General features: G+C 36.3%; 3 protein-coding genes and 1 long non-coding RNA gene across 9 annotated transcripts; 2 read left to right on the plus strand and 2 right to left on the minus strand.

Moving 5' to 3' along the window:
• The first annotated feature begins 231 nt into the window (after window positions 1-231).
• On the plus strand, window positions 232-15,156 carry LOC127862226 (high affinity copper uptake protein 1-like). 3 transcript variants are annotated; one of them, XM_052401258.1, is made up of 5 exons: window positions 232-2,379; window positions 9,384-9,604; window positions 11,268-11,343; window positions 12,142-12,247; window positions 12,933-15,156. In XM_052401258.1, the coding sequence occupies exons 2-5, from the start codon at window positions 9,425-9,427 to the stop codon at window positions 13,288-13,290; spliced, it is 720 nt and encodes a 239-aa protein (XP_052257218.1). In that variant the 5' UTR covers window positions 232-2,379; window positions 9,384-9,424; the 3' UTR covers window positions 13,291-15,156. The 3 variants fall into 3 exon arrangements, with proteins under 3 accessions (XP_052257218.1, XP_052257219.1, XP_052257217.1); XM_052401259.1 differs by lacking the exon at window positions 232-2,379 and adding an exon at window positions 5,795-6,003; XM_052401257.1 differs by lacking the exon at window positions 232-2,379 and adding an exon at window positions 5,797-6,185.
• Window positions 15,157-15,279: 123 nt separating this feature from the next.
• Window positions 15,280-111,644, minus strand: LOC127862220 (HEAT repeat-containing protein 1-like). 2 transcript variants are annotated; one of them, XM_052401244.1, is made up of 43 exons: window positions 111,565-111,644; window positions 110,901-111,052; window positions 109,947-110,163; window positions 107,954-108,200; window positions 105,068-105,322; window positions 104,440-104,531; window positions 103,325-103,585; window positions 95,746-95,853; window positions 94,277-94,496; window positions 93,455-93,547; window positions 92,914-92,999; window positions 92,130-92,320; window positions 84,637-84,755; window positions 83,342-83,506; window positions 82,216-82,375; window positions 80,916-81,067; window positions 77,324-77,510; window positions 75,348-75,529; window positions 74,510-74,719; window positions 73,137-73,364; window positions 69,053-69,181; window positions 68,391-68,485; window positions 67,297-67,446; window positions 66,727-66,836; window positions 65,797-65,918; window positions 59,058-59,186; window positions 51,810-52,055; window positions 51,257-51,374; window positions 47,321-47,490; window positions 42,489-42,656; window positions 40,817-40,957; window positions 40,080-40,247; window positions 38,605-38,783; window positions 37,647-37,746; window positions 35,524-35,603; window positions 34,435-34,519; window positions 32,812-32,946; window positions 31,427-31,602; window positions 29,254-29,351; window positions 28,606-28,763; window positions 19,890-20,048; window positions 17,011-17,119; window positions 15,280-15,482 (listed from the first exon to the last, which is right to left on the minus strand). In XM_052401244.1, the coding sequence occupies exons 1-43, from the start codon at window positions 111,627-111,629 to the stop codon at window positions 15,394-15,396; spliced, it is 6,504 nt and encodes a 2,167-aa protein (XP_052257204.1). In that variant the 5' UTR covers window positions 111,630-111,644; the 3' UTR covers window positions 15,280-15,393. The 2 variants fall into 2 exon arrangements, with proteins under 2 accessions (XP_052257204.1, XP_052257206.1); XM_052401246.1 differs by lacking the exon at window positions 111,565-111,644 and adding an exon at window positions 111,316-111,403.
• Window positions 38,790-40,004, minus strand: LOC127862228 (uncharacterized). 2 transcript variants are annotated; one of them, XR_008040508.1, is made up of 3 exons: window positions 39,957-40,004; window positions 39,711-39,792; window positions 38,790-39,464 (listed from the first exon to the last, which is right to left on the minus strand). It is a non-coding gene; the product is annotated as an uncharacterized LOC127862228 (long non-coding RNA). The 2 variants fall into 2 exon arrangements; XR_008040507.1 differs by lacking the exon at window positions 39,957-40,004 and adding an exon at window positions 39,834-39,881.
• LOC127862222 (histone H2A deubiquitinase MYSM1-like) lies at window positions 111,572-153,785 on the plus strand. Of its 2 annotated transcripts, XM_052401251.1 has the most exons (15): window positions 111,572-111,638; window positions 120,715-120,879; window positions 123,867-124,194; window positions 126,872-126,970; window positions 127,508-128,363; window positions 131,123-131,309; window positions 134,104-134,234; window positions 137,364-137,455; window positions 137,927-137,995; window positions 138,695-138,811; window positions 140,075-140,261; window positions 140,710-140,837; window positions 143,920-144,052; window positions 152,048-152,214; window positions 153,303-153,785. In XM_052401251.1, the coding sequence occupies exons 1-15, from the start codon at window positions 111,586-111,588 to the stop codon at window positions 153,600-153,602; spliced, it is 3,012 nt and encodes a 1,003-aa protein (XP_052257211.1). In that variant the 5' UTR covers window positions 111,572-111,585; the 3' UTR covers window positions 153,603-153,785. The 2 variants fall into 2 exon arrangements, 1 of the variants encoding a protein (XP_052257211.1); XR_008040503.1 differs by lacking the exons at window positions 152,048-152,214; window positions 153,303-153,785 and adding an exon at window positions 143,510-143,602 and having other exon boundaries at window positions 143,920-144,056.
• The last annotated feature ends 134,573 nt before the right edge of the window (window positions 153,786-288,358 follow it).

Below are 288,358 nucleotides of genomic sequence, written 5' to 3' on the forward strand. Positions count from 1 at the left end.
ATGTCAATGCCAAATAATTCGCGAGATAGCCCGGTACTTAAGTTGAAATTCACAACGAAACGTTTAATGGAAATTAAATGTTCTCAATGTTAAATGTTCCGCTACGAAATTTTTATTTACAAATAAATACACCCACGCCAATTTATTTTCGCGCGCATTTTATCTGGACAAAGAAATTCATTTATTTAATGTAGAATTTGTAACCTCAAATAGCTGTACACGAAGCATGCAAACCGTGTCAGGTGATTTACGCATGTTGCAATACAACGGTCCTGATTGGGAGCTTATTTCATCATATCTTTAAATAGAACAATATGCCGAAATTCATTTGACACTTTCGAAATTTTCAAACGTTTGTGTTTATGACTCTTATCGTCTATATTACCCACCCATAATTTGGTTTTAAAAATATAAATCGGGGCATATATGGGATTATCGATTAACAGTCGCTCCTTTAATCCAATCATTAATTGACAATGCAAACTAATTAGCAGGTGTTAACCGCGTTCACACCGTTGTAATTAATATTCATTTTCGGTTTCGTTACAGTTTTGAAGAAACCGCTATTGCTTTGATTTCTTTAATGTTCGGGCTATAACTCATTGTCGCAGTTAAAACAAAGAATTCCAAATTGCGAACCGACGTTGCGTCATGTGCGCAAACTATCCTGCCGGCTTTCATTATATTATTAGCAGACGACAAATGGTGATTCTGATTGGATGCTTAAAATACACTGTTACTGTTTACAATCGACAAAAGGCCTATCGTAAGTGATCGGTGGCTGATTAGATAATTGATTGCACTTTGTTATCGGATTATACGCAATACACAGTGTACAAACACATGGTCAGCGTGTTTTTTTTACGTATGTCTGTCAATAAATCGGGCTACCGCTCTTATAGATTTATAGTAGCCCGGCGGGCGTGAGCTGGAAAATTTCAGTAGCCCGATGAAAAATTTCGGTAGCCCCCGGGCTCCGGGCAATGGATTTGTCGGACACTGACGTATGTTCATGATTAATGTCAAAGTGGTAACCACGTATGTACATGATTAATTTCAAAGTGATAACCGCGTATGCACACGATTAATGTCAAAGTTGTTACCACGTCTATACTACTTTTATGTCAAAGTGATAACCACGTATGTACAAGATTAATGTCAAAGTGATATCCACGTATGTTCATGATTAATGTCAAAGTGGTAACCACGTATGTACAAGATTTATATCAAAGTGATAACCACGAATGTACAAGATTAATGTTAAAGTAGAAACCACGTATATACTACATTTATGTCAAAGTGATAGCCACGTATGGACAAGATTAATGTCAAATTGATAACCGCGTATATTCACGTTTAATGTCAAAGTGATAACTACGTATGTACTACATTAATATCAAAGTGATTTTCCTTGATGAAACACGTACTTAACGTCAGTTCGATCAAGAATATTAATGTCAACGTCATCCGCCTGGAGGAACATCTGTAATGCCAAACAGATATATTCCTGGTGTGCAGCATAAATGTCAAAGTGATCTCACCTGAATTATGAAATAATTGTCAAAGTGACAGACTAATATGCAACATGAATGTCAAAGTGAAGTTCCGCGATATGCACCATACATGTAAACGTGATGTCATAAGATGTATTTGGAACTGATGTTATGTGATCTCCACGGATATGGATTTAAACTGTCAAACGGACTAAGCTGATTAACATAAATATTGTTAATGTGACCTTCCTTAATATGCAACATTGATTTCAATGTGTTTTCCTCTTGAAAAGAACCACTATAATCAACTGAGCCTGGTTATATATAATTTAATTGTGTAATTGCTCTATGAAAGCTTTGTGATTTGTTTGTAAATGCTTGTTCTGTCAATGTGCTTTATTGCAAATTAACCATCGCGTCCTATTAAAAGAGAAGAAACAATGAACAGGCTATTCCAAGGGAATTAACCGTGGATAAATTGCTGAAACGCTGTAAACAGTTGTCGATCTTTGTAACTATTACATTCAGGGGAGGTAACCGTGTCTAAAACTTTTGGAAAACAAGGTGACAATCGCAATGGAAAAGAAAATCGATATGTACAGTACTTAAATAAAGCAAACAGGCTCTTTTGTAAATGTAGTTATCCATAGCAGGTATTAGTGGCCTTAATCAAAGCTAGAGTTGTTTGATGTGAATTTTAATGAATGGTGTATTGTTGAAGATTTATATGTTTTGGACGTGCTTTGCTCTTTAGAAGTTAAGTGTTTAGATCTATAACGTTATACGTGAGCGCTATTTGTGCATACAAGTTTTCTGTGAAGAACTTAGAAGGAAACGCACGATAGTTCAAGACAGAGACTATTTAGGAACCCGGAGAAACAGCTAGGTAGGTGATTCCTAATTTCAATTATATTAAAGTAAAACGGAGATGAGATAGATTAAGAACATATGGTGTATGTCTAGGTTCAATTTATTATAACTTGTGTTTGTTTTTAACAAAACTCAATAGACAGGGAAAACATATACATGTACATTTATATAACATGCAGAACTCGTTGCTTATTTCGATTCACTTAACCTTTTGTACAGGTTTAAATCATACGTTTAGAAGTTATGTTAATAAGGCATCAAGTACTGATGCATTGCCAGTTTTCAAACGAGCTTTCATTCTTTATGGTGTCGATATTCAAGAACTCGAATGTTAAGATTCACGTGTGTTGTTAATACCACAGGTGGTTAGCGTGTGGCTATGATATTAATTAGTGAAAACATCATTTTGAATGATAAATAATCATATTATAACGAAAAATTAACTTTTCTGAAAAAAAATATTTCACTATCAAATATATATATAACAAGGTATGCAACTCAAAATCACCCCATAACGGGGTTCATCGCTTTGAACAGCCATATCTTCATCAATTGTGCAGCGATTTTCACGATCTCGGTCTTATTCAACGCAGAAATGAATTTCCTTTCTGGAAATGTATATGTCTTGCAATATTTTTACAAATGCTGGGTCAACTTTTAAGAAATAACACGATACACAACACGCATGACCCAGTTGACAGTGATCATGTATTCTTTATGAATGAAATCTCCAGTTGTAAAGACACACCTCCGCATTGGACCAATGAAATCACTCGTATGTTTAAAATGTCAGTTAGTTGAAATGTATGTAAACAAAGGTTTCAAACGGCGCTGGACAGTTAGTCTTGATGCAGAATGTAACGACAAGAACGGTAATAATGTTTTTTCATACGTTTTATTGAATTATGGTATCGAACTACATGAACTTTGTAGGGAAGTTGCCCTTTACTCCGTGAAGATTTCAGTCTTAAAGACAGCATGATCATTGTCAACCACAGGTGGTTAGCGTGTGGCTATGATATTAATTAGTGAAAACATCATTTTGAATGATAAATAATCATATTATAACGAAAAATTAACTTTTCTGAAAAAAAATATTTCACTATCAAATATATATATAACAAGGTATGCAACTCAAAATCACCCCATAACGGGGTTCATCGCTTTGAACAGCCATATCTTCATCAATTGTGCAGCGATTTTCACGATCTCGGTCTTATTCAACGCAGAAATGAATTTCCTTTCTGGAAATGTATATGTCTTGCAATATTTTTACAAATGCTGGGTCAACTTTTAAGAAATAACACGATACACAACACGCATGACCCAGTTGACAGTGATCATGTATTCTTTATGAATGAAATCTCCAGTTGTAAAGACACACCTCCGCATTGGACCAATGAAATCACTCGTATGTTTAAAATGTCAGTTAGTTGAAATGTATGTAAACAAAGGTTTCAAACGGCGCTGGACAGTTAGTCTTGATGCAGAATGTAACGACAAGAACGGTAATAATGTTTTTTCATACGTTTTATTGAATTATGGTATCGAACTACATGAACTTTGTAGGGAAGTTGCCCTTTACTCCGTGAAGATTTCAGTCTTAAAGACAGCATGATCACTGTCAACTGGGTCATGCGTGTTGTGTATCGTGTTATTTCTTAAAAGTTGACCCAGCATTTGTAAAAATATTGCAAGACATATACATTTCCAGAAAGGAAATTCATTTCTGCGCTGAATAAGACCGAGATCGTGAAAATCGCTGCACAATTGATGAAGATATGGCTGCTCAAAGCGATGCACCCCGTTATGGGGTGATTTTGAGTTGCATACCTTGTTATATATATATTTGATAGTGAAATATTTTTTTTCAGAAAAGTTAATTTTTCGTTATAATATGATTATTTATCATTCAAAATGATGTTTTCACTAATTAATATCATAGCCACACGCTAACCACCTGTGCTGTCAACTGGGTCATGCGTGTTGTGTATCGTGTTATTTCTTAAAAGTTGACCCAGCATTTGTAAAAATATTGCAAGACATATACATTTCCAGAAAGGAAATTCATTTCTGCGCTGAATAAGACCGAGATCGTGAAAATCGCTGCACAATTGATGAAGATATGGCTGCTCAAAGCGATGCACCCCGTTATGGGGTGATTTTGAGTTGCATACCTTGTTATATATATATTTGATAGTGAAATATTTTTTTTCAGAAAAGTTAATTTTTCGTTATAATATGATTATTTATCATTCAAAATGATGTTTTCACTAATTAATATCATAGCCACACGCTAACCACCTGTGGTTAATACTGAGATTATATCTACGCGCGGATCATAACACGTGCCAAGAACAAGGAATTTCGACATCGGAATGTGGCGAATAATTATCACGTGTAATCACGAACTGCTGAATAAATCGATGTTGTTGTCAAAACTTGGAGACAATTATTCTGTCGTCTGCTAAATGCATAAATCTCGATCGATTTACTGCGAACGAAAATCTGTATTGGATTAGATCTATAAACAATGAGCAGGATTAGAAGTTCAAGAAATTATTTCTGTAGTTGTTAAGCTGTTCGTAGTAAATGAACATTCTTCTACAAATCCTCGCCTAATTCTTCAAATTCGTGAATTATCATCATGTCACAGATGTGAAGAATGACATTGTCAGCTATTTAACAGTTACCGGTATACAACGTACTTGTAAATACCATTTGAAACAGGTGTTTTGTTTCTGTTTAGCCCGTCAATTTAATCGAATGTAATATCCCACTGGATGCTTTATTTTTTTAATTTAATCTAGTTGATTCGTAGCCAGGTGTTATTTGAGTTTCGAGTAATTTGGTCCATAAGGACCATACACACCATTGTATAAAGTAATTAATTGTGTACGTAATTTCATAACGAATGAAAATTATGCAGTCAGGACAGCTCAAACGGCTACGTCATGTTGGCGACATTTTAGGGATAAAACGTCCTTAAAACAACACTTCACAACCTTATAAATATAACAAAATGTGCCTTGCAACTGACCATATTTATTACTCGATTTTCGATGTAACTTGCGGATGGACATCAAGATTTATTTTCTAAGTGAAAGATAACAACGTTATTGGCGCGTTTGCAGAGAATGTATAGCATTGTTTGCTAAACTTTAACAATGCTAACGTTTTTTTTTCTCAGAGTAATCACATTCATTTTACTTAAGTGCATGTGTAAAATTTGAGAACAAATTAATGTTGAATATGGCATATGTACATTTAAAGTAGTTTGCATAAGTGCAAGCTATTCGATTATTGTAAACACTGTACCGTATTATCTCTACTCATCGTTGAATAAAACAACACTTCCTTGCTCCAGGCTAGTGTATGAGTCTGTCATTTTCTAGGTCTAAGCGTTTGCATACAGTGTAGATACCGTCATTATAAATAGCGCCTGTAACCACTCTGCGTTAATGAATTATGTGAAATTCTTATTCAAATAAATACAACTGTCAGTTGTCTTCACTGATTTGTGCACAAGGCAATTTAGAACGTTAGATAAGACTTCTAGACAAGTTAATGTCTGTGTTGGCTCAGATCTCCGATAGGTACTAGATAAGAGTACAACTTAAAGATTTCCGGATGTGGTTTTGTAAGGCAATGCATTTTCATGATGTTTATTTGGATTTAACTAGCCGTTTGTTTACTTATTCGCCCAGTGTGTAATTCAAACGTGGCCGTTGCCGTTTCTGAATTCAAAAGTGCTCTTTGTGGTGGATAATTATTAATTACTAGTGTATCTAGTGTGATTACATACTTGTAACATCTATTGCGGTAAGCTACAGAGGATATTTATTTTTTTAGTGTAAGATTGTAACCCTTGTATGAGTGGTCAGATAAAACATTATCACGAGTGTAGGATCGTAAGGAGAATCCTTGGTTTGCTTTTAACCACTAAAGGGACTAGGTCACAGTTTGGCAAATTTACAATTTTCAGAAAAATGTAACAGATTAAATGTATGCATGACATTGAAACAAGCGAAATGCCTTCCCATACTAAGCAAAACACTAAACGTATCGGGTCGTTTATCATAAATATCGGAAAAAAAACAAAGCGTTTGCAACATTTTTTATCGATTATTGTGAAAATACGTGTATTACAAGTATGCTTTTAAATACCTTGTTTTAACTACGTCCGGTTTTGCAATACTAGTGCGGAAGTATTTTTGTTATAAAGGTGCCGGGTTCGATTCACGGTAAAGGCAAACTTGTTTTTCAAGTTGAAAAATAGTTTTCTTCAGTCGAAAAACTTTTTTTTACCATTAATTATACATGTAAGTCATATTTATAATTTGAAATTACGATATCTCTGCTTAAGCTTGCGATGAAACGGTTTTACTCACTATCACTCACTAACCCAATTGTCGCCGTAGGCTTTGGCGTAATGATTTATTTAAGGTAAACATGCAACATGTTCATATCACTGTTTTTCTGCAGGTAATCAAGCAAAACTTAAGACATGTACTTGGGGTCATTGTGCGAGGTCACTGACAAAGTACCATAAATATGACCCTTAATTTAGCTGAATTATGTCTCCTTTACGACCTTGCAATTAGCAGAATTATGCTTCTGGTAAACGTTTGCGTGCGGCTACTCCATATCTCTATATCTACTAGTTCTACTGATACTGAATACTTTACATTTTGTTCTCGGTCTTAATGAACATTTACCGACCAAGATATTCGTCTAGCCCCCATCTGTTTGCAATACATGTATGATCTAATGTATTATAATAGTTAAGGTTTGGCTACAACAAACAGAGGCCAATTAAAGGTTTCTTTAAAATCATGCAGTATTCTCCTAAATCACAACTTACGCCAGCCTCTTTATTTCCCAAATTCAGGGTGCAGGATCAACGGGGTTCAAAGGGTTTACTCACAGGCTGGACAGAATGTAAACACACCGTTAAGAACTTATTTTTTACAAATATCTCAAGTTATTGAAATTCATTTGCAAACATCTTTAGCGCACACATGACAGTTTTTCTTGCACTTTGTACCGATATCGTAAGATTTTTGAAAAAAAACAACAACCACAGAACACGTCTGAAATCGGTACCAAAGTTTCACGTTGCGTGCAGCATTACCATGTTAAAGATTGCGTTACACATCATATTTTTGGCAAATAACACATGCTTATTAAATAAAGTATTTTTTTTACATATTTGCATTGCAATACACAGCACAAAAACTGTCTCTTATGCACTAGTTGAAATTCTTAAGAAAAAAAATGTTTAAAAATGTTATTCGAAGAAAAGCACCACATACCGGTGTGTTTACGTCAATTAACGTTCAATTGTGAACCCCAGACAGTCACGTGATCCTGCAGCCTGAATTAGCTATTAAAGCGATGGTTGTTCTTAAAATCTAAAGGGTAGGATCTCTTTCCTTTGTAAATCAAAGCGCTGAAGGCACTGAAGTTGTTCGCTGTTGTCGTCCTTGATTAGTTTGTGCGCATTGCACAGGCTAATCAGTGTGCACAGGCTAATCTTATTTGATATGCATTAAACACCATTTTCCCTGAAAGCAGCCAATATGTACAGATTTCAATGATAAACACAAGACTGGCCAATGTCGTCTTACATGCTGGTAAATACACTCACCGAGTAGTAGAGCAGACGCTCATAATATAAGCATTCGTCGTCTGCAGTGCAGACAGGCAGCGGTAATCTTTCCTAGCATAGTGAGTTACGGTTCTTAGCGTAGCTAAGGCTTCTAAGCACATTTTGATTTGCAAAACATGGTCTAGGTCTGTAAATTAAGTCGGCAGCTAACGCGACCAACTAAAAAGCCCTGCATGTGTTAACATGTAGATATATACAGTTCGCGTTCAGTAACTTCAGTAAGGAGGAAAACAGTTTGCAGAGATTGTCTGTGTAGGTAGGTTACATGCTAATGTAGCCTTTGATTGTATGTGCGACCACTGGGTTAAAGGTCACTGTTACTTTAAATATAAAAGAATTTCCACGCAATAACTTAAGTTTGGATGGAGGTGTTTTCAGTTGTTTTGTGTTATTTTGTGTATAGGTAGCTTACATGCATACCTAGGTTGGGATTTCATATAGAGCCAGTTTGGTAATGGTCAACATGCTTCAAATAGACAAATGATTTCAAGACTTTAGTCTTGACGAAGCTAGTGTCCTGTTTTTGACTGTTTTGGTAGCTAAAATGCAGATCTTGCATGTAGAGCTTATTTTATCACCTAAATTAATCTGTAAAAATTTGAAAAATTAATTCCTTGGCGAGGTCAAATTTCTTGTTTAAATTGATAAAAGTTCATCTTTTAGTTGATATACACTACTTACTATAGACATTTAATTTCAAATACGCCTTTATGGATATTGCATTATATGACCCGCATAAAACGTAAATTATCAATGCGGACGATAAGTCGAGCACGCTGTCTTGAAACAGCTCTTGTTGACCCTGGTTGTATTTGCGAAGTTTTAGGTCCTTCCGCGCCGATGTCTTGTCCCCTCACAACTACTTCATGAATTTGCTAAACTAACCTACGTTGGGACGAATTTTAACTTACATTATATGTAGTCTTTTGCTGAAGCATTGTGGAGGAAGTCGGAGTACAGCTAGGCAACCACTCCTATGTATCCGATCTTCTGGCGTAGTGACCATCAACCACACTCACATGCGCCGGAAGTGAATCGAACCCGGGTTGCCGATGTGATAAACGCGGGAATGAACCGCTGCGTTAAAGAGACAGCTTTAATTTAGTTTTCTTAAATGTTTGGATTAATATTTTTTTCTTTTCAAACGACAGCAACCGTGAATATGTTTTTTTTGGCCTAGTCGATTTTAATTCTTGAGGTTAAGTTTTATACTTAATAGTTCGAGTCCAGTTCTGCTATGTTGACCTGTAACACCACACAATCGCACATTTGAATTTACGCTTCACTTGCCATACTACAGTTGACGTGTTGTTTGTTGTTTTACAATTAACGTTTTGTATGAATTTCAGTAACCTGCTAGCTTGCTCGATTGACTTTTGGCGACCAGACTATGTCGACCTCGACTCCAATGACGCATAACCATGGGCACCATGATAACCATGACAACCACATGGATCACAGTAACCATGACAACCACGACATGCATAGCAACCACCCGGAGTACAACGTGATTGACGAACACGGAGTAAGCGAACACGGATCGATTCACGACCACGGAGCACACGATGGGGTAAGATTTACTCATCGCATCGGTTACAACACGTTTTGTAACAACTATTTCCGACCGTCGCATTAAGAAGGAATAAAGAAAGACCGTTGTGATTAATTTGAAACTAATTCATTATGCTCCATCGATTGGGAGGCATAATGTTTGATCCGAAATATTGTGTTTTGAACTATTTTTTATCTGCGTGGATCTCGTCCAACTTTTCACAGCTCAATGGCCGTAATGTGTAATTGTAGATGATGGTTTACAAAGTAATTTCAGCTTAGGCGAGTTTTTCCACTATGGAACATATAGATACTGTCTACACTTGGACATTTTTCTAACACTTTTCAAACTTGAATAACTCATAACTAAGATATTGATTTAAAATTGCACATGTGATCATATGACTTTATTTGTGCAATATAACGCTAAAATCATTCATTCGTGTCAATCGGGCACTTTTGCACATGTGGTAGGCGTGGTTTCATCTTTTTGCCCGTAAAAATGGTGAAACGCGATATGATTATAATTTTATTTCAATGTCTTTATAAGGTTGGTTGATACACCAGGAAAACATAAAAATAATGTAAAAAATAATAATGTCTCGTATAAAATTTCAGGAGCGCAACAGCGCAATCGGTATGTTGCAGGTTACCTTCCCAACTTGCTGAAGCCTCCGATCGTCACGGATGAATTATTTTATCGTTTGCTTACACAAACTAGTCAAATTATCACATGTACAATTTTAAATCGAAATATGTCCTCATAACTAAGATATTTAAGTTTGAAAAAATGCTGCGTTCGAAAAGTCACCAGGTGTAGTACAACGCTGTATAGTTCCAATTTAATTTCAATTTCATCATGGGTTTTTACACCAGGAAAACATAACATTATATAGAAAATCAATATGGCTCGCATGCATATTCAGGAGCGCAATTTTGCAAGCCGGTCGGTAAAATAATGCGTTTTACTGTTCACATTATTATTTTACGATATACGATTTTGAGAATTTTACTTTTTCGTGTTTTTTTAAATTTCTTATGTTTTTTATTTTAATGTTGAGCAATTTCAATTAAATTTATATGAAGTATTAGATATGTATTGAATAAGTCTGAGTAAAAATTTCAATTAAATCCGCTCTAAAATAAGGGTGCTCTATTGATTTGAATACGTGTTGCGTTAGAAAAGTCTCCAAGTGCATGTGATCGTTAAGAAAAGATTTGTTGGCTGCGACCATATTTGGCTGAATAATAGCTCTTAGTTATTTGTCCCCTGTAGATTTGTCGGTGCCCAAAGATTCTTCGTTTTGGTTATCAGTGTATGTGCACATATCTGGTTATGATTATAATAATAGCACTATTCGACAAAACTGCCATAAGAAACAAATAGAGTAAAACCAATCCTTTAAAATCATACAGCTAGTGTTGTTATAGTTTGCAATAAAAAAAATTGACCGTTTAATTGAAATTATAGAATGGAAGTTAAAGGCATAATATAAATACAGTGTTAAAATGCACCTGGACTGAAGGGATAGTTTTGATGTTAATTTTGAAGGAACGGATAGTTCTTTCATTGAGGCTAAACTCACCCGCCCCGACTAATTGTGCCCCCAACCACTTCCAGGACTCGCACGTCTAGACCCGGGCCTTTTAGTGTTCATCATATTTTCATTTGTTATTTTCAGCATCACATGACATTCTTCAACATCGAAAAGGTCGCCACGATGTTATTTCAACACTGGCAGCTTAACTCCCCGAGAAGTGAGTTACCACTTTGAATGTACATGTACACATATATACGGTATACATAATTCTATGTTACAACGGCATTTCTAAATGTTACAATATGAATAATTTAAATCATAAGTTCTCGCAGTTTATATATTCGTTCGACAAGTTTCTGACTTGTGTTTAGAAATGTTTATACTGCTTTGAATACTAATATTGTATTGTACGTAGCAGATAATTTACATTTTTGTATACGCAGTGTTGTTAAAGGGGCCGTCCAACAGATATCACGTTTTGGTAAATTGACAAAATTAAAAAAAGTTGTTTCAGATTCGCAAATTTTCGTTTTAGTTATGATATTTTTGAGGAAATAGTAATACTGACCATTTACCATGCTCTTAAATATATACATGTATACTGAAAATATGAACTTTTTTTTCAAGTAATGTAATATACAAGTCGTGATATTTTAATCAATATAAACTAATAATTGTAAAAAAACACACGGTATTTTAGAACTTTTCTTTTTTCGTCATTCGTGGTTGACGGTACCTTTAATAGGTTAGGCTTCCATCTCAAACCAGTTAAGTTAAGATACAGGTCACCGTTTCTTTAAATTGAAAAACTTTTTCGGTTCAATATATTGATTTTTGACACTGGTATGGTTTCGAAATTTTGCATGTCGGTAGCTTACATGCATTCCTAGCTTTGGATTGAATTTGAGACCAGTTGGATCTGGTATTTAATATGAAAAGATTGTTTTCGCTCATCGTTTAACCATATTTATATGGCTGCATCCTCATTTTGGTAATAATCATGTTACCTTTGCAGACATATTTCTTGCCTGCCTTTGCACCCTCGTATTGGCAATTGGGTACACCGGCATCAAATGGCTCCGCCAGTATTTACATGTGCACTGGCATCACAAGGGTAAATTGTAAGTACCGCTAGACATTTATTTTTATTTTATTCACATCTTCTTATATCTCATCAAAAGGGCCTCTTCAAAAGGCTTATCTCTGTTTATCAGTATCCATACTGTTCTAATTTCAATGGAATATCCCTTTTATGGAGACCCTACTACATCGATCGTCATATTTCCGAGTGAAAAGCGCCCCTTATACTTATTTCGGCACATCGTTCTCTGTAAAGTTGTCGCAATAATTCTACAGGCATGTCAGTGTATAGCGGCTACACTATTTCTAAAGCCAATATTAATTGTGGCATATACCTGTAGCCGGTGAGTTCAAATACGTATACAGAAATATACCCGTATAGCCGCGCAAAAAGTTATATACCCTATATCCCTCTATAGCTGTCTAAATGATTATACGGCACATCCATGCATAGCTGTCCAAATACGTATACATGCATATCCATGCATACATGTCAAAATATTATACACGCATATCCATGCAGAGCTTTCCAAATAAGTATACATGCATATTCCAATATAGCTGTCCAATAATTTTAAAGACATATTTATGTGTAGCTGTCCAAATGCATGCAGAGCACGATGATCTCTTAGTTTGGCAGTGGCCAAACTTATACAACTAATTTCATGTACGACTCATCACTTAATAACCAGTGTCATTCTAAATAATATCCGAATTTTGTTACAGGCATTCGATTCGCAGCAAGGAACATTTCCTACAGACCATTCTCTACGTCACCGAGTTTATTGTAAGCTATGTCCTCATGCTGACTGTGATGACATACAACGTATGGATATTTATAGTAACAATCTTAGGGATTACCCTTGGCTATTTTGTGCTCGCTTGGCACAAAGAGTTCTTTCCAACGTCATCCGGGTCCTGCGCAGAGAAATGCCGGGAGAGCGCGGTGAAGAGCTTAAAATATGAGCGGAATCCCTCCTCCCAAGAGTTAATGCCCTTGGAAGGAGGTTGCATCCCAGGGAACGAAACCGGTGCGTGTCGGGGTTGCAGCATTGAAGACTACGATAAGAATGACGTCCAATGAGATTGATGCATAGCGGTGGAAGTGTTGGTGTTATATATACACATCTCGACCTGTGCGCTAAGAAAAACTCTTAAAAAACTTGAATGGGTTGTGTTTATTTCAAACTTGCAGTAAAAAACTATAACCTAATTTTGAAAAACGAGTTGCTCCTAAGATTTTGCAATAGTGCTTTGATTAGTTGTTTGCTTACGAAATAAAATCTAGTTTCCAGAAAATGTCTCCGTAGCGAGAAATCATAACGATTCACCTAACAAAGTAGAACTGTTTACTCAATTGCCGGATATTTCAGTTCTCCATCTACATTTATTCACAAATTTACATAATATGTAAATCATATGTTTCATGCGTAGCTACGCCTTATGCTGCTTGGGTTTGGAATAACAACTCGTGTTTTTTCCTCATTATTCATGTTTAAACCCTTAATCCTACAAAATGGATATATAAAGTGCCTCTATAAATGGCGATTTTTCATGATTAAGTTGTATGTACTACTTCGCTGTGGTAGCTCATTGGATTTGAAGACCGAAATTGGGTTAACACCAAGGTGTGGTACTACAATTCCTTCTGTTAATACAATAGCGAACAACGGATTGTTCAATTGGGTTTACACCAAAGTGCGGTACTACAATTCCTTCTGTTAATACAATAGCGAACAACGGATTATCAATTGGGTTTACACCACAGTGCGGTACTACAATTCCTTCTGTTAATTCAATAGCGAACAACGGATTGTTCAATTGGGTTCACACCAAAGTGCGGTACTACAATTCCTTCTGTTAATACAATAGCGAACAACGGATTGTTCAATTGGGTTTACACCAAAGTGCGGTACTACAATTCCTTCTGTTAATACAATAGCGAACAACGGATTGTTCAATTGGGTTTACACCAAAGTGCGGTACTACAATTCCTTCTGTTAATACAATAGCGAACAACGGATTGTTCAATCAGCTACAGTTTATTCGCTGGATAACTGGTGTTGGTGGGTTCAAGAAATACCGTTGTTCAATGTATGGTGGTAGTGGCTTATACCAAGGCCGAAATGAACTATCGTCATGTAACTGTACATAAACGTCATGGATTGTATCAATTTATTTGGGATTTCACAAGGGCTTGTGAAGTTAAAGTCAAATTCACCGTTACTAAATACAGACCAAGATTCCTGTCGGCTACACCTGAAGTCATCATGAAAGTAATGTTATTTTAAAACATGACAAAGTGACCTTGACATTTGTTTGCAAAACGTTCTCAAACGGTACACACGTGAGTCTGTTATTTAAATGCTGGTCGATTTAGTAAGTTACAGTCTGCAAAGCTTTATCACTCTATTTGAGCAGGTGAACATTTGTGGCTAGAGACGGTCAACTTGCCAAATGAATTGAGTTCCTTTCCATACCAGCTGCACCATAACCACATTTTATGTTGACCTCTGTGTGTGACCTTGACCTTTGAGCTAAGAACTTGGGTCTTGCGCATGACACATCGTCTATTCACGATATTGCTGGATGAAGAATGATGTTGCAGTGTGGGTGACCTACATGACATACAACTTGACTAGCTTTGCAGAATGACCTTGACCTTTGATATAAAGACGTGGATCGTTCACTTGGAATGCTGTCTCCACTTGGTGAACTTTAACAACTAGTTATTGTAAAATTGCATGATGAATTATCATGTTGAGGTGATATGCAAACCGAATCCTACCCAAAATTTCACCTTAACGGCTTAAGGTGTGACCAAGACCTTTCAGTCAGGGACAAACGCCTTCCAAGCTCTTCATGGTGTATATTTGTGGTATAATAAGTTTTGAAAGTAATGTTTGATATTCATTTTGTTTATTTCTTAAAATAAAATGCTGCTGAATTAGTTTGCTGTTTAAGTGTTTCAAAACTGATTTTAGATCACGCATGTAAGAATTTTGCTGGGTAGAACATTTACTAAATACTGAAATATTTAGTTTTTAAGTTAATATAAAACAAAACACATTAGAACCAGATTGCCACTTTTTATTTCACCAACTGTAAGACGTTATAATATCCATTGCTGAGCAAAGACTTAAGTCTTTAAATTTTCCCCACACAAAACCTCTAAAAATTCTTGGATCTAAAAATACTTCTGGAGGGGTTCCCCAAGGGTTTTCTCCATGTCTCTTATCACTTCATGGCATTTCTTTTCTACTTCTTCACTTTCATCTGAAACAGAAAACATCTCAGATTTTACAATTGTTAAAAGATTACCGGTAACGTTATTATCATATCTATTGTCTTTGTCTATTTAAATACCGATATATGATTATTTTCAAACAGCATTTTGCAACATCATTCTATAGTTATCAGCATATTGCAACAACATTCTATAGTTATCAGCATTTTGCAACAACATTCTGTAGTTATCAGCATTTTTGCAACAACATTCTATAGATATTAAAATAACCCTGAAAGAACAGTAACAGTAAACAGAACTTTCATGGTTAAACCTGGTGCTAAGACCTGGTGATTAAATGCTTGTAGCAATCGGCCTTTGGTTATTCATTGTTTCTTCAAACTCATTTATTAAAGCTCCATTAAATTTTAAGCCTTTAGCCAACCCATGTGAAAGACAAAAAAATCCTACAGGACATAAGGTTCGGTAACTTTTGAAATTTACGGGACCTTAGTAGATTTTACAAGACCTCGTTCTTCTTTTACGCAAACCAGAGAAAAAACCTTTTAATCAGTTTAAAATGCAGTTAACAATTCTTTTACCATCTTTAAAATACAGAAAAATGATAACTAAATTAAGATGTGTTGTTTTACAGTATGTGGTTAAACTTTCAATTCAAAGTGAAGAAAAGCTTCATAATTTCTTTTTAAATAAGCATTTTAAACAGCAAAATTCAACCCTACATTACTCAGTGAAACTTTACAGCTGCTTAAAATGCTTGCTTTTGCATCATATGTTGACAGGGTCAAAGAAAAAGGGATGTTTGTATCCTTCACCGCTTTCATTTTACAATCATAACAAGGATTGAAACCAGTAAACTTTATTTCCTCCAATGAAAAACTGCTGTGTTTTGCTTATGTTGTGTAGCTCAATATAAGATTTTGACTGGTGCTGAAAATAGCACTTAAGAGTTTGTTATGTCATCAGCACAGATAGCAACTTTGCCCGACTTGTTAACAATGAACCGTTCTAATTAATTGTAAAAATATCTATCCAAGTAAAATAAACCTTTACCAGTCAATATGTGTAATTGATTCAAAGTTAAGTTTTCATTTTATATAAAAAAAAGTTTTACTCTTTTTTTTTGTCGGACACGAGGACAGCCAGTTTCTAAACTGATACCAGACTTCAGGAAATTTTATCAGATATGTCCAAGGTTGGACAGGTCTTTGGATAAGCTCTTACAACACTCTGATTGTGGAGATTGAACCAGGAACATCTTGATAGCTAGGAAGGAAAAATATCCGAAGAAATGAGCTTTCCTCTATGAAGTTTTTTTTATGCATGTGTGCAAAGTATCTTTCAAGATTAGCCTGTCAATGCACAGGCTAATCAGGGAAACACTTTCTGCCTTAATTGGACTTTTGGTAGTAAGAGACTTTCTTTAAATGAAAGAAAAATAAAACAGCAGAAAATGTGGTTCCTGACTAGCTTGTGTGGACATCACAGGCTAATCTGGGAAACACTTAACGCGCATGCATTAAACCCCATTTTCACAGAGCTACAGTTTTCTCTAACCTTCCATAAGCTCTGCCAGGAAGGGGACTGTATCTGGTAGCAATGGCATGTAGTCCTCCCCCAGCTTCCTGTGCAGCTCATCCAGCGTGAGTAGAGCAGCCAGCTTCACCTGGGACAACAACCATTCACATAAGTATAGCTTTGTAACAAACATGACTGGGGCCTTGGGTTGGGGGACTGGAGAACAACCATTCACATCAGTATAGCTTTGTAACAAACATGACTGGGGCCTTGGGTTGGGGGACTGGAGAACAACCATTCACATTTAGTACAGCTTTGTAACAAACAGGACTGGAGCCTTGGGTCGGGAGACTGGGGAAAAAACAACCATTCACATAAGTAGAGCTTTGTAACAAACAGGACTTGGGCCTTGGGTTGGGGGACAGGAGAACAACCATTCACATAAGTAGAGCTTTGTAACAAACAGGACTGGAGCCTTGGGTCGGGAGACTGGGGAGAACAACCATTCACATAAGTAGAGCTTTGTAACAAACAGGAGTTGGGCCTTGGGTTGGGGAACTGGAGAACAACCATTCACATTAGCAGAGCTTTGTAACAAACACGACTGGGGCCTTGGGTTGGGGGGACTGGAGAACAACCATTCACATAAGTAGAGCTTTGTAACAAACAGGAGTTGGGCCTTGGGGTGGGGGACTGGAGAACAACCATTCACATTAGTAGAGCTTTGTAACAAACAGGAGTTGGGCCTTGGGTTGGGGAACTGGAGAACAACCATTCACATAAGTAGACCTTTGTAACAAACACGACTGGGGCCTTAGGTCGGGAGACTGGGGAGAACAACCATTCACATAAGTAGAGCTTTGTAACAAACAGGAGTTGGGCCTTGGGGTGGGGGACTGGAGAACAACCATTCACATTAGTAGAGCTTTGTAACAAACACGACTGGGGCCTTGGGTTGGGGGGACTGGAGAACAACCATTCACATAAGTAGAGCATTGTAACAAACACGACTGGGGCCTTGGGTTGGGGGACTGGAGAACAACCATTCACATAAGTAGAGCTTTGTAACAAACACGACTGGGGCCTTGGGTTGGGGGACTGGAGAACAACCATTCACATAAGTAGAGCTTTGTAACAAACACGACTGGGGCCTTGGGTTGGGGGACTGGAGAACAACCATTCACATAAGTAGAGCTTTGTAACAAACAGGAGTTGGGCCTTGGGTTGGGGGACTGGAGAACAACCATTCAGATTAGTACAGCTTTGTAACAAACACGACTGGGGCCTTGGGTTGGGGGGACTGGAGAACAACCATTCACATTTAGTACAGCTTTGTAACAAACATGACTGCAGCCTTGGGTTTGGGGGACAACCATTCACATAAGTAGAGCTTTGTAACATACACGACTGCAGCCTTGGGTTGGGGGACTGGAGAACAACCATTCACATAAGTAGAGCTTTGTAACAAACAGGAGTTGGGCCTTGGGTTGGGGGACTGGAGAACAACCATTCAGATTAGTACAGCTTTGTAACAAACACGACTGGGGCCTTGGGTTGGGGGGACTGGAGAACAACCATTCACATTTAGTACAGCTTTGTAACAAACATGACTGCAGCCTTGGGTTTGGGGGACAACCATTCACATAAGTAGAGCTTTGTAACATACACGACTGCAGCCTTGGGTTGGGAGACTGGGCCTTAATGCATCTCTATAAAGGGTCATCACAGATTAGCCTGTAAAGTCCACACCGGCTAATCAGTGAGGACACTTTCCTCTTAAACCTTTTCATTTAAAAGAGACTTCCTTTAACCAAAAATTGACATTGAAGCACAATGTCCCTAAGCAGCAGCTCAAGTGGACTGGGCAGGTTACACTCGGATGACACTTTAAGCACGTGCATTTAGCCCAGTTTTGCCAGACAAGGCACACTTATACTCCTACATTTCTTTGCCAGCTATCTGGGACATCATTTAGTCTTAAAATAGGTGGAAGAGTTTGTTACGTATGAGGGGAAGTTTAGTTTATTGTTACTAAAGCTTCAAATATAAGCAAATATAGAGGTCGCCGTGGTGTAATGGGTATGGTGTCCGCCTAGCGACCGGGATACCACGGGTTCAATCCCCATCGTGGGAGCGTTCTTTAGATTTTCCCCAAAGACACCAAGTACTGGTTCTAGGCCCAGGAAACGGACTCCAGAGCTTTTATATAAGCCTAAGGCTTCCGATGCAATCGAGCTAAAATAAATAGGTTTAAACTAAATATTAGCTGGGTGTTAAATATTATGGTGAAAACAACAGGGTTATTTACCGACCTCCCTAATCTTCATATAACCCTTAAGTTTTATTTTAGAAGTCGCAAAACAAAAAAATGAGTCGACACAGTACAAAAAGACTTTTCTTAGCATACACAGTTGTGGTAATATTCAAGAAAAACATTTCAACCAAAGGCAATAACCCCATTTTCACAGGAGATATATTTCAGATTCCTTTTTAACAAACACAGATTGAATGAAGCATCTTAAGGACAGATAGGGGATCTAAGTGAGACTTGTAAGACTCTTGTAAGACACACTTTATGGTTAGAGTCCATGATACAATTTACATTTTTTTCCAGACAAAGTGTTGATAGCAACCACATATTTGTAAAGACTTTGTAATGTTAACCCTTTACTTATCAGATATTTATTTTGACATTTTTGTAGTCCAATAGAAAATCAACTTAAATTTAAGACCTTTCATGATAGATTAATTTCAAACCTTAATATACGTATGAGTAAAATAACGGCATAAAACCTGTTCTGGTGTTTAACTGCTTGCATATAGCCATTTTTAATTTGCCTCTGAGTGGGAAACGTTTAAGTAAGATCTCCAATAATCTTGACAGCTCTGAAAGCCCACTAAATGTGACATGAGTTTACCTGTGGGTCCTGGGCTCGGGTCTTCAGACAGACCTGGTAGTTGAGGGACTGCCACAGGGAGTCATCCTGCGCAGCTGTGCACAGCTGTACCAGGCAGGGCACCACATGGTCCTTGGTACGAGACCTGTAGGCTTCCTCACCACCAGACATGTTCTCCAGCTGAAGTTGTATTAAATTGCGTTCTGGGAAAATTGGACTTAATGCATGCATGCAGTGTCGTCACAGATTAGCCTGTGCAGTCCCCACAGGCTTATTAGGAAAGACACTTTCTGTCATAACTGGATTTTTGTCAAAAAGAATATTCCTTTAAATAAAAAGTATAAAAGCGGAAAGTGTTGTCCCTGATTAGCCAGTGCAGACTGCACAGGCTAATCTGGGCCGACACTTTATGCACATGCATTAAACCCTGTTATGTCAGAGTGAGGCTCAAATTTAAAGGCTATACAGACACAGAAAAAGAAACACAGTGATTTTGTTCCAAGAAAGGGCATAACTCAAACACAAAAAGTTTAATTTAGTTAAAAGAGTTTAAGAAGAACTAGAGCTTTGTCACAGAAATGACATATACCCCCACATGCCGCATTGACACATAATATTTTGCATGTCGTCTTCACAAAAAACAGCGGACCCATGCTCAATTTTTAAAACGCACTAAGTGACCCCTTGACGTAGTTTTTGACCCAGAAAGGCCCATGTTCTAACTTGGCCTTAAGATAATCTCCATAAACTTCTTACCAAGTTTGGTGAAGATCGGATGTAAACTACTTGAATTAGAGAGCGGACACCATGCTGAATGTTAAAAAACGCACTAAGTGACCCCGTGACCTAGTTTTAGGCCCAGAATGGCCCATGTTCAAACTTGTCCTAGAGATCATTTAGATAAAACTTGTGACCAAGTTTGGTGAGGATTGGATGAAAACTACTTGAATTAGAGAGCAGACAACATGGTGAGGTTTAAAACGCACTAAGATACCCCGTGACCTAGTTTTTGACCTGGCATGAACCATATTGAAACTTGACCTAGACATCATCTCGATACAACTTCTGACCAAGTTTGGATGAAAACTACTTGAATTAGAGAGCGGACAACATTGTGATGTTTAAAACGCACTAAGTGACCCCGTGACCTTGTTTTTGACCCGACATGACCCATATTCAAACTTGCCCTAGACATTATCAAGATACAACTTCTGACCAATTTTGGTGAAGATTGGCTAAAAACTACTTGAATTAGAGAGCGGACAACATGGTGAGGTTTAAAACATACTACGTGACCCAGTGACCTAGTTTTTGACTCAGCATGGCCCATGTTCGAACTTGACCTACACATCATCTAGTTACAACTTCTGACCAAGTGTGGTGAAGATCGGATTTAAACTACTTGAAATAACGAGCCGACATCATGCTCAATGTGTAAACCGTACTAAGTGACCCTGTAACCTAGTTTTTGATCTGGCATGGCCCATGTTCGAACTTGGCCTTCAGATCATCTAGATAAAACTTCTGACCAAGTTTGGTGAAGATCGGATGAAAAATACTTGAATAAGAGAGAGGACACCATGCTGAATGTTAAAAAACGCATCTAGTTACAACTTCTGACCAAGTGTGGTGAAGATCGGATTTAAACTACTTGAAATAACGAGCCGACATCATGCTCAATGTGTAAACCGTACTAAGTGACCCTGTAACCTAGTTTTTGATCTGGCATGGCCCTTGTTCGAACTTGGCCTTGAGATCATGTAGATACAACTTCTGACCAAGTTTGGTGAAGATCGGATTAAAACTACTTGAATTAGAGAGCGGACACTTAATACGGACCAACCGACAGACAAGTTCACTCCTATATACCCCCCTAAACTTCGTTTGTGGGGGTTTAATGAAAAATATTCATGAAACAATTATTCCAGTGCATTAATTGAGTTACATGAATTTTCAAATGACCAGCATTCAAGCACAGAAATTTTCAATACACAATTTCATAACTGTAAGCAATGTCTGCTTAAGATTTCTTAAAACAATTTTTTATAGTAAAATTCATTTTAATTAGTAATTATTTACCTGCTATCTAACTGCTACTTACTCCGAAGGATTGTAATTTTTCCGGAAACTTTCTGTCCGAATCCCACACACTTTTCATAAACCTGTCAGGTCAGGTCAGAACGGTCACATAGTGCCGAGTAACCAAAACGGGATATTCTCAGAAACCATCACTCTTATTCCAATAAACAATATGAAAATATTATACGAAGAGCGGGGTGGGAGGTGGGACTTACCGATAGCAGGTAAGTAATTACTAATTAAAATGAATTTTACTATAAAAATTTGTTTAAATAGCTTAATTATGTTACCTGCTATCTAATTGCTGACTTTGCAGCTGCGGTGGGAAGGTTCGTGAAAATCTCCCCATCACAGCGGAACCCATATCTCGGGTTCTCAGCTAATTTTCGTTATTACGGTATTAACTTTATTCACGGATAAGCGTAATATACCTATGCCGTAGAAGATACTACCGTTTGTGCAACCACAAGGGGGCCCAACAGATACAAGTTGTCCTGTTGGCACTCCAGAGAACGAAGATAAAAAGATGAAAAGGTGGTCTGATTCTTCCAGAAAGCAGCTTGAAGCACGTCAGAGAGTGGGGTATGATTAATATACGCCCACGAAGCCGACATTGCTCGTAATTCATGCGGTCTAATCTTAAAAAGGGATGAATCCCTTGATGAAAGAGAAGAGTAAGCCCTTTTTATAGTCGAGGCTACCCAAATAGAAATAGAAGCCGCAGACACATGGCCCCCCCCCCCCCCTCTTAAGGGAATGAAGAGTCTCTTGCGAGAACCTCGAATAGACTTAACTCTACTAAGATAGAACTTCAAAGACCTGACAGGGCAGAGGAGTCTATCTTCATCTTCATTTCCACAAGTTCTAGAAAGACTTGGGACCTTGAAGGGTTTAGAAGCCATTGAGGGGAGTTGATTTTTAGCAAGGAATCCTGGCTGACACAAAAAAGTGACAGAGCCATCGGAGGAATCAAAACGAAGATGGCTTTCTTCGATAGAAAGAGCATGAATTTCACTTCTACGTTTGGATGAAGCCATGGTAAGAAGGAAAACGGTCTTCCAGATTAGGAACTGTAAAGAAGCCTGATTAAGGGGTTCATAGGGAGCTTTAATAAGCGATCCAAGAACACAAGCCAAATCCCATTTGGGGGTAAGAGAACGAGACACAGGACGTTTAAGTTCCATGGCTCGGATCAGTTCCGAAATGGCTGGTTCAGCACAGACTTGTGATGACTTACGAAAAGCCAAGGTATGCAAAAGCACAGATCTGTATCCTTTGATGGAGCTAAGAGAAAATTTCTTATCATCAAAGAGATAGATTAGAAAATCCGCTATGCGTCTAGCAGAGGGATTGAGGGGATCAATTTTCCATCCAACACACCAATTAGAGATGAGTTTCCAGCGAGCATCATTGACTGCTCTGGTGGACTTTCTCCTTGCAGAGGCAACGAGCGTTGAAGCCCTGACAGAAAAGCGTTTCTTCTGCAGGGATTGCCTGAAAACGGCCAGACGTGTAAGTGGAACATGTATGGATCCACGTGAAGTCTGCCTCTCTGAGATAGGACATCTGACCTGTGCGGGAGTTCCCTGGGAAATTCGCACAGGAGACCGAGAAGGTCGTTGAACCAGGATCTCCTGGGCCACCAAGGGGCTATCAGGAGGATCCGGCAAGAGCACACACTGATTTTCCTTAAGATTTGTGGAATTAGAATTGGTGGGGGATAAGCGTAAGCGTCCAGTTGATCCCAATAAAAAAAAGCGCGTCTACCGCCCATGCTGCTGGTTTGTACACTGGACTCGCATACAGAGGAAGTCTGTGGTTGTCTCTGGTTGCAAACAGGTCGACCAGTGGATAACCGAATGTGAGGAAAATCTGGTTGGCCACTTCCTGATGAAGTGTCCACTCCGATGGAAGTAACTATTGTTTGCGAGACAAACCGTCCGCCAGGGCGTTGAGACGACCTGGTATGTGTTTGGACAAGAGAGAGACGTTGAGGCTCTTGCAAAGAACAAGTAAGTTCCTTGTTTCCAGATACAGGGAGTGAGAGTGTGTACCTCCCTGTTTCTGGATGTAAGCCACGACTGATGTGTTGTCTGTTGATACCATCACACAGGAGTCCCGAAGATGTGATTGGAATTGAGAAACAGCTAGAAAGACTGCTCGCATTTCGAGATTGTTTATGTGCAGGTGAGACTCCTGAGGAGACCACAATCCTGATAATGTCAGGCTGCGGGGTTCCAGGTGAGCGCCCCAACCTTCCATGCTCGCATCCGTTATGAGATGTAAAGAAGGTTGCGGGGGAAGAAGCGGTACTCCTGCCAACAGGGTCTCCTCGTCTAGCCACCATTGAAGGTGGGGGACTAAGGACGGAAGGATGGGAATCTGTGTTAGAAGATTGTCTGGAGACCATTTCCATGGAGCTGAGAGATAGTGCTGAAGAGGACGTAGGAAGAGACGTCCCAACTGCACGAAGTCTGCTACAGAGCTCAGGATACCGTTGAGTGAGAGGAAATCTTGAGCTGTGTTATGAGATTGGGACAGCACCCATCTGACCTTCAAAAGAAGGTCTGATACACGTAGGGGTGAGACCCTGACCTGATTGATGTGGGTCAGAAAATTCATTCCCACGAATATGAAATCCTGAGAGGGAATGAGGTCTGACTTGGCTGCATTGAGGAGTCCTAAAGAAAGGAGCTCCTTCCAAGAGAACTCTAGGTGTAGCAGAAGCAGTCGACGATCGAGCTGGTGTAAGAGCCAATCGTCGAAATACTGAAGCAGTTGAACCCCGTGTAATCGGAGGTGTGCGCCCACTGCGGCCATGAGTTTGGTGAAAACTCGTGGAGCTGTGGCCAATCCAAAGGGCATCGCCCGAAACTGGTAGACCTGGCCTTGAAAGGAGAAGCACAGGTACTTCCGGTAGTTGGGATGGATAGGAACATGGAAGAATGCATCTTCCAGGTCCAAGGAAACCCCCCAGTGCATGGGTTTGATGGAGCGCCGAATGAAGGCAGGAGTCTCCATCTTGAAAGTAGGTTTGACTAGAAACGTGTTGAACACTTTTAAGTCTATGACTGGTCTCCAGGAGCCGCTTTTCTTTTGAACAAGGAAAAGGCAACTGTAAAATCCTGGAGAACAAGGGTCGTGAACCCTTTCTACCGCCTGTTTTTCCAGGAGTCAGAGAATGGAGTTTGGAAGTTGTGGATGCGGAGATACCAGATCTATTGGGACGCGAGAGAGTGGGGGCCTTTTTTTGAATTGAAAAGTGAGGCCTTGTGTGACAAGGGAATGAACCCACATGTCCGAAGTTATTTGGAGCCATCGATTTGCGAAGTGCATAAGTCTGGCCCCGACTGGTACCTCCGGCATCGGAGGTTGTGGCCATAGAAAGGGGTATGACCTAGGGCTGACCTTTTGGAGGTCCACCCTTGCCGGAAGAAGGATTAAATGACTTCTTGTCCGCATTGGGTTTGCCCTTACTCCAATTTTGGTTTACAGACGGCTTCCGATAGGAAGATGTTCTGTTCTGAAAAGGAGGCCTATTTGTGGGCTGACGTGGAACAGACGGACGCTTAGTAGGGAAACTGTCCCTTTTAGCGTTCTTGGCCGGTGGGGCTCCTGGGGGCTTAGAAGCAGGGCGCTTAAAAACCACAGGGCGCTGGCCAGAGTTGCTCCTAGCTAAGGAGGCATGTATCTGATCTTCACGATCAGCAGTAAGTGCTGACTGTATCCTCCCTCCGAAAAGAGAATCTGCTGTTAGTGGAGCAGTTCGAAGGGAGTTAACGCCTGTTTCCAAAAGGAAATTATTGGGCAAGGAAGAGAGGATGAGGTCTCTCCGAAGCCTTAACATCTCAGACATAGACGACGCAGCATTGTGTGATAAACACTGCGTAGTATGTGAAAGGTGTATCAACAAGGCACGGAGCTCCTCTGGGATTGAATCAGATAGCTCCCAAACCAAGTCTAAGGCTGTGGCTGCCATGAGATCTAGCTGGTTAGCCAGACCTATGGAACGGCGTTCTCTCAGCTCCCAATTTTCCAACAGGGAAAGAGGGACTGCTGTATGGGTAGATGATGAAGGCATTGTAAGGGATAGCTTACTTATGTCAGCATCAGGAACCGGAAGTTTGGAAAGATCCAAACCGGTAGAAGGGTCGGGTACCGGGGCCTTATAACTTTTACCGCCGTCCATCTGTTTAGGCTCCATCAGCTCTTTAGGGGCTTTCCATGGAGATGGCGAAGGTTTATTGGCTGGCTCAAGTGACTGGAATACAGCCATTGTGGAAGAGCCAATATGAAGGCGGAGATCCACTCGAGAAGTCGCCTTACTTATCTTGCCGGGCTCCCATCTGCAGGCTACCTGTTCTGTTACGGTAACAGCAGATCCTGTAAGAGACAAGGAAGGGCGGGGGCAGAAGTCCTCATCTACGGTATTGAACATTAGTTCGTAAACCTGATTGATGGAGGCCAAATAATAAAGTTCGGCCTCATTAGACTCCGAACCCTCCTCAATCGAACCGTCTGGATTGATTGAAACCGGTGGATACAGAAGTAGGAATACTAGATTCATCCGCTTCTATCATGAGAGGATCGTTTTCCGGCACCATCAAAGATATAGCTGGTGAGTTAGGTCTATCAGAGATCAAGTCAGCAGACTCACTTTGAATACCAGCGGTCGCTGGTAAAGGATCAGTCGGAAATGGGACAAAGATTCCCGGCGACTGTTGGATCCACAAAGTATTGGGATTTGATGGTGTAGCGGCAGCACGGGGTATACTTCTATGCAATGTGGAAGAGACCCGTGGGGCTGAAAACGCAGCCGAAGTGGTTAGGTTAACCCCTGTACCTAAAGCCTGATATGTATGCGAACTAGTGTTTGAATACAAATTATGCTCAGTGGTTGTAGGAACGGCTGAAGTGTGTGTTGAGGCCAAAATAGAGGCCGACACACGTGGAAGGGTGTCAATAGATTCCTCAGAGAAGGATAGCCTAGGGGACCGAGAGGTCCGGGAGCGTCTAATAGAGGAAGATCTATGTCCCTTATCCCTGCGATGCCGAGACACTGTTCGGCGGCGCTGGGAATGATGTTTCCTGATCGAACGTCTCCCAGAGCGCTGGCGTGATCGCTCTTTACGAGGCAATCTACGCCGAGAAACACTCGTTGAGCGTGAACGACGTCCACTCCGATAATGATGAGGGCTAGTTGAAGTAGACGATGAGTCATACGACGACAAGCCCTAGGTTGAGGAGTAGCCGGAAACATCAGACACTATGCGTTTATGTCTGTGACTCACAGTAGAAACGCGACTGCGTCTACATTTGTGGAGTAATGACAAGGTAGTGTCAACATCTGCGGTGACCGGAACGGTCTGTGGCACAAACCTGGACCCGGTGACCGGATCGGTCATAACATGACCGGTGCCGATCATAACATGACCGGTGACCGGACCTGTCAATGACCGGACCTGTCAATGACCGGACCGGTCATAGCATGACCGGTGACCGGACCGGTCAATGACCGGTTGACAGGTGACCGGACCGGTCATAATATGACCGGTGACGACACCGGTCATAGCATGACCAGTGACTGGACCGGTCAATGTTGATCGATGACCGGTGAAGTCTCCGGACCGGTCAAATGGTCGTTCCCGATGAACGGACCAGGCAAATTTTGTCCGGTGTCGTCACCGAGCAAGGACCGATGCATGACATCTCCTGATGGCATGTGGTCGTGGTCGTGTGGGGAAAAGTCACGGCTAACCGAACTTTCCCTACTTTGACCTGATCCACGCATGTTGCGTCTCCGGCTCTTGAAAGGTCTACGCTGGCCCAGGTATCTATAGACCAATTCTCACAGAAAGGGCAGCAGTTGTCCTGGTTGCATCCGGCACACGAAAGGCAGCTATCAGGGTTGTCCCATGCTGCTCTTATGTGGCCACACGAACCACGTGTTTGAGGCATATTTTGCCTTAAACAAACAAACAAAATCACAAAACAATACAGAAATAATCGAATATATATACAGAGAATATTTTAACACAATTCAAAACTTCTCTAGTTCTGTAAAACAGAAGAATCCAGCGAAACAGAGCAACAATTAAGTAAACAACAAAAATGTTGGCCTTGTATAACGCTATCCGGAATAAGAGTGATGGTTTCTGGGTAATATCCCGTTTTGGTTACACGGCACTATGTGACCGTTCTGACCCGACGGGTTTATGAAAAGTGTGTGGGATTCGGACAGAAAGTTTCCGGATAAATTACGATCCTTCGGAGTAAGTAGCAATTAGATAGCAGGTAACGTAATTAAGCTATTAAAACACTTAACCATCTATAAACAGAAAACAAGAAATGTGTTTGTCAGAAACACTATGCCCCCTTCTTTGCTGCTTTGACTTTTTTTTTTTGACCTTGAAGGATGACCTAGACCTTCCAGCACTCAAAATGTGCAGCTCCATGAGATACACATGAATGCCAAATATGAAGTTGCTATCTTCAATTTTGCAAAAGTTATGGCAAATGTTAAAGTTTGACCAAACAGACCAACGTACAGACCAACAGACAGGGCAAAAACAATATGTCCACCACTACATTGTATAGTGGTGGGGGACATAAAAAGTTTGGAGAAGATCTCCAAATATGTACAAAACAGGAAATGTACCTGATCGACAAGTGGCTGCATGAGAAGGTCAAAGCGCTCCCTGGTGACAAAACCCTGAGTGTCGTACAGGCAGCACTTGGTGACCGTGCCAAGTACATACTGCAGCAGCAGACACGACTTACGACGCTTTGCCTTGTCTGATGGGAAGAACTTCTTGCCTAAAATCACAGGTAACGATTATGTAATTAGAGAATTTAACAAACAACTTTTACCTCTATTTACTTATTCCATATTGGATACACATAACAGTATGATAGTTTCATCCTCTTAGTCTTGAAACATACATACTAATTGGCAAGAGCAGTCTGAGAACACCAAGAAAAGAGAGAAACCAGCTTTGATATTGATTCACATAATTTTCCAATGGCGTTCTTTATTTTAAATTAAAGTTATAAGTTTACAATCAATAAAATATGTTCATAATTAATGAAGTGTTTGTTTACAGACATTTTCAACTAGGTACTTTTTAATAAATATGCGCTTTTTTGACACTAAGACGCAAAACTGGAAAACACTTCTAGTTTAAAACATAAGTCATTATTTTAAATAGTGTCTCATAATTATTAGCTCTGATGTCTGTTGGTTTTATGTGTAAGATTAAGAATACTTTTAATCTTAATAATATCTCTGTGCAAGTATTGTTCTAACCCGTCTTTATGGAGTTATTCTCATCGAGTATTTTTGCAGCATGGTCTACGACGTGTCCGGCAAACAGCGTGAACAGGCTACGCAGCTTCTCTGACAGTCTGCAACATGTAATTAAAACTAGCTCTGGGAAAAACCCATGCAAATGCATAATGCATGTGCGGAAAGTGTTGTGTCAGATAAGCTTGTGCAGTGAGCACAAGATAATTAGGGACAACACCTACAGCATAAAAAGGATATTTGAAATTTACTGTCAATTTCCGCCTACAGATATCAGTTTGAGATTCAGGCTAAGCTTTTCAGGGCCAGTAAATATAATATTTCAGGCTCATGTGCATGAATCAGGGTTACATTATGTTACCAATTGTGGTTTAGTTTGCAGCAACTTAAGCAGTTTCCGATGTTTAGAAAACAACCTGTTTGTGAGACAATAAAACACGAGGACCCTCTCCCGGCCTACCTGTCTGTGAGACGATAGAACACAAGGACCCTCTCCCGGCCTACCTGTCTGTGAGATGATAGAACACAAGGACCCTCTCCCGGCCTACCTGTCAGTGAGACAATAGAACACAAGTACCCTCTCCCGGCCTACCTGTCTGTGAGACAATAGAACACGAGGACCCTCTCCCGGCCTACCTGTCTGTGAGATGATAGAACACAAGGACCCTCTCCCGGCCTACCTGTCTGTGAGACAATAGAACACAAGTACCCTCTCCCGGCCTACCTGTCTGTGAGACGATAGAACACAAGGACCCTCTCCCGGCCTACCTGTCTGTGAGACAATAGAACACAAGTACCCTCTCCCGGCCTACCTGTCTGTGAGACAATGGAACACGAGGACCCTCTCCCGGCCTACCTGTCTGTGAGACGATAGAACACAAGGACCCTCTCCCGGCCTACCTGTCTGTGAGACAATAGAACACAAGGACCCTCTACCGGCCTACCTGTCTGTGAGACGATAGAACACAAGGACCCTCTCCTGGCCTACCTGTCTGTGAGACAATAGAACACAAGGACCCTCTCCTGGCCTACCTGTCTGTGAGACAATAGAACACAAGGACACTCTCCCGGCCTACCTGTCTGTGAGACGATAGAACACAAGGACCCTCTCCTGGCCTACCTGTCTGTGAGACGATAGGACACAAGGACCCTCTCCCGGCCTACCTGTCTGTGAGACGATAGAACACAAGGACACTCTCCCAGCCTACCTGTCTGTAAGACGATAGAACACAAGGACACTCTCCCGGCCTACCTGTCTGTGAGACAATAGAACACAAGGACACTCTCCCGGCCTACCTGTCTGTGAGACGATAGAACACAAGGACCCTCTCCCAGCCTACCTGTCTGTGAGACGATAGAACACGAGGACCCTCTCCTGGCCTACCTGTCTGTGAGACGACAGAACATAAGGACACTCTCCTGGCCTACCTGTCTGTGAGACGATAGAACACAAGGACCCTCTCCCAGCCTACCTGTCTGTGAGACGATAGAACACAAGGACACTCTCCTGGCCTACCTGTCTGTGAGACGATAGAACACAAGGACCCTCTCCTGGCCTACCTGTCTGTGAGATGATAGAACACGAGGACCCTCTCCCGGCCTACCTGTCTGTGAGTCGATAGAACACAAGGACCCTCTCCTGGCCTACCTTTCTGTGAGACGATAGAACACAAGGACCCTCTCCCGGCCTACCTGTCTGTGAGAGGATAGAACACAAGGACCCTCTCCCGGCCTACATGTCTGTGAGAGGATAGAACACAAGGACCCTCTCCCGGCCTACCTGTCTGTGAGTCGATAGAACACAAGGACCCTCTCCCGGCCTACCTGTCTGTGAGTCGATAGAACACAAGGACCCTCTCCCCGCCTACCTGTCTGTGAGACGATAGAACACAAGAACCCTCTCCCAGCCTACCTGTCTGTGAGACGATAGAACACAAGGACAGTCTCCCAGCCTACCTGTCTGTGAGTCGATAGAACACAAGGACCCTCTCCTGGCCTACCTGTCTGTGAGAGGATAGAACACAAGGACCCTCTCCTGGCCTACCTGTCTGTGAGACAATAGAACACAAGGACCCTCTCCTAGCCTACCTGTCTGTGAGACGATCGAACACAAGGACCCTCTCCCGGCCTACCTGTCTGTGAGACCATAGAACACAAGGACACTCTCCCGGCCTACCTGTCTGTGAGACGATAGAACACGAGGACCCTCTCCCGGCAGTCATCGATGGTTGTTGCCCAGTCAAACACCTTGAAGAGGAAAGGCTTGAACGTGGCCTCTGATAGCTTGAGCACCATGGCAATGATGGTATCCATGGTAACCCCTTCTAGCTCCAGCACCTTTTTATTCGAGAGCTTCAATAGGAAAAACAAAAAACATTTCAAGATACCCAATAGATATTAGCCATATATCCTCTCTCATAATGCATGTGCATAAAAAGTCTTTCCAGATTAGACTGTGTAGTCCACACAGGCTAATTTGGGTGGACTCTTTCCACTTTTATGGTATTTTTCATTAAAAGGACGTCTTTTCTTAGTAAAAATCCTGTTAAGGGAGAAAGTTTCATCCCTGATTAGCCTGTGCAGACTGCACAGGCTAATCTGGGAAGACACTTTACGCACATGAAGTAAACGTTTTATCACAGAATGCAGCTTAAAGATGTTTTCAAGCTTTCATGGGCTATTATAGGTTATCAGGCACAATATTTGTATTAGCTATTCCTCTAGCATATTTATCTTAACTTGAGTAAATTCAATTGTTATTTCTACTCAGTTTTAAATTAAAAAACATCACTTATGCTAAATTTTTCTTTAAATGTCCTGTCAAAGACTTAAGACAGGAACGTTCTTTGATCATGAGATTTGTTCTTTCAGCTTACCTTAGGCAATCAGAGAAAATTAGTGTCTGACAAATTCTATTGGTTGCACAGCATCAGTTAATGTTTGGATGTATGCCATACTATTAATGACCATCTATGAATTCATCATGTTTATTGAAAAAAAAAGATTCAACAAACAATTTGACCACAATATGTAATATATTATAGAATCAAACATAAGACACAAAAATAAGCGAAACATATGTGTCTTGTTCTGAGAAAACTGGGCTTAATTTATGTGCGTAAAGTGGCGTCCCAGATTAGCCTGTGCAGTCCACACAGGCTAATCAGGGACGACACTTTCCGCTTTAATGGTATTTTTAGTATCAAGTAAGTCCCTCCTTAGCGAAAATCAAGTAGAGGCGGAAAGTGTCGTCCCTGATTAGCCTGTGCGGACTGCACAGGCTAATCTGGGACGACACTATACGCACATGAATTAAGCCCAGTTTTCTCAGAACAAGACAAATATAATTTACAAATATGAAGTGAATGTGGTCATAAGTGCATGACTAGCACATCAAATAGAATTACAGATAATTTGTGTACATTTCTGCTGAAAATGCAGCATTTTACAAAAATCAGTGGACATTTTATTCTTGTATTCCATCCACCTATCAAATCGCATGTCGGCCCAACAACTATAGGTGTTTCATTTAAAACAAAAAAGGATGCCTAACAAACCAACCTCTGGGAAGTCAGTTCTGATGTCGAGGCAGCGCAGGAAGAAAGTCTGCAGTGATGTCATGTGGCTGGCTAGGTCCTCCCTCGTGATGTGTGAGATGTGGTCCCCAAACAGGGACATCAGTGACACCACACCCATCTGTCAGTGGAGACAAAATACAAATAAGCCTTGCTCTGAGAAAACCCTGGCCAAATGCAACTTACAATATATGACATTGTGTTGTTTGTCAGTGTCACAACTCATATTATACTATATACGGCATAAAGTATGAATGTTTAGACTAATTTCATTGACTAAAATAAATGAATGAAAGTCGTGGATCTGATCGACAGAACAGCCAACAGTTATTTTATTGGCGTAACTTCACATAAAATAGTACACAAGAAAAATAATATACATTGTATAAATCTTTAGTAAAAATCGTGTTAGAATCGAAATAATTCATGAGCTTAATCGTTTGTTGTTGAATAACCCACGACCGGAAGTTTAGATATGTGGTTTCAAATCACTCGTGCTTCACACTTGTAATTGACAAAGATAAAACAAGATTTGTTTGTGAAACCCTTTATGACGTTTGACCTTGTAGGATGACCTTGACCTTGACCCTTCACCACTCAAAATGTGCAGCTCCTTGAGATACACACGCATTTCAAATATAAAATTGCTAGCTTCAATATTGCAGAAGTGACATTACATGCGCAATTTTGACCCATATATTTGACCTTGAAGGATGACCTTGACCTTTCACCACTCAAAATGTGCAGCTCCATGAGATACACATGCATGCAAAATATCAAGTTGCTATCTTCAATATTGCAAAAGTATTCATAAAATAAGCAATTTGGGCCACATATATTTGACCTCTGACCTTGAAGGATGACCTTGACCTTTCACCACTCAAAATGTGCAGCTCCATGAGATACACATGCATGCCAAATATAAAGTTGCTATCTTCAACATTGCAAAAGTATTCATAAAATAAGCGATTTGGACCACATATATTTGACCTCTGACCTTGAAGGATGACCTTGACCTTTCACCACTCACAATGTGCAGCTCCATGAGATACACATGCATGCCAAATATCAAGTTGCTATCTTCAATATTGCAAAAGTATTCATAAAATGAGCGATTTTGGCCACATATATTTGACCTCTGACCTTGAAGGATGACCTTGACCTTTCACCACTCAAAATGTGCAGCTTCATGAGATACACATGCATGCCAAATATGAAGTTGCTATCTTCAATATAGCAAAAGTTATTGCAAAATGTTAAAGTTGGCGCAAACCAACCAACCAACAGACCAACAGACCAACAGACAGGGCAATACAATATGTCCCTCACTACTATAGTGGGGGACAAAAAAAGTCAGATAAAACAACACATGAAATAGCAAATGATAAAACCAATTGAGAAAACACGTATGTTCCGTTTTAAACATGCTTAAGGGAATTCAACTTGTACATTTATTATACCACCTTCATGAATGGATCAATGGTATATATTTTAACGTAATTTTTCATGATTTCGGATATAAATTTTGGGACACTTTCCCCCCATTTAAATCCAGACCGATTGATGTTGAGGGAAAATATGATCCCTGATTGTAAGAATATTGTGTTACCTTGCTAGTATTAACCAGGCTTGAGTAGCATTCTGTAACCACGGGTAACAGCACTCTGGTGGGAAGACTGGTAGACAAGGTTGCCCTGGTTACCAAAAAAACACATAAAATATAAGTCTTGTTACTCATAAACCGGAATACATTATTCTTAATATTATAAAAAGCAGAGAAGTAAAGGGCCTCAACTCTCATGAGTACATGTATATAACATTAATAAATAACTGAGGTATCGGTTCAACTGTAGAAATAAGAAATTCCGTTAAAACTACAGCTTGCCAATGTAATTATCAATATCTAACTGATGCCAAATGTCGTAAAATGCATCAAGTTGCTATATTCATGTCACAGAAAAAGGAAACAGGTGGATAACCTTTGCCATTTTTTTGCACAGGATAATACAACTTGCACATGCACAATTGTTATCATAAGAAACCATCCATGTTATTTTGGAATATATTACATTGGCAATTTGTGTCAACCGACATTTGTTGCAGGGTTAACGTTTGCGTCTGTAAACTGACAGACATGTGGGCAGATAACCAGACATTCATGGGGACTCCAGTGTTTTCACATTGTTTGTACTTCAAAGCAGATGATAATAACGTTTTTGTTATCCACAGATATCAACATGTCTTGAAAAACTAGGCTAAATGCATGTGTGTATTGTGTCGTCCTAGATTAGACTCTGCAGTCTACACAGGCTAATGCATGTGTGTATAGTGTCGTCCTAGATTAGACTCTGCAGTCTACACAGGCTAAATGCATGTGTGTATAGTGTCGTCCTAGACTAGACTCTGCAGTCTACACAGGCTAAATGCATGTGTGTATAGTGTCGTCCTAGATTAGACTCTGCAGTCTACACAGGCTAATCAGAGACAACACTTTCCGTCTTATGGTATTTCTCGTTTAAAGGAAAGCTTGTCTTCGCAAAAATCAAGTTTAGGCCCAAAGTGTCGTTCCTGCTTTGCCTGTGCAGACTGCACAAGCTTATTTTGGATTACAATTTATGGACACGCATTTTGCCCAGTTTTCCTTGAATGAGGCACAATTCATGCAATGTCACCCATGTGAAGACGTGCTCTGTGTTACCGGATGGTTTTGAGCCTCTGCTGTACTGCAGGCTTCTGCAGGATGTCAAACTTGTCTGCCTTGCTGGACAAGATGCACACCTGAAATATGGCAGTGAATATTCACATAGCAACAGTTGTCAAAGGTGAACATTCTGACGACAACGTTGCAGTGTTTTGAAATTTAATGACATTTTCTCCTGAAATTAGGCTGAAGACACATTTAAAAGGATTTATCACAGATTTGGCATGTATTGAAGTTTCTCATTAAATGCTTTTATTTATATTGATGCATGTAAACATTGGATCTTTAAAAGATACAGTAAAAAAAAACAAGAATAAAATTAAGGAAAGAACAAGATGTGTTTGAGAAACACAATGTGCCCCTATATGATGTTTGACCTTGTAGGATGACCTTGACCTTGACCTTTCACCACTCAAAATGTGCAGCTCCATGAGATACACAAGCATGCCAAATATCAAGTTGCTATCTTCAATATTGCAAAAGTATTCATAAAATAAGCGATTTGGGCCACATTTAGGTGACCTCTGACCTTGAAGGATGACCTTGACCTTGACCTTTCACCACTCAAAATGTGCAGCTCCACGAGATACACATGCATGCCAAATATCAAGTTGCTATCTTCAACATTGCAAAAGTATTCATAAAATAAGCGATTTGGGCCACATATATTTGACCTCTGACCTTGAAGGATGACCTTGACCTTTCACCACTCAAAATGTGCAGCTCCATGAGATACACATGCATGCCAAATATCAAGTTGCTATCTTCAATATTGCAAAAGTATTCATAAAATAAGCGATTTGGGCCACATGTATTTGACCTCTGACCTTGAAGGATGACCTTGACCTTTCACCACTCAAAATGTGCAGCTCCATGAGATACACATGCATGCCAAATATCAAGTTGCTATCTTCAATATTGCAAAAGTATTCATAAAATGAGCGATTTTGGCCACCTATATTTGACCTCTGACCTTGAAGGATGACCTTGACCTTTCACCACTGAAAATGTGCAGCTTCATGAGATACACATGCATGCCAAATATGAAGTTGCTATCTTCAATATAGCAAAAGTTATTGCAAAATGTTTAAGTTGGCGCAAACAGACAGACAGACCAACCAACCAACCAACAGACAGGGCAAAAACAATATGTCCCCCACTACTGTAGTGAGGAACATAAAAAACGTTACCTTCATTTGGCCTTAACCACTGACCCCTGGAGTAAAAGTCTAACTCTTAGACCACTCGGCCATCCGTGCTCATACACTGAGTGATGTATTTAATACATTATATAAGCAATCCTTGTAATGTCACAAAAATAATGCAGTCAGGACAGGATTTTAACTCACAAATTCCAGATTGACAGGTCTGTTTATACCAACTAAGCTTGCCAGCATGAAACAAGAGATGTGTTTGTCAGAAACACAATGCCCCCTAATGCGCCGCTTTGATTTTTTTTTTTACCTTTGACCTTGAAGAATGACCTTGACCTTTCACCACTCAAAATGTGCAGCTCCTTGAGATACAAAGTCATGCCAAATATCAAGTTGCTACGTTCAATATTGCAAAAGTTATGACGAAGGTTAAAGTTTTGGTTAAAGTTTTGGACACACACACGGGCACATACAATGACAGACAGGCCAAAAACAATATACCCCCCGATCTTTCGATCCAGGGGCATAAAAAGTAATAGCAGACTGCATAGGCTAATGTCGGACGACACTTTATGCACATGCATGAAACCCCCTTTTCAAAGACGCGGCCCAGATGAATTACAAGTTCAATGCCTAATAAGTTCCACTTCACGTGGGGAATAAATTGTGTATAGTTCTGAGAAAACTGGGCATAATGCATGTGCGTTAAGTGTTGTCCCAGATTAGCCTGTGCAGTCGGCACAGGCTAATCAGGGACAACACTTTCCGCTTTAATAGTATTTTTTGTTTAAAGGAAGTCCCTTTTTACAAAAAATTTAGTTTAAACGGAAAGTGTCGACCCTGATTAGCCTGTGCGGACTGCACAGGCTAATCTGGGACAACACTTTACGCACATGCATTAAGCCTAGTTTTCTCAGAACAAGACACAATTGATTCCAGTTACATAGATCAATGTGACTGACTTACGCTGCACAGGATATCCTTGAGGTAGGGACTGAGGAAGTGGGCCAGGTTCTCAACCACCTTGTTCACCGTGGTTACCACACTCATCACGTACAGCTCATTCCTGCAGTACCAGTATCACATGTGAGTCGGTTGTAATTACAAAATATTATCAGCAAAAATACCAACTAGAGTTGTGGCAACAACAATACCAACTAGAGTTGTGGCAACAACAATACAAACTAGAGTTGTGGCAACAACAATACCAACTAGAGTTGTGGCAAATACCTTACCAAGCTACATGTAATAATAAGTATTAAGTTTTGACAATAATACATTGGAAAGAGGTGTGTTGCCAGTTTGACCCCAGAAATATTATTAAAACAATTTTTTGAGGGAAAAAATACTATGCTACAAAGAATACAACACATTTGAATGCACTCTTTTAAGAGATGCATATCTTTCCAAATGAAGTCTATTTTAACAATAACAATGTTTAAGAAAGTCTTATTTGTAATGCTCCATTAGTATGAAAAAAATTGCAAAAGTATAACTTCACATCCTAAAGAGCAATCAATTATATTTTCTAAAGTTGTACTTGAACGGTGTATATGACTAACAGGACAGATGGATGGATGGACAGACGGACAGACATCCCTGGGAATTTCCTTACCCCCCCCCCTCCCACCATCACTACAATACATATTAGCTTATATTAGCTTAATTTCTAAAATCAAAATTCACCTAAATGACAAGCATTAATGACATTTACTTACTTTTAGGGTATAATGCAAAGCAATAATACTCCTTTAAAAAGTTACTCATAACATCTTAAATCTTTCAAACACTGTTCATTCAATGCACACTAACATGGTCTACAGAAGGACCTTGATGTCGGCCACACAAGACTTGCTGCCATTAACACTTACTGCAGAAGGACCTTGATGTCGGCCACACAAGACTTACTGCCATTAACACTTACTGCAGTAGGACCTTGGTGTCGGCCATGCTGGCCAGGATGGCAGGCATGAAGGTGGGCAGGAGCTGTATCACATGCACCTTGAGGGTCTGACAGAGCTCTGCCACACACAGTAATGCGCAGGCCGCAACCTGCTGACCGGAGGTCTCATGCTTGAACACCGCGACCGACGTCTTCAGTACCTTTCATGGGACAGGGATGATAGTTTAATTACACTTTAACACTCAAATATGCAATATGACCAATTTCTAGCCCCTTGGAAAATCAAATTGAATAAGGCCTTTCTAACTAGGTTCAAGTTTTACAGGCTTCATTTCCCAGAGTTAGACACTGATGAATAGAAAACAGAATAAAACCACAACAGACTGCATGCTACTCACAGGCTGTTCTGGTTTCATGCTGGTTGCATATGGCCATTTTCACTTTTCTTCTGAGGGGGAAAGGGTTAAGGACAAGACTATTTCTTTTCACTCTACACAAGTGCCTATTGGTTGCTTGGTGCTGGGCAGGCTATTTGAACAACTCTTAAACAAAAATTGGGTCACAGTCAAAATGAGACTAATACAGCTTTTTCGAATTCTTAGTTATTCAAGACAGATCAGGCAAAATCATCGACTGTCCATTTTGTAACAGAGAAGGAATGGACGAAATTCACCATAAAATTCATTACAGCTAAGCTGCATTTGAAAATTGACAGGCTAAGCAGGGACTGCACTTTCGGCTTTAAAGGATTTTTGTGTTTAAAGGAAGTCTCTTCTAGCCCAAAATGCAGTTTAGGTGGAAAGTGCTGTCCCTGGGACACTTGACACACATGCTTTCAGCCCAGTTTTCAAAGATGGCCGCTCCTATCAGGCTATGTGTACCTCCAAGAAGGGCTGCTTGTACTGCAAGCCTATATGTGTACCTCCAAAAAGGGCTGCTTGTACTGCAAGCCTATATGTGTACCTCCAGGAAGGGCTGCTTGTACTGCAAGCCTATATGTGTACCTCCAGGAAGGGCTGCTTGTACTGCAAGCCTATATGTGTACCCCCAGGAAGGGCTGCTTGTACTGCAAGCCTATATGTGTACCTCCAGGAAGGGCTGCTTGTACTGCAAGCCTATATGTGTACCTCCAGGAAGGGCTGCTTGTACTGCAAGCCTATATGTGTACCTCCAGGAAGGGCTGCTTGTACTGCAAGCCTATATGTGTACCTCCAAAAAGGGCTGCTTGTACTGCAAGCCTATATGTGTACCTCCAGGAAGGGCTGCTTGTACTGCAAGCCTATATGTGTACCTCCAGGAAGGGCTGCTTGTACTGCAAGCCTATATGTGTACCCCCAGGAAGGGCTGCTTGTACTGCAAGCCTATATGTGTACCTCCAGGAAGGGCTGCTTGTACTGCAAGCCTATATGTGTACCTCCAGGAAGGGCTGCTTGTACTGCAAGCCTATATGTGTACCTCCAGAAAGGGCTGCTTGTACTGCAAGCCTTTATGTGTACCTCCAGGAAGGGCTGCTTGTACTGCAAGCCTATATTCCTGCAGAGCAGTTTCAGGGATATGAAGGCCGTCTGACAGTTCAGGGAGCTCTCCTCTGTGATGTCCCTATCCAGGGCCAGCGTCACCACCAGACCTCTCAGTAAGTCCACAAACCTCAGCAGTCCTTCCACCTAAATGTGTACATTTTTATACAAGTTTTCATACTAAAAAAACAAAATTCGAACATGCAATTATATTTTGATCATTCCTCTGTTGCTTAACAAATTATACTTTTTTTATTTTAAAATTGATAACTTATAACTCGTTATTATCAAAATGCTATTATAACTTATTCGATTGACACAATTCAACTTTGTTTAATTCCGTGAGGTTCAAATATCAGGGATGTCTAGAAAATCTTTTAAAGCAATGCAACAGTTTCTGATCTACAAAATCATGTGTTACATCAACTGCTTTGTGTGGGCATAGAACTCATGGTAAGCAAGAATAATAATTAACATCTTTATGTATGAGTGTTATAGAATTTGAAATGGTCAGCACAAATAAACAGCCAAACAATCCATTCTGATCAGATTTGTGAACAACAACTGTAATATTACTAAAGTTTCTTCCCTGGTTGGATACCCATCTTATTCTAGAGTCTGTAGTTCAGAAGGTCCATGGCCTTGCACTGGGTTGTGGGCAGATCAGATCACAGCAGTCTACCAATCAAAACACACTTTTTAAGCACACTAATTACCTCCCCTGGTTGGAAACTCTTCTGATGTTGGAGTTTGCTATTCAGAAGATCCATAGCTTTACGTTGGATTGTGGGAAGGTCATGTGACAGCAGTCCACCAATCACATCCAAGAACATGGCTTCCGGCAGCAAGGACACCAACTGGGATGTGGAGAGAAAGGAAATATGAGTTACATTGCAAGAAACTAACAATTAGATGGTGTTTTTATTTTCCTGAAAGACAAATAAGTCATTTTTGGCTAAGCAAGTGTCATAATTCTGCTGATGTCGAATAAAATCATGTTCACATGATGATTTACATGTTTGTAAGTTTAATCTCCCTAGCAACCATACTTTCAAAGTGTATGCATGAAACTAATTTAAAATTGACATTTCTTTACAAAAAGGTCTAAAATTTCACTTATGTAAGAAAATGCCTCTACTAACAAATACCCAGGTGATCAATTTCAAATCCAATCCTTTTCATGCCAGAAACAACAAGAAACCGTCGAGAGACGGGTGATGCTCCCCAAAGTTTTTTTTTGTCACAATATTGCACTATATATTCAGATAAAAGGAAATGTCTTGAGAGGCATAACTTTGGACAAAATAATACAATGGACGGTTTAGCAACTTAAAAATTTCAAAGGGCCATAACTCTCTAAATAAATCATCTTACCAGAACCCACAAATAACATGCGCATCTCCTCAAGGTAGTTAAGCTTCCCATAAAGCTTCATTGAATTCCAGTCAGTAGTTGGGGAGAAAAAGCCCAGACAAGAATTGCACTGTATGTACAGTTAATAGAAAAATTCAAAGGGCCATAACTCTGTGAAAAATCATCCGACCAGAACCAGCTGACAATATGCACATCTCCTTTTGGTAGTGAAGCTTCCCATAAAGTTTCATTGAATTCTGGCCATTAATTGCGGAGAAATAGCCCGGACAAGAATTGCACTATATGTACAGTTAATGGAAAATTTCAAAGGGCCATAACTCTGTGAAAATTCATCCGACCAGAACCGGCTGATAATATGCACATGTCCTCTTGGTAGTGAAGCTTCCCATAAAGTTTCATTGCATTCTGGTCATTAATTGCATAGAAATAGCCCGGACAAGAATTGCACTATATGTACAGTTAATGGAAAATTTCAAAGGGCCATAACTCTGTAAAAAATCATCCGACCAGAACCCGCTAATAACATGCACATCTCCTCTTGGTAGTGACGCTTCCCATAAAGTTTCATTGAATTCCGGTCATTAGTTAATGAGAAATAGCCCGGACAAAAATTGTGCATGGACGGACAGACAGACACACACACACACGCACGGACAAACGAAGCGGCGACTATATGCTCCCTCCAAAATATTTTTTTAAAATTAATTTTGTAAAAAAAAATTCCCTCTTGTCACACAAGTTATCAATACAACACAAAATCCAACAGATAAAGGAAACAGAGATTTGTGGACAGACAAGAGCTAATCCACATACACTTCCCTTTTATATGGTGCCATAAAAAGCTGAGCTATGTAAATATTTATATAAAATTAAAACTCTTTGGGTAAATTGTAAATTTAAATAAAATATTAAAATTTATACTTTAACTACATGGACTTTGCTTATAATGATCTGTATGACAAATGTATTACTATTGTGAATGTTGAAAACCTTCTAATCAAAACACAACCCCACCTTGTCAAGCATATCATGGCATTTATTCTGCAGTGCCTTCCAGAATTTGGCAGTTGGTTTCATGCTGAACTTGTTGGCTAGTCTCGTGAAGTGCGACACAAACTTAAGTGTCATCTCCAGAAGTTTCTGGAAAACTGGGAGAAGTTCTGCATTCTCGCACCCGGAGACCTGACAAACAAAATTTGTGTTGGGGCACGTCAAATTAAGTGTCAAATTCATTAAGTGTCACATTCACTCAAGAACGAATCTTTCAGTTTGCAAATATCTGTGCATGGACAATGTAAGCTTCAATCATTCAAAATGACTAGACTGAAAAAACAGGAATTTCCATTCTTCACCTACATTTACATATCTCCCTTGAAGGTGATTAGGGAATTATTTTTCATATCAATACATCACAAGGTTCATTAATTGATCTAGTGCTGTTTAAGTGCACTGATTCAAAACATGAAGAAAGAGGCAAATAAAGCAAACTAAAAAGGCCAAAGGCCCTAAGGTGCTCACCAGAGTCCCAAGGAACTGAAATGTTCTTAGCAGGCTGTTTTCACAAAATAATTTTGAAGGAGACTGCCATCTCACTTTTTTTTTCTATGCCCAATTTAGGGCCAAAATTTTTGCCCCATTCCTAGCCCAAAAGGTATATTACATTTGTCCCCTTTAATTTCCAAAAAAGTGCATTCTAATATAAGTTTTATTTTGAAAAAAAAACAAACAAACTCGCACACAAAATAAGTAAGTTACTGGTGAAGTGCCTAAATCCTACACATATGAAAAGATGTATATGATAGTTTCAACCGTTTTCTCAACAAGTGAAAAACGCTGCAATATTTGTGCACAAACCACAATCATTTTTTAACTCAGCCTATATATCATAACATCACATTTTTAATGTTCTGTGCCACATGACAAAACCCATCTACATAGCAGCCATGTTATTAAATTGACAGGAACCAAATTACACTTAAGACTAACAAGAGCACCACATAACGTGTGCCACGCTCGGCTGCGAAAGCTTGTCAGAATTTTTTTTTTTTAGAGGTCACAGTGACCTTGACCTTAGTTTAAACCTATTTATTTTAGCTCGATTGCATCGAAAGCCTAGGGCTTATAATAAACGCTCTCGAGTCCGTTTCCTGGGCCTAGAACCAGTACTTGGTGTCTTTGGGGGAGATCTAAAGAACGCTCCCACGGTGGGGATCGAACCCGTGACCTCCCGGTCGCTAGGCGGACACCATATCCATTACACCACGGCGACCTTGACCTTTGACCTAGTGACCCAACAAAAGATGTGTTTGTCAGAAACACAATGCCCCCTACTGCGCCGCATTGAAATAAAATTTATATTTATCATTTGGCAGGTATAGAAATCATCTCCCTTTAAAGGTTATTACTTCCCTTGAATTTTGTCCAATCCAACCAGGGGGGGGGGGGTGGTGGGGGTGGTCTCACAGTCAATTATGACCATGTCAGACATCACTGACAACCAAGGCCTGTGGTTTAAAAGAGATCATAACCAGAGTTTTTTTTCTTTTTCATAAAATTCATAACCAGAGTTGATCATGTATCTATGGACATAAGTCCACAGGTATGTACTGAACATCAAAGAAATTATAATTATATCATTTAAAAAAAAACTTTGAAAAATCAATCATTTGGGTTATAAATATTCAAAATAATAAATCTGTACAGTAACTGTGAAAAGAACTTCAATTCTTGGTAAGGAAATATATAATATGAGATCTATAATTATATAAATTACTTCCCTTGAAAATAATTGTCTGTAACAAATCTCTATTTTAGTAGCAAATAATTAACAAGAGCACCGCCTTGCGGGTGCAGACCGCTCATCTATTTTCTTTTTAAAGGTGAAGGGACTCTCATTTTCAATCACAAAGGAGGGAGGAGTGGAGTGAAGAGGGGTGTATAGTGTGGGGATGTGGACATTTATTACATTATCTTCCAAAAAAGCGAAAAAAAAAAAAAAAAAAAAAAAAAATCGGGGGGGGGGGGGGGTGGGGGGGTATAGTGTGAGGGTGTGGTGATAATTTGTGAGATGATCTTAAAAAAAAAAAAAAAAAAAAAAAAAAAAAAAAATCAAAAAAAAAATTTGGGGGGGGGGTGGGGGGGGTGGGGGTGGGGGTATAGTGTGAGGGTGTGGTGGTCATTTGTGAGATGATCTTATAAAAAAAAAAAAAAAAAAAAAAAAATTAGGGGGGGGGGGGGGAGGGGGGGGAGGGGGGGGAGGGCACGGGGGATGGTTTGGGTGAAGTCTATTGTGGTATGTCAGGTAAGAGTAGTTTCATCAAAGTATCAATCAAATCTAATCATAAATAAAGAAGTTATGGCAATTTTAGCAAAATTTAATAATTTGACCTTGAGAGTCAAGGTCATTCAAAGGTCAAAGTAAAATTCAAGTTGCCAGGTACAGTAACCTCATGATAGCATGTAAGTATTTGAAGTTTGAAAGCAATAGCCTTGATACTTCGAGTGGATCGAAACACAAAATTTAACCATATATTAAAAGTTACTAAGTCAAAAAAGGGCCATAATTCCGTAACAATGACAACCAGAGTTATGCAACTTGTCCTTTTACTGTACCCTTATGATAGTTTGTGAGTGTTCCAAGTATGAAAGCAATATCTATGATACTTTAGGGGTAAAGTGACCAAAACATAAATCTTAACCAAATTTTCAATTTTCTAAGTATAAAGGGCCCATAATTCCGTCCAAATGCCAGTCAGAGTTACATAACTTTGCCTGCACCGTCCCCTTATGATAGTTCATAAATCTTGCAAGTATGAAAGCAATAGCTTTGATACTGTAGGAATAAAGTGGACCTAAACACAAAACTTAATCAAATTTTCAATTTTCTAAGTATAAAAAGGGCACATAATTCTGTCAAAATGCCAGTCAGAGTTACATTACTTTGCCTGCACAGTCCCCTTATGATAGTTAGTAAGTGTTGCAAGTATGAAAGCAATAGCTTTGATGCTTAAGGAATAAAATGGACCTAAACACAAAACTTAACCAAAATTGTCAATTTTCTAAGTATAAAAAGGGCACATAATTCTGTCAAAATGCATGCCAGAGTTATCTAACTTTGCCTGCCCAGTCCCCTCATGATAGTAAGTAAGTGTACCAAGTTTGAATGCAATAGCATTGATACTTACTGAGAAAAGTGGAACTAAACGCAAAACTTAACCAAAATTTGCAATTTTTTAAGTACAAAAAGGGCACATAATTCTGTCAAAATGCACGCCAGAGTTATCTAACTTTGCCTGCCTAGTCCCCTCATGATAGTAAGTAAGTGTACCAAGTTTGAATGCAATAGCATTGATACTTTCTGAGAAAAGTGGACCTAAACGCAAAACTTAACCGGACGCCGACGCCAACGCCAACGCCAACGCCAACGCCAACGCCAACGCCGACGCCAAGGTGATGACAATAGCTCATAATTTTTTTTCAAAAAATAGATGAGCTAAAAACCACTATACTGTGACTGTAGATTCACCACTCAAAATGTGCAGCTCCATGAGATACACATGCATGCCAAATATATAAAGTTGCTATGTTCAATATTGAATAATTTTCTCCCTTTTTAAAGCTTATTACTTCCCTTAAATCTGTATTTTTTACCATAGACCGTAACCTTGACCTTTTACCACAATGTGTTTGTCCGAAACACAATGCCGCCTACTGCGCCGCTTTTATTTATTTAAAAAAAATATATACGTGGGCAGGTCAGATAACTATGCCCATTTAAAGCTTATTACTTCCCTTGACTTTGTTTTTTCGACCCTAGACCTTGAAGGATGATGTTCACCTTGAAATTGTACCACTCAAAATGTGCAGCTTCATGAGATACACATGAATGCCAAATATCAAGGTGCTATCTTCAATATTTAAAAAGTTATGGCCAATGTTAAGGTTTTAGCATGACGCCTATGTCGGACGGCGGACGACGAGCTGGCTATGACAATAGCTCGGGTTTTCTCCGAAAACAGCCTCGCTAAAAATCAAGTTTGACTATGTTTCATGAAAATAAGGCAATATGTGTCCCCTTAAAGAGTGTTCACAAGCTTTTTTATATTTGACCTTGTGACCTATTTTTTTTGACCTCACAATACCCAGTTTAAATTGTTGGTCAAATGATAATTGTAGAATAAAGGTGTTCTTTAGAGTACTCACAAGCTGTTTCTATCTTACTACTTCATTCACCAAGTTCAATGAAGATTGAACAATAAATGAAGAATCAAGTGTATTCACTGGCTTTTTTTTATTTTGACCTAATGACCTACTTTTTGACCCAACCTTACTCATTTTTCTTACTTAGTTCAAATGTGATCCATTTAAAAAAAAAAATCTTTTTATTTCAGAAACCATAAAACTGGAATTGTTTTTCCTTAATTTGGCAGTAATATATACTATTGAGCTCGAGAATGGGCTTGCATTTGACCAAACATACACTGCATAGCAACCTAGTTTTTAATCCCATTTGACCAAGTTTTGCAATCAGCCTAGATATCATTTCAAGAAATTATCTGATCAAGTTGCATGACGATTGGGTAAACATGTCGTCTTTATTGAGTTCACAAGCTTAATCTTCAATTTGACTTAGTTTTTGAATCCACAGGACACAATTCAAACACAGCCGAGATATCATTGGGACCTAGTTTCATGATGATTGGACAATAATTGCAGCCTCTAGTGTGTTCACAAAGAAAATGGTTGATGACGAGAGCTGATCATGAGCATATGCACATTTTTCTCAGGTGAACCAACAATAAGAATACAGGTGATTACAGGTCATTATAAATGAAAATAATTAGTACCTGGGCTATGAAATCTGTGTTTGTGTACAAGTTCACAACCAAGTTCACAGCAGCGAACTTAAAGTGGCGCAGCTGTTTGCCACTATGTGCGTCCACGCTGAATATGGCCACATCCTCTTTGTGAAGCTTTCCGAAGGATTCAGGGTTCTTTTTAGCGAGTTGAACTGCATCTATGGATATTGCACAAATATAATGTCAGATTTGTAGTAACACATATCACATACCAAAACAACATTTTTTTTAATGTAAAATACCACTGTATCTTTCATGGTGATATATAAACAAACAAGAGCACCGCCTTGCGGGTGCAGACCGCTCATCTATTTTCTTTTTATAGGTGAAGGGACTCTCATTTTCAATCACAAAGGAGGGAGGGGTGGAGTGAAGAGGGGTGCATTGTGTGGGGGTGTGGACATTTATTACATTATCTTCCAAAAATGCCAAAAAAAGGGGAAACAAAATCGGGAAGGGGGGGTGGGGGGTCGGGGGGTATGGATTCTTGGGTGCGATGGTTGGACGGTATTTCAAACATAAAATAATAAAAATAAATATTTGTGTTTTTTAACCGTTTAAAAAAAACTTGGGGGGGGGGTGAGGTGGGGGGGGGGGAGTATAGTGTGAGGGTGTGGTGGTTATTTGTGAGATGATCTTAAAAAAAAAAAAAAAAAAAAAAGAAGAAAAAAATTTGGGGGGGGGGGGATTCGGGTGGGGGGTTGGGGGGTTGGGGGGGATTCTTGGGTGCGATGGTTGGACGGTATTTCAAACATAAAATAAGCAAAATAAATAGTTTTCTTTTTTAACCGTTTAAAAAAAATTGGGGAGGGGGTGGGGTGGGGGGGGGTATAGTGTGAGGGTGTGGTGGTTGCGAGATAATATATAAAAAAAAAAAAAAAAAAAAAAATAGGGGGGGGGGGGATTCGGGGGGGGGGGGGGGAAGTGGGGGGGGGGGCACGGGCGATGGTTTGGGTGGAGTTTATTGTGGTATGTCAGGTAAGAGTTGTTTTGTCAAAGTATCAATCAAATCTAATCATAAATAAAGAAGTTATGGCAATTTTAGCAAAATTTAATAATTTGACCTTGAGAGTCAAGGTCATTCAAAGGTCAAGGTAAAATTCAACTTGCCAGGTACAGTAACCTCATGATAGCATGAAAGTATTTGAAGTTTGAAAGCAATAGCCTTGATACTTTAGAAGTAAAGTGGATCGAAACACAAAATTTAACCATTTATTCAAAGTTACTAAGTCAAAAAAGGGCCATAATTCCGTAAAAATGACATCCAGAGTTATGCAACTTGTCCCTTTACTGTACCCTTATGATAGTTTGCAAGTGTTCCAAGTATGAAAGCAATATCTATGATACTTTAGGGGTAAAGTGCACCAAAACACAAAACTTAACCAAACTTTCAATTTTCTAAGTATAAAGGGCCCATAATTCCGTCCAAATGCCAGTCAGAGTTACATAACTTTGCCTGCACAGTCCCCTTACGATAGTTAATAAGTGTTGCAAGTATGAAAGCAATAGCTTTGATACTGTAGGAATAAAGTGGACCTAAACACAAAACATAACCAAATTTTCAATTTTCTAAGTATAAAAAGGGCACATAATTCTGTCAAAATGCCAGTCAGAGTTACATTACTTTGCCTGCACAGTCCCCTTATGATAGTTAGTAAGTGTTGCAAGTATGAAAGCAATAGCTTTGATACTTAAGGAATAAAATGGACCTAAACACAAAACTTAACCAAAATTTTCATTTTCTAAGTATAAAAAGGGCACATAATTCTGTCAAAATGTACGCCAGAGTTATCTAACTTTGCCTGCCCAGTCCCCTCATGATAGTAAGTAAGTGTACCAAGTTTGAATGCAATAGCATTGATACTTTCTGAAAAAAGTGGACCTAAACGCAAAACTTAACCAAACTTTTCAATTTTCTAAGTATAAAAAGGGCACATAATTCAGTCAAAATGCACGCCAGAGTTATCTAACTTTGCCTGCCCAGTCCCCTCATGATAGTAAGTAAGTGTACCAAGTTTGAATGCAATAGCATTGATACTTTCTGAGAAAAGTGGACCTAAACGTAAAACTTAACCGGACGCCGACGCCGACGCAGACGCCGACGCCAAGGTGATGACAATAGCTCATAATTTTTTTTCAAAAAATAGATGAGCTAAAAATAACTAGAGCTTTGTCACAGACGTGACGAATACCCCCACATGCCGCATTGACACATAATATTTTGCATGTCATCTTTACAAAAAACAGCGGACACCATGCTCAATTTTTAAAACGCACGAAGTGACCCCTTGACCTAGTTTTTGACCCAGAAAGGCCCATGTTCTAACTTGGCCTTAAGATCATCTCTAGAAAACTTCTGACCAAGTTTGGTGAAGATCGGATGTAAACTACTTGAATAAGAGAGCATACACCATGCTGAATGTTAAAAAACGCACTAAGTGACCCCATGACCTAGTTTAAGGCCCGGAATGGCCCATGTTTAAACTTGTCCTAGAGTTCATTTAGATAAAACTTGTGACCAAGTTTGGTGAGGATTGGATGAAAACTACTTGAATTAGAGAGCGGACAACATGGTGAGGTTTAAAACGCACTAAGATACCCTGCGACCTAGTTTTTGACCCAGCATGACCCATATTCAAACTTGACCTAAACATCATCTAGATACAACTTCTGACCAAGTTTGGTGAAGATTGGATGAAAAGTACTTGAATTAGAGAGCGGACAACATTGTGATGTTTAAAACGCACTAAGTGACCCGTGACCTTGTTTTTGACCCGGCATGACCCATATTCGAACTTGCCCTAGACATTTTCAAGATACAACTTCTGACCAATTTTGGTGAAGATTGGATAAAAACTTTTTGAATTAGAGAGCGGACAACATGGTAAGGTTTAAAACACACTAAGTGACCCCGTGACCTAGTTTTTGACCCGGCATGGCCCATGTTCGAACTTGACCTACACATCATTTAGTTACAACTTCTGACCAAGTGTGGCGAAGATCGGATTTAAACTACTTGAAATAGAGAGCGGACACCATGCTCAATGTGTTAAATGTACTAAGTGACCCCGTGACCTAGTTTTTGATCTGGCATGGCCCATGTTCGAACTTGGCCTTCAGATCATCTAGATAAAACTTCTGACCAAATTTGGTGAAGATCGGGTGAAAACTACTTGAATAAGAGAGAGGACACCATGCTGAATGTTAAAAAACGCACTAAGTGACCCCATGACCTAGTTTTTGACCCGGCAAGGCCCATGTTCGAACTTGGCCTTACGATCATCTAGATACAACTGCTGACCAAGTTTGGTGAAGATCGGATGAAAACTACTTGAATTAGAGAGAGCGGACAACATGCTGAATGTTACCCCGTGACCTAGTATTTGACCCGGCAAGGCCCATGTTCAAACTTGGCCTAGACATCATGTAGATTCAACTTTTGACCAAGTTTGGTGAAGATCGGATGAAAACTACTTGAATTAGAGAGCGGACACTTAATACCGACCGACAGACAGACTGACCGACAGACAAGTTCATTTACATATACCCCCCTAAACTTCGTTTGTGGGGGTATAATGATCTAATTTTCACAACCTTTTACCAAGTGACAAGCTCAACAAGTCATTAACATTATCTTGCAAAGATGGCTTTATTTTTAGTTGTTCAATGGACAAGTGATACAAATTATTATATAATCAGTCAATCTAAGAAGTACAACATTGCACCTATTTGCACCTAATACCATAGAACAGTAAGTATAATCACAGATGGGTCATTGTGGACAGTACAGGCTGATCCAGAATGATACTAATCACACATGCTGTATGCTACTTTTTCGCAGGGCATGCCTAATTAAATGTTAATGTTGTGAAAATTAGATCATTATACCCCCATACTGAAGCTGTACTATTATTTCACTCTTACCATCTTCCTTGTCATCTGGAAGCTTGAGTACATAATCAAGAATCTCACAAGAGGACGACAACTTCACTTCCATATTGAAATCCGCGCAGAGCAGAAGACAGAATTCTGTGTCGCCGGACTGGAAAATGCAGTGAAAGAAACTTAAAGAGGAGAAAAAAGAAAATGCACAATTTATGGATAATGTATTGATTTAATATTAATGTCCCATCATGAACCAACAATGTCTCCTCTAAAAAGCAGGTATGTTTCTACTAGGTGCAAGAGCAATCTTTTAAATATCAAATTTTCCAAGAAGACCCTAAAAGCCTGTGCATACAGCCTGGTTTTAACACTTCAAGGACATGCTTAACCCTTTCCCACTCAAAAATAAAAATAGCTACATGCAACCGGCATAAAACCAGGTTTTATGCTGTTTGCTGCTCATCAGTATCTAAGGGTTGGAAATGAAGCCTTTAAAACTTGAATCTATTAAGAAAGGTCTTTAATTGACTTTGATTTCTACACAAACGCTTCAAAAATTCCTATTTGAGGGCTCAATATGTTTGAACTGCACCTCTTGACTGGTGTCCAGTTCAGACTTGAGGTTGCCGCTGGTTACGACCAGTTTCATCATCAGCAGCAGCAGACGCCACAGGTAGCGCCGCTCCCCGATCACAGCGACCAGCTTGTTGAACAGCAGGTGGCGCCGGTGCTCCGGAATGTACGGGTACGAGTCCACAAACACCTGTATCACCATGGTGATAATATCGTCAAGGTCATTGGTGATGCCCTTTGGAACACGCTTCCGCTGCTCACAGGCCTTGAAATAGGAGACAAAAAGCAAGCAATGCCTTTTAACAGATATTATAAGTTACACTGTTAGTAACTGATGGTGTATGGGATATACACCCTCAGTAATGTCATACCATACTCGAGCTTTTACACTGTTAGTAACTGATGGCGTATGGGATATACACCCTCAGTAATTTCATACCATACAAGAGCGAAGCTCGAGTATGGTATGATATTACTGAGGGTGTATATCCCATACACCATCAGTTACTAACAGTGTAACGATTATATCTCACCCACTATCTTTTAAAGATATTTAATATATAATATTTACGAGATAATATAAGCATATAACGAGAATATGGTTAATATAGAATGGATGTAAATAGATAATGAGATTAAGATCAGATGAATATAATATAAATTAGTACTATAAGATTACATATAATCTATAATATAAGTATACTTGATTTACTTAGGCTAATTATTATAATATAATATAATATATCACTATACTATATTAATATATAATAATATAATATATATATTTATATTATATATTATATATAGTAAATAGTATACCATTATATAGAATATATTATCTGTTAATAACAATTAACTTATCTAGCGTTTAATCTAACAGGACGCCATTTTTTACGTTGATAGTAAGTATGGAAATTACTCGGGGTGTATGGGAAATTACTCGAGGTGTATGGGACATACACTATGGGCACGCTGACCCGCTCTAAGCCAACTGGATTAAGGTCTCATTTTTGTAGGAGGTGAGATCTTAACATAGGCATATAAGTAAAAATAATGTTTTAGATACTGGGGCTGACTTTATCAAAGTAATACATACGCACAACAGCGTTTATCTTCATCCAATAGGGAAAAGTTCTGTAACCATGTCAATGGGGAAAAATTAGCACACAAAAATGATATAAGGAAAATTTGCCTAATCAAATCTTCAGATTGAGATTTATGGGTCGTTTTAATTTTTTGTTATTTAATAACACAAACCTATCTAAATATTCTTTTACACGTGTTTTTACTGAAATGTTTAGGTACATTGTACAGTGCTATTACTTGCTTACTTTCAGAAAATAAGCATTTGGAAGGACTTTGAATAATCTTTCCTTTTTTAAAGAGTTTTTCTGAAGGCAATTGGAATTTTGTTATTTTCCCTCAATTTAGAAAGTTCCTTTAACAATTCTTAAACAAGTAAAAAAATCAATGGAACGTTATATTCAGTGCATGTTCATAGATAATTCTTAATAAAGACTCATAAGATACCACTTTAAGTTGCAACTGCAAATTCACTTCAAAACAAACAATTTAATTACATCAAAATCAAGAAACCATCAAAACGATGCAGATATGTTATTGAACTTAATTTGGGATTATTATACAGTGGTTGCACATAAATATTTGAAAAGAATAATAATGAACAATAGATAAACTAACTACTAAACACAGTCATCTTCATTCTCTTTGTAAAAACTTCCATCCACATTTCTCAAAACATCTGAGCCTTTCTTTGGGAAAACGATGTTTAATGCATTAAGAGTCATCTGTGATTAGCCTGTGCAGTCCAAACAAACGATGTTTAATGCATGTGCGTTAAGAGTCATCTGTGATTAGCCTGTGCAGTCCAAACAAACGATGTTTAATGCGTGTGCGTTAAGAGTCATCTGTGATTAACCTGTGCAGTCCAAACAAACGATGTTTAATGCGTGTGCGTTAAGAGTCATCTGTGATTAACCTGTGCAGTCCAAACAAACGATGTTTAATGCATGTGCATTAAGAGTCATCTGTGATTAGCCTGTGCAGTCCTAACAAACTAGTGAGGAACAACACTTTCCACAGAAACTGGATTTTCATGGAGAAGAGTCTTCCTTTAAACAAACAAGAGGGCCATGATGGCCGTGTATGGCTCCGCTGTTTTTTTATGCGAAAAAAACATGCAATGCGCATGGTTTGAAATGTACTCAAGCATGTGACTTTCTCTTTCTATCCCTCGTCCCACTGGGCGCTTAAAAATGGAAGGGTGAGCATTTTTATATAAGGAAAAAGTTACTACCGTGTTAACTAAACAGACTAAAAAGCCCGGGAATTGTTGCACAGGTCCTTTGCTTATAACGTAGGTACATTTATCTCTCCAAAAGATATTGTCGTTCTTTCTATTTCACATATTTTTAGATGCTGAAGATCAAATCTATGCATTTGATTTGAAACAGATTCACAAGACCCATATGAATCAAAATGCCTTAAAGGCCTTATAAAGGTGACAATCCGTAATTATTTACCCATTTTTAAATATTTTTTTCATATTTTATTTATAAAGGTTATCAAAAAACATTATATATATGCTATTGGACATTACCATAAAAAATGAGCTATACAACTTGTTTTGAGCTCAAAATACAGTTTTCTCCAAGTCAATCGTGTTAACAAACAATCAGTTTATTTACATCGCTGTTTACTTGGGAAAGTGAAAGTGACATAGGTAACCAAAAATATATCGTTGATTTTCAACGTTTTCCGGTATCACTCACAAAGTAGGTCTCTTCTAAATTGTTAAAAGTGATCTAATAAGTTACTTTCTGCTGGTAAAAAGTTGTTTAAAATAGAATTAAAATTGAATTCTCTTTAGGCTATTCTTAGCATACGTCACCGCTTTGAGGCTACACATCACGTTAGTTGCAAAGTTGTAAACATTTCTTCCAATTATGAAACTGGTATATCTTCCATAATTCTTGACAACGTTGCACCTAAGCTGTGTTATTAGCATTTATGCAAGAGTAACTAAAATCCGGTAAAAATTAGACCATTTTATATGCATTATAATTGGATTTGTCACCTTTATAGGGCCCTTTACCCTTTACCAAACGACACATTTTGGACTTGCCTAATTTGTAAGAGGTTGCAGACGACAATTAAATTGTAATGGAATCTGATGGAAATGATCAGGTAGGGTAGAAATAATTGTGATAAAAGGAGAATTTGCTCATCTTGAGCAATTTCTCCTTTTATCACAATTATTTATAAAGTCGTCAGCTACAAACATGTAAAATCCTGTTAGTGTTTGGCAAAGGGTTAATAATCTCTGGTTCCTTCTTAAGAGCCTTTCACACATTTATAACAAATACAATAGTAGCATCTTTCTTTGTAAAGCATCATCTCAAAATATAACAAGGGCTGTTTGTAAAACATGCATGCCCCTTAATGGGCTGTTAGTTGTAGTGGCAGCCATTGTGTGAATACGTTATTTGGCACTGTGACCTTGACCTTTGACCTAGTGACCTAAAAATCAATAGGGGTCATCTGCGAGTCATGATCAATGTACCTATGAAGTTTCATGATCCTAGGCTTATTAGCTTTCTTGAGTTATCATCCGGAAACCATTTTACTGTGTAAAGTCACCGTGACCTTGACCTTTGACCTAGTGACCTGAACGTCATTAGGGGTCATCTGCGAGTCATGATCAATGTACCTATTAAGTTTCATGATCCTAGGCGTAAGCCTTCTTGAGTTATCATCCGGAAACCATTTTTCTAAGTTGAGTCACCGTGACCTTGACCTTTGACCTAGTGACCTGCAAATCAATAGGGGTCATCTGCAAGTCATGATCAATGTACCTATGAAGTTTCATGATCCTAGGCATAAGCGTTCTTGAGTTATCATCCAGAAACCATTTTACTATTTCGGGTCACCGTGACCTTGACCTTTGACCTAGTGACCTAAAAATCAATAGCGGTCATCTGCGAGTCATGATCAATGTACCTATGAAGTTTCATGATCCTAGGCATAAGCGTTCTCGAGTTATCATCCACAAACCATTTTACTATTTCGGGTCACCGTGACCTTGACCTTTGACCTAGTGACCTGAAAATCAATAGGGGTCATCTGCGAGTCATGATCAATGTACCTATGAAGTTTCATGACCCTAGGCATAAGCGTTCTTGAGTTATCATCCAGAAACCATTTTACTATTTCGGGTCACCGTGACCTTGACCTTTGACCTAGTGACCTAAAAATCAATAGCAGACATCTGCGAGTCATGATAAATGTACCTATGAAGTTTCATGATCCTAGGCATAAGCGTTCTTGAGTTATCATCCAGAAACCATTTTACTATTTCGGGTCACCGTGACCTTGACCTTTGACCTAGTGACCTGAAAATCAATAGCGGGTCATCTGCGAGTCATGAAAAAATTTGGTAGAGGACTATTAGATATCACTACATATCAAATTTAGTAGCCCTAGGCTCTATAATTATGAACAAGAAGATTTTTAAAGTTTGCACAAAATAGGCCTAATTTAAGCATATGTTCATTTTTGTGACCCCCGGGGCAAGGTCAAATTTGTTCCCAGGGGCATAATTTGAACAAACTAAGTAGAGACCTATTAGATGTCACTACATACCGAATTTGGTAAAAATAGGCCCAATAGTTATGGACAAGAAGATTTTTAAAGTTTGCACAAAATGGGCCCAATATAAGCATATGTTCAATTTTGTGACCCCTGGGGAACAGTCAAATTTGATCCCAGGGGCTAAATTTGAACAAACTTGGTAGAGGACTATTAGATGTCATTACATACCAAATTTGGTAGCCCTATGCCATACGGTTATGGACAAGAAGATTTTTAAAGTTTGCACAAAACAGGCCTTATATAAGCAAATTTTCAATTTTTTGACCCCCCGGGGCAGGGTCAAATTTGACCCCAGGGTCATAATTTGAAGAAACTTGGTCGAGGACTATAAGATGTCACTACATACTAAATTTGGTAGCCCTAGGCCCAATGGTTATGGACAAGAAGATTTTTAAAGTTTGCACAAAATAGGCCTTATATAAGCAAATTTGCAATTTTTTGACCCCCAGGGCAGGGTCAAATTTGACCCCAGGGGCATAATTTGAAGAAACTTGGTAGAGGACTATAAAATGTCACTACATACCAAATTAGGGAGCCATAGGCCCTATGGTTATGGACGTGTAGATTTCTAAAGTTTTCACAAAATAGGTGTTATATAAGAAAATTTGCAATTTTTTGACCCCCCGGGGCAGGGTCAAATTTGACCCCAGGGGCATAATTTGAAGAAACTTGGTAGAGGACTATAAGATGTCACTACATAGCAAATTTGGTAGCCCTAGGCCCAATGGTTATGGACAAGAAGATTTTTAAAGTTTTCACAAAATAGGCCTTATATAAGCAAATTTTCAATTTTTTGACCCCCGGGGCAGGGTCAAATTTGAAGAAACTTGGTAGAGAACTATAAGATGTCACTACATACCAAATTTGGTAGCCCTAGGCCCAATGGTTATGGGTGAGAAGATTTTTAAAGTTTTCACAAAAAAGGCCTTATATAAGCAAATTTTCAATTTTTGACCCCCCGGGGCAGGGTCACATTTGACCCCAGGATCATAATTTGAACAAATTTGGAAGAGGTTCACCCCAGGAACATTCCTGAGAAATTTCATCAGAATTGGACCAGTAGTTTAGAAGAAGATGTTTAAAGAAAAAGTTAACGCCTGACCGACACAGGACCATGACATAAGCCCTGCTGGCCTCTGGCCAGTGGAGCTAAAAATACCATATAAGTGGAAATTGTTGTCCCTGGTTAGCCTGTATGAACTGTACAACACTGGTGCTAGGCCCAGGAAACGGGCTCGAGAGCGTTTCAATAAGCCTGAGGCTTTAAATGCAATCAAGCTAAAACAAGAGATTGCCAACCTATATTGTCCCCTACCGGTGAAACTCCACAATTGTCAGTTTTTTTCCCCAATATATTTGTTGCCATAGCAACAAGAATTCTTGACGCAGAGGTTTTTTTTAGAAAAAGGGGAAGACACTGGACGCTGGGTAAAAGGGGAAAATCGAGCGCGAAAGAGACATATTTGGGGAAAAAAATAAAAACTGTTCATTTCAATGTCTATAACTCACCTACAGACTTCAGGTTTTTTTTTTAGAAAAAGAGGCATGTCTCTGACCTTTTTGTTCTTAAACACATGAACAAGTATGATATTAAAGTCAAAGTCCTAAATAAAGTTGCAGGGGTAGCTCTAATAATGGGAAATGTTTTCAACTGGGGCCGGGGAACAATGTCAATATTGTGATTTCAATTTCATGATGAATGGGTTAACGATCTAGATCTGCTACAGTATTGGAAGGGAAAGGTGGGGCAGCTGCCGATTGTCTACTTTCACTTTCACAATAATCCGACAGTATTAATCGATGTTGATTACATGTACCTCTGAATCCTGCTGGGTTTCAACAGTTTTTGATGATTCATTCTTAAAAAATGCGTCAACACAATTGATATTTTCCGAGTCCGAACGTTTTATTTTGTTTGGGTATGAACGCCAATTGTGAGACTTTTTTCAGTTTTAACGTTTATATCTTGGCTTTCACATAACTCGGATGAAAATTCGACTGGTTTCTGGTAATTAATTGACGAAACACCCTTCTCGCGCAAGACCGGAGTCCAGTAAAATAGTCACATGATTAATACGATTAGTTGCCCGGTTTCCATGACGTAATTTAAGAGCTATATATAGAATCACTGGGATTCCCAGATTTGAGTGTTCGTCGGGAGAGAGAGAGAGAGCGAGATCGTTGTACATCGTACAAATTGGATAAGTGTCCACTTCCCAAAAGAAAAAAACACATTTCTTTGAGGGTAAAATATTATATTTTGGTGAAAAATTATATTTTTGGAGGGGAAATGGTTTTTTTAGGGGAAAAATTCTGGTAGGGGAAGACGCCGAATATTGGCGTCACTTTCTTAGTAAAAAAAAACCCTGTGACGTAGGAACAAAATGAAATGACTTGCATAATCTCCATATTGTCATATATCCATGTTTCAAGTTTCATGAAAAAATATGAAGAACTTTAAAAGTTATTGCAGGATCCAGAAAAGTGTGACAGACTGACAGACTCACGGACATACAGAGCGCAAACCATAAGTCCCCTCCAGTTTTACCAGTAGGGGACAATAAATAGGTTTAAACTTAAAACTAGTGGTACTTACAGTGATAAGGGCAGGTATGACGGTCTCCAGGATCTTGCCGATGATCAGGAAGCTGTATGCGTCGTCCTGGCGCATGATGTTGGCCCCCATGAACGTGAACACAGACATCATGTTGTGTAGTAGGTGCTCCTATAAGTAAACATGACTCAGGATAACTTGTACAGCTTAAACAATCAAGTCTTGATGGCATATATTCTGATACTTGCACGGCTTTTCATAGCCATTTACAGATTTAGGTTCATACCCGATGAATTATGGTACACATTTAGGCAATAGACATATTGCTTCATATGGCAAATTTAATACTAATACATACATGTAGGACAAATGATAATAGCGTTGTCATAGAAACTTAATGATTATGTTGAAACGGTTATAAGGATCATTTTAGTCTCTTACTGGGTATATTTTAGTAACTTAATTGGTATACACATTAAAGGCACTTACTGGGTTGATATTGCTTTTACTTTCTGGGTCAATATTTTTTCCACTTAATCGTTCAATATTGTTGCCATATACTGGGTAAATTTTAGCTGTTGCAGTCAGCAGTATGAGGGCATGGTGGTGGGTCTAGGGGTTGTCTCATACTTACCGGGTATATTTTAGCTGCTGCAGTGAGCAGTATGAGGGCATGGTGGTGGGTCTGGAGGTTGTCTCATACTTACTGGGTATATAAAGCTGCTGCAGTGAGCAAAATGAGGGCATGGTGGTGGGTCTAGAGGTTGTCTCATACTTACTGGGTATATTTTAGCTGCTGCAGTGAGCAGTATGAGGGCATGGTGGTGGGTCTGGGGGTTGTCTCATACTTACTGGGTTTATTTTAGCTGCTGCAGTGAGCAGTATGAGGGCATGGTGATGGGTCTGGGGGTTGTCTCATACTTACCGGGTATATTTTAGCTGCTGCAGTGAGCAGTATGAGGGCATGGTGGTTGGTCTGGGGGTTGTCTAACACTTACTGGGTATATTTTAGCTGCTGCAGTGAGCAGTATAAGGGCATGGTGATGGGTCTGGAGGTTGTCTCATACTTACTGGGTATATTTTAGCTGCTGCAGTGAGCAGTATGAGGGCGTGTTGGTGGGTCTGGGGGTTGTCTCATACTTACTGGGTATATTTTAGCTGCTGCAGTGAGCAGTAGGAGGGCATGGTGGTGGGTCTGAGGGTTGTCTCATACTTACTGGGTATATTAAGCTTCTGCAGTGAGCAGCATGAGGGCATGGTGGTGGGTCTGGGGGTTGTCTCATACTTACTGGGTATATTTAAGCTGCAGCAGTGAGCAGTATGAGGGCATGGTGGTGGGTCTGGGGGTTGTCTCATACTTACTGGGTATATTAAGCTGCTGCAGTGAGCAATATGAGGGCATGGTGGTGGGTCTGGGGGTTGTCTCATACTTACTGGGTATATTAAGCTGCTGCAGCGAGCAGTATGAGGGCATGGTGGTGGGTCTGGGGGTTGTCTCATACTTACTGGGTATATTAAGCTGCTGCAGTGAGCAGCATGAGGGCATGGTGGTGGGTTTGGGGGTTGTCTCATACTTACTGGGTATATTTTAGCTGCTGCAGTGAGCAGTATGAGGGCATGGTGGTGGGTCTGGGGGTTGTCTCATACTTACTGGGTATATTAAGCTGCTGCAGTGAGCAGCATGAGCAGCATGAGGGCATGGTGGTGGGTCTGGGGGTTGTCTCATACTTACTGGGTATATTTTAGCTGCTGCAGTGAGCAGTATGAGGGCATGGTGGTGGGTCTTGGGGTTGTCTCATACTTACTGGGTATATTTTAGCTTCTGCAATGAGCAGTATAAGGGCATGGTGGTGGGTCTGGAAATTGTCTCATACTTACTAGGTATATTTTAGCTGCAGCAGTGAGCAGTATGAGAGCGTGGTGGTGGGTCTGGGGGTTGTCTTATACTTTCCGGGTATATTGTAGCGGCTGCAGTGAGCAGTATGAGGGCATGGTGGTGGGTCTGGGGGTTGTCTCATACTTACTGGGTATATCTTAGCTGCTGCAGTGAGCAGTATGAGGGCATGGTGGTGGGTCTGGGCGTGTCTCATATGTACTGGGTATATTTTAGCTGCTGCAGTGAGCAGTATATAAAGAGGGCATGGTGGTGGGTCTGGGGGTTGTCTCATACTTACTGGGTATATTTTAGCTGCAGCAGTGAGCAGTATGAGGGCGTGGTGGTGGGTCTGGGGGTTGTCTCATACTTACTGGGTTTATTTTAGCTGCTGCAGTGAGCAGTATGAGGGCGTGGTGGTGGGTCTTGGGGTTGCCTCATACTTACTGGGTATATTTTAGCTGCTGCAGTGAGCAGTATGAGGGCATGGTGGTGGGTCTGGGGGTTGTCTCATACTTACTGGGTATATTTTAGCTGCTGCAGTGAGCAGTATGAGGGCATGGTGGTGGGTCTGGGGGTTGTCTCATACTTACTGGGTATATTAAGCTGCTGCAGTGAGCAGCATGAGGGCATGGTGGTGGGTCTGGGGGTTGTCTCATACTTACTGGGTATATTTTAGCTGCAGCAGTGAGCAGTATGAGGGCATGGTGGTGGGTCTGGGGGTTGTCTCATACTTACTGGGTATATTAAGCTGCTGCAGTGAGCAGTATGAGGGCATGGTGGTGGGTCTGGGGGTTGTCTCATACTTACTGGGTATATTAAGCTGCTGCAGCGAGCAGTATGAGGGCATGGTGGTGGGTATGGGGGTTGTCTCATACTTACTGGGTATATTAAGCTGCTGCAGTGAGCAGCATGAGGGCATGGTGGTGGGTTTGGGGGTTGTCTCATACTTACTGGGTATATTTTAGCTGCTGCAGTGAGCAGTATGAGGGCATGGTGGTGGGTCTGGGGGTTGTCTCATACTTACTACTGGGTATATTAAGCTGCTGCAGTGAGCAGCATGAGCAGCATGAGGGCATGGTGGTGGGTCTGGGGGTTGTCTCATACTTACTGGGTATATTTTAGCTGCTGCAGTGAGCAGTATGAGGGCATGGTGGTGGGTCTTGGGGTTGTCTCATACTTACTGGGTATATTTTAGCTTCTGCAATGAGCAGTATAAGGGCATGGTGGTGGGTCTGGAAATTGTCTCATACTTACTAGGTATATTTTAGCTGCAGCAGTGAGCAGTATGAGAGCGTGGTGGTGGGTCTGGGGGTTGTCTTATACTTTCCGGGTATATTGTAGCGGCTGCAGTGAGCAGTATGAGGGCATGGTGGTGGGTCTGGGGGTTGTCTCATACTTACTGGGTATATTTTAGCTGTTGCAGTGAGCAGTAAGAGGGCATGGTGGTGGGTCTGGGGGTTGTCTCATACTTACTGGGTATATTTTAGCTGCAGCAGTGAGCAGTATGAGAGCGTGGTGGTGGGTCTGGGGGTTGTCTTATACTTTCCGGGTATATTAAGCTGCTGCAGTGAGCAGTATGAGGGCATGGTAGTGGGTCTAGGGGTTGTCTCATACTTACTGGGTTTATTTTAGCTGCTGCAGTGAGCAGTATGAGGGCGTGGTGGTGGGTCTGGGGGTTGTCTCATACTTACTGGGTTTATTTTAGCGGCTGCAGTGAGCAGTATGAGGGCGTGGTGGTGGGTCTGGGGGTTGTCTCATACTTACTGGGTATATTTTAGCTGCTGCAGTGAGCAGTATGAGGGCATGGTGGTGGGTCTGGGGGTTGTCTCATACTTACCGGGTATATTTTAGCGGCTGCAGTGAGCAGTATGAGGGCATGGTGGTGGGTCTGAGGGTTGTCTCATACTTGAGTATATTTTAGCTGCTGAAGTGAGTAGTATGAGAGCATGGTGGTGGGTCTGGAGGTTGTCTCATACTTATCGAGTATATTTTAGCGGCTGAAGTGAGTAGTATGAGAGCATGGTGGTGGGTCTGGGGGTTGTCTCATACTTACCGGGTATATTTTAGCTGCTGCAGTGAGCAGTATGAGGGCATGGTGGTGGGTCTGGGGGTTGTCTCATACTTACTTGGTATATTAAGCTGCTGCAGTGAGCAGCATGACGGCATGGTGGTGGGTCTGGGGGTTGTCTCACACTTACTGGGTATATTTAAGCTGCTGCAGTGAGAAGTATGAGGGCATGGTGGTGGGTCTGGGGGTTGTCTCATACTTACTGGGTATATTTAAGCTGCTGCAGTGAGCAGCATGACGGCATGGTGGTGGGTCTGGGGGTTGTCTCACACTAACTGGGTATATTTTAGCTGCTGCAGTGAGCAGTATGAGGGCATGGTGGTGGGTCTGGGGTTGTCTCATACTTACTGGGTATATTTTAGCTGAAGCAGTGAGCAGTATGAGGGCATGGTGGTGGGTCTGGGAGTTGTCTCATACTTACTGGGTATATTTTAGCGGCTGCAGTGAGCAGTATGAGGGCATGGTGGTGGGTCTGGGGTATGTCTCACACTTACTGGGTATATTTTAGCTGCTGCAGTGAGCAGTATGAGGGCATGTTGGTGGGTCTGGAGGTTGTCTCATACTTACCGGGTATATTAAGCTGCTGCAGTGAGCAGTATGAGGGCATGATGGTGGATCTGGGGGTTGTCCCATACTTACTGGAAAATTCTTGGAAAATTTGATATTTAAAAGATTGCTCTTGCACCTAGTAGAAACATACCTGCTTTTTAGAGGAGACATAACTGGTTCATGATGGGACATTAATATTAAATCAATACATTATCCATAAATTGTGTATTTTCTTTTTTCTCCTCTTTAAGTTTCTTTCACTGCATTTTCCAGTCCGACGACACAGAATTCTGTCTTCTGCTCTGCGCGGGTTTCAATGTGGAAGTGAAGTTGTCATCTGCTTGTGAGATTCTTGATTAGGTACTCAAGCTTCCAGATGACAAAGAAGATGGTAAGAGTGAAATAATAGTACAGCTTCAGTATGGTAATTAACATTTAATTAGGCATGCCCTGCGAAAAAGTAGCGTACAGCATGTGTGATTTGTATCATTCTGGATCAGCCTGTACTGTCCACAATGACCCATCTATGATGATACTTACTGTTCTATGGTATTAGGTGCAAATAGGTGCAATGTTGTACTTCTTAGATTGACTGATTATATAATAATTTGTATCACTTGTCCATTGAACAACTAAAAATACAGCCATCTTTGCAAGATAATGTTAATGACTTGTTGAGCTTATTCAAGTAGTTTTCATCCGATCTTCACCAAACTTGGTCAGAAGTTTTATCTAGATGATCTGAAGGCCAAGTTCGAACATGGGCCATGCCAGATCAAAAACTAGGTCACAGGGTCACTAAGTACGTTTAACACATTCAGCATGGTGTCCGCTCTCTATTTCAAGTAGTTTAAATCCGATCTTCACCACACTTGGTCAGAAGTTGTAACTAAATGATGTGTAGGTCAAGTTCGAACATGGGCCATGCCGGGTCAAAAACTAGGTCACGGGGTCACTTAGTGTGTTTTAAACCTCACCATGTTGTTCGCTCTCTAATTCAAGTAGTTTTTATTCAATCTTCACCAAAATTGGTCAGAAGTTGTATCTTGAAAACGTCTAGGGCAAGTTTGAATATGGGTCATGCCGTGTCAAAAACAAGGTCACGGGGTCACTGAGTGCGTTTTAAACATCACAATGTTGTCCGCTCTCTAATTCAAGTAGTTTTCATCCAATCTTCACCAAACTGGTCAGAAGTTGTATCTAGATGATGTCTAGGTCAAGTTTGAATATGGGTCATGCCGGGTCAAAAACTAGGTCACGGGGTATCTTAGTGCGTTTTAAACCTCACCATGTTGTCCGCTCTCTAATTCAAGTAGTTTTCATCCAATCCTCAACAAACTTGGTCACAAGTTTTATCTAAATGATCTCTAGGACAAGTGTGAACATGGGCAATTCCGGGCCTAAAACTAGGTCACGGGGTCACTTAGTGCGTTTTTTAACATTCAGCATGGTGTCCGCTCTCTTATTCAAGTAGTTTACATCCGATCTTCACCAAACTTGGTCAGAAGTTTTCTGGAGATGATCTTTAGGCCAAGTTAGTGGGGGTTGTCTCATACTTACTGAATATATTTTAGCTGCTGCAGTGAGCAGTATGAGGGCATGGTGGTGGGTCTGGGGGTTGTCTCATACTTACTGGGTATATTTTAACTGCTGCAGTGAGCAGTATGAGGGCGTGTTGGTGGGTCTGGGGGTTATCTCATACTTACCGGGTATATTTAAGCGGCTGCAGTGAGTAGTATGAGGGCATGTGGTGGGTCTGGGAGTTGTCTCATACTTACTGGGTATATTTTAGCTGCTGCAGTGAGCAGTATGAGAGCATGGTGGTGGGTCTGGGGGTTGTCTCATACTTACTGGGTATATTTTAGCTGCTGCAGTGAGCAGTATGAGGGCATGGTGGTGGGTCTGGGGGTTGTCTCATACTTACTAGGTATATTTTAACTGCTGCAGTGAGCAGTATGAGGGCATGGTGGTGGGTCTGGGGGTTATCTCATACTTACCGGGTATATTTTAGCGGCTGCAGTGAGTAGTATGAGGGCATGGTGGTGGGTCTGGGAGTTGTCTCATACTTACTGGGTATATTTTAGCGGCTGCAGTGAGTAGTATGAGGGCATGGTGGTGGGTCTGGGGGTTGTCTAATACTTACTGGGTATATTTTAGCTGCTGCAGTGAGCAGTATGAGGGCATGGTGGTGGGTCTGGGGGTTGTCTCATACTTACAGGGTATATTTTAGCTGCTGCAGTGAGCAGTATGAGAGCATGGTGGTGGGTCTGGGGGTGTCTCATACTTACTGGGTATATTTTAGCTGCTGCAGTGAGCAGTATGAAAGCATGGTGGTGGGTCTGGGGGTTGTCTGAGGAGCGGATACAGCTCACTATCACATCCATGTTGAACTGCTGCTCTGGGACTACCTCTGCACGAAATACATAAACAAAATAGGTATAAAATGCAATTCAGCACTTACTATTTAATTTTCTTATGTGCAATATTTTATGTTAAAGGATATACATACTTATATTCAACATTTATATAGTTTTTATTGTACAAACTTGTGTTGTGTTTTTCTGTTTTATTTTGCTATTGTTCAATACTTGAACTATAACACAATTATAAGATTATATGAATGTATGTTGATTTTACTACAAGTTTAATTATTATATTTATGTACGCATCAAAAAACCTATATGAAATACTTTGTTTTTATTATAAAATTCATAATACTTTGTATGAATGTACACACTATTCTACGTATGTATGTATGTATGTAATATTATATGGAATGAATAAAATTCTGCACACAAAAAAAAAAATAAAAAAAATATAAACAATAAACAAAATGGGTAGCTTCTTGCAGCACAATTATATATTATACAATATATTCAGTTGAATACTCAGGAACAATAAAAAAGATGTACTTTGTTGAATATTGCACTATAAACAACATTTGTATCATGTATATTCAGATACTTAAAACAAGAAACAATGTGTATTACTTCAATCTTTTTTCATATTTTTTGTTTGTATCGTTTAAGTAATTCTTCTATTTCTTACTTTAATTCTTTAATACAATTTATCTTGATTGTGTTATACTTGAAAAACTCTATAGGTATTTCTGCAAAACAATCTTTTTTTGTTTTAACAAAATTTGTATCTACTGTAATATATTTTACTTAATATAAACTTCACCCTCTTAGCTTGTATTTACAGCAGTATGAACCAACCTGTGTCTTCAGCACCACTCTTGTCCATGCGACCACACACGTTGTACAACAGCATCAGAATCAGCTGCTTCAGGTACTCCGCAGAACTGTGGTTGTCAGATTCTAGTATGCTGTAAATAGAAATCATGGTCATCACAGCATGGCAATTAAGAATGCCATGGAACAAAAATGTGTCTGTCAATGTTAATTTTTAAGTAAAAAGATACATTATGAAGGCTTAATAAACAGCAGCATTAACAATTACATGCAGAGCAAGTAACTATTTTTTTATCCAACATGCATGACTCACCAAGCAGGACAAAGACTGACCACAAAAGCTTTACTTGATTATTTTGTGCCAATGTTAGCTGACAAGCCAATATAAATCATTCATCTTATCTTTTTACTCATCTGCTTACTTGAAATCTTAATCAAATCCTACTGGAAGTTATTTTATACTCTAACCTAACTTGAGAAAAAGGAAAGTTACTAACAATACCTTGACATGCTTTGGGTGGGAATGGTGCCAAATTGTACCCCAAAATATGATGAAGATTTGCACCAAAACAGGCCTCTTTAGACGAAAATTACCTGGCCATGATCTGGAAGCATGTAGGGACCAGCACTGTGACGTTGAGGATCTTCTTCTTGGTGTGCACCGCCTCCAACACAACTGTGAGACGCTGCCAGTCCCGGGAGTCAAACTCTGTCATGCCAACCAGATCTGCAGGCGGGTCTGGCCTAGCAGTGGATAGACAATAAAGTCAAACTCTGTCACGCCAACCAGATCTGCAGGCAGGTCTGGGCTAGCAGTTGGGAGACAATAAAGTCAAACTCTGTCATGCCAACCAGATCTGCAGGCGGGTCAAGTCTAGCAGTGGGGTGACAATAAAAAAGGGCTACTTTAGATTTAGTTTTAACCTATTTTATTTAGCTTGATTGCATAGAAAGCCTAAGGCTAATTTGAAATGCTCTCGAGTCCATTTTCTTGGACTAGAACCAGTACTTGGTGTCTATGGGGGAAATCTAAAGAACGCTCCCCAAAAAGGGATCAAACCTGTACCATAGCAAACACAATCTTTGTCTGAATAACAGAAATAAAGTGCATATTCCCCACGTTGCTCTCAACATTCATACCAAGTATAATCAACCTGGCTTGCTTTTTTATTTTGTGTAGGATCAAGATTTTAGTTTTCAATTATTGCCATAAACATAGCAACCACTATTTGAGGTTTCTAAATAAAAATATGAAACGACATGCATAGAGTCATCGGATCACATGCCAAGTTTCATAAACCTTACGTAAGTACTTTTTGATTTATGGAAAGATCCAGATTTGGACGAACACACAGACAAAGCTGAACCTATAGTCCCCATTGCAATCTTACTGAAGTTAATGAAAACGTATACCATTCCAGAAATTTGGACTTTGTACTTTAACTAGCATTCTAAGTACAGTTTATGAAAAACATTCCAGCAATTTGGTAATTGCAGTTCAACCACACCTTCATTGAAAGATAAAAACACTGAAGCAATATAACATTAAGTCAAATAAACAATGCAAAAGCTAATGTAGATATTTCTCAAAAGATATAATTTAAAATGTAATCACCTATCATTTAATAATTTAATATCGAAGACTCAATAATTTAAATGTCAAAAATCGCTTCACATGGCAAGCATACTTTCGTTGGCGTTTGGCTTCTCTGACGGTCCTGGCTGTTGATAGCTTCAAAGTCTTCCGCATCTCAAGTTCAACATGCTTACCATCCAAGAAGAGCTGAAACAAAAATCAAAGATGATTTAATGTAATTGAAAAGAGTGAGCAAGAAGTTTATAATAAATTAGATCAATAATGTGCTTATTAACAAATGTTAACCAACTGTAGAGGAATTTACCTGGTGACCTAGTTTTTTTTTACTCCACATCACTTTGATTCAAACATGGCATACTGTTACATAATGTCAAGATAGACATTCTAGCAATGCTTCATCAAGATCAAGTCATAAATGTGGAGTCTATATTCAAACATTGCTGAAAACTTTGGAAAAGATTTTGATGATCAAAAAGGTAATGTTTTTTGTTTATCATAGGGGAACCATATTTTGCTTCTCACAGGGGAACCACATTCTGCTTCTCAGAGGGGAACCAATTTTGCTTCTCAGAGCGAACCCTATATGCTTCTCATAGGGGAAACATATTCTGCTTCTCAGAGGGGAACCAATTTTGCTTCTCAGAGTGAACCCCTTTATGCTTCTCATAGGGGAACCATATTTTGCTTCTCATAGGGGAACCATACTTTTCCAAAAGTATGGGAACCATATTTTGTTTCAACACTATGACCTACATGCTTAAGCACACGTCGTAACTGTGAGGTGACCTCAATATGGGTGGAGTCTACAGAGACGTCAAACAGCATGCACAGCAGTTGCTGCTTCACAGGGTCTGACAGCCCCTTGTACAGATCCCTAGTCACCTGTAATAGAGCACATCCAACATGACAGACCCTTGTACAGATCCCTAGTCACCTGTAACAGAGCACATCCAACATGACAGACCCTTGTACAGATCCCTAGTCACCTGTAACAGAGCACATCAAACATGACAGACCCTTGTACAGATCCCTAGTCACCTATAACAGAGCACATCAAACATGACAGACCCTTGTACAGATCCCTAGTCACCTATAACAGAGCACATCAAACATGACAGCCCCTTGTACAGATCCCTAGTCACCTGTAACAGAGCACATCATACATGACAGACCCTTGTACAGATCCCTAGTCACCTGTAACAGAGCACATCAAACATGACAGACCCTTGTACAGATCCCTAGTCACCTGTAACAGAGCACATCAAACATGACAGACCCTTGTACAGATCCCTAGTCACCTGTAACAGAGCACATCAAACATGACAGACCCTTGTACAGATCCCTAGTCACCTGTAACAGAGCAAATCAAACATGACAGACCCTTGTACAGATCCCTAGTCACCTGTAACAGAGCACATCAAACATGACAGACCCTTGTACAGATCCCTAGTCACCTGTAACAGAGCACATCAAACATGACAGACCCTTGTACAGATCCTTAGTCACCTGTAACAGAGCACATCAAACATGACAGACCCTTGTACAGATCCCTAGTAACCTGTAACAGAACACATCAAACATGACAGACCCTTGTACAGATCCCTAGTCACCTGTAACAGAGCACATCAAACATGACAGACCCTTGTACAGATCCCTAGTCACCTGTAACAGAACACATCAAACATTACAGACCCTTGTACAGATCCCTAGTCACCTGTAATAGAGCACATCAACATGACAGCTCCTTGTACAGATCTCTAGTCACCTGTAACAGAGCACATCAAACATGACAGACCCTTGTACAGATCCCTAGTCACCTGTAACAGAGCACATCAAACATGACAGACCCTTGTACAGATCTCTAGTCACCTGTAATAGAGCACATCAACATGACAGCTCCTTGTACAGATCTCTAGTCACCTGTAACAGAGCACATCAAACATGACAGACCCTTGTACAGATCCCTAGTCACCTGTAACAGAGCACATCAAACATGACAGACCCTTGTACAGATCCCTAGTCACCTGTAACAGAGCAAATCAAACATGACAGACCCTTGTACAGATCCCTAGTCACCTGTAACAGAGCACATCAAACATGACAGCTCCTTGTACAGATCTCTAGTCACCTGTAACAGAGCACATCAACATGACAGCTCCTTGTACAGATCTCTAGTCACCTGTAACAGAGCACATCAACATGACAGCTCCTTGTACAGATCCCTAGTCACCTGTAACAGAGCACATCAAGCATGACAGCTCCTTGTACAGATCTCTAGTCACCTGTAACGGAGCACATCAACATGACAGCTCCTTGTACAGATCCCTAGTCACCTGTAACAGAGCACATCAAGCATGACAGACCCTTGTACAGATCCCTAGTCACCTGTAACAGAGCACATCAACATGACAGCCCCTTGTACAGATCCCTAGTCACCTGTAACAGAGCACATCAACATGACAGCTCCTTGTACAGATGCCTAGTCACCTGTAACAGAGCACATCAAGCATGACAGACCATTGTACAGATCCCTAGTCACCTGTAACAGAGCACATCAACATGACAGACCCTTGTACAGATCCCTAGTCACCTGTAACAGAGCACATCATACATGACAGCCCCTTGTACAGATCCCTAGTCACCTGTAACAGAGCACATCAAACATGACAGACCCTTGTACAGATCCCTAGTCACCTGTAATAGAGCACATCAACATGACAGCTCCTTGTACAGATCCCTAGTCACCTGTAATAGAGCACATCAAACATGACAGCCCCTTGTACAGATCCCTAGTCACCTGTAATAGAGCACATCAACATGACAGCCCCTTGTACAGATACCTAGTCACCTGTAACAGAGCACATCAAACATGACAGCCCCTTGTACAGATCCCTAGTCACCTGTAATAGAGCACATCAAACATGACAGCCCCTTGTACAGATCCCTAGTCACCTGTAATAGAGCACATCAACATGACAGCCCCTTGTACAGATCCCAAGTCACCTGTAACAGAGCACATCAAACATGACAGCCCCTTGTACAGATCCCTAGTCACCTGTAATAGAGCACATCAAACATGACAGCCCCTTGTACAGATCCCTAGTCACCTGTAATAGAGCACATCAACATGACAGCCCCTTGTACAGATCCCTAGTCACCTGTAATAGAGCACATCAAACATGACAGCCCCTTGTACAGATCCCTAGTCACCTGTAATAGAGCACATCAACATGACAGCCCCTTGTACAGATCCCTAGTCACCTGTAACAGAGCACATCAAACATGACAGCCCCTTGTACAGATCCCTAGTCACCTGTAATAGAGCACATCATACATGACAGACCCTTGTACAGATCCCTAGTCACCTGTAATAGAGCACATCAACATGACAGCCCCTTGTACAGATCCCTAGTCACCTGTAACAGAGCACATCAAACATGACAGACCCTTGTACAGATCCCTAGTCACCTGTAACAGAGCACATCAAACATGACAGACCCTTGTACAGATCCCTAGTCGCCTGTAACAGAGCACATCAAACATGACAGACCCTTGTACAGATCTCTAGTCACCTGTAACAGAGCACATCAAACATGACAGACCCTTGTACAGATCTCTAGTCACCTGTAACAGAGCACATCAAACATGACAGCTCCTTGTACAGATCCCTAGTCACCTGTAATAGAGCACATCAACATGACAGCCCCTTGTACAGATCCCTAGTCACCTGTAACAGAGCACATCAAACATGACAGCTCCTTGTACAGATCCCTAGTCACCTGTAAAAGAGCACATCAAACATGACAGACCCTTGTACAGATCTCTAGTCACCTGTAATAGAGCACATCAAACATGACAGACCCTTGTACAGATCCCTAGTCACCTGTAACAGAGCACATCAAACATGACAGCTCCTTGTACAGATCCCTAGTCACCTGTAACAGAGCACATTATACAAGCATACTCACAATAACTTAAATATGTCACTAGATACACATTAAATACCCCTGAATGTTGCATATCCTAACATGTTATAGGATGTTATAGAACGTCTACGTTGAAAAAGGGGCATGACCTTTGTGAAGGTTGTATATTGTTAAGTGTAAGAGAAGGTTTACAGAAATGTTTGTGTCTGCTGTCATACATAAGGGCCACATACATCCACTTTACTTTATATGACCGGTGTGTGTTTGTGTGTGTGTAGAGGTGGCATTTGAAATGTGGAATAATACATTTACTGAATTTTCTGAATAAGAAATACACAGGAATCATTTTTCTATGTGCCAGTCCACCAATTTAAATATCCTTGAATTTTTATTTATATCATTAAGCATCTTTCTCATTCTTTTTTCAGGTCATATATGGTTAACATCTCTCAGAAAAATCATGCAACCTCTCCCTAATATCTATTTAACCCCTAGTTTTATTGAATGCACTGCTACAACATTTTATCGCAAAAATGCCAACAATAATATACCAGTGTGGAGAGTATAGGACCCTATCCTAAAAAGGTGACACCTAAACATTGCCACAATTGCGCCTAACAGACCCAACCCACTTTGTCAATGGCATGGTAGCTTTACCCACAGCCAGGTTGAAGGTAAAGGGCATAACTCAGAAATAGGTGAATCACTGTGCATAAATGTTTTGTTTGCACATCTACACTTACATATTTGGGGTTTCAATTCAATTTCTTGAGAAATGTGGAAGAACCGTTAGTTACCTTCACAAACTATTGCGGAAAAAGTCTGATCAAGTGACAAATCAACCAAAAGAGTGACTTTCATACAGAGGTATAAAATATCAGCAGAGGTATGAAAACCAGCGCCCTGCATACCTGTCCAATGGCTGCCAGCTGAATGGCTGCAGATGTGTCCGTGTCAACACCTGGCCTTTGCAAGGCCTGCAGGAAGAGTCTGAGTGCGTCCGTGCTCACATCGAGGCACCCTGCGCTCTGAGGCTCAAACCTGCCAATCAGGAACTTGAGACACAGGGTCTCTGTGGCAGTGACATGATCACGGCTGAGTAGCCGGTCCATGAGCGGCAGTAGGCTGAGGAGGAGGTCCTAAAAGTGGCAAAGAGTAAAGACTATGAGCCTTGCACTGGGAAAACGGGGCTTAATGCATGTGAACAGTCATCACAGATTAGCCTGTGCAGTCCACACGGCTTATCAGGGATGACAGTTTCCACTTCAATGGAATTAATAGCTGCATGATAGACATAACTAGAACTAGAATGTGTCATAATAGCCAAGACTACCACGGTGCAAAATGTCTTATATAATTAAGCAAATGCAATCCAAAATAATATTATGTGTGTGTGACATTAATTTGTGGTTGATTTCAAGGGTAGACCAATCCACGAATTCAGTGCTTATATTGGAAAGAAATAAAAACATTGTGTTTTCATGGCTCCCAAATCTTATTGAGTAAAAACATTTCAGATGATGCATTCAAAATCAGAAATTCACTCATTTGCGAAAAAACCCAAAATTGTATGCTGACAAATGTGATGATTTTACAGTATGTAGACAGATGTTAAAAGAAAACAAGAGCAACGCATAACAGGTGCCACGCTCAGCTGCAAAAGCTTGTTAGATTTTTTTTTTTTTAAGAGGTCACAGTTAAGTTGTAGGTGGAAGCATCAAGGTGCATGCACATATGAAGTTTCAAAGTTGTAGGTGGAAGCACTGTGATGTTAGAGGCAAAGTTAAAGTTTTATATTAGAGGTCACAGTGACCTTGACCTTTGACCTAGTGACCCAAAAATGGGTGTGGCGTGTAGAAGTCATCAAGGTGCATGTACATAAGAAGTTTCAAAGTTGTAGGTGGAAGCACTATGATGTTAGAGGCGAAGTTAAAGTTTTATATTAGAGGTCACAATGACCTTGACCTTTGACCTAGTGACCCAAAAATGGGTGTGGCGTGTATAACTCATCAAGGTGCATGTATATATGAAGTTTCAAAGTTGTAGGTGGAAGCACTTTAATTTTAGAGCCAATGTAAAGGTTTTAGTACGACGCCCGGATGGCGGAGACGCTATGACAATACCTCGGGTTTTCTCCGAAAACAGCCGAGCTTAAAAATTGTGAAGGGTGCATACTTTTTTTATTTTAACTCATGGAGGCGGGTATAAGGAAAAGAGGAAGTAACATCACATTCACACACAACTTACAGGTTTGCATACATCTTTATATCAATCTCTGCAATACCTGATTGTTCAACCTGGAGAACACTTCCAGAGCTTTACACTGCAAGTAGGCTGGAGTGGTCTCCCTTGTGATAAGCACCAGGATGTCACTCAGGGCGCGAGCATTTTCCGTACTCTCTGATCCATGGTCTCCGACAGTGGATTCCCGCTTTTTCTTTCTGGACTTGGATGGGGAGGCCTGCTGTGCTTTATTGAAGACAGAATACACAACCTGTGGAATAGAAAAAGAAACAGCTTTTAAGGTATTTTTAAACAAAAACTATAATCATCTCAACAATTTTATTGAAATGACCAAAAATATATGAAAGTTAAAATATTAAGTCCAACTTCCTCCTGTGATAATATTTTTGTCATTAACCAGTGGTAAAATGTTCAATATAAAATAACACGTAATTGTTTAATAGGTGCTTGATGTTTGCAACATATGAGAATAAATCGAGATAACCATATTCAGTCATTTAAAACAAGAGATGTGTTTGTCAGAAACACAATGCCCCCTTTTGCGCTGCTTTGAAGCCATACATTTGACCTTGAAGGATGACCTTGACCTTTCACCACTCAAAATGTGCAGCTCCATGAGATACACATGCATGCAAAATATCAAGTTACTAACTTCAATATTGCAAAAGTTATGACCAAGGTTAAAGTTTAGTGACAGACACACAGACAGACAGGCCAAAAACAATATACACCCGATCTTTATTCCGGGGGCAAAATAAAAAGTACAAATACTGAAATCAATATTTAGTTTGACATATCCTATGTTACGTTCAGAATAACAAATGTCAGAATGAGTGAACAACTACTCAGCTTAAATTAACTACTACAGGAGAGCCCACCTGTTGAACGTATTCCTTATCAGCCAAGATTTCGCCCTGGCAATCGATAACTTTTGCAAGTAGTGGCATGAACACTGAGTCCATTCCTTGGGCTTGATCAAACAAAGTCTTGACAATCAATACTCCTTCCTTTCTTATGGCTGCATGAGGGCTGGTCAAAACAATCAGCAAATCAAGAATGACTGAAAAAATAAAAAGCTCTCACTTAGTTGTACATTAAAACTTGTAACTCAACAAATCCCAACTGTTTATGGTATGCCCTTGTGTCACAAGAATGTTTGCATTTGTTTGAATGGCAACATATATCCCCATTTTTATTTGTACCTAATGTAAATTAGTAGAAAACCCCACCTTCATTGAGTTTGGGACAACAATTATTTCCAATTCATTTACTGTGGGCAACTGTTAATGAAATTCATACCAAATTAATAAATTGCTATGCTAAAGTGAAAACTACAAATTTCCTAAAAATTACCTTTGACCTTAAATTGTGACCGTATCCTTGGTGCATATAATTGTCTTCAAAATCATTTTACAATGATATGCAATTATTATTTTAATATACAAGATATGCATATCAAGAATGTGTTTGAATATATGATACAAGATAAGGATTGATGCAAAGCATCAAAGGGCGCTGGGAATTTCAGTGTAAAAGGCACTCAATCAAGTTACATGGACCAATTTTTTTTCTACTGTAAATATTAATATATTAGCCGATTATTTTAATCAAAATAGAAAAAGATACTGGTATAACCATGATCTATGATTTTGTGTTATAACCCCCAAATAACCATTATCTATGATGTTGTGTTATAACCCCCTAATAACCATTATCTATGATTTTGTGTTGTAACCCCAAATATTTCATAGTTCATTTTATTTACATTGGTTTCCTTTTTTTTACTGGCATCCGTGTGCAGTTTTCATAAATGGAACAGAACTGTGTAGGTTTTAAAAAATCTGCTTCATCTTGTAAGCTTAATTTCATATTTTTCTCAACTTCAAGGGGAGATGATCCTGAACTTATTCTTATGTTGCTCATTTACGATAGGGGTTGAGTACTCATTGATATGAAAACACTGTAAAAGTTTTAATGTGTTTACGCACCCCCCCCACCCTCTCACACATATATTTCATGGGCATAATATAAACAAAAAATGGTCACAATAAAACAGCACATTTATTTAAACTAAAATGTCTACATCAAAACAAAAAGTTAACATAGAACACAAATAAAATAATTTGATTCTACTGGAGCTCGAACCTTGGGCCTCTCACATGTGAAGCGATAGTGTAACCACTACACTACGGAACCGCTTGAAAAATCACCTTCTAACTAAGATATTAATAAGTAACTGTAGTGTAACGGTTATCAATAAAGCAATAAACCGTGTAATCGCTGTCGTCTTGTAAAATTGAAGAAAATAAGCGTTAACCAAAACTCTAACAGCAAAAGTCTGCACTATTGTTAGAACAACAACAAAATATATTTTGATTATGTTTTGTTTTTATACAAAACCAGAAAGTTTCAACGGTTCGCGTATTTGCCCAGTCCCTGTGATCTTTTATTATTGCCCAGTCCCTGTTATCAGTTATTAATTAAAAGAATTAGCTTTGCATTATTGGCTATAAATGTTGTAGTAAATGTAATAGGCACAAGTGCAGTACTTATTTACACTAATTTACACAAAAAATCACCACTATGCAAGATATTTTGACAACAAAAATATATACATTGATCCGTAAAATAACTTCTCCTCCCATAAGCGAAAAAAAAACCGTATTACATACTAGTCGCCGCACTTCAGTGCGACGCCAATAAATACCAGTTTAGGAACCGAATGGCCTCTTCTCTACAAAAACACATAACCAAGAGTGTGCAGATTTAATTGAGAATACTGATTTTTTATCCATGTAAATAGTAAAAAACACTTTAGTCTTTATTGTCAATATTATGCTAACAAAATACACACCTTGTGGTGACTGGCAGAGAACCTTGATTTTAGACTTGTACGTTCCCTGAACAATTGCCTGCCCTAGGTGCAGTGACCTTGCTTGTATGGTCAAGGTCAAACCAAGGTCACTGGCAAGGTCGTTAGCATGCTGAGTCCACAATAGGCCAAGGAATCGGAACTTGTGTGTTACATCAGCAAAACATTTCTGAAATCAAATTAATAAAGCATTAAAACATGTACATCAAATGAAGCAACATAATTATTTTGAAACACTAATGCAATTATCTGTGGATAAATTTATTAATTCTAAGTATATTACATAAATTCAGCATATATAAATGTATGTCAAACAAGAGATGTGTTCGTCAGAAACACAAATGCCCCCTATTGCGCCGCTTGAAATTTATTTTATTTGACCTTTGACCTTGAAGGATGACCTTGACCTTGAACTTCCACCACTCAAAATGTGCAGCTTCATGAGAACGCCGCTTTGCATTAATTTTTTTGACCTTTGACCTTGAAGGATGACCTTGACCTTGAACTTCCACCACTAAAAATGTGCAGCTTCATGATAACGACGCTTTGAAATTGTTTTATTTTTATTTTTGACCTTTGACCTTGAAGGATGACCTTGACCTTGAAGGATGACCTTGACCTTGAACTTCCACCACTAAAAATGTGCAGCTTCATGAGAACGCTGCTTTGAATTTTTTTCTTTTTTTTATCTTTGACCTTGAAGGATGACCTTGACCTTGAACTTCCACCACTCAAAATGTGCAGCTTCATGAGATACACATGCATCCCAAATATCAATTTGCTATCTTTAATATTAAACAAGAGATGTGTTTGTCAGAAACACAATGCCCCCTATTGCGCCACTTTGATTTATTTTTTTTACCTTTGACCTTGAAGGATGACCTTGACCTTGAACTTTCACCACTCAAAATGTGCAGCTTCATAAGAATGCCGCTTTGATTATTATTTTTTGACCTTTGACCTTAAAGGATGACCTAAACCTTGAAGGATGACCTTGACCTTGAACTTCCACCACTCAAAATGTGCAGCTTCATGATAACGCCGCTTTGAAATTTATTATTATTTTTTTTACCTTTGACCTTGAAGGATGACATTGACCTTGAAAGATGACCTTGACCTTCCACCACTCATAATGTGCAGCTTCATGCGAACGCCGCTTTGAAATTTAATTTTTTTTTTTTACCTTGAAGGATGACCTTGACCTTAAACTTCCACCACTCAAAATGTGCAGATTCATGAGAACGCCGCTTTGAAAAATGTATTATTATATTATTTTTCTTACTTTTGACCTCGAAGGATGACCTTGACCTTGAACTTCCACCACTCAAAATGTGCAGCTTCATAAGATACACATGCATGCCAAATATCATGTTGCTATCTTCAATATTGAAAAAGTTATGGCCAATGTTAAAGTTTTCAGACGGACAGACGCCATATATTTGACATTTGACCTTGAAGGATGACCTTGACCTTCACCTTTCAACATTCAAAATGTTCAGCTCCATGAGATACACATGCATGCCAAATATCAAGTTGCTATCTTAAATAGTGAAAAAGTTATGGCCAATGTTAACGTTTTTTTCGGACGGACGGACAGACTGACATACACACATACTGACTGACCGACACTTCAACTGCTATATGCCACCCTACCGGGGGCATAAAAAGTTATGGCCTATGTAAAAGTTTTAGGACGGACAGACACCATTTTTTGACATTTGACCTTGAAGGATGACCTTGACCTTCACCCTTCACCACTCAAAATGTTCAGCTCCATGAGATACACACGCATGCCAAATATCAGTGGGTTTTTTCACAAATAGGGGAATGGTGGCGGGGCCCGTCCAAAGGGGAAAAACACGTCGTTTTTTAGGAAAAGGGGAAAATTAAAAATTCACTCTTTTATATTTTCTGAAATTTATTATATGAATACACATGTCTGTATGAATGTAATATTCACAGCTGAATTTCTCTGTCCTTTTTCTAAAATATATATACCAATGATTTTTTCAACATTAGTTTCAGACAGTTAAGCCTTCATGCATAGTCTCAGTTTTCCTAGCCATTTTGAGTCTAATTGGGACTTTCTAATCGATAAAATGGCAAATGTTAGCATTTTTTTATCAATAAAATGGACCAAATTAAAATGTTTTTATCATCAAATATTGACACAATATATATATATAGATACATCAGGCCTTTTCCTGGCCATTTTGGGAAAAGCATGAAACTCGTATGATAAGTACACTGATTTGGGATAGTGAAAAAGTTTTGGCCAATGCTTAAGTTTTTTTCTGACCGACGGACAGACTGACATACACACATACTGACATACTGACTGACGGACAGTTCAACTGCTATATGCCACCCTACCGGGGGCATAAAAATATATTTGAAGAAAACACATGAATGCAACAGTATTTATTCAATGTTTTTTAAGCCCAAGTCATTCAAATATGCACACTTATATTTAATCTACTAATACATGTTCTTCATATAAAACTATTAAACTTCGAAATTCTGAAAATCTTAACAAGACAGTCCAAGAGACAGCCATATTTTTTCACCTTGAAGCGGTAACCATGATGTACAGCTGGTGTGACTGCCTATGATTTCTGCACATTGTCCCAATGAAATTTAATATTAAAGCCGAGTCTAATGTAAATACTACAATTGGTATAACATATAGAAGCTAATAGAGGAATGGAAAATAGAGGCTAAAAGTTGAGACCTTGAAGCATTACCTTGACCTTAAGCAGGTGTAACCAACTGCCTCTAAATGACCTAAACATTAATCCAAGTTTCATGTCAATCCTTCAACGAATGTAGGAGATATGGAGCAGGCACGAATATGGAGGTTCAAACCTTTCACTTTGAAGTACGACCTTGGCCTTGATTGGCATGACTGACTCTTGCCTTCTGCACATTGTGAAAATGACCAAATAAATGATAGCAAATATTGTGACTGAATCCTGACTATTCAAATCGTCTTAACGATCTTAACATTGTAGCAGTTTCATGAAATTCTTCAAAGAGTATAAGAGATATGAAGCAAGCATTTGGAGGACACAAAAATAGATGCTAAAACCTTTGATGTTTAATCCTTCAATGGGAATATAATTTGCAGACTCTACATGAAAATAGAGACTAAAACTTGTGTCCTTCAAAGATAACATTGACCTTGAGCAGTCATGACTGATTCATACCTTCTTCATATCATTTCCATTACCTAAACATTCTAGCCAAGTTTAAAGAAATCTTTCAAAGGTTATAGGACACATGGAGTGGACTCAAAATTTGACGCTCAAACCTACGACCTTCGAAGCTGACCTTGAGCTGGTTTGACTGGATCCTGCCTTCTGCACATCCTCTCAATGACCTCAACATTTGAGGCAAGGTCCATGAAAATCTGTCAAATGGTACAGGCGACATGGAGCGCACACAAGAATATTACGGAAAGACTGAGTGACAGACAGACGAAGGACATTCCTATAATTACTCTATCGCTTTACTTGTATGGCTTTACTTTTCAAGCTTTTTCAAGCAACTATATTACTGTAGAGAGAATACAAACCTCATTCAATGTGTGAATCTGGAATCGATAGATGTTTGAGTATCTGTGCTTTGTGGCTGTCTTCTCAAGAATAAGGGCAAACAGTCGAACACACAGTTGCAGAAACACAGTAGTTGCCTTTGAGACTGGGTTAATCTGCCAACTAGCATTCTCTAAAAATTATATTGTAATTAGGTAAGTTTTTAAGGAAAAAGATTTAATAAAGTAAAACACATCAAGTTCACCATCCATCCATAAAGTTAATTCATATAAGCCTTTGTTACAGTTTAACATTGATTAAATAAAGAAATCACTAGGAAGAGCACCATCCATCCATTAGGTTAAACTATATCAGCCTTTGTTTTAGTTTAACAATAGAGAGATGTGACTTCATGAGTCTAATGAACACCATCATTTTGGACTGGACACATAATATTTTGGCAGACACACACGCATAAAGACAAAGGCATTGAGATGACACTTATTTTTCTGAACCCATTAGCAGGTGCAATTTTTTTAATACTAAAATTGTTAAACCAAAAAACGCCAACCTAAATTAAAGCTACACCAATTATTCAAGTTTTGACATGGCGACCTAGTTTTTCACACCACTTGACCTTGATTGACAAATGGTCTAGCTATTTTCAGGATTAATATTCTTACCATGTTTTATCAACCCTTAGTCTTAAGTGTGGCATCTAGAGTGTTAATATGTTTTTTTAAAGATTGTTCCATCCATCCCTTAGCCCTAAATGTGGCATCTAGAGTATTACTATGGGCTTTTAAAGATTTGACCTATTGACCTGATTTTGGACCCGCATGACTCAGATCGAAACTTTGCCTAGATATTTAATATTGAGTTAAACATTCTGACCATCTTTTATCACTCATAAATATGGCCTCCAGAGCAATATTAAGGTTTTTCTAAGTCTTGACCTTTGGACCTAGTTTCTGGTCTCTAGACCCAGATTTGAACTCATCCAAGATAGTGTCAAGATAAACATCGTTACCAAATTGCATAAAGATTTATTATAAATGTGGCCAATAGGATGGTTATAATAATATTCCATTATTTGACTTGGTGATTTAATTCTGGGATGCATGTAACCAAAATTCGTACTCAAGATATATATAGACAAGATACACAACACCTCACACCTGACACAAGACTGACCACATGCTCATATGAGCTAAAGGATGCAAACAAGAAAATAATAAAACCTAAACAATCCTAAAGCAAAAAAGAACATTTTGACTGGAACAAATGTCCTTTTAAATAATTGCTGAGGACATTTCCTCTAAATGACAACTGCTAACATACCACTTGTAAGTTCCTCTGGGACACGCACAACATCCACGACACCTTGTAGAGCCTTCATGCCAAAATCCTGCGGAATCCCGTCTGCCAATGAAGTGACTTTCGCAACTTGTGCCCAGTCACCTTCCAATACTGAGAACTGATCCTTTGCCTTGCGGAATTGCTGAATAATAACGTCACAAATACATAACTTGATGCAATGTTTGATTGTGAAATAAAGAACAAACAAGCAAATTTGTTGAATTGATATCCCCCGCCAATATGCTTCTGGACACAAAAGTGTTATATTTGACACAAAAAAGCATTTTTTCAAGATACAAAGGGCCATAACTCTTTCTTAACAGACGGTGTACAATGCCATTTGGCGTGCATCATCCTCTTATCCATATATATACTCATACCAAGTTTCAATGAAATCTGCCAAAGCACTTCCAAGATATGGCTCTGGACAAAAAAAAGCATTTTTTCAAGATACAAACGGCCATAACTCCGTTACTAACAGACGGTGTACAATGCCATTTGGCATGCATCATCCTCTTATCCATACATATACTCATACCAAGTTTCAATGAAATCCGCCAAAGCACTTCCAAGATATGGCTCCGGACACAAAAGTGCCGGCCAGCCGGACGGGTGGAAAGATGGACGGACAATGCCAAAACAATATCCCTCTGCCTATGGGGGGGATAATAAACCCCTCACTGTGCTGGGTACTATTTGTTAAATGTGACATTAAATGAATACTCAGTAACAGGAAAATAACATTTAACATAGTTATACCATGACACAAGGCTCCTATCATTTTACATAAATAATCATACTTAAATTTTATTAGTAAAGCAATTTCACGCTAGCTAGACAAACAAACACAATTTTAGCGCAATACCTACATCCAACCTACATTGAGCGCAAACAGTTTTAAAATGACCTTGGCCGTGATCCTACTTTCCCCAAATGCCATCTCAAGATACCTGGACATGAAAGCTGCCAACATTCACATAAACTGACAACTGGTTTGTTTCTCACACTTCACCCTTTTTAGCACCACCCTTTACTTTTTTTTAGCCTAAATGTTTCCCTACTAGCTATAGAAACAACAGCTATACTCTCAAGACTGATTCCACTTTACCTCATTCTTGTGTAGTCTGTCAATAAGTTGCGTCTGTAAATAACAGATGTCCAATCTTAACTTTTGGTCAGTTGTCATGGTTACTAGCTCGTTGAGTATGAGCATCAGCAGACACGCCAGTCGATTATCTTTCGTCTCTATGGCTGTATCGGCCCATTGATTCAACTGTATATATTTAAATAAATACAGAAATAAATATAATTTAAAGAAATAAATACTATAAATACTACTTTTACTACAAAAGTTATAACACAATCTCCCCCCACCCCCCCCCCCAAAAAAAAAACAACAACAACAACACAAAAACAACACAACATCGATTGTTTGCGAGACTATAGCCAGCAATTATAACTAGTATTTGAATATAAAAATCTTAAGTTTTTAATTAAAATAATTTTATGTTATATGATTTTAATGAATTGTTTTAAAATGTTAACAATAAATTTGCTGAATAAATCCAATAGCAATTTGCTATTTGTCATGCCCTTTAACGGAAAAAATGTCAAACCAAACATAAATAAGGAATTATATTCAACAAAAGTTAAAAAGTACATAAGAATACTATAAATTATATTATATGAAAACCATAGTTTTGTCACACACAAGAGAAATACCCTACACAGCTTTGCCAGCTATGTTCAAGGGCAATAACCTCAGGAATGTGTGGACAAAGGGGAAGAGAAATAATTCTTCCTTATTTACACTTCATCGTGATTACAAATTCGAAGTTAACATTAAATAGCTTGAGAAACATGGAAGTAGGTTGCTCCACAATCTTATCGATTTATGCGGGCTGACTGACTTATCGGTTGAGCGCTTGATCAACAACTGACCGACAGAGTGACTCCAACTGCCAATCTTCATTTGTGGCCGTAGCTGTATTAACATTATGCAGAAACAAACTTGTATTAACAGACCATATAAAAATCAATGTGTGTTTTATCCAGTCTCTTTAAACATTCTTAACAACAACTGAGTGTTAACCCATTTATGCCTAGCATCTAGAAAAAAGGCCTTGGTAAACAGTGTAGACCCAGTTGAGACGCCGCATGATGCAGCATCTCATCAGGGTCTGCGCTGTTTGCTTAAAGGAATTTCTGTAAGAAATATTATAAATAAAAAAATAAATATACTAGACATCCCTTATTTTCGAAATAAATTGATCCAATTTAGAAGGATGGGAGAATCCACTAGGCATAAATGGGTTAAACTATTGTAGCTACCTAAATCTTTCTACATCAGATACCCTAGTTTAACGTCTTCCCCTATTTAAACTTTGTGAAGCCTTATCTCACCATTGAAAGCGCTCCTGTCTCCATCTGCTTTAACAGGCCTGCCGCCAAGCACTGGCTGACTAGCAGGTTGACTGCACTGAAATTGGCCCCGGAAATCTTCTTTGATTTCAGGGCCCACTCTGAAGACCAAGATATCATTATTTTAGTATATATGAATTTCGAATAACACAAAACAAAGTTATAGTTATTTTTTTTTCCTTTCCGTAGCAAGCTATAAATAGAGCTTTGTCACAGATGTGACCAATACCCCCACATGCCGCATTGACACAGAATATTTTGCATGTTGTCTACGCAAAAAAACACCAGACACCATGCTCAATGTTTAAAACGCACTAAGTGACTCTGTGACCTAGTTTTTGACCCGGCATGACCCATATTCGAACTTGACCTAGACATCATCTAGATACAACATCTGACCAAGTTTGGTGAAGATCGGATGAAAACAACTTGAATTAGAGAGCGGACACCATGCTGAATGTGTAAAACGTACTTTGTGACCCAGTGACCTAGTGGTTGATCTGGCATGGCCCATGTTCGAACTCGGCCTTAAGATCATCTAGATAAAACTTCTGACCAAGTTTGGTGAAGATCGGATGAAAACTACTTGAATAAGAGAGCTGACACCAGGCTGAATGTTAAACAAGAGGTCCTAGTTCGCTCACCTGAGAGGAGTTGGTTCATTCAATCTTTACCAAACGTCAAACTTGACCTAGATATTGTCCAGACAAACATCCTGGTCAAGTTTCATCATTATTGAACCAAAACTCTGGCACAGGGAGTGTTTTTGTTTTTGTAAGATTTGACCTGTTGACCTATATTTTGAGTTGACCCCCCCTTACCAAACATCAAACTTTGCTTACAAAAATAAATATTATGACCAAGATTCATAAAACCTGAAACAAAATTGTGACCTCTAGAGTGTTTACAAGGATTTTGTATAATATAATGAAATTTTGGACAATCTAAGGGCAATAATTATGGCATTAAGTATGTGATTTTGCTCATTATCAAACTTGACTGAGATCTTTCAGCAACTTTGATAAAGAATGCTTGAGAAATGTGAATGCTAGAGTGTTTACAAACCAAATGTGGACGGGCGGACGGCAGACAAAGACCAATCCTTAAACCTCACCTGAGCGATCAGGTGAGCTAAAAAGTGTGTTTCACCGATCTGAGCCATTTTCCAACTTGTCACAGAAATCAACAAATGACAAAATTGTCACAAAACCAGGTTTTCAGTTGAAAAGTCTGATAAAGGGAGACAATTCAAAGTGTGTATTGTTAACCCCCTTGTGTAAAATTGACCTTGATTTCAATTAGAAAACAAGGGCTGTTTGTTAAACATGCATGCCCACAATATGGGCTGTCAGTTATAGTGGAATCCATTGTGTGAATACGTTTTTTGTCACTGTGACCTTGACCTTTGACCTAGTGACCTGAAAATCAACAGGGGTCATTTGCCAGTCATGATCAATGTACCTATGAAGTTTCATGATCCTAGGCCTAATTATTCTTAAGTTATCCGGAAACCATTTTACTGTCACTGTGACCTTGACCTTTGACCTAGTGACCTGAAAATTTATACGGGTGATATGCCAGTCAAGATCAATGTACCTATGAAGTTTCATGATCCTAGGTTTAAGCATTCTTGAGTTATCATCTGGAAACCATTTTACTGTTTGGAGTCACTGTGACCTTGACCTTTGACCTAATGACCTGAAAATCAATAGGGATCATCTGCCAGTCATGATCAAAGTTCCTATGAAGTTTCATTATCCTAGACGAAGGCATTCTTGAGTTATCATCCGGAAACCATTTTACTGTTTCGAGTCACTGTGACCTTAACCTTTGACCTAGTGACCTGAAAATCAATAGGGGTCATCTGCCAGTCATGATCAATGTTCCTATGAAGTTTCATGATCCTAGGTTTAAGCATTTTTGAGTTATCATCCGGAAACCATTTTACTGTTTCGAGTCACTGCGACCTTGACCTTTGACCTAGTGACCTGAAAATCAATAGGGGTCACCTGCCAGTCATGATCAATGTACCTATGAAGTTTCATGATCCTAGGCGTAAGCATTCTTGAGTTATCATCCGGAAACCATTTTACTATTCCAAGTCACTGTGACCTTGACCTTTGACCTAGTGACCTGAAAATCAATAGGGGTCATCTGCCAGTCATGATCAATTTACCTATGAAGTTTCATGATCCTAGGCCTAAGCGTTCGTGAGTTATCATCCGGAAACCATTTTACTATTTTAAGTCACTGTGACCTTGACCTTTCACCTAGTGACCTGAAAATCAATAGGGGCCATCTGCCAGTCATGATCAATGTACCTATTTAGTTTCATGATCCTAGGCCACAGCATTCTTGAGATAGATGGACCGACCGACATGTGCAAAACAATATACCCCCTCTTCTTCCAAGGGGGGCATAAAAAAAGTCTGATAAAGAGAGACAACTCAAAATCAAAATGTGCATTGTTACTGATTGTTCATAGTTACATGGTTGTTTCAAAATCAATATATTTTTAGTTGTGGCAACCTTGACCTTGGAGATATTGATGTAATTCTTTTGTGCGACACACCGTCCAATAATGGTGAACAAATTTGCCAAATGATTTTAAAATGTCACAATGAATGACATAGTAATGGCCCAGACAAGCTCATTTATGGCCATTTTTGACCTTAAAACTCAAATTGTGACCTTGACCTTGGAGATATTGACGTATTTCTTTCGTGCGACACACCGTCTAATGATGGTGAACAAATCTGCCAAATGATTTTTAAATCTGACAATGAACGACAGAGTTATGGCCCGGACAATCTTGTTCAGCCCGCCCGCCAGCTGCCCGCCGACATTCGCCAATCTAATAACCAGTTTTTTTCTTCGAAAAACCTGGTTAATAAAACCAATGTATTGACTAAGTTTCACGATGATTAGGCAAATAATGTGACTTTTATAGTGTTCGATCACAAGGTTTCTCTCTAGTCACATAAGGAAAACTGCCCCACCCCCCTGGCAGCCATGTTTTTTGACCGATCGGGACCATTTGCGAACACATCTGAGATATATATATAACCAATCTTTTCACCAAATTTCATGATGATCAGGCAAAAAATGTGACTTCTAGAGTGTTCACAAGCTTTTTTTACTATGTATAAATATAAGAAAACTCCCCCCCCCCCCCGGCAGCCATGTTATTCAACTGACCGGAACCATTTTCGAACTCAACTCTCATATCAAAGAAACAAATGTTCTGACCAAATTTCATGAAAATTGGGCAAAAAATGTGACTTCTAGAGTGTTCACATGTTTTCACTATACATGTATACATATAGAGAAAAATGCCCCGTCCACTGGCGGCCATGTTTTTTCACCGATCAGGATCATTTTCGAACTCGTCCAAGATATCAATAAAACCAATGTTTTGACAAACTTTCATGATGATTGGGCATAAATTGTGACTTCTAGAGTGTTTACAAGGTTTCTCTATAGCTAAATAAGGAAAACTGCCCCACCCACTGGCGGCCATGTTTTTCAATGAACCGGAACCACTTTTGAACTCAACCAACATATCATTTAGACAAACATTTTGACAAAGTTACATGAAGATTGGACATGAAATGTGACTTCTACAGTGTTTACAAGATTTTTCTTTTTTTTGACCTAGTGACCTAGTTTTTGACCCGGCATGACCCAGTTTCGAACTCGACCGAGAAATTATTGGGACAAAGCTTCTCACCAAGTTTCATGAAGATCGGAAAAGAAATGTGCCCTCTAGAAAATACACTGTATTATTATGAAAACATTAATAGTCAAAGGGGAGTAACTACTGTAAACTTAAATGCAATATTTATAAGAGTTGTCTCGCATGTTACATGACCTTAATTCATGATTGTTTACAAGCCTTTTTACTATATAAATATAAGGAAAAATGCCCGTCCCCTTGGCAACCATGTTTTTCAACGGACCTGAACCATTTTGGAACTCAACTCTCATATCAAGGAAACAAATGTTCTGACCAAATTTCATGAAAATTGGGCCAAAAATGTGACTTCTAGAGTGTTGACATGTTTTCACTATATACATATAGAGAAAAATGCCCCACCCACTGGCGGCCATGTTTTTTCACCGATCTGGACCGTTTTCAAACTCGTCCGAGAAATCAATAAAACCAATGCTTTGACCAACTTTCATGATGACTAGGCAAAAATTGTGACTTCTCAAGTGTTAACAAGGTTTCTCTATAGCCAAATAAGGAAAACTGCCCTGCCCACTGGCGGCCATGTTTTTCAATGAACCGGAACCACTTTTAAACTCAACCAACATATCATTTAGACAAACATTTTGACAAAGTTACATGAAGATTGGACATGAAATGTGACTTCTACAGTGTTTACAAGATTTTTCTTTTTTTTGACCTAGTGACCTAGTTTTTGACCCGGCATGACCCAGTTTCAAACTCGACTGAGATATCATTGGGACAAAGCTTCTGACCAAGTTTCATGAAGATCGGAAAAGAAATGTGCCCTCTAGAAAATACACTGTATTATTATGAAAACATTAAGAGTCAAAGGGGAGTAACTACTGTAAACTTAAATGCAATATTTATAAGAGTTGTCTCGCATGTTACATGACCTTAATTCATGATTGTTTACAAGCCTTTTTACTATATAAATATAAGGAAAAATGCCCGTCCCCCTGGCAACCATGTTTTTCAATGAACCGGAACCATTTTCGAACTCAACTCTCATATCAAGGAAACAAATGTTTTGACCAAATTTCATGAAAATTGGGCCAAAAATGTGACTTCTAGAGTGTTGACATGTTTTCACTATATACATATAGAGAAAAATGCCCCACCCACTGGCGGCCATGTTTGTTCACCGATCTGGACCGTTTTCGAACTAGTCCGAGAAATCAATAAAACCAATGTTTTGACCAACTTTCATGATGATTAGGTAAAAATTGTGACTTCTAGAGTGTTTACAAGGTTTCTCTATAGCTAAATAAGGAAAACTGCCCTGCCCACTGGCGGCCATGTTTTTCAACGGACTGGAACCACTTTTGAACTCAACCAACATATCATTAAGACAAACATTTTGACAAAATTACATGAAGATTGGGCATGAAATGTGACTTCTACAGTGTTTACAAGTTTTTTCTTTTTTTTGACCTATTGACTAGTTTTTGACCTGGCACGACCCAGTTTCGAACTCGACCGAGATTTCATTGGGACGAAGCTTCTGACCAAATTTCATGAAGATCTGAAATAAATGTGGCCTCTAGAGTGTTTACGAACAAATGTGGACAGACGGACGGACGGATGGACAGAAGACGGACAAAGACCGGTCATAAAAGCTCACCTGAGCAATCAGGTGAGCTAAAAACGCACTAAGTGACCCTGTGACCTAGTTCTTGACCTGGCATGACCCATATTTGAACTTGACCTAGACATCATCTAGATACAACATCTGACCAAGTTTGGTGAAGATCAGATGAAAACAAGCAAATCCATTGAACTGATATCCCCCGCCAATATGCTTCTGGACACAAAAGTGTTATATTTGACACAAAAAAAGCATTTTTTTAAGATACAAAGGGCCACATGTCCGTTATTAGCAGATGGTGTACAATGCCATTTGGCGTGCATCATCCTCTTACCCATATATATACTCATACCAAGTTTCAATGAAATCCGCAAAAGCACTTCCAAGATATGACTCCGGACACAAAAGTGCCAGACGGACGGAAGGACGGACAACACCAAAACAATATCCCTCCGCCTATGGTGGGGGATAACAACTTGAATTAGAGAGCGGACACTTAATACTGACCGACAAGCTCACTCATATATACCCCCCTAAACTTCGTTTGTGGGGGTATAACAAACAACTAGAAATACGGAGTAGGTTAAGTGATTAAACTTTTTATAAACTTAAGATCAAAATTTTAGTTGGAGAAATTGAGCTGAAACATCAAAGAATACAGAAAAGTTATAAATCAGGAATGATTACCCCAAATGGCCTTCCTAATTTTAAGTAACAGACAGTCAACCCAAAATTATTATTAGCAATAGTGAGCATTTCCGCAACATTAATCGCAATATTATCCAAATCTGCAAAGTTATGCAATATCCAATCTGCACAGTTATGCAAATCCGCAAAGTTCCGCAATGTAAAGCAATTCCGCGATATGCAAATCCGAAAAGTGACTTACTATCCAGATAAAAGCCAAATATGAGCTGGGAGTTACCAATATATCTGAGCAAAACCCATCTCAACAACAAAACCCCCCACAATATTTACTCTTTTTTTTGCATTTGTTTTGCATTTGTTGTGTTTCAAGTAATTTTTTAAACATATCTGAAATGAACAAAAGAGTGCCGTCGTCAAAAAGATTTTACCATAAATTATATATTTTTTTGCATAAGATTAGACAGTCTCAAAGTATTCATTTCCTATCTTTTACCTATAAGATGTTATTATATGAAAAATATGAAAATACAAATACCGGTAACTTAATAAAAACAACAACAAAAAAGTCCATAAATCAAACAAAGTTTGCTTTCACAACTTCCATTGACCAAAAGCCCACACTAACAGCTTTTGCAAACATATCATTTAAGGCATTAGTAATTCAGATACCCAAAATAGATTCAGATTTCAACTGCATAACATTGCAAAGTTGCATTAATCCCATTTGTACCAACCACAGACACTGTGCCCCAACTGCACATGTCTGTATGTTTCACAAAAGACAAAATGACATAGAGCCATAGTTCAGTTAGAACTAGTCGCAGGCAAATTTCTTTTCTACACGATCATTTTCACATTACGGTCATTTAATTGTGAGACTTTGAGCAAGATCAAAACAGCAGATAAAGAAGAGTTGAAAACACAAAATTGTGGGACTATTAATGCTTATGTGGGAAAACAAATTAACATAATTCAGCCCAAACTTGTTGCAGATAAAACTCCTGTGTTTACCATCATCTACACATTGAGGGTAATCAGTTGTGAAATTTTGAGCAAGGTTCAACAGTTACTTAAAGAGGAATTGAAAACACAAAATTTTGGGACTATTTATTCTTAAAAGGAAAAACAGACAAAGGGCTGTAATTCTGCTAAAACTGGTTGCAGCCATGGTTCTTTTCTTGTGATCAACTACACATTTAGGAAATTCAAAAGTGAAATTTGAGAAAGATCCTCTCAGTAGTTCAAACGAAGTCGAAAACACATTTTTTTTACTTAACAATACTAAAATGGAGAAACAAAAAAAGGGCCATTATCCTGCAAAAATTTCTTTTTTAGTGATCTCTGCACCTTCAAGTCATTCACATGTGAAATTGACCCAGTAGTTGAATAGGAGCTTTGGTGCATAATTGCTGACGTACAGAAGTACATATGGACAAGTGCAATTCCTAATGGCTACCTTTTGATGGGAATACAAAAACTGTCATATTCAATCATAATTATAATTCTCACCTTTACCAAAGTCCTTCAGCACTGGACTGTTTGTGACCAATGGCGACGTCATCACTGTCTGTATGACCTCCAAGGAGATGCCAGTCTTTTCACATATAAACATGCAGGGGAGGCAACCAGCAAAGATTTCAAGGTCAATATCACCATGATAGTGACTCAGCAATCTGATTGCTTGTTTGGCACACACCTCCCTACCAGAGAAATCAGATTGTTAAGTCGGATCATTCCTGTAATTGCATTAACCCTTTACCACATAGATACATATTTTGACTTGTTTGTAGTCCCATAGAATATTAAATTAAATTAAAGACCTTTTTTACTAAATTCAAGTTTTAAAGGCATCATTTATAACCCTTAGATACTGATGAGCAGCAAACAGAATAAAACCTGAACAGACTGTGAGTGACTCGCTGGCTGTTCTGGTTTTATGCTGTTTGCAAATAGCCATTTTCATTTTGCTTCTGAGAGGGAAAGCGTTAAGTACTCCATTCAGAATACAATCAACTCAATACATGAATGCAAGTTTTGGAGAAAGAAACTACTAAATTTGGTCAACAGACTTCCTTAACCGCAGCCATGGAAATTCAAAACTTGTCGTTATGGAAGTTCTACTATATGATGTATAAGCCCAGTTTATGTGGGAAAAAACTCAGTCCACCCATAAATCATAAGCAGATTGCAAATAAGATAATGGTAAATATTTACCTGCTAGTCTATCTTTAGTAAAGTAAAACAATAATTAAATATTATTACAGCTAAGCAAGGTTTATTTCACTACACTCACCATTTTTTGGTTACAACTCCTTTCATGACAATGCTCTGAAGCAGACCCAGGGTTGTCTTCCCATCAATGATTATCTCCCATAGCTCCTGTACCAAAAATTATTCGATGTGACATCTGAATTTATGACACTAAGAATGTATTCAGATTTTTTAACGAATTTTAAAGAGAGACCAAAACGTAGTCTGACACTATATTATTTGCTGTTATTTTATAATAACAGTTTTAAGAGTCCCATAATATTTTGATATTTTAGGAAGCTTTATGCATCATAAAAAGTGTAGTTAACCATCATATTTAACATGTATTCTGTTCCTTTAAAAAAAATTGCCACCAGTGGGCAAAGCAATTTTTCCTTGTACTAACTTGAAAGTCAAATTCAAATTGAAGCTGAAAAATTATATAATTATTTTATACATTAAAATTGTTTTCACTTTAAACCACTTGTCTTCAGGTAATTTTCACATTTATCAATGCACTCAGTCTAGCATTCCTTGAACTCTGCCGCTACCAACAGAGTCAGGTACAAAGTTGTGAGTTTCACCTGTCCCACTGCCAGCACCGCAGACACCACCTCCGGATCCTCATCTCCCAGTCTCAGCAGCAGGCAATCCTTCAGGAAACCCACGTCATCCAACTGAAAGTAAGGCTTCAAGCTTGATTTGTATGTTTATGACAGATGAAAGCCACAGTCCAGGAAAACAGATTAAAACAAGAGCTGTGTTTGTCAGAAACACAATGCCCCATATTGCACCGCTTTGAAATACAATTTCAATATATCATTTGGCAGGTTTACAAATTATCTCCCTTTTAAAGCTTATTACTTCCCTTGGATTGTATGTGTTTACTTTTGACCTTGAAGGATGACCTTGACCTTTCACCACTCACAATGTGCAGCTTCATGAGATACACATGCATGCCAAATATCAAGTTGCTATTTTCAATTTAAAAAACGTTATGACCAAAGTTTAACGTAGGTTAAAGTTTTGGTTAAAATTTTGGGACACACACAATGAATGAATGAATGACAGACTGACAGACAGACAGGCCAAAAACAATATACCCCCGATCTTTTGATCCGGGGGCATAAAAACACACTGTTTTTTTCTTGTTTTTTTCTAAGTGCTCTTTTTTTCTAAGTGTTCCGATGAAAAAAATTACTGCAGTTTCAGTCCATACTGAAAGGTAACTTTAAGGCTTATGTTTGATTCTGATCTTCTCAATCTCTCAAGATTTTTTTTTTGACTAAGTAGGGGTTCTTCCTAGGGAACTTACTCAAGTGTGTCTACAGAAGACTAAAGATTTAAGACACCATCGCACACAGACAAATTGGCATCAACTACACACACAATATCACCCACTATACCTCTGCCCTGCTTGCTATCAAAGTGGTTACGGCCTTCTCCCTCACAGAGGCAAGTCGGTGGTTGAGAGACAACACGAGGCTCGTCTCGGAGTCTGTCACCAGCTGGTGGGGCACAGAGAGCACGTACAGGTTCAGGAACTCCTGGACCAGTTCCCGGTCATGCTGCGTCTCCGACTCAGAAAGTCGCCGCGACACAGCCCGGTCAACCGCAGCGGAATGCCTGTGTTTGGAATAGGAATAGGTTTGGAATTTCTTTTCAGTGTTAAATGCGAGACCCCTAACTGTGAACAACATATCAATTGTCTTTGACGATAGAAAAAGGTAGTGTATTAACACCCGCGCAAACTGCCAGAAAAAATAAATAGACACTACCCCTCTCCTGATACCCTCCAGCATGCCAATAATAATTTTGTTAATAATAATGATTGCAGCTGTTATGCAAACAATGACACAAAAGTTGTCTACACTGAACCAAAAATATGACTGCACATATACCTTGTTTTAAGTTTCATTGCATTAAAAAAAAATAATTCAATATTCAAATGAAATATGAATTTTGGATTCGAATATTTGGACTATTTTCCAAAATCCGTTCCCATTCCTTAAAACAAACTCAAGAAACCTATTATAGTTTATTGGAAAAAATTGCAACTTTTTGGGAAAATTTTGGTGAGCTTTTTGGGCAAAAATGTTACTGTTTGCCATTGGGAAACAGCCTGTAAGAGGCTGTAATTTTAGGTAAAAACAAGCAAATTCGTTGAATTGATATCCCACGCCAACATGCTTCTGGACACAAAAGTGTTATATTTGACACTCAAAAAAGCATTTTTTCAAGATACAAAGGGCCGTAACTCCGTTATTAACAGATGGTGTACAATGCCATTTGGCGTGCATCATCCTCTTATCCATATATATACTCATACCAAGTTTCAATGAAATCCGCCAAAGCACTTTGAAGATATGGCTCCAGACACAAAAGTGCCGGACTGACGGACGGAAAGACGGACGGATGGACGGACAATGCCAAAACAATATCCCTCCGCCTATGGCGGGGGATAATAATCACTGGACCCTTAACATAAGTGTTAGGTTATAATTAAATACTTGTAGTAGAAAGATTGATATGGAGATGTTGCACATTTACATTAACCAAAAACATACAAAAAGGGGGCATTATTCTGCTTAATTGCAGGTAAGAGTTTTGGGACTTGATCAGTGACCTCACACAATAACTCCAAACACATGTGTGAGTTTTCAATTGAATACATGCAATAGAAACATGGAATATTATGCAGACACCAAAGCCAACATTTGGGTGAGTAGTGTACCCAGTAGCTTTGACAATTCAGAGAGAAATTAAGCCAAAATGAAGGAAGGTGAGTACATCAATGTTCACTTGTAGTGTTACAGCCAGGTGAACCCCCACCCCCATCAAAGGTGTAATACAAATACTAAAGAATGCTACATACTTTCCTTCTAGCTGTCGGACAATGCCTTGCAGGCTGTCTTTGATCCTGTCATCAACGTCCTCCTCCAGATACTTGTTGCCATGATGAATATACACCGATAGGAACCGACTGTAAATATATACGGAGAGGAACTGACTGCATATATATACAGAGAGGAACTGACTGCAAATATGCACAGAGAGGAACTGACTGCAACTATACATGAAGAGGAAATGACTGACAATATACACAAAGAGAGACTGCAAATATCAACAGAAAGAAAATGACTGCAAATATACACAGAGAGTGACTGCAAATATACACAGAGAGGATCTGACAGCAAATAAACACAGAGAGAAACTGACTGCAAATATGGACAGAGAGGAACTGACTGCAAATATACACAGAGAGTAACTGAATGCAAATATACACCGAGAGAATCTGACAGCAAATATACACAGAGAGGATCTGACAGCAAATATACACAAAGAGGAACTGACTGCAAATATACACAGAGAGAAACTGACTGCAAATATACACAGAGAGGATCTGACAGCAAATATACACAGAGAGCAACTGACTGCAAATATACACATAGAGTAACTGACTGCAAATATACACAGTGAGTAACTGACTGCAAATATACCCAGAGAGGAACTGACTGCAAATATACACAGAGAGCAACTGACTGCAAATATACACAGAGAGCAACTGACTGCAAATATACACAGAGAGGAACTGACTGCAAATATACACAGAGAGGCATTGACTGCAAATATACACAGAGAGGATCTGACTGCAAATATACACAGAGAGGAACTGTCTGCAAATATACACAGAGAGGAACTGACTGCAAATATACACAGAGAGGCATTGACTGCAAATATACACAGAGAGTGACTGCAAATATACACAGAGAGGATCTGACAGCAAATAAACACAGAGAGAAACTGACTGCAAATATGGACAGAGAGGAACTGACTGCAAATATACACAGAGAGTAACTGAATGCAAATATACACCGAGAGAATCTGACAGCAAATATACACAGAGAGGATCTGACAGCAAATATACACAAAGAGGAACTGACTGCAAATATACACAGAGAGAAACTGACTGCAAATATACACAGAGAGGATCTGACAGCAAATATACACAGAGAGCAACTGACTGCAAATATACACATAGAGTAACTGACTGCAAATATACACAGTGAGTAACTGACTGCAAATATACCCAGAGAGGAACTGACTGCAAATATACACAGAGAGCAACTGACTGCAAATATACACAGAGAGCAACTGACTGCAAATATACACAGAGAGGAACTGACTGCAAATATACACAGAGAGGATCTGACTGCAAATATACACAGAGAGGATCTGACTGCAAATATACACAGAGAGGAACTGTCTGCAAATATACACAGAGAGGAACTGACTGCAAATATACACAGAGAGGAAATGACTGCAAATATAGACAGAGAAGAACTGACAGCAAATATACACAGAGAGGAACTGTCAGCAAATATACACAGAGGAACTGTCTGCAAATATACACAGAGAGGAACTGACTGCAAATATACACAGAGAGGAAATGACTGCAAATATACACAGAGAGGAACTGACTGCAACTATACATGAAGAGGAAATGACTGCCAATATACACAGAGAGAGACTGCAAATATCAACAGAAAGAAAATGACTGCAAATATACACAGAGAGTGACTGCAAATATACACAGAGAGGATCTGACAGCAAATAAACACAGAGAGAAACTGACTGCAAATATGGACAGAGAGGAACTGACTGCAAATACACACAGAGAGTAACTGAATGCAAATATACACCGAGAGAATCTGACAGCAAATATACACAGAGAGGATCTGACAGCAAATATACACAAAGAGGAACTGACTGCAAATATACACAGAGAGAAACTGACTGCAAATATACACAGAGAGGATCTGACAGCAAATATACACAGAGAGCAACTGACTGCAAATATACACATAGAGTAACTGACTGCAAATATACACAGAGAGTAACTGACTGCAAATATACCCAGAGAGGAACTGACTGCAAATATACACAGAGAGCAACTGACTGCAAATATACACAGAGAGCAACTGACTGCAAATATACACAGAGAGGAACTGACTGCAAATATACACAGAGAGGCATTGACTGCAAATATACACAGAGAGGATCTGACTGCAAATATACACAGAGAGGAACTGACTGCAAATATACACAGAGAGGATCTGACTGCAAATATACACAGAGAGGATCTGACTGTTAATATAGACAGAGAGGAACTGACTGCAAATATACACAGAGAGGATCTGACTGCAAATATACACAGAGAGGAACTGACTGCAAATATACACAGAGAGGATCTGACTGCAAAAATACACAGAGAGGAACTGACTGCAAATATACACAGAGAGGAACTGACTGCAAATATACACAGAGAGGATCTGACTGTTAATATAGACAGAGAGGAACTGACAGCAAATATACACAGAGAGGAACTGACAGCAAATATACACAGAGGAACTGTCTGCAAATATACACAGAGAGGAACTGACTGCAAATATACACAGAGAGGAAATGACTGCAAATATACACTGAGAGGAACTGACTGCAAATATACACAGAGTGGAACTGACTGTAAATATACACAGAGAGGAACTGACAGCAAATATACACAGAGTGGAACTGACTGCAAATATACACAGAGAGGATCTGACTGCAAATATACACAGAGTGGAACTGACTGTAAATATACACAGAGAGGAACTGACAGCAAATATACACAGAGAGGAACTGACTGCAAATATACACAAAGAGGAACTGACTGCAAATATACACAGAGTGGAACTGACAGCAAATATACACAGAGAGGAACTGACAGCAAATATACACAGAGAGGAACTGACAGCAAATATACACAGAGAGGAACTTACAGCAAATATACACAGAGAGGATCTGACTGCAAATATACACAGAGTGGAACTGACTGTAAATATACACAGAGAGGAACTGACAGCAAATATACACAGAGAGGAACTGACTGCAAATATACACAGAGAGGAACTGACTGCAAATATACACAGAGTGGAACTGACAGCAAATATACACAGAGAGGAACTGACAGCAAATATACACAGATAGGAAATGACTGCAAATATATACAGAGAGGAACTGACTGCAAACTCAACAGTGGACATATTCTACTTGTTGCCATGACATATATATACCAACAGGTTTTTTTGTCTTCCCTTACCAGAATTATTTCCCCTAAAAATACAATTTCCCCTCCAAGAATATCATTTTTCACCAAAACATATCTTTTTTTAGTATTTATTTAAGCTTTAAATAGAATATTGTTAATTTTGATTGCTTAATTATCCATCGTAATACTAGCTGATTTGCGGTGTTCGCGGAGCGTCTACGGAGTTGGATTAGAATGTCCAGTGTGCAGTTCCTGTTAATTTTTGCAAAGTCATGCAGAACATTTCGCACTTTATCGCTGTAAATGTATATACTCGATTGTACTTCCTTGCTGTATTATATATTATGCTCTCCATGAATGGAGGAAAATAAAAGTCTATCTATCTATCTCTTTGTTTCAATGAAATTGTTTCAATGAACTTGTACGCAATTTGAACAATAAACGAAAACCGGTCTGCACCAGAACATGAGCCATCGCTTGACCTTACTGTAATTGAAGCGCACGTGGTAGCTGGCCAATCAACATTGAGTTCGCTCACACAGAGTCTAATATTGGGTCATTCATGCGCAGACACTGTTTACATGGAATACACAGTTTATATTGTCGTCTGCCAACAATATAGCGGCCGATGGCAATCGTCGATTTTAAAGATAAACAAATGAAAAAGAAGCGTAACAATAAATAAATAATTTCTAAGCTGATCATTTATACACCTTTCTACCGACTATAGATCTGAATTAAAGGATGATAATTAAATAATTAGTTCTATGTCGATGATGTAACACGTAACACCTTTTTCAGTTTCTGCCGATTATCGTTTGAAATTAAAAGGTGATAATTAAGTTGTTTTTTACCCACAAACTATGCTATTGTAAAGCAATATGTCAATAAAATTGTATATTAATTACGTATTTGCTAGGTAACTGGTTTTCATTGTCTGCAGTCAAATGATATGCACATTTTATTTCATTTGCAAAACGCACACAATTTTTTGTACGGTCGTTTTCGGATACATTATTTTTCGTCGATTATAATTTATTTTTGAAGTTCTTTATAGAACAAATAGAATGACGAATACACATGCGGTGATACGGACGATGTGGTTTATAATATTTCGAATTGTATTCACTTGAAATTTCGATTGGAAATACTATTTAAAAAAAACAATTAATAAGGGCTCTGGGTGAGGTGGGGGGCTTTGCCCTATATTTCTTATGGGTTCCTACGGCTGCTATTCCAAGACCCCCGGCCTAATTTTCAGGATTTAAAATTTGGGACAATCGGCACCACTGTTAAATGAACATGTATAAAAATAACTTATGTTTGCACTTTGACAAGTACCATAATCATTATTTCTATATTGAAAACTGTATGTTGTATTATGATATGTGATATGCCCTTGTTGTCATTAAAAGAAAAATAAACCAGTTGATAGTATACATGTATATATAATATAGACATTGATTAAAACTGTTTTTATTTTTTCCCCAAATATGTCTCTTTCGCACTCTATTTTCCCCTTTTACCAAGCGTCCAGCATCTTTCCCTTTTTCTAAAAAAAACCCTGCAATGGAACTGACAACAGTGGACGAAATCTACTTGTTACCATGATGAATATAGAGGAACTGACTGCAAATACAACTAGAGCTTTGTCACAGACGTGACGAATACCTCCACATGCCGCATTGACACAGAATATTTTGCATGTTGTCTTCACAAAAAAACAGAGCACACCATGCTCAATGTTTAAAACGCACTAAGTGACCCCGTGACCTGGGTTTTGAACCTGCATGGCCCATGTACGAACTTGACCTACACATCATCTAGATACAACTTCTGACCAAGTGTGATGAAGATCGGATGAAAACTACTTGAATTAGAGAGCGACAGACAAACCGACCGACCGACCAACCGACAGACAAACAAGCTCACTCATATATACCGCCCTAAACTTCGTTTAGTGGGGGTATAACAAAGAACACTTTTTTTGCTGCCATGATGAATATATACCTTGAAGAAGTCTCTTGAAATGCAACAGAGGACACATTGTGTACATACCAGGACATAATGACCTTTTAAATATACTGCAAAGTATTTGGGTACTGTGATGATCTATTTAGCAATGTGGTTCCAACATCAAATGTAATCACAATTTTTACTTTCAGATTGAAGAATAACAACACAAGCGTACACGTCCACCAACAATTGTGATGCATTATGGGACTAAGCGTACAGTAAAATTGTGACATCAAGGTCTGTGTACACAATAACAGAGGAAAGAGGTATTATTTTCTACCTGTTTCATGACGTACATATACAGAGATACAGAGTGGAACTGATTGTTTATACAAGAATAGGCACATTGCAGAATTTCATTTTAAATAAAAAAATTCATACATGTCATACATTTTTTAAACATTAATTAAAAACATTTTTGGTCAATGAATACAACTTCTAAATCAGCAGCAACTTTTACATTAAAGTTGCACAAATCTCCTTTTGCATGATCTCTGAGCTGTGCAAATGTTTGCGTGCGAAACTTTCCATACATTCTCAATATTTTCTAATTACTTGCAGTGCCTTCCCGAAGAATTTTTTCAGGCGCCCCGGGTGTGGGATAGGGAGGGGTGTCCCCTCCCGACGTTGATCAAAAAAAAATTTAACATGTCAATTCACGTTCTATGGTGCGTTATAACTCAAAGAAAAACAGCGTCAAAAGACGTCATTTGGTGCGCTATGCCTCTTCAAAAAAATCCCCCAGTCATTTAAAAATATATATTTTTTATATTGTTTAATTGTTTTAAAACTTTTCCGCACAGATAGTAAAATCCCGACTCGAACGATTCCCCAATACATCCGTTTCAACCCGACTCTATTACTGTATACTTACTATTTTTCAAGTGTCTATTTATTACCCGATAATCCCGTTTATTCCGTTTTTATCAATCTCTTTCTGGTAAATATTTACGATAAAAGCTTTCAGTTATTTCTTTAACAAAAACCTTGCCATTTTTTAAGTGACTATTTATAGATTTGATGAAATATTGCCTCTGAATATGCGTCAATCCCCTGACCTGTTGTGTGCTTGTTAAAACGCTAAATACACGCCATTTGTATGCAATAGACGCGACGTTGTACATGCTGCCTAATTTTCGCGCTCTTTTTGATTGAGAAAAAGATTCGACACAAAATAAATTTGCACTGCTAATTTGAAGCAAAAATATTTAACGTTGCGGTTACATTTACATTCGGAAGTGTGTTTCGGATTAAAAACGCGTTACCATCGACTTACGGGAATGGGTTTCGGATTACAAACTTAATTATTCCCATTTGAGATTTCAACAAATATTAACCGTTGCGTTATAAATTCAACGATCATTTGTTTAAACACTTTACGAGTCGAATAAATGTTTTGACGGAATTATGCATGAAATTCACGTTGTCCACGAGGAACACGGCCGGTTGCCATCATCAGTCTTTTAACTATCGATAATCGGACGAAACATTTACAAGTGTGCGTAATTAATTCAACGAAAATTTGTAAAAGCGCATTACGTGTCGAATAAATGTCAGAAAAACGAGGTTAATCAGTTCTTTAAATGGACATGTTGAAATATACATGTATTGGAATTAAATAAATTGTTATCACATAATTGTAACCGGGAGTCATTTGCACAACTTACTCGCTATAATAATTAATTGTTTACCACTTGCAAATAATTTCTCGTATTAATTATGAGTCATAGGTAACACTTGTTTACAGTAAAAAGGTGTGATGATGATTTTAATGTTCTGTACTGTACTAATTACCGGTTTATATTACTCAAATGGTACAACTCCTTACTAATCAAGCTGCGATAAACTCTTACTTCATGCCCGACGTCAATCAAAAATAATGGTCGATAGTTAACCCCGCCCTCATAAGCATTCGCGTAACCGATTGGACGATGAACTTCACAGTTTGACGACTGGAAAGTTACCAGATACATCCTTGTCAGCATTTATATGACCGTGTAATGTGGCTAGAATAATCGATACGCGCGTCATGCTATTCTCTTATCAGTGGATTATCCATTACCCCATGTGGTGTTTATGGCGATTACTTGTGAAAGTAGGTACAAAGTGCTCTTTTAAAACAGTGACTATTGATACACTGATAGGGAAACCTTGATTTTTTTGGACAATCTCCACTTTCTTTTACTGAAGAATACACTGATCGGAAAATTTCAAGCGCCCCGGGGACTCTGATTTCGAAATTCAAGCGCCCCGGCAAGGGGCGCTTAAATGGCCTGGGGAAGACCCTGTACTTGGTAATCTCTTACACCTTCTTAATAGCTGAAAACACACAGAGCTAACCACTTACTATGCTGCTTCTTCAGCTATGTTATCAGGAAGCTTGACAGTCGACAAGAGCCTGTGCAACATGGGCATATGGTCATGCAAGCCTCCTGTGGACTCTGATTGGCTGCTCTCGCCACTGGTTGCTATGCCGACCGCGTGTTTGAAGGCGGCAGGAATGAGACGGTCCAGCAGACGGGAGAGGAAGTCGTTTGCGTCGATCTGGGCATACAGCTGGCTGATTGCATCGATCACTCCAAAGTGCTTGCACAGGCACTTGAAAGACCTGTGAACAAGATAGCACCAAACACAGATTTTAAGAGAGCATGCATTTTTTATACATTTGTTTGCTCAATGTGTCAAACAAACACTGAAAATTAAAGCATGATATTATTCTGCATCAAATAAAAAGTGTCTATTTACATAGTGCTTTCACAAGTTAATGTCATTTACTTGAAATTTAATACAGCTGAATCTAGAGCTTACTTTCCTAATAATGAATTAGACAAGAGATGTGTTTGTCTGAAACACAATGCCCCCTTCTTCGCGCTTTGAAGCCATATATTTGACCTTGAAGGATGACCTTGACCTTTCACCACCCAAAATGTGCAGCTCTATGAGATACACATGCATACCAAATATCAAGTTGCTGTCTTCAATATTGCAAAAGTTATGACCAATGTTAATGTTTTCGGATGGAGGACGGACGGACAGTTCAAAAACTTTATGCCACCCTTCAGGGGCATAAAAATGACCATAATTTTCAAGAAAGGAAATGATCTGTTCCAAGCTGCTTTTGGGATTCTTCTGACAACATTTTTTAACTCGGTCAAAACAACACAAGAACAAATAATCTGAGCATACTTCACGATTATTGTGCAAAAAATTGACTTTTAGATTATTCACCAAACATTTATTTCATTGCATCTAGTGACCAAATATTTGACCACACAGACAATTTCAAAATCAACTGATATATTATTAAGACAAATGTTCCTTACCAAGTTCAATATGCAAAAAATATGTGGCCCTTAAGAGTGTTCAAACGGTAATTGCTGATAACAAAAAAAAGGTGATCCCATAAAACATGACAGCCAGAGTCCAAGAATCATTATTTAAGAGCACTGAAACTTCTCCTACTTTTTGGTGATGTTCACAGAGGACATGTCCTGGGTCTGGAACATCAACATCAGACAGGCAACAGCTTCTGTGAGCAGGTCAGGCACAATATTCTGTAAACAGAAGAAGTACAAACAATAATAGCAAACGGTCATGCTAAAAAATTTAAATAAAAAATGAAGTTTTAATTGATTCCCGTAAATATCCTCATTATTTTTGGTCTGTTATTAAAAGAAATAGGTTTACAGCAACAACAAATGCATATATCAATCCCAATGAGTGGATTAGACACTTTCAGTCCTTGCTATTTAAGGAATCAGAATTTTGATGTACATTCAAATGCAAATTTTATCCACCAATGACGACCATGACCATTATATATTAAATTTGCACATAACTGACAATCAAATAATAAAAAGTATCACCCCGCTAAAGCGCAGACAATCTCAAGGTAAAGACGGGATTCAGCGGAATTCTACATAGATACTAAACACGTTATTACCCCTATTACAAATGTACTTTATTTCAAGAACATATGGCTCATCAATGTTTAGTTGTTGTGAGCTAACGCTTCAAATGTAACTTAAATTTGTCATAAGATCTTTGATAAAGCTTGGCCCCTCACGGAAATCTCAACACTTCTACTAACCTTAGCAATAACCTGCTGCAGAGTTTTCAGCAGGGATGACTTCAATTTGGCCTTGAACAGTAGCTGAGCCAGAATCATGTACGACGCGGCCTTGAACTCTTGTATACGAGACTGCATGCCCCGACTCAGGTGTGGTACCAGCATGGCCAGTAGCACCTCAGTGACAGCCCCTGATTCCAGGACCCCTATCACGGTGGTGGTGTAGAACGAGAACAGAACTCGGCACTTGGGGACCTGGTCCAACTCTGATAATACCTGGGAATGAACGGTAGGGTTTCAGAAATTACATTTGGTGTACTATGAATAAGTTAGGAGAAAGTAAAAAGATTAAAATATAGTTTTCATTTTGACATTTATATTGTCGATCGCTTAAGGTGAATGTTTGCAATCATTAAGTTTTGCTTCATAATATTAAAGTTTTTACACAAACAAAATAATTTATGCTTTTTGAAAAATACTCACATATCATTTAACAAGACAATTGCCAAGCAATATATGCCCCCTACCTGCTCCACCATTTTCAGAAATTCCAACATTGTCAGAATATTTTTTATTCTTTATTTGTTGCCGTAGCAACCAGAATTTTTAACATAGGAACAAAATGAAATGACGTGCATAATGTCCATATTGCCATCTATCCATATTTCAAGTTTCATGAAAAAATATAAAGAAATTTTAAAGTTATCGCAGGATCCAGAAAAGATACGGAAGTCATTACATACCAAATTTGGTAGCCCTATGCCATATGGTTATGAACAAGTTTGCACAAAATAGGCCTTATATAAGCAAATTTTCGATTTTTTGATCCCCAAGGGCAGGGTCAAATTTGACCCCAGGGGCATAATTTGAACAAACTTGGTAGAGGACTTTAAGATGTCACTACATAGCAAATTTGGTAGCCCTAAGCCCAATGGTTATGGACAAGAAGATTTTTAAAGTTTGTGCAAAATAGGCCTTATATAAGCAAATTCTCAATTTTTTACCCCCCCAGGGCAGGGTCAAATTTGACCCCATGGACATAATTTGAACAAACTTGGTAGAGGACTATAAGATGTCACTACATACTAAATTTGGTAGCCCTACGCCCAATGGTTATGGACAAGAAGATTTTTTAAGTTTGCACAAAATAGGCCTTATAAAAGCAAATTTTCATTTTTTTGACCCCCGGGGCAGGGTCAAATTTAACCGCAGGGGCATAATTTGTACAAACTTGGTAGAGGACTATAAGATGTCACTACATAGCAAATTTGGTAGCCCTAGGCCCAATGGCTACGGACAAGAAGATTTTTAAAGATTGCACAAATTAGGCCTTATCTAAGCCTATATTATATTTTTTTACCCCCGGGGCAGGGTCAAATTTGACCCCAGGGGAATAATTTGAACAAACTTGGTAGAGGACTATAAGATGTCACTACATACTAAATTTAGGCCCAATGGTTATGGACAAGAAGATTTATAAAGTTTGCACAAAGTAGGCCTTATATAAGCAAATTTTAAATTTTTTGATCCCCCGGGGCAGGGTCAAATTTGACCCCAGGGGCATAATTTGAACAAATTTGAAAGAGGTTCATCACATTAACATTCCTCAGAAATTTCTTCAGAATTGGACTAGTAGTTTAGGAGAAGAAGATATTTAAAGAAAAAGTTAACGCACGGACACACTGACGCAAACACGACGGATACAGAACCATGACATAAGCACCACTGGCCTTTGGCCAGTGGAGCTAAAACTACCATTTTCAGCAGTATTTCTAGTCTATTTGTTGGCATAGCAAACCAGAATTCTTGACGTAGGAACAAAATGAAATGACGTGCATAATGTCCATATTGCCATCTGTCCATGTTTCAAGTTGCATGAAAAAATATGAAAAACTTTTAAAGTTATCGCAGGATCCAGAAAAAAACACCATTTGCAGCAGTATTTCTAGTCTATTTGTTGGCATAGTAACCAGAATTTTTGACGCAGGAACAAAATGAAACGACATGCATAATGTCCATATTGCCATCTGTCCATGTTTCAAGTTGCATGAAAAAAAATGAAGAACTTTGTAAGTTATCACAGGATCCAGAAAACGCCATTTTCAGCAGTATTTCTAGTCTATTTGTTGCCAAAGCAACCATAATTCTTGACGTAGGAACAAAATAAAATGACGTGCATAATGTCCATATTGCCATCTATCCATATTTAAATTTTCATTAAAAAATATTAAGAACTTTTAAAGTTATCACAGGATCCAGAAAAAAACACCATTTTCAGCAGTATTTCTAGTCTATTTGTTGGCATAGCAACCAGAATTTTTGACGTATGAACAAAATGAAATGACGTCATAATGTCCATATTGCCATCTATCCATGTTTCAAGTTTATGCAAAATATTAAGAACTTTTAAAGTTATCACAGGATCCAGAAAAAAACACCATTTTCAGCAGTATTTCTAGTCTATTTGTTGGCATAGCAACCAGAATTTTTGACGTATGAACAAAATGAAATGACGTCATAATGTCCATATTGCCATCTATCCATGTTTCAAGTTTCATGAAAAAATACTAAGAACTTTTAAAGTTATCACAGGATCCAAAAAAAACACACCATTTTCAGCAGTATTTCTAGTGTATTTGTTACCATAGCTACCAGAATTTTTGACGTAGGAACAAAATGAAATGACGTGCATAATGTCCATATTGCCATCTATCCATATTTCAAGTTTCATGAAAAAATGTTGAGAACTTTTAAAGTAATCGCAGGATCCAGAAAAGTGTGACGGACGGAGACAAAACCATAAGTCCTCTCCGGTGAAACCGGTAGGGGACTAATTATATATATTTTGACAAAGCCCAGCTACAAATATTGACACAAACACAAATATGACATCACTATGAATGATACCTTGACATATCTCGGCACAGCATCACAGACAAAGGACAGGAAGGCAGAGTCAGTGCGGCAATGGTTCACGAGGGTCTTCCGTGTTAAGTGCACGCCAGATTTCTGCAGTGGCTCAAGCCAGTCCCATTTTGATGCAATTTTCGAATCAAACTTGATAAGTTGCAGCACTCGAACAAATATCTTACTCTCGTGGTAGGGTAAAAAGCAAATGAGAAGATCATCTGTGTTGTAAAAATGGATGTGGAACCTGGGATAATAAGACAAGCGATGTATGAAGCATGTATGAAGCAGTGACATAGTTACATCTGATAAATCTCAGATTAATTTGGAATATTTTTATAATGACTACCCAAAAACAGAATCCTTCAATTTTTATCTTTCATAAATATGTTCAATACTGCCTATCAAATGCGGCAATAGTAAAGTTGGTACAGTGGAAATTAAACATATAATAAACAGTTGCAAACAAAATCATAGATTTACTAAAGCAGATGCCCACTAGCTTGTGACAAGTTAAAATCAAGAAGGCAGTTGACTTATGTAAAGTAGGTTGCCAGTCAGGTAAGTCAATTGTGGCATAAGTTTAACCATTATATCCAGGGTTCCCGCTGTCGATCGCCATTGGCGCCAAAGGTGACAAAATAAATATTCTGGCGACTAATTTTTGCAAATGGTGATTTTTAAAAATGCGTATTTTATCTGCTTAATATTTCCTTCAAATAACATAAGACGCTCTGTTTACCAGCCGCTTTACGGCAGTCGTTATGCAATCGATTTCCGTGATGTAAGCGACACTGCTGAAATCAATGGAGCATGCAACTGTCGCAAAGTGGCATGCAATGGTGATATTTGCGATTATCTGGGGTGTTGTCACAAGTTATCTTAATTGGTTGGCAGTTTTATTGCTTCATAGATAAGGCAACATTGAAATATACCAACTTTGCGCTTCAATGTGAAGTGTTTGGCAGAGTGTTCGCAGCCGATTCAAGACCGTTACGTTGACAACCATGACACTCAAAAAGGTAAGTATGGATTGTTTTTGGAAAAATCGGTGTTATTATAGAAAATAATTAAACATTTTACATGTTTTGGTTCTATTTAAAAGTGACATGATATTTCTCTTGTCAAAATGGCAAGTTCAGAGAGTATAACGACTTTTAAAAAGTGAACATAAGATTCTAATAATGTTGAGACTCATTCAACAATGAAAACGGTCCCCCGCTTACATTCACCAGCTAACAAACAAAAACCAAACAAAGACAGTTGTTAATAAGAATTTCCTTTCCTTCAATATGATTTCCAAAACACAATCTATGCTGTGTGAACTCTTTATATCAATGCATTCACTTCCAGATGTACTGTTAAAAAAGATGAACATAGTAAAGCACATGAAAATCAATTTGACATTTGATATACACAAATGCATATTTTATTAGACTGTTGTGCTATGGGCTCTATGTAGTAGGTCATATGCTAGCATACATTAATATTATTTATATACTGCACATTAATTGATTATTATTAGTATTATATTAATATTATTTCCCTTTTTGTATTTGCAGATTACCAGAAAGCTGCTGAAGCACCCAAACTGTGGCAACATATTCAGGCTGCTAAGAAGGTGTCAATCAACAAGACTTACAACTGATTGAATGTGCCTTTATTTAATGAACACTGTTAAATGTGATGTTATTATTAATCATACTGTTATTAAACCAATTCATTTAACATACTGTAAAATGCTCAGTTTTTGTTTGTATTATAATAATATGATCTTCATTGCCCAAATGTACGTAGCCCCAGTGTGGCGACAACTTTTTTAATTTGGCGAAAGTCAGTGGCAACCACTTTTTAAAGCCCAGAGGGAACCCTGATATCTTTCTTTGCAGTTTTGAGTTATAATCTCCTTTGGGTAAATAGCAAAAGAGAAAATTAAAATCATCAACATTTCAGTGATGTCATTTATCTAAATAAACCAACCAGCAAAAGTTACCTGTGAATAAGCCATTCAAGTGCTTTATGTGCCGGCTTCAGCAAACAGAATGGAGACACTTTGATCAGAAAACGCTGAATTGCCAGGTCCAATTTCTCATTCACCTCTTTTGTCTTTACAGAACGTTCAAACGTGATGGACGAATCTCCATATAAACTTGTCTCAAACTCAGCAAAAGATGCATCTATTGTTTCTAATTCTTCTAAACCATTTAAACCTGGAAAGATGGTGAATACAAATTGTAGCAATTGTATATTATTTTTGATTTGGAAAGAATATCATAAGAAATCTTAATGTGTTCTTGTTCCATTTTAAGTTTAGACAGTGTATACAAACTTTGGGGATTATTGTAGATTAATTGGGTAAAAAACATTGTTTTTAGACTTGGGCATGTGTCAGATACTGTGACCCATATGTATTTATTTCATAAAGGGACATTTTTACTGTGCATGTGTTTTATGTAACACTTTTTTTTTCAAAATGTTGGCTCATATACTCAACTGTGTACCAGGTGTAAAATGAAAATTAAACTGCATACCACCAATGATTCATTAGATGCAAATGCAATTTGTCTAACTTTTATAACAAATATACCCTTGTCTATCATAACATGTATTTTAAAATAACTGTCAAAACAAATATCACACACAATGTTACTGAATTCTGTGTCCCCAATAATGACAATGTCCATTAAATTTTGTTCAGGCACATGGCACAGACCAAAATTTTGAAAATGGGTTCTATTTTTTTTTTTAATTAAAGGTGACCTACATCAATTTCTACATTTCTCCAAAGCTAAAACAAGCACACAAAGAAAGTTGTTACAAATGTAGGTATCGTAATGAATTGAAAAAACAGGGCATCCTTTTTTGAATTCAGACACATGGGTACCCTTGATTTAGAAATTTAGATGCAGGGTTGAACAGTTTTAATGTGTGCAGTTTCTCCTGTTACCTAGTGCATGGAAGGTCTCTCTGTCAATAGAAGCTGCTTCCTTAGGGTCAAATAACAGCGAGGCTTTCTTCTTATCTTCCCCAAGGATTGTCTGGGTATGAGGAACTGCAAGCCTTTGCAGCTGTTTAGCTAGCGAGGTCATTTTGAGTGATCTGAAAATATGCAATGACAGTTAGATGTGCATGCATAATTTACCTATTGAAATAAAAATTAAGAAATATTTTAAATTGAGGTAAATACCATATAAGTAACTTCAAATGCCCAGAAAACAAAGATCATCCGAAATAAATATCCGGGTCAGAGCACAGTTTTGGTATAAGATATTTTTATAATTAAACGAATGACTTTCAGAAATGACACAAAATCTTAGACAATACTGGGTTTGGTATCTTTATTTTAAGGATCTTTTTGATACCTGATATTAGTTATTTGCGCAAAATGACAGTTGAAATGAAATATAGCAAATTCATTGACATGAGCACATGTGTTTTGTAAACAAAGTATCAAACAGCGCGCATTTACGGAATTTAATTTACGCGTATTTCATGTGTAATTCAACAATACATGAATAGAAATATTTTAAGGTAAAATAATAAATACATGTTTGTAATTATAAATTGTACGGATTAATTATTTTGAGATTAAAATATTATTCGAAACGTACGCGCACATCTGCGATACCAAGATGGCTGACGAAGGAGAAGTTGATGTTCTTGGAGATTTTGACATGAAAATAGAGTATATTTAACATTTTTTAAGACTTAAATGAAACTTTTTTTCACATTTGTTGTTGGAAATGCACCTGTGTCGTGCATTGGCATTGCAAGATTCCGCAACCTTTAAAGGGGCCTTTTCACAGATTTTGGCATTTTTTAAACTTATTCATTAAATGCTTTATATTGATAAATGTAAACATTGGATCATAAAAGCTCCAGTAAAAAATCAAGAAAAAAATTGAAAAAAGGAAAAGAACAATGCCTGGAGCAGGTTTCGAACCAGTGACCCCTGGAGTCCTGCCAGAGTCCTGAAGTAAAAACGCTTTAGCCTACTGAGGGTGTCCAGTCATTACACCCCCTGGACGTTACACCCCTGGTCATTACACCCTCTAAGCCTGGACATTACACCCACCAAGATATTGATTAGATTAGAAATATGTAATCAACTTATGAACCACTAATTGGATTTGTCATGTAAGATGACACTGATGAGATTAATGGTTGCTCAAATTATTTAATTGAGCAGCCATCATTTAAAACATTAATTTTTATTTCACCAGAATGACTGTAACAATATGCATCTAAATAATAAATACTTTTTTTCAAGAATATACAGACAGAAAAAACTTGAAGAAATAAAAATAAAGATAAATAAAATAAATATTTAGAATAAACAAAACACAATCTTAATTCATATACATTTATTTTTATTTCACCATAATGTAATAATATGCATCTAAATCATAAATAATACAGACAGAAAAAACTTTGAAAACAAAATAAAATAATGATAAATACAATAATTATTTAGAATAAACAAAACACAATCTTAAATTTATACATTTCTTTTTATTTCACCAAAATGTAATAATATGCATCAAAATCATTAATACTTTTTTTCAGGAATATACAGACAGAAATAACTTTGAAAATAAAATACAAATTATGATTGATTAAAAAAAAGTAAACTAATATTGCCAAGAAATCCCATCTCACTTTGAACAGTATATACACGTCCTGCTAGTGAGTTTTCACAATTCTAGACAATTTCTATACTTTATATTCAGCCGCACGTACAACCTACTCACTAATCTCAAGAGTCCCGATGTACTGAGCTCTTTGGCCTCATACTTACTCCAGGCATCAAAAATCTTCCGGTCACATTCCTTATACTGGTTTCTTTGCCGTCTGACAACACCATTATCAACCAGCTGGTCAATGTCCAACTCAGCCTCCAGTGCTTGTTTTCTGAGTGCAGGTACAAGTTTGTAGAATGTCAGTAATCTACCACCAGAAACGCCATTCAAACATGTGTGAAATCCTTCCACATCGTTGTTGGTTCTGACGTGTAACCCGTATATACACCAACTCTGTATTAGGAAGGTCAAAGACTGAATCCAGGTTGAGTCAATGTAATTGACAAGTTTCCTCAGAGGTTCTGTGTTGGCACGCTGCGCGAGGTTCCTGAACAGAGGTTCGATCTGACTAGACGGCACAAATGGAAGCACAAGTAACTTGCGGACATAATCCCGCAGGTCCTTGCGCTCCATATATTGGATACTGCATACTGTTATATCAGGGTTGGCATATTGACCGGTTAAATACAAAGTAATTAAGTACTGGTCATTACTGAGTATTACTCATCAATACTGGTCGTTTGAAAATTATAGCATTTTAACATCACAAAAGAAGATTTTAATTAAATACGATATTAAATCAATCATTATTCTGTAATTGATACGTTTTTTTTAAAGTAATTTATTGTAAAAAAAATCTATAAAAGCTATAAGAAATAATTCTTTATTATTTATGGAAACGGCCTCAAATACATAAGGACTAAGGCAATATCCTTATCTCAATGTATCACATCTGTTACTTAAGTTTTATGACTATTGTAGTAACAATAGTATTTCACTTATCTATTGATATATCTATTTGATTAGCAGTGCATAAAATGCATGCAGTGTTATGTCTCTGATATTGACAATGAAGCAAATCTGCCCTTAGGCTATTTCATATCACTCAAACAAAAGGAGGTAACTTGCTATTAATTTAAAGCAAGTATTAATAAAGTAAAAATATCCTATATCTGTTGGTTTCAGTGAGTTTGTTAGATATTGAAATAGAAGTAACATATAGGAGGTTTTGGGGATTCCGATAATGACGTCACGTTTGCGCATGCTCAAATTTTGGCCGTCAAAACTGCGGCCTTTCTGCTATTGTTTGCATTGATGAAGCGCATCGTGATAAGGTTACAAACATATTCGCGACCCTTTTGATGAACAAAAAATACTCAGAAATTGAAATTCTTTCAGATTAAATTGAATCCAATGAACGAACACAAATAAGGACGAAACAAACAACAAATTGATTGAATTTATGTAATCAACATATAGAAACTGATTTGAACCTATTTGTCTGTAAAAACTTACCTTGTTACAGATTAACTAAATCCTCTTGATAAATGTTAATGTTTTTAATTTAATTGTTCACACCAATTTTGACACTCTTTGTTTCAGCATTTTAACCCAGTGTTTAATTGCACCTTTCTTTATCACAGACCAATTATCTCGATATGATCGGATACTGTCCAGACTATTACTAAGAAAACAGTGTGTCATAAACCCAGGGACCTATACTTGTATGACTCTGTATCGGGTCTCTGCATAAACCACATGTGTCTGGTCATTAAACACAATTTATGATACCTCCATGTCATCTCTCGACATATTAAGTCAAAAAACAGTTGCTTTGCTATTTGAACATATTTAAAAATAGACATTTGTCCGAAATGGATTAACAGCTAGGAACTATTAAGTATATATATATAAGCCAGTTTAAACATAATAATAAAGTGTTTAATAACTATACATTTAAAATATTGTACACATTAACTGCTACACAATTAACGTATTTAACGGATACCTGCACATGTAAATTCTACTATAATGTGTTAAGATCGTGCGTTACTGCAGTGTTCGAAACATCATCATGAAAACAAGCAATCGCGTTTGGTCATTATAGGGATATAAAATACTTGCGTTAAATAAATTAAATGCGTAGATTAATGGTATCATAAAATGCTAGATTTGTATTGCTCATTATCACTACAGACGAGTTTTCAATATACGTGTACATGTAAAGACAGTTTAATTTGCAAAATATGCAGGTGTTTTTTCAATTTGAATGCTTAAATTTATTAATATTTTCATTCAATGTTCACGAAACGAAAATTCATTCAATGTAAAAGAAAATTAAAACTACATTTCAAGATTGAAATGTAGTGAGCTATTTTAGGGCTCTGTTTTATAACTGATTCAATGCACCCCTTACACTAATTTTCAATCCCGGATGAAAAATAACACTATCGCATCCACACCACTTATAATAATATTCAAATAATTATATGTTTTATTATTTTTGAAATATCATTAATTAAATTCTTATTTTAAAAAAGAATACGGGTATTTATAGTTTTGTTTTGTGAAATTGTAAGTATTAAGTCTTCCGACGACCTTTACTCTGATACAATGTAATTGGCCGCGATCAAGAAGTTGACGGCCAATCTATTTTTAGTAACGGAAAACCCCTCTTGTGACGTCACACAAAAACCTCCTATTGTCACTGTATGATATATGAAATTTTACTGCAGACTTCAAAGTTCATTAATAACAATATCATTAAACTTTAAAGTCAGAATTGATAATGAGGGATCATTGAAGAAATACTTTTTTATATTGAAACACAATTAACAGGAATCTGTCACTTACTGTAGCAATCAAAGCATGTTTTCACAGTTTATGGGAGGGCCCTAATAAGCTTAAACCAAGTTGGTGTTTCAATCACAAAGACACATGTCACACCTTTAACAAGCTGATAATCCTTTTGATTGATTAATTAAAAAACAATTCAAATTCTTTAAGATGTTTGTTTTACCTAAGATTAGGCAATTAAAGTGAGTTTCTGGACCTTCTTTATTTCGAATTATAATGATCCAAGTTTCTATGATTATATATTTATGAGATATGAAATAATACTGAATCCAAATACAGAGATATACTAGTCTAATGGAAACAACATATGATATTAGCACTAGGGGGCAAATGTGCACTTCTTAAATAAGAACTGGGGGGCAAATATCCAGATGCAAAATAAGCACTGGGGGGCTTATATCCTACCTGTCATTTCTACTGGGGGGCAATTGTCCAAATGTTCATTTTTTCATAGGGGGGGGGGGGGGGTTTGTCCTGGGGGGCTTATGTCCTACAATCGTTTTAAATTATCAGTTACAAGACCATTTGATAACAACGGAAAATGCCCTAAGGTCCAAAATCGCATGATGTCATGGAGCTCAAATTATATAGATCTACAATGTTTATAATAGGAAGAAGAAAATGACTTACCGGTATCACCACATCTAATATGCTGCCATAATCCACAATTATCACATGAAACAGCAAAATCAGAACTATTAACACGCTTTTTTTTACAATTTGAATCAATACACCAAAATATTTGTTTTGGGGGCATTTTGACAGAGTAACAATGTATACCTATAGTATGATATTCTCTAAAATTGTTCTGGTATATATGGGGACAGTGAGTAAAAACAATTTGCATTTGTCTTATTAACTTTGTTACCTTTGATGTTTTGATATTCTTTTGCCACGACATAAAGATGCAATATTCTTTAAAACTCATAAAATCAAACAACAACATCTTCAAATGAATTTTTATAATAATGGTGTGAACAAACTCCTTTAATTTTAGGTGTTATTATTACACTTTGATGATTAACAAATTATTTGAAAAGATCAAAGAACAATGTTTTTCACACCAAAAAATTGTTATTTCCTAATTAACACTGCACATCAATAAGACAGACAAACAAACAATAAAAAACACTTGGACAGACCCCCATTGGACACAAATTAAAGCAGAAACATTATTAATCAAGTGAAGTGTGCCCCATGGTAGGTGTGATCACACCTTAGTAACCTAATCAATTATGTTTACACCTTGGTGGGTGTAATGTCCAGGCTTAGAGGGTGTAATGACTAGGGGTGTAACGTCCAGGGGGTGTAACGACTGGAAATCCTACTGAGCTATTCCGCCAAGTACACATTCATGACGTATTTTATACCTTATATAAGCAATCTTCGTAGTTTCACAAAATTTAACGACAAAAACAGAACTCTCCAAATTATTCAATCGTTTCGCGTTGCACCGCTTTATAATTTTTAGGTTTTAAAATCGTCAAAAGATGCATATAATGGCTATATTAGAGCATGGATAATGTACAGTATTACTGTTTCCTCACAAATATCATAACTAAAATGAAAACTTACGAATCTGTTACAACTTTTTTCAATTTTGTCAATTTACCAAAGCGTGAAAAGATCCCTTTAATGAAATTTTTCACATCTTGTGAAGACTCTTTCTTTTTTTCGTTAAAATTTCATTTCACCAAATAAACAAAAAATAAATACAAATATTAAATTATTATGATATACACCCTAGATTTTCCCACTCTTGAAACATGCAGAACAAAATTTTGTCTAATTTATATGTTATATAAAATAATCCACCACATAGTTGCCATCACTCCTCCAGATAATCTCCTTGTTCCGGTCGACCGCCGACCCAGACTCAGCAGCAACCATTGGTTTAGACACATACAAACTTCAAAAGACTCTTATACATTCTCATTCTACCCAAGATCAGTAATTCAATGGAATTCATTACCTCCATATACTTAACAGTAGAATTTTTGAGAACCCTTATGCTATATGCTTGTTGAGTCGGGGGTAATTTTCATAAAGTTGTTACAACTTACATCACAAATATCTTATAAGTATAAGACTATGAATCATTATAAACATAATAAGTCACATTTTGTCTTTATATATTTGTTGTTTTTTTCTAAATGTTAATCATCTGTAATAATAATAAATAATCGATTGTGTTGATGGTGTCAAACTGCCATCTTAAAAATAGATTTTTTCTTGGTTTGATCACTAATTTCTTAGGCAATTTTTACAACATAGACAACAATGAATGGACATCAGTGAAAATTAAGCCTTAAACAGGGCTTGACACTAACTTTGTTTACCTACTGACCCAAAGGACCACCAGCTTTCAGAAATTACTGGTCCTCCAAGATTTCAAGTGGTCTGACAATTTCTATGTTATTTTACCTAAATTTGAACTTAAATTTCAAACTATCCACAATGTATTGTGCATTTATAAAAAGAAAACTATACTATCTACTAAACTATCTCTTATCCTTTTAATGTTTTCGATGTACTTCAAGCTTCTCTTCATTAGTTTTAGGTTTTAAAGCGGAGGTTCAACCACTCCCTGAATGAAATTCTACATCGTGAAAACTTGTAATCTTGAAAATACGCACGTTTACTCTCCGACAATATCAAAACATTATTCTGCACCCTCCAGTGTAAATTCGCACAGTAAACAAAGTATATTCTGATGGTACTAAGATCGATAACATGCTGATTATTGCTGCTTTTTCAAAATAATAAATACCATTTTTTCATTTCTCAATCTGAACGCTTGCAATTTTATGTTCATTTGTGTATCGATCACGGCAAAGTCTGGAAACATTTGCAGGAGACATTTGAGGAATGCAAATTGATTTCTTGATCCGACAACAGGTTTTTGTCATCCGGATATCTAGAAAAATTTGAATTTCCAATATGTTACTATTATCACGGTCTCGAGTCGGCCCATAAACTAATAATAAAATTGTCGGTTTATTATGAACATATAGAGTTGTTTTTTTTATGAAAACAGCTGTCCACCAGTATTTCACAATAAGCTGGCCAGGATTTTTAACTGGTCTGACGGATCAACCAAATTTCTAGTTTCACTGGTCCTCCCTATTTTTTACTGACCCCGGGTCAACAGACCACCGTTAGTGTCAAGCCCTGTTAAAAAGACAGGCATACAAGTTGAGAATTTGTCCAATATTTCTTCCAATAACCCTATGCAGATGGTGTAGTCAGGCTTATAAACTGTATATGGAGTCACTGTTATTAGAACAGCAGGACTGGTATTGGCCTGGAGTGGCAAATCAGATAAGAAGTCTATTAAGGAAAGGGCCAAGCCACACCACATGCTTTCCTTCTATATATGTAGTAACATTCATGTTCCAGGGCCAAAAAACCTTTCTTTGAAGAAGCCGAATATCATCCGCTTCCCCAACCGAAGTAACCACTTTTTCCCCCTAATTTGACATAAAACCCAGAGCCATAAAAAGTCTCCTGGGGGGTTGGGGGGGGGGATATTTGTATTGGTTTAATATGCCTTTCGTTACATCCAGTATTATTCACCTAGACGGGTATGTGATTTATCGGGTAAGTTTATTCCTTTTAGTGCGTTTACGGCGTCTATTTTCACGTTTTGCGATCTAAAAAAATTGTACACAATCAGGGCTCGAATTTAACTTTTTCTTCTACTTGCAAAACATTGCGAGCAGCTTTAATACCAACTCGCAAAATCAAAAACATTCTCGCAAATTTTGCTGGAACGATTTAATTTCTGTTGTTTTTTTTCTAACTCAACGGTTAACTTTGCTTTATCTTTCGTGTTGTTATTTCAGTATGCGGGCAAAAAGAAACTAGTTATTTTTCGCTTCGACGCCATGCCTGTTCAAGTTCAATGAACACGTGTAAATTAGTAGACTGTTTCACGTTCTTTGTACCAATACCATCCACGTATCTGTACCATAAGTATAAAAGTCTACATACAAGGTGCGCGCTTCTTCATACGGGTATTCGGACGTTCTATAAATTGACCTACCGTTTTGGGTTCACGACGTCGAGCGCATTTAGCAATATTACTCATCGTTTTTTCACTATTTATTTACTTGCCTAAAAATACTAGTGGCTTAAAACTTAACTCGCAATCTGTATTTTGCAACTCGCATTTTGCAAGTGTGCGAGTGTTAATTTCGAGCCCTGCACAAAAAAGTGCTTTTCAAAGGCCACTTAATGCATTTGACTGTGTATAGAACCCCAAAAATAATTTGCCCCCCCCCCCCAAAGCAGATTACCAATTTGCACTGAAAGGCGAAAGACTCAACCTTTTATCTAGACATAATACAGTCAGGGGGTTTTATCTGAATTTGGGGAAAGGTCCTAGCCTTTTTTGAGGGGAAAAAAATGACACGAAATGCCGGATTTTTGGGGAAAAATCATGCGAAACGCCAGATTTTGGGGAAAATAAGGAAAGTTTTAAATAATCAATTTAACATATTTTACTGTTTTTAAAACAAATTCAAGGCAACAGCAGATAATTTAATTATGCAAAATGTTCTATTTTCTAAAGAAATCCGAGGGGAAGGGCCGTTTTTCGGCGGGTCACAAAGAAGGAAAAAAAAACCTGCACAACTTTAATTTATAATGTATTAAGTGGTTAAAACTGGGCATAACATAGGGTTCACTGCATCATTTATCAAGCCATTTTCAAATAAATTGCAATATAATAATCCACACATGGATACCTTTTCCCTAAAGACCTCTAAAAATCTTTCATACAAACCTGACTGAAACAATCTGAGCACACTTTTCTTACAGATTGACCAAATGTCTGACAATTCAAATATATATTTGGATATGTGTACCTGGTAATGGACTTAAATCCACAGATGCTGGTACATTAACTTGGTTTGGCTCTGTTATCTACATTTATGTGAGCTAGGGACCTGCTGGTTGTTACCCACAAACCTCCACAAACACTACACTTCAGATCTGCAAATTCACATGGGGTCCAATTTTAGGCTTAACTGTCTTGTACCTCAAACACCAAAGGGGCTTCTTTTGCCAGTGTTTTGGTTGTTAACTTTGGACGTCTGACATCTTCTGAAATTTCTCAGAGTTATTCAAGTCAATCTTGGAGAACAAATGCTGGCTTTGATTGGTTCAAACATACTATCAATGAAACAGTTGCTTAATTCTCTAACATTTGGTTTTACAGTGTTTTGAATTGCAAACAGATGCATCCCTAAAAAAATTAAACCTTAAAACAGTGTTTCTTAATATCTTAAATAACATGCACATGTATGTTTATATCCGCTTCAGAGTCAGTGATGGAATATATGATGTCAATGAGCTTCCATCTCAAAGTGCCAACTTGTTGCCAGAGTTCACAGACCATCCCTGGATTCTTGACCAAAGCTGGGCCATGGATAGCTCCATGGACGAGAAGTCGAAGGCCACAATAGAGAAAATGCTTCTAGAGGAACAGTATCCTTTTTTTCCGATATCAAAGAATTCAAGAATTATAACTCTTTATATTTTTTAAAACTGCATTGGGAATGGGTCCAAATGAAATTAGTAAATTTGCATAGTGAAAATTTGATATTGGGAAAATATTTGACAGGAAATTTCATTAAGAGGTAACTAAAGTATTATAATGATCAACTTTGGTATTTTAGTTTTTGGAATAGTTTTACATGTAATTCCCTTGTTTACTTCTACAGTGTATTTTGGAAGTTGTCATTGCTGATAAAGGAGTTTGAAAGCATACATGTAATTTAATTCGATCTCAACAAAAAGGTGTGCAAATGCCATATCAAAACATCCGTAATAATAATGTTTTTTTCATACTCATTATTATAAAATACATATAAAAAACAGTCTGTGATACCTTCACCCATTATTGTCGCATAGATTTATCTGAACGAAAATTGTAATGATGGAAAGGATAATTTTGATAACTTTTTTAGCTCACCTGAGCACAACATGCTCATGGTGAGCTTTTGTGATCGTCCGTTGTGCATCGTCAACATTTGCCTTGTTAACTCTCTAGAGGCCACATTTATTGTCCAATCTTAATGAAATTTGGTCAGAAATTTGGTTTCAATGATATCTTGGATGAGATTGAAAATGGTTAGGTTTGCTTGAAAAACATGGCTGCTAAGGGGCGGGGCATTTTTCCTTATATGGCTATATATGGCTATAGTAAAATCTTGTTAACACTCTAGAGCCACATTTATTGTCTGATCTTCATATAACTTGGTCAGAAGATTCATCCCAATAATATCTTGGACGAGTTCATAATGATGTCGTTTGGTTGAAAAACATGGCCGCGAGGCGGCGGGCCATTTTTCCTTATATGACTTTAGTAAAACCTAAGTTCACTCTAGAGGCTACATTTATTTTCCGATCTTCATGAAACTTGCTCAGAAGATTTGTCCCACTGATATCTTGAATGAGTTCAAAAATGGTAACCTTTGCTTGAAAAACATGGCTGCCAAGGGATGGGGCATTTTTCCTTATATGGCTATATATGGCTATAGTAATATCTTTTTAACACTCTAGAGGCCACATTTATTGTCCAATCTTCATGAAACTTGGTCAGAAGATTCATCCCAATAATATCTTGGACGCATTCGAAAATGATGCCGGTTGGTTGAAAAACATGGCCGCCAGGGGGTGGGGCATTTTTCCTTATATGGATATAGTAAAACCTTGTTAACACTCTAGAGGCCACATTTATTGTTCAATCTTGATGAAATATGGTCATAAGATTTGTCTTAATGATATCTTGGATGAGTTCGAAAATGGTTACGTTTGCTTGAAAAAAATGGCTTCCAAAGGGCGGGACTTTTTCCTTATATGGCTATAGTAAAATCTTGTTAACACTCTAGAGGCCACATTTACTGTCCGATCTTTATGAAACTTGGTCAGAAGATTCATCCCGATAATATCTCGGTTGGTTGAAAAACATGGCTGCCAGAGGGCGGGGCATTTTTCCTTATATGGCTAGAGTAAAACCTTGTTAACACTCTAGAGGCCACATTTATTTTCCGATCTTCGTGAAACTAGGAAGGAAGATTGGTCCCAATAATATCTTGTTATCTCAGGTGAGCGACTTTGGGCCTTTCAGGCCCTCTTGTTTTACTTTCCTGCTGGGATTAATGATAATTGGTCTTATTATGGAAAAGCAGTTTCCACATAATAAATATTTGTTTATGGTAGCAGAACTGAGGAGGAAACTAATTACAGTCAATCTTGTGCTTGCGACCACTTGAATTAAGCGACTTTTGTCTTATGCGACCACTTTAAATCCCGCCCGAGCATTTTTACTATATTTTCATATTGTATTAAGCGACTTTTGTCTTACGCGACCAGCGACAGCTGATTTTAGTGTATTTTTATGTCCAAGTCTTGAATTAAGCAACCACTTTGAGATAAACGTGGTAAATCTTTTGACCGTTCACGGACAAATCAGTGCGAATTGCTTATCTAAGCCGATAAGATTAACGATTACACCTTTGTTTTGATTTCACACCAGCTATATTCCTTTGTCTCGATGACCAGTTCTGACTGGTGTTAATGCTGACTGCGTATCAATTTTTGGTGTTGAATAATACAGCGAGGTATTGCCAACAGTCTATGGGTTAAAGAGTTTACTATCTGGGACATTAAGTGACACATTTGATCGCCGATTTCATTGCAGAAACAATGCGCTGATGCGACAAACATTTTCACAGCATTCTCGAGATGTGTAAAAAATAAACTATTAATCTGTAACATGTGTCGAAATCCGTTCATTTAAAAATTGTAATTGCTATTTTGCTAATTAGTTTGTGTAAGCAAGTTTTCCAATCAAGCCTGTTTATTTAGTTTTCAATCGACGTGTTTTATTTATTTAGCTAATCATCTCAAGAACGCTGTGAAAATGTTTGTCGCGTCGGCACATTTTTTCTGCAATAAAATCGGCGATCAAATATATACCATAATCAAGTCCGATTTCCATAAGCTTACATGCAGAAATTAAAATGTCCAAATGGAAAGTGTTAACGTTAAATGAGAAAATTTACATTGTATTTAGAATTAAATTCTAAATACATTCAATTAGTGAAAACAAATAAAACTAATTTTAAGTAAAATATTGTTTTATTAATTTTATATATATTTAGATTCATTTGATTACAAGAGCTGAAATCAATTTGTCAAAAAGAGATAATCCTACATCTGGGTTTAAAATCAAAGGTCTGCGTTCATCCCAAATGGCCTTTTTTTATTTAAAGACCATTTTATTAAGCGACCACTTTTGGTTACTCCCTTTATTGGTCTCTAAATACAAGATTGACTGTAGTTAATTTTAAATGGAAATTATACCTTTCTCTGCATGTCCAGCTTCAAGTACTATACATTTCAATTTTAATAAAAATAATTTAAAAACAACAACAACAAAAGCTGTTTTGCTTAATCCATGATTCAAGATATTACATCAATGGAAAAGTTCCCAGACGCAAGATGTCCACTGTTACCAAGAAGCAAAGTATTGCAACCAGACCTCAAGACACACCAGCACCAAGTGAAGTTGAAGAATCAAGCAGCAACCCTGTACACAAACTCAAAAGCCAGACAGTTTCTCTTAAAGAACATTCTGGCTCTGGCACAGGAAATGACCTTGACCAAGTCGGCGACAGATCGAGCATTATTCCAAGAAAACGAGCCAATAAAGGGTTTCACGATTGGAAGAAAATTCTGTGTCGATCACTCACCCCATGGACAGAGGAGGAAAAGAAACAATTTCATCAAGGACTGGTCAGTAAATGGGTATTACTGTTATTGCTTCGAGAAAATCTAGGATAAAAATGGATATAGTAAATGCTTATTGAATGGGTCATTTACCCTTATTTTTATGCCCCCTTTTGAAGAAAAGGGGGTATATAGTTTTTGCACTGTCTGTTTGTCAGTCTGTCAGTCTGTCACACTTTTCGTGTCCGCTCTCTAATTCAAATAGTTTTCATCCGATCTTTACCAAACTTGGTCAGAATTTGTATCTAGACAATATCTAGGTCAAGTTCGAATATGGGTCATGCCGGGTCAAAAACTAGGTCACGGGGTCACTTAGTGCATTTCAAGGATTTAGCATGGTGTCCGCTCTCTAATTGAAGTAGTTTTCATCTGATCTTTACCAAACTTGGTCAGAAGTTGTATAAAGACAATATCTAGGTCAAGTTCGAATATGGGTCATGCCGGGTCAAAAACTAGGTCACGAGTCACTTAGTGCATTTCAAGGATTAAGCATGGTGTCCGCTCCGTAGTTTTTGTGGCTATCTGATTTATTTTCATATTCTAAGACATTTTTATGCCCCTAAAGGAGGGGCATATAGTGATCGGACTGTCCGTCCGTCTGTCCGTCACACTTTGCGTTTAGATTTCGAAAAATGCTCATAACTTCTATGTCGCTTCAGATAGCAATTTCATATTTGGCATGCATGTGTATATGGACAAGACCTTTCCACACGCACACAAATTTTGACCCTGTGACCTTGACCTTGAACTTAGGGTCCGCGTTTAGGTTTCGAAATCTGCGTTTAGGTTTCGAAAAAAGCTCATAACTTCTACCAAGCGTTTATAGGGGGCATAAGTCATCCTATGGTGACAGCTCTTGTTGTCACTATGTTCTCCCTTTTAATGGTGGAAAAGTACTGTTTTTATTTATTTTTTACCTCCGCAAATCAAGTTTGTTTGGGTGTGTAATGAAGTCACTCTCTTGCTTTGTTTGTTGATGGGTATGTCAGTCCACATATATGCTTTATGCTTGTGGAAAGAATTGCCTCTCAGCAATTGAATGAAAAGTTAAAATCACTGTGAAGTGTTTGTACAGTAGTATCCTTTAAACTTTAGCAAACAGATAATAACTTGTTTGAGTTTGTTTTCTGTGGAAATGTACTGTTTTTTATTCAGGAACAACATTGTCCATAGTATCAAAACATTTTTACGTATTTTTATGATTGATAATTATCAAGCACTTATATGATGTTTCTATTGATAATTGTATGTTATCAACAAAAATTCTCTGCAATGAATTTCACTTGTACCTATATAGCTAATAAAAACTGAGGGTTTTGATTTTGTCTTTAGAAGATAATTTAACTTGCTTTGCTATAGAATGTGGTTATCAAATTTTAAATATTACTTATTTAATTGCTGAAATTAAATTATATATATCAATTTGTCAAGTACTCTAAAAATCCTTGGTATATGACCTTGAATTAGCAATTAAAGTAATCAATGCAAAGTAATACTTGCATCATTTGTCTTATTATCATTTAAGACTGATAAAAGAAATACCACTTCAAAGGAGTATGTTTGCCAAAATTAAATATTATTAGTTTTAAAACTTCCAATTGTTGTTTTACATCGCAAGCCTTCATATCTTCTTTAATTTGATTCTCAAATTTTTCAGATTGTAAAATTTTCCAGGATCTTTGTTGATTGGTTGTGTCTATAGTCCACAATTAATTTTTTTTCTGAACTTATGTTTGACATGCAATAAACAAGTCACCTAAGGTTAAGAGGGGTATAATGATGCTTGACATGACCACATTTCTATCTTAAGTATGAGCGTTATCCATAAAAGATTATATTCCAGTTATATGATGAGTTTTGATGAGATGTTTTATGCATGTTTTTATACTGAAAAAATTGAGTATGTGCAATTTGTACAGTTTAAACAGGATTGTGTTTAGAAGTTTGAACTGTATATACATTTATATCCCCCAATTCTGCAACAAATAGCAATTATTATTCAGTTTGTGCACATTTTGACACAAATAATAATAAAGAGACCATACCCTGTATATTAACATATAAACCAGCAGATCATGAGATACGTGTACAGATAAACCATTTCATATATTCTCATCATCATCATAATAATGGATTTCATATACAATGTATAAGATTTATATTACATGTATAACTCCTTAATTAAATTAAAGAACTGTCTTACGTTTGATAAATGGAAAACACATAAATTTGCTCAAGTGGGAAATTACAAAAACAGATTGTGCTCAGGCTTATGGGGGACAACACTTTCTGCTTTTATGGAATTTTTTCTGTTAAAGAAAGTCTCTTCCAAACCAAAATCCACCTTAGGCAGAAAGTGATGTCCCAGATGAGCCTGTGTGGACTGCTTAACCCTTTCAGTGCTGGAACCGAATTTTGAAGGTCTTTGTAAACAGTTTGGATCAAGATGAGACGCCACAGAACGTGGTGTCTCATCAGGATCCAAACTGTTTGCTATTCTCATAGTATTCTTTGACAAAAAAATCTAACAAAATGCTTATTTTAGAAATTCAGCAAACAACATTTTAGCAGACGACAAATTTCCCAGCATGCAAAGGGTTAAGCTAATCTGGGACGACGCTTTGCTCATATGCCTAAGCCCAATTTGCCAAGAACAAGACTCTTTAATGTCTGATTTTTGTAGATGATGTATGGAAAGAAATGGGTGCAGATAGCCAAGCTGCTGCCTGGAAAGACCATCCGACAAGTCAAGAACTATGGTCATCAAGTGTTTAAAATAGAGGTACGTGCATAATGGAATTCAGCGCTTTTTCCCCATCTTTGGGAATCGTTTTTGTCCCCCTTAATTTGTTTAAAAACGAGTTGTGAAATTCTAAAATTGTAAAAAATGAGTTGCAAACCTTTCAGTATTTTGAAACATTAAGTTTCCAACTTTTAAAAATGGTGAAAATTTGAGGGGCAAACTTCTCAAAATTGTAAAATTTTAATCACAAATTTCTTAAAATTGTGAAAACAGCCATTCTATAAGAAGGAAAACAAATCCCTGCAGCCATGGCTGTTCACAAAACAAATGCTTTGCAGTGCATTGTTTAAATTATGACCAGTTTTAGCAGAGTTAAGGCCACTTTTTAATATATATTTTCTCTATAAATTATTTGTTTTCCATATTTTTAGAATTTCTTTCCAATAAAGAAAATCTTTAATTTAATTGTCGAAGAAATAGTAACATAGTTCAATCATTTACATAGATCTTCCTTATAATCCTTTTGTTAAGTTACAAAATCTACTAATTCATTCTTTGCGCATGCCTCAATTTCAGAATAAAGAAGAAGCCATAGCGCATGGTCTTGTAAGACCCAATAAATCTTCAGTCGAATATGCTCAGAAAGCCCTCTCCAAAGCACTGAGCAAAGTTTCAACGGCTAGGCCAACTGTCCGTGTTCGTGAACCAAAGAAGAAGCCCTTTCTACCTCCGTGCAAATTTAATAAAAATAACCCAGTAAGAAGTCGTAAAATATGGCTTAAACCTAAGTCTGTTATTAATAAAAATGTCTTATTTAATGCGAATCAAAAAGGCAAAGATGGAGATTTTGAAACAGCCATCAAGACTGAAGCAACTTTGGAAGTAAAAGCAGGAGGCAATGGAGAATCTGTAGGTTTTGACAGCACAATAGTCACTGTAGAGAAAGACTCTGATGAAGACATTGAAGTGGATATAGAGGATGATGATGGCAATGATAAAGTCAACCCATTGCTTGAAGGCAGAGCAGTTTCTCCAAATTCTGTGTATGAACGATTACTGAATGAGGCAAAGCTTGAACAAAATGTTCAGGAAAAAATTGTAAGGAAAGGTGTTCAAGGTAGATCATACAAAGTGAAATACAAGGGTTATGAATTGATGTCAGACAGTTATTCAGATTCAAGGCCTTCTGGAGGTTGTGCTAGTGGCATAGTAGTAAAGAATGAAACTATTGGGGTTGATGCGAACACACAAAGTAGGGATACTGCAAGCATGGGGAAGCAGTTGGACAATGCTCAAGATGGCATTAAAAAGGAGATTTCATCTCCTGAAGTAACTGTGAAGTGTGAGCCAGATTTGCCTGATGGCACTTACAAAGTGGCCAGTAAACAGGATGAAGCAGAAAGCATGCAGAAGGATATTCCCCGAGTAATTGGTGAGTTAATATTAACAAATTGTTTTTTCAGTTGCAGCTGTCTAAAAGATGTTTTCTCAATCTTTTTGTTATTTAAATGTTTTTTTCTTTTTCTTCAAAATCACACTGTAGTTTGTCCTAACACTATAATTTCATTGTATGAAGATACTGTGAAATTGAAGGAATAATAACTTCATTTCTTAAACCTATTGTTTATAGGTTTTTAATTTTCAGCAAACTTAGTAATCCTTATACATATATGACAAGGTCATACATTCAGATGATAGATTTTCAAGTTCTATTTGTACTTTGACTTGATTAAAAAATAACAGCCTCAGTATAGTTTCCAGATTCTAGATTATTTACCCAAAGGAATGAATTAACGGCAGGCAGGACAATATACAAACAGTCATAATCTTTAAGGCAGTTACAAGTTGTTACCACCATTACAGTTGTAAATACATGTAGTTTCAGTCACATCTATTTTTAGCTGTAGTGCATACATGTTCTCTTGACCCAAACTATAACAGCATACATGTACATGTACAAAATTTAATGTCAGTTGTCAATCTGTGTTTATGTATGTAGAAATTTTTCCAACAAAGTATATTGTAATTCAACACTTTTCAACATACAACTTTCACACTTACAATGTACATGAATTGTTCCGTGTAATATAAAGTTGTTCATTGTGTATTATCCTGCATTAAAAATTGCTAAATGTATGCCCCATTTTTATGTCAGGGTTTTAATAACATGATTTGAGTATTACAACTTGCTACAACTTGAACAAAATCAGAAAAAATGTGTGAAGGCCAATACATTTTACTGGAATACTGGCCAACTTGACTGGTGAAAATTCTGTTGTGCACCTGCTAGGATTTCAAAAGGGCAGGGGGATGGCTACTTTGTCAAAATGGCACTTTCAACGCCCAGTATTTTGTCAAAAGGGCACTTTCGAGCGCGCAGTCATGTCTGGAAATGCTCCCTATTGCATATTAATTTTCATGTTATTTATAATTGTTAGAATATATATTATTTTCATTATTATTAAACCATGCAAATACGGTGTCTACATTGAGGAAAAAATAGCTTACAATGGAATCAGAGATTTATTAATTATAATGTGTCTAAAAAAATAAACAAATAAATAAAAGGGCAGGGCGTGGCCGCCTTCCATTAAAGCCTAGCAGGAGCACTGATTCTGGTAAAGTATCTTATTTTTATTTTACTAATACTAGCCAGTTAAATAAAGTCTGGACCCGTAATTTCTGATTACCAGACTTTGTGGCCAGCAATATATTCGTTATTTAAATTGAGACTGATTCAACAATTTGGCGTCAGGGGTTTAAGGTAGCGCACACCTAATGGGCATATATCCAAATATAATTTAATTAATTATTTTCCTAATCAGCATCATTTCAATAAACTACATGCAAATTTGTAGGTAAGCTTTCCATGCTTTTAAAAAAAATATACCGATTTTTTCAAAACCACCCTCACGCTCGGCTTTTGTCCAGTTTATTTTCACCCCTGGGGTATATAAAAGTTCCATAATTCATTCAAATTTCCAAATATGGGCATGTAGTTGGTTTGTACAGATGCAGTTAAGGTGTTTAAAATTTAAACAATATAAAATAAGTATTCTTTTACAGACATTTATTTTTTACAAATTCTATGGAATAGCGCCATGAAATGTTAGTGATTTCAGCCAAGTAAAAATTGGGTCGGTTAAAAACAAAGTGTCATAAAATTCAAAATAGTATAATTTAAGTTATATTTTAAACTTTTTTTTTCATAGAAACACTATATACAGCAAAAATACCAAGAAATAGACAGACTTACCGTTTACTTTTTGAAATAAAAATAAAAATGCAACGTGCATCATTCATATTTTCAGCAGTAAATTACCCAATTTAGCCATAACGTTGTTTTAATTTTAAAAATTGAAGGATGTGCATACAATTTTCAACATATTTAACAATAAACATAGCTTATATGCTATATTTAATCAAATTACGTTAGAAAAGAAATAAAACTCTTCGTAAAAAGTATGCGATGTCGGCAGGATTCGAACCTGCGCGGGAAGATCCCAAAAGATTTATAGTCCATCACCTTAACCACTCGGCCACTACAACTTCACATCAGTGCAACCTTAAATTAGATATGCATAAGTGAACAGGAAAAACGGCTCGTCAATCTTTGAAGAAATCGCGAAATCGTTTTTTTCAGATGATAATTGGATCAAAGTCAATATTTATAGTGAAAATAATGTATTCTAAATGAATTAGGTAAACACATATCAAAATTACAAGTTTGAAAAAAATAAAATGCATCTCTCGGAAATAACCGATCATTGAAGATCGGCAATGATCGTAAAATAAATCGCGGGAAATCATTAGAGGTGCGCTACCTAAAAGCACTATTGTGCAAACCTCTAGTTTTGTATATATTTTCAAGCAGATCTGTCCATATTGTGGTTCAATTCTCTCCCTTACAAAGTAACCAGTTGATAATTCAATGTACACATTAACAATAAAAGAAGTGATTAAATCAGGCTGTAAAAAAAGTTCCACGGATTTGGTTTTGCAAAAAAAATCCTTTAAGCATTGAAAAATGTGTAAACTTCTCTTTTTTTTTCGTTTCATGGCTTGCTGAATGTTTACCATAGAATCTTATAATCATAAGTTTGTTCTTTTTTGTCCTCATACAGTAGCTGGTGATAATCAGCTTTTTGAAATTGGGATTTTCTTGTATTATATTGCATGTGTTATCACCAGCAAACGTGGTGATCACAGTGTCAGATGAGGTCGTACATTTCCCGGTCCCAACTGAGGAGCTGGTAATGGCGCCTGATGACCAGGTGTCTGACAGAGAGCGTGAAGTTCTCAAGGAGTTCTTTGAGTACCGCGGACTGAGAACACCGGAGAGATATCTCAGGATCCGTAACTACATCCTCGAGGCATGGTACGGCTAATGTATTGGACGTACTTGTAGCTGAAAGTTGTTATAACACTGCATAGAAATTTCAAAAAAATTGTCTAAGGACTATATTGGAGTCAGTTTTTTTAGATTGGTTTGTTAGTTTGTTGGTTGGTTTGTTTGCATAAAATTTAGTATGTTTGTGGAGCGAACTTTTTCTCAAGCAGTTGAATGGAAACTTAAATTATGTCATCACCACGAAAACAAGATGTGTTAGGCATCCCTAGTGATTCACACATTTTCAAGTTTTTTATTTTTGCTTTTGGGAAGTCTGAATCAAGTGTAATACATTTATGAAGTGAACTTACTCTTCAAGTTAGTAATTAAAAGGAAACTTCAAATTATTATCTCATCACCATGACGTGTAGATGGAAAAGACACTTTATCATTCCCAGTTATCTCAACATTCCTGAGTTGTCTGCCCTTTAACATAGCTGACAAAATTATTTTCCTTTGACATGATTGTAATTAAGATCTAGTCTAGTCCCTGGCAATATCTTTCAAATTCCCTCTTCATTTTATGTTCAACAGAACTCTGATTGCTTACCATGTCTAAAACTTGAATTTTTATCTGCATATCTTCAGGTTTTGGAAGTTTTGCTCATAATTTGAAGTATTGACAGATCATTATATATCCCATGACAAAAGTCCTAGGCATATAAGAAGAGAACTTTGAAATAAGTTTAAGTTCAATTTTTTTAAAAGGTTTTTTCTAGTAGGTGTATATTTGCCAAAATAACAATCAGTGAAAGAGGTATATTCATGTTTTCATGCTCTAGGGAACTTCTATGAAAACAATTTTGAACTTTTGAACTTTCATGACTACAAATTTGGAAATTTGAACCTCCATAACTACAATTGTGTGAGTTCTTAAATTTCCAAGGCTGTAATGTTGGTTTCCTGAGACAAAATTTTGGAGTGAACCTCAGGCTATGCAAGACCTGGCATAGGCTTCTATTATTACATTATTGCTAGAAAATGTCATACCTAGTGAAAGGCAGTGCCTTCCCCAGGAATTTGTTCAGGCGCCCCGGGGGTGGGTTCGGGAGGGGTGTCCCCTCCTGACGTTGATTTTTTTTTAATTTAACGTGTCAATTCACGTTCTGTGGTGCGTTATAACTCAAAGAAAAACAGCGTCAAAAGACGTCATTTGGTGCGCTTTGACTCTTCAAAAAAATCCCCCAGTCATTTTTAAATATATTTTTTTATATTGTTTAATTGTTTTAAAACTTTTCCGCACAGATAGTTAAATCCCGACTCGAACGATTCCCCAATACATCCGTTTCAACCCGACTCTATTACTGTATACTTACTATTTTTCAAGTTTCTATTTATTACCCGATAATCCCGTTTATTCCGTTTTTTTCAATCTCTTTCTGGTAAATATTTACGATAAAAGCTTTCAGTTATTTCTTTAACACAAACCTTGCCATTTTTTCAGTGACTATTTATAGATTTGATGAAATATTGCCTCTGAATATGCGTGTTGTGTGCTTGTTAAACGCTCAATACACGCCATTTGTATGCAATAGACGCGACGTTGTACATGCTGCATAATTTTCGCGCTCTTTTTAATTGAGAAAAAGATTCGACACAAAATAAATTTGCACTGCTAATTTGAAGCAAAAATATTTAACGTTGCGGTAACATTTACATTCGGAAGTGTGTTTCGGATTAAAAACGCGTTAACATCGACTTACGGTAATGGGTTTCGGATTACAAATTAAATTATTCCCATTTGAGATTTCAACAAATATTAACCGTTGCGTTATAAATTCAACGATAATTTGTTTACACACTTTTACAAGTCGAATAAATGTTTTGACGGAATTATGCATGAAATTCACGTCCACGAGGATCACGGCCGGTTGCCATCATTAGTCTTCTAACTATCGATTATCGGACGAAACATTTACAAGTGTACGTAATTAATTCAACGAAAATTTGTTAAAGCTCATTACGTGTCGAATAAATGTCAGAAAAACAAGGTGAATCAGTTCTATAAATGGACATGTTGAAATATACATGTACTGGAATTAAATAAATTGTTATCACATAATTGTAACCGCTATATAATTAATTGTTTACTACTTGCAATTAATGTCTCGTATTAATTATGAGTCATAGGTAACACTTGTTTACAGTAAAAAGGTGTGATGATGATGCCCGAAACCGTCGTTAATGTTCTGTACTGTACTAATTACCGGTTTTATATTACTCAAATGGTACAACTGCTTGCTAATCAAGCTGCGATAAACTCTTACTTCATTCCCGACGTCAATCAAAAATAATGGTCGATAGTTAACCCCGCCCTCATAAGCATTCGCGTAACCGATTGGACGATGAACTTCACAGTTTGACGACTGGAAAGTTAACAGATACATCCTTGTCAGCATTTAGATGACTGTGTAATGTGGCTAGAATAATCGATACGCGCGTCATGCTATTCTCTTATCAGTGGATTATCCATTACCCCATGTGGTGTTTATGGCGATAACTTGTGAAAGTAGGTACCGAGTGCTATTTTTAAACAGGGAATATTGATACACTGATAGGGAAACCTTGATTTTTTTGGACAATCTCCACTTTCTTTTACTGAAGAATACACTGATCGGAAAATTTCAAGCGCCCCGGGGACTATGATTTCGAAATTCAAGCGCCCCAGCAAGGGGCGCTTAAATGGCCTGGGGAAGACCCTGAAAGGGTAATCGTATATTGTTTGATGCACAACAACAAATCTACATATACATGTATCTAGTTATCAACAATGGTTGTATAGGAAGAAGTGCAAGCCGTCCTACCTGTTCAAGACTTCAGTGAGATCAGGACTCAAGAAGTGTGGTGACGTGAATTCTATTGGGCGAGTGCATGCCTACCTAGAAGCCATCGGGGCCATCAACTTTGGCTGCAGTAGGTTACCATTTCCAAAACACCCAAGGCTAAGATACATACGAGGCATTTTGTGGTAAAACTGGGCTTTATGTATGTGCGTAAAGTGATGTCTCAGATTAACCTGTGCAATCCACCCAGGCTTATCAGGGACAACACTTTCTGCCTAAACTGGCTTTCTGCTAAAAAGAGACTTTCTGTAAAGAAAAATACCATGTAATCGGAAAGTCCCGTCCCATATAAGCCTTTGCAAACTACACAAGTTTATCTGGAAAGACACTTCACACATATGCATTAAGTCCTGTTTCCCCACGGTAAGGCTCGTATGCTTAACTTACTAGCTTTTTCCATTGAGATCGATGTCAGTGGTACTGGATGAGTCCCAAATATAGCAGGAAATTACATGCCAGGAAGATATGACATACTATTTCTTAAGAAGTATTCCAGCTAGGCCTCAATTGAAGGGCGCTCTGCCCTTTCGAAATGCGGTCTGCCTTGCCCTTCCTAAGCCCCCCCCCCCCTTCTTCCCCACTAAAAAAGAAACAATTTTTATTCTTTTTTACATATGATTATTAATTAATCCCTTATTAATTTAATTTAATTCATTCCTCATTGAAGACACTTTAATGGTTTAATAATAATGAGAATAATATATTCTAACAATTATTAGAAAATGTCCTTTTGACAAAATACTGCGCGTCGAAAGTGCCCTTTTGACAAAAAAAGTCCTCCCTACCCTTTTCAAATCCTAGCTGGAGCAGTGTTAAGATCTTTTTTCCTACATAGGACTAAATCATTTAGTTACAAGAAATACATGTACATGTATTTCCATTTATGTATTTGTTTGCTGTACATCTGCAATTTCAAAGTATCTTGCCATTTCATTTCTTCAGTTTGGGTCATTCATTTTCATTCTGCTCCAAAAATGTTTTTGGACAATAGGGTAACTCCCCCTTGAGTCGGACGGGTTAGCGGTATAAGTTTATAATACAAAGCTTTGTGATCAAAGCCGGGACTCAGCTTAAGCAGGCTTTTAACTACAATATCATGGGAGTCTATTTTACAAATAATTATTTGATTCCCAGCTTATTTTCATTGAAAAATAGTTGAATAACAATACCCACTGACTTTGCCCATGAGTCGGACACATTCGCTCTTAACACGGACACAGATTTGTATTAAGAATTTATTTGGTTATCCTTTTCCTATAATTATTAAAATGTAAATTGCACAATAACAGTCCTGTATTGATCTTTTAAGTGTACTCTTTTGTCAACATGTTGACGAAAATGAGTTGTTAAAAGAGGAAAATTGACATGGTCACTTGTAGTGTCTATCCGACCTTTACAACAACGGAACCATTTGTAGCACTGGGGGTAACAAAGAAAAGTACAGAAATACAAAGATAAAACATTATGCGATCCTTGTTGTTTGTGAGCTATTGGATTCTTTATAGATTGAGTCATGTTAATTATACCCCCACAAATGAAATTTAGGGGGGTATATAGGAGTGAACTTGTCTGTCGGTTGGTCGGTCGGTCGGTCTGTCTATCAGTCCGTATTAAGTGTCAGCTCTCTAATTCAAGTAGTTTTCATCCGATCTTCACAAAACTTGGTCAGAAGTTGTATCTACATGATGTCTAGGCCAAGTTTGAACATGGGCCTTGCCGGGTCAAAAACTAGGTCTGGGGGTCACTTAGTGCGTTTTAAACATTTAGCATGTTTTCCGCTCTCTAGTTCAAGTAGTTTTCATCCGATCTTCACCAAACTTTGTCAGAAGTTGTATCTACATGATGTCTAGGCCAAATTCGAACATGGGCCTTGCCGGGTCAAAAACTAGGTCACGGGGTCACTTAGTGCGTTTTAAACATTCAGCATGTTTGCCGCTCTCTAATTCAAGTAGTTTTCATCCGATCTTCACCAAACTTGGTCAGAAGTTGTATCTACGTGATGTCTAGGCCAAGTTCGAACATGGGCCTTGCCGGGTCAAAAACTAGGTCACAGGGTCACTTAGTGCATTTTAAACATTCAGCATGTGGTCCGCTCTCTAATTCAAGTAGTTTTCATCTGATCTTCACCAAACTTGGTCAGAAGTTGGATCTTGATGATCTTAAAGCCAAGTTTGAACATGGGCCTTGCCGGGTCAAAAACTAGGTCACGGGGTCACTTAGTGCGTTTTTAACATTCAGCATGGTGTCCGCTCTATAATTCAAGTAGTTTACATCCGATCTTCACCAAACTTGGTCAGAAGTTTTATGGAGATGATCTCAAGGCCAAGTTAGAACATGGGCCTTTCTGGGTCAAAAACTAGGTCAAGGGGTCACTTAGTGCGTTTTAAAAATTGAGCATAGTGTCCGCTGTTTTTTGTGAAGACAACATGCAAAATATTATGTGTCAATGCGGCATGTGTGGGTATTTGTCACGTCTGTGACAAAGCTCTAGTTTGAATGAATTTGTTGTAAATTGTCATCCGTATGCCTCTGCCAGTACATAAACGCATGTTCGCCATAAGGGCGAATTGCGTTCGCCTCAAGGGCTAATTGAGTTGTTATTCATTTTTTACTATAAAACCTATACAACTGAGCAATAGGTCAATATTAGAACAACTGAAAATTACCTTTCATTTTTATAGAATAAGGTTATGTTTTCAATATAAAGTCATTTGTGAATGATGTGAAGCATAACGTACCAAAATGCCGATGGTACATGTATAAAGATAATCGATAATTGAAAATTCTGAATTTTCTGTCACCAGAAGTTATTAATACTGTAACAAATACAAATTCATCATGAGATAATATTTGATAACATTTTATTTCGAAATTTTATTTATTTTGAGTATGAAGGGTAAAGTATTCGTTATAACGTCACAAATCATGCTAAACAAAACTGATCTTTGAACATTACATAGATAAAAATGTCCGACTTAAGGGCGAGGTTGACTCAAGGGCAAGTTACCCTAGTCCTATAAAAAAATTAATAGACCCAATGTTTGTTGTATAGTATGTAAAACAAATATCATAATTTCTAATATATTTACACTTCAAGACAGTTATATTTTAGGAACAATTCAAAGAAGTGATTTTTTATGTCCTAAATATGAGGCCAGATTTCAAGAAATAAGTTATTTCATTTTGTCATATATTTCAGGCCAGGTTGCCTACAAGAATCCACGGCCTGCACTCTGGTTGACAGCTGGTGATTATGGCTCTAAAGTCTGCATAGAAAAGCGAGAATCCATGGTATGTATAGTTTACTGTAAAAGGTCAATATTAGAACAATCGAGTGTTCTGTTCTCCTTCCGCTCTTGTTTATCTTTTGTGATGCAGGAAAATCATTTGGACATTTGCCCCAAATGTGTCCAAAATCAATAATGGAAAAGCTATTTTACCAAATGTATTATAGAATGAATGTACAGAATAGTAACACAAGTATCCCCATGACAATCAGAAGGTACAATCCCTCTCCAGAGCATTCTCAATATCTGCTTAAAATAAAGAACACCAAGTTCTTGTTTGGCCAAGTAATAATCTCAAAGGCATCTCAATACAATCATGCTCAAATAAATAGGTTTAAACGTTGAACATTGTTACTTGCAGTACAATAGCACTTTTTGTCCAAAGGATTTTAACGAAGGAAACTTTTGTTTAAACACATACCACATAATTTTTTAAGGGTAATGAACCAATTTTTAATTTACTTCACTATTTCAGCGTCCTAAGAAAAGAAAAGCGTTATCACCACTTGGTGCCTGGCATGCAGTTATGGAAAAGACTATTGAAGTAAGAATTGGCCTTACAGGGGTCGAGGAAATACATAATGTGTTTACTTTTTCATAAACAAGTTTTTTACAAAATTTTCCTTTTCTTCAAACAAGCATCATATGTAGAAAAAAATGAATCAATGCCTACTGAATTGTATAAAATAATACATGCTTTCATTAAATAATAATCAAATGATTGTTAAAATGTTAAATAATATATCATTATATTGTTCTGGAATTAAAACATTTACATTATTTTAAAACTCTGTACATGGGCAATTTAATATTACATGTATATAGGTCCTCCAACTATGAAACTAGCCACGTTTGATAAGTCTGGCATAGCAGTTCCCCACTTCTTACTTTCACATTTAACAGACATATATTTACATGCTATTCGATAAAAGTCTGTTGTTTGTTGTAATCAACTTGTAATATTAAGTGATAAAATACTGATCACGCTTGTAGTGGTCTGGTTTTCAGTCTTTAGAATTATGACGTTAGTATTAAAAGGGTTTGTGGACATAGCGATTTTTTTGTTAGCTGAATGTTCAGTCTTACATATTTCTGGTTCCCAATGTATTTTTATATTTGTTTTTGCGTATGTTTATATTATAAGTTTAAATTTATATGGTACTTGCTTGCTTCAACTTAACAAGTTATCTAAGAGCAGAAACCCCAGATGTACTTAAACAATAATACTTATATCATTATTCAGCACACTGAGGGTAAGAAAAGTAATGAGAATGGAGCAACAAAGTGTGTCAGTGTGAAGAGACGGGTGTACGATCCATTCAAGCTGATACCTTGCCTGCCATTCACTGAAGAGAGACCTGTAAGGGATTTATGTGTTGTTGTTTTTATGTCCCCCACCAACTATAGTGGGGACATATTGTTTTTGCCCTGTCTGTTGGTTGGTTGGTTTGTGTGTTTGTTTGCTCCAACTTTAACATTTGCCTTAACTTTTGCAATATTGAAGATACAACTTCATATTTGACATGCATGATTGTGTATCTCATGGAGCTGCACATTTTGAGTGGTGAAAAGTCAAGGTCAAGGTCATTCTTCAAGGTCAAATATCAAATATATGGGTAAAAATTGCTAATTTAATGTACACTTTTGCAATATTGAAGATAGCAACTTGATATTTAACATGCATGTTTATCTCATGGAGCTGCACATTTTGAGTTGTGAAAGGTCAAGGTCATCCTTCAAGGTCAAAGGTCAAATTTATGGGGACATAATGTTTCACAAACACATTGCTTGTTTTCTTATTTGCCTGGTTTATGTGTGTTGTTGATTTATTGTCCCCTACCGGTGAAATCGGAGGGGACTTATGGTTTGCGCTCTGTGTGTCCGTCAATCAGTCAGTCAGTCAGTCTGTCACACTTTTCTGGATCCTGTGATAACTTTAAAAGTTCTTCATATTTTTTCATGAAACTTGAAACATGGAAAGATGGCAATATGGAGATTATGCACGTCATTTCATTTTGTTCCTACATCAAAAATTCTGGTTGCTATGGCAACAAATAAAAAACAAATAAATAAAAATCTGATAATGGTGGAGTTTCACTGGTAGGGGACCATATTGCATGACAATAGCCTTGTTTTATATTTTGAATAAAGTACAAAGTCAGTGTGACCACTGGCTATATGGCTATAGAGAGGTGTAAAAAACATACAAACTGGGAATTTTAAATGCTAAAAAAATCAGCAAACAATCAGGCACCATTGTTCATTTGTATTCAGGTTTTGACTTGAATCAAACCATATATTCAATATCAGACTTAAGGTTCTTTTAAATGGTGTCATGATATCACTGAAATATTATTTGAAACAACAAAAAATGAAATTTATTAACCATTTCCCACTCAGAGCAAAGTAAAAATGGCTATATGCTACTAGTATTAAACAAGAAAAGTCTGGGACTTACTCGCAGTCTGTTCAGGTTTTACTCACGTATGAAAGGTATTAAATTTTATTTTATTTTCTAAGGGACTCCAGGACTGACAATATACGTATCTTTGTGCTAATGGGTTTGAAAATGTTTATTATGAAAGCCAGTACTATGACAGCATGCTGTCTGTTACATGGTCAGGCCCCATTCCTGGTGGAGATCTGCTGCTCATCTCTCATGGTGATGGACATTCATAGCCACATCTGCAAGACAGAGGTCATTGGCATGCTGGGTGGTCAGTTCTCACCGGACACTGGCAAACTGACCATCACCATGGCAACCCCATGTCACAGCATCAGCACTGGGCTACAGTGTGAGATGGATCCAGGTAATGAGGTCTTTCTTCTGGCGGTTGTTGACCAAGCGTCAAATCACTGATAATAAGCTCCTTTCATAAATAACTGGTTTGGGGTCAATTATTTGCAGTCCTTTTTGCGCAAAAGTACCATGCTACTATGGGATTTTTGCATTCTGAATGTTTTTGTCATTACCATGTTTAATGGTAGATTTTATATTTATTTTTGTTCCAGAAGGTATTTATTTTGCAAGTTTTTATTTTTACTTAAAAAAACAAAACATAAAAGAACAGCACTATTTTAGTTGATAAATGTGCAGGGTGCTTTTTCTTACCCCATATTTCATACTTAAGTGTTCCAGATTTAGACCTCATTTTTCCGATCACTATCTGTGTATCTGTGACTCTAAATGAACTTTCCCAGGCCCATTATCCCAGTTTTCGACCTCATTTTCATGAGCACATGTTTTCCTGCTATTAGTGTCACAGACCCAGGCAAGTGAAGAGATCCAGGGGGCAGGGATGGATGTGGTGGGCTGGTACCACTCACACCCCTGTTTCAGACCAGACCCCTCAATCAGGGACATTGAAACTCAGCTCAAATTCCAGGTAGGCTACCAGGACCCATATAAATACTGGTATGCAAAGCTTCTTATTTAATCTTTGAGTTCATTTTGTTCAAGTATTCGGTTTTTCACAAAGAAAATTTAATTTAATTTTTTCCCTCTCTAAATAATAACTATGCTAACATTAACATAACAATACCAGTGACTACCAGATTTCAATTAAATAATTCAAAACAATCTATACTTAAAATGTTTAATTATACTAAAAACTAAACTGATTTTGAAAGATTTTTAAAATGCCAAATGAGCAACATTTTTAGCTCGACTATTATATATAAAATATATAAAGTGGAGCTACTCACCCCAGCGTCGGTGTTAGCGTCTGCGTAAGCGTGAAAATGTTAAAGTTTTCGTACTACCCCAAATATTTTCTTTGTCCCTTGACATATTGCTTTCATATTTTGCATACTTGTTTACCAACATGACCCCAACCTATAAACAAGAGCAGACAACTCTATCAAGCATTTTGTCATAACTATAGCCCCTTTTCCACTTAGAATATGCAGCAAATGTTTAAGTTTTCGTACTGCCCCATTTATTTTCATTGTCCCTTGACATATTGCTTTCATATTTTGCATACTTGTTTACCAACATCACCCCAACCTATAAACAAGAGCAGATAACTCTATCAAGCATTTTGTCATCATTATTGCCCCTTTTATACTTAGAATATGCATATTATTGATAAATCTATGTTAAAGTTTGCGTACTACCCCAAATATTTCCTATATCCTTTGACATATTGCTTTTATATGTTGCATACTTGTTAACCAACATGAACCCAACCTATAAACAAGAGCAGACCACTGTATCAAGCATTTTGACATACGGTAATTATGGCCCCTTTTACACTTAGATAATTGAACATTTTGCTTAAATTGCCATAACTTCTTTATTTATGATCACATTTAATTATTACTTTGACAAAACAACACTTACCTGAATACCACAATGGATTCCACCCAAACAATACCCCATGCCCCTACCCAGAATCCCCCCCAACCTCCCCCCCGCCCCCCCCCCAAACATTTTTTTTTAAAACATCCTCTAATAAATTACCACGCCCCACATTATACCCCCCTCTCACCCCCACCCCCCCTACCCCCCCCCCATTTTTTTTTTAAACATCATCTAATAAATTACCACACCCCACATTATACCCCCCTCTCACCCCCCCTACCCCCCCAATTTTTTTTTTCCCTTTTTTTTGTTTTAAAGATCGTCTAATAAATAATTGAATATGAACAATTTCCCTATGATGGCTTACGTGATACTGTCAAGCACTTGAATAGTTGAGCGCGCTGTCCTCTGACAGCTCTTGTTTATCTTACTGTTAAAGCCACTATCAAGCTCACCAATACTACATATGTACTGTATTATGCTATATAAAAAAATTCAACAACAAACAGTACCATACAATGGTTATTTATTTGTGGTTATCTCCGCCGTCCGTCCGTCCGTCTGTCTGTCTGTCTGTCTGTCCGTCCGTCCTGGCCACTATCTCCTCCTACACTAAAAGCACTAGAACCTTGAAACTTACACACATGGTAGCTATGAGCATATGTGCGACCCTGCACTATTTGGAATTTTGATCTGACCCCTGGGTCAAAAGTAATAGCGGTTGGGGTGGGGCCGCGTCAGAAATTATCACTCATTTTTTTAGGTTATTTTACATTTACTTCTTTATTTCTACACCGATTCACTTCAAATTGATACTGGACCTATCTTATGACAATACGGTCAATCTCAACCATGCATGGCCCCATTCCCAACCCTGGGGCGCCCCGCCCACATAGGCCACACCCACCAAAAATTTCCATTTACTATAATTTTTTCATTTCTACACGGATTCACTTCAAATTGATACTGAACTTTTGTTATGACATTAGGGTCAATCTCAACTATGCATGGCCCCAATCCCAACCCTGGGGCGCCCGCCCACATAGGCCACACCCACCAAAAAATTCCATTTACTATAATTTTTTCATTTCTACACCGATTCACTTCAAATTGATACTGAACTTCTCTTATGACATTAGGGTCAATCTCAACTATGCATGGCCCCATAACCAACCCTGGGGCCCCGCCCACATAGACCACACCCACCCAAAATTGCCTTTACTATAATTTCTTCATTTCTACACCGATTCACTTCAAATTGATATTGAACTTCTCTTATGACAATGCAGTCAATCTCAACTATGCATGGCCCCATTACCAACCCTGGGGCGCCCCGCCCACATAGACCACACCCACCCAAAATTGCCTTTTACTATAATTTCTTCATTTCTACACCGATTCACTTCAAATTGATACTGAATCTCTCTTATGACAATACGGTCAATCTCAACTATGCATGGCCCCATTACCAACCCTGGGGCCCCGCCCACATAGACCACACCCACCCAAAATTGCCTTTTACTATAATTTCTTCTTTTCTACACCGATTCACTTCAAATTGATACTGAACTTCTCTTATGACAATATGGTCAATCTCAGCTATGCATGGCCCCATTACCAACCCTGGGGCACACCTAGGTCAAACATTCGGCGTGGGGATACGCGTCGGCCTCTGCCGGGCCATTTCTAGTTTATACAAGCTATAAATACAAGCTATCCAAGAAATCTACCATTTTCGCCTTCGCTATATTCCAGTTACCCAGAACTCATTTCGGCTTGACATAAAGATTACTCATGAGAGCAGCGTCATGCTTCCGACTCTGACCGAATCCAAGCTCGCATTTGCCCGTAAATGTTTGGATATTTCGCGGGAAATAAAAATTGAATTATTTGTGACACAAAAAAATAAAAACGAGCATTTTGTATCTCATTTAATCAATGTTACCAGACAACATCTAACATTGAAATTTTGCATTGTGCTAAAAGGAACAATGATTTTTGTATGTGTTAGCTTTATTTTACGAAATATTCAATATTTTTTAGCGTGATTGTTACTTTAAATAGACAGTAAGTAAATTATCATGTACTTATACCACAGTTTAAAACAATAACACAATTTAAGCTCTTCAGATAACAAATGACACACATTCTTTCTGCATTTTCAGGAGTGGTTTGCGAAAGGTGGTGACCACTTTGTGGGTGTGATAGTGACCCCGTACAATCCGGGTAATTCTAGTGTCAGTTCCCAGGTCACATGCCTCACAGTGAGCGACGAAATCTCTCCAGACCGAAATTATAGTATGTAATCACAGTTTTATATGATTAATTTTTTTACATTTACATTGTGTAGCACTGCATAGTTAGTCCACTGCTGGTGTAACTGGAGGGGACTATAGGTTTATCCTCGGTCGACTGGTGTAACTGGAGGGAACTATAGGTTTATCCTAGGTCTGCTGCTGTTACTGTAGTGGACTATAGGTTTATCCTCGGTCTGCTGGTGTAACTGGTGGAGACTAAAGGTTTATCCTTGGTCTGCTGGTATAACTAAAGGGGACTATAGGTTTATCCTCTGTCTGCTGGTGTAACTGGAGGGGACTATAGGTTTATCCTCAGTCTGCTGGTATAACTGGAGGGGACTATAGGTTTATTTTCTGTCTGCTGGTTTAACTGGAGGGGACTATAGGTTTATCCTCGATCTGCTGGTGTAACTAAAGGGGACTATAGGTTTATCCTTGGTCTGCTGGTGTAACTGGAGGGGACTATAGGTTTATCCTCGGTCTACTGGTGTTATTGGAGGGGACTATAGGTTTCTCCTTGGTCTGCTGGTGTAACTGGAGGAGACTAAAGGTTTATCCTTCGTCTGCTGGTATAACTGGAGGGGACTAAAGGTTAATCCTTGGTCTGCTGGTTTAACTGGAGGGGACTATAGGTTTATCCTCTGTCTGCTGGTTTTACTGGAGGGGACTATAGTTTTATCCTCGGTCGCTGGTATAACTGGAGGGGACTATAGGTTTATCCTCTGTCTGCTGGTTTAACTGGAGGGGACTCTAGGTTTATCCTCGGTCTGCTGGTGTAACTGGAGGGGACTATAGGTTAATCCTTGGTCTGCTGGAGTAACTGGAGGGGACTATAGGTTTATCCTTGGTCTTCTGGTGTAACTAGAGGGGACTATAGGTTTATCCTCGGTCTACTGGTGTAACTAGAGGAGACTATAGGTTATCCTTGGTCTGCTGGTGTATCAGGAAGGAACTATAGGTTTATCCTCGGTCTGCTGGTGTAATTTGGGGGGACTTTATGTTTATCCTCGGTCTGCTGGTGTAACTGGAGGGGACTAAAGGTTTATCCTCGGTCTGCTGGTGTAACTGGAGGGGACTATAGGTTTATCCTCGGTCTGCTGGTATAACTGGAGGGGACTTTAGGTTTATCCTTGGTCTGCTGGTGTAACTGGAGGTAACTATAGGATTATCCTCGGTCTGCTGGTGTAACTGGAGGGGACTATAGGTTTATCCTTGGTCTGCTGGTGTTACTGGAGGGGACTATAGGTTTATCCTCGGTTTACTGGTGTAACTGGAGGGGACTATAGGTTTATCCGTGGTCTGCTAGTGTAACTGGAATGGACTATAGGTTTATCCTTGGTCTGGTGGTGTAACTGGAGGGGACTATAGGTTTATCCTCGGTCTACTGGTATAACTGTAGGGGACTAAAGGTTTATCCTACTTCTGCTGGTGTAACTGAAGGTGACTATAGGTTTATCCTCGGTCTGCTGGTATAACTGGAGGGGACTATAGGTTTATCCTTGGTCTGCTGGTGTAACTGGAGGGGACTATAGGTTTATCCTAGGTCTGCTGGTGTAACTGGAGGGGACTATCAGTTTATCCTCAGTCTGCTAGTGTAACTGTAGTGGACTATAGGTTCATTCTCGGTCTGCTGGTGTAACTGGAGGGGACTATAAGTTTATCCTCTGTCTGCTGGTGTAACTGTAGTGGACTATAGGTTTATCCTCTGTCTGCTGGTGTAACTGGAGGGGACTATAGGTTTATCCTCAACTGCTGGTGTTACTGGAGATGACTATCGGTTTATCCTTGGTCTGCTGGTGTGACTGGAGGGGACTATAGGTTTATCCTCTGTCTGCTGGTGTAACTGGAGGGGACTATAGGTTTATCCTTGGTCTGCTGGTGTTACTGGAGGGGACTATAGGTTTATCCTCGGTCTGCTGGTGTAACTGGAGGAGACTAAAGGTTTATCCTTGGTCTGCTGGTATAACTAAAGGGGACTATAGGTTTATCCTCTGTCTGCTGGTGTAACTGGAGGGGACTATAGGTTTATCCTCAGTCTGCTGGTTTAACTGAAGGGGACTATAGGTTCAGTCTGCTGGTATAACTGGAGGGGACTATAGGTTTATTCTCTGTCTGCTGGTTTAACTGGAGGGGACTATAGGTTTATCCTCGATCTGCTGGTGTAACTGAAGGGGACTATAGGTTTATCCTTGGTCTGCTGGTGTAACTGGAGGGGACTATAGGTTTATCCTCGGTCTACTGGTGTTATTGGAGGGGACTATAGGTTTATCCTTGGTCTGCTGGTTTAACTGGAGGAGACTAAAGGTTTATCCTTCGTCTGCTGGTATAACTGGAGGGGACTAAAGGTTAATCCTTGGTCTGCTGGTTTAACTGGAGGGGACTATAGGTTTATCCTCTGTCTGCTGGTTTTACTGGAGGGGACTATAGTTTTATCCTCGGTCGCTGGTATAACTGGAGGGGACTATAGGTTTATCCTCTGTCTGCTGGTTTAACTGGAGGGGACTCTAGGTTTATCCTCGGTCTGCTGGTGTAACTGGAGGGGACTATAGGTTAATCCTTGGTCTGCTGGAGTAACTGGAGGGGACTATAGGTTTATCCTTGGTCTTCTGGTGTAACTGGAGGGGACTATAGGTTTATCCTCGGTCTACTGGTGTAACTAGAGGAGACTATAGGTTTATCCTTGGTCTGCTGGTGTATCAGGAAGGAACTATAGGTTTATCCTCGGTCTGCTGGTGTAATTTGGGGGGACTTTATGTTTATCCTCGGTCTGCTGGTGTAACTGGAGGGGACTAAAGGTTTATCCTCGGTCTGCTGGTGTAACTGGAGGGGACTATAGGTTTATCCTCGGTCTGCTGGTATAACTGGAGGGGACTTTAGGTTTATCCTTGGTCTGCTGGTGTAACTGGAGGTAACTATAGGATTATCCTCGGTCTGCTGGTGTAACTGGAGGGGACTATAGGTTTATCCTTGGTCTGCTGGTGTTACTGGAGGGGACTATAGGTTTATCCTCGGTTTACTGGTGTAACTGGAGGGGACTATAGGTTTATCCGTGGTCTGCTAGTGTAACTGGAATGGACTATAGGTTTATCCTTGGTCTGGTGGTGTAACTGGAGGGGACTATAGGTTTATCCTCGGTCTACTGGTATAACTGTAGGGGACTAAAGGTTTATCCTACTTCTGCTGGTGTAACTGAAGGTGACTATAGGTTTATCCTCGGTCTGCTGGTATAACTGGAGGGGACTATAGGTTTATCCTTGGTCTGCTGGTGTAACTGGAGGGGACTATAGGTTTATCCTAGGTCTGCTGGTGTAACTGGAGGGGACTATCAGTTTATCCTCAGTCTGCTAGTGTAACTGTAGTGGACTATAGGTTCATTCTCGGTCTGCTGGTGTAACTGGAGGGGACTATAAGTTTATCCTCTGTCTGCTGGTGTAACTGTAGTGGACTATAGGTTTATCCTCTGTCTGCTGGTGTAACTGGAGGGGACTATAGGTTTATCCTCAACTGCTGGTGTTACTGGAGATGACTATCGGTTTATCCTTGGTCTGCTGGTGTGACTGGAGGGGACTATAGGTTTATCCTCTGTCTGCTGGTGTAACTGGAGGGGACTATAGGTTTATCCTTGGTCTGCTGGTGTTACTGGAGGGGACTAAAGGTTTATCCTCGGTTTACTGTTGTAAATGGAGGGGACTATAGGTGTATCCTTGGTCTGCTGGTGTAACTGGAACGGACTATAGGTTTATCCTCGGTCTGCTGGTGTAACTGGAATGGACTATAGGTTTATCCTCGGTCTACTGGTATAACTGGAGGGGGCTAAAGGTTTTTCCTAGGTCTGCTGGTGTAATTGGAGGAGACTATAGGTTTATCCTTGGTCTGCTGGTATATCTGGAGGGGACTATAGGTTTATCCTCGGTCTGCTGGTGTAACTGGAGGGGACTGTACGTTTATCCTTGGTCTGCTGGTGTAACTGGAGGGAACTATAGGTTTATCCTCGGTCTGCTGGTGTAACTGGAGGAAACTGTAAGTTTATCCTCGGTCTTCTGGTGTAACTGGAGGGGACTATAGGTTTATCCTCGGTCTGCTGGTGTAACTTGAGGGGACTATAGGTTCAGTCTGCTGGTATAACTGGAGGGGACTATAGGTTTATCCTCTGTCTGCTGGTTTAACTGGAGGGGACTATAGGTTTATCCTCGGTCTGCTGGTGTAACTGAAGGGGACTATAGGTTTATCCTTGGTCTGCTGGTGTAACTGGAGGGGACTATAGGTTTATCCTCGGTCTACTGGTGTAACTGGAGGGGACTATAGGTTTATCCTTGGTCTGCTGGTGTAACTAGAGGAGACTAAAGGTTTATCCTTTGTCTGCTGGTATAACTGGAGGGGACTATAGGTTTATCCTCGGTCTGCTGGTGTAACTGAAGGGGACTATAGGTTTATCCTTGGTCTGCTGGTGTAACTGGAGGGGAATATAGGTTTATCCTCGGTCTACTGGTGTAACTGGAGGGGACTATAGGTTTATCCTCGGTCTGCTGGTGTAACTGGAGGAGACTAAAGGTTTATCCTTCGTCTGCTGGTATAACTGGAGGGGACTATAGGCTTATCCTCTGTCTGCTGGTTAAACTGGAGGGGACTATAGGTTTATCCTCTGTCTGCTGGTTTAACTGGAGGGGACTATAGGTTTATCCTCGGTCTGCTGGTTTAACTGGAGGGGACTATAGGTTTATCCTCGGTCTGCTGGTTTAACTGGAGGGGACTAAAGGTTTATCCTCGGTCTGCTGGTTAAACTGGAGGGGACTATAGGTTTATCCTCGGTCTGCTGGTTTAACTGGAGGGGACTATAGGTTTATCCTCGGTCGCTGGTATAACTGGAGGGGACTATAGGTTTATCCTCTGTGTTCTGGTTTAACTGGAGGGGACTATAGGTTAATCCTTGGTCTGCTGGAGTAACTGGAGGGGACTATAGGTTTATCCTTAGTCTTCTGGTGTAACTGGAGGGGACTATAGGTTTATCCTCGGTCAACTGGTGTTACTGGAGGAGACTATAGGTTTATCCTTGGTCTGCTGGTGTATCAGGAAGGAACTTTAGGTTTATCCTCGGTCTTCTGGTGTAATTTGGGGGGACTTTATGTTTATCTTCTGTCTGCTGGTGTAACTGGAGGGGACTAAAGGTTTATCCTAGGTCTGCTGGTGTAACTGGAGGGGACTTTAGGTTTATCCTCGGTCTGCTGGTATAACTGGAGGGGACTTTAGGTTTATCCTTGGTCTGCTGGTGTTACTGGAGGGGACTATAGGTTTATCCTCGGTTTACTGGTGTAACTGGAGGGGACTATAGGTTTATCCGTGGTCTGCTAGTGTAACTGGAATGGACTATAGGACTCCTTGGTCTGGTGGTGTAACTGGAGGGGACTATAGGTTTATCCTTGGTCTACTGGTATAACTGGAGGGGACTAAAGGTTTATCCTAGTTCTGCTGGTGAAACTGAAGGAGACTATAGGTTTATCCTTGGTCTGCTGGTATATCTGGAGGGGACTATAGGTTTATCATTGGTCTGCTGGTGTAACTGGAGGGGACTATAAGTTTATCCTAGGTCTGCTGGTGTAACTGGAGGGGACTATCAGTTTATCCTCGGTCTGCTGGTGTAACTGTAGTGGACTATAGGTTTATCCTCGGTCTGCTGGTGTAACTGGAGGGGACTATCGGTTAGTCCTCAGTCTGCTGGTGTAACTCTAGTGGACTATAGGTTCATCCTCGATCTGCTGGTGTAACTGGAGGGGACTATTGGTTTACAGTATATTCGGTCTGCTGGTGAAACTGTAGTGGACTATAGGTTTATCCTTGGTCTGCTGGTGTAACTGGAGGGGTCTATAGGTTTATCCTCAGCTGCTGGTGTAACTGGAGATGACTATCGGTTTAGCCTTGGTCTGCTGGTGTAACTGGAGGGGACTATAGGTTTATCCTTGGTCTGCTGGTGTAACTGGAGGTCCGCTGGTGTAACTGGAGGTGACTCTAGGTTTATCCTCGGTCTACTGGTGTAGCTGGAGGGGACTATAGGTGTATCCTCGGTCTGCTGGTGTACCTGTAGTGGACTATAGGTTTATCCTCGGTCTGCTGGTGTAACTTGAGGGGACTATAGGTTTATCCTCAACTGCTGGTGTAACTGGAGGGGACTATAGGTTTATCCTCGGTCTGCTGGTGTAACTGGAGGGGACTATAGGTTTATCCTCGGTCTGCTGGTGTAACTGGAGGGGACAATATGTTTATCCTTGGTCTGCTGGTATAACTGGATAGGACTGTAGGTTTATCCCCGGTCTGTATTTGTGTCTGTCTGAATCCAGATTCTTCTATGACTCAAAAAGTACTGAAGCTAGGTTGATGAAGTTTGGTATATGGATAAAGCGCCATTTGGGGAATATGCATGTTATTAGCCCCCCCCCTCCTTAGCCTACAGTGCGTGTAGTTAACTGTTGTGGTTGTTGTCACTCAAAGGTTTGTGTTCTTGTTGTATGTGTCGTCTACAATTAGCTTTAAACAAAATTATCTCCTAAAAATCAGGGCGGATTTTCTTGAACCATTTATCAGAATGATCCTTGGGTGACCTTCTTTCGAAATTGATAAATCATTTAAATTGAAATCTTTTCAGTCCGCTGCATACTATGGTCACATGAGCTTAAATATATTTTAAAAGTAGAATCTTTTCCTCTGAAACTGCAAGGTTCAGAGGTTTAATGTTTGCAGTGTAACATTATAGAGTAGTCTTCTACTAAGTTTATTAAAATCATACTCGTGTTTTCAAAACTGGCTGGGCCCTATTGGTTACATTACTTATAATGACTTACAATATACACATGTATAACTTAAATCGGTTTTCTCTGAAACCACAAGCCCAGATCTTCGATATTTGGTCAGAAACATCAGATAGAGGTCTTGTACAAAGTATGTTCAAACTATGCTCCTGGGGTCAAAACTGGCCATGCCCATTCAAATATCAATATAGACTTATAATGTAAATAACTTACACGATCTTTTTTGGAACAGCAAGGGTCAGGGATTAAGTACTTGGTTTGTAACATGGTATATCTGTCTTCTATAAAAAAAAATTGCAAATCATGGACAATGATTTGGGACAACTCAGGAATAAGGACAAGATGTACCCAGACTGGGTATGTGGGGTAGAGATATTTTAAAGAATATTCGTATCAAACAGCTTGTTGGATACTAGCCAGGCCCTATTTGCAGGTGAGGGGTCTAGGGCCATCTTGCGCCTCTTGTTTAAGTGTTTTCATTATGAAAAAATTGTGGTTGTGATAGAAACCTACATCAGAATATTGTGTTAACACAAACAGTGCTCAAGCTAGGCGGATGAAACGCAATGTGTGCATTGCGGGCCATATTAGTTATAAGCAATTTATTTCATTTTTCTCTGTCCGTGCGTCCATCTGTAAATCTGTATCCTGAGATAACAACACATAACACTTTAGCTAGATTGATGAAACTAAGTATGTTGATAGAGGGCCATATCAGAAAAATGCACATTATTTCCTATGAATATAAATTAGCAGAGGTTGATGGCTAGTGGGCTCCAGCTAATTAGTCCCCTACCGGTTTCACCGGAGGGGACTTATGGTTTGCGCTCTGTGTGTCTGTCAGTCTGTCTGTCACACTTTTCTGGATCCTGCAATAACTTTAAAAGTTCTTATTTTTTTTTCATGAAACTTAAACCATGGATAGATGGCAATAAAGACATTATGCACATCATTTCAATTTGATCCTACATAAAAAATTTTGGTTGCTATTTTTTTTTTCTGACAATGGTGGAGCCGGTAGGGGACTTATATTGCTGGCAATATAGTCTTGTTTATATTAAAATGTTATGTTTATTTAAATAGAATCTGATTGCTACATATAAATATTTTCGCTATGGGTAAAAATGGGGTATTGAGTGCTGATCATGCAATGATATGAATATATTGAATGTAATGACTTTATACTTGAAATTTAGATATCCCGTACAAGTTTGATTTCTGCACATGCCCATGTGAAGAGAATGAGCTGCTAACTGTAGCGCAGAGTGCTCGACAATTGGCTGCCAGTTACGCCACGTTCCCATCAAATCTCAAGGTGGACATGGGATTGAAGTTTAGACCTGGAATGACCTGTCTTGATAAGGTGAGTTGATTTAATTTGTCACATTATTGCACTGACTCATTACAGGTAGTCACGCTTAGTCCGTCTGTCTGTTTATCCGCATAAAATGTTAAAAATATGTGGAGCAAACTTTTTCCACATTTCTTAACTGACACCGACTGGGGAATTCTGTGTTAACAAATGCAGCATCTTGTTCATCTCTAGTTATCTGAGCATTTCTGAATGATTTTCCATTGGACAAAGTTGACAATTTGGTAAGGGTTATTAGTAATGTTTGTGACAAAATGTAAGTTAAATTTTATATCAAATAAAAGTGTTTGATTACAGAGGTATGTTTAAAACTCATAGCTGTAGATAGTTTTGTTAAAAACATCTTAGCATCTACAAAGGATTAGTTCCTCTCATGCAATTCTCGTTATACGGATATCACCCAGAAGCTTTTCAAGATTTCACTTGCATTTATAATAAGGGAGCCAGCAAAGAATTATGTGTTTGTAATGCTTACATGATATTCACTGATTAGAAAAGAACACAGTTATTTTTGTATTTTTGTTTAACAACCCGCATTGGGCAACATAGTAAAATGCATGTCTTGTATATAGTCCCAACATATTTTGTCAGATCATGTTTAAATCAGAATAGTGTATGCACTATTATTGGTTTTTTTCTTCCAATGAACAACTAATTGTCATTTTAATTATTTACTTTTTGACAAATTCAGACTAAAATCCTTATGGTTTCATCCCTTTCTGTCCTAATTGTGGATAATTTAAGCCTATCCAAAAGATATCCCTTATGGGGATAAAGATAATAAAATAAAATAGTTTGGCTTAATCTTATCCAAATTTAACCAAAATATATCTTTTTTATATACAATCCCTTCCAAAAAAATATATCCTAAAATGTAAGATAACTGAAAGTTATTCGCTGGATAAGAGCTGTCTAGATTTACACAATTGGCTACTGATCACCAAATTGTTATCAAGCCAATGAACAAGGTTTTATACATCGAAAATTAATGTAAGATATGGTGGGTCCCACTTGTCCTCTTGGTAGAAACTATTGCAGTCTTACCTCTTGTCTTGACTGTGTCTTGCTTGTCATTTCAGCTCTGTGAGTCATTGAAGGCTTATGACCTGATAGAAGACCAGGGTTACTTGATTCAAAGTGTTCAAGAAGCATTCAAGGCAGTGGTAAAACCGGCTTCGAAAACTATCACCAATTCTTCTTACATGATTGACCAACCTGACAAGTTTTTTTTCCCATTACACGAGAATTCTTCATCCAATCTTTCAGACGATGAGCTACCAGAAGTTAAACAGGAACTGGATTGCTTGATTAACATAAATGAAGAACTAGTTGATTATACAGACTGTGTGGTTGAAGTCAAACAGGAGCCTAATGTTTAAGACTGTGTTGTTGAAATTAATGAGGAACCTATTGGAGTTAAAGTTAATCTCAATAAAGCAAATGGTATAGTTGAAATAAATCAGGGATAAGAGGAAGTAGTCTAAATGTTTGAAGTGAAACAAGATATAGGAAAGCAGATTACAGGAGTGAAATAAATCGGGAACCATTTGAATAACAGTATTATGTTCACTCAAGCATTATTCAAGATAAGGCTATATGTAAAGTTGAAATTGAACATGATACAGGTACAGGAGATTGTGTGCTTGATCATGGAAATATTATGATACCCCTAAAAGAAAGAGAAGATTTCTTTTAAAGATACATGTTTTCCCTACTTGATGTTAATTTTTAGAATCCTTTTGGAAAGATGTGTTGAGCTATTATTTGATCTATCTGGTGAAGTATCCAGTGTTAAGCGCGGTGTACAGTCTTGGGATCTTTATTTCAGACAAAGAAAGTTCATCATTATATAAAAAGAACAAAAAAAGTTGGGCAAAATATAACACGGTGGGAGATATAACTGGAATGTACCTAGATATTTCAAAAGGATGGGACATAAAAATGTACATGGGCGCCAGTCTGCTTAAGACAAATCCTTATGTTCATTTCTTTAGCTCTTACTTGATGTCTCAGTCGGACCACCTCTTCCTGAAAAGGACTAGTACATTTCATGATTATGTGATTCTTATGTCTTCCTACACACAAAAAATTTGTTAGTGTCTTACCAAGATAATTTTTCTATTTTGAGAGCTTTTTGTCCATAGACAACAAAATATGAAGACATCAATTTGTTGTTATTGATTGTAGTATTAATTACTTGTTAAACGCTGCTTTAGAGTAAAGAATGTTTTTTTTAGTTCTCTGAATCAGTCTTAATGAGATTTTTCATTTTATATTGGAATTTTGTTGTTAATGAGATGTTAATCGTGATTATGGAACTTTGTTGTGTTGTACATCATGTATTGAATGCATACAATTGATGTACCGGTACTGAGTGCACTTGAATTTAATCTGTTAAATATTCTGATTTACTTCACGGTAAAATCTTTTTGAAACATAATATTCAGATATAACTAACTTATACTCACTCTATTTAAATGTTCAAGGGACAAATAAAATGTAAACAAACGCACACACGTGTTTTGAAGGATGAGTTTACCTTACCAGGGACTTATAGCATGATTATTTTGAAGATAATTGGCACAATTAGTGTGCCATTTGCAGTGATATATCTTGCTCCAAATTTGGTTGTGCATATGATATTCTTATTTCCAAAATGTTTCAAGCGACATTCCTTATTCAAGATTGCCCAGTTCACTTTCCAAACGCCTTATGATTGTATTGTCAGGATCTCTCCGGAATTCTCAATTGCTTTATGTGACATTTATACACAAAATCTATTATATTGCTGCAAATCCGATTTTTGACTGCAGGTTGCCCTCTGACGTCATAATCCAGTTTGTTTAAGATATTTCTTTAGTCCAGATTTCTTCTATAACATCATTAGGCAAGATAACGCATCATGGCATTCATTGGTCCCAGTTTCTCGGGTATCACAATTCTTGATCTAGATTGCTTTTTAAGACAGTTCTTTGGCCAGATTACTCATCAATACAATTTTTGTCCAAAAAACCTTGCATGCCATTCTAAGGTTCCGATCGCCATTTATAATATCCCTTAGTCCAGATTGCGTCTTATTTCATCTTTTGGAGCAGATTGTGTCTTAGGACATTCCAAGTTCAGGTTGGATTTTTATGACATTTCTTAATCCAGATTGTTTTTAAGAACATACAATAGTCCAATTTTATTTTTTGACATTCCATAGTCCTGACTACATCCATTCCTAAGTCCAGGTTGCATCTAATGACACTGCCTACTCAAGATTGCATCTTAAGACATGTCTAAGTACAGCTTTTCTTCTAATACATGCCTTAGTCAACTTTGCCTGTTATGACATTCCTTAGTCCATTTGCCTCATATGACATTCCTAAGTCCAATATGCCTCTCATGACATCACTTAGTCCAATTTTCCTCTCATAACATTCCTTTGTCAAGTTTGCCTCTAATGACATTCCTTAGTCCAATTTGCCTCTTATGACATTCCTTAGTCCAATTTTCCTCTCATGACATTCCTTAGTCCAACTTGCCTCGTATGGCATTCCTTAGTCCAATTTGCATCTTATGACGTACCTTAGTCCAATTTGCCTCTTATGACATTCCTTAGTCCAACTTGCCTCTTATGACAACCATAAGTCCACTTTGTATCTCATGACATTCCTTAGTACAACCTGCCTCTTATGACATTCCTTAGTCCAATTTGCCTCACATGAGATTCCTTAGTCCAATTTATATCTCATGACATTCCTTAGTCCAAATTGCCTCTTATGACATTCCTTTGCCCAATTTGTATCTCATGACACTCCTTAGTCCACTTTGCCTCTTATGACATTTATTATTCCAACTTGCCTCTTATGCCATTCCTTTTTCCAACTTGCCTTTCATGACATTCTTTAGTCCACTTTAATCTCATTACATTTTTAAGTCCAACTTGCTTCTTATGACATTCCTTAGTCCAACTTACCTCTTATGACATTCCTTAGTCCAATTTGTATCTCTTGACATTCCTTTGTCCAACTTGCCTATTCTGACATTCCTTATTCCAATTTGTATCTCTTGACATTCCTTTTTCCACTTTGCCTTTTATGAGTCTCCTTAGTCCAATTTGTATCTCATGATATTTCTTAGTTCAACTTGTCTCTTATGACATTCCTTAGTCTACTTTGCCTCTTATGACATTCCTTAGCTCAATTTGCCTCTCATGACATTCCTTTGTCCCAATTGTATCTCATGACATTCCTTAGTCCAATTTGCCTCTCATGATATTCCTTTGTCCAAATTGTATCTCATGACATTCCTTAGTACAACTTGCTTCGTATGACATTCCCTAGTCCGATTTGTTTCTCATGACATTTTTAAGTTCAACTGGCCTCTCATGACATTCCTTAGTCCAATTTGTATTTCAAGACATTCCTTAGTCCACTTTGCCTCATATGACATTCCTTTGTCCAACTTTCCTCTTATGACATTCCTAAGTCCAACTTACATCTTATGGCTTTTCTTAGTCCAATTTTCCTCTTATGAATTCCTTATTCCAATTTGCCTCTTATGACATTCCTTAGTCAAACTTGCCTCTTATGGTATTTCTTAGTCCAACTTGCCTTTTACTACACTTCTTAGTCACATTCCTTTGTCCAACTTTTCTCCTTTGGCATTCTTTAGTCCTATTTTTCTCTTATGACATTCCTTTGTCCAACTTGCCTCTAAGTATATTCTTAGTCCAACTTTTCTCTTATGAAATGTTTTAGTCATGTTTGCCCCTTATGACATTCCTAAGTACAGCTTTTTTTAATAAGATTCGTAATTCCTGATTTCCTGTCATGGAATTCCATTTTCCTAAATTCCTAATATGACCTTCCTTTTTTTCAGTTTGTCTCTTTTGTCATTCTTTAGACCACCTTGCCTGTCATCAGATTCCTTAGTACGGCTTGTCTGTCATGATATTCCTTAGTCAAGTTTGCATCTTATGACAGTCCTGCGTCCAGACTACCTTTCATGATATTCTGTACTTCAGATTTTCATGGTTTTCCCAATTATTGATTGCCTGTCATGACATTCTTTTGTTAAGCTGGCATTTCATAACAATCTGAAGTCCAGTTTGCCTGTCATGACATTCATAAGTCAAGATTGTCTGTAATGACATTCCTTAGTCCTGCTTGCCTGTTATGACTTTCCTTAATTCTGATTGGCTGGTGTGAATGGCAGAATGCCTGTTAAGACATTCCTTAGTTTAGATTACCTGTTATATCATTCATTACCTCAGCTTGCCTGACATAATATACCTGGCCCAGTTTGCCTCTTATGACAGTCCTTAGTCTAGAAGAGGTTATGGTTTTCCTTACTTCAGATGGCCTAGTATGGCATTCCTTTGGCCAGGTTGCTTTGGAAGACATTCCTTAGTCCAGATTTCTGTCAAGTAGTCTTGCTTGCCTGTCATTCAATTGTTTAGTCCAGCTTGGCTGTCTTGACTCTCTTTAGTCTTGATGTGCCTAAAGTCAGATTGCTCTGTCCTGGCCTTCTTTAGTGCAGCTTGCCTGTCATACAATTTCTTAAACCTGCTTGTCTGTCATTAAATTATTTAGTCCTGATTGTCTCTCATGACATTCTCTACTCCAGATTATGTCATGACATTCCTGATCGCAGCTTGCATATTCCTATATCTATTCCTTTGTCCAGGTTGCTAGTTATGTAAATCCTTAATTCCGATTGAGTGTTGTGAAATTATTTTCTCCATATTTCCTGTTATGACAGACCTTATTGTAGATTCCCTGTTATAATTCTAAATTAGGGTTACCAGATATGGCATGCTTTAGTCCAGATTGCCTATTGCGACATTTTTATGACATACTGCCTCTTTTGGCACTCCTTGGTCGAGATGGCATCAAATGACAATCGTCAGTCCGGATAACATTTCATCACATTTCTTAGTCCAGTTGGCCTTTCATGACATTTCTTTCTCCAGATTACTTTAATGAATTGCCCTGTCCACCTATACTCAGTTTTATCTCATGAAGTGACATGCCATGACATGTACTCTCTAGCTGATCACGTGAGATTACACATGGCATCATGTGACACAGCTGATTCACGATCGGACTCAGCTATGCCAACATCTTGCCTGATGTTAACCCACAATATGTGTGTTTAAAGCTGGGACACCAGAACCGGGTACACGATTTTGTACTAGGAAATAAGGATATTCACTGACTAAACGAAGCTGCAAACGAATATATTTTTATCTTACTAAAGATGTGTTTCCATCAAACGGAAAACATGCGCGTTTTAGACTTACAAAAAGCACTAAAGAGATGTGGTTCGCATAAGTCTGTGTTGCACGATGTCGTTTCTATTGAGTCTGTCGGCGTCGAATATTGTCCTCGCCAGAGAAATAGACCATTTCATACCGTAAGTTTACTATTAAAATATTTCAAAACTATTTCTTAGATGTTGGTCAACAAATCGCAGACTGGAGCCGCTAAAAGCTGAAATTAGAGTATCTGCATTAACAAAGCACGTGACAGAGCTACTGTATATTGCTTTTTCCCTTCCTTTTATTTCTTTTTAATATGCGAACCATTTGCACAAGAAAATGCTGCCCAGTTAAAGGATGTTGAGATAATATGAAATGAAGAACTTCAACAATCACGTATTTGTTCACCCGCAATAGATATATCATCAGAAATAGTTTAATTTATAACATAAATACCTCGGCGAAAATAAAACATTGGTTCAATTTTTTTATATGAACACGCTGGGCGGCCTATTAGCTGCGGCCAGTGCACACATGCGTGTACGTGTTTAAGTCTCATTGACAAAATAGATAACTCTCAAACAATTGCAATAATAATCCACTCGTGTGTTTAAACTCGATATACGGCGTTCTTCAACAGAAATACCCGTGACCATCCTGTAAAAAATATTTGAATCAGACGCATTTTGTGTTGGAATAGTGGCTCCAAGTTTTTATTGGCTGCACAAGTAACATGGTTAATATACACCTGATTTGTTTTCTAAAATATGTTCGAAGATTTCCAATCTCCTGTGAAATGGCTTATATATACATGTCGAGAAATATATATTAACCTGTGCGGACTGAAAAGGGAAATCACAAATATTAATTATTGCTGAAACTATATTGCATAAAACAATGACTTTTTAATGTATTTTGAGTGTTTATACAATTACTTACTGGCAACTAGAACTGAAATGACGCAACTTATGTCTTGATACTAACATTTAGTATCTGACGTCTTCGGGAGTATCCATATTCTATGGAATATACGCTTCCATAGTATTTATATATTGCGAAAACTCGAAAATAGTGTCGAAAAGATTGCGCGCACCCAGCTCTACGGAAGCGTATATGGTACACCCTAATAATATGGTCATGTCGATTAATTTATATCGACTTACTGTGATATAAATTGGTATTTCGACATAGTTTTGTGGACTTTTCCAAATTTATTTTACTCGCGATAACGACATTAAGTTAAAGTCTCGACGTTAATGTTTCCGGCTTTCCCCGAAAAAATATTTGGTCGACATGATCTAAGTCGACAAATCAACATAATTTTTGGCGGCGTGCTTTTGTGAAAATGAATTGCCATCATAGTTTTAGTCGACACAATTAGTTATTTTTTACGCCATGACACCTTTTTCATATCATTCAGTCATAGAATGTTGACATCATCACAGCATCAGCTTCCATACAGCACATGTGAATAATAAGGTACATGATACATTATCATGTCCACATAATTATGTTCCTGTGTTATAGCCAGCGAAGAAAGACAGCCACCAGATGTCACCGTTAAATCGAATGAAGAAATGTGCGTGCGGCGTAATATTTGAGATGATATTGCTAAGGCTGGTAAAGAAAATAGGCGCACGATCGAAGTTTTTTTTTTTAATTTTACAACGGATGGTTTTTCATTTATCCATTTAGGCGGCTTATAATTTCATTGTTCCTTTATGTTTTAAAAGGACCGTAGCAAATGTTAAAATGCTGATAAAGTTTAAATATTTTGACGTACTTTAAACAGGCGATGTTTCTTAACGAACTTGTTAAAGGTGAAATCCAGAGCTAGAAAGGACGTTTTTAAAGCTTGTATAATGTACGTTCAGTTAAAACAAAACTTTGCTGTAATTGAATTACTTGGGAAGTAAATCAAAATAAAAGATATTAAAAGATTTCCATCTAACCAATTGATCACGAATTCAATTTTGAAGCAGAGGACCGTCGGTCCGCCTAGAGGCAAACTCGAGTCGACCAAATTTCAATATTCTCTGTATAATTTATTTTTCCAAATAAAAAACATCGAAACTAAGATTTGTTTTTTTAAGATGAAATCCTATACGATACGAGGGAATTTGTTATTTCCAATTCAAACTCAAAATCTGACAGTGGAAAGAGATGAAGACAACAGTGTCCTCTAATTCAGCCATGTTATTACATGTATTTATTAAATATTTTTTATTTGCAAGCTTACAGTCTAGACACCAATTTTATTTACGTGCATTTTGAATGCAATCGGATTATTGTACTTTCGGCTAACTGGCAAACTAGTTAAAAAAGTTCTCTAGTTCAGTCTGGTAAAAAAATAAATAAATGTTATTTAAATTTAATCTTTGAAGTTTTGCGAAAAATATAGCAGGAGTCAACCAAGCCCACAATTGTAGGGAGAAGTGAGTTCTTTTTTTCTAAATTAAAGAATGAGTTTAATGACAACTTTGATAAAGGCCTGTAAAACTTGTCCATACTAGCCAATCTATCAATGTAGTTGCGTTTGAATTTGCCAATAACTGCAAATCATATTGCGAACATACATAAAACATACTATCACGCAATTTTAAACAATTTCAGACAAGGCGAATTTAAAATTTACGATCACAGTAAACGAGTAACATTAAGTTGATTGTCACATTAGAGGTAAGGCAAAATAGAATGCACTGGCTGAAATGAAATCGTCACCCCTGAAATCGCGCTATTCTTATATGTTATACAAATAAGAATGAAAAACTTTCGTTGAACAGACAGAGATCTTCTGGTGAAACATAAAGGCCGCAACATTATGGGACAATTATGGTATCGACTGGATATTGTTATGGATGTAAACACCTGTGGTCAAAATGAACATAAGTGTATTTATAATTCGTTAATGCGATTGTTTTTCATTTGTTGAACTTAATAATGTGACTTTTTATTGAAATGGTTTTTCAAAATCACAGGTATATATTAGCAAATAATTAGATAAATTAGCTCTTTGAAATAAATCTTCAATGCCAAAAATTGAAGGACAGTTATCAAACGAGTAGGTATGGCCCGATAAAGGCTTCTATTTAATAAGTCCAAATGATTGAGTAGTAATTTGCCTTAATACTATCTCGCAAAGCACGCTTTTTGCGAAACTTTTTCGTTTCGAATTTCTTGTCTGACCTTAGCAACGCAGCCCGATCAATCGCTCCAACAAAACGTACAAAAAGATAGGATCGACAAATTTTCTTTGGTCGATATACGTTTTAAAAATGCCTTGTCAAAATTTCTATAGCTGCTATTGAGCGAACCCATTGAAATATTTATTCGCCCAGGCAATTCATAATTGATTATTAGCCTTCACAATCGCGGCGGCTGTTTTCAGCACCAATTACCACTTTTGTCGAGCTACCTTCATTTTTTTTTTCATTTCTACATAAAACGCGAAGTAGCTCATGTATTTGTATAAGAACTTCAAGTGTTTTGCTTGAGATTGATTTCCATATAACCATATCGTTCAGCCCGAAAGGTATAATCGACCGCGTGAAATTTCATTTGATTTTACTCGCACACGAAAGAATCTTCATGTTTTTTTTTTGTTAAATTAGTTTGATATAGATCTATTTAAGTACTTAGCACTAAGTGAGAAAACTGTTTGAAAAGTAAACCTATTATTATCGCAAAAATTAAACCGAGGTGAGCATTGGTAGCAATAACAGCACCACTGATCCGACCATACGCACAAGTAAGATATCTCATATTTTAGATATTTTTTTTTGTGGTTTTCAATATTTGTCATTTATTTGATTGAAGTAGTGAACCATGTAAAAAGTTGCAAACTAAATGCATTTAACTGTATTATACCTTTTGCAATACGAGTCGCGTTCTGAGAAAACTGGACTTAATGCATGTGCGTAAAGTGTCATCCCAGATTAGCCTGGGTAGTCCACACAGGCTAATCAGGGACGACACTTTCCGCCTAAACTTGATTTTTGGTAAGTAGGGACTTTCTTGAAACTAAAAATACCATACTATCGGAAAGTGTCGTCCCTGATTAGCCTGTGCGGACTGCACAGGCTAATCTGGGACGACACTTTACGCACATGCATTACGCCCAGTTCTCAGAACAAGGCTCATATATAGGTATGTGCGTATCATGCAGACATCTATGTGTCGTCCAATGTAACGCGCGAACAACTTGCAGCAGCATCATGTTCGACGACAACATTAGTCGTGTTCTGATATAACTGGGCATAATGCATGTGCGTAAAGTGTCGTCCCAGATTAGCATGTTCAGACCGCACAGAGATGACACTTTCGGCTTAATTGAATTTTTGCTAAGAAGAGACTTCATTTAAACGAAAAATGTCTTAAAAGCGGAAAGTGTCGCCCCTGATAAGCCTGTGATGACTGCACAGGCTTATTTGGGACGACACTTTACGCACATGCATTTAGCCCAGTGTTCTCAGAACACGGCTTGCATTATCAACAACCACAACAGCAGCATCGTCATCAACATCACCACCATAAATTGCGGCAACAGTAGCATATATTCTGATGTTATGACAAGTACGATCCCCTACTATTTGATAGCAGAATCGAGAACGCAACTATTATTATTATATAGCTAGTTATACTATATCGTACACTTAACGCTTTAACGGCACAACATTGACAATCACACATTAGTGTTATGACATTAGTTATCAAATACTGAGGTAATACCGTTGTCAATAACAAAATGCTGGTATGCGACTGTTAATCGCTGTTTCCTGTTCTGATATTTTAATCACGCATTTATATTTAAGTATGGTTAATCATACTAATTGGTTAAAAATATAACATTAAATCATAATGTCATATCATTTTCAACAAAGTTATAATGTTGGAAATTTGTTATATGTTAAACTACACTTCACAGGGCTAAAAAAACTCGAAATGTTAAGCTGAAAATAAAAACGCCACAACACCGGCTTTTATAAATAACGAAAGATGCAGTAAATTTAAATTAGTAGTCCTATGGTAACACTTGAACAATTATTATATATTTACTTACCTTCTGGTCCGTACATATACCGAGCGAAAACACAAAAATGTAAGCCAACCCGGTATAATATTATCTTAATATATCTATATATATACTAAATATAGGAGTAAAAAGAAATGTCCTTTTTCGAAAAAAAAGCATCTGCTGCGGGTCCAACTTTTCTCGAAGCCATTGACACAACTGTTAACTTTAAGTACCGCATAGACAAGAATGGACCAATTAGCCAACGGCGAAACTAAAGCCAAATATTTACAGACTCTCGTTTTCAGCAAAACAAATATGTGATCGAATCTATAATCCATTAGTGGCGCGGTGTTTGGTTAAACTGCCGCGTGTTTTAAAAGACCGGCCATATCCCGGTTACACGACATATTTTATCCCGATGTTTTCACCCGTATATTCGATCCAGCACTTGAATTACGAGCATGATTACGTTCGGAAAATTTGCGAATGTGCACCAATGTTTTCATAAAATCTTGCCAATGTTCATTGTGCTTGTCTTTAAGTGTACAAAGACCCTTGCAAGCTTTATTGACTCGAGTGAGAGTGTTTTGACGGTTGTTATTACTACATAAGTGAAAAGTTGGATTTTCTATTGATGAAACAAAAATGCACTCCAGTTTTTTTCTTATTATTATTTAAGTTACGACCAATAGCTCTAAATATTAAAATAAGTAGTTGGTTAATTATCCAAGTATGTTTACGGAATATTTATTTATTCTTACACCTTGATATACTTTACACCATTTTTGCTCAAAGACAGTCCATACTTATGCAGCCCTTTATAACATATTTTCATTAAACACGAAACATTGTTCAAAAACTGTCACATTTAGTTCATATTGATATTCTTAAATATAATTACACCCGCACCAAAGTATGTCTGTCCGTCCGTTTGACTGCCTGAAGTTAAGCACGTTCAAGTTTATTATATTATGTTAAAGTATGTTAAAGTTATGGAACGTATTTATAAAGCATGGTTATCACAGCATTCTACATATTCATATATTACGACATGCGAAGACGAACTTATGTTTCGCAACTATAACACGCTCTTGTTATTTTTCTACGATAATGTAAATATTGTTATAGCAGGTAAGAATCCAATTATTTTTTTTACTTTTTGTTGATGAAAATGAATTGAAACGGCTTTTCGTTCTTCATGTCATTTCATATCTTAAGAGCGTGGTTTATTTCATACAATATCTCTAGATCATTGTTGTTTTTCATGTTATTTCTTTAGACCATTGTTTATTTCCTACCATAACTTTTGACCATTGTTTATTTCATATAATATCTCTTAACCATTGTTTATTTCACATCATAGCAATAGACCAGTGTATATTTCATGCGCTATCTGTATACCATAGTTCATTTTATATATCTCAAGACCGTTGTTCATTTTATGTCATATCGCAAGACCGTTGTTCATTTCATATCATATTGCTAGACCGTTGTTCCTTTTATGTCATATCTGTTGACTGTTGTTCATGTTATATCATATCGCTAGACCGTTGTTCATTATATATAATATCGCTAGACCGTTGTTCATTTTATGTACCATCTTTTGACTGTTGTTCATCTACCCAGATAAGCAACTCAAAAAGAAGAACTATTTGTAACACACATATATATATATATAAGTTGTATCATTAATTGTGTTTAAATCAAATAGACAAGCAGTTGAAGCAATCCGTCAAAAAGCAGGCCCATGATTATTTGCTTTTCATTTATCTTTTAGAAATTTTGACGCAATTGAAAGCTATATTGTTTCGCTTCTTAGTTTACTTTTAATGCAGCATTTATGAAAATTAAACTAACGTTTTAACACTAAACTTACATAACTTAATTTTAACTTTAATATAAACCCCACAACGCCACGCACCTCAAAAACAAAACTAGAACGAAGCATTCCTTATTATTTTCATACCTACCCAAAAGCATACTTCCTTTACATACAGTAGATTTACTGGCATATTAAAGGGGCCTTTCCACAGATTTTGGCATGTATGGAAGTTTGTCATTAAATGCTTTATATTGATAAATGTGAACATTTGATACAAAAAGCTCCAGTAAAAAATCAACAACAAAATAGTAATCCTCGAACCACTAACCCCTGGAGTCCTGGAGTAAAAGTCTACCACTTTGACCACTCGACCATCCGTGCTCATACAATAACGTAGGTATTTTATACTTTATATAAGCTCTCCTCGTAGTTTCACAAAATATAACGACAACAACAGAACTCTCCAAATTATTTAATCGTTTCGCGTTGCAACGCTTTATAATTTTCCGGTTTTTAAATCGTTAAAAGATGCATATAATGGTTCTTTTAGAGCATGGTTAATGTTCAGTATTACTGTTTCCTGGCAAATATCATAACTAAAACGAACATTTGCGAATCTGAAACAACTTTTTTAAATTTTGGCAATTTACCAAAACGTTAAAAGGCCCCTTTAATGAGTACTCTTAAAATACATTCATCAATTCGATTCAAGTTTATAATACCCATATACATTAACACACAATCAATAGCTATTACTCGTGTGCACTTTATACATATGGTATTAGTCGGAATGTTAATCAACGATTTAAATTAATTTAATTGAAAAACAAACACTTATAAAATAAACCATAAAACATTTTTTCTTACCACGTGTCCTGATGGTTAATTGCATGGTAGGGGAACGTCTGACATCTGTTAGAAGTACTTTTTTACTGAGAAATTCCATATTCCTTTAAGTAAAGCTTTCTTGAACCAGCTCCTAGATCTACACTTAAAGAGTCCACGTCACAATCCTAATTCGACGCGGAACCTCTATTTGCGGGACACATACAGCTGAAAGGCTTGTATCGACCGGTAGGTACCGGGTACTTATTCAAATAGAGGCCTCAGAATAAATTGACAGCGAATTAAATATTAAAAACGCATATTGTTAGCTTTTGAAGTAATTGCAAAATATTCTCCCATTTTCAATGGTCACACGTTTGTTCAAATATCAGATAACAAGTTGGTTCATTGAAATGATTCGTTTTAGCTTGACAATTATCGTTTTTAACCGAGGGACTGAGAGTGGCTTGTAGAACATTAACAATTGACCTTTCGACAGCTAGAGTGAAGCCACGCCCACCGATTTCAAGGGGGGTCACTCCGCCGAAGTCCGTCATAAAAATGGCTACGCGAATCGGCCGCATAAGTGAACCAAAAAGGCCTCATGGTATACCAGAAAGGCAATACAATAGTTTTTATTATCATTGTATAGTGGTGCTGAATATAATTATCATATCTATTAAATAGTCAAAACTTTTTTATTAGTCTACTTAAAAGCCGTTAAATTTATCATCAAAGTCGGCAAAATTATCGCCAATTATCGCATACAGTATGAATTGTTCGTTAGTCACAATATTTTTCCTTGAGTAATAGATGTTTCAGTTTTTTAATTAAAAGCCGTTAATTTTTGCAACCGATGGCAACATCGCAATTGTGGCACAGGTAAGTAAATTTATTATAATAGAAGACGATGAACGTTTTTATTGAAATCCGATATAACACATATCTACAATGCGTTTGGTCAAAATGACCCATGAGCATTGTTATAATCGTCAAACATAGTCAAAGTCGTCAAAAAAGTAACATACACAATATATTATTATATATTATTATTTCCTCGTAAACTATCTTCTGCAATATTTAAAATATAAAAAGTTGAAAGAATTTTCATGTACAAAAAAACTCGCTAATCAGACCGGGTTTTCAAAGGGTCATTCACAGTTTGCGGCATCTGTTTTGATAACGGATTAGTAGAAAGCCCACATATGGTGTAAAATGACACTTATTGGCCCCTATTGATAATTACTTGCGCATTTTAAAATAGTTTCTTAACTTACATTAAATTTGGAAGACTTAAACCGAAAGAAATAAAAAATGTTTTATTCTATGTGATATTATTAAAAATAATAACTGATTGTCTTTATTATTACGCATTTCATTAGCATTAAAAAAATCTAGCAAAGTTTATAATGTCTTATTTATTTGCCGACTGCATTAGAATGTCAAATTTATTTAACGTTGGCCACCTTTGAAAAATGGTTTTAAATGTTCCTTTCTAATTTGTCTATATAGAGGATAAACAAGTACAAAGTTATACTCTTTTTTATAACGTGTCCGTTGCAAAACTTACATTTTCTATTTTCGCGTAGTATCTTATTATTACTACTGTGTTTTGCTTTCGGGCGATCGCTTAATATGTTGAGATTAAGCTGTTCGTGTGGACGACCACAAAGACGAATCCAACGTTTGAATTTTTCAAGATTAGTACCCGGTTGAGGGAACGGAAAAAAACGTACTTCCATCTTTTAACCGTTCTGGATACCTTGTGTCTGAATAACAAGTGCCATAACAGCACCTTTTAACCATTTTCTTTGTTTAAAGGGGCCTTTTCACAGATTTTGGCATTTTTTAACTTATTCATTAAATGCTTTATATTGATAAATGTAAACATTGGATCATAAAAGCTCCAGTAAAAAATCAAGAAAAAAATTAAAAAAAGGAAAAGAACATTGCCCGGAGCAGGTTTCGAACCAGTGACCTCTGGAGTCCTGCCAGAGTCCTGAAGTAAAAACGCTTTGACCTACTGAGCTATTCCGCCGAGTACACATTATTGACGTATTTTATACCTTATATAGGCAATCTTCGTAGTTTCACAAAATTTAACGACAAAAACAGAACTCTCCAAATTATTCAATCGTTTCGCGTTGCAACGCTTTATAATTTTTAGGTTTTAAAATCGTCAAAAGATGCATATAATGGCTATATTAGAGCATGGTTAATGTTCAGTATTACTGTTTCCTCACAAATATCATAACTAAAACGAAAACTTACGAATCTGAAACAACTTTTTTCAATTTTGTCAATTTACCAAAGCGTGAAAAGATCCCTTTAAAACACAGAATTACGTATAAGCTTATGTGTCGGACAACGGCGAGTTTGACGGACAAAATGGCGGATAGTAACGGGCCTAATCAATGCTGTAATCTGATTGGTTAATAAGCCTGTCAATCAATCGGCTGTCGAAAGGTCAATTATAACCCCGACTGTGAGCGTATTTCGTGCTTCGCGTCGTTAAATATACTTAAACGTGATTAAACACGAATAGTAAAAATAAGTTAGATGTACATGTTAATAATCACTTGAGTAAACAAGGCAAAGTTATAGATTTTCTATGAAAATAATGATCCGTGTCACGTAAATTTGGTCGAATGGATATTAAAGCCACACAACTTATTTGGCATAGTAAATTTAAGTATAAATAAGAAACATATTTTATCTATGCCAATTAGAATATATATGGTGGTTACAAGGTAGAAATCCGTCTTTTTTTGTGCTTTAAATCTTAAAAATAATCGCGTTTGCCAAAATGGACATATACATCTAGACATCCTACTTTCGGTTTTAAAAGCATTACAGTTTGAAAAATAATAAATTACTTGCTAACTAGGCTATAGATTTAATTTCATCTATGCCAATTATAATATATTTGGTGGTAACAAGGTAGAAATCCGTCTTTTTGCGCTTTAAAAATTAAAAATAATCGCGTTTGTCGAAATGGACGTATACGTATAGAAACCCTACTTTCGGTTTTAAAAGCGGTACCGTTTGATTTTTTTTTTTAAATAACTTGCTGACTAGGCTATAGATTTAATGACAATTTTGCTCACTTTCAAATTGCATCTTTATGTATTGATTAACATGTATTTCATTTCAATGCATGTGGCTTTAAACGTTTGGTTGACAACGATAGGATGGTGATTTACAATCGATGGGGAAACTCATTTGTCAAAAGTGTGCATTATCATTTAATGTGTGTACGTTTAATCCTGAGAAAATCACATGTCAAGAACAAAAGCAGGAACATATACAAGCAAAACAAAAAAGTGTGTATACCGATAGGTGCCTTACAAAAGTAAGCGTCACCTTTAATGTGTTACGTCTCTGACAAAAATATGCGTGTCTTTCGAAATGTTACGCTACACATAACATGTAAATGCAGTTTACCATGTTTATACATAATTCAATACGTTTTGCCATACACATGGATTCAGATTAAATTCCAAGAATGCATCTGTTGTATATATCCTGTTGAATATGTACGACTGGTTTCAGAAATAGCCTGGTAAAAATAAATCTTCATTTTTTTAAACGAACATCTTATCAAAGTTAAGTTTCGCTATCGATTTTACTTCAAAAGGTGTTGGCGTTAAATGAACGAGGCGGATCAGCCATTCCTAAAACTAAATGCCCGTACTGCTTTTTGTGGGGGCGGTAACGTTTGAGCCAGGGGTTAATAAATGGAACACTTAAAGTAACGCTTTCACGAGTTTAGGTGTGTATACAGACTTCTCACTGATTCGAAAAAAAACCCAACGAAACAATTTTTTGAACATCGAGATAAAAGCATCAGTATGCACCACTGGATACACCAGTTGCAGCTTTGGTGAGAGAAATCGTCTGTATTATCGTATGGGTCCAAAAGAAAACACAACTTAATGAAAAGACAACTTAAAAGTTGCAACATTAACTATGTAAAAGCTCAACGGATATATTGCGAAATCACATAAAAAACGAACAAGTGAGTCGAAATGAGATTTCAAAATCCTTGCCTTCCAATAAAACCTCAAGATTTTTTAAACTGAGAGTCTTGTTCACACATGTTTGTTTTTTTAAAGTTTATTTTACAATTAATATCTACATTTTACAAGTTCATGAAATGTTTGAAACGGTCACATAATGTTGGACACATGTCAATACATCAGCCAGAGAAAATTGCCATTGATGAAGCCTATTTATCAACAAAAAGTATTTTTTGTTCATAACTTTAAACATATTCTTCATACACAGGTTCATCTTCATCGAAATTTTACATATGCTTACAAAATCATTTTATCGGTTATATTTCGGTTATGTTTAAAAACGACTAATGAAGAAGTTTAAACTAGTTTCTTCATTTTAAGTTTACATCATAATGGGATGAAAAAGGACATTACAGATGATATCGTCTTTCGGTTTTGAAAGTCGATTAGTATTCTTGGCAAATATAATTTTGCATTTAAAGGGATCTTTTCACGGTTTGGTAAATTGACAAAATTGAAAAAAAGTTGTTTCAGATTCGCAAATTTTCGTTTTAGTATGATATTTGTGAGGAAACAGTATTACTTCACATTTACCACAGTCCAATATAGCCATTATATGTATCTTTTGACGATTTGAAAACCTAAAAATTATAAAGCGTTGCAACGCGAAACGATTGAATAATTTGGAGAGTTCTGTTGTTGTCGTTTAAATTTACGAAACTACGAAGATTGCTTATATAAAGTATAAAATACATACATTGTGAATATCTGGCGGAATAGCCGAGAGGGCTAATACGTTTTTACTTCAGACTAACTCCAGGACTCCGGGGGTCACTGGTTCGAGCCCTGGTACCGGCTAATTTTTTTTCCTTTTTTAAATTTTATTCTTGATTTTTTACTGGAGCTTTTAAGATCCAATGTTTACATGTATCAATATAAAGCATTTAATGACAAACTTCAAAATATGCCAAAATCTGTGAAAAGGCCCCTTTAAATAATTTGAGTGTACAGATACCCATTTTAGATGTCAACGTATTTTGTTATGAATTTTGCAACTTTGATTTTAAACCCCTTCAAAGGGAACGTTTGTCAAAATTACTTTTTTCTTGCTGACGATGCTATTATGGTTGTACTGAACTTTTTAAAATAGCCTAGCCATCTATTTGTTGTTGTTGTTGCTATGAATACGCTATGTGTTCAGTGCGGTATAGGTTTTCTTTTCACGCTCTTAAATCCATTTCCGGTCCATTGTGTGGGTTTTGACGCGTGTTTACCTTCGACAAATATTTAGACTTGTGTAATAACACTTATATGAATAGCTTTAAAATCGGTAGATTTAATTGTCAACTGCAAGAGGTTAAATTATTTGTTTTCAATTATTGATTGGTAAAATATTGTCATTGGGAAATAGTACATAGTTACTTCAACGAAAACATGTCATGCAGTTACATTGATCAATATTTAAGAAATCATGATTTAACGTAATTTATCGACCATTAAAGAACGATTTGGTGTTGTGATGTGTACACATTCAACATCGTAATACTACAACAACGTATTTCAACGTTAAAGAACGTCATACGGTTGAATGTAACGATAAGGTATAACATGAATAGGGCATGTATATAGTTTTATCATTTTTGTCAAACACCAACAGTTTTAACCTAAAGGGCTGCCGTTAAATTTCCATGCTAACGTGATATATTTAAAAATCGAATCCCACGTGTTTGTTACTTATGCATATCTGATTTTGTATTATTTTTCAAAACTGTTCATAAATATAAAAACCCTTAAAAATTCAGAACCAAGGATATTACCTAGCAAATATACTTCATTTAATTTACGGAGATCAACGATTTGTAACATCTATTAAAGACAGACGCCATTCATAGATTTATTTACATATATAATAAATTATAATGATGAAAAGAGAAATTACCTATGCTTAATTTCCGTTTTCGATACATTGATTTAAGGTTTGTTCACTCTTCCTAACATCGAAATGATTTTAGCACAGTATGGAAGGAAAACATCATTATATATATATATATATATATATATATATATCAGCTGTACTTGACTTCTTTTTCAGTTTATTTAGACTGTAAGGGATGTGGTGTGCAGTTTTTGATTACGACATTATGTAACTGAAACAACATCAAGCAACAGCAAATCTACAACAATAACTTATACAACTGCCACCACCACCACAACACATACTACTACTTATATTTCTACACATCAACGACAAAACGAAAACTCCACCAACAAATGCGTAAAAAGCCACAGCTGCTGCTGATGCTATGTCTGCCTAAAAAATACAATATGCTTACACATCAATTGCCGTATCCTTTATCCTTCCGCTTCAACATCCCGCTTGAGCTATTCATGATTTAATATAATTTTGAAATCTGTAATCCACATCTTGAATCTGTTCTCGAAATCCCGTGGCCATCAGCAAAATCAGTAATCTCTTGTTAAAACAATTTTAAACTAAGCTCGTCGACTATTTCACTGTTTGCGAAACGGTACATGTATAACGTAACCGAATCTTTTTTGTCGACTTGTGTCTATATAAATAATGAAAACAGTCATACAGTTTTCTAAATGTAGTATAGGGCCATTCATAATCATATAAATACTCTTATTATCTGACGGATCTTTTTCATCGGAAAATTGAATAAAGACACCCGATATCGCCACGGCTGAAATGATGTATTCGTTAGGTAAACTATGTTGAATACTCTTTTCACTTGAAGCCACGACTTATATTAATCGTAGTTGTGTATTATGCTGAAATATGCGCGGCTACTTTTGGCGAAATACGAGTAGCAGTTTTCACCCCCGTTTGCGTGGGATTTACTTGTCCATTTGCAGCATACTTAAATGTAATTATTCATTCTCATCACACTGGAAGTTCGTAGGTAACACACCTCTCATAACGTGTTAAAAGAATAAAAAAAGAAGAACACAACTAAAGAGCAAAATAACTGAAGAGCGTTTGGTTGTCGAAACACCGGATTCCTATAGCAAAATAAACGATATTACATGATGGAAAATCCCTATTTAAAATAATACACATTAATTCATGATAAAATTAAGTTAAAAGATAGAATTGTTATCTATTTTATAACACAGCAAGGAATTAAAAACCTGTGAATGTACCGAACTGACGACACGATCGTACAATGATATTACCGTAGCCTTTATGTTAACCAATTACGTTTTCATATCTAATTTAGAAACTGTTCAAGTGTAAAATATTCCTTTACAAAAATACTTAAATTATGACGTCAACATGTTAATAGAAAAAGCGCACAATAAATATAGCCCGTTGTATAAATAGATCTTTATTTCAGAATGTATACACTATTATATACCTTGTTTGAAACATTCATATGAGTTTTAATATTTATATCTGAATTTCAGATAAAAAAAAAATTGCTCCGCCCAATGTGTTCCTTTGCGATAACCTAAATTAGTTAATCAAATCGCTGATGGCACTGCAGTTGTTTGTTATTGCGTATTGTTTGATAAAGCTTACGTTTTTAAAATGAAATTATTGATTTAAACAATGGAAAGTTTAAAAAGTACATTTACATTTCAGTGTGTGTAAACCGCTCTAAATAACACGACGTTCAAAATTTGAATATAGTACCTCACAGATCGTTAATGAGCATTTCGAAGGATACGTACTCCATGTATTTTTAAGTATTTTTTTTTTAAACTGACATGGTTAACTAGCTCAATTCAATCAATTATGATCTATGAACATGCGGCTTCTAGAGTGGTACCAATATTTTGACTATATCTAAACGGCAATTATTTGTTCGGTAAACCGTACTTGTTTTCTACGACATATTTTACCCGAAAATGGACCCAAATTTGTTTTAAACCCCTCACACTAAACTAAGCAAAATATCAAATGCTCTGTCTTGTCTTCAAACGTTAACTTATCATATGGAACCTGCTCGACAATTTTTGTTGTAAAGTATAGCGTTTAGTATGTACCACCATTGGTAAATCCGCATTATTTTTATGTTTGAATTGTTCATACGGCACAATTTATGGTACTGAAAATTAAACGAGTTAACGTGTCGCTATCGGTTTGTGCCAGGAATTATTTTCGGTACCAGTCAAAACGTTAATATTTGAGTAACAGTTAGTTTTACTGACAGTTGGCAAAACACGGATGGCTATTTACATGTTCTATAAAAAACGTTTGAAATGTTAAATGTTCTTTTGCAATTTGAAATCTAGATGTGCAACATTGCAAAATACGACATATAGTCCATATCCAGATATATCATGTTGATTGGCTACTTTTGCCTTCGAGTATCAATCTGCATCTATTAGCAGAGAAAAATGTCTAATAATATCTTGAATTCTAAGATTTGTGGTTGACACATAGAGTGACGCACAACAATGATGAAAGTTTTCGTTATCCGACATTAGCCATAACTTTTTGATCTCATAGATTATAGTGACGATCGTTATTCACAAATAAAAAGAATTTAAAGTGAAATTATGCCCATCTTACAGTATGCTATGTTTATAGGTGTCTATCGCAACCGTTGTTTATTTTTGGTGTTTTCACTTTATAATACACTTATATTTGTTAATGCAGCATCAACATACTAAAACAATATCCCGGAAAGAGAAAAAAATGCATTTGAATATCAACCGTACTTTTGTTTTGACAATTGACGACAGAAATGATTCGATGTACGATCTAAATCTAAATTTAGTTTTAGTGCAGATTCGTTCATACGACACAAAGACACAATTTGACGGATCATTTCGGCTTAGAGGACTGGAACAGTCATGTAAAATATCGAATATTTTATAATTTTTTTTATAAACAACTGGTAGCAAGATGAGTTGTAGATAATTTGTCAGTTACCACATTTTGACAAACTCTTTTGACCTGTTAATTCTTTTCAGATCAATTCGACAGTGAAAAATGCGCATAATATCACTTAAACTCAACGCCGTATACCCTTTTGCCATTAGGATATTTCTTGTTTTTAATCACATAAATCATTCACAACTAAAAATCGTTGGCATACTTATCGCACCTCTTCAAGTTACACCGATATGTGTCAGCATATGTATTTTAAGTCTTTTCAATGTATTTAGGTATACCGTCAATTTTTAAGGACCCTTAAGATACTTGATGTGTCAAAGATCCTTTATTGAACAATTAGGTATAATCTTAACCCATATACTAGTAGACATCTCCGTATCGTCTACAGGATACTCTTTCATTTATCCATAAAACACTGGATCATCCTCGAACTAAAAGCGTTACAATCCTCATTCTTATTGTTTTAAATGTAGTGACATTGTTGTTTTCGTTTCAATAAAAGTTACATCTTACTTATTTTCGTGTGAATTAATTCTTTGATCTCAAAATACTTAGTTGGATAATAATTTGTGAACAAAGATTCTTCTTAGTAGTCGTTTTTATCGTGATTTCTCGCAGCGAAATTGCGAGGTTTTGGCAACTAGAACGTGTGAAACTACGTTTGGATACATTGCGAATAATGGTAAATTTTACATCATGTTATAGCATGTCGTCTGAACTAAGTAAATATTGCGTAAGGTTTATTATAATGGCTATGTTTGTTCTTTACGTGTACTTGTGGAAAGTACAATATGAGACTAGCCCAAATCGAGTATTCGGGGCAACCATGTGTGCTCTAACGTCTAACGTGTCTGGTTCAAGCAAATACATCGTAGCTTCATGGTGTATTTGTTTAAAATATATTGTCTATTTGCGTAGAGCGTTGACAGGACGTTAACCATTTTCATTAAAACATGGTGAACCTCCAGCTTGTCTACGTTTCAGTCGAAAATAAGGCGTACAGTGCTGGTTTCCACATACATGTATACAACACCCCCTATACAGCCCTCCTTACTTTTAAGGGGTTTGTTTGTACATAGACAATCGACGTAGAATTATATATACTGAGGTCATTTTTTTAAAGTGAAAAATCAACACCAGGAGAAATTATTGGTTTTCTCGGACCTCCGATAATAGCTCACAATTTATGGTTTATGCACGAACTTTCTTTTTTCAAACGTATACACAACAAACACGAATATAAGTTTAGACAAAATGGGACGAGAACATTAACAATCACAAATTTTTTGTCAGATACCAATACGGCATATTGACGCATTTTGTGGTGCTGCAACAAAGCAAGTGAACGAGTTGATATTGGCGCAGTGCTAAACAATTATTTGCACTAATGATTTTCTTTAAAGTTTATAACATTCGATTTATAATACTTTTTACCATGTATTAATAAATTTGTTTTCACGATACTTTTACAAGTTGACATCACAATCCTCTATAAGTGTATACAATTCAATGAGACTGTTAAAAAAAGTAGATTTAAATGATACATCGCATCCTGCCGATTCGAATGAAAGACGCGGTAGACCCGCATCTCTGAAGGCGTTCGACAGCGTTGACCGGAAGTCCATCTGAAGACTACTGAGGCACTACGGAGAGCCAGAAAATATCACCAACATAATCAGGAAGTCTTATGAACTGATGACCTGCAGAATCGTTTGTGGCAGACAGCTTACCGACGCATTTAAAGTGAGAACCGGATTGAGACAATGCTGCTTACTCTCGCATGTGCTGTTCATGCAGGCCATTGACTGGACATGAAGACCTCGACAGACCAGAAGCGGAGAGGAATCCAGTGGACACTGTGGTAAAAGTTGGACGACGTCGACTTTGCCGACAATCTTGCTTTTCTCTCCAACACCCAACAACAAATCCCAATAAGAACAGCATGATAGCGGCTAACTCAGGTACACTTTGCCTCACCATAAAGAGTGGGAACAGCAACTTTTTCAAAACCAAAACATCCAATGACAAACCCATCACAGTCCAATGCGAGGCACTGGATGAGGTTGGAGGTTGGAAAAATTGATGCAGTTGTCAGAATACGCATCGGTAAAGCACGAGCAGCTTTCCATCCGCTTAAGAAGATCCGGGGATCAAGCTTGATTGGCATCACCACCAAGATTAGGCCCTTTAATACCATGATGAAGCCAATACTCCTCTATGGAGCAGAAACCTGGAGAACCACTGTAACCTCCATAAAGAAAATCGAGGTTTTCATCAAAAAGAAGATCATAAGGACCACTAGCCATACAAGATCACCAACGAAGAATGATGGATAAGAACAAGGCAGCAGCCCGTTGAAGAAAATATCCCTCAGAAACGTTCGCGATGGTTAGGCCACACCGTGGTCAAGCCTGCATCCAATACGACAAGGCAATCTCTCACATTGAAGAAGCTGGTCATTAAAAGTCTTGCGCTTAGACAACTCGGGCATCCGTGCTCATACAATGAGTGCTTGTAGTACAAAATATAACGACAACAACAGAACTCTCCAAATTATTCAATCGTTTCACGTTTTTGAATCGTCCACGGATGCATAGAATGGATATTTTAGAGCATGGTAAATGTTCAGTATTACTTTTTTATACCACATTTATATAGCGCCCTTTCATACCGTATGTGTGTTCAGAGGCGCTTTACATTTTTACCTGAAAAAGGTCATATGTCGTCCGTTAACATATTGGCGCCGTATGCAACCACGGCACATTGGCTTATTTCCCTCACAGGTACCCATTTATACACCTGAGTGGAGAGGATCATATGAGGGATAGATTTCTTGCTCAAGGAAATTCCAGTGGTTAGGGCGGGAATCGAACCAGGGACCTCTCGATCCATAAGCCAGCGTCCTACCATTAGACCACTGCTACTGTTTCCTCACAAATATCATAACTACAACAAAAATTTGCGTAACTGAAACAGTTGTTTTTTTACATTTTGTTAATTTACCAAAACGTAAAAAGGCCCCTTTAAGACTGAACCACCGGCGGAGATGAGATTAGCCGATTTAAATTAGCATGATGTAATTTAAAGTCTGTGTTGAAAAAGGGGCCTCACTTGTGTAAGTTTTAACGTAGGATGATAATAATTGCACGTGCATATCGTGATTTTATAATGAACCATTCATGGAAGTTTGAATGTTTTACGCGGCATGCAAGTTTGTTTCTACGGACAGACATACAGACGGGAAGATCCCCATGGTTATTCCATGATACTCCCTTTCATTCGTTTAGTTGATAAATAACCTACATTCTAGAGACATTTTCGTCAGCAAGTATTGAATCACAAAGCGTTCATCAAAATTACGTTATAAGCACGGTTAGAAAATAAATTTGTGAGTATATACAACAATATAATGAAAAGAGTCATTCGATCAAGCTATCAAGTTATATTATTCACGTTATTCGTATTGAAAAGTGTGTATTGTTAGTTTCAATGAATAACATAATAACATTTACTTGTATTGTAACACTCTAAAAAGGAACGATGATAACATTTAAATGTATAGTGTATAACATATCCTGAAAATGTGCACATTATTGATAAGTTTTAATAATTCGAACACCGCGATCACAATTTAACTTTATAACAATATTATAATAATTCCATGCGTTTTTATAAATACAACCGGGTACTATTTTTTTAGAAAGCAACTCCCTTTTGGATTTATTTTACTCGTCATGCAAAATTAATTGAAGGTTGAACAGTCTATTACAACGTGCAATAACATGTGTACATAATCATAATCAGAAATAAGAGCTCGACCAAATTAACTATAATCATAATATAATCTTCTTTAAAAATCTTCTATTTATAATGTATTGTCAATAAATTACCAACTCTTTTCTACTTATTGTCAGGCGTTTCGAGCAGAGAATATCATTAAGTAATAGCCAACTCCGCATGCAGCTCATTGCATGTCATATGAAAACAGCGTTATGTAAGCTGAATAACATATTGATTTGTGCTTGTGAATTATAATAATTAAAAAAAAACTATGTAAATGTTAACACCAAACATATGTATACATATGTATTGGTATAGATTGAATCGTTTTGGTAAATTTGCATGCCCTAAAACTCGAAACGTTGCGCTATTTTATTGTTATATTACCAGCCAATATATCCGATGCGATTAATTGTCAAAAAAAATGTTCAATAAACGTGCGCTCCGGCAACTGGTTTATATTAATTATAACTACAGTAGAAGTTTACCAAACATTCTTACATTCAGTATCACATTTTAAACTGATACGTCAAAATTTGTTTACAATCGAACGGCATGTTTTTTATAATCTTCATTCTGAACGAAATCCCAATGGACATGATACGCGATGTATTTTTTAAGCGCAAGGATTTATTCAGCGTTGGACTAAAGATACGACTGCAACAGCTGTTATCATTATTCATCTCATTTTTTAAGCTTACATGCATTTTCATTGACTGTTCTGAGTGCATAGCAGATAATCTGACTGAAAAATGATGTAAGACATGCAAGACGTCAGACAAATAATTCAGTATGAAAGCAAATGTTTTGCACAAAATGAAACATATGCGAATCCAAGTTGATCATAATCGATATCCACCCAGCATTACCCGTGTATAATTGATGGAAAACGCACAGGTAACAATGTGTACACATCGATATTGACCCCTCATTATTTACCTTTTCATAAAATAAAGTTAGCTTGTAATTGCACGCGGGCAATTATGTTTGCAGAAGAGCTCGGGTTTAGAGTAATTATTGACAAATCTTCACACTGGCGGCACGACTTGAATAGACTTGAATAGACATAGGATCTTCGTACAGACTTGTCTGAATGTTGAATGTTGAGAAATCTGAACCCTGATAGACTTACAATACACACATTAACCCATTTATGCCTAGTGGACACTTCCATTTATCTAAATTGGATCAATTTATTTCCAAAAGTAGGGATGTTTAGTATATTTATTTCTATATTTATAAAATTTCTTACAGAAATTCCTTTAAGCAAACAGCGCAGACCCTGATGAGACGCCGCATCATGCGGCATAAATGGGTTAATGTTGAGAAATCTGAACCCTGATAGACTTAAAATACACACATTTATGCTATGTACATGTATTTGCATACAATATGGTTGAGTGGGTTGATCAAGCTGGGTTTGTAGAGTGCTGAGCTAAAAATCGTGAAGTTCGATCCCTATAACTTGTAATGTGTTTGCAAACGAAATCTTTTCTAGGGATTTTCTTGAATAAATTTGCACATACTATTATACTAAAAAAATAAAAATAAAAATTACGTCGATTAGGTTAATTAAAAACATTATATATTGAATATTTCAGTATTCGAGGATACGATCTAGATGCGATAATTGCCCCCACCTCCTTTCAACATTGAAGGCAAGACTCGGGGGTGGGGCGCAGACGTCTGTCATCATCGGTTAAAACTACACTCAACTTACCAATAATCTTAGATATTTAAAACATACTTTTTTTTTTGAATTTGTAACTTCTTTTCCCAAATGAGACTATTTCTCAAAAATTCACGATCCATTGGAAGCTTCTTGTATCAGATGAGAGCAAATGTTTCGTTTCCTGTCAAATTTGCCATTTGTTCACCAAGCAACTGTCAATTAAATGTGTTGAAATTTACATGTGTTTAAAGCTTGAGAGATAATTTCATTTCCAAATGTTTACAATCGCGTCTTATTGGGGTACCCCAGTCAATTTGTGAACAAACAGAATGTCCATATTTATTTAATAGTTTTCTATCAGTCATGTTGGTAAGGATTACTTAACATATCAAGTTTCTTTGATATAAATATATTCTTAGCCACGTAGTTTGCAATCATTGGTATATTCGTTAAGCAAATTTGTTTAGACGGATATCGTCGAAGCACACGTTCGAGCATGTACGCGTTTTACATAATGATTTGATAACGTACTATTAACCATGGATTTCGACAACTGTATGTTATCATTAATAGTTTGGTTATTGTTGTTGAACAGTTTATTTTTTCATTGCAAATAATAGCAGCTTATTGGCATTCACCTACGAGCAAGGGAGCTTACTAGAAAACTATTCTTTAGATACTTGTTAAGAGTTATTTCCCTAGAAAGATTTAGTTAATAACGCTTTTGTTAATTGACTACCGTATTTGCTGTAATTTAAACTGATCCGTTTGCATACACGCAATGTCTCATGCTTATATGAAAACGATTAACAGTCATTGGGACTTCGTGCAAGATAACAAGCGCGTTTTATACTTGATTATTTCATATTTTATTTCTTTGTTGTCGTTGTACAAGGGTATTGTCCGTAAACCCTGGTTGCATATGAACGTGTTTTGAATGAATGCGAACATCAGCGATTATGTTTTAGATAAAATAGATAGTATTTAGCGTTTTTCACTAAAATGTATTTGAATTTTAATCATTAATAAATAATAATATAAGCTATTATTACTGTTATATTTCGGAATCTAAAGTATATACAGATGAAGTCGGAAATATATGTTGATTAATCGGTCAAAATTCATATGAGAATACTTTGATGGTATTACGTTGTGATTGTTAAAGTTTATTTTATAAGGGGTCTAGGTTGGTTCGGGGTTGATGAAGGCACCTTATTATTGGTCAGAGAATTGGTCTGGATAAGTCCTTCTGCCATTAAAAGAACAGATACTAGATGAAAAAGACAAGACAAGAGTTGAAATGTTGCGTTTCCCGCTCGCAGTCTACCGTTTACTGATTGATAACGTATTTATGTGTTTACAATGAACTGCTATGTCCTCATCTCTGCATTGGCGATAATAGACAATGCATAAAAGTGATATACATTTTTCAGGAACTTCTTTTATGAATATATTGAATTTGCTTGGTTGAGGGCATTTAATGGTTGGCTGTGAAAATGTTTGCCTATAACTACTGTACTGTTGCGTGTTAGTCGATTATGATCTATTAATCCTGCTTGCCATGCAATACAATTCATAAATGTGTTTGATGTGTATTCATTCAAATAGATAAGAGTTCATTATAATATAATTTATGTTTGTCTGTATAAAATGAAATCGAACATACAAATGGCGTGTTGTGTTAGTAACCGTTAAACTTTGACTCTGCATGCCTGCCGTGTGTTTAAATGGAATCTTTGTAATATTTATTATGCATATTTGAGTATAAGTATGTTATAAGTAAAACGTAATAATTAGTAAAGCGAAGTTATTAATTGTCCGTTATTTGTATGGCTCCCAAGTTAAGAGTTCGAAACCTACTTGATGTTATTTTTTCTGACTTTTTGCTGATTTGTTTCAATGAAGATACTTATTTTATATAACGTTCTACTTGTTCACCTTAATGAATAAGTTTTAGTAATTGCATTTATGTACGAAACACTTAATTTGCATTGTAATAGGATTCCGTTTTTTCCTTAAATTACTCCATGGCAGTCAAGTGCCCAATTACCTATGCAATACAGGATTAATATCCACCCAGAGTTGTCGTTCTATGCCCTGACATCACAAGTGAATCCTTCCAGACATGGAGGGATTGTATTTTTTTGTTTTAGTATTGTAAGCTACCTTACATGGCAGATTCGCTAATGCGTTGTTCTCAATGTTGATTTGAGTTTGAGTCTAGCAACAAATTCTAAATATAAAGATTACTGACATTGCTTATAGTTTGAAAATACTGTCTTTTTATTCGTTTGTGCATAAAATATACTTGAATATTACAATAATACTAATTTCATATGTATTAACGAATAAATGACGAACGTTTTACGAACAGTTGCTCTGCTTTGCGAACTGTTTTTATCCCCCCACAAACGAAGTTTAGGGGGGTATATAGGAGTGAGCTTGTCTGTCGATCCGTATAAAGTGTCCGCACTCTAATTCGAGTGGTTTTCATCCGATCTTCACCAAACTTGGTCAGATGTTGTATCTAGATGATGTCTAGGTCATGTTCGAATATGGGTCATGCCGGGTCAAAAACTAGGTCACGGGGTCACCTAGTACGTTGCGTTTTAAACATATAGCATGGTCTCCGCTCTCTAATTCAATTAGTCATCATCCGATCTTCACCAAACTTGGTCAGAAGTTGTATTTGGATGATGTGTAGGTCAGGTTAAAACATGGGCCATGCCGGGTCAAAAATTAGGTCACGTGGTCACTTAGCGCGTTTTAAACATTGAGCATGCTGTCCGCTGTTTTTTTGTGAAGACAACATGCAAAATATTCTGTGTCAATGCGGCATGTGGGGTATTCGTCACGTCTGTGACAAAGCTCTAGTCATCACGAAAATAGTTCTAAACTTCTTATACAGTAAACATTAATTGACACTTTTTTAAAATATAATATGTACCTTGAATGACAAAAATGAATAAATACGCTTAATTCGTGACTATTGTTATATTTAAGAATTATTGAATGTTTGTTTCTTACTTTTTGAAGGGGTTTCAATTGATCGAACAGTGATGTTTGTTGTTAGCAACTGTTGCCAAAACTGTGTGTGTGTGTGTATTTGAGATTTATTTACAGGTCGTCCAGCGTCTTCTCGACTACAGATGTATCGACCTGCCCCTGTGACCCTTCAGGGGAGAAAATAAGGTCATATTATACATCATAGCACGATGGCCAATGAGACCTTAATGTGACTAGATGCTTTTTTTTTTTTTTTTTTTTTTTAATGGATTATGTAGTGGTTTGCCTTTTATCAAAATGGTTTTTGCAGTATTCCTATTATCTCTAAATTATCATTATCCTTATTGGCATTAATGTTAATTCCTTAAAGTTTGTGTGTGGTTTTTGTGCTCTCCGCCCCAAGAGGTGTTAGTGGGGGTTCGAGCGGGATACAGAGGGCGCCCCGATTCCAGAGGCGCCCTTGGTTCTTTTAAGTGCCCGGTGTACAGCACCGATACACTGCACCCCCGTTTAACGTCCCTCGCGGAGGACTTGTTAGTACATAAACATAGATTAGTACAGATATTACTCTATTGCCCTGTGTCTTGGTGTTAATTCACATGGGCTCTCTCTGTTGTGCTGTTGGATATTGTCAGGTGTTTAATGGTGTTGCAAGGGTCAGAATAGTTTTGAAGTTTAATATAGTAGAAAAGGGGCTGCGTTTGTGTGGTTGGACCGAGATGACTGATTGGTTGTTGGTGGTACACGGAGGACAATATCTGGTTCTACACTTTCTTTCTTTGGGAGACAATTTTCACGCGCCTTTTTTTGTTTTTGAGAGAGAGAGAGAGAGCGCGCACGTTCTTCTTCCTGTTTATATTGCTATTGGTTACACAGATGGTTATTATATGTATTAGTGCATTTTGTTCAGGAGGGAATAGATCTGGGATGTTAATGCTGACCATCCCTCTAATTCGATCTGATCCTCATAGTGACAAGGGTAATACGTGCAGGGGTCCGTCTTATCAAAGATCGTACGACATTGTTAACTAACGATTGCATTTTGTAATTTAAAAATAAAAGTGATCATTAATGGTATGTTTCAAATATAATGGATATTTGACAGCTTCTTTGAAAATGAATGGAAATGTTCAACAAAAGTAATTACAAATGCGACGGTTACGTTTATATGGCGCTTCGAAAATCGCATCGTAAGGTGAGAATGTCGTACTATGTTTGATAAGACGGGCCCCTGGGGTTAGCAATACAAGGTTTACAATTCAACGTCAAACGTAACAAGGCACAGGCATGCAAGGAAAAAACTTACACTACTCTACAAGAAAACATCACCTACGCTACAGTAGGGGAAACAACAACAACAAATACCGTCACCATTCTCTTTTTATTTTTATTGTTGTCATGTTGGGTATGTCATGTCAACGGGGCCAGAGTGCACGGATGTCATGTCAACGGAGCCAGAGTGCACGGGCGAGAGATATCTCTTCAGGCGCGCCCTCTGGCCCAGCCGACACGCTCTACTCAACATGTTTAAGTCTTGTACATATGGGAACAATGTTAACTAATCACATTTAATTACAACAATATTTACACCTATAGGGGTTGCACTGTGGGTAAATTTGCCCACGTACGCACTTACTGCGTCTTCCGATCCTGCGTGGAAGTATGTTGTCTGTGTCCCCTACCTTCGTCGTTGTTGCTGATTACAGCTTAATAGAAGGAAAGCGAGGGTCTCGCGGAACCCTGGGTTTTGTTACCTAGAGCGCTATTTGGTTGTAAAAGAAGGCTTAGAGCTTATCCATAGTGGTCGAAAGGGGCCAAGTGACATATGTATTGGGGAGGGGGGACGTACCCTTCCGTCGTTTTAGTATTATTAGTCTTTATCTATTTATTTATTGGTGTAATTTTCCTATATATCATAAAGCGCAGACGAGGAAACCGCGAACGTTCGTTATAGACAGCTCCCTCATCTTTGCCTTGTGTATAGTATTGTTTATTTATGTATTGACGTCAACAAGGTGTTATTGGACACTGCATTGTAATGTACTACCAATCCAAAGTACATTTGGACCCCAAATACAATTATAGGTTCTCGGCGTGCACATTACATGCAGTGTTTCTATATCTATTTATTTGTTGATGCAATTTTCCTCTTGTCATAAGTCATTATTAATTGGAATCTTTAAAATTACATACATCATGGATTGTTTTACGGTACAGTTTTAGAACCAAATTAATTAATAATAGTATATAAGTTCGAGCCGGGCCCAGACGAGTGGCCATATGGACAACACCGGAGTGACCATCGTCCGAGACCCACCCGTCATTAGTACATAAAGTTGCCATTATTGATCTGAGTTTTTATTTATTTATTTATTTTAATTTTCCTATAGGGCCGGGATAATAGGGTTAGGTTCAGTTCGGGCCCAGACGAGTGGCCATATGGTGCACACCGAAGTGACCATCGTCCGAGTCCCGCCCGTCATTAGTACATAAGATTGCTATTATTAATTTGAATAAATGAAGCAGTATATAACTGACGGTATGTGTTGTTATTTCTATCTACCGCTAATAGTCCAACGGAATATTATATTTTATCTAAGTAGCCCGTGTCGCGCAAAAATTTAAACACGTGCAGTCACACAACAGGAGCGATTCCGCTTGGAGGCATCAACAGTGAGTCGCGATTAATGATAAGTGGGTTTTTGTAGGCCGCTATTACCCCTGCACTTAGTTCTAGTCTCTGTTCAGCGTGTTTAGGGCATATAAAGAAAAGATGTTCAAACGTGTTATGAATGTTGCACTGGGGGCAGAGGACAGTTTTGTAATAGTCGCCGTGCAATCTAGTCACCCTTAGGCGCATGCGCGAGTAAGCCCTGTCCTCCCTTTTAATGGGACAATAGATGTTAATCTTATGGCTAGGGTTGGTTAATATCGGTAAATTATGATCGGCGCAGTAAATTGACCATTTGTGATCCTGTTCATTATACCCTTTTTGGTTTATGATTGCAATTAGTTCGCGCGCGCTAGGCTTTAAATCAGAGGGTAGACCTTCATGGGAACCTATTCTGGCAAGTTGGTCAGCGTGTTCGTTACCCGGAATGCCTACGTGACTCGGGATCCATACGAATTGGAGAGTGATATTGTTGTTTGCTAGTTTTGTGATTCCCTTTAATGTTGCACATATAAGGTCGGGACGCGTTTTCGATGATCCTGCATTAAGTGCTTGTAAGGCGCTGAGAGAATCGGTTAATATCGCGTAGTTTGAGCGTTCGTGGGTTTCAAGTTCATTAAGCCACTTTATGGCGCTGTTTATTATAGCTAGTTCGCAAGCAAATATAGACAGTTCTTTATTGTATTTTACCTTGCACTGATGTATAATGACATTTTTGGGTTGATACACTACAAAAGCCGCGCCTGCTATTTCAAGTTCCTCATTTTTGCTACCGTCAGTGAAAATCTGGGTGTAATCCCCATATTTATCTGTTACATAGTTTTGAGCTATAGAGCCACTGTTTGGGTCGTGGTCGGATTTTTTAATTAATGTTGTTAGATGTAAGTCAATATTTGGTTTTGATAGATTTCCTAAGCTAAAGTATGTAGGTTCCTGAGTTTTAATGTCAATAGTCTCATAATATTTGCCTAGCTCGAGCACGTTCTGCGCGTACGGGAGACCACTCTTCTTTTTCCTTTTTTGGTAGGCCGGGTCTTCAGTAACACTAAGGTTAATTGGGAGGTGTGGTCCCATAGATAGCGTGCGCGCGCGGTATTTTAGTTGGTTAATTTGCCTTTGTTGACCCAGTTCTATCATTCCACATTCAGCGTGCAGCAGAACGGTGCTTGTAGATTTACGTGTACCAGTTATAATTTTAAGTGCCGTATTGTGGATTACTTGTAATTTATTGAGTAATGTTTCACTGGCTGAATTGTACGCAATGCTTCCGTAGTTTATTTTTGCCCAGATAGTGGCTTTATAAATACGCATAAGGGCTTTTTTATCCGTACCCCAGTTGTTTCTTTGGATGCATTTTAGAAAGTTGAGGTCCTTTTGGCAGCGTACAACTAGTTTAAGGATGTGGTCTTTCCATGTTAAATATTTGTCAAATGTCATACCCAAAAAAGTAATGTTGTCAAGAAGCGGAAGAGGAGCACCACATAGAGTAAGTTGTGGGGGGTTAGGGGTTTTCTTAGATCGAGTTGCTTTACGTGCATTGGCCGCTACTTTTTGTGCACTGGCAGGGAATAAGATTGCTTGGGTTTTTGTGGGATTTATTTGGAAGCCATACGATGCGCTCCAGTTTTCTATTGCAGTTAGGGCTTTTTGGATTTTAGTAATTGCTAGATTCGGTGATTTAGATGTGGTCCATATTGCACTATCGTCTACAAAAAGTGATAAATTGATTAGATCAGTGTTATTTTGTGAATTATGTGCCTTAATTTCTCTGTCTAGGGTGTTCATAGTCACGGAAAATAATATTGGAGATAGGACACTACCTTGGGGACAGCCGTTTATAGTCTCAACTGATTCTGATGTCGCGTCATGCAGTCTCACTTTTATTTTACGCGTTGTAAGAAAAGCTGCAAGCCAGTTGAGCATTTTACCCTCTATTCCTAACGTATTAAGTGTTTATATGGCGTTTTCGTTCCATAGTTTATCGAATGCGGCTGTGAGGTCTAAAAATACGGCTGCTACGGTTTGACCGAGATTTTGGGCTCTTTTAATATCAGCTTCAAGGCGTACTAAATGATCTTCGCAAGAGTGGTTAGATCTACAGCCCGATTGGACTTCTGAAATTTTGTTATGTTTTTCTAGATACGCGCAGAGTCTCGGTTTTATCATTTTCTGCATTAGTTTGGTGAACGTAGAGGTTAAAGAGATCGGCCGATATGAGGCTGGAGAGTCTTTAGGCTTATTGATTTTAAGGATCGGAATTATTGTGGCCTCGTGCCATTCATCAGGAAGAGTACCTTCAGACCATGATTTATTATAAAGGGCAAGTAATTCTTGTTTCCCCGAGAGTGGAAGTTGTTTAAGTATCTTATAATGGATGTAATCGTCGCCCGGCGCGCCGTTTTTGCATGTAAGGAGAGCTGATTCGAGCTCGAACAGGCTAAAAGGAGCATTGTACTTGTGAGTTTTTTCCTCGGTAAGAGATTGTAACCAGACAGGAAATTCATTTTTTGTTTTTATTTTCTTTGCAATAAACGTTTCAGAGTATCCTTCGTCACTGCTTACTTTTTGATAATGTTGTACCAGGGCAGAAGCTTTATCAGCGTTAGATACAAGAACTTCGTTGTTAACCCGAAAGATAGGTGTATTAGTAGGGGGTCTGCCTTGCATGCGCTTAACTTGATCCCATAGATCTTTGCTAGTTGTTTTATGTGAGAGATTATTACAGAATTCGTTCCAGCTTTCTAATTTTGCCTTTTTTAATACTTGTTTAGCACTTTTGCGGGCTTCCCTATATTTGTCATACTTAGGTCCGGTTCTGATTCGGATACATTTTCTCCTACATTTTTCACGATATTTAATGGCGTCTGTGCATTCTTGATTCCACCATGGTACAGACCGTTTGAGTTTTTTAGGTGTTTTGCTTACAGGGATTGAGTTATCAAGCGCAGTTTTAAGTTTTGTTATATAGGATTTAAAGTAAGAGTTGGTGTCAGTATTATCTACATTAGGAAGGAACTCATTATTACACTGAGTTTTAAAGTTGTTCCATTGTTCAGGTGTGGCTTTGTGTATTTTCCATTTGTGTTGTGTGGACGGAAGGGTATTCTCTATGACAACATTATAAAATTAACGTCTACGCATAGACGACAAAGGATTAATTATCAGCTTTTGACGCGCCAAGCCCAGACGAAAAATGTGTGAAATTTTGCTTAGCGTTTTGCAGCTTTGACTTCGGATTAAAGATTGGTGATTAGGTGCGAATTATATTGTTGGGACCGACAGAATCACTTCGAATTAACGATTTTTTCGGTTTGACGAAGTTCGGATTAACAATGAAATTTTACATTAAACAAAGAAGAACCAAATTCGGGACCGGAAAAATACTTCGAAATAACGTTGACTTCGGATTATCGGTGTTCGAAATAACGGTGTTGAAGTGTAATTTTGAAGCTCGTACATTTTTGCATTTGAGTTATGAGTAACCCCTCGGGCGTTCCACGACATAATTGTAAGACTGTTTATATTATGAGTATGAACTGTCGCAGACATTTGGGGTTTGGTGTGTTAAATTGACCTAACGTACGGGCTTAAGGCTACTGGATTAACTTAATATATTCCGTACGCGTGGCGAAAGAAGACCGGAAGCGGCGGTGCAATCGCGTGTCCTTTGCGGAGGCTATGGCGCATGATCGGGGTCGAGCTGTTACGGGCCATGCGTAGCCGGTTTCTATGTATATTGAAGGGAGAATACGCGGGGTGGTCGGATATCCTGTGTCGTTGCTGATGATGGCGTTGTTACCTAGGTTGTTGTTGTTGCCTTGTTTGTTGCGGTGATGGTATAGGATTGAGCATTTTTTTAGGGTGATCTGAAGTTTGTGAGCTGGAGGGTAGCGTATGCTGTTGTTGTTGCTGATGGCGGAATGTATGTTCAACATTGTTTGTGTCTACATTATTTGTCGTTGATGTTGATGCCGGTTGTTCGGGCGGAGTAGGAGTGGTATGCTCAATAATATATTGCGCCTCATTTTCGGGGAATTTGTTTTTGAGTATGGGCAAAATTTCTGTTTCAGATTTACCAACTAACTGTTTAGCTATTTGGGCAAGATTGGGTCGCTTATTTATAGCTTGAAGGTTATTGATGTATTGATTGGTAACCTTTAAGTTTTTGCTGTTGATAGTAGATTGGTATTTGAGATAGATCGGACACCCCTTATACGCCGCGCTGTGCCCGCCGCCACAGTTTGCGCATTTCCTAGCGTGCCTGGTATTGCATGATGCGTGCGAATGATTCCCCGCGCAATGTGGGCACTTCGCGTTATTGTTACAAACATTGGACGCATGGCCGAACATCTGGCATTTAAAGCATCGAAGAGTTGCTAGGAGCGCGGGCTTAACATTGTGGCCTAGTATATTTGTTGGGGCGTTTTCCGTCTTGAATGTGACCGTAATGACATTGTTTTAAAGACCACTATGGACTGCTTCTACATTGGATTTGTTTTTTAGATCGTTTTTTAATTTGTCTATATCCGCGTTTTTGGGAACCTGGATGACACCCCTTGCAAGTTTAGTTTGAGCAATTAGCTTGAAGTCAAATCTATCAAAGGAGAAATGTTTAGCTTGGTTGAGTGCGTCGTCCCTAATTTTGAAGAGGAGACCAGCTTTGGACTCTTTTAGGGGTCTTACTCTCTCAGAGCCTAGCAGTTTGATAAAGGCTTCCCCTATTGCCTTAGCCTTCTCTCGCGGGAAGATCACCGCGACAGTGGTAAGGCAAAAGGTAAGCCATATTGCCGGGGCTTGTTTATGGGTTGTTGCCAAAACTGAGCTGAGAACCTCCTTATATACCCTTGGGATGCTGCAGATTTGGCTGCAGCCAATCATAATCGTGCAGCATCCTGCAGCGTATAGACCGTTCCAGAATTTAGTCATTACCCAATTATCTCCCCTGAATACTCTCCGCGACCGCCATTACACTGCTGCTAACAACCGGTAACATATATAAGAGAGCACCGATTATTCAACGGATGAATTTCTTTCTAAATACTAAGGCCGTCATGACATGACCTTGTTTGTATGAAATAAAGTTTTTCTGCCAGGGGAGATATAACGCTAGTGTAATGACAGAAAAATGTTTTTTTTAAATGCATTTTTAGGAATTTGTCTAGGAAAACTTACACATTTAAAAAAGCATTTAATTAAATTAAATGCAATATTGTTCATTTGATTATTTGCATCAATCTTAAAATCGTGTAAACCTTTGCATTCCAGTGTTAAATTGCCCATTTGTTCTGCATAATCCGATTATCTCGTTTTGATCAGATATTGTCCAGACTTAACTAACAATATGGTATCATAAACCACACTGGGTGGCAGATGACAGTCTGGTCATTAAACATAATTGATGATGCCACCATGTCTCCTCTTTCTGGTAGTATTTAGCAGTCATTTGGTTAGTCTCATTTATAAGAAGCGCAAAGAATTTAGAGATACTTTTTATATGGGCTAAATTCTTTCTTTCCAAATATTACCAATATAAAAAGTAGCTTAATATTTGAGAGCGTCAACAAGTTGGACTATCATTTGGTTGGATAATTTACCCCCGACATACTTAACAGTTGCGTACATTAGATATGTTACATATTGTACAAATTAAAAGTTATGTCCAATATAGAATATCATAAAGTGTACATCGTAAAGATACTAGCTCGTTTAATTTATGAAAAAATAAAGTATTTAATAACTATAAAATTTAAGTAAAAATATTTAACGTATTTAGCGGGTATCGGTTAATTAAAACTACGTCATTCCGTATGAAGATTTAATGTTACGGCATGCACGAACGACATCTTAAAAACAAGAAATTACATTTGACACCAACTGAGGTAAAACATTAAAAAAAAATATGTATATAAATATATGTGTGTTAAAATGTTAGATATTTGTCACTCATACTCATTAGTAACGAGCTTTCAATATACATGAGTACACCGTTCAATTTGCATAATGTGAAGTTGTGTTTTTCAGTTGTATGTTAATATTCCTCAATAGCGTCATTCTTTGTACAAAACCCATCAAATTAAAATTACATGCCATTGATAATTATTTTTTATAATTAGATGTATTACTATTGTAATTTATTGAAGCTTTTCTGCAAAAAAAAAACAATACGGCTTATGCATAGAACTCTTTGTTGTGTCAAATTGTCGGCCTTTCAGTCTTCAGATAATCTTTACTTGGATGCTAATGCCGCGTTTTTTTGAGATGCAAATAAATGTATTAATAAATTCGTTTTGCACTAAATAATATATTTTTGAGATATTATGTAGGTGTTTTTTTCGGAGTTGTTTTTTCGATTAATTGACTAAACAAGTGTCGTTATCCATATGTTTTGCGTTACTGCAAAGACCTATAATTATAGGCTATTAGACGTTTCACTGTACAATACGGAGATATTTATGGACAAGCACACAGTTCGATGTCATATAGGACGAGCCGTTAGGCGAGTCTTATATTACTCCAAACTGTGTGCGAGTCCAAATATATCACGTATTTTACAGTTTAAACGTCTAATAAGCTTTTTTATTCTATATCCCTTTCTTCAGCTCTTTGTTTCATTTTAATTTTGATTTTAAAATGCTTTAATTGCATCTATGCTAGTTTCAAGACAAGCGCCCGTGTGAGTCGATTATAGTACATTCGGATACTTTTTCTCGGTAACGGCTTTTATCGTTATAAAACAATTGCTTAGTGTACTTGTACTCAACTGTCCAATATGGAACAAGAAATATCTTTAAAAAAGATATACGGCGTTGATTGTGGTTGCAGTTAATGAAAGGTAAAGACTTCAATGAATGAGATCAAAGATAGCGAATGTCTTTTTCTGAGCAGTTCTTAGCTGCAGCAAACGCAGTACGGGATGATACGCGGAGTTTTCGCGGCTTATTTTACATTATTACATATTGCTGGTCATAAACGTGTAGATACAAAACACAAAACCAAAAGAAGAATGGAATTGAAATTAAAACATATGAGTCAACCGGCCACACGCGAAGTATCCGTATATATTTTAAATATTTATACGCGCGTTCTTCGAACAAACCTGTTTTAGTGGTTTGTCTGGCTTTGCTATTTGATTCAATTTTTAACAGTATCGAGAATCATTGCGCTCACGCTTAATTCATTAGTTAATATGATGGCATAATTCTTGTTAAATTAATTAAAAAAAATATTTATCATGGTATTGTTGTAAAACACATTAAGAATCTATTTTTGACATACCATATGATATCGCTGGATATCTTCATTTAACATCTGTCTGGTCTAAAGAAAATTCCAGTTCACCTAGTTCACGCTATAGCGTCTTAATTATGTAACGATTATTTTCCTGGCCGCGAACTCCGATCAGCACATAGGGTAGAGACGCAGCGATGACCTGTATGTAAACTCTGACATTCACACACAGTGGCCGCAAATTGACCCGATATACCTCGCGAGTTGAAATGCAATGCATTAAAGTGAGTCTTCGCTTCCACTGCTCTCTATACTTTAACATGTTAACAGGTTGACAGGAATATGGAAGTTAGTACTAAATATGAGAAAATAGCCTTTAAGTGCAAACGTTCTCGCGCTGAAAATCTTCTGAAAATAAAAGGTGGACGCACAAACTGTATTGATGTCGAGATTGAGTGTAAAACTGTTCTATCTATTAAGCCTTTTCATTAGATATAAAATTGTTTCATGCTGAACACGCAGTAAAACAGTGTTACAAAGACGCGGACATGTTTCCAATGTTCTGGTCGTATCCTCAAATCAGCCAATGCAGTCAATGAAGTGTATTCATCTGTACTTGGCCGCGGGAAGTTTTATTTGAATTCTATTGGACGCTAACAAAGGTCAGGCTAAGGTGAAAAGCTGGCTTAATACAGCTTACGCCGAAAAAATACAGACTTTTTGGATCCAATACCGGAATATATTGGACGGTCATGTGGTACATATGAAGAATGCCGATTGGATAAATTTATTGGATATAGAATAAAATGCATTTATTTAGTAGTTTTAGCTGTATAGTTGTTAAATAATTCAAAGATGAAAATCTATTCAACTAGATATATTAACATTTTCTTCATATTCCGTATAATCACATAAAGATCGTCAAAATCAATATCACTTTCTCATGATAAAAAGTACGTTTTTTACGTGACATAATTCCAACTCACAAAATTTAATTTAAATCCAAACAACATTTTTTTTATCTCTGATTTCAATTAGAACAAGAAAAATAATGGAAGGTGTATCAAAAATATCATACTGAATATAATATGTTATGATTTTAGAATATAGAGTTTTACCAATTAAGACCAATTATATACAAACAATTAGCGGTAATTAATTTCGCGAGAATCTTTAATAAGTGTTAATTAAAATATAATCTACTTGATGTTGCGACTATTAAAATCAACACAACAATACATGCGTGAATTGTTTGTAACAAGTTAAAAGTTAAAAGTCTAATCAAAGACATAATATATGAGCGACTGAACCGGCAAATTTTTGCCGATTATTACCACTTGATTACACACACATAAACAAGTACACGAAAGCATTTTAAACATTTCATTTATTACAATCAATCTCAACTTCAAACAATCATTTTAACAACAAAAATGTGATAATCGCCTGAAAATAATTCATTAAGTAATTTATTTATCCGACATCGGCGAAGCGGTTATTCTCTACGTCTTTGGCTTTTGGAATCTCAGACTCGCACAAGTTAGCAGAAGTGTAATGGCGGACAGTCACGTGACTGACAATATGGCGGCGGTCAATTTATCGATTCTGGAACGGTCTATATGGAAGTAATGCGGCTGCATGTAAACACTAATATAATTTTAATTATTACAAATCAACACTCGTCATCAATGTCATTTCTTAATCACAGAACAGGTAAAGCTTAATACATTGAAACAATAAATAGCTTTAAATATTGATGTAAAATAAATACAATATGAAATACTGCATCATTAAAAACTCCTGTATTTACTACGCATCTAGCGTCTCAAATAATTCCAAGCAAACCATTATGTTTTAACAATAAACATGAATGAAAAATATGAAATTTATCATAAAAATCGTATTAGAATGCAAAAAGAAAAGTGATCATTAGAAGTTTAACACCTATTTAAAATAAAATGCATGTAATAACACTACACCGTGTTCCTAAATATGACGTCATCTATCAGGGCCGTACCCAGGATTTTTTTACTGGGGGGGCCCAACCGGGGAGGGTTTGGGAGGGGTCCCCCCTCCCTATTTATATACTTTTTTTAAATTTGGCACTTTGCAAGATGAATTTTAATGCTTATAAAAAACGTATTTTGTGATATGAATTAATGGAATATAACAAGTAAATCAGCACATTTCGGAAGTCTTAAACTTTAAACATTGGTGTGAATTCACAATAATATTAAAAGCTTTAGATTTCCGAAACTTACAGGTTTAAACTGACAATTATCCACATCAACTCTCGTTTTGCTTCCACCATTTTTTTCACAAATCAATAACGTCACAGGTTTTTTAAATCTGATTTTTTGGGAAAGACCTTGTCATTTTTGAAGAAAAAAAAATGCGCGAAACGCCTAATATTTGGGGGAAATAATGAAAGTCTTAAATAATCAATTTAACATATTTTACTGTTTTCAAACAAATTCAAGAAAAGAGATGATTTAATTATACAATATTTTTCTACACTTGATCAGGTTAACTTATATAATGAGATCAATTTGTTGTTTCAATTTTCATTTTTTAACCAATGAGCCATTAATACTGAATTCTGCCAAATTCTTATCTGTTGCTCCGCAAATTTGTGAATCTGTTTTTCTTTTAAACAAACATGTTAACTATCTCATCGTAGTCTTTTTCAGTGATTTCCTTTCAAAAATTATAAATACTCAGTTTTAATACCTTTGTCAGTGTTTTTGTTCTGGTTCAAATTCAGGGCATGCAAAAAGTATATATTGGGACCTAAAAATTCCCAATAAAAGTTTTTTTTAAAAAACTTTTAGAAGGGAAAAATACGTCAAGGGCCTTCTCAAAGAAGAAAACACTTGCGACGGCAATTATCAGACCATAGTCTACGAACTCCTGTAGCAGTTGCTTCCATTCGCTGCACGTATGAAAATACACGTTACATCAACCATCGATAGATGAATCATTCATGATCACAATGGGGGACTGATCGGGGATGTGTGTACAAGGCGATAAGAAAACATTGCCTAGAGGCTTATCTCGATTGGCGAGCGTTAATCCCATTGTTCATCAGGGACAATAAAACATAGCTGCTCTTTTGTTTTGAGGGAAAGTATACTGTGGGCCCTTGCATGAGAGAAAAAATTGCAGAGGGCCGATTATTAAAAAAAATCATAGTTCGACAGCCAGTTGGGGGGGGGGGCCCGGGCCCCTGGGCCCATGACCTGGGTACGGGCCTGTCTATGTACATATCTTCATCTATTTTGACAGTGCAGGAATTTCAGTTATGTTGTTAAAATCGGACTCAACATACAACAACAAAATATGATGGAATAAACACGACGTAAATACAAATATTTAAATATATTATAACTGATAGATCACCATCTTGTGAAAAACAATGCTTTTTATAGACACAATTAAAACAACAGTAATTGTGGTTACTAATATTCGGGCGGATTTAGATTCGGACATCATTTACAAATTATTTATGACATGTACATTACAGTATTATATTATGAAAAAGTAGTATCATTTTCTTTTACATGTTGAAAATTATGTATAAATTAAGGTTCAAAATAAAGAATGACACATCTAACTTGAAAAAGAGTAAAAATAACAACGGGAAAATTATTTTACCATGTTGCTCTGCTGGCATCAAGTGGTTGGTTTTAAGTAATAACGGCAGGGTTTTGATCGAGTAATTCTTGTTCCGGTCAAATCTCTGTGTGGAGGTTTATACAGGATAATACATACACCCCTACCCAAAACATAAACATGATTTTCGATGATGGGGGTCAACGCGTTGGAAGTGTTGAACAAAGCTTTGAGATTTACGGAAAACATACAAATAATGCAAAAGCATTACTATAGTGCATAGTTCAATGCATTTCTTTTATTGCGGTAAGTAATATATCCTCTAGAAACGTTTTTTATGTGGAAATATTTACCTGTATTTAAATATTAATGACCTGCATTAAACCGTGTTAATCTATGAATAAAGGCTGCCATAAAAAGAGCTACACATTCATTCTGAAGAAACACAATGAAAATATACGATCTGATATAATCTCGACTCTTCGTTCTGTTCTTGTATTCAATTAGGCCAACTGTCTCCTTTAATCAGTGTGTCTATATTAAACAGAACTGGACTCGATATTACTATTACGTTCACTCCATTAGCCTATTATTCCTTATCCCACCGCCGTTTTCCAGTGGTCTCTGGTGGCAAGAAAATTGCGATGTACTATCCTCAGACAAGGTTCTACTATGGAGCAGACGTCTATTTAATAAAGGGCGACTAAAAAGTATCTCTTGGAGTGCGTTGTAGAGTAAGAACACAGGTATCTCAGTAAGCCTTTCGTCTAGTCGTCATCGTGTACTCATTTAGAACAGATTTGTACAATCTGCGTAATATGCCCAAGGCCGCTAATATAATTTTATGAGAAACTGCACACATTAAAAATGTTTTAAAATATAATTATCTGAAACAACATAGCAAATGCTTTTGTTTTTCTATTATTGGTAGGTAAACATAATCGTTTTGATACCGTTTACAACACTTGTTTTGTATTATACATGTGTTATGGTACCCGATCTTTATATTCTTTCGAAGTAAATGTTTGGCATCACCCACAATTATCGGTTAATTCAATATGAAAAATAAATTAATAAATTAATGTTTTAAACGAAACTTAACTCGAAAATTTATTATTGTCAATGCATTTGTGTAATTTTGTATGAATATCCGCATGAATGATTTTACCGAATAATGCTATCTTTGTGCAAAATCACACTGTTAATGACAAGGTTAAGAAAGTAGTTCATTCTATAAAGTCATTGCAGTATCGGATTAACATGACATTATGTCCGTAACAATTTGATAAAAAAACAACCATTAACAACAAAAAGAAGCAAACAAAACAAACAAAAACATTTAATATGTGTCCACACACGGGCTGAAGTGCTATTTTAATGTAACTTTGATCATCATTTTAATTACAAACACTTTTACTAAAACTGCATCTGTTAGAGCTTTGAAATATGCTGTGCCTTATACCTTAATATGATTCTTAATATGATTGTAGATTGAAGTGAAAAAGTGGGACAGTAGTCAAAAGTTTCTGCCACCTTTAATTATAATTACACGAGCTTTCTTTTAAAAACTCGTTTATAACATCGTCTTGTTGGTGAAATGATCTTTCAGTGAAAAGATCTGGCTTGCACACCTATTGTATTCCTTAAGTCTGTCCCAAGCCAGAATAGCTTCAATTTACGCGCCAGACACATTGCATCCGGTACATAGAAGTTTTAGTAAATTCATTAATCCAGAATAAATGAAACGAGAAAACTATGTTACTGCGGAACTTTTTTACAGTATTTGACGACATGCTCAATTATTAGACTCTTCAATAATTAAAGGGGCCTTTTCACATTTTTGCATGTTTTGAAGTTTGTAATTAAATGCTTTATATTGATAATTGTAAACATTGGAAAGAAAAAGCTCCAGTGAAAAATCGAGAATGAAATTAAAAAAAAAAGTAACGCACAACTGGGTTCGAACCACTGACCCCTGGAGTCCTGGAGTGAAAGCAAACCATTTAGACCACACGACCATCAATGTAGAACGTATTTTATACTTTATATAAGCTATCCGCGTAGTTTCACAAAATATAACGACAATCGAGTTTTTCAGAAATCATAATCAAACTCGTGTCATTCACATAGTTCGCATGTGTCTGGTTCATTGGCTCGTTACACGTCATAGGCTTACACACAGTTTTGTTTGCAAAACCTGAACAAATCTTCGGAGGTCTTTGATATTTGTGGTATTTGGAATATAAAATGTACAGCTATGCTCTAAATTGTTTACTCATTTTTCATTATTTCGTTTGAACATTTTCCGTTTATAATTTCGTTTGTGTATTGGCTTTTTTATTTGCTCATTTCATTTAGTCATTTGTTTGTTCGTTCGTTTGTTTATTCATTCATTCGCACATGCATTATTTATTTATGCAATTATTCATTCATTATTAAATAAATAAATAAATTATTAATTCTCCAACAACTTCGAACATGGTTGCATGAGACAAATTTTACATAGTTGCTTAGGCCAACTGTCTCCTTTAATCAGTGTGTCTATATTAAACAGAACTGGACTCGATATTACTATTACGTTCACTCCATTAGCCTATTCCTTATCCCACCGCCGTTTTCCAGTGGTCTCTGGTGGCAAGAAAATTGCGATGTACTATCCTCAGACAAGGTTCTACTATGGAGCAGACGTCTATTTAATAAAGGGCGACTAAAAGGTCTCTCTTGGAGTGCGTTGTGGAGTAGGAACACAGTAATCTCAGTAAGCCTTTCGTCTAGTCGTCATCGTGTACTCATTTAGAACAGATTTGTACAATCTGCGTAATATGCCCAAGGCCGCTAATATAATTTTATGAGAAACTGCACACATTAAAAATGTTTTAAAATATAATTATCTGAAACAACATAGCAAATGCTTTTGTTTTTCTATTATTGGTAGGTAAACATAATCGTTTTGATACCGTTTACAACACTTGTTTTATATTATACATGTATTATGGTACCCGATCTTTATATTCTTTCGAAGTAAATGTTTGGCATCACCCACAATTATCGGTTAATTCAATATGAAAAATAAATTAATAAATTAATGTTTTAAACGAAACTTAACTCGAAAATTTATTATTGTCAATGCATTTGTGTAATTTTGTATGAATATCCGCATGAATGATTTTACCGAATAATGCTATCTTTGTGCAAAATCACACTGTTAATGACAAGGTTAAGAAAGTAGTTCATTCTATAAAGTCATTGCAGTATCGGATTAACATGACATTATGTCCGTAACAATTTGATAAAAAAACAACCATTAACAACAAAAAGAAGCAAACAAAACAAACAAAAACATTTAATATGTGTCCACACACGGGCTGAAGTGCTATTTTAATGTAACTTTGATCATCATTTTAATTACAAACACTTTTACTAAAACTGCATCTGTTAGAGCTTTGAAATATGCTGTGCCTTATACCTTAATATGATTCTTAATATGATTGTAGATTGAAGTGAAAAAGTGGGACAGTAGTCAAAAGTTTCTGCCACCTTTAATTATAATTACACGAGCTTTCTTTTAAAAACTCGTTTATAACATCGTCTTGTTGGTGAAATGATCGTTCAGTGAAAAGATCTGGCTTGCACACCTATTGTATTCCTTAAGTCTGTCCCAAGCCAGAATAGCTTCAATTTACGCGCCAGACACATTGCATCCGGTACATAGAAGTTTTAGTAAATTCATTAATCCAGAATAAATGAAACGAGAAAACTATGTTACTGCGGAACTTTTTTACAGTATTTGACGACATGCTCAATTATTAGACTCTTCAATAATTAAAGGGGCCTTTTCACATTTTTCATGTTTTGAAGTTTGTAATTAAATGCTTTATATTGATAATTGTAAACATTGGAAAGAAAAAGCTCCAGTGAAAAATCGAGAATGAAATTAAAAAAAAAAGTAACGCACAACTGGGTTCGAACCACTGACCCCTGGAGTCCTGGAGTGAAAGCAAACCATTTAGACCACACGACCATCAATGTAGAACGTATTTTATACTTTATATAAGCTATCCGCGTAGTTTCACAAAATATAACGACAATCGAGTTTTTCAGAAATCATAATCAAACTCGTGTCATTCACATAGTTCGCATGTGTCTGGTTCATTGGCTCGTTACACGTCATAGGCTTACACACAGTTTTGTTTGCAAAACCTGAACAAATCTTCGGAGGTCTTTGATATCTGTGGTATTTGGAATATAAAATGTACAGCTATGCTCTAAATTGTTTACTCATTTTTCATTATTTCGTTTGAACATTTTCTGTTTATAATTTCGTTTGTGTATTGGCTTATTTATTTGCTCATTTCATTTAGTCATTTGTTTGTTCGTTCGTTTGTTTATTCATTCATTCGCACATGCATTATTTATTTATGCAATTATTCATTCATTATTAAATAAATAAATAAATTATTTATTCTCCAACAACTTCGAACATGGTTGCATGAGACAAATTTTACATAGTTGCTTATTTTTCGTAGACGGCTTTTAGAAAATGAACTGATTTGTTTGGGAATGTGCGCGTAATTATATACATGTAGACGAATTTAGATTTCCTAAATGTTACAGAATCCAAAAATAAGTTTAAATGGCTGTAGCGAAATGGCGTTAGTGGCATATTCGATCTATTACAGCGGTAGGCATCATAATTCTCACTTCAAACGAGGTTGATGACATTTTATAACTTTATATACTTATTTTGATATTAAATTAAGTTGATGAGTTCAATTTGATTATGTGTCGAAGCCAAGTTTTAAAGTTTTAAAAATGCAAATAAATGCCAGTATCTTATGGATTATGGCATGGAAAACTATGGTGTTTAATTTACCCCACTGAATGTATCCATATGACAAATATTTTAAACCGTTGACCAGTGCATATTCTTTCAAGTTTAAAGGCCATCGTTTGTATGTTATTTTTTAATTGAAAGTCCAGTTCCTCTGAAACAATATGACGCACTTATTTGAGACAGGGTATGAAGCAACTCCTTATATTAAACGAAGTCCAGATAGTTGGCATATATAGGAATTATCTAACATATAGTCCTTCAAAGCTTAAATAAAGTATTGGTAAAAACGTTAAACATATTATGTCTAAAACTAAAGGAATACATCTTGATATTTGGCAGATGACTTCTTCTTTCAATCATTCATAAGTGTGATTTTTTTGGATGTCCGATGGATAAATAAGACTGCCGAAGATATTGTATTATAATAAGTTATAATTAGTTATCATTGACTGCATGGTTTTACCTTGAACCAAGTAAAACGATTATTATGTGCCAAGTATACTTAATTACAGCGCTTGCTTGATATGTATTCCATACCTTAAACTGATTAACTTCGTAACTCTTGACTCATAAACAACTTGCACCAGTGTATGCTTACTGAATTAAATAAATTTGAAACATATTGTTACCGCTACATTAAGTTCTAGCGGTGCAAATTGATTCCCCTTTAAAGCTTATTTGCTTAAAAACATTTCCACAGTATGTGGTGGTGATATGCCAACGTTATTGTGTAGTTTCTTTTTCTAACTGCACTTCAAATTGGCGCTAAATTTGAATTTATTGATGCATTCCGAGGTAATGCAAAAAAATAAATTGTCCTTGCGCCTGCCTAACTCAAGTTTAATAGTGTAATTACTTTTTTGTTATTGTTTGTTCCATTTATTATAAAGGGTATAGTTGTAATTGCGATAATTCATTCGAATGGGATTTGCTCACCCATTTAAATATTAACATGTGAGTCTTTGAAGGATCATCAATAACTTATTTTGTGATTGCTGTCATAATTGGCCACTAAAATGGACGGCGGTCAAATGGACGACCCTTTTGCAATCTGTGAACGTAAACATTTGTTTGAGTTGTAGGATTGGTTTCAAGGTCTTACACGATCCGTTGCTTAGATTTAGATTTGTCGAGAATGTTGCGAATATATTGCAGCTTCTGCAATGAACAGTATTTACCATGTAGTAGGTTTCTGACACAACTTTTTTTTTGTTTAGCGCAATGAAAATGGTGCGTTTTCTATGACGCAAATTATTGAGACCTGCAGTTAAATATGGCTCTGATTGCATGGAATTATTGTGCATGTTACTCAGTTAAATGCAACCATGAAAACCCCACACTTATACCCATAAAACCTGATATCAACGCATTGAAATACTTAGGCTACCAATACCGAACAGGTATCTGTAAATTAGAAACTAATTAAGTGATCACTCGCTTTACTAGTAACTGACCCACTTCTAAATCCTATTGTAAACAACGTCCTTCTGCAGACTAGCATTATTATTTTCCCAATACAATGGACACGGTATCTCGTAGTCGTCGACTGTCTGGGCCATACGTATTCTCACGTCGACGATATTGAAAATGACGCCTTCCGCGTTTCCACAGCAACGATGATCGATCGGCTGCAGACACAATATAGAGGAGAGACGCTAGGGTAAGCTGCTGGGATAGAAACCACAGGGGATTAGGTCGCCTCATAGCGCGACGAGGCTCTGCTTGAATAGAATAAGTAATGTCTTGTAGTTCGAGAATAACGGAGGTATTGTTTGCTGAAATGTAATGACAATTGCTGCACGAAACAACAAAATTTGTGCATGCTGTTTGTGGTGTTATTTAGGACTCAGGACAGACTTTTAGAGCACATAAAAATGGTTTTCTGCATGATAATGATGATTGTACTGGACTTTAAAAATAATGAATTGATCAGAGCGTTTATGAACAATACGATTTTTACCAAATCCATGCAAGTTTGATATATTGTGTTCATAATTATGCATAATACTAAATAATGTATTATTAATTATGACAGACTAATAGCAAAATAAACATGTTCTACATGTGTTCCACTATGTTTTCATGAGCTTAAATCTTTGCAACAGAAGGCATTTTGATACAAATATGGGTCTTAATCAGTCTTATCTGGCCACGTCTGAATACTTTTGTCATGCAGGATAGCACTTTACAGACAGCTCGCCTTCATCTACCGACTTTAAGCAAATCAGTTATAGGTCTTCAAGTTATGAACGTAGCCTCTTGACCGGCGGTATTTATTTATGAATGCATATGTATGCCTTAGCAATGGTAATTTGGTGTTGGCGTTTTTGAAAAATCTTTTACTAATTAGACTTTGCTTTATTGCCAAATGTCAGCTTAATAGCGTTATTTCCTTATTGTTATTTTGTGTTCCGGTGTTATGCATGGTAGAGTGAGTTGTTATTGTGGTAGTACATTCGAACGGGATGTGCTATCTCATTCTTTAAAATGTTAAACTGTTATCATGTGAGTCTTTGAAGGATCATAATTTATTCTAGAGAGTGCATGCTGCGCTATCAAAGCAAATAGAATCGAATCACATCTTCAGAAAACATTTAAGGTATTCGATAATGATTTTTGCTTCACTAAATATCAAAGCAATACGTATAGATGTTACATATTGCTGCATCTACATGTATATAGAATTGCTATCGCCAATTTAAGACCGTTTTCCGAATTTTCAACCACCTTATACACAGTTTCCCTTCGTTTCCTTTCAAACGATTAATTTTAGAAATTGCCACTTATGACGCGAAGCTGTTCGACTTCTGGTATGCTGTGGTGTATAACCAGTGAACAAAACACCAAAGGCACATGTGCTGATTTTGATAACGACAAAGTACATCCTTTAATGGTTTCTATTAAGTGACATCAATATTTCATGGATAATAATAGTATATTTGAAGACTCATCACAGAAGAAAATCCTTTACTCTAACGCAATATTCACTTTAACTTCAAATATGTAGTGATCCAAATACAACAGTGGAACAGTGGAAAGCATTTATTTAACAATGCAAGCAATTGCGTGTAAGTACCTAAAACACAGTATTTGATATATATAGAATCTAGCACGAATGGCCATATCATACCTTATTTTATTCAACGAGTTCAGGAATTGTGTTAGAAAGCGAGCCTTTGGCGAGCTTTCTAACGAATTTCCTGGACGAGTTTAATAAAATATGGTAAGATATGACAACGTGTGTCAGATCTTTTTTATCACATGCTTTTAAATGAGAAAATTAAATAAATATTTACGCAAACATAATTATAAATCCCGAATGTTGTTTACATTTCGTGACGTCATTTGACGTTGCAACGTCATTTCAGCAAAATAACAAAATGCGATTGGTCAATAAACAAAAACGAAGCCAATGAAAACGTTTTAAAATGTTGTATTACACATGTGTAATATAAAAATATGTAATAGTTGTATAACAAGGGAAACAGGGTATAGCATGTGATAAAACAAAGTTATTAAACATCATTAGGAAAGATTTTGCAAATTTTGCAAATTAAAGCGGGTATATACGATTTTTATATGTGCTGAATTGTAAAATATTGATACAAATATGTTATAATAACACACAATATGCAAGAAAAATGATACATTTAAGACGAATTTTATAAAATACAGCAAATACAAATTAGCGCCCCGAGCCGATTGTGACGAAGATAATTCGTAATTATTTTCCTACAATAACCGATGCATTCGTCTTTTTAGTAAGTGTTCGTGTGTCGTATGAATCGATATCGCTGCAGGAATTTCAAATGAACCGTTAAACTAAATTTAGATTCACATCGTACATGCATGATATACATGCTGGCGAATTCGGCTGTACAGCCTTTTTCGATTTCAGAATTTAATATCTGGCTTATTTAGCATTTTTCGACACATGTTCTTCTTAACTTTTATTTTAGTTTATATTGAAATATATGTATAATAAGTTTTTACACATTTTATATTAATAAATAAATATTTTACAAGATCGTATATACCCGCTTTAAGAAATAAAAAGTAGTGATTTGTTCTTTATGATATGTTCCATTTAATCGAAATCTACAGTAAGTGCATCTGTACGCTTTGAATGTTTCCAAGGTTAATCAAATACATTACAGCCTATGACGGATCGTTAATTGCTGCACATCACAAAGCCATCAGACATGAAATCAATACCTAATTGGCAAAGTGCGGATCGCTGTAAAGGTATATAATTATATTTGAACAACGTGTGAATTATCATATAGAGTTATAGACCCAGGAGCAGCGAGGTTTCAAACGTTCGTGCATAGATTATAGTGATGTGGTCTCAAGAGCTAGATCAGACTTCAGTTCTATTTTTCCTACAATCTGTTTTGTATTTAACAAATTTTGTGCATATAATTTTTAGCTTTATGATCACAGAATCGTCTCATTGTTGAGAGTGTCATGTATGCGATTTCAATAGATTAAACACGGTTAAACACTGCACACTATAACACTCAACACTAATCGTCATTTGAAGATGTAATATGTTTTAATAGAAAATAACGTTTAAAAAACCCATCTAACACCAGTCCAGTAAATTAAAGAACAATTATACTACCAAAGCTTATGTCAAAAGTGCCATCGACGGTAAAGCATATGACATTAGAGTCAAAAGATGGCATAAGTGTAGCAGAACTGAGATTGGCACGAATAGTTGTCAATTATGATTTATTTAATTGGCTGTGAATCTTCTGTGTTGTTTTTTCAACGAATTCTTTTGAGGTACGTTGTCCCAGCAGATCTATTGGAGGAAATGCTGATACGAGAAGCGATTGTGATGAATGCCGCGGACGTGTTGCAGTCATTCTTATAACGCATCACTTGACTTTATTCATGTGCGAAAAAATAACAAACTTTACGATTTTTAGTTTGTTATAAGATTAATATTTAAATGGAATAAAAAAATTCAATATCGGAAAGGAACTGCTTTGAGTGGAATCCAGTGGCAATTAGTCATAGTTTGTACGTTGTTCCAATTCCAAAAATGTGCCTGTCGGGATATTATAATCGATTTATAATCAGACGGCATCGTGAAATATCGTCAAATAGTCAAAACGCATTTAATTGGTTTAGACACTAGAGATAAAATTAAAGAAAATTTAACTTTGAAAAGGAACGTTTACGAATGTTGAATAATATATATCAATTATACTGTTAGAGTTTTAAAGTGTTAGTGCTATCATATTTAAAAATGACCATGCGTGTATGCGCAATTAATTTGATGAATAGTCATCTTATCTGAATGATATCGCAAAACCATCTTACTATCAACATTTAAATGATGTAATTTATAATAAGTCGTGTGCTTGTTGGGTGCTCATCGAATAGGTCTTAAACAGCCATCAATTCAAGGTATTAATGTTAACATAATGGTTGCTCTGTTAGACGTTTAAAAAAAAAATCAATATTTGACTTTGTTAACGTATATCAAATACTTCTTTTTCTTATTGCTGTCCAGTTTGAAGCGCATATGTGTATTATAATTTAAATCATACACTAAATTATTGAATGTCGTTAACGATGTCATTACCCTAACTTCGCTATATATTCATAATTTCATTTCCTCCCAATCGGATTGGCTGGCATTAACTGCATCTGTGTAATTCAAAAGCAGTACATCGTCCGTAATACATCCGTTCATATGGACTAGAGCTTTTATAATTGTATGTATGTATATAACAGGGACCTTAACGCATGTTATTAGTAAATTTAGGTTTTATTTGACGAGAAGTTTGGCAGACGCATTGTACTAGAAGCAATTTGTAGAAAAGTATTATCAGCAACATTAATAGTATAGTATCTATATCGTGTGTTACATTTATCCAAACAACTGAACATGAATGGTGTATAATATAACAATTGTGATAAAATGTTGCTGCATATTTTGCAGCATAAATTGCTAGAAATTTGATTTCCTATCAACCGTGGATTGCATTGTGTCTGTGCGGAAATACGAAGATAATAGAACGGTATAGTTCGGATATTAAGTGATACAAATCAAGTGACAAACGACACAATTGCGGAATGTTCGGTCTCCAGACGGTATTGCCTATATATTATGTGTTCTAAGAATTATGTCTTAAATTGTTTTGTGAAAACGATTCGTGTTCAGAATTGTTCACCTTGGTAGTATACAACCTCACTAGCTAGGTCTTGATATGTCGCCTTGGTTTTATACAACCTCAAAAGCTAGGTCAGGATATGTCGCATTGGTAGTATACAGCCTTACTAGCTCGGTCAGGATATGTCGTCCTTCAGTATATAGCCTCATTAGCTGGACCAGGATATGTCATCTTTGTAGTATATATCTTCACTAGCTAGGACAAGATATGTCACCTTGGTGGTATGCTGCTTCCATAGCTAGGTCAGGATATGTCGCCTTTGTAATAAACAACTTCTCTAGCAAGGTCATGATATGACGCATTTGTAATATACAACATAACTATCTAGGTCATGATATGTCGCCATGGTATTATACAACCTTACTAGCTAGATCATGATATGTCGTCTATTAGTATATAGCCTCATTAGCTGTGCCAGGTTATGTCACCTTTGTAGTTTACAACCAAACTAGCTATGTCAGGATATGTCGCATTGGCAGAATGCAGCCTATCTAGCAAGACCAGGATATGTCGCTTTGGTAGTTTGCAACCTCAATAGCATATGTCAGGATATGTCATTTTTGTAGTATCGCATTGGTAAAATACATATTCTCTCGATATGTCAGGATATGTCGCCCCTGCAGTATAAACTTCACCAGCTAGGTCAGGATTCGTCGCTTTGGTAATATAAAACATCTATAGCTAGATCAGGTATGTCACTTTGGTAGTAAACAGCCTCACTAGCTGGGTCAGAATATGTCGTCTTGATAGTATACAACCTCACTAGCATATGACAGGACATGTGACCTTTGTAGTATACAACCTCATTTGCTAGGTAGGGACATGTCGCCTTGGCATAACACATATTCTCTAGATAAGTCAGGATATGTCGCCTTTGTCGTATAAACTTAATAGCTAGGTCAGGATTTGTCGCTTAGGTAGTATAAAACCTCAAAAGATAGATCCGGTATGTCACTTTGCTAGTTAGGTCAGAATGTGTCACCTTAATATTATATGACCAACTAGCTAGGTCAGGATATCTCGCATTGGAAGTATATAACCTCACTAGCTAGGTCAAGATATGTCGCCATGGAAGTATACAATCTAGCCAGCTTGGTCAGGATATGTCGCATAGGTAGTATACAACCTCACTAGCTCGGTCAGGATATGTCGTCTTGGTAGGATACAGATTCACTATCAAGGTCAAGATATGTCGCCTTAGTATTATACAACCTATCGAGCTAGGTCAGGATAAGTCGCCTTTGTAGTATACAACCTCACTAGCTAGGTCAAGGTAATACGCCTTGGTAGAATACAACCTCAATAGCTTGGTCGGAATGTATTGCCTTGGTATTGTACAACCTAATCAGCTAGATCAGAATAAGTCGCCTAGGTAGAATACAGCTTCACTAGCTAGGTCAGGGTATGACACATTGGTAGTATACATCTCTAGCTAGGTCAGAATATGTTGCCTTGGTAGTATACAGCCCTACTAGCTAGGTAGGAAATGTTGCCTTTAAGAATATAGCCTCACTATATAGGTTAGGAAATGTCGCCTTTTAGTATATAGACTCACTAGCTAGGTCAGGATATATCGCTTAAATAAAATACAGCCCAATGCCTAGGTCAGGATATCTCGCCTTGGTATTATACACTATCACTAGATAGGTCAGGTTTTGTTGCTTTCGTTGTATGCAACCTTGCAGCTATGTCAGTGCATTTCGACTTTATAGCATACACTAGAAACGAAACGACGATGGCATATATACTATACCCATTCGTCGCAACCATACATTCAGGAAACCGACAAACATATTCAGAAAACCAACAAACACTTTGAGGAAACCCAGAAACACATTGATCAAACCGATAACAGTATTGAAGAAAACCGCCAAACGGATAATATGATGTAAGCCTCGTCTTCCTAGGTATCACGTATAGTGTTTGACAAAAACAAAACAGTGATTAAATGACAATCGACACTATGTGCTAAACAATGTTAATACGATTGAGTATACTGATGGATTGAACGTGTTACAATTGTAAACAGTCCAGGTATTATATCCGTAAATTAACATTGTTTTAAATGATAAGAATTTCACTATGTCACATATTTCCGAGTATGGTACAAATGTGAAGTAAGGAACTTTCCCTACAAAACTTTAAACTATAAATGCAATGTAAGGAACGACAATAATACTATATAATTAACACATTACTTTTGTAAGAAAAGACAAACTTGAGACGGGTTACTTTACTTCTTGCCCTAACAATCAGCTTTTTCGAAGAACATATATGTGACGACTTATCCCGAGGAATGTGTTATGTTCAGTAACCACATTCATGTAAAAACTCGGAAATTAACAACAGACTATTGACTTTCTTTCCTCATGACTGACGTGAAAAATGCCAAAGCAATCCGAGTACATTTCGGACGAATGAGCGCAAAACGATGTCATGGTGTCGTGTTATACAGCCATATAAGTGAAACACATGTATTTTGTCATCGTTTATTCTTTGTGCTCGGGTTATAATTTTACTATTTACTATGTACATTTTCAATTATTGTATATTTGATCAAGATATTTTGTCGTGTAGGAACATAAGCAGAATTGTTTTATTAAACAAAATTAAATACAACTATGTTTTAGAGCCTAGTGAAATTGAAAAGATGAGTCGTTAATTCTAATGCCGTGATTCGTATGGCATTGTTATTGCACTTATTCCCATTGTACTCAAGGAATACATCCGACCGCTTTTAATAAATTGTCATCACTAAGGCGCTTACCTCAAGGAACTAAACAGTTCGGATCAGGTGGCGTTAAGGTAACAAGGTTTCCCTATTGTCTTGTAAGGAAACCTGACCCAACACCTGCTTTCAAGCTTTAAATCATGACAATATCATTTTTCAGGTCTGATTAAGTTTCACGATTAGTGGGTCATAAAAGGTGACTGACTTTCAGAGTATTCAAATGTTTGTATTATAGTAACATAAGGGAACTGACCTACTTCATATCGGCAACACGTAACGCGTTGGAAAATATATGAACACATGTTCAGAGCAAGTTACATGAAGATTGCTTACACAAATGTGATTTCTAGTGTGTCCACAAGCTTTGTTTTTGATTTGACGTTGTGACACAGATTTTTTTATTTCGGCATATATTGTGTCCAAGTTTCATAATGCTTGGGCAATAAATGTTTTACGAAGTTACCTAGTTTCGACCCAATATTTAATGTATTATAAGAGCTAGATGGGATCAATAAAATCAATAATAATAAAATGTTTGAATAATTCAAACATTCACATAAACATAAGTTTGTGCATATTGAGCGAAACAATATATTACACGCTGCCATTTCATACGAAGCAAGGCATCGTTAGATAAACATGTCTGTCAAGAGCACCATGAATATCAAATTGTTGACATAGGTCATGGCCGTGGTTTCCGTCGTTAACAAAACCTTTAATAAAGCATGTCTATAACACCCGAGCCACATGCCGGTTTTAAAGATGAGTGTTTGTGAACTATGAAATATCATACAAAGAATGCGATTTATACCTGATATTACAGAACATACTGCATATGAAAGCGAACTTCTCGTCAAATTCACAGTGTATGCCATAAGAGTCAGTAGATGGCTTATATTTATTTATTTATTATCGTCTCATCAATGTACACAGTATATAATCACATACATAACACGGTTTAAAGTACAGTTCATACCAATCTAAAAAGATTAACAAGAGACTTGAAATGTTAACATGACAAACTTAGAAACACAATAAGATAATCAAGATCCATAGACTATACTTTATATACACATAATACAAATAAGATCTAAAGTATCCTTATTATAAGTGCAGTAGAATTTAGACATTAAAAAAATGATTCGCAGTTGGCAAACGTTATTGTTAATGTTGTTTAACGCTATTGGCTATTATTATATTATTTTTTGGGTGACAGATTTCCCTAAAGGTTCTGTTTCCCATCTAAACTTTTGTAGAATCGCTAATAAGAAATTGTGCAAAACGCCTTGCAATCGATAAACAATTTTTATGTCCAGAATATGTTGGTGTTATTAAAGGGCCGAACAAATACATGGAAGACGTTCGGTGCTTTGTTTAAATTACATCTATATTCAAGTGGCATGCTGGCATTAAACTGTAAAATGATTGCGAGAACATTGTTGCCATAATTGGACATGACTTTTGCGACAGTTAAGCAACGATAATAACTATGGATAACTGAATAAATCACTGTCCCTTAGGCAAGGAAGTGTTAATGGATTTTAAATTAATTGCAGAAAGAGTTGCAGAGAGTCCGAAGAAAACGTTCTTCTGCAGTTCGAATATAGTGATTTATGTTCATGTATAAACGACACATTCAATGCGCACATTATTCAACAAATATATAAATAAAGTGCTTCTATATTGAAACATACGATTGTATTGCAGTCAATAAACACATCAAGCAAAAACTATCCCACTTATTAAATGTTATTTAAAGATGATATTTTATAAATAGTGAACTCTTTGTATCTAATTCATGTTGCTGGTAAGCGTATGACATAATAGTCAGATGTCGGCCTATTCGTGTGGCAGAATTTAGAAATTCCAAATTATTGCTTTACTTGACGTTAAATTGGTCGTCCATGAACTTTTATGTTATCTAACGTTGTTTTTTTTGTGTTCGACGGGCTTATTTTAGGTTCTGTGTCACATATGTATAATTGTGGAATCGCTTTTAAGAAATGTTAAGAAAATATGACAATTATTCTCTATCCCGGATATCACGATGATATTAATGAGCAAAGAAAAGACAACGCTGTCGATGTAAGCTTTGATTTGAAGTTAACAGTTGTATTTAAACTTAATATCTTTCTTTATATGTCATTTAATGAGAGCGAATCGTGATTGGACATGGTTTCCATGTTGTGCTTGTGTAAAGCATTTAAGAGCGATAATGATTATACAGAATAAATCGCTATCCGTAAGGTCAGGTTCTTAAGTTTTTTTGTATTAAGCGAAGTACGACTTGCATGCACACAAAGTTAGACGCACATGTCGTATACCCTCATTAACAGACGTTTGGATTATGGAGGTTTAAAGGGACCGTCAACCAGATATACGAAAAAAATAAAAGTTCTAAAATACCGTATTTTTTTTACAATTATTAGTTTATATTGATTAAAATATCACGACTGGTATATTACATTACTTGAAAAAAGGTCATATATTCAGTATATTCGGTAATAAAATTTCGCGATGTGAAATCGAAAGTACATCGCGAAAATAGGTGACATAACGATATACACACTATAAATAACGCAAGTATATTGATCAATATAAATAAAATATATACAATTCACTACGCATGCACAATTTGCATTCCTGGGTTTACCACGTGACGATGATGATCAATCTACTTGCGTTATTTATAGTTAATTGGTAGTTACCTGGTACACATACCCAGTAACATTTTATTACCGAATATATATATATACTGAAAATATGAAAACTTTTTCAAGTAATGTAATATACCAGTCGTGATATTTTAATCAATATAAACTAATTATTGAAAAAAAACACGGTATTTTAGAACTTTTATTTTTCGTCAATCTGGTTTACGGCCCCTTTAACATCATCTTTGTAGAACATGACGCTGCTATCAATATGAAACTATATAATGATATATCTCTAGAGCTTATTAAAAAGAGGTGATGTAGTTAATACTTGTTGCGTTACATCGTGACTCATGAAGTTTCAATTCTAAGAATCCGGCAATTTGGTAGATAATAATACAGTTTTAATAAAATCGAAATGCATTCTCTTAAGTTCTATTTAATTTGAATTGTGATCTTAAGAGTTTAATGTGTATATTCAATAACACTATTCACACGTGAGGTTTGGGCGTCTTTAAATTTCCAATACTATGCTTTGTATCGACTTCCAACGAGGGTATCTATTTTTCAGTCTTCAAATAAGGTACATGGTAATGATGATGAGAATGGTCACCTGCTTATGAAATTGATTTTTACTTTGTTTATTTATATAACATCAAATTAATCACACGAAACGTTAAAGATCATTGATTGGCATGCGTATTATATCTGGGCTGTGAATGGGTTTCACCCCAAAAGCAAAAGAAATGCGCCAATGTACTACCAAAGAGTAACGATTAATGTTTCAAATGATTCAAATATATAACGTTTGAAAAGCTCATTGTGACGCAATATAATATGGTCATCTTTATTATAAATATGGCGAAAGTAAGTTGTTGATATTGAAAACATGTGCTGCCCGAATTTCTTATTAATATTTTGTATAATCAAAAACGCATATGTGATATACGCTCTTCAAGGAAACCTGGAAGAGAAAGCGAAAACTGTTTGGAAAACACGGACAAAATTAGCGAATGCTTCGTTCAAGCAAAGAGCAGGGGGTGGATCGTACGCAAGTAACTGGCGTGGCGTGAGAAAAATATTAACTGTTGTTCAAAATGGCGGTTAACGGATGATTTTTGAATGTTTTCGTCGGAATTTTCGAAATGTTTGTACATTTACTATACTTATTCGATATTATACTTACGCACAAAATGATCATCTGATATCAATTTAACCTCGGTATAAATCCTGTTGATTCATTATCAATTTTATAAAAGTTATTGAAGACTAAATACGCAAGTGATCGTTGTTTACGATTGACACGGTTCATTGCATGTGCTTTTTATGCCATTGATAAGGTTTTCTCAGCAGTTTTCATGGAACGGTGGACTCGAGAACAATCATAGGTTACCTTGCATGAGCACCAGAATGCTTCCAACAGGCAATCGCAATATATGCATCGAAATGCGAAAATTAAGCCCCATTTTCATAACTGTTGAGCACAGTAACCCCACTTTCAGTAACGGTTATTTATGCAAAAGTCACACAAATATGGACCGGTCCGGACATATAATGGAGGACAGACGTACAGACCAACAGACGGTGTAAAAACTATACATCTCCCTTCTTGAGCATCATTAAATAGTATTTAAATTTATTTGCAGTTTTTATTTCTCTCTTTATGCTACAAACACTAATGTTTCAAAAACCATAGGTTTGACGTAAGGACTCCGCACAAAAGAAAGAACGGAACGATCAGCAACCCTAATTTCGAAAGGCGTTCAGTCCATTCGGGAAAACACTAAAAAATTAATGAAGCAAAAACACTTCTTGAAGACTTGGCATTACATCTAATTATTTAAACAAACTCTAGATAGAAAACGAACACGGCCCTTTTTATAATACCTGATTTAATATGTCTTTGACATTAAAAAGGGATTCATATTCTCAATGTTGTTTGTTTGTTTTTTTAATCATAAATTAATGATATGATGTAAGCAAAGAATAAGTAATGCAACAGAGATCATTTAATATATTTGAACATAAAATTATGAAATTATTATAAATTATGATTTTTTTAACCTTTTTTGAATTGTGAACATTCTATAAAACCGTACTAAATTTATAAACCGCTGTCTTGTAAAAGTTAAATATGTATTTGTTAAGGTACTGTCGAAATTCATATAATAAATATTAATGTTAAATAATATTTTTGTTAGAAGCTTAGATGCCCATTGTTTAAACAAGAGTGCTAAGCTCAAGTGATTTTATAACATGACAACTATACGTATTGCATACACATGGCAAAATTGTTCAGTATCGTTTTGCGCGTTTCAGATTGGGTATTTTACTGGTAAAATATCATTAACAATCCCGGATGTAAAACTGAAGCAAACCAATTAATATTTTTTTCTTAATCTTATATTGGAAACATTCGCATCATGCTGAAAGGAGTAAGTACATGTATTTGTTATACATTACAACGAGTAAGTACATGTATTTGTTATACATTACAACGAGTAAGTACATGTATTTGCTATACATTACAACAAGTAAGTACATGTATTTGTTATACATTACAACGAGTAAGTACATGTATTTGTTATACATTACAACGAGTAAGTACATGTATTTGTTATCCATTACAACGAGTAAGTACATGTATTTGTTGTACATGTATTTGTTATACATTACAACGAGTAAGTACATGTATTTGTTATACATTACAGCGAGTAAGTACATGTATTTGTTATACATTATAACGAGTAATTACATGTATTTGTCATACATTGAGTAAGAACATGTATTTGTCATTCATTACGATATTAGTGTCATGTATTTGTCATACATTGCAACATAAGTGTCGTGTATTTGTTATACATTACAATATTAGTGTCATGTATTTGTTATACATTACAATATTAGTGTCATGTATTTGTCATACATTAAAACATTAGTGTCATGTATTTGTTATACATTACAATATTAGTGTCATGTATTTGTTATACATTACAATATCAGTACACGTATTTGTTATACATTACAATATTTGTGTCATGTATTTGTCATACATTACAATATCAGTGTCATGTATTTGTCATACATTACAATATCAGTGTCATGACAAAATGAGGTGATAAAATGCAGAAGTATTAGTATTTGCTCATACATCACTGTATATTTGAACAAGTAAAAATGACTAAAAATCATTATGTGTTATATTCCATTACATTTTATGACAAACATAAATTATTTATCATCTAACCATTTAGAATAAAAACAAACACATTTGTTTAGGTGTCATGACAAGCAGGGTATTTTATTTCTTGAAACACACGCACGGAGTGGGTGTTTGTATCTGACAGGGCTTTCTACACATAAATGCAAGAATCAAATCTTCTGACGATCGTATGTGTTCAATGAGCAACAGATATCGACCCCAATGGCACCGCTCAGTTGAAAAGTCTCGAGACGTCAGTAAACGTTGCGACATCCTTCTCATATATTTATCCCCACGCTTTTTGAAAAAAAGGTGGGGATATTGTGGTTATCTCCGCCGTCCGTCCGTCCGTCCGTCTGTCCGTCCGTCCTGGCCACTATCTCCTCCTACACTAAAAGCACTAGAACCTTGAAACGTACACACATGGTAGCTATGAGCATATGTGCGACCCTGCACTATTTGGAATTTTGATCTGACCCCTGGGTCAAAAGTTATAGCGGTTGGGGTGGGGCTGCGTCAGAAATTATCACTCATTTTTTTAGGTTATTTTACATTTACTTCTTTATTTCTACACCGATTCACTTCAAATTGATACTAGACCTCTCTTATGACAATACGGTCAATCTCAACCATGCATGGCCCCATTCCCAACCCTGGGGCGCCCCGCCCACATAGGCCACACCCACCAAAAATTTCCATTTACTATAATTTTTTCATTTCTACACGGATTCACTTCAAATTGATACTGAACTTTTGTTATGACATTAGGGTCAATCTCAACTATGCATGGCCCCAATCCCAACCCTGGGGCGCCCGCCCACATAGGCCACACCCACCAAAAAATTCCATTTACTATAATTTTTTCATTTCTACACGGATTCACTTCAAATTGATACTGAACTTCTCTTATGACATTAGGGTCAATCTCAACTATGCATGGCCCCATAACCAACCCTGGGGCCCCGCCCACATAGACCACACCCACCCAAAATTGCCTTTACTATAATTTCTTCATTTCTACACCGATTCACTTCAAATTGATATTGAACTTCTCTTATGACAATACAGTCAATCTCAACTATGCATGGCCCCATTACCAACCCTGGGGCGCCCCGCCCACATAGACCACACCCACCCAAAATTGCCTTTTACTATAATTTCTTCATTTCTACACCGATTCACTTCAAATTGATACTGAACCTCTCTTATGACAATACGGTCAATCTCAACTATGCATGGCCCCATTACCAACCCTGGGGCCCCGCCCACATAGACCACACCCGCCCAAAATTGCCTTTTACTATAATTTCTTCATTTCTACACCGATTCACTTCAAATTGATACTGAACTTCTCTTATGACAATACGGTCAATCTCAACTATGCATGGCACAATTACCAACCCTGGGGCGCCCTGCCCACATATGTCACACCCACCCAAAATTGCCTTTTACTATAACTTCTTCATTTCTACACCAATTCACTTCTAATTGATGATGAACTTCTCTTATGACAATACGGTCAATCTCAGCTATGCATGGCCCCATTACCAACCCTGGGGCACACCTAGGTCAAACATTCGGCGTGGGGATACGCGTCGGCCTCTGCCGCGCCATTTCTAGTTAAGAACTGAAACGATACTAAATCCATTCTGTAGAACACGTCGTTATAGGTATCATATAACATGCTCATGCATTACATGTGAATAATTGAATATTATTAATACCCATCAGACGTCAAGCCTAAACTCAAAATCATACAATTGCACAATTTAACTACACAATTCAAAATCACAAGCCCAAACAAGGACGCCACGGCCCTAACAACCGCCTGTCCGCCGCCGATGCCCAAAGCGCACCGAGGACGCCCCCTATGCCCATCCACAACGCCTATTTGCGAAAAGTACATAAAGTGAAGCATTAGTTTTGATAAAACAGCTGCGATAATTACAAGATTTATTCATTACCATCAATTAAGAGAAGTGCACATGACTTCACGTACACCCCAAACAATAATCTGTGGTAACGAACGATTCAGGTGTAACCGCGAGCGGGATACGCAACCCTACTGCTCATTTTTCATTTTTCTTTTAATGGCAGGGGGACGTATGAGGACCCATGGCTCAAGACCGGTGTCTAGGTGCCTTCATCACCTCCTGAAACCTCTAATTTTAGAGAAATCTACAAATAATCAGCTGTTACTATATCGTAAACGTTAAGTATTCTTTTTAGAAAACTATGTAAATCCCATGGTAAAATGTCCGGAACCAATGCCCCTTTCTATCTCAAGTCAGTCATCCGTCTGCTCTCATAAAACTCACTGAAACACATAAAACATAATATTAACATCAACACACAAACATAGCATAAATAAACAAGAGCACCGCCTTGCGGGTGCAGACCGCTCATCTATTTTCTTTTTAAAGGTGAAGGGACTCTCATTTTCAATCACAAAGGAGGGAGGGGTGGAGTGAAGAGCGGTGCATTGTGTGGGGGTGTGGACATTTATTACATTTACTTCCAAAAATGCGAAAAAAAGGAAAAAAAAAATCGGTGCGGGGGGGGGTGGTGGGGGGGTATAGTGTGAGGGTGTGGTGGTAATTTGTGAGATGATCTTAAAAAAAAAGAAAAAAAAAAAATAGGGGGGGGGATTCGGGTGGGGGGAGGGGGGGGTGGGGGGTGTGGATTATTGGATGCGATGGTTGGACGGTATTTCAAACATTAAATAATCATAATAAATAGTTTTGTTTTTTAACCGTTTAAAAAAAAAATTGGGGAGGGGGTGGGGTGGGGGGGGTATAGTGTGAGGGTGTGGTGGTCATTTGTGAGATGATCTTAAAAAAAAAAAAAAAAAAAAAAAAAAAAAAAAAAAATAGGGGGGGGGCACGGGCGATGGTTTGGGTGGAGTCTATTGTGGTATGTCAGGTAAGAGTAGTTTTGTCAAAGTATCAATCAAATCTAATCATAAATAAAGAAGTTATGGCAATTTTAGAGAAATTTAATAATTTGACCTTGAGAGTCAAGGTCATTCAAAGGTCAAGGTAAAATTCAACTTGCCAGGTACAGTAACCTCATGATAGCATGAAAGTATTTGAAGTTTGAAAGCAATAGCCTTGATACTTAAGAAGTAAAGTGGATCGAAACACAAAATTTAACCATATATTCAAAGTTACTAAGTCAAAAAAGGGCAATAATTACGTAAAAATGACATCCAGAGTTATGCAACTTGTCCTTTTACTGTACCCTTATGATAGTTTGCGAGTGTTCCAAGTATGAAAGCAATATCTATGATACTTTAGGGGTAAAGTGGACCAAAACACAAAACTTAACCAAACTTTCAATTTTCTAAGTATAAAGGGCCCATAATTCTGTCCAAATGCCAGTCAGAGTTACATAACTTTGCCTGCACAGTCCCCTTACGGTAGTTAGTAAGTGTTGCAAGTATGAAAGCAATAGCTTTGATACTTAAGGAATAAAATGGACCTTAACACAAAACTTAACCAAAATTTTCAATTTTCTAAGTATAAAAAGGGCACATAATTCTGTCAAAATGCACGCCAGAGTTATCTAACTTTGCCTGCCCAGTCCCCTCATGATAGTTAGTAAGTGTACCAAGTTTGAATGCAATAGCATTGATACTTTCTGAAAAAAGTGGACCTAAACGCAAAACTTAACCAAAATTTTCAATTTTCTAAGTATAAAAAGGGCACATAATTCAGTCAAAATGCACGCCAGAGTTATCTAACTTTGCCTGCCCAGTCCCCTCATGATAGTAAGTAAGTGTACCAAGTTTGAATGCAATAGCATTGATACTTTCTGAGAAAAGTGGACCTAAACGCAAAACTTAACCGGACGCCGACGCCGACGCCGACGCAGACGCCGACGCCGACGCCGACGCCAAGGTGATGACAATAGCTCATAATTTTTTTTCAAAAAATAGATGAGCTAATAAAACGATTTAAATCAAGTCTTCGCTCTACCCTGCTTGCCTGTCGAATGACTAAACCTACAAATCTGTGCACGAGGAAATCTTGATTTCCGCACCATTGGACATATATCACCTTCAAAAACCTGTATAACCAGTTTATTCATTCACACAACGATAATAAATACATTTATGTTTTATATTCCATTACATTTTATGACAAACATATTTATCATCTAACCATTTAGAAAAAAACAAACACATTTGTTTAGGTGTCATGACAAGCAGGGTATTTTATCGACAGAAAAAGAACGGGGCAAAAAAACAACGCACAACTAACAACATACAACACCAAGTACCATATATATATTTACAAATCCAAACGAGAAGATACAATTGTTTGTGTTTCATCCGAATCTCTCACGCAGTGATCCTAAGCGCCAACAGTCTTCCACTGCCCATGCTTTTTTAACACTATCAGATACACCGCTATTTGCAACAGCAGTTGCTTCCCCTGACCGAAATTAATGCAACCCGTAGTTTAGGTTTAAGTCAAATTTCACGAAAGATGTGGTGCAAAATATCTAATTGTCTACTGTAACTCATCTGCTTTGAGCCAACTAAAATGTATTTATTCATTTTCTTACCATTTGTTATGTTTCTAAACGAAACATATATTGCAATATCTAGAAAAGTTTCAACCAAGATACATTTTTTTCAAGTAGAAGACAGGGCATAAAACTGCATTTGTTTTACAAAATGTCAAAACCTGTTCGCCCTTGCACAATTGAACCATTTTACTATTGAAAATAATAATTATAGCACAATCCTCAAAAATCTTGTATCGCATCCTTTCAATTCAAAGTCCCCAAACCGCCAACCCCCCCCCCCCCCAAAAAAAAAACGCACCAAACACACCGTTACACATCTCACATCAAAGAATCAAAGCCTCTACACATCCGCTTTAGTCACTAAGCACCTCCGAACCAGCGGCCCAGAATTGGCCCTTTTCAATCCATCATCAGAAAACACAACCAGACCAGAATTACAACGACCACACGATTGACTTTCTGTAACAAAACCGTTTCCCTTGCTTTCTTTTTTGCAAGTATTTTCCAATTTGAAATAAATATTACCCTTGCTATCTTTTTTGCAAGTATTATACTTTTAAAACTATTATTTTTAACCCTTGCTTTCTTTTTTGCAAGTACTGTTTTTGCTTTCTTTTTTGCAAATATTCCATTCCTCGTGTACTGTAAACGACTTCGTAAGCACCAGGTGCAAACGGACATACACCAACATGGTTTCTATACATACTTAATGGCTATACAAAAACAACATCCATTGAATCATTTCTACACATATAAACACGTGAAAAATCCCAACTATACCATAAGTATAGCAAAACAGTCAAACCATTCATATCACTGATTCACATATAAACGACATATAGTATAGTTAAATTCAAATAGCAAGAACATTTTTTGAAAAAGGTCTTGAACTGAAACAGAGTGGTTATTACTCATACAAATAGTTTGCCCTTTGTCAAACACAATAATATCATTCTCAAAGTGCATTTGTACATTACCAGCCTCAAATAAGAATGGCCAAAATGCTGCACTAGGCCATCTGTGTACCACCAAAACGCCATATGCGTTGCATTCTAGAAAGTGCAAAATTGTTTTTCCTACGAGATAAATAGGGGCATCAACCAACTCAAATCGGCACCCCAAAACTGTGTAAAGCAATCTGCTTCTGTTTCAAAATCAAAGAATTTTGAATTATATCTTTAAGTATTTCCATTTTTAACAGTAGCCAAGCGATCAATCAAAATCGGACCCGAGCTACCATTTAAATACTCAAAGAAATCTCGTGAGATTTACCATTCATCTGCATTGCTCATTTTACTTATACTGGAGTTTAATTCTCTTGGAATCCATTGTATTTCTAGTCCTATATTCATCTTCAAACACATACTAAAATGCTTAGTGCTAGATCATGTTACTCAATTTTAGAACTTCCTACCTTTACCAACTTTACACGTGATTCAGAGTCAGAAAACGTCTTAACAACCCCCCACCCTTAAAAAAAATCCCATAGGCACGTAAAACTAGAACTACTCCATTAAGTATTCTATAAGTAGAACTTGTATTGCAATCGTCATTTGACCATATATCGTGAAAAATAAAACCTGACATATCAACAATATAAGCCCCACAGGCAAACCCACTTGCATCACTGTAAACTTTTAAAACTTCGACACATGTAGTTTTACTAAAATGTCTTGATTGTATGCCATCTATGCGACCTAACCAAAATCTAAATTCGGAAATAAATAAGCTATCTGGTTCAAGGGCTATAACTCTATGCATTGACGGTCTAGAAACGATTTCAGAATAAAGATATCTAGTCTTTACCTAGCCAGACTACAAATAACAGGCATCATTGAAACAATTTTCCCCGTACATCTAGCTAAATCCCTTGCCGAAACCATTGGCATGGAAGAAAATACCTTTAAAAGAGTATTTTTAAAATCAGTTATTCTTCTATCGAGAATTTCAAAAGAAAACATTTGGCTATCCCAGATTAATCCTACCCATTCTAGCCTCTGAACTGGTACTTATATTGACTTGTCCTCATTGATCACAAATCCAGCTTCCGGCTTCATTCACGGCTACACTTGATTGACTAACAACATGAGGGATGTCTTTTAATTCTTCAAAACAGCCAGTATTTTACATATCCTGCACCGACTCGTTAATATCTGCTAATCTATCTGCTTTAAAGCTGATTGGTTATTTACAGATACACATTTTTCAGGTAATTATAAGAATGGTAATGCGTAAGCGCCGACAATACAGTCAGTTATATCAGGATTGGCACCAATGATTTTCCGAAAAAAGGACATGCCTCTTTAAACTACTTTTTACAAGAGAAAAACGTGAGAAATGATACTTTTCTTCACAATGTGCGTATTATATGTAAACCAAACACGTCAAACAATTCTCCTCTATCCCCGAGGGCCTACCTTCTTGACCGCTACCACGTGGTCGCTACGTGTGTCCATTTACTGTGCCAGCCCTGTCCCCGCCGGCGAAGCGATCTCTCCTCTCATCCTGACTGTCCATATTAATAAATTACCAACGCCAATACGACACAAAAATAAATCAAATTTCACAATGAAATGCGGTTGAAAAAATAAATAAAACGATTTAAATCAAGTCTTCGCTCTACCCTGCTTGCCTGTCGAATGACTAAACCTACAAATCTGTGCACGAGGAAATCTTGATTTCCGCACCATTGGACATATATCACCTTCAAAAACCTGTATAACCAGTTTATTCATTCACACAACGATAATAAATACATTTATTTAATATGAACCCTCATTTTTTATCCACAAAACTAATCTCCGCCAATATTAAATGCAGAATAACCCACACCTGATTTCTATCTACCGTGATAGATTTTGTCTTATGGTTTCTTAGCCAAAATGCTGACATCTGCTTTGGATTTATCTAAAAACATTCTTAGTGATTGTGTTTATTAAATTTAACATTAATCATTTTGCACTGTGTTATATTTGGTAAAATATGTCTAAGTAAAGGCGTATTTGTATATTTTATTCCTAACATTGTTACATCTATGAATACACTTAAGATGTCAAAGATGTCAGGTCATGGTAATTTCTTTGATGGTTTAGTCGTTTCTTTGTCAGTCGATCAAAGAATGTCTATCCACAAAGAATTGCCTGCTTACATCCAGTGCTTTAAAATGGAAAAGATGGATGGCGATGAAGAAATTTGTCTAGAATTTTAACTCGTCATGGAAGCAAATTAAAATTACGAAAATAAACATGGACGAGGTTATTATACAACTTCGGTGAGTAGAACAATAATTTTATGTAAGAAAGTATAAAGTGTGTAAAAAGAAGAGTTGTTTAAAGACTAAAATTAACAATATCGGCGGGACTAAATGCTGAATCATGCTTCACGTAGCCACAGTATGTGTCTACACATTTTGTAAATTTCAAAATGGCGGGAGCCATGTTGGTTTTTTGTTTTTTTACAGTGGTGAAACAAGATTTCGAGTTTGCACACAACCGTCTGTGTTCTACTTGAGTGTGTTACATTTGGAACGCTGTTTAAATTTGAATCGAGGCGTATAGCGATATTTTGTCTCGTTACTTTTCTTTTGCGTGGAATTCTAAAGGACTATTTCGATTTCCGTAAACAGGAAAGATCACAATAAATATTACTACGCAATGTAAGATTCAGTTAATTTCATGCGTTTTTGCTTTTATTTTAGGAATAAATTAAATAAAACAATATTGTAGGATAAAAAGAATACTATGTTAGTGTGATTGTGTACTTAAATATATACCACTCGTGTCAGAAAGGCTTACAAGGCTCGGCAAGCCTCGCCATGTAAACATTTCTTCACTCATGGGATAAATTTAAGTACACAATTACACTAATATAGTATTCTCTATTTTCTCACTTATGCCACGCCAGTTACCTTCGTACGATCCACCCCTGAAAGAGACTGACGAAAGAAAAGAAAGAAGAGATTGCTTATACCATTCGCTAAATCTTGAAAGTTCTAAAAATTTAAAATTAAGGTATTCTTTCGCTTATAATAATTGCAGTATAGTAAACTGTAACTAAAGACGTGTTTATCATATTATAAAACATGTGTCTAGAAATAAACCTGTTTATTATATACCTGTTTAATGCTTTTAACAAAAAACAGGTTGTATCAATCGTTGAAATAAAAAATCCCGTATTACGCTACTCGCTGTTTCCAATTCCGTATTACCATACTAGCCGGACTACTTTCTTCGATCCATTTAATGACGTGACATAACGCGCTTCGAAAATAGGAAACCCCCATATAACGCAATATATTACGTAGTACATCTTGTGACGTCATTTCTTTGACGAAATACAATAGTTTTATTTAAACTCTCTGGAATTTAAGGACAGTTGGACGTAGTGTTTTTTAACAGTAAACTATTTGTTTAAAGCGAACGAATGCAGAACGTTTTTCAGAGTGTGTGTTTATCATGCATCAATATAAATTTCGATATGAATACAATAAAATAGTGTGGTTTAAAATAAGTTTCGATAGAGACATGGAAGATTAGAAGTGGAAGTGCATATCGTTTCAACGCTTTTGTTATAAACATCGAATCAAAGTTATCAACTTAGTTGTTATAAACATTGGATTAACGATGTCATTAAGGTAAGCGTGTCGGAATCCTGTGTTTTCCCGGTTCAAATGTTTACACGGGAATTTACATAAACTGTATTCATACGCGTCTTAAATAAACTATGGCGTACAGTTGAAGTCATTGTTTTGTCAGTTTTGTTAAAGCAAAAATACAATTGTGAACTGTTTTCGTTAGTTGTGTATATAATAAAGGGAATATTACGCTAGTCAATTGTTCCAAGAGTTTGTATTCAGTTTTGTGGCTTGTGTTATTTCGCATCACACTCGAGGCTCCGCCTCTCGTGTGATACGTCATCACACAAGCCACTCGACTGAATACAAACTCTTGGAACAATTGACTAGCGTAATATTCCGTATTTCTCTAAATTTTAATAGTAACATCGCCATGATAACGCCATGCAAAATTTGACGAACGGTGAAAGGCTACAAACACTCAATTTGATATCATGTTTGTCTGTTTGTTTGTTGCTCATTTCATGTCTTTACATGTCGTCTACATTTAACGCATATCTTATTGATATATTGTGCAGACTATTCTAAGTAACATATATATGAGAGAATGCAATACTTGTCACAAACAAATCACATTATTGTAAGATAATAAGTTGTCGTATCTTCCCCCTAATCAATGATTTAGAAGTAGGTCAAACAAGCTCAGTTAAAATGAAAAACATTCATGGCATTATTTGTAATTAGTTTTTGCACATTTCAGACGGTAGTATTGTTTTCCAATACCATGGCCACAATATGTAACAGTCGGCAACTGTTTAGGCCACACGTATTCTCATGTCGCCGGTATTAAAATGACGCCTCAACTGTTTCCACAGTTACGTTGATCGATCGATTGCAGATAAATTATCGAGGAGATACGCGGGGATTAGAGGTAATGCAAAACCACAGTGGAGCAGGTCGCCTCAGAGATCTTCTTGACTTAAGTGATTCTGGCATTAAACTGTAAAATGATGGAGAGGAAATTGTTGCCATAATTTGACATGACTTAAGTTGTGCAAAAGAAAGTTAAGCAATGACCATTAATATGATTACTGAATAAAACACTGTCCCATAGGCAAGGAAGTGTTAAAGAATTTGATATTAATTGAAGAAATAGTTGCAGATAGTCAGAGGAGACATACTTTTGCAGTTCGAGTATAGTGTTTTATGTTCATGTATTACCGACACATACAATGCGCATATAATATCGTATTACAATCAATGAACACATCAAACAAAAACTACCCCACTTGTCAAACGTTATTTTTAGATAATTTATATGTTCAAGTTCTGTTTATAGTGTATTAAGAGATATTGGTAATTAATACCTCTGTATACCATGCAGTAAAATAAATGACTTTATAACACCGATAATACAATATCAAGAACCGTTAAGAAAACTAAACCAAAAGAAAAACAACTTCCGGAAATCAAAGGAAAACATAACACTTCAACTTTTAAAAAGTTGTTCACACGACAAAGCGCTATGTCTGAAATCCAATTGTCAGAAGAACCTGAAAAGTTTAATACATAATGCAGGTTTTTTTACTACCAACGTGGCAATGGCTGAATGAATGTATTATACAATTTCATTGTGTTGGCATATTCCATTAAAAAGGCAACATGCTTATATATTCCAGAGATCAACGAAACTTAGTTTTTATCAAAATTATAAACTTAATTTAGATTAAGACGGTGTTTAATATGTTTTATCCCCTCGATATATTTGTACATACATGTATTTATGACAATATGTTGGGTATTTAAATGTGACGCTTGTGTACACCTATAAACATGTTAATTTGTGTGTACAGTATACATTCCTAATTTCGATCATACATTCTTGTGTGTTGTGTTGTTTCACAGGTTACACTATAACATTTCAAGTTTTTACGAATCAACAGTTAGTCTTGCAAGCTCAATTCCGGGATCGAAATCAATACTTAATATGCAGCCTGAATACATAATGTATTGAAGTAATTTTTTTTATAGCGGTGTAAACATGCTCCTAATGAAAGTTATACAACTAAAGGTAAAAGGGAACGAAAGGAGCAAACATGAATTCAGAATCGATTGAAATAAATTAAATCAATTTAATAAGGATACTGCAATAAGTACATGCTATTGTTTTATTTTGTAACAAATGTATTCGACTATAAGGTGTTAGCTAATAATTCTTATTACTGTCGAATGTACTAGCGGAAATCATTTTTGTCAAATGTCGTGAACATATTTCCTTGCACATCATGCTTCTTTCACTTGTTCCTGCTTTGTTTATATCAACGCCATATACAGAGTCGGCTACTCGGTGCATATTACCAGGTTAACATGGCCATTCCAATTAATTGCCACAATCATTGTTAATTTTGCTGCCTTTGGAAATGCCTTCGTAGGCTATTCGACCTATTAAGCTTATCGTCGTAGCAAAAATCGCTTATCAGATTTGCGATTGTTGTTATGAACTATCTCGATAGCGTGACGCTAAACGCCACCCGCTCTGTCGATTCTATTTCCTGGCCAAGAAAAATACAACACTGTTGCTGTTCGGATTGATCTTATTTTTTAGTTGTTGGCGTGTTTGTATTATATTGTCAACGCGGAACTATCAGTTTGGTAATAGGCGGTTGTGATAGTATTTTGTGTGTGCTACTTCAGATATGGAATAATACTCGAATAATGGTTAAAGGAGTTCATATTCGATTTCAATTAAGATTTGAAGTTTGCAAAAAAAACAACAACAAATAGCCAACTATGCTCAGTTTGTATTTTCTAAGCTGCTTCTGATACTTTTTTATGATTGAATGAAAACTAATTGAAACAATTATGTAATTAAATCAGAAACATAATGGTTACTGAGTTTGCAAAGTACGCAAATCAAAGACAGGTTTCTAAAATAAAAGCATTGAGCTTTCTTGATTTTAAAAAGATATTTTTCCTAGACGTAAGTAAGTTTGTGGATTGCTCATGTAAAAGCTTTTACCGCATGCCCATATCATTGAATTCTGTTCTGTACTACTATTCTAAATTATTCAAATATGCAGTGGGAAAGAATAGAAATCAAGAAGTGCAATGTTTGCGAGTGAGCTTGTGAGCTAGTGATATCATGTTATTGTGAAATAGATGTGGAATACAACTACAGTCAACGTATATATTCGCTATGTAGGGGTGTAGCATTGTCATTATTGCTTGTACGTTTCCATTAATTTAAATAGTGATCCATATACGATTTTAGTCGATTAGGGATAGAAATAATATATAAGCTGTGGTGGGAGGGTATATTCGTTCTACATGCGGCTGGGGACATTGGTTAGAGGACTCACTAGTTCTGTTGTAGTACGTATCGGTATTCATAGAGAATACGATGTGGATATACCGCACTGATGGATAAATGTGTCTGTGGAAAGAATGCCTAGTGGACTATGGTGTAACGTACTGGAATGTTATTGGATATACTACCATTGAATGGATTTCTCGATCAAGTATTGTGTCAACTGTTATTTACTTATTCTACGTTTTATGCAGTTTCTGTGCGGATCATTCCATAAAGTGTTAAGCTGATATTGAGATAAATTGTAGTATTTATCTGGCTTTTTTTTCTAAGTGAAGAATGCAAAATACACTTTAATTAAAAGTACGAACCTGGTGATTAAATCTATAAATAATGTTAACGAATTAGTTACGGATTAACCATCTGGCACGTGCTGAAGAGCGCGGCGATGCTCGAGGGAAGTGTGCATTTGTCCGGTATTCATGCTCTTGAGGTGGTGCGTGCCAGTTTTTCAGCTGTCGCCGAGGATGTTATGTTGCGGGAGGGGCGGAGAGGTACGTTAAATATGTGCATTAAGTATTGCCTCGTTACACGAACTATGTAATAATCAGGCACAGTTTTCGTTTTATTGCGTATCGTTATTTCAGTAGTCTAATTTACATTGACAATGCCTGCTCATTTGATTTTCACTTATACACATATTTTAATCATCATCATAACAATTAAACGGCTTTCTAAAATTATTGTATAGAGGCACACTGCCGTTATTTTTGTGTACAAACATTTACTGAAATCCAATTCACATATTTTCGCCTAAGATAATATTATATTTAGTTATGATACATTGGACCCAACTTGCATATCCGTGAAGATAAACAATTATATGTAAAAGAAACCATTAAGCAAGCGTCTGTTGACGGATCGTCTATCTCTTCACAAGCATAACGCCATCAGATATCATATCAATATTTAATGGGGAGAGTGCATATCACACTTGCTTAAATATGTGAACGTTTTGCTACTGTCATCTGTAAGTGCCATTTTACTCGCTAAACGCGTTTAAATAGCCGGTTTCATTCCGGTCAATAAAATAACAACCATGTTGAGGATATCATCAACAATTATCAAAGGTCTCGTCGCAAGTATAGCATATAGAATAATTGTCGAATAATGACCTATAACAGAAGAAGAATTTAGACATTTCAATTTCATACCTTCACTCACAGTTGGTAAGAATAATTGTCAATAATGTCCTATGGTATTAGCTGTGCAAATTCTGTGGTCGACGCATTCCTTCAATGTTATGGATCCCAGTAGATCTACTATGGAATCGATTAGCAGAAAACTGATTGTGTTCAAATAAAATTGTAACATTAATTCTGTATCCCGAATACGGCGATTTTATCACGGAGTAAAGAAACGATATCTGTGCGGTTGATTATTAGATTCATATTTTAATAATAGTAAAGTAAAATATGTCAAATGATTGATTAGACTAAAAACCTTGGCTTACGATAACATGATATGAACGTTTTGCTATCAGTTTACGCCGTGCAAAAATCGAGTCACGTTTGCTGTTAATAAAATAGCGATTTTTTCATTTTGAATAAAACATTTTATGATCGGGCATTAAAATACAAAAAACAAAACAACCAAGCAAAAACAAATATTTTAATGTTAACGCGTTTAGTAAATATTGTTTACGATTTATAAACTCATAAATCATGTTATTTTTAGAACTTTATTTGTTGCGATCGTGAATGCCAAGCGTTAATGATCGTTAATAGGTCCTGAAAACCGACGCTGTCATATACGAGATCAATACTTTATGCGAACAGTGTGGCCAGCACTGAAGCAAAACTAATGGAAATAATGTAATGTGTTTGACATTGGTCATTCTATTTAATAAAACAGATGTTGTGAATTAAATATCATAAGTATCTTCAAAGATATATGTTTATTGCTGATAAGTGCAAATACGATACTGTGTTGAACTTATTTGTATGATATATTTCTGGACCAATTAATTTAAACACCAAAATGGTACGCGTAAGTTCTTTCACATTAAAATACTTAGCAACAAATAAAAATTATGACAATGGTCCCTCAAATATCACGCAGAGCTGCTTTCGCTACAGGGATTCCATCGTCTGTATATTATATCACTATAATATCACTATAATCATAATATTATTGCTACAGTTCTCTTTTGTTCCGCCACTTCTCAATATTCCTTGCAGAACAACTAATTACACCCGTTTTCAGCAATTTCTTTGCAGAGCAGTTCTTTGTTGTTCTCAACATTTACCTCCGATGTTTACTCTATTACAAGAATCTTGTAGTATTAGAACTGCACGTTTTTAACAAATATACAAGTTAAATATATTGAATCATTTGCATCTGACGTGAACATGCAACGTGGGCGTGGTGCAAATCATATAGCCAATTGAAGAAAACAATATATATATATATAAAGGTTGCGTCGATGTACATGATGTAACAAAGAGTTGACGAAACATAAACATCGCAATTTATTAATACGATACATAGAGAATACTAGGTCGGTGCCGAATAAAGCAAAGTTTATTTTGCGAGGCTTAGAAAATCTGAACCACGAGCCTTGGCGAGTGGTTCAGATTTTCGTGCCGAGCAAGATAAACTTTGCTTTATTCGGCACCGACCTAGTATTCGATTTATCCCATCAATTTTCTTAGTCGTAAATTATTTCTTTAAACATAGAATAGGAAAATCGAACTAGACGGAAAATCCCAAAGATATTTTAAGCAAACATTGTTTCATTATTTTAATCGTGTCGAGCCTAATACATTACAAAAAGATCAGTAACCAACCTGTTTTTCGTTTATCATACCTCTACGTCCCCGATTTTTAAGAAATAATGAAAAAAAGACACTAAACAACTGCATCTTTAGCGTGAAACAACATGCATTGTGTCGTATGACGTATTAATAATGACGTCACGAGTACGCGCACTTAATATTTGTAAATAATGTTTATTTGCTTTTTGAGTTGCATTATGTGTAAAAACTATATTACATCTTGGTATCAAATTCTTTGTTTTGTTAAATCTGATTCGATTTTACTAAAAATGATTACTTTATAGTTGATTCCGAGTAATATGAACATTCTTCGCCGCGCGTGACAGCTATATTTCAGCACTGCTGAAATAAAGGTAAATTTATTCCACAGTGGTTTATTTCGACAATGCACGTCTGATGATGGGATAAATTTCGGAAATAACCGTACATCAATGGTTTTGAATGTTATTGCCTGTAGAAATGGAATTGTTGGCTTATGTTATCGGAACTCAACGTCGTAGCTGATTCGCTAAACGTAAGTGCGATTTATTTATGGCATATTCCATAACTTCCATATTCCGTCTCCGAAAATGATAGTTAATGTTCGAATGATAAAAAACATAAGTGTATACGAAGCTAACTTTATTGGTGTTGTTATATAGTCATAAGTAAATTACATTTCACTTGGTTTACTTGATGTTTGCATACACCTCTTGGTTATGGACTAGATATTTGTACAAGAAGAGGAAACATCCTGTTTATCATGGAAGCAGGGATATAGAGGATATTTGCTCATGTCAGTGTAAAATCGTTTGTTATTTCACGAGTGATCATAGAAAACATATTTTAACGAGTGGCGCAGCCACGAGTGAAAATATTATGCTTCTATGATCACTCGTGAACTAACAAACAATCTTACACTGACATGAACAAATTTTCTGTTTCTTTTATGCCCCTTTTTCAAGAAAATAATTAACAGGTGTTTCCCTTTCGCTGAAAAATTACCCTTTCTCGGAGTTTCTCCCGTGGCGTGCCTCAATACATTTCAAAACACAAAATGACGTCATTAGTGTGACGAAATGACGTAATTATACCAACGATTTCTACAGTTAAAGTCTTTTACAATGTAAAAAAACGGTGAAAAAGCATAAAATAAAAATAAAATTTGTTGGATTCGGTAGAATGTCGAATTTAATTCACTCGTGGTCATAGAAAATACATATACAATTATTTTTGATAATCTAAAAATAGAAAAAGGAGTTTCGAAAAGTTGTTCATTTCACCGGTGCAAATAACAATTTGTTTTTTTTCACTGCTGTTTTTTCACTACAGAAATGTCATATTTTATCATTAGGTATAAAATAAACTTATTTAATGCATAATATCTAGACGAATATTATCGGTAAAGTCATTTGTTTTCAACTGTGCTGTAAGGGATAAAAAAAACAAGGTAATTTAATCTAGAGTGTTAAAATATGCCTATAACGATCTTTTCTGTTTTACGCGGTTCTGGTAAAATGCCTATTGGGATCAAATAATCTAATAAATATTCATTAAAAAAGCCTGTGTTATAAAGGCTGTGGAAATGTTGAATATTTCAGGACTTAATTTACTTTCATTTTTCCTACGCAATTACTGCTCAAAACAACACAATATATTGATATATACTTTCGATTAAGATTAATAAAGCTTCAAAAATAACTCCATTTAATAATTAACATAAAAAATGCTATCATTAATGAGAACCGTTTGTTTTTCTTGAGGCCATTTCTTGACAGTTTCTTGCAGAAAATTAATTTGACCAATTTTCCAAAGAAATGTGTAATTTTGCCTTACTTGCAGTCTTGCATATGGTAAGCAACGATCGGATGACCAGAATATTGACTTTCTTTCTTTCCTACATTGAGAATAATGTTAATAAGTGGGATAGAAAAGAAACTCAGAACTAGGTTGTTTGCGAGTGAGCTAGTGTTGTCGTTTAAGTGAGCATTAGATATGGAAACCAACTAGGCTATATAAATACGTTTTGTTGGGGAGAGACATTATTTTCTAATATACTTTTCCATGAACAATATTAAGTATTCAAATATGATTTATATTGTTTAGGGACACTGTCATCGAATTCACATGCTTCATATAAATACTGTATATTAGTGTGTATGTTTATATGCCTCATACATGTCGGTGGTTTAATAAGACAGAGGTCTCACTAGATATAAGAGTGTCATATAGAAACACGCGGCATTCAAGGTTCGAATATACAATTGTGACCTTGTCTGTTGACAATACGCGTCTTGGAGTAGGGTGTGTAGTATTAGAATGATATAGGATATACTACTATATTTTGTGCTCTTACAGTGGTTTATGACTTGTTCCACGTTGAATTGAGAAAAACTATGTGGATGTAGTAATTATAATACAATGTTTTCAGCTGATTTATATATGAGATGGAATACCAAAAAAATGGAATGTGTTATTCCACATCCAATAACTAACAATCACATGTAATGTACGAATCTGTGACTCGAAGAAATGCATTTTGTCCATTATGCATATTATGCTGATTATCTGTACATGAAGTGATGATAAATAACTTGATAATGTGAGCACGGAAAATGTATGTGTTAAAGTGCGCGGCGATGCTCAAGAAACGTGTGCACGTTTCCGTTATTCATGCTCCTGAGGTGTTGTGGCTCAGTGTTTAAGCTGTCGTCGAGGATGTTATGTTGTGGGAGGGTTGAAGAGGTACGTTCACATATATATTGCATAAAATACAAGTATATAAGTTTGGCTCAATGGTTTAATCGCTCATCAGTTATTGTCTTGTTAAATGGCATATATATTTCTGTAATAATAACTTTGTGTTATGGCTGTATTTTAGCAGTGTTGATTAAGTATTTTACCTTAAGCATTTAACAAATATAATTTCAGAAGCAGTTCATAAGGGTGGACGATTGTATCCACTTTCCGGTACTTTATGTACTTTAGTCTGCAAACTAAGACAATCTAAATATAACTTGCGGCGTTCAAGTTCACCTCATTTTTTAAAAATTATTCTATCTTTATTGCCGATATGATGATTAAATTGAGCACAATGTTGACAAAAATATATTGAAATGGAGAAATAACAAATTAAACCGATCAGAAAATAGACAATGATATATTTATTTTTTACAAATGAAAACCAAACAAAATATGTTTTATTTAAAAATATCAAATTATTGTAACATGAAGTATTAAAAAGTATTTTATACTAATTTCAAGTAATTTGTACTAGTGACTGCATCAAAGATGCATCAAAAGGCACCAAACAATTCATACAGCATCGATAACAGACGGTAAGGTGAATGATATTACTACTGTATAGCAATCCGTTTTATTACGTGGTATTGCGATACATCTTACATGTAGTTAGCGTTGCTTTTGCACTTTGTTAATCAATATTTCTTCAAACATATGTGATTACTTAACATACATGTTTATTTTCTACGTTTTGTGGTAATGGAGCCCTAATTACGAGAGACGATAATTCAGTTCTACAAAAATAAGTGACAAAACACACATATTTATTAAGCCAACACAGCAGCACGGCATTTCATGCTGTTTTGGTTTAGCTGTTCCTAAAGTACTCTAAAAACTTTAAAATGACAAGGCTAGCAAACGATGCAGGTCATTAAGTTAAATTTTCGTATAAAACACATAGAGAAAAAAATATTGCAATTGCATTATGAAATTACAATCAATATACTCACACAAAAGAACATGATGCAATACAAAATGATCCCCAATCAAATAAAATTGAAAATACTTAGGAACAAAAACCAACATCCACACTTAATAGCTTTTTTGCCGCGATTCTGGAAAATCTTCTCGAGTAAACAAATGTGCATGCATGAAATAACAGCTTTGATGAGTATTTTTAAGAAACTGTAAAAATATTAGAACATGAGAGAATAATTTTTGAACGTTTTTATCACGCAGAACACCAACATATGCAACACAATATAAAACACTTTATCCGTGTGTGTTGACATATGATTGATCTTAGTTATCTTCTATAGTGTAAAATAAACGCAGCAGTCGCAATACCATAGCAAACATACATTTTATGGTATTTAGAAACAACTCCACACTCTTACTGTTTAACCTCACGATTTCTCGATATCAGAGTTACTAATGGTCAAATTTCATAAAGAAAGGTGCACATTTGCATGACACGAAAACAAACGCCATAGCAACAAGTGGTTGACCCGAATATTGATTGGTATTTTTTTCCTTCAAAGGCAGATTTTAAAAAACATGTAAACTAACATATATATAGTGATTCCTTTTTTGCAACAAAGCGCAAAACGCTGCTAAAAATAAATGGCCATTGAATGAAGTTATAAAACATGTATTTTTATGAGTTTCATTTATATTCGTTTATATTTATCATTTATATTTCTATGGCTTAAAAATAGACTTTTGTCAACAACGACGTGTGCAATAAAATATTCTTGATGTGTTCTTCTTTTAAGTCATACCTTTCAAATATATGAGCAATTAATACATTCAAAAATTGAATCGCGATGGATTAATAATTGTGATAAGTAGCTATGTCTTGGGGTTCCGTTCGCATGGCAATATGGCTTTATATAGTGGAAAGAATACTGTGTGACTTTCGTGATGCAGTAAACCTGCCATTAATTATTTTTTATCAAAAAATGTTTATCAAAAACGCTATTTTTAGAGTAATGTTCTGCTTTCAGCAAATATTCATATTAAATAAGACTAACGCAACCGTATATGCTATCACACTCTCGATATAAAATGCCTTATGTGCGAAGACAAAACGATTCACATTAATTGAAAACGGTTAATCAAGCTCAGGCGCACGGCCATGTTCGAGGTACGTGTGCACGAGCCCGTTATCCATGCTCATGAGGTGGTGTGGTTCAGTGTTCAAGCTGTCGCCGAGGATGTTATGTTGTGGAAGGGGCAGTTAAATATTGTCATAAAACACCAGGCTCACACAAATCAAATATACTTGATAGTACTTTACGAGCTATCAATTATTACGTTCATAGTACTACTGCTTACTTTATATAGTTGTTCTTGGTTAGGACTGCATACACGTACGTGAAAATATAATTTTCATGTGACCAAGTGGTGAAATCAATCAAGTAGTATTATTTTTAATTGTAATTGGTATCGACTTACTTTTATCCGTTAGTTACACACCTGGTGGCTTTTAATATATGTTTTCAAACATATTCGGAGATGACAAAGTCATCAACTATATTAATTATAACTTTGTTTTACTCGCATTCAAAGTATAGCGCTCATTACATCTATTGTCTTTTGATAACACTCACTGCAGAAAAATTTCTTAAATATTTTATGCGTAACTACATTTACTAACGTACGTGTTATTTGGTTAAAAACCGTCAGAAGATATTACGTCGAAAGGGAATGATTATCCGTAGTCATATATTTAAATTGCAAGAAAAATCAATAGTATGCCATGGATTTTAGTCAAACATCTGCGTATGCATCTAAATACGTAGTACTTGCTTTGAAGTCTTATTCAAAGCGAGTTATAAATATTATAATAAAAACAGTTTCTTCAAGCAATTTACGAGAAACGACATGCTCAGTAAGTTAACATGTATCACAACAGGGTTCGTTTATATAACATCGTCTGCTTCTTATGGAACTAGATATTTTTCTCGAATGACACACGCAAACTTCCGCAACGACGTATTCATTATGGATGACATGCGACTGATAGTGTAGCAATATTTTTTTTAAATAACTATAAATAAGGGTATTGTCAATGTAAAAGAAAATTCCCATCCTCTGAAATTACTAATCTTGTATCGAAATGAGTACAAATAATGTTTTGTCTCTGACTTACAGAGCTGTTAACAAACGAATATGCATGTGAACGAGTATATGTACGCAAGTCATTTAAGCATACAAGGAAAATTGAAAAAATAGAACAATATATTTTTACCCGGAAATAGCTAACCTAAACTTTATAAAACCTTACAAATTCTTGGTAAATTAAAAAGGGCAATCTTACAAACATATTAATAATAAATGACCGTAAATATAAGTAAAGAGCATGCTATTGATTGGGCGAACCCTTTTACCCTTATTTTACCAGTATACAAGGACTATGTTTTAATGGTTTAGCCTGTGTTAGTATCGATAGTTACATATTTCGCATACCGTGAAATAAAGTGTCTAACCGCAGTAATATTATTTTATATAACATTAAAATGGATAGCTGTCTCTGCACTCTGGTAAAATATATTTTTAACAAACTTTTGAAGCAAAAAATATCGTAAGAAATAACTTTAAATACAATATGATATACAACGCAGCGATACAACGTTGATGTGATCACTGTGGGGTTTGGATATGCTTTTTTCTGCGGCCAACCCTGTTCTTCTGTTTCGAATCGGATGATTGTCCGTAACTTACATAAATATGTGTCCTTACAGAGTAACGAGAATATGTAAATGTAAATATCTACAATATGCTTAGCTAGCCCAGAAAAATAGCATGTTTTTAAAGGAACTCATTTATGTGGCTAAATGTTGTTTTAACGCCAAAACCCAACGAACAAACACTGAAAATTAATAAATCTCTTTACTAACGTGCATTGTATATATATCAAATTTGCAAGGTCTCTTATTTTTTTCCTTGATAATTGAACTAACAACAGCGTTATTGTTAATATGCTAATTTTCATAATAACCGCGCAGCAAATTTTTATTACAAACAACATAATCAATTTCCTCAATCCACATATGTCTCAAATATTACGGTTGCTGTCATAGATTGTAGTGGAGAACTATTACTTGATTAATGTAATCATTTCCTGTTTAAGAGTACATCAAATTTTTACAAAACTTTTACTACAAAATCCTGATTTATACCGTTCAAATACGTCCATGATGTTGATGTCAAAACCAATTACCGAAGGATGCATCGCCTGTTTCGCCTATGCTATTAGCGCCCAGAATTTAGACATTTCAATTAATTCCTATAGGCAAAATGGGAATTGTCATCAATGGTGGTTAATGTCGCTGACTGAAGAAATTTCTAAGCCCATCATTTTGAAAATAACTTTATGTCTTTATGAGTTAATCATCCGTTTATTGCAATAGGTTTAAGATATTTTGGTTGTCAGTGTTAGCATTTAAGACCAAAAACAAAAGATAAATGTATGTCGGAATCGCCTAAATATCGTTAAATGATATACACACTTTAAGTATTGCAAGTTAATTTTGGACGCACGCTAGATTTCTTTTTATAAGATTGTTTTCTATTCATTTTGTAAAAGCAAATTATGTGAAATATTTAACGACATAGACTTCTATTTTTTTGTTAAACATGAAACGGTATTAAATGGCAGCATTAAGATGTCTCATCAATAACAAAAGTGATCTCCCTCTAGTTGTTTTGAAACGACCTGCAATAAATATATTTGAAGATTAACTATAAAAGCAGATTTGCTTCTTACTATGAATTTTACCCACGGGGTTCGATGTATTTTATATAAGCAGATTGGCTGCTGACTGTGAAATTTCCCAACTGGGTTCGATGTATATAAAAAGGGAGAGTTTATTTTCGGTATGAAGTCCATGAAGTTCAAACAAAAACACATTTAGAAAAGGCAAGGCAACATGTTTTGGTCCAGATTGTATACAGATGAAACTCAGATTGGCAATATATGAATCTTTGAATGTGATTGTGAGAGAGTTTCAGTGAATAGAACGTCTATCCTAGGTCCATGGGCATTCTGAGGATTATGTAAATGTGTTCGGTAAAGGAAAATAATTTTCGAGTGTTTTGTGTTTAAAGAAGATTGATATAATAAGTTTCACTTTTCACAATGTTGGGTTGCAATAATACTGTGTTATATTTAGGCACAAGAGTGGTACACGTTTTTATGCAGGAAAATTAGCACGTACACATATAAACCATCTTTGCAGTTGAATATACCCGTGATGAGTAGTCGTCTTGGATTATCATGTTATTTTTATATTAATTGGAGATACCACTGACGGATTGTCCAACCGGCACGTGCTGATGCGCGCGGCTATGCACGAGGAGCGAATGTGCGTTTCAGTAGTCCTGCTATTGCCGAGGAAGTTACGAGAAGCGCGGACAAATAGGCTCGTATCACATATATGGTTCCTTAAAATCACTATGATATACGATACGTTGGTTCTATTATTGTAACGGCTGTGTACCCTCTCATCGATATAAAGTACCAAGCGAAACTTCACACATCTCTATGAGTGTATGCATGTTCACGTGCTTTTTAGAAAAATGCATTTTCAGTTGTGTATGCTTCAATAAGATCAATATGAAACAAGACATTAAACAAACTTTACGGTACAGACGTTTGAGGATATCCTTATATCCTATAGTTTAAAAATATTCCTGTACGATGATCAATCCGTATATGTTGGATTGTAAAACATATGTGTGAAACAACTTGAGGTAATCATAAGTTAGAATAGTGTATCTCGTTGATTTCGTTTTTGAAGTTAACTTATGAAGTTAAGATTTTGTTAGGAAATATATGTTTATACATTTTTTTTGTATAAAATGCTACATTGTCCACATAAAAAGCGACAATTTGCAGACCTTACTTTTAAACATCATGTCTGTATTAATAATACTACTAGATGATGGAATTTAATGTTAAATGCCTTACTTGGTTGAAATTGTGTGGACGTCAGTACACAAACGTCAGTTAAACTTTAAAGAAGTTGAATAAACGGGGAAAGAGGCTATGCCATTCGTGTGACCTTTTTAATGCATCCAAACAACTTGTTAGGGTCTTCAGAATATGGTTTTCTATATGGCTAAACTTCAATAGTTTGATATCGTTACTGTTTTGATGGAAGCATATGACCTAAAATCAATTATTATCTGGTACATGAGCGAAGTTATTATGCAATTATTGAGGCCCAGACGCATTTACTTAGTATTGACAATATAACGTGTACATCGATACGTTCTATATTTATTTTATTGTAAAATATAACCAATACATATGTGCTATTTCAACAACATTCACGATATTAACAAGAAACCTCCACATTATTTGGTAAGCATATACTATAATATTTAATTCTATGGTTTAGGAATTCATGCACCAAGTTATTCACGACGACGAAAAACCCGTTAATAACATAATTTCGACACAATAACTTGCAAAGACAAACTAAAGCATTTAAACGAACGATATTATACGCACAAACATGTTGCTTCTATTTGTATGATTAATTGTTGGTTTGCGAACATTTACCCATAAATCAGGCTAAAGCAAATTTCCGTTGAGATCTAATGAAATTGTATTTTAACATCTTTTTCATCGGAAAGCATTTTACCGGCCGCGGGTAATAATACGTCAATGTTGAATTATTTCACATGTTTAAATTTTGCTATGTTGGTTGTTGACGGATGTTCGAAGTTTCCCAGCAAGACAACACCATCAGCTATGGAATCAATACGTGATATGCAAGGTGCACGCAATAAGGTGAACAAATACTGCATGACAATGAAAATATGACAAAATATGGTTTTGTGAAGTAAAAGGTTACTAAACATCTCAAATGCGTTTAAAAATTAGCTTGCCTATTTTTATAACAATTCAATTCACACAAAATAGTTCAAAATTCTTCTTGTATTTTAGAATTTAAATTAATTTATTTTACATTAAAACAGGATGCTTTAATTTAATCTTGGTCTAAATTTTTGAGTCTAGCGTACCAAATAACCATGCCATAAGTGTCGATGGCGCTTATTTTTTTTTAAAGATATAAGACATTATCAATAATGCCTTAAATGGAACTTGGAATGATTGTTATTCAATGTTGTAAAATGTTATTGCCTAACTGAATGACATGGTCAATATAATATTCTGGTGTTTTGGCATCGTGGTTTATCGTTTATCATAAAACCGACCGTTTATATTGCTTTTATATTGCCACTCTAAATTCAGTGACACTTATCCCGGCTCTGTCATTCTGATACAATTCTGACAATCATGAAATTATAGTTTTGTGTGCAAATGACTTGTGACAAAAAATGAAACAAGAAATGTTTGAGTTATGAGTGTGCACAGTTCAGTCAGTTGAAAATGGAAGAAAATACAACATTCATACGAATACCTTTACATTCGACATATTTAAATCCACATTGGACTGCACATATGTATATAAAAATATAAGATACTAATACAAGTAACATAAGTAAACGATTATAAGGCTTAGAACTATATTTCCCATCTATCACATACAATTATATGAATGTTATTTGCTCTTACAGAAACACCAATAATGTAACCTTGTATTATTGAAACAAGTGAGCACCCGTTTTTGCCACTGAATAATATATGTTGAAGAATGTTTTATTACAGATCAATAAAGATTGAGAAACTTTGCCTAACCTTTTTATTGCAAAACACGTCCTATCTTTTAAAATTATGCTGACATTTTTTTTCAGCTATTTGATTGACACAACAATTTTTGATGAACGCTTAGGTCAAATTATGTACACGTAACGTAAACAAAGGCATCTTCTTTATAAGTCTTACAGATAAAGTTCTTTATATGACATTTCCAAATTTTTGTTGTTTTACCGACGCACGAAAAATCAAAATTTATTTGAAGGAGGAAGAACTTTGCTTCAGGATAATTTAAAGGGGCCTTTTCACAGATTTTGGCATGTTCTGAAGTTTGTCATTAAATGCTTTATATTGATTAATGTAAACATTGGATCTTAAAAGCTCCAGTTAAAAAAAATAAAGAATAAAAGAAAAAAAGAAAAAAGTAACACTCAGAAGGGCTCGAACCACTGACCCCTGGAGTAAAAAGCATACCACTTAAACCACTCGGTCATCCTACCTCTTACAATGAAAGATGTATTTTATACTTGATATAAGCAATCCTCGTAGTTTCAAAAAATATAACCACAACAACTCTCCAAATTATTCAACCGTTCGCGTTGCAACGCTTTATAATTTTCAGGTTTTTAAATCGTCAAAAGCTGCATATAATGCCTTTTTTAGAGCATGGTTAATGTTCAGTTTAACTGTTTCCTCAAACATATCATAACTAAACGGAAATTTGCGAATCTGAAACAATTTTTTCAATTGTGTCAATTTACAAAAACGTGAAAAGGCACCTTTAATAACTTACGCTCGATTAGTCTTTAACGGCTTGGGTGGGTACTACTTTAATGACCCGGGTACTCTAAAGTATACTTAAATATACCCAGGGTACGGAAAATATACTTAAACGTACCCGGGAAATGTAAAGCTAAATTTGTCGTTGTCGGCTTTTTTTTAAACAAATTAACAATGTTTATATTGATGCCAATATTTGGTAAAGGGGCCTCAATGTTATCAAAACTCCTACTCCAAAAAGCATGTTGTCGCAGGTTTTGTTCAAAGAGATTTTTTTCGTATTTTGCAGCGCGTTTTACGACATCGGACTTTGGGCGGGAATAAAACTCGGATACAGTCTAAATTGGCCGGGTACGTGTCAGTATATTTTCCTTAACCGGGGTACATTTAAGTATACTTATGAGTACCCGGGTACATTAAAGTAATACCCGAGCCGACAATGACCAATCGAATATTACTTACCTCCGGTATGGGAAATCTTTACATGAGAACATTTATTCTTATGTTGTTCAATGTATTGTACTATTTTTCCCACAACACTAAGACCTATCACAATCTATAAAATACCCTGTAGGTAACATTATGTTTTGGCATACAAATTTACTCCGAACTGATTAAAATCAAATAACGTTACAAAATTGTAAAGTAAGGGTTAGGAAAGTTGCACAAATTTGAGATCAATTATCTAATATAGCATAATAAAAGCACTAAATCCAGGAAAATACATAAACTAGAGGCCTCATATAGTGAACCGTGTGTGCAGATTATTAGGGTTTTAAAACAAATACATATACATAGAGAACTTGTTATTTGGTGCAAACCTAACCGAGCCACGTGGTGCAATAATTTTCCCGTTGTTATTTGTACTTTTTTTAAATTTAGGTAATCTATTTTTTATAACATACAGAGATTTTATGTGAGAGCAAGGAACGACAACTCTGTCTGGAGATTGAATTGAATACAACGAATCGTTATATCTTTTATGTTTGTAATTAAATAACGTATTTAAAGAAATCTAAAATAAACGTCAATTAAAAACCAAATCAGTCTGCGTACTGCAATGAATGTTTAGTTACGATATTTTCTACAACAAATATTGATTTTGTCTACAAAAACAAACGTAGTGTTTGTTTGTATAAGTAACACATATGATTACATTCAGTTATTGCGCATGTTTAAATATGACCATACCACATGTTGACGGATCGGTATTTCGTCCATCAATAAAACGACTCCAAGCACGAAATAAATACTGTATGTGCACCCTGACAAAGACACGACATATCGATTGCTGTATTGCTGTATATGTCAAAAACAATTGTCGAGGGTTGCGTCGTTCGTAAAGCGTATGAAATTAATAGCGTTGGCGTTCCATTATGTTTCCAGAATAAAGTCATTTTAATAAAATTCTGAAATTGGGCAGGGAATTGCTAAGAACCAATGCTTGTTAATGATAATGGCTGTGCACATGGTCAGTGGAGACGCACATTAATCAATGTACACGGAGTAATACCGATTACTTATATGGCCTCTCTTGAATCCTGCCTCTGTCGATTCTTAAACGGTAAAGGTGCCAAAAAGATATTCCATCATTACATGTTTAAAGATATTTTTATGAAAAGTTTGAGAGACTAGCGAGCTTAGTTGGTCAATTTGTCACTTGCAGGAAATTAAACAGTATGATAGTGATGCTGTTTATCATAACTGAACAGAATTCACTGAGCCCGTGGGTATAGTTTTCTTGACCAAATATCATCATCACGTAAAGAAACGATCATGAGTCATAAATTACCTATTCGTAGGTTACCTATTGTAAATTAAGTATTGTAGAATATGAGACATACTTAACATTAAAGGTTAACAGAACATAACTTTGTACAAGCATTGTGTGTACATATGCGATGAAATGATATTAAAGGTACAATACATGTGCTTAATAAAATGTCGCAAAGTTTATACTGGACATTACACTTGTCAAGTGCATTAATACGTTAATGACTTTGGTAAAACAGAATGGTGTTGCTATAACTATCATATAGCAATAGATCAACGCATGGGAAGTTCTTGATTGCAGGCGTTCAATGGCAAAATAAATCAAGAAGATCAGATTAGTATCAGTCCAATAAATTTACAAAAAGGATAACAACGTAATGTTTTTTTTGTGTTAAAATGCTTTAGAGTGAACAAAAATGTGGTGTTTCTGTTAAGCGAGTGCTTGAACTCAGAATAAATGGAATGGACATAAATAAGTAATATGATAAGAAATTTGACCATAATTAATAATCTTTTGTTGTTATTGTAAATAATGTGGCATTCATAGTTTTAGGTTTACTATTATAATTTTCTCTAATTAGAAACACAGATACATAAGCAGGGCTAAAATAACTAGAAAATTGAATCTTCTTGCATGCATTAAAAATGAAAATAAGGGTGGCAAATGATGTAATAAGTTTATGTCCAAAAATCTTATAGATAGATAGATAGATAGATTTATTTCGGCAAGGAAAACATACATGGGCATTTACAACATAAAAAAAATATCACATACAAGAAGATAAATATACCATGACATACACACCAACACCAAGGATAACACAAAAATGAGTAAACCCATATTTCCATTGTGGTCCTTGTAGGTTGTGTACTTTCATTTTAGAGACATCATTCAGAAGTGTGACTTTGGTGATGCTTTTTGAAAGAAATATATTTTGTACATTAAATATAATTTACATCAATATATTACACAATTTTCCTTGTACATTGACTTAGCGGTTCATATCAAGGCGAATGTGTTTGTGGGAAAGCGATTATACTATATATAAGCGTATATACTAAAAATAAGGATATTTGTAGAATTATAATATTGTTGTCATTTCGTACAAGTGAGCAAAAACGCTACGATGGAGTTGTACGTTTCACTGTGTCATCTAAATATATATGTAAAATGCAGTTTGAATATACATGTACGATGACCAGTACATATTTATTTTGTATGATAACAGTGTATGTGGAAATAGTATATCTGAGTTGACATTTTGATGATGTAAATATTTATTCTCGAAGGAGTGCTATGAACCAGCACGGGAAAAGATTAATGAGTCTAAAATATTGTTTAACAGAAAGCTTTAACGACTGGATAAATTGAGTGACCACTTTTAATAAGTGTTCGCAAATTTTCGTTTTTGTGTTTGTATTGTGAGTACATTTTTATAATGCAAAAGCGCATTTATCCTACATTGTCGTGAATAGATGCACTATTGAATAAATGTTGATGCCATATAAATGTTCGGAAATCGTTCTATGTAAAGCTCATTGAGTTCAGTGCTGCGTTAAGCCAATATTCGAACTGAGTTGTACTTGGGTATAACCATATATCCTATCCAACATTGATCACCGAAAATACACCTCGTGTTTTTGTTGGTAAAACCATTTGGATTATGTATGTTATATGTGCAAAGAAACTATTCCAATAAGTAGTTGTATTTATATGCACAGGATGCGTTTTAAAGAACGGATTGTTATTTTGGCACGTGCTGAAGCGCGCGGAGATGCTGGAGGAACTTATATTTATGTCACCGAGGATGCTCAATTGAACACTGCTGTTCCTCAAATACAACTGCCTAGCTAGGGTTCATAAAATCAATCGTTTACTTATGTGAATATTAATATTTATATACCTCCCATTGCATGTACATGTATGCACATCTTATGTCCGATATTTTTTTGATATTGTTCAATGTCATGTTTTGCATTTACGTTTAAAGGGATTTAGGTGTTTAGTTTTATATTACGCAGAAATTTTGGAGATATTTACCACTTCTAAATCATATGACACCACTAAACACCATTGCTAGATCTATAGAGTTAAATGAAATGGTTCGTCGCAATAACACACAATTAAGATAATTTCCTCATTAGATCATTACACGGTGATATAATGTGCCATGTTTGGAAAAAAGAACATGTTTACCATGTGAATCGATGTTTGTGCGACCATAATGCCACGATGATTACCGCTTTCTAAGAACGCTTCCGATTTCCTCGCAACGGTTCTATAAATTCACATTGGGAGATTAGTTACAAACAAAAAACGTTGAGCAAAGTAATTTCAGACAAAATTAAGTTATTTTAACTGCGTATCAGATATTAAAACGCAGTACGAAAAAGTCACAATAGTATAGTAAAAGTTTCCATTATTATAAATACACTGTTATTAGACACACAATGCCAAATACACAAGTTTTATAAATCAAATATATATATGTTCAAATAAAGAATTACGATGGATGCATAATTAAAGTCAAGCAATTATTTGAATAAAGAAAATAAAGTTCTCTTTACAAAGATTGGTAATCGCAGTCCCATTTATGTTGAGCGACTGGCATAATATTATTTACAATGTGATTCGTTTAGCCTACGCACGTTTTGTAATAAATGAATATTGCGAACACGATTCTATTTTATATACATAGTGTCTAACCAAAGAGAAATGCAATAGAATTGCAGAATTAAATTACGGTTTCAAATACACGTTTAAAAGTTTGAATAAACGAAACGCACATATGGTAAATATGTGAACGTGAGGGGAATTCTTCATGGAATAATATATAATATCTTACAATATTATTTCTGTATCCATAACAAAAATGTGTATAGAAAGGTAGATTGTCATGGATACTATACACAGTATGTACTTGTGTTAATTCTTTGATATTTACCCATTAATTGTTATAGATTAACAAATGATGCTAATCCCGGCCACGTACACTCAATGACACTGAGCTGTATATTGTGTCTCCAAGACAGAAATCAATGTATTCTGTAGTGTTTGTTGATAATCTGAGTTAATTTTTTATTCAAACTTCTTCTATTGACATCGATATATGTTGTTGAATTCAGAATTCATTTAAACATTGGAAAACATTTAGCGTCCTAAGTAAACACTGCAGTTCAATAAGTTATAACTAAAAAAAGGAAATAGCTCTCGCAGTTTGTCGTCATATTATTTTTATTTGAGTCTGTAAGTTCTCGAAATATCCCTTCTTACTGAACAGCTTTGCAAGGCACAATCATTTAACCAACGGTTCTAGACAGTCTAATAATAACCAATCTTAATTGGTTTTAAGATGTGATATGAAAATGTGAGTTTTATATAAATCTTATATTTTAATGTGTTGAATTTTATTATGTATTCATTTATTTTATTTTTTTCCATTTATATATTTGTATTTATACACATCATGTACAACGCCATTGAATATGTTTAAATGTAGAAATAGTGTTTTAGCAAATAAACCAGTTTCCGTCTAATAAAGTCTTATTTGTCTGGTCGAGGTTTATTGGTCTTTATAAATCGTTTGCTACGTTTTTGTTCTACAATATCTATGACAATCTCCACAACCGCTTAATAATAAAATAATTCAAAATGTGTTTGAATTTTCGTAAGTAGTTTAACAACGTTAGGTTTCGCCGATGGTTTGCTGCAGAATAAAATACATTTATTTTCCTTCTGGGAACATTGAAAACAGGTCACGATTCGTGGTAGAACTCGTTATAAGTTAATTTCTTCAAAACAAATTAAAACGAAATACTTTGCAAAGCTTTCGAATTCAATTGACCCTTGCCCAGTGTTCAAAAACATAAGCTGAGAGGGTTTTCTGAACGAATCTTAGAGTTCGAACAGTAAAGGCGATTGCAATCTTCAGCTAGATCGATTCTACGAAGGTAAAAACGAAAACATGGTTTATCCTCCATAACATTCTAGATGCTTATTGACATTATTGAAGTTAATATGCAAACATTCAAACTATAAAAATCATCTTCGCTCTCTCGCTACATTACAACTATTTGATTGCATTCACTATACAAACAAGTCACTGATTATTCGTGTTAATGCTTATTTTTGTCCCTTTTATGATAAACATTTCTTGTTGTGTGCGATTGAAAAATGCTTCATTTTTGTATTGCAAACTGAAATATTGAAAGGTTTATTATTTCTCCTACTATTTACATTATCTGTTTGCTAAAGTGCATTTAACTTGTGTTCCTATTGAATGTTTTGGCCATTTAATGCCTCTGTTCTGACTGTGCTGACTGCGCATGGACTGTTTAAGTATAATTATTACAGGGAACCAGCAAGAAATTTTACATTTTGTTCAAATTGCTATGCACGGATGAAACCCTGTTAGGTGTGCGATCATTGCCGGGGTGTAGATTACTCATGTCGAAAAAAATAACATTTGCGTAAGAGACTGTTTAGCTGGTTGTCCATTCCGCAAAAAGGTATATTCATTTAGCGTATTAAATTAATAACACTGTGATTTATCTGAAAATTTAAAACATGTGGACTCTCGCACATACGACCACGATGTGTTTTTGTTCTCAAGCCGTGTATGCGTGCATTATGTGTGCGGTGCTTGGGCGTGCGCACGTGTGCGTGTGTTGGCGTGCGTATGACGATTGTGCGAATGCGTATTCTGAAGCTGTGCGAAGACTCGGAGTTTGTTCCTGCATCAGTAATAACTTTAGTTTTATTAATTGAAATCGTTATTGGATGGCTTATCTTAGGATAATTAATTTTTACTTGCAAACAGCCATTACTGTCATCACTAAGGAGTAAAAACGTCATTGTCATTGTTCATTGTTCTTAAAAGTTATTCAGCTTTGTTTAGTCAACACAATATCCCTTGATTTTTTGCTTCGCCCAGCTATGTTAATAATCAACGTTATTTGTGACTATCATGCACACGCCAAACGTATTAACGTCTATTTGCTTGTGCACACAAAACTAGCCTGCCTCTAGCGTTAAACTAACTCATAGATAAATACTTTTCTTCAGCAGTTATAATCAGCAGTTAAATAAGTTAACTCATAAGTTGGAGTTTCATAATACAGATATTTCTCGTCCATTCTGTTTATATATTTCAAATTTAATTGTCACTTCTTTTTTGTTTCATGTTTCAACACACTGAGTGCTTATTGTTTCCACGTGTTACCATTCTCAATGTTAATGCATGTACAAGGTTAATTAAACTTTTGATGTACAAACTATAAGGCAATTATATCTAACATAAAATTACATTTAACTAATTAAATTATTTTACTTCCATGCATGATTATGGGATTTAAATTTACCCAGTACTGGAAGGTGCAAGCTAAATCCAACCAAGTAATTGCAACCATTCAGCAACATGTATTGTCTCGCAGACATGTCTTTACATACAATAAGTTCAATATAAGTTTCTGTTTACAGCCCTGTTCGTGAGAATTCGTAGCCGGGGCAAATACATTCTAAATGTTCAGTCAATGCATCCTTTAGAAAGGATAAAAACTGCTTAAATCGTCTGAGAAATGGATCTAAATCTTTATTTATTGGTTGTGCCATTAATTTATTTATCAAAGAACATATGTCTGGAATGGCAAAAGGCTTGCAAAAACAAGTCCATGGGTTTGACTATTGAATTTCAGGCAACTGGAATACATCGTCTTGTCTCCGTTGAATAATTTAAGCTCATTTCACGACATCGTTTAAAAGGAACATTTATGCTCTACGATAAATAACGTAAAGTGCAAAACGAATTTATCCATACTAAGCAATTTTGCGATATCAAACGTTTTTAATGAAAACGTATTATGTTACGGTAATGGTTTTGGTATTGATATTTTTTAACACGTTTTCTTTCTATAGAGACTTGTTGCAAATGATACTTTACTGGATATAATTAAATAATTTATGCACACATATCACCATATATGGATACGTTTAAGATATCAATTAATTGCACCGTGCTGAAGAGATTGGCCGTCTTTTCATAGACTTTCGAAAAGCAGTTAAATTGTAAATTCTTTCGTTTTGGCATAGATGCTATAGACAATAATGTTTGTGGGATAATATCAATTTATAAAAAGGCGAAAATAACCTTGCTAATTATATATAAGCCTCTGCTTAATTTGAGACATGCTAGATTACCTTTGGTTCGATTGAATAAAATAATTACTTATTAAGATACATATTGAAACATTCAGCTGTGTCTTGTATATACACATTTTACCAAAGTTTGTATTGTTTTTTTTTACCGTACGGACTCTTAAAAATGGCCTAAATATAAAAGATATAAACACAATGAATGCATCTGCATACAAAATTAAAGCACAACATTATGGTCAACGACTTGATACGGCAAAACTAAACGGTATGACACACATTTCACACGTGACCAAAATTAATTCCTGAAACATATAAGTGCAACAACAATACTTAACCTATTAGCATTACAATTCAAATTAAATAGCAAGAATAAGAGCACTTTCTAAAAATTAGTTTACCACAAAACTACTCAAAAGTGACATGCTTAAGAATTTAAACTTGCAGAGGCATTGTAAAATTAATTACAAACATTTACCAAGTACGTCCCGCCTTTGATATAAAGAACTGAAGAGGCGCAGCGTCATATAGATTATGTATATTCAGGCGATCCAAACTGATTGTCATGTGGAAGCCGCAATCATGGTTGTAAAAGGCAAAATAACATATTTATATATACAAATCCGTTTACATGAACACAATCCTAGAAAATATAATAGTATATCCACAGTGTATCAAAATCAATATTTAGATTTAGGTAACAATAACTGTGTGTAACCCACTATAAATTCCGCACTAAAAATCACTCTCGGGAGTCCCCGTCCATAAATATTCATTACAAAATTGGGTTTCAGGCCATCTTAATACTATCATTTACTGTTATTGAATAATTCAGCATCATTTTCACCGATGGTTGACAGAAACATGCATTCTGTGTGGCAAATAACAAACAAATGTGACAATAAAAATATTATGTCGTCAAAGTAGTGACATAAACCAAATGCGGAGATATCAGTATTTTTATTTCGTCTTCCTTAGCAATATTCCACACAGTTGATAAATGCTAAAAACAATCATGTTTGTATTGATCTAATATCGTCTGTGTTATGCTTGAATGTTCTATGTGTGATGCTTTTATTTTCGTTATGTGATATTTTTTGCATCGTTTAAGGCGGGTCACTGTTTTTGTTTGTCCTCAGCAATAACTTGCGGAAACGGAATCCTTATTCACCAAGCAAATTAGAATTAAATCTAAGAATGAAGAATATTCTTTAAATTGGAATATTCAAGAATTGCTTTGATTCATCATCATTTTCATGTAGGATTTTTTCTACTAATATAATAACCAGTGGAAGACTGTTTACATTCAAGCGCTGAGTGTATTGTTCATGGTTCCAAGTCTATTCTGTATTCTTAAGTCTTAGAATGGGTTGGTCAACAATTTATCGGAGACATTTCAGTGATTTATTGAAGACATACAGTTTAGTTTAGTTTATTTGATAATACAGTAGACAATAAGCCCATGAGTATACATGAAATGATTAAAGATTGATCTGTGATTGTTTAGAGTTCGATCGTCGACCGATTGGCGATTGGTATGAGACTTATTGAAGATTGATTGGACAATGTTCGGCGATTGACTTGTGATTAGGCGGCATTTGGTTGAACACTGAACGGCAATTGATTAAATACTGATCGGCGATCGATTGGAGACTGATCGGCGATTGATTAGAGACTTATCGGTGATTTATTGGCGACTGATAGACAATTGATTAAAGATTGATCGATGATTGTTTGAGTTTGATCGTCAACTTATTAAAAACCGATTGGCGATTGGTTTGAGACTTATCGAAGATTGATTGGATAATTTTCGGCGATTGACTTGTGACTAGGCGGCATTTGGTTGAACACTGAACGGCGGTTGATTAAATACTGATCGGCGATTGATCAGAGACTTATCGGTAATTTATAAGAGATTGTTAGACAATTGAATAAAGATTGATCGGCGAATGTTTGGAGAACGATCGTCGATTGATTTAAGACCAATTGGTGATTGGTTTGAGACTGATCGAAGAATGATTGGATACTGTTCGGCGATTGTCTCGTGACTAGGCGGCTTTTGGCTGAACACTGAACGGCGGTTGGTTAAGTACTGATCGGCGATTGGTTTTATACTGAAAGGTGATTGATTAGAAACTAATAGGAAATTGATTTGAGCCTAAACGGCGATTGATCGGAGACAAAACGGTGATTGATTGGGGACTAATCGGCGATTAATTGGTGACTGAACGGCGATTGATTTTAGACTGATCGGCGATTTGTTTGTTACTGAACGGCGGTTGACAAGATACTGATCAGCGATTGATTGGTGACTGAACGGCAATTGATTGGTAACTGAATGGCGATTGATTTGAGAATGATTGACGATTGATTGGTGACTGAATGGCGATTGTTGAAGACTTATGACCGATCGGCGGTTGATCAGTGACTGGTGGTCGATTTATTGGAGTTTGATCGACGATTAATCGAAGACCTCCGGCTATCAACAATCACCAACGACTGACAAGAGAATTGTTGGCTATGGTTTGCGATGGAGCACCTTTTTGTACTTGCTCACACATCGATAGAGCATATCTCAAATATTGACATTCGTTAAAGCTTAATTTGGCAACCAAGTTCACCCAACATATTTAGTTTTTGTGATTTGCTGCTCATGAATATGCAATGCAATTATGATTTTTTGTCTCCTACCGGTTTCACCGGAGGGGACTTATGGTCTGTCTGTCTGTCAGTCAGTCACACTTTTCTGGATCCTGCGATAACTTTATAAGTTCTCAATATGTTTTCATGAAACTTGAAACATGTATAGATGGCGATATGGAGATTATGCACGCCATTTCATTTTGTAACTACGTCAAGAATTCTGGTTGTTATGGCAACAAATAGACTATAAATACTGCTGAAAATGGTGTTTTCTGGATCCTGCGATAACGTTTCAAGTTCTTCATATTTTTTCATGAAACTTGAAATATGGATAGATGGCAATATGGACATTATGCACGTCATTTCATTTTGTTCCTACGTCAAAAATTCTGGTTGCTATGGCAACTAATATTAAAAAAATAATTCTGACAATAGTGGAATTTCTGACAATGGTGGAGCAGGTAGGGGACATATATTGCTTGGCAATAGTCATGTATCTAAATATGGTTGTATGTTCATGCTGAATAATGAAGTACTTTTTTCGACGATGTTTGAAAGAAACATGAATGTTGAGATATGTGATTTTCAATTTTCACGCCTACATTGGTCTCGGTTATAACGGTGTCCGATGCGACACTAAATTGACTTGAGCATAATATTTAAAATAACACACAATTGCACATGTATGTGCTTTCTCAGACTATTGATTTTTATTTAGAACGTTTATAAATAAACATGATTTATAAAAAGCCAATATGTTTTGAAACATTGAAAGACATTATGAAGTGACTTTACCAATTGATCTTCTTCAAAGGAAGAAGTGACTCTACCATCTGATTTCTTTCAAACAAATTCAACGATATTTTGATTCAAGTAGGCTGCGACTTCCGTTACTATAATCAACGATATTCTTAAATTAATACTCACAATTTAAGCTACTCAAATATTGGTATACCAAAGACTCAGATTTAATCAAGTACGAAACAAAAATTTGATTGTTAATAAAACACTCTAGCTGAACGGTGGACAGACACAAGGGACAGTAAATACAACTGATCATACATGAAACACAAGCAACGACTTTCGTTGACCGACTCTACTCGGAAGCCTTAAACAGCGAACCTTTTCATTGTCATATACATTAGTTTTAGATGATCAATCATTGATTGACTATTTTATTGTCCACATGGGACATCAAGTAGGCGCCTTATTTCGTGATCAAGGTCTGTTAATGGAGTTGCAGAGATCAGAACCTGTCATTATTCATATGGATCTACACGGTGCATATGTGTGAAATGTTCATTAAATCGTTAAACACATATTCATAATGTAACAGCTATAAAAGACTATCTCTGCATGCGAGATTTACTTTGTGAGGCTGCTTTAAACTTTCCGACGACATAATATCGTACAGACGATGTATCGATATGCAATAGGTAACTGAAAGTATATTATGTACTTTTCAAGCAAACAAATTCATCTCGATGTAATTAGTTTTTAAGCAAATTAAACATAGTGGTTTGTGGGTCTTCTAAATATTTGTCGCTGTTCTGTTCGACCATGATGCAATCATAATAGAATCCATAAACTTATTCTAATAAGTTCATGAAAAGTCTGTGAAGGGAAAATTGTTTACAATATACCAATATTATAAAAACTGTAGTAAAATTGCGTAATATATATTAATAGCAAAACTACAAAGTACATGCATCTTTTGTAATTTTCATAATTTTCCACAAATATACAAGTATTTAATGTGAAACCATATTGTAACCATGATATTTCCCTATTAATTAACAACGCCTATCCAGTCAATAACGATACACCCCTCGCATAAACATTGTAAATGATTGAGATCAGATAGTTTATATATATATATATATATATATATAAATATAAATATAGAAATCATAGAATTGATCATCTATGCTCAAACGTAATTGCATCGTACCTGCAATGATTGAACATTGTCAAGTAATTACTGAATCAATAGATTACGTGCTGGAAATGACTAAATGTATTGCGTGAAGAAAACGAAGAAAGGAATAACAAAGAAACATAGATTGATCATTGTAAAAATAACCAAAAGATACTGTCGAAAAGGGACTACTTCGCTCTTTTCTCAGCAATATCAGTAACGACTTTTTGTTGCACTGGGCAAATATGTTGCACACACATCGATATCATTTTTAAAGCAATGAAAACACCTGCATGCTCTTGCATATATTTGGTTAAATTGTTTGTTATATTACGCTGACTGATTTGTTTAAAAAAAGTAGTGTGCAGTGCTCTTTGAAAAGGATTGATCGTCCCTTCTGCCATTTTACGCTTAATGCTGTGATATATGTGTTACCCTGTAGTATATACACATTTTGCCTATGAATTAAATAAAACTTTGTTCCAAGAACTTTGCCCCTGATCAGGAATTTCATTATTCCTATATTTCACGGTACAATGCCGTTCAGAAGAATTGAACTGAGGACCTTTTTAATGCAGTCTACATTTAATGTTAGAAGACAATGATTGATTCGCTATTTATTGTTCGCATGGGACATAAAGTGAGCGTTTCATTTCGTGATCACAGATAGTAAATTCAGTTATGGTGAGAGAAAATATAGATTCATATCTTAGGTCTCAATCTTTAACTGCTGGACAAATCACTTTTTATAATAGATTAAATGCCGTTGAATCTATAATGGATTTAGCTTTAATTTAATTTAATATTTATTGTGTGTTTGAATTAATTATGCCTTAATGTTCAGAAAAATAACATGGTTAAAACAAAAATAGCATGTGCCTTTATACATTTGTGTTGCGTCTTGTGAGAACGTTGATTCATTTGACTGATCCGTGAACCATGTCCAATTTGATATAAAAACAACGGTAATAAACGAAATTTAAACGCTAAAGTAAATATTCATACAAAAACAAAAATCACAAGTACTGCGCACAATTTGTTTCGTTACAATTATTTGGCCCCAGTACATTTACAGTTCATTTACATCCCATAATCTTTTTTTGTCTGATAAGTTTTTTTAAGTGGTTCTTGCAATGATATTTACAAAAACTACACATTTCGAAAGCCAAACCAATTGTGATATTGTAGTGACTACGAATATATTCAAATTTGCTTTAACAAATGTTATTAAAAATGTAATGTTCGCTGTCAAAGGAAAATATGTACGATTGAGCTAAATTTTAAAATGACATATTCGTGTTAACGGTCTCCCTTGCGTATGCGATGCTTTCTCCAAAACATCTAAATTGTAAAATTGGTTAATCAAAAATAAAATAATCGTTTGCGTCTATATTTTTGTAGGTTCAACGACTGATACCGACTGTATATTTTGCTTTAAGGTCATGCGTACCTTCCAGATGAACTCGTGGAAAATGAATGCAACTAAACATATTAATAACACAACAGCATTCACATTATCACCCAATTAGCACATTGAAGATTAGGCAAATCTATAAGAAAACGTCCACATTCTTAATATACCCACATCGCGAGCGACTGAGCCGAGCAATCACATTTTTGAAGCATAGACGACACTATCGTAAATAATATTTTACTTATTCATCAATTTTGTTGAAATAATACATTGGAAGTTCTCTCATTAAATACCTTACACGCCGTTTACAGCAAGAGTATTAGGAAGAAATATGTTGATGCATGTAGTGATCACGTAAGGATATGTATAGCTTATTGTGTGTCATATACGTTAACTTTAGAATGTGTATTTGAGGAACATAAGAGCTCAACATTCAAATAAATATGCTTAATGCATAATATTAAAAACTCGAAAGATATATATTGCAGCCTTTAAAAAATATGGTTTAAGTTTTTGTAACTATTTTATTATTTTATATTTATTTGCAAAATATTAATACTAATAATCCTAAATGTGTATAAATAGATATATGCGTATAGTAATACAAAACAACATAGACAATAGAATAAGTCAATTTTCATGTCAAACTCTTTACCCAGTGTATCAAGTACATTCAACTTTCTTGGACAATTATTGGAAATGCTAATTATAAACCACAAGCTTTGTGTGTTGTTAAAAATGCCGTATCTGGGATTCATGTTTTCAAGAGAGACATACTTTACGATGTCGTGTCAAGGTTTACTATGAAATGTCGAATTTATTTGAATTTGATATTATAAGTCATGAAAACGTTTAGTTATAAACATAGCATGAATGCCCCTTCGATCCATTTTGTAACCTTGTAAAAATACAATGCCATGTGATTAATACAATACAGAAACCATACAAAAACAGGACTAATTGAAATTAGATTGTGTTGGAAACAGGAGAAATTTGCACACATTATAAGACGGATGCTAAGTTGTTTTTCTGTACTTGAATGTCTAGCTGTCGCACATTTCCATACATTTGATGGATTATTTTTTTCCCATCATATGGGGAATCGGCGGCATCTCTCCTAAATATAGGCGCGTATTGAACAGTGATGAGTATTCCCTTGTTTAAAACATATATTTATCTTAAAACGACGTTTAATATGTCCAATAGTAATGGTTTCCCTACCTGATAAGTATGTGTGCGTTACATGTCTCCAGTGGTATGCGCCTTCCCACGTCAAAAAATATCTCGCTCTTGCTCTTCAATGAGACTTTCGGACAAAACATCACTAATCAAAAATAAATATTTGATTACATGCATAGCAAATCATACTGTTCTGCTAATTGTGGCTGTTTCGTTTGGTTTTATCTTTTCATGGTTTAACTGCTCTTCACGTGTAAAGTCTCGTTCGATTTAAGAGCGCTTGTTATCAGACATCACATGACGAAATGTATTTTAATCTGATAATTCTCAGTTAGATTCCAGGAATAAAGTAAATTCGATTTGACAAACTAGCAAAATCGTGATTAAAATATGAAAATATTAAAACATGTTCAAACACAAAATTTCAAACGTTTACATCAACATACGTTTGTGCATATTGGACGAATCTGTTAAGAGCACCATGGACATCAAATTGTTGACATAGTTCATGACGCTGGTTTCCGTCGTTAACAAAATCTTTAACAGAAAATATCTATAACACCCGAATCATATGCCGTTTTTAGATGTGTGTTGTTGAACTATGAAATACCATACAAAGAAAACGATTTATACCCGTCAATAACAAAACATACTGCATATAGCGAACTTCTCGTCAAATATACAGTTAATGATAGCAGAGTCAATATATGGCTTATTAGTGTAGTATATTTTAGACATTTCAAAATAGTATTGACACGCATTTGGCAAAAGTTATTGTTAATGATGGTTTATGCTTTTGGCTATTATTATAATTTGATGACAGATTTCCCTAAAGGCTATGTTTCCCATCTACCGTAAACTATTGTAGAATCGCTAATAAGAAATTGATTGTGTGAAATGTCTTGAAATCTAGACACTGTTTTATGTCCAGCATATGTTGGTGTTATTAAAGGGTCGAACAAATACATTGACGATGTTCGGTTCGTTGTTTGATCTATATCTATATTCAAGTGGTATGTTGGCATTGAACTGTAAAATGATTGCGAGAAAATTGTTACCCTTATTGGACACGACTTAAAAGTTGTGCGACAGTTAAGCATTGATGACAACTAGGATAACTGAATAAATCACTGTCCCTTAGAATAGATTTTTAATTAATTGAAGAAAGAGTTGCAGAGAGTTTGAAGCAAACATACTTCTGCAGTTCGAATATAGTGTTTAATGTCCATGTATAACCGACACATTCAATGCGCACATTTTTCGAAAAATATTTAAATCAAATGATAATATATTGACACATAAGATTGTATAACAGTCAATAAACACATAAAGCAAAACCTAGCCCACCTATAAAACGTAATTTAAAGATGATTAATATTTAACAAACAACGAACTATTTAAAATATGTCGGCCTATAAGTTTAGCAGAATTTAAAAATTTCCAATTATTGCTTCACTCGACGTTAAATAGGTCGTCCCTAAACGTTTATGTTATCTACCGTTGGTATTCTGTGTACGACGGACTTATTTAAGGTTCTGTGTCACACATGTATAACTGATGATTCGTGTTTAGGAAATGATACGGAAATATGACAAGTATTCTCTATCCCGAATATCACGATGATATTAATGAGCAAAGAAAAGACAACGCTGCCGATGTTAGCTTTCATTTGAAGTAAGCAGTTGTATTTAACCTTGATATCTTTCTTTACATGTCATTTAATGAGAGCAAATCATGATTTAACCTGGTTTCCATGATGTGCTTGTGTAATGCATTTAAGAGCGATAATAAACAGAATAAATCGCTCTCCGTTAGGCAAAGTTTTTAAGTTTGTGTGTACTACTTGCAGACACACATAGTTTGACTTACACGTCGTATATCCTCATTAACAGACGTTTGAATTATGACGGTTTTACATCATCTCTGTATATCTCTACATGACGATGCTCTAAATATTTAACTATACAATCATATGTCTCTTCAACTTGTTAAAAAGAGGTGATGTAGTTAATACTTGTTTCGTTTCATCGTGACTAATGAAGTTTGAATTCTAAGAATACTGTAATTTGGTAGATAATACAGTTTTAATAAATTCGGAATGCTTTCTCTTCATTTTTATTTAATTTGACTTGTGATGTTTAGCGTTAAATGTGTTAATTCATAATTTGAATAAACCATAACCAAGTGTGAGGTATGTGCGTCTTAAAATACCCAATACTATGCTTTGTATTGACTTCCAACGAGATTATCTTTTTTTCAGTCTTCAAATAAGGTACATAAAAGTGATGATGAGAAAGATCACCTGCTGTGGAAATTCAGGTTTACTGTGTTTATTTATGTAACGGCAAATTAATCACACAAAACCTTAAAGACGATTGATTGGAATGCATATTATATCTGGGCTGTAAATAGGATTTCAACTCATAAGCAAAAGACAATGCGTCAATGTACTACCAAAGAGTAACGATTGTTGTTTCAAATGATGCAAATATATACCGTTTGAAAAGCTCATTGTGACGAAATACAATCTAGTAAACTTTATTACAAATATTGCAAAGAAAGTTGTTGGTAGTGGAAAGTACTGAGTTAAAATACATTATTAAAATTGAAAACATGTGCTTCCCAGAATTTTCTAATTAATATATTGTATAATCAAAAACGCATATGTTATGTATGCGCTACAAGGAAACCTGGGTGAGAAAGCGATGACTGTTTGGAAAACACGTACACAATTAACGAATACTTCAAGCAAAGATACAAGCAAAGGGACTGACGAAAGAAACGAAGGAGGAGATTCATTATACTATTCGCTAAATCTTGAAAGTTCTAAAAAAATCAAATTAAGATAATCTTTCGTTTATAAAAATTCTAGTATAATAAACTGTAGCAAAAGACGTGTTTGCCATATTATAAAAATGTGTCTATAAATAAATCCGTTTCTCTCAATTTCAATAGTAACATCGCCATGATAAAGCAATTCAACATTAACGCGAACGGTTAAAGGCTACAAGCACTCAATTTTAGATTATGTTTGTCTGTTTGTTTGTTGCTAATTACATGTCTTTACATGTCGTCTACATTTAACACATATTTTATTGATATCTTGTGCAGACAATTCTAAGTAACATATATATGAGATAATGCAAAACTGGTCACAAACAAATCACATTATTGTAAGATAATAAGTTGTCGTATCTTCCCTATAAACAATGATTTAGAAATAGGTCAAACAAGCTAAGTTAAAATGAAACACATTTTTGTGGCATTATTTGTAATTAGTTTTTGCACATTTCAGACGGTGGTATTGTTTTCCAATACCATGGTCACAATATGTCACAGTCGGCAACTGCTTAGGCCACACGTATTCTCACGTCGCCGGTATTAGAATAACGCCTCAATCGTTTCGACGCTTACGTTAATTGATCTATTGCAGGTAAATTATCGAGGAGATACGCGGGGGTAAGAGGTAATGCATACCACAGTGGAGCAGGTCGCCTCAGAGCTCTGCTTGACTTAAGTGATTCTGACATTAAGCTGTAAAATGATGGAGAGGAAATTGTTGCCATAATTTGACATGACTAAAGTTTTGCGAAATAAATTTAAGCAATGACCATTACTATGATTACTGAATAAAACACAGTCCCATAGGCAAGGATGTGTTAAAGGATTTGATATTAATTGAAGAAAGAGTTGCAGATAGTCAGAGGAAGACATACTTGTGCAGTTCGAGTATAATGTTTAATGTTCATGTATATCCGACACATACAATGCGCATTTAAGATCGTATTACAATAAATGAACACATCAAGCGAACACTACCCCACTGTAGGGTCATTTTTAGTTAATAATTATTTTCAAGTTCTGTAAAAAGTGTATTAAAAGATACTGTTATATAATGCCTCTGTATACTATACAAAATAAATGAGTAGGACCGATGTTCCAATATCATTAACCGTTTAAAAAAACTAAATCAAAAGAAAAACAACTCCAGGAAACCAAAGGAAAACACAACACTTCAACTGTGTAAAAGTTGTACACACGACAAATGTCTGAAATCCAATTGTCAGAAGAGACTGAACGGTTTGTGAAAGAATGCAGTTTTTGTTTGACTACCCATGTGGCATTGGTTGAATGAATGTATTATACAATTGCATTGTGTTGGCATATTCCAGTAAAAAGGCAAACATGCTCATGTCTTCTAGAAATCAACGAAGCTTTGTTCTTATCAAAATTATAGACTTAATTTAAGTTAAGACTTTTTGCCTATTTCATCACCTCGATATATTTGTACATACATGTATTATTGTCTATATCATGGGTATTTAAATGTGACGCTTTTGTACACACATAACATGTTTATTTTTTGTGTACAATAAAAAAATTACTAATTGCGATCATACATTCTTGTGTGCTGTGTTGTTTCACAGGTTACAATATAACAATTCCAGTTTTTGATGGATCGACAGTTAGTCTTGCAAGCTCAATTCCGCCGAGATCGAAATCAATACTTAATATTCAGCCAGAATACATAATGTAATACAGTAAAACAATAGAGAGGTTAAAACATGCTCTTTACAACTCAAGGTACAAAGGAACGAATGGAGCAAACATTAATTCAAAATGGATTGAAATAAATTGAATAAAGTTAATTAGGAAAATGCAATACGTACAATTATTATATTTGTTACAAATGTATTCGACTATCAGGAGGTAGCTAATAATTCTTATTACTGTCGAATGTACTAGCGGAAATATTTTTTGTCAAACGTCGTGAACATATTTCCTTGAACATAACCATTTTTTCACTTGCTCGTGTATGATTAAATCAACGCCACATTTTATCACATTTCCTGTTGTTCACGTGATCCTTTAAGTGACTTAAATTGGTAAAGCGAACTGATGATCCCGTTTTAGAAATTAAGAAACAAAGTATTCTTTGACTATTTCACTATTCACCTCTGCTGTGTGTTCAATAATTACAACTATACAGTTATAGCACACAAAAATCCTAGCTATCATTGGAAACTATTTAATGTCGATTTAGATTCATTTAATCATTTCGAAGCTTGTTAACTAAATATCATTTGTTAAGGCGAATATAATATGCTGATGCGCAAGTTATTGCAACAGACCGACACAACTATAGTTAAACAATATACATCCAACAAAATAATCGAGACTTACGTTGATGAACAGAGTCTTATACAGAGTCGTCTACTTGGTGCTTATTCTCATGCAAACTTGGCCATTCCAATTTATTACCACAATCAAGGTTTATGTTGCTGCCTTTGGAAATGCCTTCGTAGGGCTATTCGACCTAAGCTTATTGTCGTAGCAGAAATTCCCTATCACGATTGCGATTTTTGTTATGAACTCTCTCGATAGCGTGACGCTAACCGTTATCAGCTCTGTCGATTCTATATCATGGCCAAGATAAATACACAACTGTTTATGTTCGGATTGATCTTATTTTCTTTTTGTTGGCGTGTTTGCATTACAAGTATATTGTCAGCGCGAAAATATCAGTTTGGTGATAGGCGGTTGTAATAGAATATTGTGTATGCTACTTCCGATATGGAATAATTCACGAAATGGTTAAAGGAGCTCATATTTAATTTCAATTAATTAAGCCTTGAAGTTTGCAAAGAAGCATAATAAGTGACAGTTTCATCACTAACCGATATAGATCAATTGAATAACAATATAGCTGTGGAAGGTTTTTTCATTAGAAGTGACTGCGAGTGCCTTTATTCATATATTGGAAAATTGAATAGTTTATTATGTTCAAGATATTGTGTACACTCGTTGACCTGATTTTTTTTAATGTGACCACCTGTTTTGTTAAAAGCGGAATTTTTCAAAAGTTTCTTGAGTATGCAACAACAATATTAGCGGATGTGTTATTATTACAATCACATTTCATGACAGCATAATTAGTTTGCGAGCCATATATATTGGTCAACTTCATTACAGTGAGGGGCAATTATTCGGTAGCTGTTTACATATATCGCCTTTAAGGAAGCTACTGTTTTAATTCTTCGTTTTTTAGTTTTAATCACGAGGAAAGTCGAAGGATGGGCGAACATCAATGAGGTCCATGTTAAATATATCGAATAATATCACGCAGTATTTACGAGTCAGAGTGATTTTAATTAGTCCTCATTGGTGAAAAACAACAGCACCAACAACAGTAAATAATTGAATATGGTGCTATACAAATAGCCAACAATGTTCAGTGATGTTTTCTAAGTTGCTCCAGGTAATTTTCTTTATTGAATAAAAACGGATTGAAACAATTACGTAATTAAATCAGAACATAATGGTTACCGAGTTTGCAAGATACGAAAACCGAAGATAGGTTTACTAAAATTAAAGCATTTAGCTTTATTGATTTTCGTTTGTAAATTTTTCTCTAGACGCAAGTAATTTTGTGAATTGCTCATGTAAATGCTTTGACCGCATGACCATATGGTTGACTTCTGTTCTTTAGTACTAATTCTAAAGTTGGCACATATGCGTGGGACAGAATAGAAATCAAGAAGTGTAATGTTTGCGAGTGAGCTTGTGAGCTAAAGATATCGCGTTATTGTGAAATAGGTGTGGAATACAACTAATATGTAGGGGTGTATTATTTCAATTATTGCTTGTACGTTTCCATTAATTTTAGTAGTGATCCGTATACGATTTTAGTCGATTGGGGATAGAAATAATATATAAGCTGTGGTGGGAGGGTATATTCGTTTTACATGCGGCTTGGGACATTGGTTAGAGGACTCTCTAGTTCTGGTGTAGTACGTATCGGTATTCATAGAGCAAGCGATGTTGATATATCACGTTGATGGATAAATGTGTCTGGGGAAAGAATGTCTAGTGGACTATAGTGTAACGTACTGGAATGTAATTGGATACACTACCATCGAATGGATTTCTCGATCAAGTATTGTGTCAACTGTTATTTACTTATTTTACGTTTTATGCATTTTCTGTGCGGATCATTCCATAAAGTGTTCAGCTGATATTGCGATAAATCGTAGTATTTATCTTACTTTTGTTTCTAAGTGAAGAATGAAAAATACACTTTAATTAAAAGTACGAAACTTTTGATTACATCTATTAATAATGTTTACGAATTAATTACGGATTAACCATCTGGCACGTGCTGAAGAGCGCGGCGATGCTCGAGGGAAGTGTGCATTTGTCCGATATTCATGCTCTTGAGGTGGTGCGTGCCAGTGTTTCAGCTGTCGCCGAGGATGTTATGCTGCGGGAGGGGAGGAGAGGTACGTTTAATTTGTGCATTAATTATTGCCTCATTACACGAACTATGTAATAATCAGGCACAGTTTTCGTTTTAGTGCATAACATTATTTCAGTAGTCTAATTTACCTTGACAATGCCTGCTCATTTGATTTTCACTTATACACATATTTTAATCTTCATCATAACAATTAAATGTCTTTCTAAAATTATTGTATAGAGGCACACTGCCGTTGTTTTTGCGTAGCAACATTTACTGAAATCCGATTCACCTATTATCGCCTTAGTTAATATTATAGTCACTTATGATACACTCTACCGAGCGTACACATCCGTAAAGAAAAAACATATTTCCTATGTAAAAGAAACCATAAAGCAAGCATCTGTTGACGGATCGTCTATCTCTTCACAAGCATAACGCCATCAGATATCATATCAATATTTGATGGGGAGAGTGCATATCACACTGGCTAAAATATGTGAACGTTTTGCTACTGTCATCTGTAAGTGCCATTTTACTCGCTAAACGCGTTTATAAAGCCGGTTTTATTCCGGTCAATAAAATAACAACCATGTTGAGGATATTATCAGCAATTATCAAAGGTCTCGTCGCAAGTATAGCGTATAGCATAATTGTCGAATAATGGCATATAAGAGAAGATGAATTTAGACATTTCAATTTCATACCTTCACTCACAGTTAGTAAGACTGTTTGTCAATAATGTCCTATGTTATTGGCTGTGGAAATTCTGTGGTCGACGCATTCCTTCAAGGTTATGGATCCCAGTAGGTCTACTATGGAATCGATTAGCAGAAAACCGATTGTGTTCAAATACTCACAATTGTAACATTAATTCTGTATCACGAATACGGCGATTTGATCACGGAGTAAAGAAACGATATATATATTCGGTTGATTATTAGATTCATATTTTTTATAATATTATAGCAAAATATTTAAAAAACAACAACAACAACCAAACTAAAACAAGTATTTTAATGTAAACAAGTTTAGGTTTAGTAAATATTGTTTACGATTTCTAAACTCATAAGTCATGTTATTTTTAGAACTGTTTTTGTTGCGATCCAGTATGCCAAGCGTTAATGATCGTTAATAGGTTCTGAAAAACGACGCCGCCATATATGAGATCAATACTTTATATGAAGAGTGTGGCTGGCACTGATGCCAAGCTAATAGAAATAATGTAATGTGTTTGACATTGGTCATACTGCTTAAAGGGACGGACGGTGTGAAACAAATATCATATGTATCTTCAAAATGATACGTTTATTGCTGATAAGTGTAAATACTAAACTGTGTTGCACTTATTTGTATTACATATTTCTTGATCAATTAATTTAAATACCAAAGTTTTTGCTATGCAAAGAATTAAAGAAAAGCGTACTTTCTTTTACCTTAAAATACTAAGCAACAATTTCCAGTCATGACAATGGTCCTAAAATGTCACGTAGAGCTGCTTTCACCACAGGGATTCCAGCGTCAGTATATTATATCACTCATCATAGCTACAGTTCTCCTTCGTTCCCCAACTCCTCCATATTCCTTTCAGAACAACTAAACACACCCGTTTTCAGCAGTTTTCTTGCAGATCCGTTCTTTGTAGTTTTCATCATTAACCTCCGATGTTTACTCTATTACAAGAATCTTGTAATATTGGAACAGCATGTTTTCAACAAATATACAAGTTAAATATATTCAATGATTTTGCATATGACGTAAAAATGCAACGTGGGCGTGGTGCATATCATATAGCCGATGCAAGAAAACAATTGAAATCTATTTATCAAATGCTGCGTTGATGCACATGATGTAACAATGAGTTGACAACTCACAAATATTGCAATCTATTAATACGATACATTTCGGAAACAACCGTACGTAAATGGTTTTTAATGTTATTGCCTGTATAAATGGAATTGTTGGCTACTGTTATCTGAACTCAACGTCATAGCTGATTCGCTTACTGTAAGTGTTATTTATGTGTGGCATATTCCATAAATTAAGATAATTAACCGGTATATTCGACACATTGACGCTTGAAGCGTTAATTAAGTATTTGAACTAGCATACGTAAAAAATAAGCTGTTTGAGCAAAGGTACATATGCTATGGTTTGTGATCGATTTCAGGTTAACTCTGGCAATCGGATATACTTTAACCTGTTTAAACACCACTTTTTTGCATCTATTATTCCATGGATATGACCTCAGCTTAAAACCGTTTCTGATGATTATGGGTATGTCGTATTAAGTGTTCAGGATTATTAAACAATACAGGTTTGGTATATTAAAAGTCCAATATTATAAAAACACAAAAGGTCTATTTTATTTCTTATAATACAAGACAATCGGGTGATTACAGGAATTGTTCTCCTGTTTTCTGTAATTTCATTCTTGCTTCATGATTACTCTTTCGATAGCCTATACAAAACGTCCACAAACTATCGGTTCCGTATACCAACCTACGACATAACAACATCGCCGATGTTCGTCTTAATCTAACATTCTGTTTGTTGACGGGTTTGCATCAAATTGTCAACCGAGGAAAATATTCGTTTGAGGAATAACGGTTATGCTTTTTCGTATTTTGCATTGGCGCAGACGAGGTATCTAAAAATAGCCGAGTGTTAATCTTTACAACACCCAACAGCGTCATTAAGGCAAGTCACGGATGATGAAATTATTATTGTGCATGTAGTTTGATTTTCAAACACGACAGAAGCATGTATAGATTATCTATAATATAAGACAAATGAAGTATTGATATATAATGAAATTTTCATTATTGCAATAGAAATTGAAATGCCTGTAATATAATATTGAGTTATGTTGTTTTTTGTGAATAGGAGGAGAGAACTATGAATTTCCTGAAAAGCGTATGCCATTGTGTCGACGAGCTATTACGAAAGAAACGTAACGTCAGAAAATTCCGTCTCGGAAAATAAAAGAAAACGTTCAAATGATAACACATAACATATAGTCATGAGTAAATAACAGTTGACTCGGTTTACTTGATATTTGCACAGGCCTCTTGATTATGGATAAGATATGTGATATTTGTACAAGGTGATGAAACATACGTTTTATCATGTAAGCAGGGATACTTATTTAATGCAAAATATCTAGACAAACATTGTCGGTTGTATCATTTGTTAACAACTGTGCTGTATGGGATACAAAACAACAAGAAAGCAATTCAATCTAGAGTTGTAAAATATGCCTGTAAAAATCTTTGCTATTTTACGCGGTTCTGGTAAATTGCCTAATGGAATCAAATAATCAAATAAATATTCATTAAAGCAGCCTCACAGAAGAGTGTGTTATAAAGGCTGTAGAAATGTTGAATTTTTTAGGACTTTCTATACTTTCATTTTTCTTAAGCAATTACTGCTCAAAACAACACCATTTATTTATGTATACGTTCAATTAAGATTAATAAAACTACCAAAATAAAGCTATTGAATAATTAACGTAGCAAATGTAATCATTAATGAACACTTTTTTTCTTGAGGCTAATTCTTGATAGTTTCTTGCAGAAAATTAATTTGACCGATTTTCCAAAGAAATGTGTGATTTTGTCTTACTTGCACATGGTAGGAAATGAACGAATGACCAGAATATTGACTTTCTTTCTCTCCTACGACTGAGAATAATGTTATATAAGTGGGATAGAAAAGAAATTCAGAACTAGGTTGTTTGCGATTGAGCTAGTGTTGTCGTGAAACTGAGCATGAGATGTGGAAACGAACTCGGCTTATAAAAGGCTATAGGCAACATTTGTTGGGGCAGGGACATTATTTTATAATATACGTTTCCATGAACGTATAAAGTATCCAAATATGATTTATATTGTTCATGGACATTGTCATCGAACTTACACGTTTCTTATAAATACTTAATATTCGTGTGTATGTATATATTCCTCATACATTTCGGTGTTAAATAAGACTAAGGTCTCACTAGATATTATAATGTCATATAGAAACACACGGCATTCACGGTTCGAATTTACAAGTGTGACCTTGTCTGCAGACAATACGAGTCGTGAAATAGAGAGTGCACTATTAGAATGATAAAGGAAATACTACCATCTTGATTGCTATTAGAGTGGTTAATGACTTGCTCCACGTTGCATTGAGAAAACTATGTGGATGTAGTATTTATAATACAATGTCTTCAGCTGATACATAGATGATATGGAATACAAAATAAAATGTAATCTGTTATTTCACATTCAATAACTAACACTCACGTGTAATGTACCAATCTGTGATTCGAAGAAATGCATTTTGTCCATGATGCATATTATGCTGATTATCTGTATATGAAGTGATGATAAATCAACTCACTTGATCATGTGAGCACGGAAAATGTATGTGTTAAAGTACGCGGTGATGCTCGAGGAACGTGTGCACGTGCCCGTTATTCATGCTCCTGAGGTGGTGTGGCTCAGTGTTTAAGCTGTCGTCGAGGATGTTATGTTATGGGAGGGGTGCAGAAGTACGTTCACATGTATATTGCATATAATACAAGTATGTAAGTTAGGCTCAAGTGTATTGCATAAATACAAGTATGCAAGTTAGGCTCAAGTATATCGCATAAAATACATGTATATACGTTAGGCTCAATGGGTTCATCGCTCATCGTTATTTGTCTTGTTAAACGGCATACAAATTTCTGTAGAAATTATTTTGTGTAATGGCTGTATTTCAGCAGTGTTGATTACTAGTAAGTATTTTACTGTAAGCATTTAACAAATATAATTTCAGAAACAGTTCATAAGGCTGGACGATTGTATCCACTTTCCGATAATTTAGTTACTTTAGTGTACAAACTAGGACAATCTAAATATAACTTGCGGCGTTGAAGTTCTACTCATTATATCTATATATGTATTATATTTGTATTGCCGATATGATGATTGAATTGATCACAATGTTGACATAATATATTGAAAATAAGAAATAACAAATTAAACCGATCAGAAAATAGACACTGATTAAATGATTGTTTACAAACGAAATCCAAAGCAAATATGTTTTCATTTAACAAAAATCAAATTATTTGTACATGAAAAATTACACAAATTATACATCCTTAAAAGTACCGTATATACAAATCGTACTAGTTTGTACTAGTGACTGCATCAAAGATGTACAACCAAACAATTCATACAACATCGATTACAGACGGTTAGGTAAATATATGTGATTTCTTAACATACTTTTTTTAATTTCAACGATTTGTGGTAATGGTGCCATAATAATGACAGATATAATTCAGTTCTACATAAATAAGTGACAACACAGACATATTTATCGAGGCAAACACAGATGCACGGCAATTCATGCTGTTTTAGCTGTATCTAAAGTACTCTATAAGATTTTTAATGACAAGACTAGCAAAAGATGCAGGATCATTAAGTTACATTTTCGTATAAAACACATAGAGAAAAAATATTGTTATTGCGTTATGAAATTACAATCAATATACTCATACACAAGAAAATGATGCAGTACAAGTTGCTCCCCATTACAATAAAATTGAAAATATAAAGGAACAAACCAACAAACACACTTAATAGCTTTTTGCCGCGATTCTGGAAACACTTTTCGAGTAATCAATTGTACATGCATGGAATAAAAGCTTTGGGGAGTATGTTTAAGAAATTATTAATAATATTGTAACATGAGGAAATATTTTTTTAACGTTTTTATCAAGCAGAACACCAACATATGCTACACAATATCTTACAATTTATCAGTGTTGGAATATGATTGATCTCAGTTATCCTTGCTAGTTTTAAATATAAGCAATACAATAGCAAACATACATTTTATGATATTAAGTAACAACTCAACACTCTTACTGTTTAACCTCACGATTTCTCGATGTCAGACGAACTGATGGTCAAATTTGATGAAGGAAGTTACATATTTGCCTAACTCGAACAACTATAGTCATTCCGTGTTAATAACTGAGCACAAAAGGCTGCCCAAAATACATGAGAATGACATAAAGTTATAAAACATATTTTTAGGAGCTGAATTTTATATGCGTTGATATTTGTAATGTATTTATCTATTGATTAATAATATACTTTTGTTAACAACGACGTGTGTTATAAAATATACTTGATGTGTTCTTGTTACCTTCCAAATATATTAGTAACAAATACATTAGAAAAGTTGATGGCGATGGATAAATGATTGTGATAAGTATCTTTGTCTGTGGGTTACGTTCTCATGGCAACGTGGTTTAATATAGTGGATAAAAGACTGTGTGTCTTTCGTGATCCAGTCAACCTGCTATTAATTATTTTATATCCCAAAATGTTTATCAGGAAAAAGATGGTTTATAATTTATTACAGGAATGGTCGCTTTCAGCGAATAGTTATATTAACTAAGACTAACGCAACCGTATATGCTTTCACACTCTCCATATTAAATGCCTTACGTGCGAAGGCAAAACGCGTCAAATCAATTCAGAACGGACAATCAAGCTGGGGCGTGCGGCCACGTTAGAGGTACGTGTGCACGTACCCGTTATTCCTGCTGATGATGTGGTGTGGTTCAGTGTTCAAGCTGTCGCAGAGGATGTTATGTTTTGGATGGGGCGATTAGATATTTTCATATAACACCAGGCTCACACAAATCATATACACTTGATAGTACTTTAAGAGCTATTAATTATTACGTTCATAGTACTAATGCTTACTTTATAAAGTTGTTCATGGTAAAGACTGCATACACGTTCGTGAAAATATAATTTTTATGTGATCACGTGGTGAAATCAATCAAGTATTATTATTTTTTCATTGTAATTGATATCGAGCTACTTTGATCATTTAGTAACACACCTGGTGGTTTTCAATATATGTTTTCAAACTATATTCATTATAACTTTGTTTTACTCGCATTCAAAGTGTAGCGCTCATTTCATCTATTGTTTTTTGATAATACTCACTGCAATATTCAATTAAATAATAACTGAAGTATTTTATGCATAACTTTTGTTACTAACGTACGTGTTATTTGGTTAAAAACCGTCAGACGATATAACTTCGAAAGGGAAGAAATATCCATAGTCATATATTAAAATTGCAAGAAATACCCATATTATCCATGGATCAATTTCATTTTAGTCACACATCTGCGTATGCATCTGAATACGTAGTACATGCAATTGCTTTAATGTCTTTTTCAAAGTGAGATATAAATATAATAATAATAAAAAGTTTCTTTAAGCAATTTACGAGAAAGGACGTGCTCACTAAGCTACATGTATTACAACAGGGTTCGTTTATATAACATCGTCTGCTTCCTATGGAACTATGTATTTTTCTCGAATGAGACACGCAAACTTCCGCAAGGCAAAAACGACGTGTTCATTATGGATGACATGCGACTGATAGTGTAGCAATATTTGTTTTAAATAACTCTAACAAGAGTATTTTCAATGTAAAAGAAAATTCCCATCCTCTGAAATTACTTATCTAGTATCGAAATAAGTACAATGTTTTGTCTCTGACTTTCAAAGCTGTTTAAAATTGAATATGCATGTGAACGAGTATATGTACGCAAGTCATTTAAGCGTACATGGAAAAAGGAACAAAAAGAACATTATTTATTTTTTTTACCGGAATAGCTAACCTTAATTTTTCGAAACGTACAAAGTCTTGGTAAATAAAAAAAGGACAATGTTACAAACATATTAATACTAAATGACTGTCAATGTTAGTAAAGCACATGCTGTTGATTGGAAAACTCTTTTACCCTTATTTCACCCGCATACAAGGGCATATTGTAATGGTATAGCCTGTGTTAATATTGATAGTTACATATTTCGCATACTATGAAATAAAGTGTCTAACCGGAGGTAACTGTTTATTCTACGACCAACCATGTTCTTCTCCTTCAATTCGGATGGCTGTCCGTAACTTACATAAATATGTGTCCGTACAGAGTAACGAGTATATTAAATAACTACAATATGATTAACTAGCCCATGAAAATAGTCTGTTTTCAAGAAATTCCTTGATGTGGCTAAATTTTTTTTAACGGCTAAACCCAACGAACAAACACTGAAAATTAATTAACCCCTTTATTTACATGCATTGTATATATGGTTTATTTGTAACGATAAAAACCTTACACATTAGCAACAGTCTCTAAATGTTTTCCTTGATATTGATCATTGAACGGACAACAGCGTTATGTTAATATGATACTTTTTATAATAACCGCGCAGCTAATTTTTATTACAAACAATATAATCAATTTCCTTAATACACATGTACACATGTACATATGTCTCAAACATTACGGTTGCTGTCATAGTTTGTAGTGGAGAACTATTCCTTGTTTAATAAAGCCATTTCCCGTTTCAAAAGTTCATCCATTTCACAAAACAACGACTACACAATCCTGATTTATACCAATCAAATGCATCCATGATGTTGATGTCAAAACCAATTACCGAAGGGTGCATCGCCCGTTTCGCCTATGCCATTAGCGCCCAGAATTTAGACATTTCAATTAATTCCTACAAGCAAAGTGGGAATTGTCATTAATGATGGTTAATGTCTCTGACTGAAGAAATTTCTTAGCCCACCATTTCGAAAATATCTTTATGTCTGAGTTAATATTCCGTTTATTGCAATAGGTTTAAAATATTTTGGTTGTTAGGGTTAGCATTTAAGACCAAAATCAAAAGATAAATGTATGTCGGAATCGCCAAATATCGTAAAAGGATATACACAATTTAAGTATTGCAAGTTAATTTTGGACGCACGCTAGATTTCTTTTTATAAGATTGTTTTCTATTCATTTTTTAAAAGCAAAGTATGTTAAATATTTAACGACATAGACTTCTATTTTTTGTTAAACATGAAACGGTATAAAATGGCAGCATTAAGTTGTCTCATCAATAAAAAAGTGGTTTTCCTCTAGTTGTTTTGAAACGATCTGCAATAAATATACTTGAAGATTAACGTATATAAGCAGATTTGCTTCTGACTATGAATTTTACCCACGGGGTTCGATGCATTTTATATAAGCAGATTTGCTTCTGACTGAGAATTTTCCCAACTTGGTTCTAAAAAGGCAGAGTTTATTTTCGGTATGAAGTGCATGAAGTTTAAACAAAAACACATTTACAAAAGGAAAGGCAACATGTTTTGGTCCAGATTATATTAAGAAGAAACTCAGATTGGCAATATATGAATCGTTGAATGGGATTGTGAGAGAGGTTCAGTGAATATAAGCTCACTATTTTTATTCTTTTCGATCGCCTGTGATATTATCAAAAAGAAATACAATATTTTTTTGTTATTTTGAATCCTCTTGCTTTGTCCATATCTGCTTTGGCAAAAATCCTCCGACAACTAATTCATTTGTTGTTGTCTGATGGTTAAAAAAAGATTAGTAGCTTGGTGTCCGGCAAAGTATTTCAATAGATGCCCAAGGCTATAAACATTTGTAGATACTAACTTTCCCATTAGAGCCTTTTATGTAAGTAATTAGTATTGCATTTAACATGTTTAAGTTAACTTAGCTGAAATCTATTGCGGATCGGAATTGAATTGTTCATCAATTGGCGAAAGACAATGCGTCAGTGCGATATTACAAGTATATCGAAATGAAATCTCAGTCAACCTCACACATAAATCGACAAGTACATTACTTAGTTAAATCGTGAAGACCTTGTCTTTCGAAGCCACTGTCAGCGTTCTGACTAGTTTATGAATGAGTGAAACGACTAAATGTTGTGTTTTTTGTATTAAAACAAACTATGGGAAGTGATTCGTTAGTATATGTAATAAGATCCACACGAGGAATCACTTGATATGAAGCAAATTTAACATACTGATTTTTACATTTCAGAGCTGTGTTGACAAAATTACTGTGACAAAAATAAGTGTTAGCAAAGATCTTCTATCCTATGTCCATGAACATTCCGAGCAATTCTCTTTAAAGGATCATGTGTGGTTTGGTAAAGTAGAAAAGAACTTGCGAGTGTTTTTTTTTTAGAAGTAGATTGATATAATACGTTTGTTACAGTTAATATCAATTTGGTTAAGTCCACAATTTTTGGTCGCAATAATACTGTGTGCCATTTAGGGACAAGATTGGTGTACGTTTTTATGCAGGAAAATGAGCACGTCCAAAATTTAGAAATTTTACATATAAACCATCTTTGCAGTTGAAGATACATATGAGGAGTAGTCGTCTTGGATTATTATGTTATGATTTTTATATGAATTGGAGATACTACTAAAGGATTGTCAAACTGACCCATGCCGATGCGCGCGGCGATGCACGAGGAACGAATCTGCGTGTCAGTATTGCTGCTGTTGCCGAGAAAGTTGCGAGAAGCGCAGACAAATAGGCTCGTATCACATATATGGTTCCTAAAAATCACTATGATATACGATACGTTTGTCCTATTATTGTAACAGTAGTATATCTTGGCATAGATATTAAGTACCGAGTGAAACTTGACACATCTCTATGAGTGTATGCATGTTCCCGTTCTTGTTTAAAATAAGGCATTTTTCAGATGTGTATGCTGTAAGGATATCAATGAGACACAATAAATTAAACAAAGTTATAGCACAGACGTTTGAGGATTATCCTTATATCCTTTAGTTTAATAATATTCGTGTTCAATTATCAATCCGTATATAATGTTGGATTGTAAAACATATGTGTGAAACAACTTGAGTTATTTTCTGAAGTTAGAATAGTGTATCTCGTTGATTTCGTTTTTGAATTTAACACATGAAGTTAAGATTTTGCTCAGAAATATACATTTATACATGTTGTTTGTATAAAATGCTACATTATTCACATAAAAAAAGCTACAATTTGCAAACCTCGTTTTTAAACAGCATGTCTGTATTAATTAGTCTACTAGATGATGGAATGTAATGTTGAATGCCTTACTTGAGTTGAAATTGTGTGGAAGTCAGTACACAAACGTCAGATTAACGTAAACGTAGTTGAATAAACGGGGTAAGATGCTATGCAATTCGTGTGACCTTTTTAATGCATCCACACAACTTGTTATGGTCTTCAAAAAGGCTGAACTTCAATATTTTGATATCGTTACTGTTTTGATGATAACATATGAACTAAAATCAATAATTATCTGGTACACGAGCGAAGTAATTATGTCATTATTCAGGCCCAGACGCATTTACTTAGTATTGACAATATCACGTGTACTTCGATACGTTCTATATTTATTTTGTAAAATATAACCAATTCATATATGCTATCGAAACAACGTACGGGATATTGACAAGAAACCTCAACATTATTTGGTAAGCATATGCTATAATATTTAAGTCTATGGTTTAGGAATTCCTGGATCAAGTAATCCACGACGACGACAAACCCGTATGTAACATAATTTCGACAGAATATTTTGCAAAGACAAACTAAAGCATATTAACGAACGATATTATACGCAAAAACATGTTGCTTCTATTTGTATGATTAATTGTTGGTTTGCGAACATTTACTCATAAATCAGGCTAAAGCAAATTTCCGTGGAGTCTCATGAAATTGTATTTTTTACATCTTTTTCATCGAATAGCATTTTACCCGCTGGTAATAATACGTCAATGTTGACATAGTTCACATGTTTAAAATGTGCTATGTTGGTTGTTGACGGATGTTGGAAGTTTCCCAGCAAGACAACACCATCAGATATGAAATCAATACGTGATGTGCAAGGTGCATGCAATCAAGTGGTAACTGAATTGATGTGAACAAATACTGCATGACAATGAAAATATGACAAGAATGTGGATTTGTGTAGAAAAATGGTAATTAAACATCTCAAATGCGTTTAAAAATCAGCTTGCCTATTTTTATAACAATTCAATTGATACAAAATATTTCAAAATTCTTCTTGTATGTTATAATTTAAATTAATTTATTTGACATTAAAACAGGATGCTTTAATTGATTTTTGTTCACATAATATAATTAGGAGCCATTTAAGGCAAATAAAAAGTACTTGTATTTTGGATACCATTTGCAAACTATTTGAAGCATGAATGCTTTCCGTCATCAAAGCAGTTTTAAAAAAGCATCGTAACAATCGTTCACTTCACATGTGTGAGCCCCTCCCGTTTTACGGTATCTTAAAAGGGAACGACTAAAACCTGTTTTGAGATAGATCAGTTGCACATGTAATTGTTTTTTAAATAAGTTATCTTGGGCTAGATTCTTTAGTCTAGCGTAATAAATAACCAAGTCATTAGTGTCGATGGCGCTTCATTTTTTAAAAGATATAAGAAATTATCAATATTGCCTAAAATACTTGTAATGACTGGTATTCAATGTTGTAAAATGTTATTGCCTAACTGAATGACGTGGTCAATAGAATATTCTGGTGTTTTTGTTGTATGGTTCATCGTTTATTATCTTTTATCATTAAACCGACAATTTATATTATCATTATATTGACACTCTAAATACAGTGACAATAATCCCGGCTCTGCCATTCTGACACAATTCTGACAATCATGAAATTATATTTTGTTTGTGCAAATGACTTGACAAAAAATGAAAGAAGAAATGTTTTAGTTATTAATCCACATTGGACTGCACATATGTATATAAATATATAAGACATAAGTACAAGTCAAACCTGAATTCAGCGGTCAGTCAAGGGAAATGATCAAAGTGACCGTTGTCCACGGGTGACCGTTGAATTCGGATCACAATTTTAAGAAGGTTGGTAGTATTACTACGTCGTTACCCCACCCAGTCGTTTGCATACAGTGTAAAACAAATGCTCATTGCATTAACAAATCATAATAACAGCATTAACTTACGCGTGTACATTGAATAATAGAGAATAATATCTTTTAGATTGATTTAATTTCATATTGTTAAATTAAACAATGACTTTATCAACGCTGGTATAATTGTTTACTCATGCATCTCATTCATTCAGTAAATAAAGCTTTTCACGTTCCGTTGACGTCACGTCCGTAAAAGTCTAAAAAGCGGATTCGGTGTCATAAACCGATAGTACGGTGTAATTGTACCGTTCAAATTCAAAGAAATAGCGGTCATTTAATTTTGCGATAATTACTTTCAACAAGTCATAAACTCTGATATGTTTTCTTTTGAAAATACCCCCACAATTATCCCCGGAAAAGGAACCTTCTCAACACCTTATAAGCTGTTTACACGCAGCGGGCCGCTTTTATAATATCATAGACAATTACCGCTTTCAGACGCTTTAAACGCAAAATAGACGGACAAATAATGTGCTGTGTTTTTAATTTTCGCGACTCGAGACGACTGACGCGTGACCGTTGATTTCAGGTCAAACATGAATTTCGGAGTGGAATATAGTGGCCGTTGGCCGTTATGGTCAGGTGGCCGTTAAATTTAAGTGTAATATAAGAGTGTTTTTCGTCGGGGGGATTCCAGACTGACCGTTGTCTGCAGGTGACCGGTAAATTCAGGTGGCCGTTAGGTCAGTTTCGACTGTATACGATAATAAGGCTTAGAACTATATTTCCCATCTATCACATACAATTATGTGAATTTTAGTTGCTCTTACAGAAACAACAATAATGTAACCTTGTATCGACATAAATAAAACACAGCGAGAACAACACAATTTGTGTAATAGGATTTAAAGATTTTGTATATTCAAATTTAACTATTTGAATGAAAAGAAGGAACAAAATAAGGTATAAAATAAAGTTTTTTTAATTGCGATATGTGAAGAGCGATGGCAGGTGTAATGTTTATGTGAAAAGTTCATACATTATGTAACTAACCACACACTATATATATATGTTGAAAAGGCTTAAAGTTCCGAGTACATTTTAAGATGCGTATATATAATTAACGTTAACATTTTATTGTCTCATCTTTAATCATCTTAAATCAACACCTGAATTTAAAGTTAAGTTAAATAAAATATGAAAATATTAATGGTACCATAAATAAAATAAGGTTCACCTTAAAAAAATGCCCAATTCCGGTCACCAATAACTACACATGTACTCCTGTTTGTGCCACAACGTCAGCATGTGTCATATGAAACAATCTGCACACAAATTGAGGATTCCCAACAGTGTTGATATCTTTAATACACGAATGAGTTTCCGAATCTATTGAAACTTATTTGTTTCTGTCTTTAACTTGAATTTCGATGATCGTTTGGTATAATTTCTTCTGAAATTTTATACTAGTTTACCAATCGTCAACATATTATCTATTTTGATTTTTTCCAAGAGAGATAGTAAACTTGCTCTACACGTCATATCCTTTAAAATGATGCTGACATTTTTCAGCTATTTTATCGACACAACAATTTACGATGAACGCTTAGGTCAAATTATGTACACGTAACATAAACAAAGGCTTCTTCATTATAAGTCTAACAAATAAAGTTCTTTATATGACATCTCCACATTGTTTTGTTTGACCGACGCACGATAAATCGAAATTTATTTGCAGGAAGGACTTTTGCTTCACGATTATGTAATAACTTACGCTCGTTTGTCATTGACGGCTTGGGTACTACTTCAATGTCCCGGGTACTCTAAACTATACGTTAATGTACCCAGGGTACGGAAAACATACTTAAACGTACCCGGGAATTATAACGCTCAATTGGTCGCTGTCGGCTTTAAAATAATAATAATGATGTTTATATTGATGCCAATATTCTGTAAAGGGGCCTCAATATTATCAAAACTCCTACTAAAAAAGCATGTTGTTGCAGGTTTGGTTTAAAGATAATGTTTCGTATTTTGCAGCGCGTTTTACGACACCGGACTTTTGGCGGGAATAGAATTCGGATACAGTCTAAATCGGCCGGGTACGTGTCAATATATTTTCCGTAACCGGGGTACATTTAAGTAGACTTAAGAGTACCAGGGATACATTTAAGTAGAACCCGAGCTGACATGAGTAATCTTTAAATCAGAACATTTACTCTTAATTTGTTAAATGTATTGTTATTTTTTCCCTCAGCACTAAAACTTATCACAATTAATAAAATATCCTGTAGAAAACATTATGTTTTGGCGTGCAAATTTACTCCGAACTGATTATAATCAAATAACGTAAAAATATTGTTAAGTCAGGTTTAGGAAAATTGCACAAATTTGAGATCAATTATCTAAAATAGCATCATTGAAGAACTAATCCTGGAAAATACAGAAACTAGAGGCCTTATATAGTGAACCGTGTGCCGCAGATTATTAGGGTTTTGCAACATAAACACATACATAATGAACTGGTTATTTGGTGCAAATCAAGCCGAGCCACGTGGTGCAATTATTTTCCTGTTGTTCTTTTTACTTTTTTTAAATTAAGGTAATTTGGTTTTTATAACATACAGAGATTTATGTGAGAGCGAGGAACGACAACTCTGCATGCAGATTGAATTGCATTCAACAAATCGTTATTCCCTTTATGTTTGTATCAAACTAACGTTGTATTTAAAGAAAACTTAAATAAACGTCAATTAAAAAACAAATGAGTCTGCCTATTGCACTGAATGTTTAGTTACGATATTTTCTTCAACAAATATTGATTTCGTCTACAGGAACGTAGTCTTTGTTCGTAATTGTAACACATATTATTACATTCACTTATTGCGCGTGTTTAAATATTACCATACCACCTGTTGACGGATCGGTATTTCGTCCATCAATAAAACGACTCCAAGTACGAAGTAAATACTGTATGTGCGACCTGACAAAGACACGACAGATCAATTGCAGTATGGCCGTATATGTCAGAAACAATTGTCGAGTGTTGCGTCGTTCATAAAGCGCATGACATTAATAGCGTTGGCGTTCCATTATGTTTCCAGAATAAAGTCATTTCAATTAACTTCTGTAATCGGGCAGGGAATTGCTGGGAACCAATGCTGTGCAAATGGTCAGTGGAGACGCAGAGTATTCACTGTACACGGAGTAATACCGATTACTTATATGGCCACTCTTGAAGCCCGGCTCTATCGATTCTTAAACGAAGTCAACTCATTACATTTTTAAATATATTTTTTAGTAAAATGCTGAGAGACTAGCGCCTTAAGTTGGTCAATTTTTCACTTGCAGGAAATTAAACAGTATAATAATGATATTGTTTTTCATATGTGAACAGAATTCACTGAGCCCATTGGTATTTTTTTTCTTTACCAAATATCAATCATCATCACGTAAAGAAACGATAATGAAAGAAAGTCCTAAATTACCTAGTCGTATTCTACTTATTATAAATTAAAAATATTATAATTTGAGACATAATTAACATAAAAGGTTAACATAACATCACTTTGTACGAGCATTGTGTGTACATATGCGATGAAATGATATTAAAGATACAACCGTTGTGAATAATAAACTGTCACAAAGATTATACTGGACATAACACTTGTCGTGTTCATTCATACGTTAATGAGTTGGGTAAAACAGAATGGTGTTGTTTTAACTATAATATAGTAATAGATCAACGAATGACACAAGTTCTTGATTGGAGGCGTTCGATTGCTAAATCAAGAAGATCAGATTATCATCCAGTCCATAACATGTTCAATAAGGATTGCTACGTAATGTTTTGTTGTCTGAAAATTATCTAAAGTGAATACACATGTGGTGTTTCTGTTGAGCGAGGGCTTGTACTCAGAATAAATGGAATGGACACAGACAAGTTATTTGATATGAAATATGACATTAATGTATCATGTTTTGTTGTTATTTTTAAATAATGTTGTGTTCGTAGGTATATATTTAAAATTATAATAAACATAAATTACATCAAGTAAAAACCACTGCAGATGCACCAGTAAAGAGCAATAAAAATGTACAGAACATTTATGTTTCTTTTTCAAAGAAAAAAAACTTTAATGGAGTTAGTGTAAAAATGTTTTGTACAAGTGAGCAAAAACGCTATAATGGAGCTGTGTCACTGTATCATCTGAATATATATGTAAAATGCAGTTTGAATATACATGTACAAGAACCAGTACATATTTATTGTGTATGATAATAGTGTATGTGGTGCAGTTAATAGTACAGTCGAAACTGACCTAACGGCCACCTGAATTCACCGGTCACCTGCAGACAACGGCCAGTCTGGAATCCCCCGACGAAAACACTCTTTATTACACTTAAATTTAACGGCCACCTGTCCATAACGGCCAACGGCCACTATATGCCACTCCGAAATTCATGTTTGATCTGAGATCAACGGTCACGCGTCAGTCGTCTCGAGTCGCGAAAATCCAAAACACGGCACATCATTTGTCCTTCTATTTTGCGGTTAAAGCGTCTGATAGCGGTAAGTGTCTTTGAATATTATAAAAGCGGCCCGCTGCAAGTTAACAAATAAGGTGTTTGTTTTCCGGTGATAATTGTGGGGGTATCTTCAAAAGAAAATATGTCAGCGTTTGTGGCACGTTTAAAGTAATTATCGCTTATTAAAGGACCGCTAACTAGTACATTGTACTTACAACATTGAGTATCGATTTGAAAATAACATTTTCGGATCATTCTTTAAAAGAGTCCCGCTATTCAGACTTGTAAGGACGTGACGTCAACGGCGACAAGCTTTATTTACTGAATGAACGAGATGCATGAGTGAACAATTATACCAGCGTTGATAAAGTCATTTCTTTAGTTTAACAATATGAAATTAAATCAATCTATAAGATATTATTCTGTATTATTCACGTAAGTTATTACTGTTATTATGCTTACTTAACGACAATGAGCCTTTGTTTTACACTGTATGCAAACGAATTGGTGGGGTAATGACGTAGCAATACTACCAACTGACAAACCATCTTAAAATTGTGATCCGAATTCAACGGTAACCTGTGGACAACGGTCACTTTGGTTATTTCCCTTTACTGACCGCTGTTCTCAGGTTTGACTGTATATCTGAGTTGACATTTTGAAGATGTATATATTTATTCTTGAAGGAGTGCTATATACCAGCACGGGAAAAGATTAATCAGTCTAAAATATTGTTTAACAGAAAGCTTTAACAAATGGGTACATTATGTGACCAGTTTTAATAAGTGTTCTCGCAAATTTGCGTGTTTGTATTGTGAGTGCAATTTTTAATGCAAAATCGCATTTATCCTATATTGTCGTGAACAGATGCACTAGTGAATAAATGTTGATGTCATATAAATGTTCGGAAATGGTTTCATGTAAAGCTCATTGAGTTCAGTGCTGCGTGCAGCTAATAATCGAAATGAGTTGTACTTACGCATTACCATATATCCTTTCCAACATTGATCACCGAAAAAAACACCTCGTGCTTTTGTCGGTAAAACCATTTGGAGTATGTGCAAAGAAACTTTCCCCATAAGTAGTTGTATTTAAATGCACTGGGTGCGATTTAAAGAACGGATTGTTATTTTGGCACGTGCTGAAGCGCGCGGAGATGCTGGAGGAACTTTTGTGTCACCGAGGATGCTCAATTGTACACTGCTGTTCCTCAAATACAACTGCCTAGTTTATCAATAACGGTTAATAAAATCGTTTACTTATGTGAATATTAATATTGATATACCTCCCATCGAATGTACATGCATGCAAATCTCATGTCCGATGTTTTCTTGATTGTGTTCTCTGTCATGTTTTGCATTTACGTTTAAAGGGATTTAGGTGTTATGTTTTATATTACGCAGAAATGTTGGAGATATTTACCAATTCTAACTTATGACACCACTTAACACCATTAATATAGAGTTAAATGAAATGGTTCGTCGCAATTACACACAATTAAGATAATTTTCTCATTAGAGCATTACAAGTTGATATAATTTGCCATGTTCGGAAAATAAACAGTTTTACCATGTGAATAGATGTTTCTGCGACCATAATGCCACGATGATTACCGCTGTCTAAGAACGCTTCCTATTTTCTCGCAAGGTTCCAATAAATTCACCTACGCACTTTTGGGAGATTAGTTACAAAAAAAAGGTTGAGCAAAGTAATTTCAGACAAAATTATGTTATTTTAACTGCGTATCAGATATTAAAACGCAGTACGAAAAAGTCACAATAGTATAGTAAAAGTTTCCATTATTCTAAATACACTGATATTAAACACACAATTCCCAATAAACGAGTTTCATAAGTCAAATATATCCCTATTAATGCTTCACCGTTTGAAGAGAAACTTTAATAAAGAATTACGATCGATGCATAATTAATGTCAAGTAATAATTTGAATAAAGAAAATAAAGTTCTCTTTACAAAGATTGGTAATCGAAGAACCATTTATGTTGAGCGACTGACAGAATATTATTTACAAATAGATTATTTTAGCCTACGCATGTTTTGTAAGTAATGAATATTGCAAACACGATTATACTTTATGTGCATGAAACATACTGTCTAACCAAAGGAAAATGCAGTAGACTTGTAGTATTAAATTACAATTTCAAATAAACGTTTAAATGTTTGAATAAATGAAACGCGCATATGGTAAATATGTGAACGTGATGGGAATTGTTCATGGAATAATAAATAATATCTTACAATATTGTGTATGTATCCATAACAAAAATGTGTATAGAAAGGTAGATTGTCTTGGATACTATACACAGTATGTGCTTGTGTTAATTCTTTGATAATTAACCATTAATTGTTATGGATTAATAACTGATGCTAATCCTGGCCACGTACACCCAATGACACTGAGCTGTACATTGCGTCTCCAAGACTTAAATCAATGTATTTTGTAGTCTTTGTTGATAATGTGAGTTAATTTTTTATTCTAACGTCTTCTATTGACATTGATTTATGTTGTTAAATTCAGAATTCATTTGAACATTGAAAAACATTTAGCGTCTTAAATAAACATTGCAGTTCAATAAATTATTACCAAAAAAAGGAAAAAAGCTCTCGCAGTTTGTCGTCATATTGTTTTTATTTGAGTATATAAGTTCCCGAAATATCCCTTCTTAGTGAACAGCTTTGCAAGGCACAATTATTTAACCAACGGTTCTAGACAGTCTAATACATTCTTATTTGTCTGGTCGAGGTTTAGTGATCTTTATAAATCGTTTGCCACGTTGTTGTTCTACATAATCTATGACAATCTTCACAAACGCTTAATAATGAAATAATTCAAAATGTGTTACAATGTATTTTAATTTTCTTAAGTAGTTTAACAGCGTTAGGTTCCGCCGATGGTTTGCTGCAGAATACAATGATGTATTTTCCTTCTTAGTACATTAAAAACAAGTCACGATTCGTGGTAGAATTGCTATTTAATTAATGTCCTCAAAAGTAAAGGCGATTCTAATCGTCAGCTATATCGATTATACCAATGTTTACAAGGTAAACACGAAAACATGGTTTATCCGCCATTGCATGCTCGATGCTTATTGACATTATTGGGTTAATATGAATGCATTCGAACTAAAATATATCACCTTCGCTCTCTCGCTAGATAACAATTGTTTGATTGCATAACTGTACAAACAAGTCACTGTTTATTCGTGTAAATGCTTAGTTTTCAGTCCCTATGATAAACATTTCTTGTTGTGTGCGATTGAAAAGTGCTTTATTTTTTATTATTGCAAACCGAAATATTGAAAGGTCTATTCTTTCTTCTACTATTTACATTATCTGCTTGCTGAAGTGCATTTCACTTGTGTTCCTGTTGAATGTTTTGGTCATTTAAGGCCTCGTTGTTCTGACTGTTCTGACTGCGCATGGACTGTTTAAGCATAATTGTTACGGGGAACAAGCAAGAAAATTGACTTTTTGTGCAAATTGCTATGCACGGATGCAACCCTGTTAGGTGTGCGATCATTTCCGGGGTGTAGATTATTCTTGTCGAAAAAAATACATTTGCGTAAGCGACTTTTTAGCCGGTAGTTCATTCCGCAAAGAGGAATATTCATTGAAAATATTACAGTAATTACACTGTGATTTTTCTGAAAAATGTATAACATGTGGACACTCGCACATACGACAACGATGTGATAATGTACACAAGCCGTGTATGCGTGCAATTATATATGTGTGTGCGCGATTGTGCGGTGCTTGTGCGTGTGCGCGCGTGCGTGTGTGTTTGCGTGCGTGTGACGATTGTGCGAATGTGTATTCCGAAACTGTTCGAAGACTTGGAGTTTGCTCCTGCACCAATGATAACTTTACTTTTATTTATTAAAATTGTTATGGGATGGCTGATCTTAGGATATTTAATTTTCACTTGCAAACATTTATTACTGTCATAACTAAGGAGTAAATACGTCATTGTCACTGTTCGTTAATCTTAAATGTCTTTCAACTTCGTTAAGTCAACAGCATTTTCTTTGAATTTTCGCTCAGCCTAGCTATGTTAATAATATAAAATATTTGTGACTATCATGCACACGCCAACCGTATAAACGTCTATTTGCTTGTGCACACAAAACTAGCCTGCCCCTGGCGTTAAACTGACGCATAGATAAATACTTTTCTTCAGCAGTTATAGCCAGCAGTTAATTAAGTTAACTTAAAAGTTGGAGTGTCATAGTCAAGATATTTCTCGTCCAACCTGTTTATATACTGCACATTTAATTGTCACTTCTTTTTTTCATGTTGCAACATGCTGAGTGCTTATTGTTATCCACGTGTTACCATTCTAAGTTTTAATGCATATACAAGGTTAATTTATTTTTGATGTACAACTATAAGGCAATTATAACTTTCATAAACTTACATTTAACTAATTTCAAATATGGGATTATAAGTTTCATGATTATGGGATTCGCAATTATTCAGTAATGGTAGCAGAGGGGGTAATCACGTGATGATCAAAAGAAAGTCAAGATGGCGATGTCCTTGCCGAAACAGGTATTTTTCGCAGTTTTATACCCTTTGTTACTTTTATTTAATTATTTGATGCCGCTCACTTTCCAGCCATATCAGCAAGTATATGATTAGCGTTTATTTCGTAGTAATATTCGCTCGATATCTCGACTTTACCCTCCGAAAAATTTCTTAGCGGGAGCCTTTTGCAATATAATTTGTGATCTTTGCTGGGTTTCACTTATTCTTCTTACTCTTCTGCATACACACAAAGACATATTTGTACTTAAAATCCATATACGAGTATTCTTTTAATGTTTCTTTCTGTGTTTTGTAAAATATAGATGTGTACGAATCGTTTTTTAAGTACTAAGAACTTAAAAGGTTGTACGATCTAAATGGGATGAGATGATTTTGAGATGATCACAAGGGAACCCGATTTCAGCCGAAAAAAAACGTTAGCTCGTTGAATGCTTTTCTGGTGTAAAATTATACGTGTTAGAATTATTTTGACTAGATACATGTTAACTAGGACGAAACTAGAAGCTCTTATCAACCAAAACCAAATATAACTTTTGAATTCCTCTCCCAGTCATTTCAAAATTACGCATGCCTTTCAGCCTTTTTTATCCTTTTGTACAGGAAAACTTGTGGCCGATCAAATTGTTTCCACAAGAATCATAACTGCATGGGATGTAAGCATGAATTAGTTACAATTATTCTTGTCTGTAATTTATTGAGCATCATTACAAATACACGCTTGATTTTACACAAATACAATTTATTATATGCATGCATTATACTTTCATATATATTGCATTATTTGATGCACGGCGTTACCTTATAAACATTTCAATTTATTAATCATCAGAAACATACAAACAATTCCAATTAATGAGGCCTTAATAACTGATACTATTTATTGAGCTCTTCAGAATGTCATTTAAAGACTGAATATGAGGAACAGTCTTAGTCTATAACTTTTACGAAAAGCTTATGGTACGAATAGATTTTACACGGAGCAGTATTTTTACAAGCGTGTATACTGCAGTGGCATTATAAGGAAGAGCATAAATAAAGTATTTTATATGTTAATGTCGCCATGAGCGATTGCAAATTTACCAATGAATGCTTTTTGGTCATGTATACATTGCAACAAAACGATATGTGTT

Source organism: Dreissena polymorpha, chromosome 16, assembly GCF_020536995.1.
Source record: "Dreissena polymorpha isolate Duluth1 chromosome 16, UMN_Dpol_1.0, whole genome shotgun sequence".
NCBI lineage: Eukaryota > Metazoa > Mollusca > Bivalvia > Myida > Dreissenidae > Dreissena > Dreissena polymorpha.

Bases quoted from the DNA above. Each gene is read 5' to 3' on its own strand.
- LOC127862226 (XM_052401258.1), top strand. From the start codon at position 9,425: ATGTCGACCTCGACTCCAATGACGCATAACCATGGGCACCATGATAAC. The intron at 9,605-11,267 runs GTAAGATTTACT...TGTTATTTTCAG, and splicing joins ACCACGGAGCACACGATGGG to CATCACATGACATTCTTCAA. The intron at 12,248-12,932 runs GTAAGTACCGCT...ATTTTGTTACAG, and splicing joins TGGCATCACAAGGGTAAATT to GCATTCGATTCGCAGCAAGG.
- LOC127862222 (XM_052401251.1), top strand. From the start codon at position 111,586: ATGGCTGACGAAGGAGAAGTTGATGTTCTTGGAGATTTTGACATGAAA. The intron at 128,364-131,122 runs GTGAGTTAATAT...TGTTATCACCAG, and splicing joins GGATATTCCCCGAGTAATTG to CAAACGTGGTGATCACAGTG. The intron at 152,215-153,302 runs GTGAGTTGATTT...TTGTCATTTCAG, and splicing joins GAATGACCTGTCTTGATAAG to CTCTGTGAGTCATTGAAGGC.
- LOC127862220 (XM_052401244.1), bottom strand. From the start codon at position 111,629: ATGTCAAAATCTCCAAGAACATCAACTTCTCCTTCGTCAGCCATCTTG. The intron at 84,756-92,129 runs GTGAGAATTATA...CTTGGTCTTCAG, and splicing joins GCTGAAGGACTTTGGTAAAG to AGTGGGCCCTGAAATCAAAG. The intron at 68,486-69,052 runs GTAGGTCATAGT...TTTTTGTTTCAG, and splicing joins TACGACGTGTGCTTAAGCAT to CTCTTCTTGGATGGTAAGCA.